This window comes from Chlorocebus sabaeus, chromosome 5 (assembly GCF_047675955.1).
Source record: "Chlorocebus sabaeus isolate Y175 chromosome 5, mChlSab1.0.hap1, whole genome shotgun sequence".
Lineage (NCBI taxonomy): Eukaryota > Metazoa > Chordata > Mammalia > Primates > Cercopithecidae > Chlorocebus > Chlorocebus sabaeus.
Window position 1 is genome coordinate 22,760,022 of NC_132908.1, and position 277,618 is coordinate 23,037,639.

General features: G+C 45.7%; 2 protein-coding genes across 6 annotated transcripts; one reads left to right on the plus strand and one right to left on the minus strand.

The window, feature by feature from the left end:
* The first annotated feature begins 8,282 nt into the window (after window positions 1–8,282).
* On the plus strand, window positions 8,283–82,003 carry SLC5A11 (solute carrier family 5 member 11). Its single transcript, XM_007988220.3, has 16 exons — window positions 8,283–8,646; window positions 21,243–21,401; window positions 24,831–24,902; window positions 28,635–28,739; window positions 30,943–31,002; window positions 37,511–37,615; window positions 39,159–39,264; window positions 46,387–46,467; window positions 53,410–53,615; window positions 60,136–60,271; window positions 76,698–76,805; window positions 77,066–77,216; window positions 77,985–78,153; window positions 78,907–79,122; window positions 80,184–80,355; window positions 81,197–82,003. The coding sequence occupies exons 2-16, from the start codon at window positions 21,267–21,269 to the stop codon at window positions 81,400–81,402; spliced, it is 2,028 nt and encodes a 675-aa protein (XP_007986411.3). The 5' UTR covers window positions 8,283–8,646; window positions 21,243–21,266; the 3' UTR covers window positions 81,403–82,003.
* A 6,296-nt stretch (window positions 82,004–88,299) lies between these two features.
* ARHGAP17 (Rho GTPase activating protein 17) lies at window positions 88,300–186,678 on the minus strand. Of its 5 annotated transcripts, none has more exons than XM_007988200.3 (21): window positions 186,501–186,677; window positions 149,237–149,276; window positions 147,491–147,595; window positions 140,677–140,750; window positions 138,812–138,923; window positions 138,497–138,573; window positions 134,349–134,460; window positions 130,072–130,140; window positions 129,832–129,913; window positions 124,784–124,911; window positions 123,105–123,216; window positions 122,458–122,539; window positions 119,264–119,344; window positions 117,332–117,445; window positions 113,947–114,038; window positions 111,727–111,883; window positions 108,784–109,017; window positions 104,914–105,083; window positions 99,888–100,508; window positions 96,799–96,847; window positions 88,300–89,168 (listed from the first exon to the last, which is right to left on the minus strand). In XM_007988200.3, exons 1-20 carry the CDS (start codon window positions 186,551–186,553, stop codon window positions 96,840–96,842), a joined length of 2,523 nt encoding a protein of 840 aa, XP_007986391.3. In that variant the 5' UTR covers window positions 186,554–186,677; the 3' UTR covers window positions 88,300–89,168; window positions 96,799–96,839. The 5 variants fall into 5 exon arrangements, with proteins under 5 accessions (XP_007986391.3, XP_007986351.3, XP_007986401.3 ...); XM_037989734.2 differs by lacking the exon at window positions 88,300–89,168 and adding an exon at window positions 89,718–91,012; XM_007988160.3 differs by lacking the exon at window positions 96,799–96,847.
* Between the last annotated feature and the right edge of the window lie 90,940 nt (window positions 186,679–277,618).

The following is a 277,618-nucleotide window of genomic DNA, read 5'->3' on the forward strand; positions in this document are numbered from 1 at the left end:
CTAAGGTGTGGCCAGCAGGTCCCATATCTGCCTTCTCTGTTTTATTCTAACTCCCAGTGGGCTTTGGCTATGTGGGGACAGGAAGGCCCTGGGACTGAAAACCAGATGCTTTTCATTATCAGGTGATCATCCCGCTGGGCAAAACACCTGCAAGATGCAGCGACCAACCCCGGATTCAGAACAACTTCAACAGGTGGCAATTTATGAGCTGGTCTCTACTAGGAATATGGAAGATGGTCATTAAGATAGTAGCACACGGTTATTTAGCACTTACGGAAGAAAGCTCAACAATTTACAGGTGTTACCTTATTGAAGACTCACCACTATTCCGCAAAGGAGATGTTGTGATTTCTCCCTTGTTTAACGGATAATGAAGCAGATTCGCAGAGGTGAAGTAACTTGCCCACGTCACACGCCTACTGAGCCGTACAGTCTAAAGACAAAGCGTGTGTCTCTGCGACACTGCCAAAGATTCAGAATGTGTTCTGTGTGGCCGGGTGTGGTGGCTCACGCCTGTAATCCCAGCACTTTGGGAGGCTGAGGTGGGCAGATCACTTGAGGTGGGGAGTTCAAGACCAGCCTGGCCAACATGGCGAAACCCCTTCTCTATTAAAAATACAAAAAGTAGCCAGCGTGTTGGTGTGTACCTGTAATCCCAGCTACGTAGGAGACTGAGGCAGGAGAATTACTTGAACCCAGGAGGCAGAGGTTGCAGTGAGCCAAGATTGTGCCACTGTACTCCAGCCTGGGCTACAGAAGGAGACTCTGTCTTAAGAAAAACAAAAAAATTATTGTGTGTCTTTCCTGTGCTGAGACTGGAGTAGCTGTATCCTTCCAGAGCAAGACAGCAGGGTCCTGATAGCAAAGTTTACCCAGCGCTTATCATGAGCAGCCACACTTGGAAACAATGTGCATGAATGTTTTAGGGTGAAAGCCTGCACTGTTGTAACAAGTGACTCAGCAATAACATGGCTAAAATAAGGAAATTCATTCTGTTCCATGTCTCGGTCCACGGGGAGGCTCCAAGTCAGTGGCTTCTCTGTTCCAACAGGAACCTGTGCTGCTAGCAGCTCTACTGTTTTCCATACACACAGCCTGCAAGGGGACTCAGTCACCATCCTGACCAGCAAGAAGGCAGAAAGGAGGGGAAGACAAGGGCAGGAGAGGCAGAAATTGCACGCATCACAGTCCCTTTCATTCCACTGGCAAGAGTTAGCCACAGCTAGACAGAAATCGGGGTTGCCCAGTGTAATCGGCCTTGTGCCAAGGAAGGGAGAAGAGCAGGTTTTGCTGGTCATTTCCCACCCCAGATCATTATTTTATTTAATCTTTACAGCAACCCTAATTATTTGACAAATGGGTAGACTGACGCACAGAGCAGTGAATGGGAATACTTACCATAAGTCACAAAGTCAGTAGAGCCAGGATTTAGCTAAACACTGAAGGCAGAGCCCAGGTACTTACCTACATGCCATACAACTGCCCCCACGCTGGAACTCGCCACGAATGCCCATGACAGTAGGTTATCAGTAAAGCCACCTGCTATAACCCAGATTTGTGCTGCCGGAAGTTCTTGGTCAACAGGCTTCCGCTGGATCTTGTTTCACTCCAATAATCTCCAAGTGTCTTGAAGTCACACTCCAAATTTTAACCTCTCTGTCATGGTTGACCTACTGTTAAAGTGTTTAGTGATTAATTTTTAAAGACCTTGTTGATTCATTAACAATCTACTATGCACTAACCGGCAAGGTTCATTGAGATATAAACAGCTTGTACCCCAACAGAATCTGCTGCCATAAATAGGCTTTCCAGTAAGGGTCTATTTTCATTAGAAGACACCTTTTAACAGATTATGTGGCTTTGGGTTTAGACATAACATTTACGGGAGTTTTCCTAGGTGCACAGGCTCATACAAGTTGGCCACGGAGCACAAGTTCTAAAACTGGTCACAGACCCCTTAACACCAGGGGACCCCAAGGAGCTTTTGTTATGTGGACAATAGCTATAGATATTTACCACATTTAAATTAAGAAACAATTATAAATATGTACTGCTTTTTTTTTTTTTTTTTTTTTTTTTGAGATATAGTCTCCTTCTGTCGCCCAGGCTGGAGTGCAGTGGCACGATCTCGGCTCACTGCAACCTCCACCTCCTGGGTTCAAGTGATTTTCAGCCTCGCGAGTAGCTGGGATTACAGGCGCGCACCACCAGGCCTGGCTAATTTTTGTACTTTTAGTAGAGATGGGTTTTCACCATGTTGGCCAGGCTGGTCTTGAACTCCTGACCTCAGGTGGTCCACCCCACGAAGTGCTGAGATACAGGCGTGAGCCACCACGCTGGCCTACATACTGTTTTTTTAAAGAATAGTAAACCGATTGCATGTTAAATAATTTTTTATTTTTTTTAAGTCCCATATTTTCCCAAAAGACTTATTGGAAACAGTGGTATTGTTTTACAGTTTTTGCAAATCTTTTTAATGCCCAGTTTAAGAGAAGACAGCTGGAATCTCATATTTGCTTCTGTATTCAGTCTGTTACTACATCTCATGCCACTTAATCTCTGGAAAACTACACTGGACTTTCTTGAATAGAGAAAAAAAACATAGCATTAAGAAGTGGGCTGGGTGCAGTGGCTCATGCCTGTAATCCCAGCACTTTGGGAGGCCGAGGTGGGCGAATCACCTGAGGTCAGGAATTCGAGACCAGCCTGGCCAACATTGTGAAACCCCATCTCTACTAAAAATACAAAAATTAGCTGGGCGTGATGGCAGGCGCCTGTACTCCCAACTACTTGGGAGGCTGAGGCAGGAGAATCGCTTGAACCCAGGAGGCGGAGGTTACAGTGAGCCAAGATTGTGCCACTACACTCCAGCCTGGAAAAAATAAAAAACAAGAGAAAAAGAAGGAGAAGGAGAAGGACAAGAAGAGAAAGGAGGAGGAGGAGGGGGAGGAGGGGGAGGAGAGGAAGGAGGGGGAAGAGGAGGAGGAGGAGGGGGAGGAGGAGGGGGAGGAGGAGGAGAGGAAGAGGAAGGGGAGGAGGAGGGGGAGGAGGAGGGGGGAGGAGGAGGAGAGGAAGAGGAGGGGGAGGAGGAGGCGGGACAAGAAGGGAGAGGGAGAAGGAGGAGGAGGGGGAGGAGGAGGAGGAGGAGCCTCGACCTCCTGGGTTCAAGTGATCCTCCCACCTCAGCCTCCTGTAGCTGGGACTACAGGTGGACACAACCACACCCAGCTTTTTTTTTTTTTTCTAATTTTTGTAGAGACAAGGTTTCACCATGATGCCTAGGCTGGTTTCAAACTCCTGGGACCAAGCGATCTGCCCACCTTGGCCTCCCAAAATGCTGGGATTACAGGTGTCAGCCACCATGCCCAGCCCCATCTCTCCTGCAGCTACTGTGGATGAAAAGCAAGCCATGTTTGTGAGAACCGTGACTCTTGGGAGATAGAAACAAAACCAGAGAGAGAGAGAGAGAGAGACAGAGAAGAAACAGTTTAGTTTTCCCTCTTTGAAGTCACACTAAAGAGAAAGAATAAGCCTTGAAATGCTCAGTGTCAACTAAATGCCAGGTAGGCAGCTCATGGTTAATTTAGGGGATTGCACCGTTTTGGGAGAGCTAGGGAGGAAACTGACTGCTCAGAGAGGCTGAGAGACCTGCCCAAGGGCTCACGGTTACTAAGTCAACAAATGTATCTTGTCTTAACAGGGACTCCTTCTCCCAGGCTTGCATGTTGCCTAGGAAAGCTTATCTATTTCAGCTTTGAGGGTTTGCTCTGTTCAGTTCTTGCAACAAATAACAACATTTGGGTTGTTAGGGATGTGGGTAGGTGAAAGTGTGTTATTAAAAGTCTGTAGAAAATCCAGGAAGAAATCACATCTTGAGCCCACTAGGAGAACATGCCACCCAAGAATACAGGTTCCAAACAGAGCCCCGTGCATCATTTGACACACCCCGTATTTTAACTATTTTTGTTGCTTTTGAATTTGCCAAACCTTACAAGTCATCAGAGTTCCCATTAAAAAAAAAAAAAAAAAAAAACCCAGACTTTGAGATTTCTCTTGAAAAAGGAATGCTGGCAACATAAGGCCCACGTTCTTACGTGGTGACAATAGGCTGGAACTAAAATCTGGGAGACAGACTCGCAGTAACCGTATTTGCTCGGTGTGTTTGCTCTGTGTGAATTCACTGTCTGTGTATTTGCTTTGCTCTTTTTTTTTTTTTTTGAGATGGAGTCTCGCTCTGTCACCCAGGCTAGAATGCAATAGTGCGACCTCAGCTCACTGCAACCTCCACCCCCTGGGTTCAATCGATTCTCCTGCTTCGGCCTCCCGAATAGCTGGGACTACAGGTATACCCCACCACGCCCAGCTAATTTTTGTATTTTTAGTAGAGATGGGGTTTCACCATGTTGGCCAGGATTGTCTCGATCTCTTGACCTCATGATCTGCCCGTCTCAGCCTCCAAAGTGCTAGGATTACAGGCATAAGCCACCATACCCAGCCATCTGCTGTCATTTTTAAAGGTATACTTTACATACAATAGAATGCATGAGTCAGCCGGGTGCAGTGGCTTACGCCTGTAATCCCAGCACTTTGGGAGGGGGAGGCAGGAGAATCGCTTGAACCCAGAAGACAGAGGTTGCAGTGAGCTGAGATGGCGCCATTGCACTCCATCCTGGGTGATAGAGTGAACTTCATTAAAAAAAAAAAAAATGCATTTCAGTGTTAATCCTTCAATTCACTGGGTTTTACCAATTGTATATACCATATAATTACCACCCAATTCAAGATAATAGACATTTCCATCATCTCTGAGAGCGCACTCCCATCCTCTTCCAGTTGTTCACTGGGTCCTGCTCTTTGACTTCTGTCATCACAAATGCATCTTTCCTGTTCTTGAATCTCACATAAATGGAATCATAAGGTCTGTACTCTTTTCACGTCAGCTCCTTTTTCTTTTCTTTTCTTTTTTTTTTTTTTTTTTTTGAGATGGAGTTTTGCTGTGTCTCACCCAGGCTGGAGTGCAGTGGCGTGATTCTGGCTCACGGCAGCCTCTACCTGCTGGGTTCAAGTGATTCTCCTGTCTCAGCCTCACGAGTAACTGGGACTACAGGTGCACACCACCACACCAGGCTAATTTAATTTTATATTTTTAGTAGAGATGGGGTTTTACAACATTGGCCAGGCTGGTCTCGAACTTCTGGCCTCAGGTGATCCACCCACCTTGGTCTCCCAAAGTGCTGGGATCACAGGTGTGACCACCGTGCCCAGCCCAGGTCAGCTCCTTTTGCTCAGTGTAATGTTTCTTCGAGTCTTCAATTCATCCGTGGTGTTGCGTGGGTTGGGTAGTTCATTCCTTTCGATGAAACTTTTCTGCAGTGTTAGAGGCACCGCAGTTTGTTTTCTCCACTCACCTGTCGATGGAATTGGCATTCTTCCACTTAGAAACTGTTTTGAATAAGGCCACCATGAACACTTGTGTACACACCTTTTTGGGAACTTATGTCTCCATTTCTCTTGATAAATATCTAAGAGTGAAATTGCTGGGTCATGGGGGAGGTGTATGGTAACTTTATTTTATTTTATTTTATTTTATTTTATTTTATTTTATTTTATAGATGGAGTTTCGCCTTGTCACCCAGGCTGGAATGCAATGGCGCGGTCTCGGCTCACTGCAACCTCCATCCGCCTCCCAGATTCAAATGATTCTCCTGCCTCAGCCTCCCGAGTAGCTGGGATTACAGGTGCCCGCCACAACACCCAGCTAATTTTTGTATTTTTAGTAGCGACGGGGTTTCACCATATTAGCTGGGCTGGTCTCGAACTCCTGACCTTGTGATCCGTCCACTTTGGCCTCCCAAAGTGCTGGGATTACAGGCATGAGCCACTGTCCCCAGTAATGTGTATGATAACTTTATAAGAAATGTCCAAATAGTTCTCTAAAGTGGTTATATAGTTCTTTTTTTTTTTTTTTTTAGTTGAGATCTCACTCTGTTGCCTGGAGTGTAGTGGCACTATCATGGCTCACTGCAGCCTTGAACTCCTGGGTTCAAATGATTCTCCCACCTCAGTCTCCTGAGTAGCTGGGACTACAGGTGCACACTACCATGTCCATCTAATTCTTCCTATTTTGTATAGAGATGCGGGTCTCACTATGTTGCCCAGACTAGTCTCTAACTCCTGGCCCCAAGAGATCCTCCTGCCTCAGCTTCCAAAGCACTGAGATGATAGCATGAGCCCCTGCACTCCACCTCTCCTATTCTTTATAGCACTGAGGGTAAAAACTGAAAAACCTGACAATCAGAGAAACCATCAGAGGTGACAAGCCGAGGGTTGAGTGGGCCACATTTGGCCCTCATGGATGCATAATCATGAAACTTGGCAGAACTTCTCTAGAACAATCAGAAGTTCTGACCCTATTGGGCCTGTCTTCCCCCAGGTGGAGCTGGGTTGTGGCTGCCCACTTCAGCTGGAACACATGCTCTCGGGTCAGCCACAGTTCCACCTGCCCGGCTTCACTCACTGCCACGCCTCTTCTGTAGACACCCTGCACATGGCTAAGGTTCCCCAGACATTCCCGAGAAGTCAGGACTGGACCCCAGGTTGGCGAAGCAGCGCACCCTCAGTGGCACCCCACTGCCCTTCCCAGTGCTGTGGCCCCTGCTGCAGATCGCAGATCTGTGGCCTTCTGTCTGGCCCTGTTCTCCAATCCCAGCTGTTCTTTCTGTAAATCTGTCCCCCAGGGCAGGTCCCTCCCCCAAAGGCCCCATTCATACTGGTGTTGGTCAGTCACCCAGTGTTTGCTCACCCAGGCCACCCTTTATCCGGCCAAGCCACTCTCCACTGCTCCTGTACGACTCTAAGGCCAAGTGGCCTGGGCTGAAATCCTGCTGTGTCACTTACAAGCGGGGTGACCTTGGGCCAGTGACTCACCTCCTCTACCTCTGTTTGCTCATCAGTAAGACAGAGATAACAGCACCCGTCTTCAAGGGTTGTTAGAAAGCCCAAGTGAGTAAAGGCATGTCGCGCACTTAGAACAGAGCCTGGCACATGCTCACCACTGCTATTATTTCTGGCTACCCAGTGCCAGGACAGGGGCCTCAGCTAAGGACCCCCAGAGCCTGGCAGGCCCAGTGAAGGAGTGAGAGGGGGTGGCCACGACTCCTCCCCAGCTGTCCTGTGGCCATGGGGGCCTAGAGAGGCCAGATCTTCAGGTTGTTCTAGAAAAGTGAGCATTCTAGAATTATGTTTCAAGCCTCTTGGTTTGCAAATACTAGTACCTATTTTTAAAATGTTTTGGTATTTGGCCAGGCACAGTGGTTGACCCCGTAATCCCAGCACTTTGGGAGGCCAAGGTGGGAGGATCACTTAAACCCAGGAGTTGGAAACCAACCTAGGCAACATAGCAAGATTCTGTCTCTACCAAAAAAAAAAAAAAGAAAAAATTAGCTGGGCGTGGTAGTGCATACCTGTAGTCCCAGCTACTCGGGAGGCTGAGGTGGGAGGATCACTTGAGCCCAGGAGTTTGAGCCTGCAGCAAGCTGTGATCGCACCACTGCACTCCAGCCTGGATGACAGAGTGAGATCCTGTCTCAGAAAAAAAAAAAGAAAGTTTTGGATGCTTTGAGCATCCAGCAGAACCTTCGCTGTGCCCTGCTGGCTTTCCTGATGTCCTGGGCCTGATGCGGGCTCCTGGCCATGGCTCAGTCACTCCTGACAGTTTTTTAGCACCCCAGACACTCCTTCTTCTCTCTCTTTTTTTTTTTTCTTTTGTTTGTTTTGAGACAGAGTTTCACTCTTATTGCCCAGGCTGGAGTGCAATAGCGCAATCTCAGCTCACCGCAACCTCTCCTCCCAGGTTCAAGTGATTCTCCTATCTCAGCCTCCCGAGTAGCTGAGATCACAGGCATGTACCACCACACCTGGCTAATTTTGTATTTTTAGTAGAGATGGGGTTTCTCCATGCTTGTCAGGCTGGTCTTGAACTCCCGACCTCAGGCAGACACCTGTTCTTTGCCGTGCCTACGTCTGGGGAGTGTATGGAAAGGGGCACAAGCAGTGGTTGCTGTTCTGTTGCTGCCACTGCGGTGAGGGCTGTGACTGGACGTCCCTCCTGGCACTTTGCCTCTGTCCCCTCCATCCCCCGCCAGCATTTTTCCTCCCCCCGCCTTCCTCCAGCTCGTCCCAAGCCTGCCTGTCCCCAGCATGGAGGCGGGACAGTGGAAGAGTGGGTGAGTGAAGCAGGATGGTGCCTTGGGCTCCAGCATCTCCCCAACCCCTCCATGCCATGGGTCCCCCCAGGTGAGGGCCCTGGTGGAGGACAGTGTGGGCAAAGCATGGGGAATGTCACCTTCCCCACCTGCTCAGAGTTCAAGGGTCCTGGGCTGGGCCCGGTCTCTCTTCTGCCCCTGGGGAGATCATTCACGCTTCCTTTAATCCCTGCCACAGCTGAGGCTGGAGTTTGGAGTTTGACCCGCTTGGAGGCTCTCAGCAGCAGGCATATAGGAGGAAGGTCACTGCTGTCTCTGAAAGCTCTTGGCTGCAAAGGGAGAGGATCCTGGGTGTCTCCCTCCTTACAGCCGTCGCCACCTTCTAGTGCCTTAGAAACCACTGACAGCCCCCAGGGCAGGTGGGCCCTGCATCTGAAATAAGGTAAGACACCCCCTGCCCCCAAACAGGTAACCACTCTCCAAACTGGGAAGTTGGTCTGGGGACAGGTGCTGGCAGAAGGACTCCAGCTGTCACCTGTGGGGCAGGGGAAGCTCAGCCCTCTCTGCAGAAAAAGCTTGTCATGCACCAGGACAATGGAGTGTGTTTGTGGGCTGGGCATGGTGGTATGAAGCCAGCAGCACCGTACGTGGGTCCCAGATCTTCCACTTAACCAAGGTCAGGGACATTGAGCCAAACATTTTGCCTCACCGAATGGCAGGTTCCTTATCTGTCAAATGGGAATATGAACCCGAGGCTGACCCACCCCACAGGTGTGTTACCCAGAGATAATGAAGATAAATATATCCACATAAGCAAAAAAAAAGCTAGAGGAATGTATTACTACAACTGCAGCTGCTATTAACTACAAGGCAAATACAAGTCTTCACTGGTACTGTGAAGACACGTGCAGAGAGCTTTACATTTAGATCTCATCTAACTGACACAGAAACCCTGTAAGGTAGGTACAGCCACCCCTAATTCACACACAGAGTCTAAGGGTCATTAAATAACTTGCTCAAGGTAATACAGATAGTGGGTGGCCAAGCTGAGACATGATTCCCTCCCTCCCTCCCTCCCTCCCTTCCTTCCTTCCTTCCTTCTTTTCTTCTTTCTTTCCTTCTTTCTTTTATTTCTTTCTTTATTCCTTTCTTTCCCTTTCTTTCTCCTTCCTTCCTTCCCTCCCTCCCAACTCTTTTTCTTTTCTTTCTTTTCTTCCTTTGTTCCTTCTTTCTTTTATTTCTTTCTTTATTCCTTTCTTTCCCTTTCTCCTTCCTTCCTTGCCTCCCTCCCACCTTTCTTTCTTTCTTTCTTTCTTTCTTTCTTTCTTTCTTTCTTTCTTTCTTTCTTTCTTTCTTTTTCTTTCTTTCTTTCTCTTTCTTTCTTTTTCTTTCCTTCCTTCCTTCCTTCCTTCCTTCCTTCCTTCCTTCCTTCCTTCCTTTCTTTCTCTTTCTTTCTTTCTTTCTTTCTTTCTTTCTTTCTTTCTTTCTTTCTTTCTTTCTTTCTTTCTTTCTTTCTTTCTTTCTTTCTTTTTCTTTCTTTCTCCCTTTCCCTTTCTTTCTCCTTCCTTCTTTCCTTCCTTCCTTCCCCTCTCTCTCTTTCTCTCTCTCTCTCTTTTCTCTTCTGTCTTCTTTCACAGGTCTTGCTGTGTTGCCCAGGCTGAAATGTAGTACTGCGACCATAGCTCACTGCATTCTTGCACTCCTGGGCTCCGGCGATCTTTCTGCCTTAGCCTCCCAAGCAGCTGGGACTACAGGCACACCACCATGCCCTGCTAACTTTTTAATTTTTATTTTTTGTACAAATGGGGTCTACCTGTGTTGCCTTGGTTGGTCTCAAACTCCTGAACTCAAGCTATTCTCCCGCCTCAGCCTTGCAAAGTGCTGGGATTACAGGCATCAAAACATCTCCACCAAACAAACCACTGCCCCACCAATCAGTGATTTTCAAATGGTGTTCTGCTGAGTCATTCTGGGCAATGGTTGACAGAAGCGTCCTAGCCCATCGGGCACCCTGCAGGTAGGACTTGGGAAAATACCATCCCTTTTTTGGGAGGTCACAGCGTGCAAAGGGTCTATAACAAAGGCTCTAAAAATCCCACATTTGTTTGTTGTACCAACATTGATTGCATGCCTGTTTGGGGGACACAATGAGAGTGACAGAGACATGGACCCTTCTTTATGGGGCTTGCTGTGTAGTGCAGACAAGGGGTAATGAGAGGATCACACACATCAGATGTTAGACTTGATTAGACTGTGATGAGAAGTTGTGTTTGCCATGAAAGCAAAAAGCTTGGGGACCCAATTTATATTGAGGCCAAGAGGGGGCTCCTTTGGGGATACACAGCAAGCTGACATCTAAAGGATGGGTAGGAGCTTGTCCAGCAAAGAGTGCAGGGAAGAGCCTCCCAGGCAGAGGGAACAGAATGGCAAAGACCCTGAGGCCAGAAGTCGTGTTCTAGGAATAAAATGAATGCTAGAATGCGATGGGGTTGGAAGCACAACAAAGCACCTCAGAAGCATGGAGATGTTTTGAGCAGGACCATGATCTGATCTGACTCATATTTAAAGATTTCTCTGACTTCCGTGTAAGGGGCGGATTAAAGGAAGCAAGGCCGGGTGCAGTGGCTCATGCCTGTAATCCCACCGCTTTGGGAGGCCAATTTAGGAGGATTGCTTTTTTTTTTTTTTTGAGATTGAGTCTCGCTCTGTTGCCCAGGCTGGAGTGCAGTGGCGCAGTCTCGGCTCACTTCAAGCTCCACCTCCCAGGTTCACGCCATTCTCCTGCCTCAGCCTCCCAAGTAGCTGGGACTACAGGTGCCCGCCACCATGCCCGGCCAATTTTTTGTATTTTTAGTAGAGACGGGATTTCACTGTGTTAGCCAAGATGGTCTCGATCTCCTGACCTCATGATCCACCCATCTCAGCCTCCCAAAGTGCTGGGATTACAGGCGTGAGCCACCGCGCCCAGCCAGGAGGATTGCTTGAGGCCAGAAGTTTGAGACCAGCCTGGGCAACATAGCAAGACCCCGTCTGTACAAAAAATGACAAAATAAAAAGTTAGCTGGAGGCCAGGCATGGTGGCTCATGCCTGTAATCCCAGCACTGTGTAGGGATCACTTGAGCCCATGGGGTTGAGGCTACAGGAGCTGTGTTTGTGTCACTGCCTTTCAGCCCAGGCAACAGAGTGAGATCTTGTCTCAAAAAAAAAAAAAAATTAGCTAGGCATGGTGGCATGCACCTGTGGTCCCAACTACTTGAGGGACTAAGGTGGGAGGATCCCTTAAGCATAGATGTTTGAGAGTTTGAGGCCACAGTGAGCTATGATGGCACCATTGCACTGCAGCCTGGACAAGGGAACAAGACCCTGTCTCTAAAAGTTAAGTAAATTAAAACAAAATAAAACAATACAATAAAAAGGAAGCAAGAATGGATATTGCGGAGGCAAGACTGGAGGGTCTTCTTCTAACCTAGACAGAAGTGACGGTGGCTCAGACAAGGGTGATAGCACTAAATATGAGGGAAAATGTATGGATTTGTTATGTTCTGGAAGTAGGAGAGAATGGAATTGGGAGTGAATAGATTCTGGGAGGTGAGAAAGAGATGCTATGAATTCTTTGATGAGACATTTGCATACCAAGCACTCGTGGTGCTTAGATGTAGTGCCTGGCACATAGAGGCGCTCACAGACCACTTGATAAGTGAACACATGAATTAATGCCTTATGGATGACTCAGCTTCCTGGCAGGAGTGGCAGAGTGGATGCAGCTGCCGTTTAGTGAGATGGGGATGACTGGGAGAAGCACGTGCTTGGGCTGGAGAGCTTCGTCTCTAACTCACACGTGTGAACTTTCAGATGTCTGTTAAGTATCCATGAGAAGCTGGTCACAGTGGCTCACACCTGTAATCCTAGCACTTTGGGAGGCCGAGGCAGGTGGATCACCTGAGGTCAGCAGTTCGAGACCAGCCTGGGCAACATGGTGAAACCCCATCTCTACAAAAAACACAAAAATTAGCTGGGTGTGGTGACACACACCTGTAATCCCAGCTACTCAGGAGGCTGAGGCAGGAGAATCACTTGAACCCAGGAGGCGGAGGTTCCAGTGAGCAGAGATCACGCCACTACACTCCAGCCTGGATGACAGAGAAAGACTGCCTTAGAAAAAAAAAGTCTCCATGAAAGACACCGCGTTGGCATTTTGATGGACAGGTCTGGGCTCAGAAGCTGCTCTGTGATGTCTATTCTCTCTAGAATATGAGACAAGGTCATCCCTGAAAGGCAGGTGGAGGAGAACACTGTGCCGAGTCCCCTGCACTCACTGGGCATATGCCCTGTTACCCTGCTGTGGACCATTCAGGGAATGCTGCCTGCCCTGCCGTGCCTAGAATTTCTTTCCAGGTACCTGAAGCTGTGGCTCTCCCTAACGAACTAGGGGTGATCCTGGCCTCTGCTTCAGCCTCAAATCCTGGGATGTCTTTTTAAATTTTTTAATTTTATTATTGTTGTTATTATTATTATTATTATTATTATTATTATTATTTGAGACAGGGTCTGGAGTGCAATGGTACAATCATAGCTCACTACAGCCTCAACTTCTTGGGCGTAAGCAATCCTCCTGCCTCAGCCTCCCAAATAGCCAGGCCCACAGACACACAGCACCATGCCAAGTTAATTTTTAAAAATTGTTTGCAGAGGAAAAAAAAGGGTCTCATTACATTGCCCAGGCTGGTCTCGAACTCTGAGCTCAAGCAATCTTCCCCCTGAAAATGCTGGGATTATAGGCATAAGCCATTGAGCCCAGCCAGGATCTGTCTGTTTGGCCTTTCTCTAGAGACCTCTCTGTTTCTATGAACCCCATGGCATCAACTGGTGGAGGAGGCCAGGGGTGGTCATTTAGCTCCTTCTTCTGGCAGTTCTAGTCCCAGACAGCCTCTCTCTGCCTTCCAGGAATGACTCCCTCTTGTAGGGCGGCCTCCACCAGCCTCCCTAGATCCAGGCCAGGCCAGGGCACAGCTTGTTGCAGTGCTGCGGGCAGTCAGCGCCACTGCAGCCCAGGAGTGGTAGGAAAGGGTGCGAGTGGCTTCCAGTCTGGGAGGTGCGACCCGTGCCAGTCCTTATCACATCTGGAATTTTCCCCACCAAGGACCACGTGTCTTGGGGTAGTTAGGAGCTCTAGAGTTAAACCTGGGTTGGAGCCCTGGTTCAGTCATTACTAGCAGTGTGGCCTTAGACCTGGCCTCAGCTTTGTTTTCCTCACCTGTGCAATGGAGTTAATCAGAGTCCTGCCTGTAGGGAGGTTGTGACTTGAAAACGTGATTGATGCACATGAGTGGCCAAGGTTTGCCTGACCACAAAGTTTATGCATTTTTTTTTTTTCTTTAAGATGGAGTCTCGCACTGTCATTCGGGCTGGAGTGCAGTGGTACAATTTCAGCTCACTGCAACCTCCACCTCCCAGGTTCAAGCGATACTTCTGCCTCAGCCTCCCAATTAGCTGGGATTACAGGTGCACACCACCATGCCCAGCTAATTTTTGTATTTTTAGTGGAGACAGGGTTTCACCATGTTGGCCAGGCTGGTCTCAAACTCTGGACCTCAAGCAATTCACCTGCCTCAGCCTCCCAAAGTGCTGGGATTACAGGCGTGAGCCACTGCACCCGGCCTAGTTCCTGCTCTTTTTATTTTTATTTTTATTTTTATTTTTATTTTTATTGTTTTTAGAGATAGGGTCTCACTCTGTCACCCAGGCTGGAATGCAGTGGCACAATGATAGCTCAATGCAGTCTCAAACTCCTGGGCTTGGGCCCAGGGCAGTGGCTCACACCTGTAATCCCAGCACTTTGGGAGGCCAAGGCAGGCAGATCACCTGAGGTCAGGAGTTCGAGATCAGCCTGGCCAACATAGTGAAACCCCATGTCTACTAAAAATATAAAAAAATAAAAATAAATAAATAAATAAATTAGCTGGGTGTGGTTGCAGACACCTGTAATCCCAGCTAGCCCGGCGGCTAAGGCAGACAAATCTCTTGGAAGCAGGAGAATCGTCTGAAGCCAGGAGGCAGAGGTTGCAGTGAGCCAAGATTGCACCACTGCACTACAGTCTGGAGGACAGAGTGAGACTCCATCTCAAGAAAACAAAACAAAACAAAACACAAAACTCCTGGGCTCAAGCAATCCTCCTGCCTCAGCCTCCCAAGTCATGCTCTCTTTTTAAAAAATGGTTTTATAAAATGGATGGGGAACAGAACAAGTACTCTGTATTTAATCACATTACACATATAATGAACATGCCTACTGCTTTTAACAAACCTGTGACATATGTCTAATTATTAACCTCATTTCTTAGATGGCAAATTGAGCCTCAGAGAGGTGATTTGCCCATGATCATGGAGCTCATAGTAGGCAGAGTTGGGATCTGAGCCAGGGCAGTGCAGTTCTAAAGTATTTACACTTTACACTTTATCACGACATATCTATTTCCTGGAGAGCCTGTTGCTTATAATTAAAATTTGTAATTAGTGTAATTGTTATTTTTGTTCAGGGCAGGGAACTTCCCTTGCTTCTCTCTCTCTCTCTTTCTTTCTCTCCCCCACTCTCTCTGTTTCTCCCCTCATTCCTGCCACCCCCTCTAATGTGTTTGATATTCATCTGGAAATATGCCTGCACTCTGGCAAAATAGTACTATTTTGTGTCTTTGAGTGCTTCTAATATACGCAGATGGCTTCATACTATAAACTGTGTTCTGTTTATTTCCCTCCTTTTCTTTCATTATGAAATGTTTCAGACACACAGAAGTTATAAAGAATCATGCACATCCAGAAGCCAGCCTAAGGCATGAAATGTGGTGAATACAATTAGAGCTCACCTTCCCACACCTGTGGCCTGAGAACCTGTTTTCTGATCTTTTCCTTGCACTGGGATGTGGAAATTTTTCACATCTCTTGGGGCATGGAAAATTCTCACATCTCCTGGGATATGGAAAATTTTCACATCTCCTGGGGTATGGAAAATTTTCACATCTACCATAGCAAATTATGTCAGTGGCTGAAAGGAAGGGATGAGAGAAGTCCCTGCTCCACTGAGCTTCCTTTTGTGCTTTGGCCAACAGGCGACCTCAAGGGTAGGCTGTTCTCCTTGCCAACAAAGCCTTTGTTATAACACAAGCTGGTGGATCCTCCCCGCGGGCACAGGGAGGGTTCTTCACAAGAGGTTAAGAAGGAGCCACCCCCAACCAGACCCTCCTGAGGCAGCCTGGGAGCCAAGCATCACCGTGCAAGGGACAAAGGGTGCCCAGGGTCGTTTCACCGAGTGGACCCAGGTACACACAGGGCGCAGGGGACTCAGATGAAAACCCAGAGGACGGGGCCAAGTCTACGCTTCTCATTGCTTTGTCCTTCATACCGAACACAGAGCTTAGCTCACAGCTGGTGCGTAATAAACATTTGTTTCACTGAGTCCCCAGGGCCTAGCACAGAGCATGGCACACAGCTGGCACCTAATAAATGTTTGTTCTACTGAGTCCTCAGGGTGTAGTACAGTGTGGCACACAGCCAGTGCCTAATAAATGTTTGTTCTACTGAGTCCCCAGGGGCTAGCACAGAGCATGGCACACAGCCGATGCCTAAGAAATGTTCTACTGAGTCCCCAGGGGTCTAGCACAGAGCCTGGTACACAGTTGGTGCCTCATAATGTTTGTTGCACTCAGTCCCCAGGGCCTAGCACAGAGCTTAGCACCCAGATGGTGCCTAATAAATGTTTGTTTCACTGAGTCCCCAGGGCCTCATACAGAGCCTGGTACATAGTTGATGCCTAATAACATTTGCTTCACTGAGTCACAAGACCTAACACATAGCTTGGCACACGGCTGGTGACTAATAAATGTTCCACTGAGTTACAGGGCCTGGCATGGAGCCTGGCACACAGCTGGTGACTAATAAATGTTCTGCTGAGTCCTCGGGGCCTGGCATGGTGCTTAATAATGCTTGTGGGAAAGAAATAGAGCCAGAAGGAGGGAAAGAGAGAAGCAAGGAGAGAAGGGTAGGGGGAAAGAAAGACAGACCAGCCAGGAATGGCCACCTGTAAACCTGGGTTGGGATCCCGCCCGTGGCACTGACTGTGGCCTAGAAGCAAGTGGCACAGCCATGCCTGAGTTGGACTCACTTTCCCCTCTCGTGCCTCCGATTCCCACCTGTGAAATGGAGGTGAAATCACGTTTTCCTCAAAGGGCTGTGCTCTGTGCCTGCCACTCAAATAGAAATTGTGCTCACCAAGTGTTAGGGCCGGTTCTCAGTACACCGACTGCGTGGATTTGCAGAGGGTGGAGTGCAGGGAGGGCTCCTCCTGGGAGCCTGTGGCCGAGGCTGCACAGCATCTTTGGTTGCTGTTCCTGTCTCCACCGTGAAGATGGAGCCACGTCCCTCGCGGCCCCTGGCTGGGCCCCACCTCCCGGAGACTCAGGAAGGGCTTGGAATCGGTGCCAGCTTCGCCGGCTGTGGGCCCCACGGCGGTGATGAATAACTTGTTTATCTGCTGGAGCTGCTCCCACCGCTCTCTCGGTGCCTGGCAGGCAGAGGTCTGGAAGGGGCGGGCAGGGACGGGGAGGGCTGGCTCACCAGGCAGTCACCGCCCCTCCTCCCTCCTCCCTCTGCCCCACTCCCCAATTCAGCATCAACCTCCACCTAAACCTGCTTCCTGCGCTTTCCTGCTCCTCACCTTCCCCCAGATCCTGTTTTGGAAGAAGCAGGTTGAAGTGTTTGAAAACGCAGGCTCTGAAATCAGGCTGGATTCGAATCCCAGCTTTGTCGCTTGTCAGCCATGTGACTTTGGACACAACTTAAACTCTTGCAGCCATCACTCCCCCTGTAAAGTTTTTTTTTTTTTTTTTTTTTCTGAGACAGAGTCTCACTCTGTCCCCCAGGCAGGAGTGCAGTGGCACAATCACAGCTCACTGCAACCTCCGCCTCCCAGGTTCAAGATCCTCCTGCCTTAGCCTCCCGAGTAGCTGGGATTACAGTTGTGCATCACCACACCCACCTAAAAAATTACATTTTTAGTAGAGATGGGATTTCACCATGTTACCCAGGCGTGTTTTAAACTCCCGACCTCAGGTGATCCTCCTGCCTTGGCCTCCCAAAGTACTGGAATTTCAGGCATGAGCCACTGCACCCAGCCTCCTCCCCTGTAAAGTCTGATGAGAACCTTACTTACCTAATGGGGCTTCACCCTTGAGACAACCCACAGGGGTCCCCTCACCCCGCCTCCCTCCTGAAGCTGCCAGAATGCTTTTCCTGCTTGGAACCCCCCTTAAGGGCCTCCACCCTTACTCTGAAAGGGAGTCTCCACCTCTAGGCCTTCCTCTCACTTTCTTGCACAGAAAAAGGTTAGGTTAGTCTTTTGTGTGTGTGTGTGTGTGTGTGTGTATGTGTGTATGTGTTTGTGGCAAGGTTTTGCTCTGCCTCCCAGGCTGAAGTGTAGTGGGACAATCATAACTCACTGTAGCCAAGCTCCTGGGCTCAAGTGATCCTCCTGCCTCAGCCTCCCAAAGTGGTGGGATTATAGGCTTGAGCCACCACACCAGGTCTCCAAATTATTTCTCTAATCTACTCCCTCTGCTATGGTCTGAATGTGCATGTCCCTCTGTCCCCAAATTCTTACATTGAAACCTAAATCCCCAATGCAATAGTATTAAGAGGCAGGGCCTTTGAGAGGGTTATGTGGACTTTGCCCCCACGGATTAGATTAGCACCTTTGTAAAAGACGCTTGAGGCCAGGTGTGGTGGCTCATGCCTATAATCCCAACACTCCGAGAGGCCGAGTTAGGGGAATTGCTTGAGCCCAGGAATTTGAGACCAGCCTGAGCAACACAGTGAGACTTCATCTCTACAAAAAAAAAAAAAAAAAAAAAAAAAAAAAAAAAAATTAGCCAGGCATGGTGGTGCATCTATAGTGCCAGCTAATTGGGTGGCTGAGGCAGGAGGATCTCTTGAGCCTAGGAGGTTGAAGTTGCAGTGAGCTGTGATCATGCCACTGTACTCCAGCCTGAGTAACAGAGTGAAAAAAAAGAGAAAAAAAGAGAAAAAAGTGATTATGCCACTGCACTCCGGTCTGGACACCAAAGTGAGACCTTGTCTCAAAATATATAAATAAAATAAAAAAGGCTTAAGAGAACCAACTTGACCCATCCATGTACCATGTGAGGATATAGTAAGAAAGTACCATCTATGAGGAACGGGCCCTCTCCAGACACTGAATCTGCTGACAGCTCAATCTTGGACTTTCTCCAGAACTGTGAGCAATAAATTTATGTTGTTTACAAATTACACAGTCTAAGGTATTTGATTATAACAGGAGGAATGGACTAACCCCTGCCCATGTATGGTCTCAAGCCTGAGTCACTACCTCCAGAATAACCTCCCTGCCTGCCTTCCTCCTTCTCATCAAGGCTGCCCCCGTCTGATTATACCACTTTCTTATTAGAAATTCTTCACCGACATCCTTGAACCCAGAGCACATGTGTGCACTGGAGGTGTTGCTGCCCTTCAGAGATGTTTCAAAATTTATGAGAGCATTTTTGGTTGTCACAATAATTCAAGAGTGGGAATACTGGTATTCAGTGGATGGAGGCCAGAGATTCTAGACTTCCAGAAATGTACAGAACTTGCCCCCACAACAAAGATTATCAGAGGACCCGCCAGACATTCATGTGGGCAAAAATCCCATTTATCGCTATCTAAGTCTACAACCTACCTTCAGATTACATAAAATGCAAAGCGTTGGAGTCTTTTCTTCCTTAAAAATGTGCCTTGGCTGGGCATGGTAATCCCAGCACTTTAGGAGGCCAAGGTGGGGAGGATTTCTTGGGGCTAGAATTCAAGGCCAGCCTGGTGAACACATGGAAATCTTGTCTCTTAAAAAATAAAATAGGCCGGGTACGGTAGCTCATGCCTGTAGTCCCAGCACTTAGGGAGGCTGAGGTGGGTGGATCTCGAGGTCAGGAGATCAAGACCATCCTGAATAACACAGTGAAACCCTGTCTCTACTAAAAATACCAAAAAAAAAAAAATTATCCAAGAATGGTGGTAGGCATCTGTAGTCCCAGCTACTTGGGAGGCTGAGGCAGGAGAATGGCATGAACCCAGGAGGTGGAGCTTGTAGTGAGCAGAGATCAGGCCACTGCACTCCAGCCTGGGAGACGCAGCAAGACTCCATCCAAAAAATAAAAAATAAAAATAATAAAATAAAATAAAATTAGCCAAGTGTAAATGATGGAGTCAAGGTCTTGCTCTGTTGCCCAGGCTGGAGTGCAGTGGTGCAATCTCAGCTCACTGCAACCTCCACCTCCCAGATTCAAGCGAGTCTCATGCCTCAGCCTCCCGAGTAGCGGGACTACAGGCATGCGCCACTACACCCAGCTAATTTTTGTATTTTAAATAGAGACAAAGTCCCACCATTTTGCCCAGGTTGGCCTTGAACCCCTGGCCTCATGTGATCCACTCACCTCGGCCTCCCAAAGTGCTGGTATTACAGGCATGAGCCACTGAGCCCAGCCAAGCTGGACAGCTTCTGAGCCTGAATTCTTAACATCTCTCCCCATGAACCTGCACTCTATGAAACATCACGTTGTGCTGTCCATGGGTGGCTTTGTCCCATCACTGGGTTATGCATCGCAAGAGGGCAGGGATCAAGTATTTTCATTTCTGAACACCCAAAGGCTGACAGAGAGTGGAGGTGCATCTTAACACAGGAATAAGTCAATGCCCTAATCACTCGTGGTCAAAAATCACCCTTGGAAATTTTATTAGTTTCTGACTGCTGCTTTAACAAATTACCATGAACTTAGTGGCTAAAACAACATAAATTTATGATCTTACAGTTGTAGAGGTCAGAAGTTCTAAATGGGTCTCACTGGGCAAAAATCAAGGTGTCAGCAGGACTGAATTCCTTCTGGATGGTCTAAGGAAGAATCTGTTAATTTGCCTTTTCCAGTTCCTAGAAGCCACCTGCACTCCTTGGCTTGTAGCCCCATTACCCCATCTTCAAATCTACCAGCGTTGAGTGAAATCCTTCTCCTGCTGTCATCTCTGTGGCTATCTCTTCTGATTCTGTCTTTTCTGTGATTACATGAGGCCCACCCAGTTAATCCAGGCATCTCCCTATTTTCAGGTTAGCTGCAGCTAGGCATCTCCCTATTTTAAGTGATTTGACTACTAACCTTAATTTTATCTGCAAACTTGATTGTCCTTTGATATGTAACAACATATTCACAGGTTCTGCGGATTAGAGGTAAGCATCTTTGGGGACCATTTCTCTGTCTACCACAAGAATCCCTTAAATTGCCCATGGATTTGCAGGGCACTGAGAAAACAACTTAGATTCATGGTTCAAAGCATGGAGTCTGGAGCAAGATTATCGAGTTCAAATCTCAGCTTTTTGACCTTGGGCACTTACTTAACTTTTCTGTGTCTCTGTGTCTCAACTTCACCATCTGTAAAATGGGAATGATAATAATAGTGCCCACTTTGCAGGTTAGTAAACACTTAGAATGATGCCCAGGATATAGTAGATGCAATGTGGTTGTTTATTAAATATATTAAATTTCATGGGTATATATAGCATTGGAACAAGATTGTGGTGTCTGGCTGAGCCTCAGACAAAATTATTAACTTGACTCTCAGCCAGCTGTGAGGTACCACGGAAGTGGAGACTGACTCAGGAGTCTCATTTTTCTCTCACTCTGGGACACGTGCTTGCTAAGTGGAAGAGGATGCTGAAATCACCTGTACTATTTCAATTGTTTGTGCTTCTTTCTGTTTTGCCAAGTGAGTGATAAAATTGACTGCAGATTTGATGTGACTTCATTATGAATATGTGTTGAATGAATGAATGAGTGGATGGATGGATGTGTCTTCCCTGAAGATCTGTCTCTGCCACACATCCCTCCATGTGGGTTCTCTTTCATGGATGGCCTAGGGAGGTAGCTACAGAAAGGGTGATAAGAATGATGCTAGGATCTGGCATCTGACTGGCATTTACTCTTCCTCAGGATCCTGAGGTCTCGTTCAGGACCATGGAGAGCGGCACCAGCAGCCCTCAGCCTCCACAGACAGATCTCCTGGATGCCTTTCCCCAGAAGGGCTTGGAGCCCGGGGACATCGCGGTGCTGGTTCTGTACTTCCTCTTTGTCCTGGCTGTTGGACTATGGGTAAGCCAGGCCACTGGGGGATGGGGGATGAAGAGAGAAGGAAATGTCTGTTTAGAGGTCTGGAGTTAACCTCATCCTTTTGGAGCTAAGATACTGACTGTGAGAGGAAGAAACTAACACAAGGTTATAGAGTAATCAGAACTTAAAATTTTTAAACATGCATTAGGTGTGGACTATTGTCAGACACTGTGTTAAGCATTTTCACTTACGTTTCTCATGTAATTTTCACAGTGCCCTGTGAGAAAGATGCTATTATAATATCCATTTTACAGATAAGGAAACAGAGGCCCAAATAATTTAAGATCCTCATCCTGTAAGTAAGTTAGGAGATCTGGGGTTAGAATCCCTGTCTCCCTTACTTTGAAGCTCATGGTTTTTTTTTTTGTTTGTTTTCGTTTTTTGTTTTGTTTTTGTTTTTTGTTTTTTGAGATGGGATCTCCCTCTGTTGCCCAGGGTACTAGAATACAGTGGTGGCAATCATAGCTCACTGTGGCCTCAACTTCTTGGGCTCAAGTGATCTTCTTACCTCAGCTGCCAGGTAGTTAATTTTTAATTTTTTTTTTTTTTTTTTTTTTGTAGAAATGGGGTCTCAGTATGTTGCCCAGGCTGGTCTCAAATTCCTGGGCTCAAGCAGTTCTTCCATCTCAGCCTCCCAAAGTGCCGGGATTACAAATGGCCCAACTTTTTTTTTTTTTACTCTAAAGAAAAATTTTAAAGGCAATACAATCACATGGTTCAAAAATAAAAATCACTTATGAGAAGCGATGAAAAGTCTCAATATTAGCCTTCTCTCCACAGGTAATCAGTATTATTAGCTTGTTAGTACATTAGCATATTGTTCAAGTGTCTTTATGCAAATCCAAGCAAATTTTAATATGTATATTTCCCTCTTTCTTAAACAGAAGGTTGCTTATACTGTTTTTTAACTTGTTATTTTTCACTTCTCAGTGTCTTTTAGATATCTTTTCACATTAGCACATAGACATTCCTTATCTTCTTAAAAGTTGCACAATATTTCCTTAGATGATTGTGCTGTAATTTATTTAACTAGTCTCGGGCTGAGGGTCATTTGGATCGTTTCCAATCTCTTACTATAATAAACTATACTATAATAAACAAACTCTGGCCGGGCACGCTGGCTCATGCCTGTAATCCCAGCACTTTGGGAGGCCGAGGCGGGCATATCACTTGAGGCCAGGAGTTTGAGACTGGCCTGGCCAACATGGTGAAACCCCATCTCTACGAAAAAGACAAAAATTAACCAGGTGTGGTGGTAGGTGCCTGTGGTCCCAGCTACTCAGGAGGCTAAGGCAGGAGAATCACTTGAACCTGGGAGGCGGAGGTTGTGGTGAGCCGAGATCACGCCATTGCACTCCAGCTTAGGCAACAAGAGTGAAAATCTGTCTCAAAAACAAACAAATAAGTAAATAAATAAATAAACTCTGCACACTATTTGGGAGTGCAGCTATAAGACAAATTCCCTGCAGCAGAATTGCCAGGCTAAAGAATATACGCATTTGGTATTATACTAGTTTGTGTCAAATTGCACTCCTTAGGTGTACACATCAGAAATGATGAGGAAGTCTGTTTTGTCGCATTCTCACCAACAGTGTATTGCCAAACTCATTTTTGTCAGGCTAGGAAAAATAATATCTCAAAGTATTGTTAATATGCATTTATCTTATAATGAATGAGACTGGGCCCCATAACATATGTTTAAACACCATATATTTTCTTTATGTGAACTATGGCTTCATATTGTTTGCCTTATTTCTGTTAGGTTCTTCTTTTTCTTATCAATTTCCAGGAGCTCTTTTTGTATTAAGGATATTAACAACTTTGAGATAAAAGGTCAGGCGCAGTGGCTCACACCTGTAATCCCAGCACTTTGGGAGGCCAAAGTGAGCAGATCACTTGAACTTAGTTCAAGACCAGCCTGGCAACATAGTGAGCTACCATCTCTACAAAAAACACAAAAATTAGTTGAGCATGGTGGCACATGCCTGTAGTCCCAGGTACTTGGAAGGCTGAGCCAGGAGGACTGCTTGTGCCTAGGAGTTCAAAGTTACAGTGAGCCATGATCATGCCACTAGAGAGAGAGAGAGAGAGAAAGAAAGAAAGGAAGAAAGAGAAGGAAGAAAGGAAGGAAGAAAGGAAGAGAGAAAGAGAGAAAGAGAAAGAGAGAAAGAGAGAGAGAGAAAGAAAAAGAAAGAAAGAAAGAAAGGAAGAAAGAAAGAAAGAGAAAGAGAAAAAGAGAGAGAAAGAGAGAAAGAAAGAGAGAGAGAGAAAGAAAGAGAGAGAGTGAAAGAAAAAGAAAGAAAGAAAGAAAGAAAGAAAGAAAGAAAGAAAGAAAGAAAGAAAGAAAGAGAAAGACAAGAGAAGGGAAGGAAAGGGAAAAAGAAAGAAAAAGAAGAAAAAAAATGAAAGAAAGAAAGAAGAGAATAGAAAAAGAGAAAGAGAGAGGAAGGAAGGGAGGAAGGAAGGAAAAGGAAAGGAAAAGGAGGGGAAGAAGAAAGAAGAAAGAAAGAAAGGCAGAAAGAAAGAGAAAGAATGGAAGGAAGGAAGGAAGGCAGAAAGAAAGAAAGAAAGAAAGAAAGAAAGAAAGAAAGAAAGAAAGAAAGAAAGAAAAGAAAAGGAAAGAAAAAAAGAAAGTTAATCACCAATGTGATGGTATTAACAGATGGGATCTTTCTAGGGTGATTAAGTCATAAGAACTGAGCCCTCACGAATGGGATTAGAGACTTTATTAAAGAAGCTCAAGGGAACTAGTTTTACCCCTTTTTGCCCTTCTGTTCCTCTGGCATGTGAAGACACAGAGGAGGTACTATCTATGAGGAACAGGCCCTCACCAGACACCAAACCTCTCGGTGCCTTGATCTTGGACTTCCCAGTCTCCAGAATTGTAAGAAACAAATTTCTGTTGTTTAAAAATTTTGGGTATTTTGTTATAGCAGTGCAAAACAGACTGAGACATTGAGCCTCAGTTTCTTCCTTTATCAGATTGGCCTAATGACAACAACCTTATAGGGGTTGGTAAGGATTAAATGAGGTGATGCATATAAAGTGCTTGGCACAGCGTTTGGCACATAGTAAACACTCAATAAATGGTATCAGTTATAAAATATCATAGACAAGCCATGAGCCTAAGACTCAAATGTCTAGGGAGATCAAGTAGATTATCATAAAATAAATGTTTGTAGCAACAAGTGGTAGGAACTGTGTTGACCTGAAGAGTTTATGTCTCCTCTAAAGACGCCAAAATTAAAATTTTCTCCAAAACTGTGGGAGAAACAAAATACATTTGATCTCCCAGAAATATATCCAAATCTGGCCCTTAGGACTCCCAGTTTGCAATCCCTGGCCTTGGGCATTTTGAGATGTCTCTGATTGCTAATGTCTTCCCTCACCCACCTCTCTTCTTTTTTATAGTCCACAGTGAAGACCAAAAGAGACACAGTGAAAGGTTACTTCCTGGCTGGAGGAGACATGGTGTGGTGGCCAGTAAGTGATCTTTGGTTCAATTCAAGTCACTTCTTAAAGAATCTTTAAGTGCTGGGATTCTGTCCAGCCTTTGATCTCTCAGGACTCTCTGATCTCATGTTGTTTGGAAGTCATTGTCTAAACTAGAGAAGGCTTAGCTCCAGCTCAAATTTGTTTAAACAACAATGAAAAAATTCATCAGCTCACCTAAGGGAAAAATCTGGAGTTAGGTTTTAAATATATATATTTATATAAATATAATATTTTTATAATATATATTATATATAATATATAACATATATAATTTATTTATTATATATAGTTATATATTATATATAACTATATATTATATGTAATTTATAGTTATATAATATTAAATATAATTTATATAATATATAATATATAATAAATATATACATATATATAATCACAACCTTAAACAGAAAACCAGTATCGTTTGCTCTACACAGGAAAGCAGGGAATCATAAAAACAAAATTTAAAAATGTGCTTTTCTCCCCTGGACTCATTCATGCAGCTGCATTTAGTTGGTGACTAGGCTAGATAGAAGTCCAAGATGGCTTCATCCACATTTGGGGGACTTTGGCAGTGATCACTGGAATACTGGGACCTCACTCTCTCCCTATTCTCTTTCGTCATTCAGTGGTCTAGCCCAGGGTTTTGTGGTTTTTCTTGCTATTTTTTTTGTTTTTGTTTTAACCAGGTAGCTGAATTTCAAGAGGGCAAAAATGAAAGCTACTAGGCTGTTAAGGTCTTAGCCGGGAAGTCATACAGTGTCACTTCTACCACGTTCTGTTGGTTCAAGTAAATTACAGGCCAGCCCAGTTTCTATATGGGCCAAGTGGAAAAGTCACATTTCAATGGTGTCATTGGGAAAGGCAGAGTAAAGAGCTTCAAAAATGCTCTCCTCCATAAAAGTAATGAGAACCGAAGCAAAAAAAAAAAAAAAAAGAAAAAGAAAAAAGAAAATTGTCAAAATCAACTTTTTTAGAACTCTGGAGATTAACCACATGCTGCAATAATTCAGGAAGCATTTATTCAAGAAAAACAGCTGGATCTCAGGAAAAAAACAGTGAGCTTTGGCCCTGTTTCCATCTGTTTCTCTTTAGCCGTGTAGTAGCCTTGGGAACCACCAGCCTAGAAGCAACTTAAGAGGTCAGAACGGGGTTAGAACTCTTTCAAACTCCATTCTCAAAGAAAGGTCACTATTTTACCTGTCATTTAGTTCCTGGAAAGCCCCACCTGCTAGGCTCATCTTTGTTTGACCTTACCTAGAAGGTAAGGTCAGTGTGAATAGCCTTTTCCCTAGACACATTTGTAGAAAAACAATCAGTGGCAATTGTTTAACATTGCAGCTGTGGCAATAACAGTTTGGCAAATAATATTCTAATAAAGTAACTTCAGTAGAAAAGCTGGGAAGTGAGATGCACATAGGGTGCTTTGAAAAGCTCAGACATATTTCTGGGAATCTAGAAGGCCATGTGCACAGGACCACACACATGCTCAGGAAAGACCCAAGAAAGCCCTAAGCTCCTGCTTCTGGCTGACCTTGAGGCTCTGCACCAGCAGGAAGTGAAGGCTAAGGCAGAGTTGTAAGCTGGAAGAATTGCAAAGACTGGAAAAATTATTGGTTTCAGGGATTTAAGAAAATGTCTGTTCAGTCATTAGCTGCCCAGTAAACTGAGCATAGATTTTGGTGGACACACGTGACAAAGAATTCAGACTTTATAAACTTAATTTAAGAAAGTCATGAAACAAACAATAGAAGCAGCAACAACAACAGGAATGAATAGAAGAAACAACAATAAACCCTGAAGAGTCAGGAATGATCAGATTTCTAGAGTTACCAGTGACATTATTTTAAATGTCCACCTTTAACAAAAAATTATAAGCCATGCAAAAAGCCCAAGAAATTATGGTCCATACACGGAGGTGGGGGGAGCAGTCAATAGAAAGTGTCCCTGAAAAAGACCAGATGTTATATTCACTAAACAAAGGCCTTAAATCAGCAATTTTATGTATATCCAAAAACCACACAAAAAAGCCATGTCTTAAAAACTAAAGAAAAGTATGAGAACAATGTTTAACCAAACAGAATATATCATTAAAGAGATAGATATTATTGGCCAGGCGTGGTGGCTCACACCTGTAATCCCAGCACTTTCGGAGGCCAAGGCGGGCAGATCATGAGGTCAGGAGATTGAGACCATCCTGGCTAACATGGTGAAACTCCATCTCTACTAAAATACAAAAAATTAGCCAGGCATGGTGGCGGGCGCCTGTAGTTCCAGCTACTCGGGAGGCTGAGGCAGCAGAATGGCGTGAACCCGGGAGGCGGAGCTTGCATTGAGCCAAGATAGCGCCACTGCACTCCAGTCTGAGTGACAGAGCGAGCCTCCGTCTCAAAAAAAAAAAAAAAAGAGATAGATATTATTATTATTATTATTATCATTATTATTTTGAGATGGAGTCAAAGCTATAGTAATCAAAAGAGTGTGATATTGACAGAAGGATAAACATGTAGATCCATGAAACAGAATTTGATAAGAATTTGATAGGAAAGTCAATAAGGAGGCAAAAAGGCTCTTTCACAATTCTCTCTCCTCTCTTCTCTTCCTTCACCCTTCTCCTCCTCCTTTCCTTCCTCCTCCTCCTCTTTTTCTTCTTGCTCCCTCCTTTCCCCTCCTCACTGGATCTGCCCTTTTTTTTTTCTTTTTTTCTTTTTTTTGAGGTGGAGTCTCTGTTGTCCAGGCTGGAGTGCAGTGGCGCAATCTCGGCTCATTGCAACCTCCACCTCCCCAGCTCAAGCGATTCTCCTGCCTCAGCCTCCTGAGTAGCTGGGATTATAGGCATGTACCACCACGCTTGGCTAACTTTTATATTTTTAGTAGAGACGGGGTTTCACCGTGTTGGCCAGGCTGGTCTCAAACTCCTGACCTCAAGCGATCCGCCTGCCTCGGCCTCCCAAAGTGCTGGGATTACAAATGTGAGCCAGAGTGCCCATCTGGGCCTGCCTTCCTGTGCAGGTCTCCATTCTCCTCTCTCTCTGAACTGGCAGTGATGACTGGCACATGGTGAAACATGCCTCCACACCACTCCCTCACCCCCATCACACACACACCTCCCTGGTTCAACATCCCCAGTCCAAGGGACCAGCAGAGATGGTGTCCTTGTTTCAAATTCCCAGGAAAGAGAAGATAATTTGCCCAGCTTGGGCCAGGTACCCAGGCTTGTCCGATCAATTGAGACCAGGGAGACCAGGGATTGGCATCATCAAGTACAGCACTAGCCATTTAGTGCTATACCAGGAGGACTATCTACTTTGCTAAGTTAGAAGCAGATCTGGGCAGTTAAAAAGGCTTCCTGATTCTCATCATGAATCACTTTCTACATTACCTCTCATCTTCTTTCCTGACCCCGACCCCCGCAGGGATGCTGGGTACAGTTGTTAAAGCTGTGCACTGCACAACCCTAGAGGGGGCAATCTGCATTTTAGGCCCTGTAGACATGAATATTTATTCTACCAATCTCTGACAGGTGGGCTCTGACCAAGTAAGAGTCTTGGGAAAGGAGAATCTCATTCTAATGTAAACTAAAATGCCAGATAGGCTAGGGGTGGCCCTGCCTTCCTCCACTTTTCTTCTCTGTCCCTTTAGAGCATGGAAAGAATCAGGGGTGGTGAGCAGGTACCCTCGACTTTGTCTCCAAGATCTGACCCCTCCATCTTCCCACAGGTGGGTGCATCCTTGTTTGCCAGCAATGTTGGAAGTGGACATTTCATTGGCCTGGCAGGGTCAGGTGCTGCTACGGGCCTTTCTGTATCAGCATATGAGCTTAATGTAAGTATTTTACTCAGGGCATAGATGACATCTTACCTCTACCTAATAGGTAGATCGCAGGGGCATGTTGTATGAGTTTTAAAAGCCCTGCACTTTAAAAATAGAATGGTGGGGCCGGGCGTCGTGGCTCATACCTGTAATCCCAGCACTTTGGGAGGCAAGGTGGGCAGATCACAAGGTCAGGAGATCGAGACCATCCTGGCTAACATGGGGAAACCTCGTCTCTACTAAAAATACAATAAATTAGCCTGGCGTGGTGGCAGGCACCTGTAGTTCCAGCTACTCAGGAGGCTGAGGCCAGAGAATGGCCTGAGCCAAGATCGTGCCACTGCGCCCCAGCCTGGGTGACGGAGCGAGACTCTGCCTCAAAAAAGGAAAAAAAAAGAAGAAGAAGAAGAGGAGGAGGAGGAGGAAGAAGAAGAAGGAGGAAGAAGAAGAAGAAGAGGAGGAGGAGGAGGAGTGAGACTCCGTCTCAAAAAAAAAAAAAAAAAAAAAAAAAAACAAACGAAAAAAAAAACACCAAACTCCAAAAAACCCCCCAAAAATAGTGGGTTGGGCACGATGACTCAGGCCTGTAATTCCAGCACTTTGGGAGGCCGAGGTAGGTGGATCATTTGAGGTCAGGAGTTTGAGACCAACCTGGCCAACACGGTGAGATCCCATCTCTACTAAAAATACAAAAATTAGCAAGGCTTGGTGGTACACGCCTGTAATCCTAGCTACTCAGGAGGCTGAGTCAGGAGAATCACTTGAACCTGGGAGATGGAGGATGCGATGAGGTGAGATCGTGACACTACACTCTAGCCTGGGCAACAGAGTGAGACTATGTCTTAAAAAAAAAAAAAAAAAAATGGTGTGTGAAGAGGAGGGCTCAGAATTCCCCTCCTAGAGATGCAGAAGAAAGAAGGTATCGTGGAGACTGAAGCGTATTTCTATGTACTTTAGACATCAATCAACCATCGCAAAAATTTTATAGTTTAGTAGTTTTTGACTTTTTTGGCTACCTCTGGGATACCCAAGAGATAAGATACACTCTCCTATATAGCAGGGCTCATTTGGGATATGATTTTTACTGGGGTCAGGGCAGGGAGGGGATTATTAATAATGATCATTGCCTTCATAATGTCCAATATTTTTGGGATGCTTACTCTATGCCAGGAACAGACTTTGATACGTTACACACACTATCCCATTATAGGATTCATTTACAGATTGGACCCACACTGCCTAGGTTTACATTCTTGCTCCAACTCTTATAAACTTCAGCGGCAAGTGGCTTTTTGTGTGATCTTGGGTGGCAAGTGGTTTTTTGTTTTGTTTTTGTTTTTGTTTTTGTTTGAGACAGGGTCTCGCTCTGTCGCCCAAGCTGGAGTGCAGTGATGTGGTCACAGCTTACTGCAACCTCCACCTCCCAGGCTCAAACCATCTTCCCCTTCAGCCTCCCAAGTAGCTGGGACCACAGGTGCACGCCACCATGCCTAGCTAATTTTCATATTTTTTGTAGAGACGGGAATTTCACTGTGTTGCCCAGGTTGGTCTTGAACTCCTGGGTGCAAGTGATCTGCTGGTTTCTGCCTGCCAAAGTGCTGGGATTACAGGCGTGACTCACCGCACCCAGCTGGGCAAGTTTTTTAACCTCTCTGGGCCTCATGTACATAACAGGCATATTAATGGTACCTGCCATGTAGAATCATTATGAGGGTCAAATGAATTAATGCTTGTAAAGGGTGCAGAGAGGTGCCTGGCATACAGTACTTATTAAGTATCATCTCACTGATTTCCTTGCAACCACCTAGAAAGGCACTGATATGCCCATTTTCCACGTGAGAAAAATGAGTCTTGGAGACCTGTGTTAACTCTTGTGGTCGGTCTTTGAACCCAGGTCTGCCTGCTGTCACAGCCTTGTTGTAATCAGTGCCAAGGAAGGGAGGGGGCACAATGAAGCAATGACATGATGTTTAGGAGACACAGAACTAGGAAGCATCGCAAAAGGCTTTTTTTTCCACTCTCCTCTTCCTTCCTGAATCCGTTCTCCATGTTAAAAAAGGAAATATGAAGGTCAGCGCAGGTGAACCACTCAGCAAGTAAGAGACTACACCAGAGGTGGAGTTCAGGCCAGCCTGCTTCAGGGTGCAGAGGGAAATCCAAATGGGTACCTTGTAGTGAGCTGGGGGCCAAGTTCTGACTGTGTTTTCTTGAGCAGGGCTTGTTTTCCGTGCTGATGTTGGCCTGGATCTTCCTCCCCATCTACATTGCTGGTCAGGTGAGTCGGGGAACATTGGCATGCTGTATAATTGAAAGATGCTTTGGGAATCTCAGCCCTGCAGTCCCTCCCTCATCCCGCCATCCCTCCATCCTGCCCATGGTCATCCATCAGACTGCCACTCAAAGGCCCCAGTAAAGGGGAGGGATGATCCACAGGTGAGACAATGAGAAACCCGGTCCGTAGCACTTCCTGCCAGTAACCAACATCCAAGGCACAAAGAGGGCGTTTGGAGGTTGGAAAAACTATGGGCCCCCAAATTTTAACTACCAAAACACAAATGTAAAGCTCACACCCTCTTTTAAATGCTTAAATCACAATATGTTTCTGCTATATTTTTTTGAGACAGGGTTCTGGTTCTGTCCCCAGGATGGAATGCAGTGGTGCAATCTTGGCTCACCTGGTCTCACCAGCCTCCCCAGCAGCTAGGACCACAGACGCACGCCACCTCACCCAGCTAATTTATATATATATATATATATATATATATTTTTTTTTTTTTTCCTAGTAGAAAATACAAAAACTCCACCATGTTACCCAGGCTGGTCTTGAACTCCTGGGCCCAAGTGATCTGCACACCTCAGCCTCCCAGTCTGACTAGCTGGAATTACAGGCATAAACCACGATGCCCAGCCTATGCCCTACTTTCTACTAAAAAATAAAAATAAAAATGAAAGTATATAGCTCATGCCTGTAATCCCAGCACTTTGGGAGGCCAAGGCAGGCTTGAGGCTAGGAGTTCGAGACCAGGCTGGGCAACATAGTGAAAACCTGTCTCTACTAAAAAAATACAAAATTAGCCAGGTATGGTGGTATGCACCCATAATCCCAGCTACTCAGGAGGCTGAGAAGCCATGAGAATTGCTTGAGCCTGGGAGGCGGAGGATGCAGTGAGCTGAGATCACACCACTGCACTCCAGCCTGTGTGACAGAGCGAGACCCTATCTCAATCATATATATATATTTTTTTTTAAAATCACATATATATTAAAAAATCATACATATAATTCAGTGATTTTTTTTCTTTCTTTGCACACAAAACTATAATAATTGAGCTATTTCTGTCTGGTACAAAATGTCAACATTTTAGTTACAAAATAATGCTGCTTTTGACTCTTTGAAAGCATTTTTTGCCGGTTGGTTTTTTTTTTTTTTTTGACAGAGTTTTGCTCTTGCCCAGGCTGGAGTGCAGTGGCGCGACCTCAGCTCACTGCAAACCTCTGCCTCCCAGTTTCAAGCAATTCTCCTGCCTCAGCCTCCCAAGTAGCTGGGATTACAGGTGCCCACCACCACGCCCAGCTAATTTTTGTATTTTTAGTAGAGACAGGGGTTTCACCATGTTGGCCAGGCTAGTCTCAAACACCTGACCTTGTGATCCACCTGCCTTAGCCTCCCAAAGTGCTGGAATTACAGGCATGAGCCACTATGCCTGGCCTGAAAAGCAGTTTTTGAAAAATCATCTATGATCTCACTGGCAACATTGCATCATTCATATTTTCTTAATTCTGTTCTAGATGTTCTACTGCACGTGGCAAGATCACACAATATCACAGTGTTGTTCGTAAAGCAATAACTGATTTTAGCTTTTTATTATGGAAATGTTAAAAAATACACAAAGTAGGCTGGGCATGGTGGCTCATGTATGTAATCCCAGCACTCTGGGAGGCCGAGCTGGGTGGATTGCTTGAGGCCAGAAGTTCGAGACCAGCCTGGGCAACATGGAAAAATCCCATCTATACAAAAAATACAAGAATTAGCTGGGTGTGGTGACACACACCTATAGTCTCAGATACTCAGGAGGCTGAGGCAGGAGGATTAGGATCACTTGAGCCCGGTAGGTTGAGGCTACAGTGAGCCATAATTGTGCCACAGCACTCCAGTCTGGGGGACAGAATGAGACCCTATCTCAAACACACACACACACACACACGTGCGCACACGCACAAAGTAAAAAAAGCTTGGGAATCAGAAATCGTGTTAAAAATCCCTCAGGCTGGGTGCAGTGGCTCACGCCTGTAATTCCTGCACTTTGGGAGGCCAAGGAGGAAGAATCACTTGAGTCCAGGATTTCAAGACCAGCCTGGGCAACATAGCAAGACCTCATCTCTACTAAAATTTTTTTTTTTTTAATTAGCCGGGCCTGGTGGTGAGTGCCTGTGGTCACAGCTACTCGGGAGGCTGAAGTGGGAGGAACACTTGAGCCCAGGAGTTGGAAGTTGCAGTGAGCTATGATCACGCCACTGCAGTCCAACCTGAGTGACAGAGAATAGCAATTCTGTGTTAACGGCAGGGGTATATGGGTAAGTAACCTCCCTTGGAGGTAATCCCAAAAGTCTAAAATGCAAGACCTTTGGTGAGCAGGGGGCCTGGGTCTGCTGCTGACCCCTGTGGCTAGGTCCCATGTAGACAGAGGATCTGAGGTATAACAATACTAGACTGGAAATGAAGACCTCCGGGTCAATGCATCAAGAAAGTTATTGAGCGCCTGCTACGGGAAGGCATATGTGATGGTAGAGATGCAAGTAAGTGAATATTTAGGGTTGCCAAACATTCTCACCTGATGGCTTCCATTTTCTCTGGCAAACAGAAGATAATGTCACCAGCTGAGAGTGAGAAAGGAACTTGTGAAGCTTTAGGTTGAGAAGATGCAAAGTTTGTTGTTTTTGTTTTATTTTGTTTGTTTGTTTTGAAATGGAGTCTTGCTCTGTCACTCAGGCTGGAATGCAGTGGCATGATCTCAGCTCACAGCAAGCTCCACCTCCCGGGTTGAAGCAATTCTCTGCCTCAGCCTCCCAAGTAGCTGGGATTACAGGCACCCGCCGCCATGCCCGGCTAATTTTTGTATCTTTAGTAGAGACGGGGTTTCACCATGTTGGTCAGGCTGGTCTCAAACTCTTGACCTCGTGATCCACCCATCTCAGCCTCCCAAAGTGCTGGGATTACAGGCACGAGCCACTGTGCAGGCCAGATGCAGAGATCTGAAATGGCTGCAGTAGTTGTTTGTAATAGAAAAACCTGGGAACAACCACCATGTCCATTAACAGGGAACTGGACGGCCAGGCTATACTACTTCATGCTGTGACAAGGGATGAAGTCCATAGAGGCATGCTAATCTACAAGCTATTGTTAAATAAGAAAATAAAATCTCCCGGATCTACACATCCTCTGGGCAATATCTTACACATACACAAAGGAGAGGTTAAACCCAACCTAGATAATAAATGCCAAAGTGTTGAGAAAAGTTTAAAAGCGACCCAATTTGTTTTTATTAGGACATGAAATAAGCACTCAGAAAAGCAATGAAACGCGCGCGCGCACACACACACGCACACACACACGCACACACACAACAAACACAAAAATGCAACCTGACAGATTATTGTTAAAGGAACACCCACATCAAGACAGAAAACAATGTCAGCCTGGTGCGGTGGCTCATGCCTGTAATCCTAGCACTCTGGGAGCCTGAGGTGGGCAGATCACTTGAGGTCAGGAGTTTGACCAGCCTGGCTAACATGGTGAAACCCTGTCTCCACTAAAAATACAAAAATTAGCCAGGCGTGGTGGCGGGCGCCTGTAGTTCCAGCTACTCAGGAGGCTGAGGTGGGAGAATTGATTGAACCCAGGAGGCTGAGTGAAGTAAGCCAGTATCACACTACTGCACTCCTGCCTAGCTGACAGAGCGAGACTCCGTCAGAAGGAAAAGAAAAGAAAAGAAAAGAAGAGAAAGGAAAGGAAACGAAAGGGGAAGAAGGAAGGGAGGAAGGAAGGGAGGGAGGGAGGGAGGGAGGAAGGAAGGAAGGAAGGAAGGAAGGAAGGAAGGAAGGAAGGAAGGAAGGAAGGAAAGGAAGGAAGGAAGGAAGGAAGGAAGGAAGGAAGGAAGGAAGGAAATATAAAGTCCCTTGCAAGCCTTTAGAAAGTCACAATGCTGGCTGGGCACAGTGGCTCAGGCCCAGCTCTTTGGAAGGCTGAGGTGGGAGGATTGCTTGAAGCCAGGAGTTTGAGACCAGCCTGGCCAACATAGTGACACCCCCCATCTCTACCAAAACAATTAAAATAAGGAATTAGCTGAGACCGGTGGTGTGTACCTTTAGTCCCAGCTAGTCAGGAGGCTGAGGCAAGAGGATGGGAGACTGAAGCAGGAAGATCGATTGCTTGAACCTAGGAGATCAGGGTTACAGTGAGCTATGATCGTAGCACTGCACTCCAGCCTGGGTGACACAGCGAGACCCTGTCTCTAAAAAAGAAAAATCACAAGGCCTTCCTCTCTCTTTGGCTTTCCTATTAAGTAATTACTTCCTTGCTTTTCTTTTTTTTTTTTTTTTTTTTTTTTGAGACGGAGTCTCGCTCTATCGCCCAGGCTGGAGTGCAGTGGCCGGATCTCAGCTCACTGCAAGCTCTGCCTCCCGGGTCCACGCCATTCTCCTGCCTCAGCCTCTGGAGTAGCTGGGACTACAGGCGCCCGCCACCTCGCCCGGCTAGTCTTTTTTGTATTTTTCAGTAGAGACGGGGTTTCACCGTGTTAGCCAGGATGGTCTCGATCTCCTGACCTCGTGATCCACCCGTCTCGGCCTCCCAAAGTGCTGGAATACAGGCTTGAGCCACCGCGCCCGGCCCCTCCTTGCTTTTCTTTACAGTTTTAATTCTGCATACCTGAACAGTATAGTTGAATTTTACTTTTTTTGCTGACGGGTGGGTTATAGATAATTGAAAACTGGAGTAATTTTTTTCTTTTATTTTGAGGCAGAATCTCGCTCTGCTGCCCAGGCTGGAGCGCAGTGGCGTGATCTCAGCTCACCGCAACATCTGCCTCCTGGGTTCAAGCAATTCTGCCTCAACCTCCCAAGTAACTGGGATTACAGGCGGACACCACCACGCCTGACTAATTTTTGTATTTTTAGTAGAGATGGGGTTTCCCCGTGTTGGCCAGGCTGGTCTTGAACTCAGGTGATCCACTCGGCTCAGCCTCCCAAAGTGTTGGGATTACAGGTATGAGCCACTGCACCCAGCTTGGAGTAATATTCTTTTGTTACATGTAGCTGGTGTGTTAATTTTCATTGCTATGCGGTATCGTGTAGTATGACTCACATCCCAATATGTTTATCCATTCTGTTTTTTGTGGGCATTCAAGTTGCTCCCAGTATTGGTCTGTGACAGACAGCACTGCTGTGAGCATTTTTATAAATGTGTTCTTCTGCACATAAACATGTACTGATGAGAAAATCTACCTATGAGTGGAATTTCTAGGTCCTTGGATATGTTCATCTTTGGCTTTACAATATTTTGACAAACATTTTCCCGGAGTAGTTCTATCCATTCATATTCCCACCAACAGCATATGAAAATTCCCTTTCCTGAAATTCACTGTATCCTTGGTGACATTTTATATTCTCCAACTTAAAGATTCTTGTGAATTTGGTGCATGTGTAGTGATATCTCACTGCTTTTTAGAATTTTTGAGACAGAGTCTCGCTCTGTCGCCCAGGTTGGAGTACAGTGGCATGCCCTCAGCTCACTGCAACCTCTGCCTACCTGGGTTCAAGTGATTCTTGATTCTCCTGCCTCGCCCCGTCCACCGCCACACACACTGCCCCAGTAGCTGGGACTACAGCCACCAAGCCCAGCTAATTTTTGTATTTTTAGTAGAGACGGGGTTTCGCCAAGTTGGCCAGGCTGGTCTCGAACTCCTGACCTCAGATGATCCTCCCACCTCGCCTCCCAAAGTGCTGGGATTACAGGTATGAGCCACCGCACCTGGCCATCTCACTGTTTTTAATTGGCAACTCTTTTTATACATTTTCCGGCCATTTGGATTTCCTCTTTGAGGAAGTAACTTGTCTAGGACTTTTGCCCATTTTTCTACTAGGTTATATGTCTTTAAAAAAATAATAGAGATGGGGTCTTACTGTAGCAATAGAGATGTTGCCCAGGCTGGTGTTGAACTCCTGGGCTCGAGTGATCCTCCCACCTTGGCCTCCTAAAGTGCTGGATTACAGGTGTGAGCCATCGTGCACAGCCTCACAATTAAATCTATTATCCACCTAGACTTTATTTTTGTCTAACATATGTATATTTTTTGTGGCAGGGTCTCCCGGTCACTTAGGCTAGAGTGCAATGGCATGATCACGGCTCGCTGCACCCTCAACCTCCTGGGCTCAGGCTCAAGCGATCCTTCCACCTCAGCTACCTGAGTAGCTGGGACTACAGGCACCTGCCACCACACATGACAAATTTATATTTTTTGTAGAAATGAGGTTTCACCGTGTTGCCCAGGCTGGTCTCAAACTCCTGCACTCAAGTGATCCTCTTGCCTCAGTTTCCCAAAGTGATGGGAACCAGCTGCGCTGGGCCCCTCTCCTCCCTTCTTAAGTATCAGATTGAGAATCTCAGGAAGACCACCTGTGCTCTGAGTTGCAGGGGCAGGAGCAGATGGGAAGGGCTGGTGTGGGGGAGGTCACGTGCTGGTGGTGAAGTCAGCTGGTGGTGAAATCTCAGCTCTGGCCCTCAGGTCACCACGATGCCGGAATACCTACGGAAGCGCTTCGGTGGTGTCAGAATTCCCGTCATCCTGGCTGTACTCTACCTATTTATCTACATCTTCACCAAGATCTCGGTAAGGTGGGGACAGAGCCTGGCCACACCCATGCAGCATGGGGAGAAGATAAGGCACAGCTCTCTGCTCGGGAGTGTCTCCTCCCTATTCCCTTTCTCCTCCTCTTTTGTAGGCTGCAGGGAGGTTAGAGGAAGATGGGATGTGGGGAGGTAAGCGTGGACAGAGGAAAGTGGGAGAAAACGGTCGGGTGCAGTGGCCCATGCCTGTCATCTCAGCACTTTGGGAGGCTGAGGCGGGTGTATCACTTAAGGTCAGGAGTTTGAGGCCAGTCTGGCCAACAGGGCGAGACCCCATCTCTACCAAAAAATATGAAAATTAGCCGGGTGTGGTGGCTCATGCCTGTAGTCCCAGCTATTCGGGAGGCTGAGGCAGGAGAATTGCTTGAGCTGGGGAGGCGGAGGTTGCAGTGAGCCGAGATCACACCACTGCACTCCAGCCTGGGTGAAAGAGCGAGACTCTGTGTCAAAAAAAAAAAAAAAAAAAAAAGAAATTCGGAGAAAAGGTAGAGGAAAGGAGGGAAGGACTTTCTCTCCTACTCCTGCCAAAACTTTTTTGTCAACATCTCAGGATGGTGTGGGTTGATCAATGGGACTCCAAGAACCCTGCCAACCCTTGGATAGGACTGTTCTCTTCCTTCTGGAATTAGATGGTGATCAACTGTTTATCAGATGTGCTGATGGCTGATTGTGCCTGCCGCACCCTGACCTTTGGATAGGCAGATCTCCTAGGAAGTGGCAAAGAACAGGTGTATTGCATCCTCCAGACACGTGCCCCTCAGCAGAAGCTGTCTTCGCTTCCAGCCAGGGAGGAGGGAGGAGCTTGTCCTATGGGAAGTGGTGAGGGGGGAGCAGAAGAGGTTCCATTCAATCCAAATAACAATAAGTGAATCTACGCCAGCTCCAGACTGCAGGACAGACACACAGGCTCCTTACTAGAATGTTCACTTGCAGTCTGGTGGGAAGCTACAGAGGTGGGAAGCCTTCTAGGGGAAGTGACATTCCAGGAGGAACTTACAGTTAGAGAAAGGGGACTGGCCCTCCAGACGGATGCACCAGCACAAGCGAAATCTAGGAGGCCCAGGCACACATGACTTATTGAGAAACAGACGGTATTTCAGAGTCTGTGGAGGTCTGGGAGTATGAAGTGGGTATTTAGCCTCATTTGTTTAGCCTTTATCTTGGGGGCAATGGGGGAGTTACTTAAGAGTTTGAGTGGGGAGGAGGAGGATGATGTGACCATGATGGTATTTAATGAAGGTTGCCGTGTGGAAGATGGAGTGGGAGAGGACCAAAAGCAGAAGCAGAAAGATCATTGAGGAGGCTGCTGCATCAGCCCAAGGTCTGCAGGGCTCCAGTTTAAGACCCCTGATCTGGGATGCAATGGATGAAGAAGGGATGATGTGTGACTCTTCTGTGTTTGTCAGCATCTAGGCTAGGCCCTGATTCCAGGGAACCTGGGCTGCAAATGTCCATTCATTCATTCATTCATTCATTCATTTGTTCATTAATTCATTTGTTCATCCATCAACCTCCTTTCTCCACAGGTAGACATGTATGCAGGTGCCATCTTCATCCAGCAGTCTTTGCACCTGGATCTGTACCTGGCCATAGTTGGGCTGCTGGCCATCACCGCTGTATACACGGTTGCTGGTAAGACTGAACAAAGGGTAACACCTGGCAGAGGTGGTGGGCAGGGGCTGTGGGCCACTCTACCTTTTCCTTGCCCATCTTCTGATGTTCCATTGTGCTAAGACCCATTTATTCATTAAACGTCACTCCTTTACTTTAGATAAAAAGATTTCTCCTGACCACTATCCAAAGGAAGGGGGTTACCTGATAAGATAAAGCATTTTAGGTCAGGCGAGGTGGCTCATGCCTGTAATCCCAGCACTTTGGGAAGTCGAGGCAGGTGGATCACTTGAGGTCAGGAATTCCAGACCAGCCTGGCCAACATGACAAAACCCCATCTCTACTAAAAACACAAAAATTAGGCCAGTCGTGGTGGCTCACGCCTGTAATCCCGGCACTTTGGGAGGCCGAGGCGGGTGAATCACGAGGTCAGGAGTTCAAGACCAGCCTGACTTACATGGCAAAACCCCCTCTCTACTAAAAATACAAAAATTAGCCAGGCGTGATGGCCTGTGCCTGTAATCCCAGCTACTCAGGAGGCCGAGGCAGGACAATTGCTTGAACCTGGGAGGCGGAGGTTGCAGTGAGCCGAGATCGCACCACTGCACTCCAGCCTGGGTGACAGAGCGAGACACCATCTCAAAGAAAAAAAAAAAAAAATTAGCCAGGTGTGCTGGCAGACTCCTGTAATCCCAGCTACTTGGGAAGCTGAGGCAGGAGAATTGCTTGAACCCGGGGGGCGGGGGTTGCAGTGAGCCAAGATAGTGCCATTGCCCTCCAGCCTGGGTGACAGAGCGAGACTCCATCTCAGAATAAAAAAAGATAAAGCATTTTTAAAATGCACCACAATGGCATAATGTTTTTTCCCATTCATGTATCCCAGAACTGTTTCTTGAGCACCTACTAACTGCTGAGCCATGTGCATTCACAGGCACAATACAGGCTGGATAATAAACTACTGCAATCCTGGAGCCTGAGGGCAGGTAACCTCATCTCTCCCCCTCATACCTGTGTCCTAGAAGAGTGCCTGGCACGCAGTAGGGCCTTGAGAAGCACTTGCTTTTAAATATTCATTATCTCATCTTCCACTCTATTTTCACCCTTCTCTGCCTCCTTTTGGTGTAATTTAACTCATTCCATATGTATGTGTGTGTCTGTGTGTGCCTGTGTGTGCACAGACAAAACATACTGTATATATCATGCTGGTATCTGGTATCTATATATTATGTATATAGTATTATACATAATGGTATCTATATATTCTGGTATCTATATATTATGGTATCGACATATTATGGTATATAATACTGTATCTATATATTATGTACCTTGCATCTATATATTATATATTTACATATACAGGTATGTGTATATGGATATACATTTCCTACTGTGTGCCAGGGAGTGAGGCACAGGTGTAAACAAGACAAATCTCTCTACTCTGGAGGAACTCATTAAGTGAGGATGGGAGACAATGAACAGGGAAATCAATAAATAATGTCAGGCCGGGCGCGGTGGCTCACATCTGTAATCCCAACACTTTGGGAGGCCGAGGTGGGTGGATCACCTGAGGTCAGGAGTTCTAGACCAGCCTAGTCATCGTGGTGAAATCCCGTTTCTACTAAAATTACCAAAAAATCAGCTGGGCATGATGGCACACGCCTGTAATCCCAGCTACTCGGGAGGCTGAGGCAGGAGAATCACTTGAAGTTAGGAGGCGGAGGTTGCAGTGAGCCAAGATCGCACCACTGCCCTCCAGCCTGGGCAACAGAGTGGAACTCTGTCTCAAAAATAAATAATTAAATATATCAGTGTATATTATTATAACCTGATAAGTGCTATAAGGAAAAATTAATTAGGGTGAAGAGATGGAGGAAAGGTTCTTTTTTTTTCTTTTTTTTTAACATAGAATATTCAGGTAAGGCCTTTCTAAGGTGATATCTCAACCAACTTTTTTTCACCTTTGACTTTTATTTTAGATTCAGGAGGTACATGCAGGTTTGTTAATGGGTACATTACATGATGCTGAGGTCTGGGGTACAAATGGATCCATTAGCCCAGGTAGTGAGCAGAGTACCCAGTAGGTAGTTTTTCAACCAGTGTCCTCCTCCCTCTCTCCCCCCTCTAGTAGTTCCCAGTTCCCTTATTCAAGTCCATGAGTACCCAATGTTTATTCAGTTTCCATTTATAAGTGAGAACAGGCGTGGTGGGCCAGGCGTGGCGGCTCACTCCTGTAATCCCAGCACTTTGGGAGGCCAAGGTGGGAAGATCACCTGAGGTCAGGAGCTCCTGGCCAACATGGTGAAACCCCTTCTCTACTAAAAGTACAAAAATTAGCTGAGTGTGGTGGCGGGCACCTGTAATCCCAGCTATGCGGAAGGCTGAGGCAGGAGAATCGCTTGAACCCAGGAGGCAGAGCTTGCAGTGAGCATAGATCGCACCACTGCATTCCAGCCTGGGCAACAGAGCAAGACCCCATCTCAAAAAAGTAGATAAATAAATGAATAAGTGAGAACATGCGGTATTTGGTTTTCTGGTCCTGCATTAATTCACTTAGGATAAGGGCCTCCAGCTGCATTCAGGTTGGGCTGCAAAGGTTATGATTTTGTCCTTTTTAATGGCTGTGTAGTATTTCATGGTGTATCTGTACCGTATTTTCTTCATCCAGTCCGCTGTGGATGGGCACCTGTGTCAATTCCACGTATTTGCTGTTGTGCATAGTGTCGTGATGGACATATGAGGGATGTGTCTTTTTGGTAGGATGATTTCTTTTCCTTTGGGTACATACTCAGTAGTGGGGTTGCTGGTCAAATTCTCAGTTCGATTCTCAGTTCTCTCTCCACAGTGGCTGAACTAATTTACACTTTGTATTAGTCAATTCTCACACTGCTATAAAGAACTACCTGAGACTGGATAATTTATGGGAAAAAAAAAAAAGAGGTTTAATTGACTCACACTTCCACAGGCTTAACAGGAAGCATGGCTCGGAGGCCTCAGGAAACTTACAGACACGGTGGAAGGCAAAGGGGAAGTAAGCACGTCCTACCGTGATAGAGCCGGAGAGAAAGAGTGAAGGGGAAGGTGCCACACACTTTTTTTTTTTTTTGTGGGGGATGGAGACTTACTCTTTCGCAGCTGGACTGCAATGGTGTGATCTCAGCTCACCGTAACCTCCACCTCCTGGGTTCAAGTAATTCTCCTCCTCAGCCTCCCAAGTAGCTGGGATTACAGGCACCTGCCACCATGCCCAGCTAATTCTGTGTTTTTAGTAGAGATGGAATTCCTCCATGTTGGTCAGGCTGCTCTCGAACCCCCAAGCTCAGGTGATCTGCCTGCCTCGGCCTCCCAAAGTGCTGGGATTACAGACGTAAGCCACCGCGCCTGGCCTAGTGCTACACACTTGGAAACAACCAGCTCTCATGAGAACTCTATCACCAGACAGCGCTGGGGGATGGTGCTGAACCATTAAAATCACCCCCATGATCCGATCACCTCCCACCAGGACCCTCCCCTAACATGCGGGGATTACAATTCAACGTGAGATTTGGGTGGGGACACAGAGCCAAACCATATCACACTCCCACCGACAGTGCATCAGCATTCCCTTTTCTCCACAACCTCGCCAACATCTGTTATGTGTTGACTTCTTAACTGGTTTTAACTGTTTAAAGCTGTTCTGGCCAGGCATAGTGGCTCACGCCTGTAATCCCAGCACTTTGGGAGGCCAAAGCAGGAGGATTACCTGAGGTCAGGAGTTCGATACCAGCCTGGCCAACATGGTGAAACCCCATCTCTACTAAAAATACAAAAAAATTAGCCGGGCGTGGTGGCAGGCACCTGTAATCCCAGCTACCGGGGAGGCTGAGGGAGGACAATTGCTTGAACCCTTGAGGCAGAGGCTGCAGTGAGCTGAGATCGTGCCACTGCACTCCAGTCTGAGTGACAGAGTGAGACTCCATCTCAGAAAAAAAAGAAAATTTTAAAAAAAGAAAGAAAAAAGCTGTTCTGGCTAGTGTGAGATGATATCTCGTTGTGGTAGTGATTTTTTTTTTTCTTTTTTTGAGACAGGGTCTCCCTCTATTGCCAAGGCTGGAGTGCAGTGGTGCAATCTTGGCTCACTGCAACCTCCATCTCCCAGGTTCAAGTGATTCTCCTGCCTCAGCCTCCCGAGTAGTGGAGACTACAGGTGCCAGTCACCGTGCCCAGCTAATGTTTGTAATTTTTGGTAGAGACAGGATTTCACTGTGTTGGCCAGGTTGATCTTGAACTCCTGGCCTCAAGTGATCCGCCTGCATCAGTGTCCCAAAATGATGGAATTACAGATGTGAACCACTGCAACTGGCCTGTGATCTGCATTTTTTTGATGATTAGTGATGATGAGCATTTTTCCATATCTCAGCCAAGTTTAAATAACACCCACCAGCAATGCAGAGGAGGAGAATTCCAGACTGAGGGAAGGGCTGCAGTAAAGACTCTGAGATGAGAGCCTGCCTGAGCAAATGGTTATGCAGGCTGTGTCCTTTTCCACTCCAGGTGGTGCCGTTCACACCAACCAGAGCACTGTGCTAAGCAGCAACCCTGGTGGTGAGAGTGGGATTGGAGAAAAGGGCAGGGACCAGAGCTTTGAAGGAAACAAAATAAGCCTAGCATTTGTTCTAAGTGCCATGGAATACCATTGGATGCTCTAAACAGAAAATTGACAAAATCTAACATATGCAAAGTCCCCTGATACAGAAAGACCTTGGCTGAGTTCTCAGAACTAGCAGAAGCAATGTGCCTGGGACAGGGGGAAAGGGGAGGGCAGGCTGCCACAGCGGACGAATGTTGGTGTTCCTTGTTTGGAGGTCTGTGTTCCCCATTAGACTGTAGGCTCTCTGAGGGCAGGGAACATGCCATTTTGTTGGCCTCTGCATCCCTACCATATAGAACTTGGTGGGGAGCTCACGGGCTATTTGGTGAAAGACTGAACAAAATGCTCCCCACGGTGCCTGGCATAAGAGAGACCCTCATCACTGTTAATATAGAAAGGATGGTAGGGTTAAGTGGTACCCAACACCAGGACCTCACCACACTCAGGCTGACTCACTGCATGAGTGAATGGCAGGGAACTGGGGCCAGAATCAAAGCCAGGTCTCCTCCCCTTGGTGAGAGAGCCCTATTCTTGCTGGCAAGGAAGGAGGGATCCCGGAGAGCACCACACCCACGGGCGCAGGGTTTTAAAATTGTACAGTGACTGTGCCCTCTAGTAGACATGTTTCTATGCATAAGTGTCCCTTCTCCTCAGGGAAGGAAGAAGAACAGAGGTTTAAGGAAGAAGAACAGAGGATTAAGGAAGAAGAACAGAGGTTTAAGGAAGAGACTGGAAAGATTGCTCTGTCCACATGCGAATGGATTTGCTACCAGTATCATCATTCGGAAGATTTTTTTTTTTTTTTTTTTTTTTTTTTTTTTTTAAGATGAAGTCTCGCTCTGTTGCCCAGGCTGGAGTGCAGTGGCGCGATCTCGGCTAACTGCAACCTCTGCTTCCTGGGTTCAAGTGATTCTCCTGTCTCAGCCTCCCGAGTAGCTGGGACTACAGGCATGCCCCACCACGCCTGGCTAATTTTTGTATTTTTAGTAGTGACGGAGTTTTACCATGTTGGTTGATCTCAAACCCCTGACCTCAGGTGATTCGGCTGCCTCAGCCTCCCAAAGTGCTGGGATTACAGGCGTGGGCCACCGCGCCCAGCCCATTTAGAAGATTTTTGCAGGTGGCAAACTCAACAAGAATCCTCTGAGGCACCACCATGATTCTCTTCAGGAAGTCTAGGGGGCCTCTGAATCCCTAACACTCACATCCTTTATCCAACCTTAAAAATAAAGATGTTGACTGGGTGTAGTTGCTTACACCTGTAATCCCAGCACCTTGGGAGGCCGAGGCAGGAGGACTGCTTGAGCCAGGAGTTTGAGCCCACCCTGGGCAACATAGCAAGACTCCATCTAGAGAAAAAATTTAAAAATTAGCTGGGCGTGGTGGCTCACGCCTATAGTCCCAGCTACTTGGGGGACTGAGACGAGAGAATCACCTGGGCCCAGTAGGTCTAGGTTGCAGCAAGTTACGATTATGCCACTATACTCCAGCATGGGTTGACAGAGTGAGACCCTGGCTCTGAAAAATAAATAAATAAATAAATAAATAAATAAATAAATAAAGGTATTCAGAGCTTGGGGACTGTGGCCCAAGCACCACTTCTTGTATCAGTTGAAAATTGCTAGCCAGGTGCGGTCGTTCACGCCTGTAATCCCAGCACTTTGGGAGGTCGAGGCGGGCGGATTAGGAGGTCAGGAGATGGAGACCATCCTGGCAAACACAGTGAAACCCTGTCTCCACTAAAAATACAAAAAAATTAGCCGGGCGTGGTAGTGGGCGCCTGTAGTCCCAGCTACTAGGGAGGCTGAGGCAGGAGAATGGCGTGAACTTGGGATGCAGAGCTTGCAGTGAGCCAACATCGTGCCACTGCACTCCAGCCTGGGTGACAGAGCCAGACTCCGTCTCAAAAAAAAAAAAGAAAAAAAAAATTTGCTGTGTTAAAAAAAACACTCTCAAATTGAGGGGCTTGAAAAACCAATGGTTTATTATTCCCCAGAAGTCCGTGGGTTCCCTGGGTGGATGTGTGCTGGTCTCACCTGGCTCTGTGAACTATAGTTCGGTGGCAGGTGGAGCAGCTGGCTGGAAGAGGATGGCCTCACTCATATGGCTGGTGTTAGCTTGGGCTGTTGACTGGGCTTCCCCTCCATGGGGGCCCTCTTCCTCCATTAGGTTAGGCTGGGCTTCTTAAAGCAAATGGTCTCAGGGCAACAGGAGAGTAAGTACAGAAGCTGCAGGGACCCCCGAGGTCCATACCACTTCCCCCACATTCTATTGGTCAAAGCAAGTCACATGGCCAAGCCCGTGTGAGAAGTAGAGACATCAACTTCACTTCATCACGAAAGGAGCAGCAAAGTCACGTTGCAAAATGGGCGTGCACACAGGGAGGAGTGATCGTGGCCATCTTTGCAATCAATCATCACTAAGAAATCTCCCATCAGGTCCTGGCCTTCCAGGTTCCCTTGGGAACCCAGAGTAATCCCTTTTCATCAGACTCCCTGTGTTCATCCCACCAGGTGGCCTGGCTGCTGTGATCTACACGGATGCGCTGCAGACACTGATCATGCTTATAGGAGCGCTCACCTTGATGGGCTACAGTAAGTGGGGTCCCCGGGTCACTTGGGTGGAGGACAGCCCCTCTCTCCAGCAGGGATATCTGCTCTCAACACAGTGAATGGCAAACCCAGCTGTCAAAGAGCAGACTGCTGGGGAATTTTTGTCAGAGGTGCTTGGTTTGAAGCACGGTTATTTTAGCTAGAAGAGAACTGTGCTTATTGTGGAAACTTACTGTTTTTGTTTTCATTTTTTTGTTTTGAGACAGGGTCTTGCTCTGTCAGTCAGGCTGGAGTGCAGTGGTGTGATCACAGCTCACTGCAGCCTTGAGCTCCTGGGCTCCAGTGACTCTCCCACCTCAGCCTCCTGAGTAGCTGGGACTACAGGTGTAGGCCACTATGTCCAGCTAATTGTTTTTTTTCTTTTTGTTTTTTGTAGAGATAGAGTCTCACTATGTTGCCCAGGCTGATCTCAAACTCTTGATCTCAAGTGATCCTCCTGCCTCAGCCTCCCAAAGCCGCCCCACCTGGCACTGTTTTTTTTTTTTTAAGTAAAAATTAATATCTTTCCATACTAATATGGAAAAATAACTGAGTGAATAAAGAAAAGAATGTGTAGAGACAGCTTTTCCTTACAGAGGTTTTTGTTGTTGTTTGTTTCGAGACAGGATCTCACTCTGCCACCTAGGCTGAAGTGCAGTGATACGATCTTGGCTCACTGCAACCGCTGCCTCCTGGGCTCAAGAGATCCTCCCACCTCAGCCTCCCAAGTAGCTGGGCTCACAGGTGTGCACCACCACTCCCGGCTAATTTTTTTCATTTTTTTTAATAGATGGGGTTTCACCATGTTGCCCAGGCTGGTTTCAAACTCCTGGGCTCAAGCAATCCACCTGCCTTGGCCTCCCAAAGTGCTGAGATTATAGGCGTGAGCCACTGCATGCAGCCTACAGAAGCTTTAAACTCTAGCACTAGCCCACACCTAGACTTTAGCAATTTGTTTCAAAATATTCGCCCAATTCTTCGTACCAGCTTGTATGGTGATCCTGTCTTTCTTTGTTTTGCTGCCAATGGTCATGTCTCTTTGGAGGCTCCTGTGTTTTCTGAGATCTCAGGCTAGTTGGTTGCTCTATGGCCTCACCTCTCTGATAGGTTCAAGGGAAGTTATAATTTTGTAGATTAGCCAACTTCTTATTATTGTTAAGGGGGGGAACACTACTCTTCACAGGTTTCTATCTTTTAGAGGTAAGCCACTCATTAAGCCTTAAAGACTACAACAAAAGCCAAGTGTGGTGGTTCACACCTGTAATCCCAGCACTTTGGGAGGCCAAAGCAAGAAGATCACTTGAGCTCAGGAGTTTGAGACCAGCCTGAGCAACATAGTGAGACTGTGTCTCTACAAAAAATAAACATAAACTTAGCCGGGTGTGGTGGCATGTGCCTGTAGTCCCAGCTACTTGACAGGCTGAGGTGGGAGGATGGCTTGAGCCTGGAAGGTTGAGGCTGCAGTGAGCTGAGATTGTGCCACTACACTCCAGCCTGGCCAACAGAGCGAGACCCTGTCTCAAAAAAAAAAAAAAAAAAAAAAAAAAAAGGCTATGAAAACTAATATAGAAAACACAGAAAAGCAAAAGGGATCATAATCCTGAAAGATGGCAGAATATAGTGCTGACAATTATATATTTTAGGACTCAGAAGAAAATATTAGAAGAGTGCCATGCTTGGAATCCTGAACTCTATGAAACATGTATGAAAGATAGAAGTAGAGGACAAACTGAGATGAAGGGAGAATAGAAGCGGATAAAAAGGAAAAAGATTAGAGAAGATTACAACACATTTTCTAAAATTTTCTTAAAAAATTAGCAGAATTAAACTCCCCACAGGAGGATGTAAAGAGCAGAACAAATGCTAAAGAAAATCAAACCCAGGATGAAAACAAATAGGAGTTTTGTTTTTTTTTTAGACGGAGTCTTGCTCTGTCACCAGGCTGGAGTGCAGTGGCATGATCTTGGCTCACTGCAACCTCCACCTCCCAGGTTCAAGCGATTCTCCTGCCTCAGCTTCCTGAGTAGCTGGGACTACAGACATGCGCCACCATGCCCAGCTAATTTTTGTATTTTTAGTAGAGATGGGGTTTCACCATGTTCGCAGGGATGGTCTCGATCTCTTGACCTCGTCATCTGCTGGCCTCAGCCTCCCAAAGTGCTGGGACTACAGGCATGAGCCACTGCTCCCAGCTGAAAATAAGTAGGAGTTCTAATAAAATGCAGATAAAAGGGATAAATAATAAAATTATAAAAGAAAAGATGACAAATATAGAAGAGAGCAGAGATATACCATTTGAGAAATGTTTATTCTTTTTCTTTTTTTCTATTTTTTTTCTGAGATATGTTTATTCTTAGAAAAAAGATCAGAAAAAAATGGAACAAAGTAAATAAATTAATCACAAAGGAAAACTTTTCTTAGAAGGAGGATGATATATCTAGCTAGGTGTAAAGGGTTTGCTGTGTGTTAGGCAAAATCAATGAATGAGATCTCCAGGTAGATGCATTATGAACAAAATGTGAAGTATAGAATAATTTTTAAATACTAAAGAATACAGAGAGATGGGAAGATCATTTGAGGCCAGTAGTTTGAGACCAGCCTGGACAACAAAGCGAGACCCCACTCTATGAAAAATGGAAAATTAGCTGGGTATGGTGGTGCACACCTGTGGTCTCAGGTGGGGACCGTAGGATCAGGGAGCTTGAGGAGGTTGAGGCGGGAGGATCACTTGAGCCCAGGCGCTCGAGGCTGCAGTGAACTATGATTGCACCACTGCACTCCAGCATGGGTGACAGAGTGAGACTCTGTATAAGAAAAAAAGAACCCAGACAGAAAAAATGTAGTGAGCTAAAAATAATAAAACAAACTGGTCTCATTCCCCTCCTTCATAACAATAAAATGCCAAAAGACAGTGGAGCAAAGGCTACAGATGTGTTTTATGGGAAAAGCAGTATCCTAAGTAAGGATCGGATACCCAGCCAAGTGCCCTGTTTACCAGGGCTGCAGAAATATTCTGAACTATGCAAGGACTTAGTAAAAGGAGGACCTACGTGCCTGTCTTGAAGATACAAGAGAGAAACAAAATCGAGAGTTGGTATAATGACTCAAGAGAAAATGGTAGTAAATAATGATCCAGTTGAAATTGTTACAGATCTGAAAAATTGTCTGGTCAAGGCAATGTTACATAAAGAGTATAACAATTTAATAAAAATTGGATCTAAAACCCTGTTTTACTAACAAAAACTTTAAAATGTTGGGAGAGATAGTATGCTACATTTCCCATCAAATAGGAAGAAAAACATCATGAAGAAGAAATACTGAATTCCAAGCAGACACTCATATAAATCTAACCCTTTATATAGGAAATATGTGTGTATAAGTTTTTTTTTTTCTTAAAAGAGAATAACAAGAAATCACAACCAAAGGGAAAGAATAAAAGAGAATGCAAAGTAATAGTAAAAATATCAGTTATCACAATACAAGTAAATGCAATAAAATTCCCTATTGAAAGACAAGGCTTCTTACAAGCAATTATCAATCTATGTGGCTGTTTGTTCTGTTTTTCTTTTCCTTAGCTATATGTTATTTATTTTCTCAACAAAACTCAAGATTTATAGTTTGAGTTAAGAAAATGTAACTTGGCTGGGCGCGGTGGCTCAAGCCTGTAATCCCAGCACTTTGGGAGGCCGAGACGGGCGGATCACAAGGTCAGGAGATCGAGACCATCCTGGCTAACACGGTGAAACCCCGTCTCTACTAAAAAAATACAAAAAAAAAACTAGCCGGGCGAGGTGGCGGGCGCCTGTAGTCCCAGCTACTCCGGAGGCTGAGGCAGGAGAATGGCGTGAACCCGGGAGGCGGAGCTTGCAGTGAGCCGCGATCCGGTCACTGCGCTCCAGCCTGGGCGACAGAGCAAGACTCCGTCTCAAAAAAAAAAAAAAAAAAAAAAAGAAAATGTAACTTGATATAATTTGCAAGTGGCACATATAAAACAAAGTATAACATAAGGCAAAAAGCAATAAATGGGGATAAGTAATTTTATATTGAAAATATAAAATTCATAATAAAGATATAATCTTTGTTTATTGAATAATATTGCAACAAGATACACAAAGCAGTTGTTGTTAGAAGCTGACAGAAACCAGAACAGTACTAAAATACCTTAACAGAACAAGAACATAATAAGGATTTAGAAGATATAAATTCTACAAGTGAATAAGCATTCTCCTAATCATGAATGTGTATTTTTCCAGCATTGATAGAATCACCCACAAAAATTAATCATTGAAAAAATTTTTTTACAAAAATATGTATAAAAACATTGTTCAGATTATCTTACTCATATAAACCAAAAAATTTAAACCTATTAGGAAAAGTGTAAATTTTAAAAAGAATCTAATTACTTAGAAATTTAAAAGCCGTCTTCTAAATAGTGCCTGGGTCACAGAGAAAATAAAAGCTGCCATTACAGACTATGCAGAAAAAATGAGCACATTACATTTCATACTGAATAGATAAAGTCAAAGATGTACCTCTGTAAAAACATTTATATTCATAAATATGAAAGCCCAATTTAGTGATTTAGAAAAAAGAAAACTACATTATGGGTTACTCCAGTTACTCCAATATCTATTTCTTTTTTTTTTTTTTTTTTTGAGATGGACTCTCGCTCTGTTGCCAGGCTGGAGTGCAGTAGTGCCATCTCGGCTTACTGTAACCTCTGCCTCCCGGATTCAAGCAATTCTACTGCCTCAGCCTCCTGAGTAGCTGGGATTACAGGCGTGTGCCACCACATCCAGCTTATTTTTGTATTTTTAGTAGAGATGGGGTTTCAACATGTTTGCCAGGCTGGTCTCAAACTCCTGACCTCAGGCGATATGCCCACCTCGGCCTCCACCTAAAGTGCTGGGATTACAGGTGTGAGTCACTGCGCCTGGCCATTTTTGCATTTTTTTTTAGACGGAGTCTGGCTATGTTGCCCAGGTTGGCATGTAGTGGTATGATCTTGGCTCACTGCAACCTCCGCCTCCTGGGTTCAAGTGATTCTCCTGCCTCAGCCTCCCAAGTAACTAGGACTACAGGCATGCACCACCATGCCTGGTTAATTTTTGTATTTTTAGTAGAGACAGGGTTTCCCCATGTGGGCCAGGCTGGTCTTGAATTCCTGACCTCAGGTGATCCACCTGCCTCAGCCTCCCAAAGTGCTGGGATTATAGGCGTGAGCCACCTTGCCTGGCCCAATATCTAGTTCTTTGAAAAGAACTATAAAATGCAGTTGCAAATCAAACCAAGAAAAAGAGAGAAAACAGCATAATTTGGAATGAGAAAAGAAACAAAATACAGGTCATGTGCAGTGGCTCATGCCTGTAATTCCAACACTTTGGGAGGCTGAAGCAGGAGAATTGCTTGAGCCTAGGAGCTCGAGACCAGCCTGGGAAACATAGTGAGATCCATCTCTACAAAAAACTTTAAAAGTCACTAGATGTGGTGGTACACACCTGTAGTCTTAACTACTCTGGAGGCTGAGGCAGGAGGATCGCTTGAGCTCAGGAGTTTGAGGTTACTGTGAGCTATGATTATAGCACTACACTCCAGTCTAGGTGACAGAGTGAGACCCTGTCTCTAAGAACAAACAAAACAACAAAACCTGAAACCATTATTAGACCTACCGCAAGGTCCTTTTTTTTTTTTTTTTTTTGAGGTGGATTCTCGCTCTGTTGCCCAGGCTGGAATGCAGTGACACAATCTTGCCTCACTGCAATCTCCACCTCGCGGAGCAATTCTCCTGCCTCAGCCTCCTGAGTAGCTGAGATTACAGGTGCCCACCACCATGCTTGGCTAATTTTTGTATTTTTAGTAGAGATGGGATTTCACCATGTGGGCCAGGTTGGTCTTGAACTCCTGACCTCAGGCGATTCACCCCCCTCAGCCTCCCAAAGTGCTGGTATTATTGCTGTGAGCCACTGTGCCTGGCCAGTCTTACAATTTAATGGAGCAAATAAATAAATTACTGTGTCACATTTTTAATATTTTGATGGTTCAATATATTTGATTTCTTTGTAATCCTGTGTATTTTTGCATTATTTAGAAGTATTATTCTGAAAAGCAATTGTAGGAGCAAAGGAAAGACTGGAAATCTCACTGGAAAATCAACCAACAAGAGGTAGATTAATAGGAGAAATGGCATATAAATTTATTAGCACACACAAGGGAGAATTACAGAGTGATTTCTCAGTATCCTAATGTCATATAGATGTTTCTATATCGTACTTCTTAAGGAAAAAGGAGATGGGTAAGTGTCGATGATTTCAGGGAGGTAGTAAATTATTTTTAGGGGAATTCAACGGGCTTAAAGAACATACAATGGCCTGGGACAATGGCCAGGAGTATCACTTGAGGTCAGGAGTTCGAGACCAGCCTGGACAATATGGTGAAACCCCATCTCTACTAAAATACAAAAATTAGCCAGGCATGGTGGCGCACTCCTGTAATCCCAGCTACTCAGGAGGCTGAGGCAGGAGAATCACTTGAATCTGGGAGGCGGAGGTGGCAGTTAGCCAAGATCGTGCCACTACACTCCAGCCTGGGTGACAGGGCAAGACTTCATCTCAAAAAAAAAAAAAAGAAAGAAAGAAAAGAAACTTGGATAGACACATTCATTACTTTGTGGCGGAGGTTTCATGGGTGAATACTGATGTCAAACATCAACTTTTACATTTTAAATATATGCAATTTATGGTTAGGTCAATGATAGTCCAATAAAACTCTACTATTAATTTTTTTAAGTTAAAAAAAAAGTGGGGAGGAGGTTAAGAACCCTTAAGGGGATCAACATTTTTTGGTAGCTCTGGTCCTGCTAGAATGTCACCAATCTCCAGCCATCTCCTCGTCACTTGCCATGGACCAATCTGAGTTCCTGGAAAACAGGCTTCCTCTGAATTCTAGGTTTCGCCGCAGTTGGTGGGATGGAAGGCCTGAAGGAGAAGTACTTCTTGGCCCTGGCCAGCAACCGGAGCGAGAACAGCAGCTGCGGGCTGCCCCGGCAGGATGCCTTCCATATTTTCCGAGATCCACTGACATCTGATCTCCCGTGGCCAGGGGTCCTATTTGGAATGTCCATCCCATCCCTCTGGTACTGGTGCACGGATCAGGTACAGGACAGTGGCCTCAGCAAGCTTTTTCCTTCTCTTTGCTTTTTTCCTTAGGGTGGCTGAAGTCGGTACTTTTTTCTTCCTCCACCTCTTCTCTCATTTGCATTTTCCCTGCTTCCTTGACTACTTCCTCCTTTCCATTGCTCTATATGCTATTTTTTTCTTGCTCTTGTGAATGTGAACGACAAATCCAAAGCTGCTGATATTTGCAAAGGCGAAAACTCAACACTCTGCTTTTTTCTTTTTTTTTTTTCTGAGACAGGATCTCACTCTATCACCCAGACTGGAAGGCAGAGGCATGATCATAGCTCACAGCAGCCTTCATCTCCTGGGCTCAAGAAATCCTCCCATTTCAGCCTCCTGAGTAGCTGGGACTACAGGCACACGCCACCATGCCCAGCTATTTATTATTATTCTTATTATTTTTTAGTAGAGATGCAGGTCTCACTATGTTGACCAGGCTGCTCTCAGACTCCCGAGTTCAAATGATCCTCCCGCCTCAGCCTCCCAAAGTGCTGGGATTATAGGTGTGATCCACTGCAGCCGGCCTAATACACTTTGCTTAATGTATTAGGTGTTACTTATTTATTTATTTTTAACTGGGAATATCCAGTAGGCAAAGGAGATGATACCTTTTAAATGGGGGTTAAAACTCCTATTGGACATTATTTGTTCAACAAATACACACTGGTTGTCCTCTACATACCAGGCACTCTTCTGGGCACTTAAAATCAGGAGCTAATAAATCAAACCAAGCTCTCTGCCCTTGTGGAGCGTCCCTTCTTCTAATGGGAGTAGACAGAGACAATAAGTAAATTATGTGAGATGTTAAAATATGATAAATATCATTTTAAACAGTAGAGTGAGGTCAAGGAGATTGAGAGTGTGGTAGTGCAATTTAAAATGGGGTGACAGGTGGCTCACACCTGTCATCTCAGCATTTTGGGTGGCTGAGGCAGGACGCTCACTTGAGTCCAGGAGTTTGAGACCCACCTGGGCAACGTAGTGAGACCTTGTCTCTTTAAAAAAAAAAAAAAAAAAAAATTAAAAATTAGCTAGGCATGGTGGTGTGCGCCTGGAGTCCCAGCTACTTGGGAGGCTAAGGTGGGAGGATCGCTGGAACCCAGGAGGTCAAAGCTGCAGTGAGTTGAGATTGCACCACTGCACTCCAGCCCAGGCAACAGGCTTGAGACAGCAAGACCCTGTCTCAAATAATGTAGGGTGCTTAGGGGAGGTGTCATTGAGAAGTGACCTTTGACCAAAGACTTTGTAGAAAAGCGAGAGCTCCCCGTGATTTTTGGAGGAAGAGTTTGCAGCAGAAGGAACACCCAGAGCAAAGGCAGATACATAACTGGTGTGAAAAAAGAGAGGAGAAAATCAAAATACAGAGCCATGTGTACAAGAAGCCCTTTTGTGTTAAAAAAAAAAAAAAAAAAAAACAGAATAGAATCAATATTTGCGTTTGCTTATATGTGCATAAACTCTGGACAGATGTATACAAAACTAGGAAGAGTGGATACCTGTGGGCAGGGAGGCAGGGCAGGTGGGAAGGATGAGTGGGAGCTGATTCACTGCATATTATATTTTCTCGGATTTTAAACTGAGTGAATATATCACGTGTTCAAATATTCTTTTTTTGTTACATGAAACATCAGAGGCCTATGTATCACTTGGGGAGTTATACTGCATAGTGAGGGCTGATGAGAGTTTAACTAAAGCAATAATCATGGCATTGGACAATTGATTTGATGCAGGAGACTTCACAGAAAATGAAACCCAGGTCCCATCCATAGGCCAGCCCTCCTTTGAGCCAGGAGCTAACGACCAAGGCAGTGATGACAGCAATGCACATGTACTGCCCCTTTAAGAAAGAGACCCCCTTTACCTCCTTAGCAAATCTCAGATAGGAGACACCCTGAGAAACAGGACTGATCCAAGCTAACATCATGGGCTTTAATTTTAACAGACCCGGCCAGGTGCGGTGGCTCACGCCTGTAATCCCAACACTTTGGGAGGTCAAGGCAAGTGGATCACCTGAAGTCAGGAGTTTGAGACCAGTCTGGCCAACATGGCAAAACCCCATCTCTACTAAAAATACACACAAAAAAAATTAGCCAGGTGTGGTGGCAAGCACCTGTAATCCCAGCTACTCAGGAGGCTGAGGCAAGAGAATCACTTGAATCCGGGAGGTAGAGGTTGCAGTGAACTGAGATCATGCCACTGCACTCCAGTCTGGGCAACAAAGTGAGACTCCATCTCAAAAAAGGAATTAATTATGCCGGGCACAGTGGCTCATGCCTGTAATTCCAGCCTGGGCAACAGAGCAACACTCTGTCTCAAAAACAAACAAAACAGAAAAAGACAGTTGACCCATTCTGCCACTGGGAAAAAGTCATTTGTAAAAACCAGCCAGAGACAATTTCACCTGCCCAGGTATTCCCCTGAGACCATCTTCCTCCTTCCTTTATTGAACCAATGTTTACTCTTTTCAGGTTTCTGAACTTCTTTTTTATTATTTTTTATTATTATTAGTTTTGAGACAGAGTCTCTCTCTGTCGCCCAGGTAGGAGTAGAGTGGTGCGATCTCGGCTCACTGCAACCTCTGCCTCCTGGGTTCCAGCAATTCTCATGCCTCAGCCTCCTGAGTAGCTGGGACGATAGGCATGCACCATCATGCCTAGCTAATCTTCGGTATTTTTTGTAGAGATAGAGTTTTGCTATGTTGGCCAGGCTGGTCTCGAACTCCTGACCTCAAGTGATCCACCCACCTCGGCCTCCCAAACTGCTGGGATTACAGGCATGAGCCACCGCGCCCAGACAGATTTCTGTACTTCTGACCTACAGCTCTCTGATCCGGTTTCTGATCTAATCCTACTCTCATCTATTTCTATTTCGTTGACCTGTTGGAACTTCTTTCTCTGGTTTCATCTAACAGCGGTGATGATGACAATGACAATAATCATGACTGCTCTCTTTGCTAAAGAGCTGCTAGACACCTGAAAAGCAAGCACAGTTATCATCCCCATTTTACAGATGAGAGAGCTGAGCCTGGAAAGGTTAAGGAACTCATCCAAGATCACAAAGAGCTGGTGGGGGGATTCACACCTAAGTCTGGCTCCATTCATTCATTGTACCGCGCCTATTGGATGCTCTCAATTCTGGGAACCCACCCCCAGCTGCATTTCTGTGCAGACGTCTGCTCCCTGGTCACCGTGCTCCACCATGACAGCTCTCCCTCCTCCTTTCCCACATCAAGGAAGGGAAAATTTGTACATGATTATTGTGGAAAAAGCAAGGAAAGATAAGGTAGCTAGATGACAGATGCCGTAACAGATGGCTGACGTAGCTAACCATAACCCCTCCTCCCCACATATTCAGATTGCATTTTCATTCCTCTCAGCTCACTTTTTTCCCCACAACTGAGATGTTACTTCTTAAGAACCACTTAGCCGGGCACAGTGGCTCACGTCTGTAATCCCAGCACTTTGGGAGGCCAAGGCGGGCGGATCACGAGGTCAGGAGATCGAGACCAACCTGGCTCACACAGTGAAACTAAAAACCATCTCTACCAAAAATACAAAAAATTAGCTGGGCGAGGTGGCAGGAGCCTGTAGTACCAGCTACTCGGGAGGCTGAGGCAGGAGAATGGCTGAACCCGGGAGGCGGAGCTTGCAGTGAGCCGAGATCGCGCCACTGCACTCCAGCCTGGGTGACAGAGCGAGACTCCATCTCAAAAAAGAAAAGAAAAGAAAATAGGAAAGGAGAGGAGAGGAGAGGAAACAGGAAAGGAGAGGACAGGAGAGGGGAGGGGAGGGGAAAGGAAGGGAGGGAGGGGACCCCTCCATTGGATGGCCAGCTTGTGATCAGAGCTTTTTTGAATTCTGACTGGCTGAATGTGTTGTGTCCAGTGGGCATGGGTACCTGTCCTTGAAACGTGTCCACTAAGCCCGGTTTGTCTCACTGCTAATGCAGTTAGGTCATTAACAAAAACTGCATATTTCACACTGTCCTGGAGCATATTGATGCCTTCGGGCAACTGTCTCTGACAAGGTTCAGTCCCATGGATTCTGCAGATGAAATGCTGCCCCAGGTGACATCTCTCTCCCCACCAAAATGTGCTGTGAAATCTAAAATAATTATTGGGGCTGTGGTATGGGGTTTGCAGCAAGTCTTACCTCACTACACTCTTCTCATTAAGGGTTCTTGGATGATTTAGTGAGGACTCATGTAGTTGTTTGTGTGGAAAAAATAGTTTAAGGATAAAAAGGCTCTTTTTTTCTGGGCCTATAATCCCAGCACTTTGGGAGGCTGAGGCAGGAGGGTTGTTTGACGTCAGGAGTTGGAGACCAGCCTGAGGAACATAGTGAGAGTCTGTCTCTACAAAAAAATAAAAATAAACGTAGAATGTAGCCAAGCGTGGTGACATAGCTACTTGGGGGGCTGAGGCAGGAGGACTGTTTGAAGCCAGAAGTTCAAGACCAGCCTCCTCAATATAGCAATATAGCAAGACCCCATCTCTAAGTAAAAATTTTACAAATTAGCTCAGTGTGGTGATTCATGCCTATTTTCCCAGCTACTTGAAAGACTGAGGCGGGAGGATCATTTGAGCCCAGGACTTTGAGGCTGCAGTGAGCTATGATCACATCATTGCATCATTGAGCTATGATCACATCATTGCATTTCAGCCTGGGCAACAGAGTGAGACCCCATCTCCTTAAAAAAAATAAAAAAGGCATTTTAAAAAACTTACATGATGGGGAGTCCAGAGGTGGTTAATGGCAATGGAAACAACTAATATTTATGAAGCAGTTACTATGTGTCATATTCTAAGTATTCTAAGTACTTTCACTTCTCTAATTTTCAAAACTGCGCTGGTATTATGCTCATTTCATAGATGAGGAAACAGAGGCCAAGAGAGATGAAGCTGCTTGCCCAAGGTCAGATAGGCGGGAAGTGGGGAGGTAGGATTTGAACCTAGACTGCCTGTCTCTGATACTACATCATCACACATTGTCTTTCTTTCCATTTCCTGGTTTTCTTTTCTCTGTGATGACTTAGTTTCAAAGAGGCCATCCCATATGATGGCAGAGATGCAGCCAGCAGCTCTACACCTCGTTCACAGTTAGCAGTTGCAAAGGAGGCACCAGGAGTTAGGAAACCTCTTTCCTTTTCTTTTCTTTTTCTTTTTTTTTGTTTTTGAGACAGAGTCTCACTCTATCACCCAGGCTGGAGTGCAGTGGTATGATCTTGACTCATTGCAACCTCCACCTCCCGGGTTCAAGTGATTCTCCTGTCTCAGTCTCCCAAGTAGCTGGGATTACAACTGTACACCAGGCCGGGCGTGGTGGCTCAAGCCTGTAATCCCAGCACTTTGGGAGGCCGAGACGGGTGGATCACGAGGTCAGGAGATCGAGACCATCCTGGCTAACACGGTGAAACCCCGTCTCTACTAAAAAATACAAAAAACTAGCCGGGCGAGGTGGCGGGCGCCTGTAGTCCCAGCTACTCGGGAGGCTGAGGCAGGAGAATGGTGTGAACCCGGGAGGCAGAGCTTGCAGTGAGCCGAGATCCGGTCACTGCACTCCAGCCCGGGCGACAGAGCAAGACTCCGTCTCAAAAAAAAAAAAAAAAAAAAACAAGTGTACACCAATGCACCCAGCTAATTTTTGTATTTTTTATAGAGATGGGGTTTCACCATGTTGGCCAGGCTGGTTTCGAACTCCCAGCCCCAAGCAATCCTCCTGCTTCAGCCTCCCAAAGTGCCGGGATTACAGACATAAGCCACTGCACCTGGCCTTCTTTGCCCTTTTAAGGAAGAAATTCCATGGAGAGGTGTGGCTGGATTGCCTTGGGGACATGCTTTTCCTTAATGGATCATGGTAGCCAGAGAGGTGGAATAATTCTGTGGAGGACTTTAACTGGCCAGGCATAACCCCTGGATAAAAGAGTAGGGAGGGAATGGGGTGGGTGTCTTAGCTACCTGAATTAGACCACAGGGACTGAGCATAGGAAAGAGATGTTTCTTCAAACACAAGCGTGGCAAACCAAGATCCTAAGTCTGCTACACCTACCAAGAGGCTAAACACACCCTTTTTGCCTTAAGAGAAAGCCTTTTAATACAGTCCATTCTCACACTGCTGATAAAGACATACCCGAGACTGGGTAATTTATAGAGAGGGTGAATGGACTCACAGTTCCACATGGCTGGGGAGGCCTCAAAATCATGGCAGAAGGCAAGAAGGAGCAAGTCACGTCTTCCATGGATGGCAGCAGGCAAAGACAGAATGAGAGCCAAGTGAAAGGGGTTTCCCCTTATAAAACCATCAGGTCTCATGAGACATATTCACTACCATGAGAACAGTATGGGGGGAAACTGCCCCCATGATTCAATTTTCTCCCACTGGCTCCCTCCCACAGCATGTGGGAATTATAGGAGCTACAATTCAAGATGAGATTTGGGTGGGGACACAGCCAAACCGTATTAGCATTCCCAGTTTCCAACCCCCTTGATCTTTTCCAGGTGATTGTCCAGCGGACCCTGGCTGCCAAGAACCTGTCCCATGCCAAAGGAGGTGCTCTGATGGCTGCATACCTGAAGGTGCTGCCCCTCTTCATAATGGTGTTCCCTGGGATGGTTAGCCGCATCCTCTTCCCAGGTGAGAACACAGCTAGGGGAAGAGGTCATCGGTATGTGAGTCTCAGACCATGTGAATTATTCTAAACATATTATTAGAAGCCTCAAGAGAATGTGACTACAGTCCTTTCTCTCTTTTTCTAAGACAGAGTCTCATTCTGTCACTCAGGTTGGAGTGCAGTGATGCAGTCATAGCTCACTGTAACCTTGAACTACTGGGCTCAAGCAATCCTCCCACCTCAGTCTCCTGTGTGGCTGTGTTATGCCCAGACCGTTTGTTCCCCAAAGATCACCAGAGTCCAGAGTCAAAGCCAAGCGGCAAGGATCTTTACTGCAAGTTCGAACTTGGTCCCTCCATTCCACAGCATACAAGAGGGCCCTGAACAATGCCAGTGCTTGCCTTTTATAGCCCGAGGTAGATAGGATAGCAAAGTTACAGAGGAACAAAGGAATTCTTTTGGTTACAGCATTACAATTGGTTTACATTTACATTTAGTAGTAGTTTTTTTTTTTTTATTATTGGTTCCCACGCTTTCAGTAAAACTACAAACGGCTGTGTCCTTAACGGAGATTTTCCAGGTGGTGTTTGTACTGGGCTTCAGGAAATTGAGAGATATGTGTTTGTACTGGGCCTGTTTGTGTTGAGAGATATATGGTGGGATGTGTTTTTACTGGGCCTGTTTGTGTTGAGCCCAGGGCTGAGGAATGTGCCTGATTTCTTTTCATCCCCCCTTTTCATAGGTACTTCTAGAGCCAATCTTGGGTCTTATAAGTCTGATTCTGTTTCAGTGTTTACAGGTTGATATTGGGCTCTGAGGACCATGAGCTGTACAGTGTCAAATCTCTCCCTGACAAATTGTAAAATTCTGTTAACAACACAAGGTCCTACGGTAAGCAGAAATAGTAGACTTAGCAGGGGTCCAAGGAAGGGCAATAACAGGGAAAACACAGAGGAATTCCACCATTGGTCTGCAGCTGAAGCAAACTGCTGTGTTTTTACTTCTGCGCTTAACTTGCGTAACTGTTGGACCCGGTCCTCTACAAGCCCTGATTCATTTATGTAGAAACAACAGTCTTCTTTTAGAAACATACATGTACCACCTTTTTCAGCAGTGAGTAGGTCTAGGGCCCTCCGGTTCTGCAAGGTTACCTGAGCTAGGGACGTGAGCTGCCGCTGAAGGGAGGCAAGGGACTCAGCCGACTCCTCCATAGCAACGGCAAATTGTTGGTACAACTTGTTGCTTTCTATGAGGGTGTGACCTAGGGCTCCCCCCGCCAGTCCGGCCGCCATGAGGGATGCGGTGAGGGAGATTCCCGCAATGAGGGGGAGAAATATGGCTCGTGCAGGTCTCGGTCTAGGGACTGGGTGAATAGCAGTACTAGTCCAGTTACTGGTGTACCCTAGGAACTCGCCAGCAGTTAGTAGAGTCAACCGGGGAACTGTGACAGGAAGGCACAGTAGGTTGGTAACAGACAGACTAGATAGGTTCTTAGATAATGTTCCATTACACCAGAAGAATATGCCCGGCGGAGCCCTTAGGGTGATATTAGGGGGCATTGCAGTGATGCTGCAGAGGCTGGAATTGGTTCCTGAGAAACAGTAGGGAAACTTCTCCTGACTGGGGTTTAGGTATAGGGGCACGTTAAGGATAGGAGCATATGAGAGGTTTCAGAGGTTGTTAGCTTGGGCAGAGGTAGAGGATCCCCATGGCAGAGGGACAGCGGTTAGCGGTGGACGCCCTAGAGTGGCACACAGAAAGCAGCCAGACAGGCTGTGAAGTCCTGTAAGGTTAGCAAGTTCTAGTCCTTCTTGTAATAATTTTAACCAGGAGAAAGGACGTAAGTCCTGTGTTAGTCTGTTTTCTTATCATTGGATATTTCTATGGACCAGGGGCAGTACCTGCACTAGGCCTCGCCACAGATAGAGGTGACTGCTAGGCCATGTGGAGGAGGGGGAGTAGTATACAGCCCCATGTTGAGGCGTGGTCCAGCGGGAGTTCCAGGGGTCTTTAACTATCCATGTATATGAAAAGTCTCCATCCTGTCTACGATGGAAGGCCCACTTAGGGTCTGTTTTTTCTCTCCCCAATAACGGGATCTATGGATGTTACAATAGTTATAAGGACAGCCGGCATTTTGGTGCCACCAATAGTGTTTACAATTGTATTTAGTCTGATCAAACTCAAAGCATATTATTGGTGTCATAGGTTTGGCTATTTGAAAACCAGTAAAATTTAGTAGAATTGGGCTGTTGCACCCTGAGGAGGGGCAATCAGCACTGGCCAATAATTTCCTGGGCTTATGAGGTTGCCCAGGGTGGGTTCGGTTTTCATAAAGCCAGAATCTCCAGACAAAGGGATTAAGAGCTGGTTTTGTGATTTCCCCGCGGCCACTAGGGCGACTAACGTTAGGGTTAGACTACCTAACTGCATGTTTGCAGTGAGCTATGCTGCCGGCGCAGGGTGAGTTTTAAGGGGTTGTTCTTAGCTCTGTCCACAGTCCACGTGTCCGGTGCTTCAGCCGCCACCGTGATTGGTCCCAGAAGGTCGGAGGTTGGGTCCACTGGCTTGACGTGGGTGTAGTGGATCCACGACGCGATGCCTTCTACCTTCAGGGCGGTGGGTGTGGTTAGGAGTACCTGGAGTGGTCCCTTCCACCTGGATTCTAGGGTCTCTTGTCGGTGTCGCTTGACCAGGACCCAGTCTCCCGGCTGGTACGGATGGGGTGTCAGCGGGGGACCGGTCTCATATAGTTCCTTCAGCTTGGGCCAGATTTCTTGATGAATTTTCTGCAAGGCTTGTAGGGAAAATAAGAGTTCAGAGACATTTTCTGTTTCAGACTTGAGCAGATCATCTTTTAGGCTGGGAACTAGGGGTGGGGGTCTGCCATACATGATTTCATAAGGGGTGAGGCCCAGTCTGTAAGGGGTATTACGGGCCCAGAACAGAGCGTAGGGGAGAAGGACCACCCAATTAGCGCCAGTCTCCATAGTCAATTTAGTTAAGGTCTCCTTTAAGGTCCGATTCATCCTCTCTACCTGTCCTGAACTCTGGGGCCTGTAAGCGCAATGTAGTTTCCAATTTGCCCCAAGGATGGAAGCCAAATCCTGACTTACCTTAGCGACGAAGGCCGGCCCATTATCTGACCCTATCTGGACGGGGACGCCATACCTGGGGAGGATATCTTCCAGGATTTTCTTTGCTACAACCTGAGCAGTTTCCCTTTTGGTGGGGAATGCTTCAGTCCACCCTGAAAAAGTATCTACAAAGACAAGTAAGTACCGATACCCGTATTTCCTGGCTTTATCTCAGTAAAATCTACTTCCCAGTAGATACCGGGCCTGGTTCCCCTGAGCCTTGTTCCCGTTGCAGCCTGGGATTGGGGGTAGGCGTTGTTAAGCTGGCAGACTTTGCAACTTGCCACGATGCTGCTGGCCGTCTTGGCTGTATGTCTGATTTTGAGTTTGGAGTGTCTGATCAGGTCTATCATCCGCCGGGCACCCAGGTGGATGGTTCGGTGGATGTGTTCTAACACTTGTTGTCCTAATTTTTCTGGTAGGATGGTTTGGTCATTAGTATCAGTCCACCACACCCATTCTGGATCTGTTTCAGGGGAAGTTTGTCAATCCACTGGAGATCTTGTTCTGAATAATCAGGGAGATATGGCAAGTCCTGGGGTCCCGGATCAGGGAGCTGGAGTGCAAGGAGCTGGCTGGGAGCCTTTGCCACACTCCTTGCAGTTTGGTCTGCCAGAAAGTTGCCTTGAGCAATTGGAGTGGTTGGTTTCTGATGCCCTGGGCAATGTACAGTAGCCAATTTTTCTGGTCTCCATAGGGCTGTTAACAGGGCTAGGATCTCTTGCTTGTTTTTTATCTCTTTTCCTTCAGCCGTTAGTAACCCTCGCTCCCTGTAAATGGCCCCATGTATGTGCGCCGTAGCAAAAGCATAGCGGCTGTCTGTGTATACTGTCAGTTTCTTCCCTGCCCCTAAGGTAAGAGCTTGGGTGAGCGCTATCAGTTCGGCCTTCTGGGCCGATGTTCCTGGGGGCAGGGGTTCCGCCCAAATTACCTCAGTCTCTGAAGTTACTGCCGCTCCAGTGTACCTCTGGCCTTGGTGTACGAAGCTGCTCCCATCAGTGAACCAGACTAGGTCAGCGTCCGGAAGTGGGCGGTCCTGCAGGTCCTCTCGAACTCCATGCACCTGAGCTAGTATCTTGGTGCAATCATGGAGCGGGGCGTCCAGGTCCAGGTTGGGCAGCAGCGAGGCAGGGTTTAAGGTTGTTGGGGGCAGGAAAGTTATCCTGAGGGGATTTAGTAGTAGTCCTTGGTAGTGGGTGAGCCGGGCGTTACTTATCCATCGATTAGGTGGCTGTTTGAGTACACCCTCAATGGCATGTGGGGTAACGACCCGTAATTCTTGACCCATGACAAGTTTATCAGCATCTTGTACCATCAGGGCCGTGGCCGCAATCATTCGGAGACAAGGGGGCCACCCGGCAGCCACTGGGTCTAATTTCTTTGACAGGTAGGCAACCGGCCTCCGCCAGGGGCCTAAGTTCTGAGTTATTACCGCCTTGGCGACACCCTTGCTCTTGTCCACGTATAAGTGGAAGGGCTTGGTGACATCAGGTAGTCCCAGTGCAGGCGCAGAGAGTAGGGCGGTTTTGATCTGTTGGAAAGCCGACTCGGCTTCTTCTGTCCAATTAAATGGCTGCTGCCCCCGTGTTGCCTGATACAAGGGTTTAGCCAGCTCTGCGAACCCAGGTATCCATAGTCTACAAAATCCCGCCGACCCCAGGAATTCCCTTACTTGTCGGGTGGATTTTGGCCTGGGGATCTGCAGAACAGTCTGCTTCCAGGCGTTTGTTAACCAGCGCTGCCCTCCTTTTAGCAGGTACCCCAGATATGTCACTTCTCATTTACAGATTTGAGCTTTCTTTGCCGAGGCTCGGTAGCCTAGATTCCCTAGAGCTTGTAAGAGACCCTTGGTCCCTTGAATACAAGCTTCTTGGGTCTCAGCAGCAATCAGGAGGTCATCAACATACTGTAGTAAGGTTATTTCAGGGTGTTTGCATCGGTACCCACCCAGGTCTTCATGAAGGGCCTCGTCGAACAGGGTAGGAGAGTTTTTGAATCCCTGCGGCAGTCTGGTCCATGTCAGTTGGACACTTATGCCCCTCTCAGGGTCAGTCCACTCGAAGGCGAAGAGCTTTTGGCTCTGAGGGGCTAAAGGCAAACTGAAGAAAGCATCTTTCAAATCTAAAACAGTGTACCATTGATGTTTAGGGTTTAGGGTACTCAGGAGGGTGTACGGGTTAGGCACGGTTGGGTGTATGTCCATAACCCTCTTATTGACTTCTCTCAAGTCTTGTACAGGTCTGTATTCTCCGCTATTAGGTTTTCGTACCGGCAACAATGGAGTATTCCAGGGCGAGTGACATGGGCAAAGGACCCCTTGGTCGAGGAGCTGGCGAATATGTGGTGCAATCCTTTCTTTGGCCTCTAGGGGCATCGGGTATTGGCGTACCCGCACGGGGTCTGTCCCAGGCTTAAGTTCAACAAACAAAGCAGGACGGTGTTTTGCTAGTCCAAGCCCCCCGTTTCTGCCCAAGCTCCTGGATATTGCTGGAGCCAGGTTGCTATGTCCTGGTCAGGGGCCGCTTGCTCCTGGTGGAGCCGGTACTCATCTTCTAGGGTTATAGTCAGGACGGACACGGGCTGATTGTGGGAGTTGGTCACGACGGGCCCCTCAGGGAGGAAATGGATCTGTGCTCCCATTTTAGTTAGCAGGTCTCTCCCTAGTAGGGGACAGGGGCTCTCAGGGATAACCAGGAAAGAATGGGTTACATTCCTGGCTCCAAGGTTTACTGTTCTTTGTGTTGTCCAGGGGTATTTCTTAACTCCTGTGGCCCCTTGCACCCACAAGGACTTGGAGGATAATTTTCCATTAGTTTTAACTAGGACCGAGTGCTGTGCTCCCATATTGACCAAGAACTGGACTGGGGACCCCTCCCCTTGTAAAGTTACCCTAGGTTCGGGGAGGGGGTCCGAACCCCGTCTTCCCTAGTCTTCATCTTGAGTGACTAGTACGGGTGTAGACCTAGGGGGTCCCTGTCCTCGTTGTTTCTTTTTGGGGCAGTCTCTTATCCAGTGACCAGCTTCCTTACAGTATGCACATTGGTCTTTGCTCAGATTATCATGTCTGGGGGACCGCCTAGGTTGGGTGTTCTCTGGCTGTAGATGCTCTTTCTGTACTACTGCTGCCAGGACCTTGGTCATTTTTTCAGTGGCCTTAAATTGCCTTTCCTCTGGAGTATCTCTGTTATTGTAAACCTGCTGGGCTATCTGAAGGAGGTCCTGAATCCGCTTTCCCTCCAAGTCTTCTAATTTCTGGAGTTTCTTTTTAATATCTGGCGCTGCCTGATTTACAAAAGACATTACAACAGCTGCCTGACTTCCTGGAGCCTCTGGGTCTATGGGGGTGTACTGTCTAAAAGCTTCCATTAATCTTTCTAAGTAGGTAGCTGGGTTTTCTGCCTTTCCCTGCAGAACGGAGTATACTTTAGCCAAATTAGTGGGCTTGCAAGCAGCTGCCCGGAGACCCGCCATTAGAGTCTGGCGATAAAGGTGTAGCCGTCCCCTACCTTCTGCCATGTTGTAGTCCCAGGCGGGCCTGGTCAGAGGAAAAGTAGCATTTATGAGGTCGGGGTTGGCAGTCGGTTGACCGTCGTCCCCCGGGACCAGCTTTCTAGCTTCTACCTGTATTCTCTCTCGCTCCTCTGTTGTGAACAAGATTCGGAGGAGCTGCTGACAATCATCCCAAGTGGGCTGGTGGGTGAACATGACACTATCCAGTAAAGCCATTAAATCTTTGGGGTTATCTGAAAACCGAGCACTCTGAGTCTTCCAGTTATACAGATCACTGGTGGAGAATGGCCAGTACTGGAGCCTGGGGATTCCCGTGTCATCTGGGGGTCCTATTTCTCGAAGGGGTAGAGCCACTGTGGAGTCAGGCAGCTGGGGGGGGCTAGCCCGCAAAGTGCGCTCTCGCGTCTGCCCCGCTGGCCCTTCAAAGTTACTTTCACTTTCCGCGGGTCCGGGTGTGCCGGCCGCCTCCCGTCCGCCTGCTCCTTCCCGCGCCCCAGCCCAGGGGGCTGGGGCCTGGGGCTCGGAGGGGGTTCTGTGGACAGTGGGTCCCCGCTATCAGGTAGAACAGGATGGGGGGGCAGTCGGTTGCTTGGATTTTAGCAGCCGAGCAACCAGCGCCTTACAGGGTTCAGGGGGAGCTAATTGGAAAGGGGACAGACAAGGAGGCGGGTTCTCAACAAGGTCCTGCCATATGAGGATATATGGGATTTGATCCAAGTGGCCCGCACGCCCAGGTAGGAAAATCTTGAACTTTAGTGATGACAGGAAGTCAGAACGCCCCTTCAGGTGGCCACCCCACATCAAAGGCAGGCCATTCGGAGCAGCACAGAGTAATTAGCCTTCCCCTCCTTATTTCCATACTAAGATCATGGCCCCTTGCCCTAACATCCTTGAAATTACTTGTAAGGAGAGATAGGGGAGTGCTCTGGGTATTACCCATCCTGTAATAATTTGTAGTCTCTTCCTGTAAAAGAATATGGGTTAGAATTCCTGTAAAGGAAATCTGGCGTATTCATAATATCTAGCCGCAAGTGCGCTCTGGAAGCCCGGGTCAGAATCAGTTCAGATAGAAATCTAGATCAGACGAGAGCCAGGGGACGTCTCCCGCCGGTCTCCGCTGACCGTCCTATAGCGCGTCTGCCAGGACTGCTGTCAGCCTCAGTTTCAGACCTCGCGAGTCAAGATACAGGTTCAGAACAGACACAGACAGACAAACAGAGACGAGCCAGCTCACCTATCAGCAGATCGATCCTGGTAGATCCGTTGACCAGGGGTCTGGTGGGCTTGGGGAATCCCAGACGGCCCCCAGATGTTATGCCCAGACTGTTTGTTCCCCAAAGAAGACCACCAGAGTCCAGAGTCAAAGCCAAGTGGCAAGGATCTTTACTGCAAGTTCGAACTTGGTCCCTCCATTCCACAGCATACAAGAGGGCCCTGAACAATGCCAGTGCTTGCCTTTTATAGCCCGAGGTAGATAGGATAGCAAAGTTACAGAGGAACAAAGGAATTCTTTTGGTTACAGCATTACAATTGGTTTACATTTACATTTAGTAGTAGTTTTTTTTTTTTTTTTTTAATTGATTCCCACGCTTTCAGTAAAACTACAAATGGCTGTGTCCTTAACGGAAATTTTCCAGGTGGTGTTTGTACTGGGCTTCAGGAAATTGAGAGATATGTGTTTGTACTGGGCCTGTTTGTGTTGAGAGATATATGGTGGGATGTGTTTGTACTGGGCCTGTTTGTGTTGAGCCCGGGGCTGAGGAATGTGCCTGATTTCTTTTCAGCTGGGGCTACAGGTATGCACCACGATGCCTGGCTAATTTTTTTTTTAAAAAATAGAGATGTGGTCTTGCTATGTTGCCCAGGCTGGTCTTGAACTCCTGGCCTCAAGCTATCCTCCTGCTTTGGCTTCTCAAAGTGCTGAGATTGCAGGTGTGAGCCAACACACCCAGTCCTTTTTTTTCTTTTATAGTTTTTTTTTTTTTTTTAAAGACAAGGTCTCACTTTGTCACCCAGGCTGGAGTACAGTGACATGATCATAGCTCACTGCAGCCTCAGACTCCTGGGCTGAAGGGATCCTTGGGAGCCTCAGCCTCCCAAGTAGCTGAGACTACAGGCATGCACTACCACACCTGGCTATTTTTTTAAGTTTTTGTAAAGACAAGGTCACACTATGTTACCCAGGCTGATCTCAAACTCCTGGCCTCGAGTGATCCTCCTGTCTTGACCTCCCTAAATTCTGGGATTACAGGCATGAGCCACGATGCCTGGCCATAGAGTCCTTTCCTAGTGATGAGACTGAGGCATCTCTATCTAGGCATCTAGTGACTCTATGCTGTTTCTCAGCATTGGTTCAATGGGCAGGTCCTATAGGTATCCCAGGCCAAATTGAGTGGAGACTCAACTGGGATCTTGCCTCAACTATATTTTGTTGAAACCACCAACTAGGCTAAGGTCTTGTGGTTCCAGAGCAGTTCTCTGAAGTCTCATGTGAAAGTTTCTCTCTTACTTTAGTGTTTGAGCTTAGTCATTGGGTTGGGTAACTTTGGCCCAGTGAAATCCTTTTTGGGGTACTTTTTTTTTTTTTTTTTTTTTGAGACAGAGTGTCACTCTGTTGCCAGGCTGGAGTGCAGTGGCGTGATCTTGGCTCACTGCAACCTTTGCCTCTTGGGTTCGAGTGACTCTCAAGCCTCAGCCTCCCAAGTAGTTGGGACTACAGGCATGCACCACCACGCCCGGCTAACTTTTGTATTTTTAGTAGAGATGGGATTTCACCATGTTGGCCAGGATGGTCTCGATTTCTTGACCTCATGATCCTCCCACTTCGGCCTCCCAAAGTGCTGGGATTACAGGCGTGAGCCACCGTGCCCGGCCTGGGGTACTTTTCTTTTTTTTTTTAGATGGGTCTCACTCTATATAATCACTGCAGTGCAGTGGCGTGATTACAGCTCACTGCAGCCTAGAGCTCCCAGGCTCAAGAAGTTCTCCCACCTCAGTCTCCTGAGTAGCTGGGACTACAGGCGCCCACCACCATGCCCAGCTAATTTTTGTAATTTTTGTAGCTATGAGGGTCTCACTATGTTGCCCAGGCTGGTCTTGAACTCCTGGGCTCAAGCAATCCACCCACCTCAGCCTCCCAAAGTGCTGGGATTACGGTGTGAGCCATTGTGCCCAGCCTGGTGTACTTTTCTTAACAAATCTCATGGGATATCGAGGCCTCTAGAGTATTTGCCTTAGTTTTTTTCTTAATGTGGTAAGGGAATAGGTTTATACCATGGGGATAAAAGATAGTGAGGAGGGGCGACGTGACCAGAAGACACTGTGGTGTCAGAAACTGGTGATCTATACAGAAGTTCACCAATGATGTTATTAAAGGGGATAGAAAGCAGAAAGTTTCCTCCCCTGTGCCTTATCCTACATGTTACACAGAAGCTAAGAAAGGGTAGGATGAAGTAGTTTGTGGTTGGCTCAGAAGCTTAGTCAAAATAATTTAGGACCTTTAAGAAGTAGGAGAAAAGAGTTGGGGAAGGCAAATGGGGGCACCGTCCATGGTGCTAGACCTTGAACTCTTGTGTTCCTCCAGCCCAGGTGGGATGAGGAACCCACAAATAGTCCCTAGTCCTGCTTCCAGGAAAGGGCAAAAGGCTTGGGAAAACCCAGAGGGAGTTAAGAACTGGGATCTGGGTTTTGCGGTGACTTGGAAAATATACAGCTGTTCAGCAAATCTTGACATAGAAACACAGAAACGGCTTCAAGCCAGGCGCAGTGGCTCACGCCTGTAATCCCAGCACTTTGGCAGGCTGAGGCAGGAGGATCTCTTGAGGCCAGGAGTTCAAGACCATCCTGGGTAACAATACCAGACCCCCTCCCTACCAAAAACAATTTTTTAAAATTAGCCAAGTGTGGTGGTGCCCACCTGTGGTTCCAGCTACTTGGGAAACTGAGGCAGGAGAATTGCTTGAGCCCAGGAGGTTGAGGCTGCAGTAAGCTATTATTATACCACTGCATTCTAGCCTGGACAACATAGCAAGACCCTATCTCTAAAAAAGAAAAGAAAAGAAAAGAATATGGCTTCAAACAACCCACATTCATTGTGCACTTGCTAAGGGCCAGTCCCTATGAAAAGAGTTTCAGAGTGTAGTGTGGCTATGAATATGGATTCTGATCTGGAAGGCCCAGACCTGAATTTGCTCTGCCGCTTATGAGGTGTTTGACCTTGCATAAGGCATTTAATGTCTCTTTGCTTCTGTTTCCTCACTTGTAAAATGGGGGCTATATTTTACAAGGCTTAAAGCAGCAGTTCCTGGTATACAGATGCACAGTAACCTCTACCCAAGTGTTTACTATTATTATTTTATACATGTATTACCTCATTTCTTCCTCAAAACAACTTTATATGGTTGGTACTATTATTCTTTTCATCTTACAGATGAGGAAATTGAAGCTTAGAGAAATTAATTCATTTGGCCAGGCATGATGGCTCACACCTATAATCCTAGAACTTTGGGAGGCCAAGGCAGGCAGATCACTTGAGCTCAGCAGTTTGAGACCAGCCTGGGCAACATGATGAAACCCCATATCTACAAAAAATATGAAAATTAGCCAGACATGGTGGCATGTGCTTATAGTCCCAGCAACTTGGGAGGCTGAGGTGGGAGGATCGCTTGAGCTGGGGAGGTCGAGGCTGCAGTGAGCCATGATCACTGCACTCCAGCCTGGGTGACAAAGTGAGACCTTGTTTCAAAAAAAAATCATTCATTCACTCATTTATTTATTCTTCCATGAATTCAACAAATATTTTGAGGCCAATTATCTTCCAAGTGTTATTCTAGAAGACTCCGGGGGCCCATAAGTGAACAAGACTACAGGATCCTTACTGTAGAGGGTCTTACATCCTAGTGGTGGAGGACAAAGACAGAAATAAGTAAATAAATAAGACCAGGTGCAGTGGCTCACACCTGTAATCCCAGCTCTTTGAGAGGCCAAGGCAGGAAGATTGCTTGAGCCCAAGAGTTTGAGACCAGCCTGGGTAACATGGCAAGACCCCATCTCTAGAAAAAAAAATACACACACACACACACACACACACACACACACAGTAGTCCCAGCTACTCAGGAGGCTGAAGTGGGAGAATCACTTGAGCCTGGGAGGTTGAGGCTGCAGTGAGCTGTGTTCGAGCCACTGCATTCCAGACTGGGTGACAAAGTGAGACTGTGTTTCAAAAAAGAGTAAAAAAATAAATAATTTTTGACTGTGCTAAATTCCAGGAGGAGGATGCACAAGGAGATATCAAAAAGAATGTCAGACCAGAGCTACTTCTGACAGGGTTTCCCGGGAAGTCCTTTCTGAGGAGGCAACAGTTGACCCATGCAATGGTTTGAAAATACACCATAGAGTCAATCAGATTAATAATGGATTGGATGTAAGGGTTAAGGGGGAAAAAAAAGGAATCTAGGATCACTCCTAAGCTAAATGCCTTTCTGGGAGTTATTGAGCTAGTGCCAGATGAGCCCAGATTTGAACCCAGATGTAGCTGACTCCAAAACTTGACTCTTACTCTTGCAAATTATATCTGAAGACCTGGATTGATATATGGAAGATCAATAACAAGACCTTGACCATCTGTCTTAACAGCCAATCAGCCAATCAATTTTTTTTTTTTTTTTTTTGAGACAGAGTTTTGCTCATGTTGCCCAGGCTGGAGTGCAATGGCACGATCTCCACTCACCCACTGCAACCTCCGCCTCCCGGGTTCAAGCGATTCTCCTGCCTCTGCCTCCTGAGTAGCTGGGATTACAGGCATGCACCACACCCCCGGTTAATTTCATATTTTTAGTAGACATGGGGTTTCTCCATGTTGATCAGGCTGGTCTCAAACTCTTGACCTCAGGTGATCCACCCACCTCTGCCTCCCAAAGTGTTGGAATTACAGGCGTGAGTCACCACATCCAGCCAACAGTCATTATTAGATGAGATACAACACCATGTTCCATGAACCTACGACTTTGTAATGTAGGAGATGAGTCTCGTACCCATGGAAAAATAACGTAAACTATAAATTGAAATACTCTATCATATGGTACAAGTGAGAGGTGCAAAATAAACTTTAGAGAGTAAGGTGAGTTAGAGAGAGTGAGGTGGGCATGGTGTATTTGAAGTCCCTCTCCCTTCTCTGGAGGCCCAGACCAGTGCTATTCAAAGTGTGGTCCCCAGTCCAGCAGTGGCTCCTGAGAACTTGTTAGAAGCGCCAACTTTCAGTCCCCATTCAAAACCTTCTGAATCAGAATCCCTGGAGGAACATCTGTTTTGTTTTGTTTTTTTCTCTTATTATTTTTAACTTTTAATGTTTTTAACTAATTATTTTAATATAAATTGTACATACTTACAAGGTACAGTGTGATATTTTGATACATTATACAATGTGTAATGACCACATCAGTGTAATTAGCTTATCTATCACCTCAAATATTTATCATTTCTTCGTGTTGGGGGCAATCAAAATCTACTCTCAACTATTTGAAAATGTACAATAAATTGTTGTGAATTATAGTCACCCTATAGTGCTATAGAACACTAAACACTATTCCTCTTTTCTAGCTGTACTTTTCTATCCATTGACCAACTTTTGGCTACCCTCCTCCCCACTACCCTTTCCAGCCTCTAGAAACCACTATCCTTCTGTCTACTTCCATGAGCTCAACTTTTTAAGCTTCCACATATGAGTGACAGTATGCAGTATTTATCTTTCTGTGCCTGGCTTATTTCACTTAACATAATATTCTCCAAGTTCATCCATGTTGCCATGAATGAACATGAAAAAGAATTTCATTCTTTTTTATGGCTAAATAGTAGTCCACTGTATTATATGTACCACATTTTCTTTACCCATTCATCTGTTGACAGACACTTAGGTTGATTCCATATGTTGGTTATTGTGAATAGCATTGCAATAAATGGGGTACAGGTATCCATTTGCTATATTGATTACAATTGCTTTGGATATGTATTAGTTCATTTTCCCACTGCTATAAAGATATTACCTGAGACTGGGTAATTCATAAAGGAAAGACGTTTAATGATGATTCACAGTTGCACCTGGTTGGAGAGGCCTCAGGAAACATACAGTCATGGTGGAAGGCAAACGGGAAGCAAGGACCTTCTTCACATGGCGGCAGGAGAGAGAAGTCCAAGCTCAGAAAATGACAGATGTTTATAAAACCATCAGATCTATAAGAACTCACTCACTATCATGAGTACACATGGAGGAATCGCCCCCATGATCCAATCACCTCCCTCCCTCGACATGTGAGGATTACAGTTCCCTCCCTTGACATGTAGAGATCACAATTTGAGATAAGATTTGGGTGGGGACACAGAGCCAAACTATATCAGGATATATGCCCAGTAGCAAAATTGCTGGATCGTATGGTAGTTCTTAGTTTTTTGAGGAATCTCCATACAGTTTTCCATACTAGCTGTAGTAATTTACATCTCCACCAACAATGTGTAACAGTTCCCCCTCTTCTTCACATCTTCACCAGCATTTATTATGTTTTGTCTTTTTGATGATCCCTGTTCTAACTAGGGTGGGATGATATCTCATGAGGTTTTGATTTGCATTTCCTTGATGATTAGTGATGTTAACCACTTTTTCATATGTCTGTGCCAGCCACCTGTTTTTTAACAAGTCCACTAGAAGGCTGAGAACCCCAGGTCTAAAGTGCCAGTTTCAGGACAAAGCACTCGGCCTCCCTATTTGCACTTCTGTCTCCACCATGACTCCACCAGCTCCCTCCTAAACCTTCAACTGAGTCCACAGCTGCATAAAAGTATTTTCTGATCCTGAGTTCTTGTGAGCCTGGAAAAAAACCCTCTTCCGCTAAACCCATCTGAGAAATGGCACATATTTTTTTTTTTTATTTTTTCATTAAACTTTAAGTTCTGGGATACATGTGCAGAACGTGCAGGTTTGTTACATAGGTATACATGTGCCATGGTGGTTTGCTGCACCCATCAACCTGTCACCTAGGTTTTAAGCTCCACATGCATTAGGTATTTGTCCTAATGCTCTCCCTCCCCTTCCTCCCAAGCCCCAGACAGACCCCAGTGTGCGATATTCCCCTCCCTGTGTCCATGTGTTCTCATTGTTTAACTCCCACTTATGAGTGAGAACATGTGGTGTTTGGTTTTCTGTTCCTGTGTTAGTTTGCTGGGAATGATGGTTTCCAGCTTCATCCATGAGAAATGGCACATATTTTTAAAGAAACTATATGGAAATTAAGAGAGAAGCAAAACAACCCTCCAAATACAATCCCAGCACTTTGGAAAGCCAAGGCGGGAGGAATGCTTGAGGCCAGGAGGTCGAGGCCAGCCTGGGCAACGTGATAAAACCCCGTCTCTACTAAAAATACAAACCCCCCCCCCAAAAAAAAAAACCTGGGTGTGGTGGCACACCTGTAATATCAGCTACAGGCTGGGAGGCTGAGGCAGGAGAATCGCTTGAACCCAGAGGTGGAAGTTGCAGTGAGCCGAGACTGTGCGACTACACTCCAGTCTGGGTAACAGTGAGACTCCGTCTCAAGAAAAAATAAAAATAAAAATAAAAAATTAATTTTAAAAAAGAAAAAGAAATTAGCTGGGTGTGATGGTGCCTGCCTGTAATTCCAGCTACTCGGGAGGCTGAAGCCTGGGAGGCTGGGGTTGCAGTGAGCCAAGATCGCACCACTGAACTCCAGCCTGGGTGACAGAGCAAGACCCTGTCTCAAAAACACACGCACACACCCACACCCACACCCCCCCCCCCCCCCACACACACACACAGAGTTTAGAAATGCGGTATTTACAAAGCCAATCTTCTCTACCTGAGCTTTGAAATAAACCAAGGGTTTGTCTCCTGGCCATAATACTTACTAGCAATATAATCTGGAGAAACTAACCTCTGGGCCTCAGTTTATCTGTCTTTGAAATAGGAGTAATAACAGTATCTTCCCCATAGAGTTGTAAAAATTAAATGAGGTATATGTACAAAGCTTGCTGAAGCTCCTGAGTCATAGTAAACCTTCAGTTAATGTTGGGTTTGCGGAAGAAGAAGGTTTTGTGCTATGTTTGGATTTAACTGGGCTAGAGGCATCTTATTTCAGGCATCAGAGGGTGTGAAGCATTCTGACAAGAGAATCTACTCCATATAGGAAATGATTCATTAGCCCAGGACAGGTGAGCAGCTGTTACTGAACAGTGAGTTAATGATCATGGGAAGATCACTTGAGGTCAGGAGTTTGAGACCAGCCTGGCCAACATTGCAAAAACCCATCTCTACTGAAAACACAAAAATTAGCCGGGCGTGGTGGTGGGTGCCTGTAATCCCAGCTTCTCAGGAGGCTGAGGCAGGAGAATCACTTGAACCTGGCAAGCGGAGGTTGCAGTGAGCTGAGATCGTGCCACTGCACTCCAGCCTGGGCGACACAGCAAGAGGCTCCGTCTCAAAAAAAAAAAAAAAAGACATTATTGTAAGACTGGCCACTAGCCACTAGGTGTCCCAGCTTCATCTGGGTTATGATAACAATAGCTGAAGTTTTTCCAGCACTTCCTATAAAGTCATGTTATTATCCTAGTTTTACAAACAGGGCAACTCGTCTGAGAAAGCATAAGTAACAAGGTCACAGCTTATAAAAGTCTAGACTCTCTTTTATCTCATTGAGCTATAAACTTCCATATGATAAGCCTGTGTCCGGCCCCATGTTGCCTGGGCCTGGGGCTCTGCGGGCCTGACTGCTCACCTCTGGGCCTGTGTTTCCTCCGTAGATCAAGTGGCTTGTGCAGATCCAGAGATCTGCCGGAAGATCTGCAGCAATCCCTCGGGCTGTTCTGACATCGCGTATCCCAAACTCGTGCTGGAACTCCTGCCCACAGGTAAAGTCCCTTCACCCCTGAATCAAGTCCCCTGGAGCACCCAGAAAGGAGATCACTGGATGGGCTCTGATCCAAGGCAGGGTCAAGAAGGGAGGGCTGGAGGGAGGAACAGGCCCTAGGCTCCCCATGAAAGGCTGAGTCCTGCAGGAAGCTCTGCCCCGCCGTCCTCCCTGAGGTTCTGCCTCCTCCAGTTGAGCCCACTGGGATCGGCTGCTTTGGCAGAAAAGGGCCGAGGCCCATGACCTCCCTTCCGCCCCCAGGGCTCCGTGGGCTGATGATGGCTGTGATGGTGGCGGCTCTCATGTCCTCCCTCACCTCCATCTTTAACAGTGCCAGCACCATCTTCACCATGGACCTCTGGAATCACCTCCGGCCTCGGGCATCTGAGAAGGAGCTCATGATTGTAGGCAGGTAAGTCCCTACTGGGTGGGGCTGGGGCAGGGGGAAGAGAGAGCTGAGCCCACCCCGAGGCAAAGTCCAGGTCCGGCCGGCAACGTATCCAGGCTGAAGAGCGTTAGGACTCCATGTGCAACACACTGGTTCATTCAGGAGATGCTCGACGAGCACCTACTGTGTACCAGGCACAGGGCACATAACCATGAAAGGGCTCAGTTCTTGCCTTCATGGAGCTAGGGAAGGAAGAGAATAAGCAAAGAATTATAACCCAGCTGGGCTCGGTGGCTCACACCTGTAATCACAGCACTTTGGGAGGCCAGGCCGGTGGATCACTTGAGGTCAGGTGTTCAAGACCAGGCTGGCCAACATGGTGACACCCCATCTCTACTAAAAATACACAAATTAGCTGTGGTGGCGTGTGCCTGTAGTCCCAGCTACTCAGGAGGCTGAGGCAGGAGAATCATTTGAACCCAGGAGGCGGAGGTTGCAGTGAGCCAAGATGGCACACTGCACTCTAGCCTGGGTGACAGAGTGAGACTCTGTCTCAAAATAATAAAATAAGCTGGGAGCGTTGGCATGTGTCTGTAATCCCAGTTACTTGGGAGGCTGAGGCAGGAGGATCACTTGAGCCCAGGAGTTGGAGGCTGCAGTAAGCTATGCTCTCACCACTGCATCCCAGCCTTGGCAAGAGAACAAGACCCTATTTAAAAAAAGAGAGAGAGAAAGAGGAGTAAATGTTCAGGGAAGTTGATGCTAATTTGTGCCTCTCGCCGCTGGCACCAGGGTGTTTGTGCTGCTGCTGGTCCTGGTCTCCATCCTATGGATCCCTGTGGTCCAGGCCAGCCAGGGTGGCCAGCTCTTCATCTACATCCAGTCCATCAGCTCCTACCTGCAGCCGCCCGTGGCGGTGGTCTTCATCATGGGATGTTTCTGGAAGAGGACCAATGAAAAGGTAGCTCTGGACTGCTTCCACTAGGCCAGAACCAAGTGTTGCCCCTTGAGGACTGGGATAGGATGGGAGGGGAGGGCACTGGAGGGAGATACAGGCTGGACTTCGGTGTTGAGAGGGAGGGTGAGTTTCATGGTGGAAGATACACAGAGGGTGTTTATCTGACCTTTGCAAAAAAGCAATGAGAGGGCTGCTGCGATGGCTCACACCTGTAATCCTATCACTCTGGGAGGCTGAGGTGGGTGGATCACTCAAGGTTGGGAGTTCGAGACCAGCGTGGCCAACATGGCGAAACCCCACCTCTACACAAAATACAAAAATGAGCCCGGTGTGGTGGTGGGTGTCTGTAATCCCAGCTACTCAGATGCTGAGGCAGGAGAATCACTGGAACCTGGGAGACAGGTTGCAGTGAGCTGAGACTGTACCACTGCACTCCAGCCTGGGTGAAAGAGTGAGACTCTGTCTCTCAAAAAAAAAAAAAAAAAAAAAAAGTCAGTGAGAGGTTCTCATCAAAAGTATCTTGATGCATTTTTTGTTATTGAACAGGGAAGCTAAATTAAGAGGGTGTTAGTAATCTATTAGTAGTCGATTCATTATAAAAAGATAAATGGTTCAGTATTGCAGAACCTTTCCAAATTGCTGACCCATGCGTGCAGTGACCACCACAAGAAAGACAAGCCCTGGAGATGGCTTCTCGAGGTTCCTGGAGGCCAGAGCCCTTGGCGTCTCTAAGACGATCTTGCTCTGATGTTGCAGGGTGCCTTCTGGGGCCTGATCTTGGGCCTGCTCCTGGGCTTGGTTAGGCTGGTCCTGGACTTTATTTACGTGCAGCCACGGTGTGACCAGCCAGATGAGCGCCCGGTCCTGGTGAAGAGCATCCACTACCTCTACTTCTCCATGATCCTGTCCACAGTCACCCTCATCACTGTCTCCACCGTGAGCTGGTTCACAGAGCCGCCCTCCAAGGAGATGGTACGTTCGGGCTGATGGCTAGATCCATTGAGACTTTTTGTTGGAAGTGACAGAAAACGGACCCACACTGCCTTAAGCAAAGGAGACTGATTGTCCAAAAAGCTGAAAAGTCCAGGGTTGGGGTTCAGGGGCAGGATTATTCAGGACTTTGAAAAGGTCATCAGAATCCATCTGCACTTCTGCTTTGATTCTTACGTCCCATATGGAGCCCAGTACCTTCTAGAGAGATATCCTCTTTTACTATCATTAAGTAAACATAAGGCTGGGGTGCGGTGGCTCATTCCTGTAATCCCAGCACTTCAGGAAGCTGAGGTGGGAGGATCACTTGAGGCCAGGAGTTCGAGACCAGCCTGGGCAACATAGTGAGAGCCCATCTCTTTAAAAAATGAAAAAATTAGCAGGGCGTGATGGCTCATGCCTGTAATCCCAGCTACTAGGGAGGCTGAGGTGGGACGACTGCTTCAGCCCAGGAGTTTAAGGCTGCAGTGAGCTATGTCCATGCCACCGCACTCCCACCTGGGTGACAGAACAAGAGCCTGTCTTAAAAAAAAAAAAAAAAAAAAGGTAAAAATAAGCATAAGTATTTCTGTCCCAGAATTTCTAGAGAAGTTCTGGATTCCCATTGATGGAGTCAGCTCAGGACACATGCTCATCCGTGAACCCAGAAGCAGTCCAAAGTGGTGAAGGCCATCCTGTGGCTCTGCGGAATTCAATCCCCGTGGCCAGAGAAATGGATGAGCTGAAATGACCAATTCTGGGGTCCCACAATACTCTAGGGTGAAGGTTAAGCTCTGAGGATTAGAATGAGGGATAATCACATCCCAGCAACATGGGGATGGGGTTTATCGGAGAAAGACGTGGGAATGAGCGGGGGAATTGTGCGCTGATGCTGAAGAGCGAAGGGACGTGACGCTTGTTGGAGGATGGGGTGGGAGGGTGGGGCTGGGAGCAGATTCAGACACAAAGGCTGAGTGTGGGGTTGGGTGGAGAGTGTGAGAAAAGGATGGAAAACCCCGGCCCCACCTCCACCACAAATCTCATCATTCATTCCTGCTCCTTAGGTCAGCCACCTGACCTGGTTAACTCGTCATGACCCCGTGGTCCAGAAGGAACCAGCGCTACCAGCAGCTCCCTTGTCTCTTGCCCTCTCTCAGAACGGGATGCCAGAGGCCAGCAGCAGCAGCAGAGTCCAGTTCGAGATGGTCCAAGAAAACATGTCTAAAACCCACAGCTGTGAGTAGCCTCGCTCCTCAATTACAGCAAGAAGCATTACGTGTTAAGGGGATTTTTTTTTTTTTTTTTCCTATCAAATTACAAGCCAGGAAAGTGGGCAGACTTGGAGTTTTAGCATCCTCTGGCTCCAGTGTCTGATCTGTCCCCACGCTCTGGCCATGGGAAAGGAGTTTTTAGTAACTTTCAACGGAAGCTTCCTACGGGCACTCAGAGTAAACAAACACTTGTTGAGTGCCTATGAAGACACGGTTCACTTCATCCTCATGCTCCACACATGGGCAGGCAGGAACACGACGTGCCTTCTCTCAGTGCTTCTAAACTGGCGGCTTGCAGACATATTTTGGCTTGGCCCACCTACAGTTTCAATAAAATGTGAGTTAACGTTTAAAAATGGAGAGATTTCGGCTGGGTGCCGTGGCTCAAGCCTGTAATCCCAGCACTTTGGAAGGCCAAGGCGGGTGGATCACTTGAAGTCAGGAGTTCGAGACCAGCCTGGCCAACATGGTGAAACCCCACCTCTACTAAAAATACAAAAATTAGCCGGGCATGGTAGCGCATGCCTATAGTTCCAGCTACATGGCAGGCTGAGGCAGGAGAATCACTTGAACCTGGGAGGTGGATGTTGCAGTGAGCCGAGATCGCGCCACTGCACTCCAGCCTGGGTGACAGAGTGAGACTCTGTCTAAAAAAAAAAAAAAAAAAAAATTGGGAGATTTCAGCCAGGCCTGGTGGTTCATGCCTGTAATCCCAGCACTTGAACACACCTGGTGAGTGTCCCCGTCTCGCCTCTCTGGGAGACACAGACCACCTCTACAGTCTTCCTTTGCTGGGTTCTTTCTAGGTGACATGACCCCGAAGCAGTCCAAAGTGGTGAAGGCCATCCTGTGGCTCTGTGGAATACAGGACAAGGGCAAGGAAGAGCTCCCGGCCAGAGCAGAACCCATCATAGTTTCCCTGGAAGAAAAGCCCTTGGTGAAGACCCTCCTGGACGTCAACCTTATTTTCTGCGTGACCTGCGCCATCTTTATCTGGGGCTACTTTGCTTAGTGTGGGGTGAACCCGGGGGTTCAAAGGCTGTTTCTCTTCAATGCTCCATTTTTTTAATGAAAGAAAAAATAATAAAGCTTTTGTTTGTTTACCACAAGGCTTCCAAGTGTTTATAGATCATTTTCAACATGACACTTAGTTCTTTTCTTTTTTCTTTTTTTTTTGAGACAGTGTCTCGCTCTGTCACCCAGGCTAGAGTGCAGTGGCATGGTCATAGTTCACTGCAACCTCAAACTCCTGGGCTCAAGTGATCCTCCCTCCTCAGCCTCCCAAGTTTCTAGGACTACAGGTACATACCACCATGCCTACCTAATTTTTTCTTTTTTTAAAGAGATGTGGTCTATGTTGCCCAGGCTGATCCTGAACTCCTGGCCTCAAGTGATCCCCCCACCTCAGCCTCCCAAAGTACTAGGATTATTGGCATGAGCCACCACGCCCAGCCTCTTTTCTTCTTGAAAATAATGAAGGTTAGAAGATGGAGAGAAGAGAGACAGGTAAAAGCTTCCTTTCGCAAAAGACAGTTATTCATTCTTCTTATCCATTGTGTAACATCAATACCCAAATTCAAAGGGATAAAGAAGCAAAGGGACTCACAGGACCTTTTAGCATTCGAACTTGCCCAGCTCATCTTCACAGTGCGAAGAATGGGACCTGCATTCTATCTCTTGCCTTCCACTATGGCTGGCTTTGGGTGAAGGTCCCCAAGAGTTTTCTCACTGTGATACTTCCTCCATTTCTTGGAAATAGATCCGAGTTGGTACTCTGAAATCTTGTGCTATAAGAAAATCAGGGAATTGTGTCACTTCTCAAGTTCTGGCTTAGACTGCTTTGTTTCTGAGACAGGGTCTCACTCTGTCACCCAGGCTGGACTGTAGTGGCGCCCTGACGGCTCACTGCAGTCTTGACTTCCTGGGCTCATGTGATGCTCCTACCTCAGCCTCCTGAGTAGTTGGGACTATAGCCATGCACCACCACGTCTGGCTAACTTTTAAAATTTATTTGCAGAGACATGGGGGGCTGCTTTCTCCTATGTTGCCTGAGCTGGTCTCAAAACTCCTGGGCTCAAGCAATCCTCTTGCCTTGGCCTCCCAAAGTGCTGGGATTACAGGCATGAGCCACGCACCCAGCCTTAGACTGTTTCTTTGCTTACTTCCCCAGGATGATGCTTCCCTAAAAAGCAGCAGCCGGGTGGATGGGCATCTCAATGAACTTCCCTACCAAAGGCCAGTAAGCCTTTGACCTGCAGGGCAGTGGCCTCCTGTTCTGGGTGGAGCCAGCCTCCTCAGCTTTCCCGCTTTGGGCCCGATGGAGTCTGATGGAATGACCCATTAGGGCTGCGTTTGCCACGTGCAGAGCTAAGAGCAGGCAGGGCCAACGGAGTGAGCCCTGAGACCATCTCTGGAGTAGCCCAGGGCCATGAACCATCCAGGTCTGGGATAAGGTCGGGTGGTGGGATGGACTAGAGCCTCTTCCTGGCCTGACAGAGCTGGAAAACAGAGGAGTCTCTCGGGAGACCCTAATTTCCAGGCCAGAGGAAAATAAACAGGACCCCCCGGGGCTGAGGAGCTACTCACCCACTTAATCCTCCACTGATGTCTTTCCGGTTCCTACTTGATGCCAACAGCTGGGACTGGCCTGGTGCACAGGCAAATGTATTGGCCCAGTCCCCACTCTGTTCAGAAGGCCCAGCTGTCTACACGAATCCAAACAGCAGCGGTGGGCTGGACAAACGGCACCCCCAGCCGTCCTGGGAAAGGGTATGGGTGGGGAACTGGCTGTTAACACGCCTCTAGGCAGGAGCTTGGGATGGTTCTGGAGCAAGTAGGCTCAAGGAGCAGTCTTCACCGAGGAGGCTGAGCTTCTGCCTCCAAGGCCCAAAGGAGGGGAGTGGGCGGCATAGGGGGCTTCCACTACAGTCCTGAGCTCCCCATCCAAGCCTGCCCTTCACACCGAGACCTCTGTTGCCTCTGGCTGGGGTCAACAGTATGTTTCAGCAGGAACACATTGAGCTGTCACTATGACAGCTCGGGCCACCCCCATCTCTGCCTGGCCTCCTGACTGGCCTTCGCACATCCAGTCTTCCCCCTTCTCCAGCCACTGGCAGGGTAGGCAACTCGGATCAAGCCAATCCTCTGCTTGGAATCCTTCAGTGACCTTCCCACACTCAGGATGAAGTCTGCAATCCTTTGCATTCCTTTTTTCTTTATTTTGTTTTTGTTTTTGGACAGGGTCTCTCTCTGTTGCCCAGGCTGGAATGCAGGGTGCGACCATGGCTCAACGCAGCCTCCAACTCCCAGGCTCAGGTGATCCTCCCACCTCAGTCTCCTGGGTATCTGGGACTAGAGGTACACACCACCACGCCTGGCAATTTTGTTGTTGCTGTATTTTGTGGAGAGGGCATTTTGCCATATTGCCCAGGCTGGTCTCCAACTCCTGGGCTAATGTGATCCACCTGCCTTGGCCTCCCAAAGTGCTGGGATTACAGGTGTGAGCCCCCAATATGGCCTTTTTTTGTTTGTTTGTTTACAGACAGGCTCTTGCACTTTGTCACCCAGGCTGGAGTGCATTGGCATGATCATGGCTCACTGGAGCTTTCAACTCCTGCCTCAGCCTCTTGAGTAGCTGGAACTACAGGCATTTGGCCACCATACCTGGCTAATTTTAATTTTTTTTTTTTTTGTAGATGGGGTCTTACTATGTTGCCCTGGCTGGTCTCAAACTCCTGGCTTCAAGCAATCTGCCCACCTCAATGTCTCAAAGTGCTGGGATTAAGGCGTGAGCCACTGTGCCCAGCCAGCTGAGAGATTTTAAACGTTCTCACCACAAAAAATAAATAATGGAGGTGATGGATATGTTAATTAGCTTGATTTAACCATTCTGCAATGTATACATATACAAAAACATGTCGTATACCATAACTTTTATCAATTTAAAAAAACAGTGCAGTGCAAATACAATTTACAGATGTGCATAGAAACTGAATTCAGGCCAGGTGCAGTGGCTCACGTCTGTAATCCCAGCACTTCAGGAGGCCAAAGTGAATAGATCACCTGAGGTCAGGAGTTCAAGACCAGCCTGGCCAACATATCAAAACTTCACCTCCACTAAAAACACAAAAATTAGCTGACCATGGTGGTGGGTGCCTGTAGTCCCAGCTACTTGGGAGGCTGAGGCAGGAGAATGGCTTGAACCTGGGAGGCGGGGGTAGCAGTGAGCCGTGATCATGCTACTGCACTCCATCCTGGGCAACAGATCAAGATTCCATCTTAAACAAATAGAATGACAATTAAAAACCCCAAATTCAAACCCAAGTAGAAAGAGTGAAAATAGAACCCTGATGTTTTTTGTTAGGTTGGGGGAGGTTCTTCCTTGTATCAAATATCCCCCTCCCGACATGTCATTTATGATGATGTTTCATGTGTGAAGCACAGACCCTAAGGTGACCCTCAATAATCCCTACTTCCTGGGAAGTGGATCCTTCCCCAGTCCAGCCTCAAGATAAGACCCCAGCCCTGGCTGCTGCCTTGACTGCAGCAGATGAAAACCCTGGACAGAGGACCCAGAGAAGCCGTGCCTGGAGTCCTGACCCACAAGGGCTATGAGAAAATGAACGTGTTGTTGTAAGCTGCTAAGTATGTGGCCATCTGTCATGCTGCACTGGATAACTGACACAAGGGGCATGGTGTGTGAACGCATGTATGGATGTAAAGGAGGGGTTGGCTGGAGAGGGTGTGGGAGGAAGACAGTTGCCTGCACAGCTGTGTGGGGTCTACACAGCCACGTACCTCCTTTGGAGGGAATCAGGTAGAAGTCATTTGGTTGTCAGTAAGAGAAACAAACCCAAAGAGGAACGCTTATGCCAAAAACAATCAAGCACTTTATCGTGAGCATTCAAAGGCAAGAAATGCAGAATGGCTTCAGGGACACGAACCGGGAGCTGGGAGGGTTTTAAACACCAAGCCCTGTACTCTCTCCCTCTCATCTTTTGTCTCTGCCTCTCTGCATATCTGCTGACTTCTCCCTCTGCAGGCAGGTTTTCTCTACTACACAGAATCCACGGTGGTGGCAGGAGGGCACCCACAGCTCCGTGCCGGGAGACAGGGATCCTGCCTGCTGGGGAAGAGACTCAGGGCCCACGCCTGTGTGAACCCATGTGGGACAGGGTGGGGATGGCCACATGTGCAGCCTGCTGTGGGCAGTGGGGAAACTAAGGGAGTCCTTGACTTGCTCCCCCACTCCCGTAGCTGGCAGCTCAAGTGGTCTTGGTCACTTCTTGCCTTTAGCAGCACCAGACACTGTGGCTTCGCCACACCAGCACATCTCCTCCTCTCTAGCTCCACCGATGAGATACGAGAAAAGTGCAAGCCCTTGGCTGAGAAGCATCCCTATGAGTGAGGTGCTTGCTGCCCAGTCTGATGCAAAACCCTGAGACTGTGGGTCCCAGAGGCCAGAGGCGCCGGAATATGGTGGGGAAATGGTGGGAGGAGACCTCAGGGAGAAACCAAGAGAGTTTGTCTTAAGACCTTCAAATAAGAGCACTTGCGGGACTCACCGGGCTTGGGAGAGCACTGAGAACTGCAGCCCCAACAGAGGAACAGGAGTTGGTCCACGGAGCTCCCAGAGAACCAGGGCCATCACAACGGTCCAGGATGGGGTCACTCCTACGGCATCTGAATTTTTTTTTAGAAGAGATGGTGCAGGTGGGGGAGCAGGGATAGGAAGTCTGAGCGCAAGGGCCTCTTCCTATAAGAAACTACTGTGTAGAGAAGGGAAGGAAACAATCTGAAGGGCAGATGGCCAGCGCCCTTCTGGACGGCCAGAAATGGCCACTATGGGTTCCGATTCTCTACCTCTCTGACGGGGGGCAGGCTGGAAACAGTGTACCATGTGCAGTGCCAATGCAGCACAATGCCCCCAGCAGAGGGAATCCCAGGTCACAGGAATGGCAAAGAAAGAGGATCCAGGTGCCTCTCCTGGCCCTGCCAGTGGGATGCTGAGCCATGTACCTCATACTAGACAGTTCTGTTTGGTCCTTTTTTTTTTTTTTTTTGAGACAGAGTCTCACTGTGTTGCCCAGGCTGGAGTGCACTGGTGTGATCTCAGCTCACTGTAGCCTCTGTCTCCCAGGTTCAAATGATTCTCCTGTCTCAGCCTCCTAAGTAGCTGGAATTACTGGCGTCCGCCACAGTGCCAAGTTAATTTTTTGTATCTTTAGTAGAGATGGGGTTTCACCATGTTGACCAGGCTGGTCTCGAACTCCTGACATCAAGTGATCCTCCCGCCTCGGCCTCCCAAAGGGTAGTCTTTACCTTTGACACATACACAGAGTCAAATGATTTTGATTGTTTTGAAGTTTGCAGCTGTCAGGGTAGGAAGACTGCTGCAAACAACAGGAGAGTAAAAACTGAATGAGGCTCTTAAAATAATGAGGGTTTCCTGTATTTCAGAATCAGCAATGACAAACACATGCTACATTCTGGGCAGGATGTCAGCATGGATATTCCTCGTCCCCAGGTGCCAACAGCATCTCCTTGACAAGCGTCTACATCCCTGCTTCCTCTGCAGGACAAGTTCAGGCATCATGATGGGAGCATCTCCAAGGCTCCATGGAGACACCTGACCGTGGACAGCCAGGCTCCTGGAGAAGGTGCTCAACGTGGAGCATCGGCCTACACAGAGGCTTCACTTTCTCTGCAGGGTTTGTTCTGTGGCTAACGGAGGGTACAGAAAATTAACAACACACGGGTAGCACAGGGGAGGAGTGAGCCCTAAGGCGATGAACATTCAAGATATGGCGGCAAATGGGCTTACAGGAGCATATTTTCACGGTAATTAATGTAGGGAGTACTTTGAGGGCATAGGAAACTGAGTAAAGATGAAAATGTGGGCTGCACATGGTGGCTCACACCTGTAATTCCAGCACTTTCGGAGGCTGAAGTGGGAGGACTGCTTGAGGCCAGAACTGAAGACCAGCCTGGGCAATACAGCAAGATCCCTGTCTCTAGAAAAAAATTATTTAAAAATTAGTTGGGTGTATTGCCATGCACCTGTAGTCTCAGCTACTCGGGAAGCTGAGTTGGGAGGACGGTTTGAGCCCAGGAGTTTGGAGGCTGAGGTGAGTTATGACTGTGCCACTGCACTCCAGCCTGGGCCATGGAGTGAGATCTGTTTCAAAAAAACAAGAGAAATGTGATTGCCCTTTTTAAATCAAGCTTAAGTCAGTTTGTAGTGGAAAGAGGTCCAGTGTCTTCTAAGCAGGGACTTAGACACTGACACACTTAGCAAACTTGATCAATAGAAGGCTCAGGGCAGCCAACTCTGGCAGCGTGTCCTGCTCTGTTCCCGAGAGAAAACAGCCTTATCTGGGTCACAGGGAAGGAAGGTGCTATCATGAGACGAGCTGTCCAGAGCCTCAGCCTCACTTTGCTCCAATTCCCCATCAGCTCTCCCCTAGTATTTCAATCCTGGCAGAGACGGGATAATTTTCATGCCTTGGATAGGGCATGAAAGCACCAGCCATTGGAAAAGGGGCTCTCCATGGCAATTTACAGCTGCTGACGAATGCACTGACCCAGCGCGGCTGAGCTCCTGTGAGCTGCCCCGGGAGTCTGAGTATCTCCAGATGGAAAGAAACGGATGCCAGCACTGGGAGGACCAAGGGTGCAGCCTTGACCAGAACCTGCACTGAGGGATGGCCAGTCTAGAAGGTCTCTGGGGCACCTGGTGGCCTTTTTCACTGCTGTGACCTTGCTCTCTGTTTCTTCAAACTCCTACAGCTACAATTAGACCCTCTCCCTCAACAAGTCCCAGCCACAGTTCTATCTGGTGGAGTGGCAACACGTACACACTCATGTACACACACACGCATGCTACAATGTGTCTCCAAGAATCATGAAGTTTTCATATAAACCACAGAATATATTTAATTCAAATTAAACATGAAACTAGAATAATGTTCGGTCCTTATCAAGTAGCAATTACATTGTTTTAAAAAAAAAAAGAACAGTACATTTCTGTCTACATTCCGGCAATCCAACGAGGCGGCACAGGTGACATCCAGTTTGACGAGGTGACAGAGCCAGCAGTCACCATCCAAGGGCACGGTTCTGAGGGGACTGGGGAGACACAGACGATACATGACACAAAATGACTCTGCAGCAAGTCTGAAGGACAGCAGCCGCCCTCCTAATACAGACGAATGAAAGTCCAGGTAGCAGAGAGCAGGCCACTCGCATAAAGAGCGCATTGTATTAAATAGATAGTTAACGCACTGCTTCTTACTCATTCCAAGTTGCTGTAGGTGCTGCCCGCGTTAACAGCAGGGGCAAAAGCTTCCTATGCGCGTTTCAGCAGGAACACTCTCTCCGCTCCAGGTATTTCTTTGTTTTGGATTTTTTTGGCATTATTTCCTTCCCATGTGAAGAAAGCCAACTTCTTCAAGACACAGGTCATTCAGCTTCCGTGGCGGCCTCCAGGTGCTCCTAGGGCCGTGCAGAAGGCCAGGTCCCGCACAGTGAGGCCCTCCTTTGTCCTCCACTGAAAGCTTTTCACTGTTCTGTCTGCAAAGGAAGAGGTTTGCCTGCCCCTGCTCCACGTGCCAGGGTGGAAGGGGTGGAGGGCTGGCGGGGGCTTTCTTCACAGGGCCGTGCTCTCGGTATCATTGTCTATATCCAGCAGGATGCGGCCAGGCACGTCTTTGCTGGCTGAGTCTGAGTGCATTTCAGGAAAGATGCTGCGATGTGGGTCTGAAACCCTGGAATTGGAGTCTGGACAAAAACACGAGGAGACACGGTATCAATGAGGGGTAACCCCCGAGAGGTCACCTGAGGGTGCTTTGAGAAGAGAGGCTGGGAAGTTTCAGGGTCAGCCCATGCACACAGAATCCCTTGCGAGAGGCCTCATCAGCTCTTAGAAGCCAAGTGATGCCTTTGTGACCCCAGAGGGCAGCTGAGTGGCACAGCCTCGCCTCTGGGCTCTGAGGTTGCTTGCTGTGAGCCCGGGGCAGCCCTTGGAGATGCAGCTTTCAAAGGATTTGCTTGCTTTGATGGAAGAAAGGAAGCCTCCTTCTTCCCAAGGCCTCTAATGCATGAGATGAACCCTCCTGATGGCCCCTGGGCTGCCCTGGGAAGAGGTCTCTCCTCGAGACTGCTGGGTTTTCCTCCTGTTACTAACACTAGGACCTCACCTTCAGCACTAGCAACATTTGGGCCTGAATTATTTGTTGTGGTTGTCCTGTGCATCGTAGGTGTCACCCAACAGGTGCCAGTGACATGCAGCCTCCTCCCCCAGTGTGACGACCAAAAATGTCTCCTGTGCATCACAGATCACTGGGGAAGTTTCAACTGTCTCCAGAAGCTGCCAAGTGTCCCCTGGGGAATCACAATCACTGCTGACTGACATCACTGAGGCAGACTAAGTCTCCTGCAAATATTAACTTCCCCTTCTCTGTCTAATACACTTCAAATGCCATTTTCATGTCTTACTACGTTGGCTGAAATTCCTTCAGCAAGGTGGCAAACATACGGTCCTCATGCTGTTGTCCCCCTCTCCTATGCTCTTCCCAGAGGCCAGTGGGTCTCAGATTCATTTATGCATGAACAAACATTTACTGAGCACCTCCCAGGTGCCAGGCACTGTTCTACCTGCTGAGGACGCAACACTGCACGAGACAGGCACGGCCTCAATGAAGCCCGTGGTCAAGTGGGCGAACCAAGGGGATCTTAATTAAAACAAAAGGGCTGGCTTCTCTAGTAGATGTGGGTTCTGGCAAATTATGAGAGCCTCATTAGGTATTTTAGGGCTGGTGTAAGACAGAAGAGAGATATTTTGTAGTTTTGCTTTGCTGGGTTAGAGGTAGCTGTGGCAGGCAGCAGTGAGGGAGTGGGAGGAGGAGGTGGTTTGCTGGGACGTCTCACATTGAGGCTCGAGAGCTGCTTCTCGCCCACTTGCTGTGGTGCAAAATGACATCCTGCCTGTCCTTGCCGGGAGCTAGTTTTGAATGTATTTCTGTTCGACCTGCTCCTCCTGTCTGCGCAGGCACAGCTTGAAAACGCTGGTGCACTCTGGGGAAGCTCACTGCTTCGAGACTTGTTCCAGCTCTACCCTTCCACCTTCCTGTCCCTACAGTCTGAGCTGTAAGATCTATTTACTCCCTGGGACATCCTTTTTCTCACAGTGACTCCTTGGTTGTCCCTCAAGGTTTCCTACACACCACAACTCAGAGAAATTTCAAGATTTATGGAGGTGCCAAGGTGTCAGAGTTCAGGTGCCGAATGTCATTTCAGACAATTCAGGCCTTGTGATAACTATAAAACCAATGACACTGTGCAGAACTGCACCACCCTATGGTGCAGTCAAAGGTGGTCTGTATGCACAGAATAGGGGCTGTCTTGGATTTGTCCTAAGCAGAACAGAAGTCAACGAAGGCAGGGACTGTGTCTGTCTTGTTCACAGTGTATCCTCAGTACCTAAAACAGTGACCAGCAAATAGCAGATGTTCAATAAATTTTGTAGCTGCACACTTGGATGGTTGGATGAATGAAGAGTCATCTAGAGCAACCATCTTTCCAATCCTCCGTTCTTACATCTTCAGGCAAAGAAGTAGCTGTGACTTGAAGATGATACCGGTATAAGAAAATCACTGCAAATGCAATCCTTTCCCCCATTATCTTGGCCCCTAAAAACAGAAGGGGCTACCAGCCTGTGTCTCTTCTCAGCCCAGAGTTTACCAGAAACTATGGAACAGACACGACCTGGCGGGGAACGCATGATGCAAAGGCACTGTGCATACGGATGAGATTTCTACTTGTTAATATCTGTGTTCACATGCAAGTTAGCGTCTATCAGCCACGAAGCCCTTCCACAGCTGCTCTCTTTTTCTTATACATCACATATATATAATTTTTAGATTTATGCCTTTCTAAATTTTTCTATTTATGATCCACACACATTATTTATTCAAGGGGAAAAATGTGTTCTGGGGCTACATTTTTTTCCAGCTACAAGGAAATCCCTTACTCTGCCTGCCACCTGCCCCATCTGGTTTCCCCAGCCCCTCTCTATTCCTACATGAATCATCCCTGAAAGAAACAATGACTTTGTTTACACACAAAAAGTAGAAAGAATTACAGCAACTTGTACAGAACTAGTTTTCAGAAAGAGACTTCATCACAGTAGCTAACATTAAAAAAAAACAAATTTTTTTTTCTGAGATGGGGTCTCGCTCTGTTGCCCAGGCTGGAGTGCAGTCGTGTAATCTCAGCTCACTGCAGCCTCCACCTCCCAGGCTCAAGCGATCCTCCCACCTCAGCCTCCCGAGTAGCTAGGACTACAAGCATACGCCACCATGCCTGGCTAATTTTTTGTATTTTTGGTAGAGACAGGGTTTCACCATGTTGACTGGGCTAGTCTTGAACTCTTGGCCTCAAGCGATCCTCCCACCTCAGCTTCCCAAAGTGCTGGGATTACCAGCATGAGCCACCATGCCCAGCCTCGGTAGCTGACATTACTACAGAGCACTTACAACCGAGAGTGTACTATACACCCACACTTTATTACATTGTCTCACTGAACCGACTAACTAATCCTAAGGCAGCAGAAATAAGAGAGGGAGACTCAGAGGCTCTATTCCTTGCTCAAGGTGACACAGCCAGGGTGGACCAAAGAGGATCAAAGCCAGATCAATTGCACTCTGGTTCTTCACACCACATTTTCCCTCCTCCCCAGAGGAGTGTGTAAATCCTTGGGTGAGGGTCCTCAAAGACATTATCTGAGATCATTGTCTTAGTCTTAAACACTCTGGTTTGTTGTAAAAAGGAGAAAATGGTTATTTCAGAAAGACACCTGTAAGAACCTGGTTTGCCCAAAACACCTCTAAATCTTTCTGGCTATGAACTCGTATACTAACTGCACCCCAAGAAGGGCTGGTTTCTGAGCATACGCTTGGAGTTAAGTTCATACAAGAGATATTGTTCTTAAAAAAACAAAATAGGCTGGGCATGGTGGGATGATGGTGTGAGCCCAGAAGTTCGAGACCAGTCCAGGCAACACGAGACTCCGTTTCTATGAGAAAAATACAAAAATCAGCCGGGTGTGGTGGTGCATGCCTCTAGTCCCACCTTCCAGCTACTTCGGAGGATCGCTTGAGCCCAGGAGGTCAAGGCTGCAGTGGGCTATAATCACACTGCTGCACTCTAGCCTGGGCAACAGAGCAAGACCCTATCTCTTTAAAAAAAAAAAAAAAAGAGAGAGAGAAACAAGGGATGACCTCCAGTAACCAGCCTCAGCCCAAAGGCAGAACTTGATATAGTTCATCACAGATTTGGGGCTCTGACAAATGTAACCAAGTTCCTTCCTGAACTGAGTATCTTATCCAGGAAACAGAAGTGGATATTTAACAGCTGGAAGTGGAATGTTATCACTAAGGGTATGGTTCTAGAAGATTTACTTATTACCTCCACAATTTTGAATATGTGCTTTCGGTTGTGAACCCACCCTTCAAGAAGTCCAAGGTGATTCTGATAGCCACTTTGACAAGTAACAGATCCAAACATGCCCTTGAAAGTAAGTGGTGCAGGCACAATTACAGGGCGAATAAACTCCCTCCCCCTCTCCACCACCCATCCCTCTTCTCAGACCTAGGGCATCAGGGAATGCCTTCCTTCACCAGTTAACGGTTTGAGTCTTAAACACTCTGGTTGATTGTTGTAAAAAAGAGATAAAGGTTATTTGAGAAAGACACCTGTAAGAACCTGGTTTTCTTTTAACACCTCTAAACTTCTCTGGCTATGAATTTATATATTATTTGCATTCCAAGAAGGGCTGGTCTTTGAGCATACTGCTTGGAGCTAAGTTTATATAACAAGTATTATATTTCAAAATAAAAAAAAAAGCAAATAACCAAACAGAAAAAGAAACCTTTTATTGGAGATCTCTTTTCTGTTTTGTTTTTGTTTTTAAATAAAATACCTACTGTATGAACTTAGTTCCAAGCAATATCCTGAAAGACCGGCCCTTGGAAGGCAGAGAATAAATAAATTCACAACCAAAGAGGTTTAGGGTGCTTTTAAAAAGCAGGTTCTGGCTGGGTGTGGTGGCTCATGCCTGTAATCCCAGGACTTTGGAGGCTGAGCTACTCGGGAGGCTGAGGCAGGAGAATCGCTTGAACCTGGGAGGTGGAGGTTGCAGTGAGCTGAGATCGTATCACTGCATTCCAGTCTGAGCGACAGGGTAAGACTAAACAAACAAACAAACAAACAAACAAACAAAAGCAGGTTCTAACAGGTGTCTTTCTAAAATAACCTTTTTCTCCTTTTTACAATATAATACCTGTCATATAAACTTAGCTCCAACCAGAGTGTTTAAGACCCAAACCATTATTTCCTCAGATAACGTCTTCACTTTCAGGATCCACACCCAAGGATATACACAACTCTTTTGGGAAAGAGGGAAAATGTTAGGGTGATTAAGAATGATGGAGCCAGGCGCAGTGGCTCATGCCTGTAATCCCAGCACCTTGGGAGGCAGAAGTGAATGGATCACTTGAGGCCATGAGTCGAGACCAGCCTGGCCAATATGGTGAAACCCCGTCTCTACTAAAAATACAAAAATCAGCCAGGTGTTGCCACACGTACCTATAATCCCAGCTATTTGGGAGGCTGAGGCAAGAGAATTGCTTAAACCAGAGAGGCAGGGGTTGCAGTGTGCCAAGATTGCACCACTGCACTCCAGAGTAGGCGACAGAGCAAGACTGTCTCGAAAAATACATAAAATAAATAAACAGAAGAATGACAGTCCAACCAATCTGGCTTTGATCCTCCTTAGTCTAAGTAGAATTGTGTAATTTTATCAGGAGCTGATGACTTCTCGTCAGTTTTCCAGGGCTACGAGTGACTTTGAGTCAACTATTCAGGAGTAATTCTGTTCAAGTCTCACTGGATGTTATCTTGACACAATTCTGATTATCTACTTATTAAAAATAAACTGCAAGTAGAAATAGAGGCCACTTAAATATCCAACTAAGAGTAATAATACATCTGGTTGATGAAACATTATGTAGTCACTGAAAAACACGGTTCTAGGCCGGGCGCAGTGGCTCACGCCTGTAATCCCAGCACTTTGGAAGGCTGAGGTGGGCAGATCACGAGGTCAAGAGATCGAGACCATCCTGGCTAACATGGTGAAACCCTGTCTCTATTAAAAATACAAAAATTAGCCGGGCGTTGTGGCGGGCGCCTGTAGTCCCAGTTACTCGGGAGGCTGAGGCAGGAGACTGGCGTGTACCCGGGAGGCGGAGCTTGCAGCGAGCCGAGTTCGAGCCACTGCTCTCCAGCCTGGGCGACAGAGCAAGACTCCATCTTGAAACAAAAAACAAACAAAAAAACCATGGTTCTAAAAATTACATTATCATATGAGAACAAGCATATGATGTAAAGTAAAATAAAAGGATTCAAACCTGTCTATGTCAAATAATTACGCTCATGTACCTCCTTTTTAGAAAAACTAAAAGAAAAAAAGGGGCAGGCGTGTTGGCTCACACCTGTAATCCCAGCACTTTGGGAGGATGAGGTGGGTGGATCATGAGGTCAGCAGATGGAGACCATCTTGGCTAACATGGTGAAACCCTGTCTCTACTAAAAATACAAAACATTAGCTGGGTGTGGTGGCGGGTGCCAGTAGTCCCAGCTACTCGGGAGGCTGAGGCAGGAGAATGGTGTGAATCCAGGAGGCGGAGCTTGCAGTGAGACGAGATTGCACCACTGCACTCCAGCCCAGGGAACAGAGGGAGGCTCTATATAAAAATAATAATAATAATAAAAAGAAGTAGAATATCAATGGCAGACTTTTTCAACTGTACAGCTATAGTTGATTTCTTATTATTTTCATTTCTCAAGAGTTTTAATATCCATGCTTATTTTTATTTATCTGAGACAGAGTCTCACTCTGTCACCCAGGCTGGAGTGCAGTGGTGTGATCTCAGCTCACTGCGACCTCCACCTCCCGGGTTCAAGCAGTTCTCCTGCCTTGGCCTCCCAAGTAGCTGGGATTACAGGCACCCACCACAACGCCTGGCTAACTTTTTGTATTTTTAGTAGAGACAGGGTTTCTCCATGTCGGCCAGGCTGGTCTTGAACTCCTGACTTCAAGTGATCCACCCACCTCCTCCCAAACTGATGGGATTACAGATGTGAGCCCCTACGCCCCGGCTCATGCTTATTTTTAAAAAGGCATTACTTCTATGACATAAGAAGGGTGAGAGTTTAAAAAGCAAACACTATGAAATTAGCCAGCAAAGTGTCTAGGCTTATGGCTACTATGTGAGTGATTTGCTCTATCTGTGGTACAGTGGACTAACGCCTCACAGTCTCAGGCTCACTATATTATACGAATGTACTTGTTAACTCCTTCTGCAGAGCATTGTCTTTTTAACCCATGAAAGAACTGAGATCCAAAAATAAAAGTGATGCATCAGAATCAAAATATGGATACCTGGGTCCCACCCCCAGTCTCCTCTGTTTGGGTCCTAGAAGGCCGGATCCGGGTGAGTTTTTAAAACCCTGACATGTGAATCTAACATAGAAATCTGATTAAAACTATTTTCTTCTAGATAAAAATGATAAATAGCAGGCCAGGCACAGTGGCTCATGCCTACAATCCCAGCACTTTGGGAGGTTGAGGTAGCCGATCACCTAAGGTCAGGAGTTCGAGACCAGCCTGGCCAACATGGTAAAGCCCCATCTCTACTAAAAATAATAAAATAGCCAGATGTGGTGGCAGGAGCCTATAATCCCAGGTACTCAGGAGGCTGAGGCAGGAGAAGCGCTTTAACCTGGGAGGCGGAGCTTGAGCCGAGATCGCGCCATTGCACCCCAGCCTGGGCGACAGAGCGAGACTCCATCTCAAAAAAAAAAAGAAGATAAATAGCTAGCCTTCATTTAGATCCACTGTATATTAAGAACTATAACTGGCTATCGGAATAACCTTGGACTTTCTCTTATTTGATCTTCAACACTTTAGACAGATGTCACCACTTTACAGATAGCCAGGTTGTGCCTGGTCTATGTTATACCAAGAGCTAAAATTCTAATTCAATCAGGTCCGACTCCATGATGTGTATTCTTTCTACTATACCTCGTTTGCCTAATATGGAAAAGAACGGAAATTAAAGAAGTAACGAGGCCAGCCCTGTGACCGACCACCTATTCCACATCTGGGCACACACTTAGTATTCCGAATGATTGCAGCAAGCATCAACAAAGCCAGGCCTTCAGTGCATGCACTATTAGTAGGGACGCAAGCAGGCAGGGTTAGGGTGGCCGGTTAGTAACAGGCGTGAGTGCACAAATATGATCATCAAGTAGCAAAAATGCAATGGCCAATCAGGTGCCTTTTCCTTACCATTAAATATTCCAATCTCAGTTCTTACTGAATATGGCAGGTCATACATCTAAATTATTTAATAAAACGTTTAAATTAGAATACTCTTTGCTAAAATCTATTATTTCAAAAGTAGCAAGATGTAAACTCTTTTCCATGGGAATTAAAACTCTTACTGCTCTCTAGAGTCACAATTAACAGGAGACTCAAAACGACGCCAGAATCCCGGCATCCTCCAGTGCTGGTGCTGAGCTGTGAGAAGTTGGCTGCCAAACCTGCTTGGCAACAATAATCTCCCCCAAGAATTTATATTAATCCCATGAGCCTTAACCCAACTCTTTAAAACTCTAACTTAATCCAATTCTAAAGGAATAACCTGTTTTCAGGAATTTGTCCATCTAAAGTTTTCTAAGTGAAAACATTATGTCACAATAAAGGACCATCCTGTCCAAGAAGTTATATTTTCTTCCTCCTTGAAAAAACCTAATGGCTATATCCACGAATGGTTAATAGCAGTATGATCAACACTAGCAGATTCAAAAATTCTAAATGTTGGCCTTCTGTGCACTTTCAATGGCAGGCCAGGGGATTTTAAGATAGTACAGGTTAATTCTGTAATATAAAGATAACTGTGGTGACCTGGAATTTCTTGAGTTAGGAGAACTCATAGCATAGATTGGTTTTTAAATAGCTAATATCTTAGGGAAACATACTTTTAATGTAAAAGTTCACTTATCTAATAATTACAGCAGTACATTACAGTGTTGTAGCAGATCAATAAAGTAAACTTCTGGAATAAATATACCCCAGGTAACAATGGTATTAAAGAATAGGCATAATTCTGGTTTGGAATCTCGCATTTAAAAAGAAGGAAATATCTGAGAATAACATTTTGGTGTGTCACAAGCATGAAATTGTGGAATCGTGCCTGGGCCTCCTCCCTGTTTTGAAGGCTATGCTCTGGTTTTCCACTTCTGGTTCCTACAGAAAGTCTTACTCAGACCTAAGCTGTGAGCACTCCGGCTAAGGGCCCCACAGTAGGCGTAAGGCTCAGGTCAGCTGATTAAAGCAGCTGTACACATAATGAGGGCCTTATGCTGTCCACATGTAGACCCAGCAGCAGACTTAGATGAGCTCACAGTGCCTTTTAAAAAGTTCATATGGTTTAAGAAAGCAAAATGGAAGCATGCTAGAATGCAAAGGAATTTAAAAGAATTCTGTGTAGGGTATTTGGGGGAAGATTTTTTTAATTTTTTGGCCTTGAGAATTTAAAATATCAAATTAAGAAGCTTCATGCAGTTAACTTAAGATACAAAATTTTAAATTAAAGCTCAAGACACAAAGGACACAATTTCCTCCCGTGCTGACGGCGCCCGGGTCCTCTTTGGTTGGATGCCGGTGAGCCCATCAGTGACAGGTAAGTCACACTGGGAAGAGTAGACTGCTGGTAAGAGGCTCACCAAAAAGACCAAAGATATTCCTTTTTTTTTTTTTTTAAAAGAGACAGGGTCTCACTCTGTCATGCAGACTGGAATGCAGCCAGCAGTGACACAATCACTACCACTGCAGTCTCGAACTCCTGGGCTCAAGCAATCCTCCTACCTCAGCCACTCAAAGTACTGGGACTACAGGCACCAGCCACTGTGCCTGGCCCCTAAGAAAGAAGATACTCTTCAAGAGCAGCTTAAAATCAGGCTCTTGATCTACTGACATCTACTCCTTGAATTTGAAGCACTGCAGCTCAAAGTGCTTCTGATAAAAATAAAGAAAAGTCTATATGCTACAGAAGGGATGGCCCATTGGCTGTCAGGGCACAGGGTCTAAAGGTTGCTCCTGAGCACACAGTCAAAAGCACATATGCAAAACATGGCTACGCAGGAGCGTGTGGAGCTGTGGGGCAAGCTGCTCGGGCCGTTACAGACCTTAGTCCTGGACACCTTCCCCACCTGTGAGGGCACGAGGAAGGGCATCTATTGGGAAACAAACAAACAAACCAACATGGCTGTGTTGTTTTCAAAATAAAAGCTCTGATGTCATCAGAAAAAAAGTTATTAACCATTTATAACATGTGCAAATTATGTATTAAATTCCTGAAAAAAGTTATTAAAAGATATTGTTAGAATCAGTTAACCGTCACCCTTTGGATTAATGGAAACCTTCGGCACATTTTAAGCTGCAAAGTCACTCAATATGGTTGGAAAGCCCAAAGGTATACTTCAGCTTCTTTTCCAAAAGTGCCTCCACTTAGAACAATTTAAACTGGGCTGCTGTAAGAAATTATTTGAGGCCCCTAATTACCATTTTTTAAAACACAGTAGAAAACCCCATATCCATCCTTAAATAAAATAATAAATTAGAGCATTTGGGATGGATATATTTTTGAAATCTTAAATACAATGGTCATGTTCTAGACTATTAAAAATATGCCATTAGGTAGTCCACTAAAACCTGTACAATCACCACCACTTCAAAACAGGTTCCCACTGGGTCTATAGGAAACTCTTCACTCTTCCCTCCCAAGCCATTAGAGGCCAGCACTCTGATATGACTGTACCCTGAGATCTCCCTTTCGGAGCATTCAATTTGGCATAAATCATGTTTTTTAAAGTTATACCTGAAATTCTGTACTTAATATGAACATTTTCACTCTTAGAAGTACTTAGAAGTACTGTTTAAGCATTTTAATGAGGAATTCACTAAGAGAGTTCATGCTCGTGTTGTAAAATACCTTCCACCTGGATTAAAAGTCATTATGTTTAGAAAAATGTAAACATACATAGGTCTTAAACACACAAGCAACTGTAAGTCAGGGGTTGGCAAACTTAAAGGACCAGGTAGTAAATATTTCCAACTTTGTGGGCCATATGATCTCTGGTCATGACGACCCAACTCCGCTGTTTTAGCACCAATGCAGGCACAGACAATATGTTAATGAATGGCTGTAGCTGTGTTCCAATAAAACTTTAATGACAAAAACTGGCTGCAGGACAGGTTTGGCTTGCAGGTGCAGTTTGCTGATGCCTGGTATAAGTCAAAGCTTAAATAAAATGTAGTAGTACAAAAGCAATGTAGAGCAGACAGGGAAATATGGGCATTGATGTCCTACTTACCCGTTACTATCTTGGAAGCTGTCGGTGCTGCGTTGGTGAGGCTGCTGTCCCCAGCTGAGTGGACACCAGGAGGATGGGGGGGTGGGGGCACGCTGGGCCGGTTCCTTGGCTTTGGTACTGGTCTCGGTCTCGGTAAGGTTCCAGCATGTGGCTGTGCAGTCTCAAGGTTACCCCCTGCCAGGGTCTGAGGAGCTGGCAGGCTGGGGTTCTGTTTTCCTAGGGGCGGAGTACTGGGGGGCGTTGGAGTTTGGGGAGGGGTGTGAGATGGCTGCTCAAGTCCATGCTCACTGGGCAATGCCATGGGGTTGGGAGGGCCCTGGCTATTGGGCTTGGTGTGCATCAGCGGCGTGGCCTGCGTAGGGGGCTGTGGTGGCGGGTGATTGGGAGCTTGGATTGGAGACAGGCTGCTGGAGTACCTCCGGGGTGCTGAGAGCTGGGAGGGGGCGGAGGGCTGGCCTGGAGGCTGGCCCGTGTGCTGAGTGGGAGGAGAGGGGCTTCGGGTGGGTGGCTTTGGTGACAGACTGGGTGGATGCTGAGATGTTCCTGAAGAACTCTGGCTCCCGGGGTGGCCAGGAGGTGGGTTGCCTGGTTTCGGGGGTGCTGGAGCGGGTTTCTTAACAGCTGCACAAAGAGAGAAAAAATACCTTTCAGTAGGAACAGTGAGGCAGCAACCACCACCACCCTGGCCAGGAGCCCAAATTTAACCCCGCCAGTAATAAACCACAGCACCACGTGCCTCTGATGAGAGGTGGTCGGGAGGCACTACACTGTGTCTTCCTCCCCAAAACCCATAACCCGAGTCTAACCATCAGAAGAACATCTGACAAACACAAATTGAGGGCCTTTCTTCAAAAGGCCTGACCAGTACTCTCCAAAACCGTCAAGGCCATAGAAAAGCACAGAAAGACGGAGAACGTGTCACAGACCAAAGGAGACTAAGAAGATACGATGACTACATGCAATGTGGGCTCCTGGATGAGATCCTGGGACAGAAAATGGACATGAGTGGAAAAACTAGGGAAATCTGAATAAAATGTGGAGTCTAGTTAATGGTAATGAAGCGCGAGGTGCAGTGGCTCACGCCTGTAATCTCAGCACTTTGGGAGGCCAAAGCAGGCAGATCACTTTAGCGCAGGAGTTCAAGGCCAGCCTGGGCAACATGGCAAAACTCCATCTCTACAAAAAATAAGAAAATTAGTTGGGAGTGGTGGTGTTCGCCTGTAATCCCAGCTACTCATGAGGCTGAGGTGGGAGGATCACGTGAGCCCGGGAAGTCCAAGGCTGCAGTGAGCTGTAATCACACCACTGAACTCCAGCCTGGGCAACAGAGCGAGACCATTTAAAAGAAAAAAAAAAAAGCAGGGGTGGGGTGGGGGGACTGGCCCAATGTTGATTTCTGAGCTGGGGTAAAGGTACCATGGTCATGTAACACATTAACAACAGGGGAAACTGAGTAACGGGCATACAGGAACTCTCAGCATTATCTTTGCAACTTTTCTATTCAAAATTACTCCAAACTAACAAGTTTATTTTAAAAATTAAGTACATTCTGTACGTTTGAAAGGGCTTTAAAGGTCTATCATTTTGAAAATTCAACAAGAAGAAAACTGTTAACAGAGGCCACCCGAATAACACGGAAGTGCTGCCCTCAGCCCGCTTAGCAGCCTCCTCGTTAGGTCCCCATGGGAAGACAGAGAGAGAGACAAGAACAGCCAGGAGGCACCACCAAGCAGGACTGGTTCACCCGACGTAACATGACCCCTGACCCCACGCCACCTTCTCCTCGAGAGCTTGATTGGTTTGACTGGTCCGAATAACAGAACTTCTATCAATTCCAGAACCATGTGAGTTAACAGATAATGTCCTGGACAAAAGCATGAATAAATGCGGAAGAGTTGCCTTAGAATTATTTCTCTAAAGAGAGCTGAATCACATCACTCTCCTCCCTATACCAGCTGAGATCAGGGAGGGAACCTGGTACTGAGGAGGGCAGGAGGGAAAACGACAGATCTGGGGCTCTGGTTTTGGGCTGGGAGGGGTAGGGGGAAAGGAGAGACTTCAGCCTTTTTCAAACTCTGCTGAGATCCTACTGGTTCCCCAAGAAAAAAGAGAAGGAAATGAAGGAAAGAAATGAACATGTATCACTGTTCACATATCACTAGTACCAAGTAAGGCCTTTTACATAAATTATGCACATTATAATTTATATAAATTATCTCATTCAAGTCTCATAAGCTCATGGTAGGGCAAGCTCTGTTATCGCCATTTTCACAGAGAAGAAAACTGAGGCTTGAAGAGGGCCAGTGTTTGGTAATAGGCCACACAGCTAGTAAGGGGCAGAACAGAGACTCCTGCCCGTGACATGTGGACTCCCTGAATGCTTTTTCCTCATCCTCCTTCCTCTATTCCTCGGCTGCCTGTTTACAGGTCCCAGAATTCAGGATTAAAAAGGGTAAAGTCTCGGTGGCTCATGCCTGCAATCCCAGCACTCTGACTGGCTGAGGCAGGAAGATCACTCAAGACCAGCCTGGGCAACATAGTGAGATCCTGACTCCACAAACAAATAAACAAAGCAGCCAGGCATGGTGGCATGTGCCTGTAGTACCAGCACTTTGAGAGGCCAAAGTGGGAGGATCACTTGGGTCCAGTGGCTGAAGGATGCAGTGAGCTATTATCACGCCACTGCATTCCAGCATGGGTGAGAGAACAAGACCCTGCCTCTAAAAAACATAAGAAAGGAAAGAAAAAGAAAGAAAAAATAAAGTGTACTCTGCTACACTAGTCTGGAATTTTTTTTTTTTTTTTTTCTTTTGAGATGGAGTCTCGCTCTGTCGCCCAGGCTGGAGTGCAGTGGCTGGACCTCAGCCCACTGCAAGCTCCACCTCCCGGGTTTATGCCATTCTCCTGTCTCAGCCTCCAGAGTAGCTGGGACTACAGGCACCCGCCACCTCGCCCAGCTAGCTTTTTGTATTTTTTTAGTAGAGATGGGGTTTCACCATGTTAGCCAGGATGGCCTTGATCTCCTGACCTCGTGATCCGCCCGTTTCGGCCTCCCAAAGTGCTGGAATCACAGGCTTGAGCCACCGTGCCCGGCCTGGTCTGGAACTTTCAACCCTGGAACTCAGAAACCACCAACCAGCTTACATTAGCTGTACTCCAGAATGCCATCAGCATTTAAAAAAAAAGTCTAGTTTTCTGTTCTAAGCAATAATAATTGTAAATTCACACTGAATAAAAGTTCATTCCTGACATTTAAGGGTGTGAAGAGGATGAGGAGCGGGAGCATGGGAGCAGAGTGTCCGGGGGAGGGGGCTGGGAGAAAGGGAGGCCTTGTCTGAGACCACCTCAGAGGCGCAGGGGGTGGGTAAGGCAAAAAGAATCAAACCCGTCCTGCGAAGAAGCCTGGGAGCTGTGATTTCGGGAAGCAGGAAAGACTCCAAATGTGGCTACGAGGAAAAGAGTCTTCTTAACCCAAAACCAGAGTCACACCTGGAATCTAGGTACAGAAGACTAACCTCCCTCAAGGATCAGCTAAGCTCCTGATAAGATGACGGTGGCCCAGAGAGGCAGCCTTAAGAAGGATAAAGTGGGGGGTCTGCAACCAAGAAGTGGACCCGAATCTGCCTCCCTGCCTACAATTTGTAGAAATTCCACCTACATTTGTGTCGTGCTTCATAAAGACCATGCTTTCACAGACAGACACAGTGAATTTAATCCTTTTTTTTTTGAGACGGAGTCTTGCTCTGTTGGCCAGGCTGGGGTACAGTGGCACAATCTTGGCTCACTGCAACCTCTGCCTCCCAGGTTCAAGTGATTCTCCTGCCTCAGCCTCTTGAGTAGCTGGGACCACAGGCGTGCAGCACCACACCGGGCTAATTTTTGTATTTTTAGTAGAGATGGGGTTTCAACATGTTGGTCAGGCTGGTCTTGAACTCCTGGCTCAAGCGATCCGCCCACCCTGGCCTCCCAAAGTGCTGGGATTACTGGTGTAAGCCACTGCACCTGGCCTCTCTTTTTTATTTTAGAGATGGGGTCTCACTCTGTTGTCCAGGCTGGAGTGTGGTGGTGCAATCATAGCTCACTGCAGGCTCGACCTCCTGGGCTCAAGAGATCCTCCTGCCTCAGCCTCCTGAGTAGCTGGGACTATAGGTGTGTGTCACCACACCCAGATAATTTTAAAAAAATTTTTTGTAGAGGTGGGCTCTCACTATATTGACCAGATTGGTCTCCAACTCCTGGCCTCAAGAGATCTTCCTGCCTCAGCCTCCCAAAGTGCTGGGATTATAGGTGTGAGCCACCATACCCAGCCGGAAGAAGTGATTTTTGAGGTGAGACCTGAATGTTAAGAAGAAACCATGTGAAGATATGGGACAGAATGTTCTGGAAGCCCTAAGGAGGGGATGGGCTTACTTCATTCTAGGAACCAAGAGCAGAGTGTGTTGAGAGGGGGGAGCATAAGCTCTGGGCTCAGAGGTAGGCCCCACCAGAGTGCAGAGAATCCAGGGTGAGAAGTTTGCATGGAAGCCACTGAAGAGTTTAATCAACAGGTGACATGATCTGCTTGGAGTTTTAAAGCAACTCCCCTGGCTGCTGGTTGGAGGACTGCAGGGGAGACAGGTGGGAGCAGTTCACATTCCGTTCATCAGGACCTAGAAAGCTCTCACCCCAATTCTGAGGCAACAGTGGCTCCCAGACCCACAAACCTGAGAAGTACAGAGGCCGTGGTAGTCTCCAAACAGAGTGAGGGCTTGGGACACCAAGGAAACTGGGAGCATTTCTGCAGAACTGACTTTTTGTTTGTTAAGCTTTGTCATGCCTAAGGAAAAGCTAAATGTCTGTTTTTCTGTTCTCGATTTTTTCCTTTTTCTTTAATGACTTCTCTCTTGAATGACTGAATTTTCTGCTTGCCATTTTACAACAGACATAGAAAAGATCTGGCCGCAAGCCTCACCATCTGAATCCTCGCACTAACTTACAGAGGTCTGCACAACCTTCCCTGAGGGCAAGGAGGAGGGTGGCTGCTTACCTCGGCGCAGAGTATGCGGGCTGGGCCCCGCAGCACTGTGAGGTGGGCCCAGGGAGAGCTGGTGGGAGCCGGCAGCTGCCTGGGCCTGGTTTTGGCCAGAGGCTATCTGACTGTTGTTTCTCCCTGGTGCTGGCGCAGCTGCAGATGCAGGATCCTTGGGTTTGGGAGGACTAAGAAGAGTAAAAGCCCAGTTAGACGTCAGACAATCCCAGCTAGAAAATCTGAACATACTGCACATAAAACATAAGATTCCAAGCAGAGTTTTCACTTCGGCAGGAAGGAAAAGGATCTGAAATTCTAACTAGCTCGCACTGGGCTTATAAAGTTAGTGTTGCACTTGGTGCCATATAAAGAGCTAATGTATACTTGGTGTCTTTTTTTTTTAAAGAGATGGGATCTTGCTATGTTGCCCAGGTTGGTCTCAAATTTCCAGACTCAAGCAATCCTCCTGCCTCAGCATCCTGAGTAGCTGGGACTATAGGACTATTTATTTTATGAGATTCATTGCATTAGACTGGACTCCAACGACTCTGCCACTCCAGTATCATGAGAGAGATCATTTCAAAGCAAGCAATGCGGAGTTTTCAGCTCTACTGTGTTTGCACTTAAATTGGGCAGTACTATTAATATCATGAAAGGGCTTTTAGATGTTGACATGTATACTATACAAAATTAAGCAAAAGCCACGGTAAAATAAGACTCTAAATGATAAAGGGCTTATTATTATCAATAACTTGAACTGAAGGAGAACTCAGAGGCTAAATGACTACTCGAAGTCCAGAGTTGGTAGCAGCAGGATAGAGATCAGAACTCAGGCTTCCTGTTTCCTGGCCCAGAACTTTTTATACCAAACATTAAAGCTCCATTTTGTCAAGAGTGAATAACATTAGTGTAACGTACATTAAAATACCTACAGAATACAGTATAAAAAAATAAAGAGCAGGCCGGGCACAGTGACTCATGCCTATAATGCCAGCACTTTGGGAGGCTGAGGCCGGTGGATCACTTGAGGTCAGGAGTTCGAGACCAGCCTGGCCAACATGGTGAAACCCCGTCTCTACTAAAAATGCAAATATTAGCCAGGTGTGGTGGCTCACGCCTGTAGTCCCAGCTACTCTAGAGGCTGAGGTGGGAGAATCACTTGAACTCAGGAGGTGGAGGTTGCCGTGAGTCAAGATCATGCCACTGCACTCCAGCCTAGGGGACAGAGCGAGATCCTGTCTCAAAAAAAAAAAAGCAAAATGACTGACATTCCATTTGTCCTTCTGCGTTAAGACTAATCATGGTCTTAAACAATACATTTAGCCTTGATTAAACAAATTGAATGTCACAAGGAAATGAAAATATGTAAATTGGCTGGGCGTGGTGGCTCATGCCTATAATCCCAGCACTTTGGCAGGCGGAGGACAGAGGATTGCTTGAGACCAGGATTCAAGACCAGCCTGGGCAACACAGTGAGACCTTGTTACGACAAAAAATTTTAAAAATTAGCAGGGCATGGGGGTGCACGAGTATAGTCCCAGCTGGGAGGCTGAGGTGGGAACGTTGCTTGAGCCTGGGAGATTAAAAGGCTGTGGTGAGCCATGATCACGCCACTGCCCTCCGGTGTGGGTGACAGAGCAAGACCCTGTCTGAAAAATAAAACAAAACAAAAAACAGGCCGGGGCAGTAGCTCACGCCTGTAATCCCAGCACTTTGGGAGGCCAAGGCGGGTGGATCACTTGAGGTCAGGAGATTGCGACCAGCCTGGCAAACATGGTGAAACCCCATCTCTACTGAAAACACAAAAATTAGCCGGGCATTGTGGTGCGTGCCTGTAATTCCAGCTACTCCGGAGGCTGAGGCAGGAGAATCATTTGAACCCAGGAGGCGGAGGTTGCAGTGAGCCGAGACTGCACCACTGCTTTCCAGCCTGGGCAACAGAGTGAGACTTCGTCTCAAAAAAATAAATAAATAAAAATAAAAAACAAAAACAAGAAAAAGAAAATAAGTGAATTTGCTTAGACTTTTTCCCTTCAAACAAAACAATTTAAACCAAAACAAGTATACACATGGGGTACAATTATTGACAAGCTAACGTGGAGCCTATGACATGCATGGGAAGCCCTATGAAGTCTGAAGTCTTAACTTTTTTTAATGCCAAAGTAAACTTTCCCAAGGTGAGGAAAATGGAATTTAGGAATGCACAAAGCATTCAGCATTCAGTTTAAATGGTGAAACAAGATTCCTATCTCATGAGCAGCTTCACACACAACGAGGCTCTCCCTTGCTCATCCCAAGGATGATGAGAAAGGAGTTCTTCCCAGGCAAATTCATCACTCTGCGTGGGAAATAAATGTGTGGATAAACGACCTGTCCTTGTTCTCTGCACATTTATTTTACTTCATATGTGATCATTCGGTGTGTTGTGGATGGCCAATGCAGAACACATGACAACAAAAATTTTGGCACACGTGTGCAGAGCTAAGCAGTGGTCAGTTCCAAACCACAAGGGATGCCACCTGAAGTAGCCTCTGGTGGTTATCTGCCTGGATCAGTGTGGAGAACTGAATTAATGTCAATTAAATAAAAATCTCAAGTTCTGGCCGGATGCAGTGGCTCACACCTGTAATCCCAGCATTTTGGGAGGCCGAGGCAGGTGGATCACCTGAGGTCAGGAGTTTGAGACCAGCCTGACCAACATGGTGAAACCCCGTCTTTACTAAAAATACAAAAAAATTAGCCGGGCATGGTGGTGTGTGCCTGTAATCCCAGCTACTTGGGAGGCTGAGGCAAGAGAATCACTTGAACCCAGGAGGGGAGGCTGCAGTGACCCAAGATCTGGTTGCACTCCAGCCCAGGCGACAGAGTGGGACTCTGTCTCAAAAACAAAAACAAAAACAAAACTCAGGTTCAAGGTGCCTTTTCTTAAAAGTTGCTATCCATTTGCAGCCCACTCCAGGTGGCTAATCTAAAGGTTAAGCAACTAAAAGAGACTTTTAAGAAAATCTACCAGGCAGGCATGGTGGCTCATGCCTGTAATTCCACTATTTTCGAAGGCTGAGGCAGGAAGATCACTTGAGGCCAGGAGTTCGAGATCAGCCTGGGCAACCTAGGGCATCTATGTTTACCCTATCTTTACAAAAAAATAAAAAAAATTAGCTGGGCATGGTGACAAGCGCCTGTAATCCCAGCTACTTGGCAGGCTTAGGTAGGAGGATTGCTTGGGCCTAGGAGGCGGAGGGTGCAGTGAGCTACGATCATGCCACTGCACTCCAGCCTGGGCAACAGAGCAAGACACAGTCTCGGAAAAAAAAAGAAAAGAAAAAAGAAAAGCTACCATCTTATTTTCCACCTTGGACTCATGGATCAACTGCCCTACAAGACTGAAATCTGGGGGTGTGAAGTCTCAGTCACCTCGTGTGCCCAGCACCTATCAGTGACTCGGTCAATCTGTCTGACTGAATCAATCAATGAATGAGTGAATAAATACCAGGAATACTAAAATTTAACTAACTTGCCACATTCAAATGCTTCCTGGTTAGCACACTGGATGACAACGAACAGATAGTACATAAATGCTGAGAGTGTACATCAAACAGGTGACAGAGGCTTAACACACTAGGAGACACCCACTGCCTTCCGGTTTCCAGCACCAAAGCAGTGTGGCAAAGAATGCAAACCAATGTTGCTTTCTTTGGAAAACATAAAAAGAAGCGAGCCATTCATAGTCTTTTTTTCAGTCTTTTGCCAACCAGAGGAGTGAAAGCAAATCTGTTCACTCCATGCTGGAGCAGTTCTTTGGGGCGTGGATGCCGTGCCCAAAGGCCACCACCTGCAAGTAGGTTGGGGCGTCCAGCCTCCACTGCCAGCAGAAGTCGGCCTCCTTACCTGCCGTCACCTGGGCTCGGCCCCTGCTCCAGTATGCCCGCAGAGGAGGGGACAGTCCCACCCCCAGAGCTGCTTTCAGCCCTAGAGCTCTGGGGAGGGGGCTCTGGGCCAGCGGGCGCCACGGTGCTGCCATCTGTGGGCGGGAGTGGCGGCTGGAAAGCAGGGGATATGTGCTTTCTATTTAGAGTGCCACCCCGCCGGTGGGCCTGGAAGTCCATAAGCTTCACACCAAAGCTACACAGAGAGAAGAAACAGTCAACACACCATGCGAGCAGACTACTGAGACAGAAGCCCATTGGTCCACATGTGTTAAAACCACACATGTGAACAGCCACCCAAGTTGCCCAGCATGCATGAAGCGGCAAGAACCAGACTAATGGCCACCCCTGATACCAAGGCAAGCAACTCCACTTGGCTTTGAGCCTGAGCAAAGCCAATGACCCTGGTACTGTTCAAAGTCTTTGATCAATTTGGGTGTGAGCAGCTAAAAGCAAACAGGCAGGCCTCATCTTGAATGACACCATGTTACTGTGTTTATCCCCATACTTCCTCTGCTTTTATTTTCCCCCCTTTAGACACGAGGTCTCACTCCACCACCCAGGCTGGAGTGCTTGGCACTCCAGTGGAGCAATCATAGCTCACTACAGTGTCAGACTCCTGGGCTCAAACCATCCTCCAGCCTCAGCCTCTGGAGGCAGCTTGGACTACTGGCACACATCACCATACTGGGATATAAAAAAAATTTTTTTTTTTTTTGAAACGGAGTCTTGCTCTGTCACCCAGGTTGGAGTGCAGTGGCGCGATCTCGGCTCACTGCAAGCTCCGCCTCCTGGGTTCATGCCGTTCTCCCGCCTCAGTCTCCCGAGTAGCTGGGACTACAGGTGCCCACCACCACGCCTGGCTAATTTTTTGTATTTTTTAGTAGAGATGGGGTTTCACCGTATTAGCCAGCATGGTCTCGATCTCCTCACCTTGTGATCTGCCCGCCTCGGCCTCCCAAAGTGCTGGGATTACAGGCGTGAGCCACTGCACCCAGCCAAAAAAAAAAAAAAATTTTTTTTTTTTTTTTTTTAGAGATGGGGTCTCACTACATTGCCCAGGCTCTCAAACTCCTGGCCTCAAGTAATCCTCCTGCCTTGGTCTCTCAAAGTGCTGGGATTACAGGCATAAGTCACCACGTCCGGCCCATTTCCATACTTCCTAGTTCCCATCTCAAATCTGTTTTTGGGGAATGAAACAGAAGTCAAGCCCAGAAGGCCTACCAATGGTAGTATAAGGTTATCACACCACACTGCCTCTTAACTGAGATGAGATGTAGAAACAACTCTATGTGCATATGCAAATACTATATCTGAAAGACACACAAGGCTGGAAAAGCTGGGCGCGGGGGCTCACACCTGTAATCCTAGCACTTTGGGAGGACAAGGCGGGAGGATTGCTTTAGCTTGGAAATTCAAGACCAGTCTGGGAAACATTGTGAGGCCCTGTCTCTACAAAAAACTTTTTTTAGAAAATTAGCTGGGTGAGGTGGTGCGTGCCTGTCAAGTGGCTGAGGTGGGAGAGCTGCTTAAGCCCAGGAGGTCAAGGCTGCTGTAAGCCATGATCATACCACTGCACTCCAGCCTGGGCACATAACCCTGTCTCAAAAAAACAAAAAATAAAAAGACTGGAAAAAACTGTTGCTTTGAGGAAGGGAATGGTGGCTGGATGTGGCTGGAGGATAGGGTGGAAGGAAGGCTGACTTTTCACTTAAGCCCATTGATCTATGAACTTAGCAACTTTTTCTTTCAGTTCAGAGAGTAAAAAGATGCCTGGCTTCCTGAGCTTGTGCTTACTGGCTCAGCTGGCAGGGAGAATACACAAGGCAGGTAACTGAGAATTGTCTGCCATGTGCTAACTAGACTCATGCACTGTTTTCTGTAACTTAAAATATATGAAGGCTAATTTTGTTACGGGTAGAGTTTGTCATCAGGAAATACTAATGAATGTATGCACGAGGGTTCAGAGAGGTAATATGTCACATAGAATAAATGTGGATTTTGGATGGACAGAATACGGACAGAATAATGCATTCTCCTTTGCTAGGGGTAAAAAGCGCAAAACAAAGAACAAGAAACAAATAAACAGCACACCTCACTATAAGATTAAGCAATTAAAATAAGAGTTTGTTATTTTGTTTTAATGTAAAACTATTTCTAGTAATATTGTTTCATATACCAAGACAAGCATATTACTTCCAACAGGCCTCTTAACTGTTAGCATTCCTAGTGACTACAGTGGCATTTCATCACACACGGGACAGGTTGGCATCTAAAGGTACAAATCACAAATAGTTTTAATTACCCTTGAAAATCCCATGAATTGCCCATAGAAAAGAGTATATAGAGACACACTGCTTCTCACTAAGTTCAATACTGCCATTTTTTTTTCTTCTAGAAGTGGCAAATACTGAGGTTTTCCCCGATGAACATCAAATTCAGTGGTTGGCTTCCATTGTGGGGCCATTATTACACCAGAAATATGTCTCCTTAAATACCAAATCACTCAACTCACTGTGCCAGGTGGGTGTTCTCACACTCAATTCTGGACAAAAGTCCACACTATCAAATTGACTTTCCTTTCTATTTCCCCCCACTCAAGTACATTTAGGTCAATTTTAACATGTGTATGATGCCGTCCCACTGCAGGGTTTACCAAGTACACCACCAAGTTAAGCTGGAATACACGTGGAAGAAAGGTTAACTGACAAGCTTTACACACTGACTTTATGGGGAGATCAGTGCTTGGAATGACCTACAGCAGAATTACAGAAACTATCTGGATGGCATCAGCCACAGGTGGATGGGGACCACTCTCAAATCCCAAGTCCACTGAGCGATACCAGATACCATGGGTCTAACAACATATTTACTGCTGGTTTGGAAGTGAACGGTCGAATCATACCTTTCCTTCTTCATCAAGTCTCCTTCCATCACCGCCATGCTAGCAGGCCGCTTCCTCTCCAGGGTCCCCGAGTCAGAGTCGTTTCCAGTGTGGGAAGAGTGATTAGAATTCGGGGTGGTGAGAGGTACAAATGCTTCCGATACATTAAATTCCACCTCTGCAAGAGGAAAAATAAACAAGTGCATGAGACACTGAGCACAGCAGGTGAGGGAGCTCTAGGACACCCCTCATTGGAACGGGGACCTCATTCTTCAGTCCACAGTCCCCACTATTTTAAAATGGAAGCTCCAGGCACTCATGTCACAAGAATGGTCCATCAAACCAATGGGAAGTAACGTAAGAGGACAAGACAGGGGAAGAAGTATGGGTCAGAATATGTAACACAACTTTTGTGCTTTCTCCTTTGTGGAAAAAAAAAACAAATCTAGAATGCAGAAGAGGATGATGAACACAGATCACTTATTTGAATCATTCAAAGAGATATTTAGCTGGGCATGGCGGCTCACGACTGCAATCCCAGCACTTTGGGAGGCTGAGGCAGGAGGATCACTTGAGGTCAGGAGTTCAAGACCAGCCTGGCCAAGAAAGTGAAACCCCATCTCTACTAAAAATACAAAAAATTAGCTGGGTGTGGTGATGTATGCCTGTAATCCCAGCTACTCAGGAGGCTGAGGCAGAAGAACTGCTTGAACTTGGGAGGCAGAGGTTGCATTGGGCCGAGATCTTGCCACTGCACCCCAGCCTGGGTGACAGAGCGAGACTCCGTCTCAAAACAACAACAACAAAAAAAGATATTTACACTTTGATATAAAATAGAAATACAAGGCAACATAACGTTAATGACATTGAAGGCACCCCTCCCAAGGAAATCTCAACTGCACAAGCCCTACTATGCCCCAATGCAGCAGGAAGCAGTTAGAGCGGTCGTCAGCCAACCTCCCCAACAGCACTTGGGTTTTCCTGTTGAGAGGGGGGACTGAGAGAGGACTAGCTGGATTTCCTAGGCCGACTAAGAATCCCTAAGCCTAGCTGGGAAGGTGACCGCATCTACCTTTAAATATGGGGCTTGTAACTTAGCTCACACCCGACCAATCAGGTAGTAAAGAGAGCTCACTAAAATTTGCTAATTAGGCAAAAAGAGGAGGTAAAGAAAGAGCCAATCATCTATTGCCTGAGAGCACAGTGGGAGGGACAATGACGAGGATATGAACATTGCTGGCATTCGAGCCAGCAACGGCTACCCTCTTTGGGTCCCCTCCCTTTGTATGGGAGCTCTGTTTTTACTCTATTAAATCTTGCAACTGCAGGAAAAAAAAAAAAAGGCAACATCAAGTTCACACTGCCTCTAGCAGTTTTTGCAAGACTCATTTCCTCAAAGAAAATCTTGAGCAGAATGCTAGCATTCATTCATCCATCCCATCTTCCAGGGGCAACGTACAAGAATGAGGCATGACTCTTGATGGTGACAAAACAGTGGTGAAGAAAAGATGGGTATCGTGAGGCTTGCACCCCACGGGACATGGCAGCAGGGCTGCTCTGGGGGAAGTAGGTGTGGGGGATCCAGAGTTCTAACACTTGCCTGGCCAGCATCCCCAAAGGGGGCCATGGAAACCTCTGTGGATCCCAGGACTGCAACAAACCTAGTTTGAAAATCTATTGCCAACAGGATGAAATACTAATTCCCTGACACAACCAACTCAGGCCTTCACCAACTGGCCCTGATCAACCTTTTCTGCTTTATCTCCTACCTATGGGCAAATCCAAGTGAAAACCGCCTGCATATTCAACATCGCCTCTTCTAAAAACCAATCTCTGGCTCCGTTTCCCAGCACCTGAGTTTGTGAAATCTTTCTCCCTCCACCTATCTTCTAATTTACCATGTGTTAGAATTTATCTGTTCATGTGGCTGTCTTCTCCCGTGGCCAGAGCTCCCCTAGGGAAGGCAGCATGCTTCACCAGCAAACATATGGCACCTAGTGGGTATTCAACGTACACTGACTAGCTATGTTTTAGTGAAACTGAGTGAAAGACAATACAATATGATTACCATTATGTCAAAATACAAATGTAATGAACAAAGGCTGGAAAGAAACATGAAAAATGTGAAACCAATTATATAATCATGAAGAAGGATTACAGATGTATTTTCTTCTTTAAGAAGACTTTTTTGTATGATTATCACATTGCTTTGGCGGTCAATGAAACTGAAATGAGAATTACCTTCAGGGAAGAACCAGTCGGCGTGCTGAATGATGGGTTCAATCACTGCAACCACATGGACGGATGTGGCTGCTGCCATTTCAGCAAGTGTTCTGCAAAGAAGTTCACAAAATTAAAATACTTCCCGTGGGCAGCATCTAATTTCTGCTGGTTGTGTCAGGGCAATTCAATTATTTTTAAAGGATAAAATATTTAAAAGATGCAAAAATCAAATTCACTGGCTAGGTGTGGTGGTTCACACCTGTAATCCCAGCACTTTGGGAGGCTGAGGCAGGCAGATCACAAGGTCAAAAGATCGAGACCATCCTGGCCAACATGGTGAAACCCCGTCTCTACTAAAAATACAAAAATTAGCCGGGTGTGGTGGTGCGTGCCTGTAGTCCCAGCTACTCGGGAGGCTGAGGCAGGAGAATCACTTGAATCCGGAAGGTGGAGGTTGCAGTGAGCTGAGATCACGCCACTGCACTCCAGCCTGGTGACAGAGTGAAACTCCGTCTCAAAAAAAAAAAGATCAAATTCACATAGTCCTGGTCTATGAACGTGGCTGTGATCACCCAGGAAAAAATGACTCTGGCTTGGCTGCTCCTTCATCTGCACTGTGACAACAACCACAGTGTCCACTACACACAGACCCTGGGGGGCAGTGAAACCAGTCAGTCACCACTGCTGTATCAAATGCCAGTTTTAAACTGGTCTAGAATGAGGGTTGCACTTTCCCACTGGAACAGCATCACACATGGGTGGTAGCTATGTTCTAAGACTAAAGATCACTAAAAAGCAATTTTGCTTATGATGTCACCAAGAACATGCATTGGTACAGCGTGCCTTTTATTATGTTGAAACCTGAGCCTCCCACTCACACTTAAGGTCGCCATATATGTGGACTAGTCTCAAGATGAGTGTTCAGATGTTAACAGTGTCTGATGCCAAGGCTCACAAAGAAGAAAATAAGTAGGCCAGACGTAGTGGCTCACACCTGTAATCCCAGTACTTTGGGAGGCTGAGGCAGTTAGGCCAGGAGTTCAGGACCAGCCTGGGCAACATAGTGAAACCCCGTCTCTGCAAAAATTGGCCAGGTGTGGTGGTGCACATCTGTACTCCCAGCTACTGGAGAGGCTAAGGTGGGAGGATTGCCTGAGCCCAGGAGGCTGAGGCTGCAGTGAGCCATGATCACGCCACTGCACTCCAGCCTGGAGAACAGAGTGAGACCTTGTCTCAAAAAAAATAAAAATAAAAAAAATAAGAAAGAAAGAAGAAAAAAATAAGTAAGAGTTATTATCACTGCTGCCAAGCTCCTGTTTCAGTTGGGAGTCAGAACATCACAAAAGCAAACCACCTGCAAAAGGCCTGACATTTTCTGGCCACCTACCAGGCTGTAGGTTCTTCATCTTGCTTAATTTTTACAACAACCTATTATGAGGCCTACATGAGGACACTGGGTTCCCAAGCTCAATCCCAGGTCTGACTGCCTCAAACCTCTCCTCTATCACTCTGACCTCTCTTCCCACCAGAACATTGTCACCCACTTTCCGACCAAGTAAAATTTCTCACTCCTTTCAAATTCCAGTTTAAAATTGAAGCTCTGCCTGTAAATGATCCTTCCCAGCCTTCCTCCCACACGAAGTCTGATCAGTCTGTGTGCCTTAGAACCCTGCTGGATTAGGGTGGAACTGTCCTCTCACATCCTTTCCCACTTTTCTTTTAGAAGAATACTGGAAAGCTAATAAGGATTAATAAGGACACAGGCTCTGTACCCAGAACCTGGGCACACCAGTTCCCTGTGTGTGACCTTAAGCAAATTACTTGTTCCTTCTAAGAGTCCGTGTCCTCATCTGCAAACACAAGGACGACAGTACAAATGTCAATGATTCAACCTCGATTTGCCATATATTTCTAATCAATTTCTCCCTTATATCCTCTATTCAAAAGGTTACTTCTGATTACTAAATAAGATCATCACAATGCCACCAACAGAGTGGCAATTTCCCAGAAGCTTTCTAGCGGATCCCCCGACCCCTCCTCTATTCAATCTATATTTCACAATGCCAATAAAGTTATCGAAGTGCAACTTAATCAAGACATTCTTCTGCTTAGGAACCTTAATGAATGACTCCCCACCAGCCAGAAAATAAGTCCCAGACACCTCAGCAGGATGTGTGAGGACCTTGAAGGCTCTGGCCTTCCCAGTCACAGCCTCATGTTCTTTGTCTTCAAGATTCACGAGGCCATGTGACACACCCGTAAACGATGGGAACCAGGCCGTTTTAACAGTGTCTTGGCCCATCCAGGTCCTGGCTGTAGGAAACTTATTAACTCATCAAGGTACAGCTCCAGGGCCATTCCCTAGCCAGGGCTTTCCCTGACTCCTCAGCCTGAATTATGTTTCTTTACCTCTGTTGCCGTCATACTTGATAAAGGGGGCAGAATATGCCATCCCAAAATATGCCCCTTAGGCACAGGATTATTTTGAGTTAAAGATACTTGAAAATCATCACACACATCCGACCTTCCTTTTTCATCCTGAAAGCAGGAGATCAACTCCCACATGAAGGATGCCCTCCCTACACATACCAGGAGGAAAGAAACATTCCGAACACCAGGGATGGGAAGGCAAGGCTGACGGAAACCTCCATAAACAAACCTTGCTGAACAAATCCTTATCTTCCTAGTCACTTCTCCATAACTAACTGCCCTAGCCCACACTCCTTTGTCTGGTCCTGTTTTCACAATTCACTTTTCGTCCAACTTCATATATAAGCATTCGGCTCTTAACTGCTTCTTTGGATCTTCATGTTCCTATGGGAACTCCAATGTCAGACATGACACTGATGCTTCTAATTCATCATAATATACGTGAAATCCCATTCCCAGTAGTCCCAGGTTACTCTCCAAAGTGATGTGTTTTTTTTATTAATGTGCTAAGTAGGCGTGAATTAAATGACTTCTCTGCTGGGCATTAAAATGTAAAAATCTGTATGCTTTCTCCTGTTAGCCTGTCTTACGTCCATTTAGTTCTCAGGTCCAGCCAGACACCCTAAGAGGGTAGAAGTAAAGTGCTACCCCTCCTACAATATCATATACACACACACGGATATGTGTATTTTTCTTATCACTCTACTGTAGCCACTGAGCTATCTGACTGCCTAAGAGCAGGGGCATTTTGAGAACTGGGACAATACCTCACACATCTTTGTGTCACCATCAGCTGGGACAGCACCCAGCTCACAGCTGTGTTCCAAGAATATTGGCTGAATGAGAAAAGCAATTTCAGAACACCTCGAATTGATCTTAACCGAGAATGTGAAACCCGAGTTACACTTCTATGCATCCCGACAGGTGGGAAAGAAGAAATTCAAAGGATGTGATACAGAGGAAGACGACTTACCCTTCATTTTTGGCCCATAACAAGTTAGGGCCTAACACAATCGCAATGTTGCTGGGAGTCATTTTATTCACATCGCTGGTCTGAGCAAGCTTTGCAAGGAACTTGATCAAATATCTAGGGGTCAAAAGAGAAGGGGAGGGTTTCTCCTCTGAAATAGCTGCTGGAATAGTCTCCTCCTGCCCAGGTGCACAATCCCAGGTTGCTCAGGTGCTAACTGCAGAGAGTTCCTAAATCAGAATCTGGCTCAGGTGAAGCATTTTATACAGTTCTTGTGTTCTTTGCTTCAGATAACAGACTCATTAGGGCTTGGAAGAAGAAAATAGGTTAAGTATAAATCTCAGCGATCTGAACCTCTATTGGCTATATATTTCAAATCAATTTCTCCTTTATGTCCTATCTATTCTACTAAGTTATAATGTGTTAATAGTGAGCTCAATATTTTTTAATACAAAAACAGACACAGTTATATTGCTTAAAGGAAACTGTATTTGAAAATACTTTATGTTGGAATTATAAAAATATCCAATTACATAAGCTATGTATGTATAGCTTATGCATAAGTACAGTCGTATAAAGGCAAAAACGTAAGAACAACCCGACTATCAATAGGGAGTTGGTTAAATAAATCACAGTATATCCATACAGTGGAGGATTATGCAACCATCATTACACAATGTACTGAGAAGGAAAAATCTCCAAGATGTATTAAACAAATATCTTAAGATGTCAAGCAAAAAAGGTGAGGGGGAGAATGAGGTATACAATATACACTACCATTTAGTTTTTTAAAGAAGGGGGTGTGAGAGAAAAAATATGTAGGCAAGTATGTACACATGAATGTATTTGCTTACGTCTACATCAACTCTTGCTGAGAGGATATATAAGAAACTGTAAACACCAGATGCATCTCAGGAGAGGAACTGGGTGGCTGGGGTATGGGAACACGAGAGAGATTTTTCATTGCATACCTTTTGAATTTTGAATTTTGAACCAAGGGAATGTGCTCCCTATTCAAAAATCAATTAGTAACAATTACAGAATAAAATTAACAAAATAAAGAGCCCATCTCCCAACATACTAAGAAGTACTGAGTTCTCACCACATACACTGAATACAGGAAGAGGATCTGTAACTCCAAGCTGGGTGAGTTAAATTAATCAAAGGGAATATTTAAAAGGGAGTACGTAGCTTAGCTTAGTGGCAGAGCCCAAGGCTGAATTTAAGGACAAGTAACATTCTAGACATATCACCTGTAAAGTATTTTGGTTGGTCACTTAATGTCACTCAAAACCAAACAAAGAAAATGTTCTACAAAGTCCTCCCAGAAAATTTTTCTTGTTTGGTTTTGAGTGACTTTATTCCCAGGGGCCACTTTTTCCTTTTCTCTATACTTGTTCAAAGTTACATATTAAGTCAAAAGGAAAACAGAAGTTACATTACGGAAATTTTGTCCCATGGTAAATTTTCTTAAAACCACAGTTATTCCACAAAGTAATATATAATCTCCATTCCTTGAAATTTTATTTAGTAAGATGATTTATACTTTAAAATAAATTAAGTAGCATATATAAAAGACATTACAGAATGTACAACTATTGATTAATTTTGCCTTTAACATACTGGACGATTTGGACTCCAAACCCAACATACAGTCACTCAAACTTTTCACAAGAAATTTATTGCTAATAGCTGTAGTGGGAAAATGATAAGCCAACTTATGTATTAATGTCAGGCATGATACCGATGCTTCAGATTCATCATAATATACCTGAAATCCCATTCCCAGTAGCCCCAAGTTACCCTCCAAAGTGATGTGTTTTTCGTTGTTGTTGTCGTTTTTTAATGTGCCAAGTATGCCTGAATTAAATGACTTCTCTGTGGGACACTAAACCTATCCTTATTCCAGAGTCACTGTAGCTCAATCATACATACCTAAAGTTAACAAAATTTTGTGGTGGCAACTTCTGACATGTTCTCCACAAGTCTTGAAGTTTTTTGTCTTGATCCTGCACACTGAGAAAAAAAACTTTTAAGTATAACAACTTATTAAAACACCGATTAGTAATACCCTATTAATATGCTATATTAAAAGTGAGGCCTCCATTTTGACAGAGAAAGCACACTTGGAAAACAGCCCAGACTATGGAAATAAACAGATTTAGAGTCAAATACCAATTAACTGTTTAACTCTGAGCAGTTGGTTAACCTTCAATCTCTGGATGTGCAAAACAGGGTAAGTGCTGATTCTGCTGAACAATTTTAGGCGTCTGCTGAACGATTTTGAGGTGGTTTTGTGGCAAAACCACCTCCACCAACGCTTGGCACATAAGAGGCAAGACACTACTGAAAAATCTGTCTAGAAAAAGTGTGTACTGATGTATAGCTTCATGGAGCCCAAATTCTCTTACCCTCAAGCAGCCCGGCCACAGATCAGGGGGCTGAGCTCCCAGGCACCCAGACTTCTGGGCCTTTCCTCGCTTGCAATACTGCACACCGGCTACACACCAAGCAGCCCATTTCTGTTGTGAAGCAACTGTAAGAGCTCTTGCCCTCCACGGGCGCAATGTACAAACTTGCAGAGACATAAAAAAAGGGGCAGGGAGGAGCCTGCAGAGCACGGCCTACTCTGCTGTCTAGGGACCAAGAGTGATAGAGAGGCCTCCATAACACCACTTTGAACTTGAAACATCCTCCAGAATGGAACCATTCTGGAGAGTACGGACAGGGATTAAACATAATTACACTTTAGAGGCCAGTCGATGTGTTACTGGGATGGAAGCCCACCATGTTGACAACTCTCAACTATAGAATCAATATACCAACAGACAGACATCTTCTTTTACAAGTTTATTTCCTTGTAATAAACAAAGAAATCTTTTATTTCTAGGCTACCCAATAAAAGAAATCCCACAACTCTCCTTCACCTAACACTGATGTTGGATTCCACTGAATTCTGTCCCATAAACATTAATACCGACAGTAGGCTGGTCCCCAGGCAGGGTTCCAAAGACATGTGATGACTAAGAACTTGTCTCTGAACTTGAACACCTCACCATCTACCAGGGACAAAGTCTCTCATTTCACAGTTATAGAGAAAAGCTCAAATGTGGCTGAGCACAGTGGCTCATGCCTGTAATCCCAGCAGTTTGGGAGGCCGAGGCAGGCGGATTGCCTGAGGTCAGGAGTTCGACACCAGTCTGGCCAACATGGTGAAACCCCGTCTCTAATAAAAATACAAAAAAATTAGCCAGGCATGGTGGCGGGCACCTGTAATCCCAGCTACTTGGGAGCCTGCGGCAGGCGAATTACTTGAACTAGGGAGGTGGAGGTTGCAGTGACTCTAGACTGTGCCACTGTACTCCAGCCTGGGCAACAGAGTAGGACTCCATCTAAAAAAAAAGAAAGGAAAAAGAAAAGAAAAGCTCAAATGCAAAACCTGGTTAAAGAGACGAGTGATGGACTCACATCCACTGAAGTGTAACTGATCAGAAATAAGTGGCTCTTATTTGATCATGGCCTGCCTGAGGGGAACAGGGGCAGTGTCCGCAGACGGGGAAGAGGACAGAACAGAGGTGACATTTGCTCCTCTTCCCTTAGTGGTGAGGAGTAGGCACTCTGGAGAGGAGGGGAGTCAGTACCATGAGAAAAAAGACGAGGAGGTGGGCTGGCCAGCCAAGCAGAAGCCTCTAGGATTTTAAAACAAAGCTGTCCTGCTTAAAATCAACTGTTCCTAGACAGACTGAAGCTGAGGGTGGAGGGAAAGGGACAAAGAAGAGAAACATAGCATTTGGGCGTCTGGTTTGAATTCTAGCTCTGCCAATTACTTGCTACTATCCTGGCCCTGTTCCCTTTTCGGTTTCCTCTCTGTAAAATGTGGATCACATCATCATCTGCCTTTTATAATGTTAAAGATTACAGGAGGTAATAGCTACAAAGATGAGCACAGTACTGAGCACAAGAAAATGCTCAGTAAATATTAATGTCATCATTATACAGCTGACAACACAGGATCCACTTATATGCAATTTTTTCAATAAACATATAGGAAAATTCCTGGAGATCTGTGAAAAACTCACAGATGAACTGAAACAGCAAGACCAACACCTTCACTTTCTCTACTTCCTCAACCTACTCAACATGAAGACAACAAGGATGAAGACCTTTAAGATGATCCACTCCTCTTTAATGAATAATAAACAGATTGTCTCCTCCTTACAATTTTCTTTCCTTTTTTTTTTTTTTTTGAGACGGAGTCTCGCTCTGTCGCCCAGGCTGGAGTGCAGTAGCCGGATTTCAGCTCACTGCAAGCTCCACCTCCTGGGTTCACGCCATTCTCCTGCCTCAGCCTCCTGAGCAACTGGGACTACAGGCGCCCGCCACCTCGCCCGGCTAGTTTTTTTTTTTGTATTTTTTAGTAGAGACGTGGTTTCACCGGGTTAGCCAGGATGGTCTCGATCTCCTGACCTCGTGATCCGCCCGCCTCGACCTCCCAAAGTGCTGGGATTACAGGCTTGAGCCACCGCGCCCGGCCACAATTTTCTTAATAGTACTTCTTCTCTAGCTTACTCTATTGTAAGAATACAGTATATAATACATACAACATACAAAATATGTGTTAATTGACTACGTTATCAGTAAGGCTTCCAGTCAACAGTATGCTATTAGTTGTTTTGAGGGAGTTAAAAGTATTACTTGAATTTGCAATTACGTAGTGTATCACTGCTCCTAATCCCCATGCTGTTTAAAGGCCAATTGTATCATTGCACAGGTAAGTTTGCATACAGCTCAAAAGGTACACTGCCACGGGTCAGTATGACCTGTATCCCCAGTTACAGGGCTTTCTTCAACATAAAGGGGGCTAGAAATTTGCAAATCCATTAATATGGATACCACTCTACGTCTTCATCCACGTAACACAAATTTAAACCAATGCCTAAGTGGTGACTTCCCTACACTGATAATTACATTACTCGATATTTTTATTCTAAACATAAATAAGAGCTGAGACATGTATTATTTAACAAATATGCTATTTTAATGTTATGACCCCTGAGAATAAAATGATTTACAAATAGAGCACAATATCACATCATTCCCTTTACAACTCTGTGTTTCTTTAAACTTACCTTGCAATTTGTGTCCATTCTTCATACAGATTAAAAGTCATCAAAGGTTCAGGCAATTCCCGTAAATAGGATTTTAAAGCACCTGAAATCATTAACACTCTCTTTGAGTATGAAAAAGGAGTAAGGCTAAGAATCTTGGGACATATTATTTTGCAGATCGAAATGATCTCAATTACAATCTTCCAAGGTGTATACAACAAATCGTTAAGTTGGCAAGAGTGGTTAGAGACTAAAATGTTCAAAAGACAAATTCAATCTCTTGCAAAAACAAAGTTTTAAGAGATTAATTACCAATAAATTTAGTTTTAAAGTCATTCCCTTAATAGACATAATTTCTCTGGGTAGATATGAATTTGGTGGGGGGAGACTGTGAAAGATGGGAAGAAAATACAAGTATGTCTCCAAATATTTGCATTATAAGCTACTTCCTCCTTTAATCATCAAGAAAATAGAAAAATAAAAAGGAGTAAAGAAGACACATGTGAACATTACATTAATATACACTAAGGAATTGTAGCAAGAGGCCACTTCGGTTTTGTCGCTTAAACCTACAATTGAAATGGGATTTTAACTGACCATCTGTCTGAGACAGAACCTGCCCACTGCCTTGAGGGTGACTTGATTTGCAGACAGTCTTTGGCGCTCACCTGCTACAGCATGGGGGTCTGAATAGAACTCATCCAGGTGAGAAGTAGAACAGTCCAAAGCAGCTTTCAGCTTCTTTAACTTGGAGGCCCCAGCCCCGATTCGGAAAAGGCCCTAAAGATAATGAAAAGCCATCAGCATCAAGAGCAGGTTGGGAGACTCAGACTAAGCGGCAGTGTGTTCTGATGGGGATTTCCCGACTTCTGCTCAGCTCTTATCTATGACGGCGGTGTTACTGCCTGCCCTACAGGGCTGTCAGGAGGAACGACGAGGGCCGAGCATGTACCCAAGCACAGGGACAGGCAGGAAGAAAATTAATCTAGGCAGGATTTCTTGACCTCAGCACTACAGACATTTTCGGTTGGATTATTTTTTTGTTGGAGGTTGTCCTGTGCCCTGTAGGATGTTTAGCAGCATCCATGGTGATACGGTTTGGCTCTGTGTCCCCACCCAAATCTCATGTGGAATTGTGATCTCCAGTGTTGAAGGCAGGGCCTGGTGGGAGGTGACTGGATCATGGGGGTGGATTTCCCCTTTGCTGTTCTTGTGATAGTGAGTGAGCTCTCACAAGATCTGGTTGTTTGAAAGTGTGTGGCAACTCCCCCTTTGCACGTGCGCTCGCTCTCTCCCCCCCGCTCCCCTACGTCAACACTGTGCCTGCTTCCCCTTCGCCTGCCGCCATGACTGTAAGTTTCCTGAGGCTTCCCCAGCCATGCTTCCTGTATAGCCTGTGGAACTGTGAGTCAGTTAAAGCCCTTTTCATCATAAATTATCCAGTCTCAAGTAGTGCTTTATAGCAGTGTGAGAATGGACGAATACACATGGCCTCTATCTACTACTAGATGACAGTAACACCTCCTCTTCTCAGTTGTCATGATCAAAAATACCTCCAGACCTTGATAAATGTCTCTTGGGGAGCAAATCTAGCCCCAGACAAGAAGCACCAACCTAAGCTGTTAGAAGGGGAGTGGCTGGAAGCAAACACAAGGAGGGCTTCCAGGGTGTTCTTTGATCTGAGTGCCGATTCCACGGGTGGATTTAGTCATGCAAGCGTATCAAGCTGAACACTTATGATACGTATGCTTTTCTGTGTGTATGTTCTATTTCAATACGAAGTTTTAAAAAGGGGGAAAAAAAAGTCTTGCATTTTGATTCTGGCCCTGACCTGGTGTAAACTCCCTGCATGCTGACTTCCTTATTTATACAAGAATAATAATAAAAACCCTTATTTGGTTCATGGGGGGTTTGGGGTAAGAATCCCATAAAATTAAGTATGTAAATGATCCCCACCCAAAAAAACTGCATAATACTATGCAAACTAAAGCTCATTAGCCCATTAGTGCATCAAGAAATCTACTGTCACAAATCACAACCAGAGTTTTAAATGAAAAAATCAAACAGGACACAAAGAGGTCAGGGTATACCACAAGCAGGAAAGATAAATATTGTTCTGTAAAACCTTTGTTTCATTCACAGACAGATAGGTATCATAAGGACCAGGGTTGCAATTTAAAATATGGATCATGGTGACAAAAGCTTGAAAGTCACTGTTCTATACAAAGCAGACAACGGCTGTATAACTAAGGGAGGGGGTGGACAGGGGGCTGGTGGGGAGCATGGAGCTCTGGGCAGAAAAAGGGACACAGAGACCTGGTGCACAGGATCACGAAGCTCCCCTCACCTCCTCCTTCATGCCTGTCTCCAGGAGCAGCATGACACAGGCTTCAATGGGCAGCGCAATCTCGCGCCCGCTCCTCTTCAGGTGTTCTTCCAGGGGAGTCCCAAAGGCTGGTTTTTCTGCCCACTTATCTAGAGCAGCAAATTGTTCAGTTAGACACCCAACAAACTCACGGCATTACCAAGCTATTTTCTCCCCAAACTACCCAATGCACTTTTCTAGCAGACTGGTAGCTGAGGCTCTGGGAACAGGGGATACATCTGTTCTATTTGCTTTCGTTATTTGCCATCTACTGGAGCAGCACAAACTACGGACCAGGCTGGGGCAGTGACTTGCGGAACAGAAGCCTGAGCGCACGTAGATGGCACCCAACTCAGGCTGCCTAGAAGCTGCAGTGGCGCGCTGCACCTGCACCACGCTTCAGTAACACACGCCAGTGGGTTTAGTGGGCTGCCTTGCACTAAAAGGAAGATTCGCCAGAGCGTACTGTTTCGTTGAAAAGAAATTTATTCTAGCCATGCAAAGCCTTCTAGCTAGAGGACAAGAAATAGACTCTTTGCTATGCAAAAATGGAAATAATCTCTGAAAATTTCAAACACAAGTTAAGCATCTGTCATACAAGACTGGAGATGGCCAACGTGAACTCTCCACGTTGCAGTTACTCTCCATCAGATGCGACATCTCCACGGCATGCAGTGCTTCAGAACGCCGCATCCCCAAACAGCTCCGAAAAATTCTGAGTGGAAAGAAATGCAGTATCTGCAGCCCTAAAGCAGCTGAAGGCTATGCTGACGGCAGGAAAGCCATATTTTAGATTATCTTCAGGTCATGAGGCAGCTTAGCACAAATACAATGAAGCAGTAAAATAGAAAGAAGAATTCAGAGAACGGACATATGAATTAGAATAAGTAGTATCTGGTTCAGTTTGGCCTGCCTGTGCAAGCTGCAGAGATACAGTGCTATCTGAGCAGCTTGCAGAAGCAAAGGAGGGCAAACCAGTTGTGAAAACTGCTCCAGGGAGAAACACTTAAATCTTTCCAACAACGGGAAGGGTTCATGTCCTTCTCTGCACCTTTACTGGCCCCTTAGCAGCTCTGCTGTTAGAAAGCTGGGTTGGAAGAAGGCAGTATGTACTCTGGTGTGTCCTCTTACACTCTCTCGTATGTCACAGCAGGGGTAGAGGCCCTCATGATTTGCACATGGGGAAGGAAGAAAAATAAAATCCCACAAAACCATAGAACCGAGAGCTTGTGGAAAGGTAAAAACGGATGGAAAGAGCAAGAGGTAAAGAGTGAAGAAAGGGGGGAGGGAAAGGGAGGTGGGGGACAAATATGAGGTGCAGGCCACCAGCCACTCTCAGAATTGTGGGGAGCCCAGCACCAGCCAGGGGAATTTCCAACAGAAAATGCATCCGGGGGTCTGGACCTTCCCAGAGGTCAAACCTTACCTGAAATACTGTGTCCCTTTTATCTAAAGCAATGATTCACAATACAGGCTGAAAATGGCCACGTGAGCCTTCCACTAGGGGATACGCTGGAATCACCCCGGGGAGTTCTGCAAATGACACCCGCCACTGCCTTCACCACAAGCCCAACCCTGTAACGTTAAGGGGTGGGCATGCTTCAAACCTCTGCTAGAACTTTCTAGTAAACACTGGACAGAGTGTATCCCACCTCCAAGCCTGGTATAATGTTAGCAAAAGGTGCAAGTGAGAATCACTGACCTAGAAGCAAGTCATAAGGCAAACTCCACCTCAGGCACTGGCCTCTTAAACAACAGACCTACTATGTGCCAGGTACCGCAGGAGACATGTGACGTTCACAGAGACTCCCCACCCTCAGGGAGAGGGCAACTGAATTGTGAAGGGAATATGACAAACATGTAAACACAGAACAATCAGTAACGAGACGAGACATATTTGCTAAGTCATGGCAGATCGATGGTATAGACGAGGGTCGCAAATGCAATTGTCTAGAGGAGCCAGTTAGGTGGCACAGGGGCACGAATCCTGTTGGGAGTGCACGACCTGCCGACAGGCGATAACCACTCCTCCGCACCAAACCAACACTGCCACGAGGGAAAGCAGAGCCAGTGTCGCCAGATGCTCTCAACTTTCAGGAGAAGCCAGAAATCAGGATTGTTACATCAAAGCATCTGGTTTTCACATGACGACAACCAACTTTTAACAATTTTTAAAGATACGGCTGTTTGCGACTTCTGGTGTAGACAATAAATGCTGGCGCAAATCAGGAGGCAAAGTGTTTGCCATTGGCTGCAGTTGTCAGAGAAGGCTTCTCAGAGGAAGTGAGGTTGGAGGGGGTCTCCTGAGACGGACAAAGATTAAACAGGCTGAAAAATGGGCTAACATATCTTTGTGAGGGGCAATCGGCTGAGAAAAGATCAGGAATTGTGAGTCTGGGAATTTACATCTTATCCCAAGTTCACGCCAAGGCCGTGAGAGCATGGAGCAGAGCAGGCCAGGGGAAGGAAGGATGGCAGAGCCTAGGGCAAAATGGACAGAACTTAGGCACTGGATGGAAGAGAGGAAGGAGAAAAGGGTTCCAAGGTTAAGATCTGAATCACTTGGAGAAAGGTGATACGAGGGAGACAAGAAGGGAGAAAGGGACAGTTGGTGTAGGGAGAGAACTGGTTTGCTTTTTGAGCTTAAGGTGAGGGCTGTTCATCACAAGGAACCGATGCTTAGGACGCTGCAAGGATTAAAATGCACGTAAGAGGCAAAGCTGTCCAAGTGAAGGGATTTCTAGGGGAAAGGGGGCGAGAAGTGAGGGTGGGAGAGAAGAACGAAGGTGCAAGGACTGGACCTCAGAAAGGCTGACTTCTGGGTAGAAGACAGAAATAGAGCAATATATAATCCTTCTTGAAGAAAATTTTTAAAAAGAAATGGAGCAATGCAGAGTCCTCACAATGAAAGAAGAAGTCAAGTGGTGCAAGGAGATAAACATGAACAAAGAAGAGACGGCCCATGTTGGGTCAAATGCCAGGATCTGACGGGTGGTTGCTGCTCCTTTGAAAACTGCAGTATGCTGTGCTCTTTTTTCCTAAACAGCAGAGTGATTGGGGGTAGACACAAGACTGCAAAGGACTCAGGGGTGGGAAGGTGGTAAGAAAACACAGGTGGCAGGCAGGATGGGGTCATCTGAAGTGCCCACCAGAAAAAATGAAGCAGAACCAGATTAAACGGGGTGTTGTGTTCAGGTCAGGAAGGCACCAGATTACCACCAACTGACCATGAATGTGACAACGGAGTCCACGGAGGTGAGGGGGTCGTGGGGGGAGGTCACACTTTTTTTATATAGTAAGGACAAGCTAAGTCTTTCTGAAAACAGAGAAGACAGCAAGGAAAGAAGAGACAGAACCAAGGTGAGAGGTAGGTACAAGGACAGGCAGCGGTGGGAGGGGTTGAACTGCAACTTCGTGAAGGGTGACCTCAGCAAGAAGGACAAATCGCACTTCCTCCACGGGCTGTTCCATCCTAACCTCTTCCCTGCCCCATCCCCGCTCTCCATGGCTTCCTGACATATTTCTCTAGGGAAAATACCCTTGGGAAAAAAATAGAATGAGACTTCTAGTCTAGCCTGGGCAACAGAGTGAGATCTTGTCTCTTAAAAAAAAAAAAATGCTCAAAAAATCCAATCTTCTTGTTTTTCCTCTTGTTAATCACCTCTTTCAAATCAGACTCTAAGTCACTCAAAGGTTACAATGATAATCTGTCTACTATTTTGTCCTATGCGGGGCCCAGCCCATAGCAGATATCTCATAAATATATTTTCTTGATGCTCTGAACTTGCCCAGCAAGAGTCGGTCCCTAGGAAGGTGGGAACATTTTCCAGAGACCTCATTCCTTTGCACTGTGACTCAACGCCATTCTCCATGAACTAGGACTCTCGATTATTTGGGAAGGCAAGGGCAATGGCTGAGAAAATCAGACACATTGCACCTGAGAATGCTGAAGAGGTGACTATCTGATCAGTCAGGACATAAAATTTTATAATTCCATAATCCAAAAACTTTCAGGCACAAAGCCAGAACCTGTGAGGATCTCTTGGAACTCGGGGGGAGAAGAAGTGGCATTCTTGAAGGTGCTGGTATGTATGCACCTCCACAAACCACCCCCACCCCGCAACACACACACACACACACGCTCAGTCTCAAAATCACGAAGTCATCCTACTCAGCACCTGGCCTGATCCCCTGTCAGCTCAACACCAGTGGTTCTGCAGAGGAGCGTAAGCTCCAAATGTCAGGTATATAGCACAGGTGAAATAGACCCAAGGATGGCCGAGCAATTTCTGACTCAACCGCTTGTGCCATCTCTGCCAGTAAATGCTCTAATGGTAAATCAGAGAGACACAGCATCAAAAGCTTTAGGGAGGAAAAAAAAAAAAGCTTTAGATGCCCAACTTAAAAGTCAGCATAAGGGGAAAGTTCAGTCTGCACCTAACTCGCAGATAAAATCTGCAGTGTGCTTGAATACGACAGGCAAAATATTAGTGCTGACAAGAACAAAAGCTTAGTATAAAGACAAAGGAGGAGTCTGAAAGAAGTGACCACGGTCTTAGGATTCAATCACACTTGTTATTAAGTGTGACGTGCATGATGTGGCATCAAGTACTGGCTTCTCTGTTGGAAAGTCCAAAATATTTTCCCTAGAATGGATGCTCTCGGAGTCACACGGCCAGAATTAAGTCCTGTGGAACAAATAACTGATGTGGAAAAGGATCATTCGATGCTGGACTTTTTCAAGCCTCTAGAAGATGGGAAAACATACAGGCACTCCCCCAAAGAGGCCAGCTCTCTCTTCAACTGAAGGTTTCAGAAGAACTACAAATGTTCTATTAGTGTGTTAATTTGGGTTTGGAAGAAGTTAGAGATGCAGCAAGGAAGATGAAATTATGCCGGGAAACAGTACCCTCCTAGGCAGAGAAGCTTTATCCCAAGGATGTGCATGCAGAGGAGTCAGGGTGAAGAAGAACCCAGGCAGAGGTGGCAGAGGCAAGAAGGAAGCATCAGCCGCACGCGGGTTACATTACCTTGATGGGCTCGCATTTCAGGGAGGGTCTTTTCTAAGACTGCTAATGCTTTTCTATGGTAATCTGCTTGGGCTTCTAATAACTGAGAACAGACCCACATTCAAAAACAAAAGTAACGTTAGCATCGGATGGACACACACACAATGGCTGAGCAAAACTAAAAATGAAATCTTTTGCAAAAAAGCTAAAATGACTCCATTTTAATAATGCTTTAACATTTTGTCAAGGGAAGCTGCTTACCGTAACAAAGAATTTGCCGTACTCCCCTTCTTTGGCCATAAAGTTGTACATGTCTGCTGCAAGTTGATCCTGGGTAAATGGAAGAGGAGACGTTACTGAAGAAAAAAGAAGTGAAACAAAATGGCACCTGAGAACAATCTCTGTGAGCTCTTAGATGAAAAAGTGATGCAAAGCGCCACAGATTAAATGTCCATCAACTGCCTGATACAACCATACAGAAAGAATCAGGAAGCCTCTCATATGACTGACACAGAAAGATCTCCAAGATACATTTTTAACACAGCTGGTTAAGAAGCAAAGTACAGAGCATTACTTATGGTGTATTATTAACATTTGGGTTTAAAAAGGGGTGGAATGGCTGGGTGCAGTGGCTCACAGCTGTAATCCCAGAACTTTGGGAGGTTGAGGTGAGCAGATTACCTGAGGTCAAGTGTTCGAGACCAGCCTGGCCAATGTGGTGAAACCCCGTCTCTACTAAAAATACAATAATTAACCAGGCATGGTGGCGGGCGCCTGTGATCCCAGCTACTCAGGAGGCTGAGGCAGGAGAACTGCTTGAGCCCAGGGGTGGAGGTTGCAGTGAGCTGAGATGGCATGCCACTACACTCCAGCCTGGCAACAGAGTGAGACTCTGTCTCAAAAAAAAAAAAAAAAAGGGCTAGTTGCGGTGGCTCACGCTTGTAATCCCAGCACTTTGGGAGGCTGAGGTGAGTGGATTACAAGGTCAGGAGATTGAGACCATCCTGGCTAATACGGTGAAATCCTGTCTCTACTAAAAATACAAAAAATTAGCCAGGTGTAGTGGCGGGCGCCTGTAGTCCCAGCTACTCGGGAGGCTGAGGCAGGAGAATGGCATGAACCTGGGAGGTGGAGCTTGCAGTGAGCCGAGATTGCGCCACTGCACTCCAGCCTGGGCAACAGTGTGAGACTCTGTCTCCAAAAAAAAAAAAAAAAAAAAAAAAATGGGGTGGAAGGGTATGTCATATTTTCATATTTTTATTTTGTTTTTGTTTTTGTTTTTTTTTTGAGACAGAGTCTCACTCTGTCACCCAGGCTGAAGTGCAGTGGCACAATCTTAGCTCACTGAAACCTCCACCTCCTGGGTTCAAGGAATTCTCCTGTCTCAGCCACCCTAGTAGCTGGGATTACAGGCGTGTGCCACCACACTTTTTGTATTTTTGGTAGAGACAAGGTTTCACTACGTTGGCCAGGCTGGGCTCAAACTCCTGGCCTCAAGTGATCCGCCCAACCCAGCCTCCCAAAGTGCTAGGATTACAGGCTTGAGCCACCACACTCAGCAATGTCATACTGTTATTGTCACATACGTATAAAAATACGTCTTGATGAAAAAAACAAGAAATTAGTAGCAGTTATTACCTACTGGGAGCAATGGAAATTAGGCAGGAGGAGGATAATGGTGGACGGAAGACTTCATAGTATACTGTTTTACACTTTTTCATATCCTAATGTAAATTAATTACATATATAAAACTTAAATAATTTTGTAAACAGTGACAGGCTGAGTGTGGTGGCTCACACCTACAATCCCAGCACTTTGGGAGGCTGAGGTGGGAGGATTGCTTGGAGCCAGGAATTTGAGACCAGCCTGGACAACAGGGCTAGATCTAGTCTCTAGATGGCTAGATGGAGTCTTGCTTGCACTGTAGCCCAGTCTGGAGTCCAGTGGTGCAATCTCAGCTCACTGCAATCTCCATCTCCGGGTTCAAGCGATTCTCCTGCCTCAGCCTCCTGAGTAGCTGGGACTACAGGCGCACGCCACCACGCTCAGCTAATATTTTTCTATTTTTTAATAGAGATGGGGTTTCATCATGTTGATCAGCCTGGTTTTGAACTCCTGACCTCAAGTGATCCTCCCCCCTCAGCCTCACAAAGTGCTAGGATTACAGACGTGAGCCACTGCACCCGCCCCCAAAAAAACTTTTTAAGTGACAGATTAGGCAATTAGGTATGTATTTCCAATCTTCAAAAATAAATATACATAGGAATTATATATATGAACATTTATATGCTGGAAAATACGTATGTAGAGAGAGAGTTTTTTTTTAATGTAATGACTTCTGTTTTTGGCATCAAGGTACACAAATTAATGTGAAGGGCCTCCCATTTATGATAAAAACTTGGAAATGCTAGTTAGGAGTAATGAACATCCTTTTAGAATAACTGGGAAAGCAATAAAGTAAATTCCTTGATTCCCCTCAACCCCACCATACACACACACACACAAAGAGAGAAAGAAGAAAACGAAGCAGAAAGAAAGAAAAAGTCAGAAAGCTAAGCATCAATGGAAGCTGGGGATGACCTGGGGCAGGTTTGTGCCAGTCTTGGTGACCAAGGTGTTTGAAGCTTTGGGGCCTGGTAAGGAGAAACAAGTATACATGTATCATGCATAAAGAAAAGATTCCTGAAGAACTGTACCCTAAACGAAAGAACAGATTAGAACAAATGCACTTAGCATCACATGGGAATGATAGGGAAGTACATCTGTTTTGGAATGGGCTTTAGGTCTGAGAAACATCGGCCGGGAGATTTCACAAACATAGACCTGCTTTCACGAGGGTTTGAAGTTTAAATTTACTGACATGTGGTCCCAGAAACCCCAAACTGATTTAAGTTTAATTAAAAATGGACATGGACTGGTAATACTCTCTGGGAAGCCTCATTCCCAATCCCTGATAGTCCCACAGATAAAGCCCCTCTTAAAATGACTTCACAATAATTACAAAACACATAAGGAAATAATCCACCATAAGCAAACTCCTACCACTCTCACAGAAAATTTCAGAAAACAGAATTAACAGAAATTACCAAATAAGTATATTTAAAATGATTTACAAGAAACACTAAAAAAGAATAATGTAGTATCAAAAAGGGCAGATTTGAATAATTAGAACTTCAGAAATGACAAATATAGTCAATGAAATTAAAAACTCAAAGTTATTTGAGTAGCAGACCAGACACAGCTAAAGAGAAAAACAGTGAAACGGAACATAGATATGAGGAAATTACCCACAAGGTAAGCATAAAGAGAGGAAGAGGCAGAAAATATTTCCATAAGATTTTACCATTTGAAGTACTGACAAGTGTGGAAGTTGAGAGAAGAGACATCAGCCCATGATGACTTCCCAAACCTCTACCCAAATTTGTGTGCAATAGACAAGAGCTAGGTTAGACCAGATATTAAGAAGACTGCTGGGTAAATGACACTGACAAAGCTACAACTCTTTGGACCACAAATAAGCCAATGTGACATTATTTTACTAGAAGCATGTATCTGAATATCATCTTTTAAACATAAAAACTTTTTAAAACAAAGGCATAACTTTGTGAGTTTAGTTTTAATTTCTACCCACTATATTCTTTTTATATTTTTATTATATTTCTACCCACTATATTATTTTAAACAAGTCATTTAACTACAGTTAACTGATCAAGGTTTGCTACTTTGAAAAGCAAAGTATGTCATGACCTAAATGAACTAAAATATAACAGTCTTAACATTAGCATGAAATAAAAAAAAAAACAATTTTTTTAAAACAATGAAAAATAAGAGCAGGAAAAAATCTAAGTCAATGCAGACTTAGACTCTAGAGACTCCCCAAAGACCTATTCCTTTACCATCTCAAATAATTTACCACCTCAAATAACATTCAGAATGAACATCTATCTACACAGGTGGATGCAGAAAGAATGAGATCACGTGACCATCTAATTTATCTATAATTTAGGAGATAAAAGCTCTATTTCTCCCAAATTACAAACCAATTGTTCAAGCAACATTTTAAAAGTAATCCTTATCTTCTCCAAGGATATATGAGCCACTTGCTGTATATTAAATCCTACATTATAGCATTCATTCCAGAAAACCTACACTATTTCACTGATCTATTTTAATGCTTCTTATACAGTTTTACTTCTTTTTTTTGTTTTTCTTATGCATTTTTAATTGCTGTAACTTCATTACATGTTTTGCTATGGTTTTCTTTCCTTTTCTCTGACTTCATCTTTAAGTAAGCTTAGACATCTTGTCAAGTTTTTAAAAATATCCTATTTGAATTTAAAATGTTTATTCTAATCATAAAATAATAGAGTCTTAGACAGTAAGAAAGAAAACAATAAAACCTACCTTTAAAATCATTCAAAATATTCTGATAGAAATTATTTAAAACATCAAATAACTTACATTTGAACTTTCATCCCTCATTTGCAAAAACCGAAAAGAAAGATGCAAGTACACATTTATCAAGGAATTCTCATACCTTGCACTGTTCTACTTTATTTCCAGCTTCATCCATCTCTTCCTTTAGAGTATCTATTTTTGATGGAAGCCCCTGAAAGTTGGTTCCTGAGGATTTGTGAGCTTGGTTCCACCTGCAAAACAATGGGGTCGCCAGCATTTGAGAACCAGCTGTGTATACTCAACAGCTGGAGGTAGGACCTAGTGGAGATAGATCCTTCCTCAAAACTGATTCTACCTGGAAGGGGTATCACTGCCCAGGATGCCAACTTCTCTTGAGCTTATCCTCTAAGAACAGAAGCAGGCAAAAGGAGACTTTAGTTTCCCACCATGACAGGACTCTCGTAGTGCCAGGAGTAGTGGTCTGCTTTGAGCATAACCAACCACATCTTGTCTCACACAAACTCCACTACTGGAGAAAAATCCATGGAATCCCTTTCTTGTGGTGGCCAATCATGGAATCCTTGCCACTGGAGGACAGCAAGGTGGTCTCCTTGCTCTCTTGCTTTGAGCTGAAATGTTCCCCGTGCCACTGGGAATCAGCTCCTGCTTCTGAGAACTTCTTGTGGCTCTTTCTACTACCATACTACCATCTGCGACCTATGATTACTTTCAGCAAGTAAAAGCCAGAACTTCAATAGTGTAGCTATCAGGCTGGGTGCAGTGGCTCATGCCTGTAATCCCAACACTTTGGGAGGCTACGACGGGAGGATCACTTGAGTTGGATCAGTTTGAGACCAGACTGGACAACACAGCAAGACTCCATGTCCACAAACAACAATAACAATAATAATGTAGGTATCAATCAATAGCAATGAAAGCACTAAAAAAAAAAAAAAAGAAACTATAGTAATAATAGCGGATAAGTCGGAAATAATCATAGAAAACAATTTTTGATTTTCAAATGTGCTTTGATCCTCTGAAAATGGGTATGTCTGGTGTTGTGGAAAGCTCTATCACTTTAAATGTAAACACAGATGTTATAAAATGCAGCATGAAAACCCATGTTAGCTACTTACTAAACTTTCTAGACTGCTGCAGTGCCCCAAAATGCCATGTTCTGCCCACTTCGTGTTCCTGACGTGACACACTCCTCCACCGAAAGGCTTCGGCAAGTCCACCAAAGCAAAACTGGAGATGCTATGTTGTGAAAGGAGCATAGACTTCCGAGTCTGACATGTCCAAGTTTGGAGCTCAGCTTTACCCTAACTAGTTATGTGACCTAGTTAGTGACTTAGCCTCTATGCATCTCAGTTGCCTCATCTACAAAACTCACAAACACTGTCTGCCTGGCGGAATTGTCAAGAGGAGGAAAGGCAAGAAAAATGTGTGTGCACGCATATGATGTCTGGCATATAATGGATTTCTACTTAATTATTACCACTTTTTGTCCAGGGAAAAGCAAGAGGAATGAGAAAAAGTAGAAATATTCAATTGTTTTAGCTTCTCCAACACCTACTGTGATTAAGTGAACAAGACCGTGAATGCAAGATCAAGAATCAGTATTAAAATCACCTATGGGATACACGCACTCGAGGTGCAAAATTCCTGTCAGATAAACATCTGAAATACTGCTCAACCAACTTTAGTGAGGGAGCATTTGCTGCCTTGTTTAATTAATCATTAGAACATTCTTCTTTCTCTTGAGCAAAAATGTATCGCAGGGTGACCTGCACTCCCAGCTACACAGGATTCCAATCACATGTACAGGCCAGGCGTAGTGACTCACACCTGTAATCCCAACACTGTGGGAGGTCAAGGAGAGAGGTTTACTTGTGGCCAGGAGTTTGAGACCAGCCTGGGCAACATACCGAGACCTCGTCTCTACTAAAAATAAAAAGCTGGGCTGGGTGCAGTGGCTCACGCCTGTAATCCCAGCACTTTGGGAAGCCAAGGCAGACAGATCACCTGAGATCAGGAGTTCGAGACCAGCCTGGCCAACATGGTGAAACCCTCTCTCTACTAAAAATACAAAAATTAGCCAGGGGTGGTGGCACATGCCTGTAATCCCAGCTACTAAGGAAGCTGAGGCAGGAGAATCGCTTGAACCCGGCATCTTGGTTGCAGTGAGCCAAGATTGTGCCACTGTACTCCAGCCTAGGTGACAGAGAGAGACTCCATATTTTAAAAAAAAAAACGAAAAAACAGTAGGTGGGTGTGGTGGTGTGCAGCTACTCGAGAGGCTGAGGCAGGAGGATCCCCTGAGCCCAGGAGTTTGAGGCTGCAGTGAGCTATGATCACACCACTGCACTCCAGCCCAGGTGACAGAGAACATCACATGTACACATGACCAGGAGACAGTGGACTTTGCTGTCAGAATCCTAACACTGCAATTTATGCTCTTGAAGGCACAAAGCAAGTCATATAGATAATACATGCAGGTCCCTCCCTTATCTGCAAAACGAGCCTCCTCTTAAGAGTAGGGAATGTTATACTAACCTCTACCCTGTTCCCTCCAAGTCACATGGAAAGGCCCATGCATTTAGAGTCTAGCACAAAGTCGGGTGCACACTGAGCACCCAATTGATATCAGTTGAAAACACAGATGAACAAATGAACATGGATTGGTGCGAGAATCAAATGGGCTGACATACGATGAAAGTAGCTCGATCCCTGGCATGTGGCAAGTGTCAGGTAAGTCACTTGATAATTGCACTAGCAGAGTCTTCACCACGTGTGAATTCCTAAATAAACCTTTTCTCATCTCAGCATTTCTTAAATCAGAACTCATCTTCACAACTGACTTGTACATTTAATAAACTGGTGTTTACTTTCTCCAAATCACCTGATATTAAATCAGTGATGCATCTAATACTCAACCACTTCTTAGAAACAAGGAAATGCAGCCCTTTTGTTACAGCCATAAATCTGTAATAGAAGCATCAGATACAGAAGAACTCAATAAATGATAGCTCTATCACCACACATCTGTCAAACAGAAATAATCATATCTGCTTCACAGGACTGCAATGAGGATGAAAAGAGCTGACAAAGCTGGGGTCAGCCAAGCCACCTGCTTTTGTAAATAAAGTTTTATTGGAACACAGCCATGCCCATTCATGTATGCATTGCTCATAGCTGCCTTTATGCTACAACAGCAGAGTTAAGCAGTTACAACAGGGAGCAACTGGGTTGCAGCACCAGAAAGATTTACTATCCAGCCTTTTACAGAAGAGGTTTGTCAAACCTTGTGATAAAGCAGGAAATAGGACTGAGGCTGGTGGTGCCAGTTTCCCCATTCCCAACTGTCACATGCCTGAGAAGAAAGCCATGTAAGTCAGTGACAGAAACTCCACTGAAGGCCAGGTACCAAGGCTCATGGCTGTAATCCCAGCACTTTGGGAGGCCAAGGTGGGAGGATCACTTGAGGCCAGAAGTTCAAGACCAGCCCGGGCAACACAGCTAGACACCATCTCCACAAAAAATTTTAAAAAGTAGCTGGGCACTGTGGCATGTGCCTGTAGTCCCAGCTACTTGGGATGTCATGGCAGGAGGATCACTTGAACCTGGGAGTTTGAGGCGGCAGTAAGCTATGATCGCACCAGTCTGGTGCAACAGAGCGAGACCTTATCTCAAAAAAAAAAAAAAAAAAAAGAAAAGAAAAGAAAAGAAAAGAAAAGAAAAAAGCCAAAAAACTCCATCAAGGACAGAGCAGAGGGAGCAGTCCTGCCCTGAATCATGATAGACTCCTTCGCTGACATCAGTCCCCACATCAACAGCGTTGATTTGGCTACACTGGTTTACATGAGTTCCTGCCATTTGAGTGTCTCCTTTCTCGGTACTGAAGGTATTACAAGTACACAGGGTTTGTGACACAGCGGGACCCTCATGAGCTGTCAGGGCCACAGATGTGTTTATTCCTACACTCTTAAGAGTTGGGCTCTCAGAACTGCCACCGTTCCCTCTGCCGTTAAATATACTCACTTCATTTTCCTTAGATGATTTCCTTTCACTGCTGGCTCACTAAGAACAGGATGTTCTAACGACAACCCCACTGCCACGCTTGGGAGAACGAGGCCTGCAGGGAGTGCTGGCATGCTGGCACCCAGTCTGGGGGTCAAATGCACAGATTGGTGACCATTTCTATTGTGTCCACTGTCAGTGGTCTTCCTTTCCCCGGTGGTGGGAATGGGACACGATGCTGCACTGCTGGCTCAAGCCGTGTGTTACCTGGCTCTGACGGAATCCCAGTCTAACACCAATTTTGCAAGCTGTTTCCTCTGTTTCTGGATGTTGGGAATCTCCACCTAAAAGGAAGAACACACCAAATGGGATGCACTTCAGGGCTTTTAGGTTAACCATTTTAAAGGACAGTATTTACAAACATTTTTTCTCTAAAGCAAAGGATTTTGTACCTTCGATTGACTCCCCTTATTTCCAAAAAGAAGTGTACGTTAAAGCCAGCAACGACTGTTAACATTTTAACATTCACTGTCCAGCCCACACCACTCTTGGCTCTTTCATGCTGCACGGCGAAGCACCCACCTCGGCTATGCCGCACAGAGGGTCCACGATCTCCTTCTCCACAAAGACTTCGTGCTGGGAGAGCTCGAGAGCCAGCTGATTCTCAGCATCTCCACACGTCTCCAGCATCTTCCTTTAAAAACAAGACACCCCAACAAAGAGCATGTGCTCATGAAATCAGGCACTGGATTACTGTGTGGATGCAGGGCTGCTTGCCATGGGACAGGAACGCATTAGGGTGCTACCTAACAGAGCCTTTAAAATAAAATATTCTAAATTTAGGGTGTTGCCTAAAACATGAGTCCACAGATATGTGCTTTAAAATAAAAACGACTGTCTCAGGCACACACTTTGTGTGTGGGGGTGGCAGAGGCGATGTGTGAACAGTGAGATAACAAATTACTCAAGAATTAGATTCTCAAGTCAGGTGAAAACCAAGTGCTCACAAAATACTCTGAAAATCTTTTAAATTAGACATTAAGGTCATTACATGTTATCTTATGTCTCTGAGGCCGGCCTTGGCCAGGCTCCCTTTCTGCTATGCAGATGAGCTAGCCGGCTAATACTTAAGGGCCCTGTTACATGAATATCACGTTTCCTTGTAGTGTTCTTGCGAACATGCAGCTGATATCATACAAAGTACATATGCAGTGATATAACTCCGCAGTCTCTATCCCTCCCTCCCTCTCCTTTCCTTCCCGTCTTCCCCTGCAAGCTCTCTGTGGGATTCTTTTGACACCAGAAATGCATGTGGCACTGGTGTGGGGTGGCCATGGTGTCGTAGTCAGGAACATGCTCTCTGGTGCCAAGCTGGCCAAGTCTGAATACAGGCTTTGCTCTTCTCCCGCTGTGTAGTCTCAGGCAATTTCCCTGCCCTCTCTGTCAGTAACCTCGTCTGTAAAATGGGAGTGATGCTGTGTGTTAACATGGTTCTAAGTGCTGATACGACCAACCTCCTAGGTTGTTTTGAGGATTAAATGAACTATTACTTGGAAAACACTTATAACCATGCTAGCATGCAGTATCACTCTGGTGTGATGAGGATGGCCATAGAATGAGGAAGCACCAACAGGAAAAACTTCCAGGCTCGAGGGAAGGAGGATGCTGGCAGGTGGGCACAGGCCATGCTCCTCCCAGGGCCCCCAAACATGGTAGCAGACAGGAGAAAGAAATGGTGAAGAGTGGGAGGAAACTACTCTCCAAAGGACAGCGAGAGAACTGCACATGCTGAGAAACGGACTGAAAAGTCTGAAGGCCTCATCCTGCTGGGAAGCAGGGCTTACTTCACAGCCAGAGAGAGCAGACAGGGCTAGAGGATACCAGCCTCACGGCAGGAGCAGACAGAAGGAAGGGTATACCTTCCCTCCTACAATAAAAACTGCTTTGTTCTTACTTATATTTTAAAATTATTTACAGAATACATGCCAATTGTAAAAAAAAAAAAAAAAATTCAATAATTCAGAACATACACTCTTTTTAGATAACTACCATGGATGTTTTGGTGACCACGTGTAAAGGATGTGACTCTAAGAACTGAAAGGGTCTGGTCAGAGTTTCTAAATCTGAGCTAATACCTGGAACACAGAAGGGACCAGGTTCTTTCTGTCCAAGATTAGGAGAATAGGCATTGATCCTATCAGTTGCTTTTTTGTTAATGGCCCTTTCTGCCATCCAACTCCAGCCTGACCCCTACTAAAAGAAAGATTCTCCAGCAACCCGGCGGCCTTGACCCCACTTTCTCCCAAGGAGTCTGAGCCGGTCTCCTAGCAGATGAGCCATGCCATCAATGCTCACAGTTCCTCTCACAGGTCCTACATACACCACCTGGCTCAGCCACTTCCACCAACCCACATGGTGCTTGGCACTCTGAAGGCAGCAACTCTTACCCCAGGAGAGAGTCTTCCAGCTGAGTTGATGCTTCTTGCATATTCTGAGCGAGAGCTGTCAGAGGCAGTTTTTTCTGGAAGACAGAAGACAGTGTGTGTTTTTTCTCATTATTATTTGATACCCATTCTCAATGATCTTTTTCAGAACATCATTCATTAATTTCTCCTTCCAGGCAAATTACACAGGTGGGACACGGCCTGTCTGGGTTCAGGTTCTGGTCTCATAGGTATTAGCTGTATGATGATCTCTCTGTTTCAGTTTGGGGCTATCTGTTGACTAAAGAAAATATATCAAGTACCTAACACATTGTAAGTATTCAGTAAATGTTAGCTGTTATTATTATCGCTATTGCTGTTCTTCTGCTTATTATTATTTTTGTTTGCTTTTTTGAGACAGGGTCTCAGTCTGTCGCCCAGGCTGCAACGCAGTGGCATGATCCTCCACCTTCCAGGTTCAAGCAACTCTCCCGCCTTAGCCACCGAAGTAGGTGGGATTACAGGCCTGCGTCACCATGCCCAGCTAATTTTTGTATTTTTGGTAGAGATGGGGTATCTTGACCAGGCTGATCTCGAACTCCTGAGCTCAAGCGATCTGCGTGCCTCAGCCTCCCAAAGTGTTGGGATTACAGGCGTGAACCACCACACCCAGCCTGTTTCTATTATTATTAACGAATCAAAGCACACTATGTTCAAGGCACTAGGGACATCAGAGAGAAATAGACTTTGTACTCTAAATGGTTATCCCGATAGGTAAATACAATAAAGTGCTCAATTTCAAAAGCTTTTGCCACAACACTCATTCTTAAACTGGCTTTTTTTTTTTTTTTGAGGCAGAGTCTTGCTCTGTCACCCAGGATAGAGCGTAGCGGGGCAATCTCGGCTCGTGGCAACCTCTGCCTCCCAGGTTCAAGTGATTCTCGTGCCTCAGCCTCCCATGCTGTGATTACAGGCGTGCGCCACCACACCCAGCTAATTTTTGTACTTTTAGTAGAAACAGGGTTTTGCCATGTTGGCCAGGCTGGTGTCAAACTCTTCACCTCAAGTGATCTGCCCTCCTCGGCCTCCCAAAATGCTGGGATTGCAGGTGTGAACCACCGCACCCATTCTAAACTGGCTCTTAATTTGGCTATCATTCTAAAATGTAGCTTTACTTAAATACTAAAAACTTTTAGCTAAATATCCAAACAGTTTTTGAATACAAAGCCACTCATTTTCCTACGAGAGATTTGTTTTTCAGCTGGCAATGACCACAGAATCACCTGATCTAATGTTCTAATCGTACAGTCAAGGAACCCGAAGCTGAAGGAGTTAAGTGGTCTAGCCAGGCACCCCAGAGAGAGGCAGGAGTCAGACCTGAGTGCTGAAGGCCCCGGCCTCTGTTCAGTGTCTTCCCTATGGGCCAATGGCTTATCTTAGAAGAGGCCTGGCAAGTACAAGTGGGCTGGTTATAACATCATAATCTGCTAACAAGAAATGCTTTCAATTCTGCAGCAACCCAAGTAATTTCATCTGCCCAGTAGAAAGGACATTCATGTTAAAAACACAGGGTCCACCCCTGGCATGTCACCTGACTCTTCTGCCTCCAAAGGGCTCCATCTGATACAATAGCATATGTACTGGCTTGTACTGGACAGACCGTCTCTGCAAGGCTATACAACAAGCTACTAAGAGCAGTGGCTCTGGAGGAGGGAACTGGGTGCCTGGGGAAATGGGCTGGAAGGCACCTCACTGTAAGTTCTTTTGTATACTCTGAATTTTGAGCATATAAATGTAGAACCTATTCAAAACAGTAAACTGAAATTTAAAAATAAACAAAGGCATTTACCCATTTCCCCACTCCCCAAATTATTGATTTTTTCATTTTAATTTTTTATAGAGACAAGGTCTCACTATGTTGCTCAGGCTAGTCTCAAACTCCTGGTCTCAAGCAATCCTCCCACCTCAGCTTCCCACAAAATTATTTTCAAATAAATAAATAATGGGCTCCATCTGTGCTACGAGGAGACTATTCCCCAGCTGCCCCATTTCTGGACAAGGAAGATATGAGAATAATAGGGGATAACTCCTACCTTCTGGTTATGCTGCCTTTCTAAAGGAGGTTAAATACCTACTAAAGATCAATGCAATAATTAAGACAAATATACTGTGCAACTCTGGAACTTTAGGAGTCTGTGGAAAAAAAATAATAGAGAAGTCTATTTTGACAAGTATCACTCAAGATGGCAGCTGTAAATAGTTTTGTGGTCTCCCCAACCTGACCCCAAAGCCACAACAATCTTGTTTCCTATGTATATAAACAAGGAAACTCTGCTTAACATATGGGTTCATTAATCAAGTATCAACACTGAACTCCTCCACAGGGAGGGCTTTGTGCTTCCTAGAGGTGAACAGCTATCATCAGGGATGAATGAATGAATGAATGAATGAATGAATTATTGAGACAGGGTCTGGCACTGTTGCCCAGGCTGGATGCCAGTGATATGATCTCAGCTCACTGGAACCTCCACTTCTGGGGCTCAAGCCATCCTCCCACCTCAGCCTCCTGAGTAGCTGGGACTACAGGCATGTGCCATCATGTATGGCTAATTTTTTATTTTTTAGAGAGATGGGGTTGTGCTATGTTGCATAGGCTGGTATTGAACTCCTGAGCTCAAGCAATCCGCCTGCTTTGGCCTCCCAAAGTGCTGGGATTACAGGAGTGCAGCACCATGCCTGGCCAGGGATGAATTTTAAAAGCTCTAAAGACTTAATTTGTAAAACGCATGCCAATCGCACAAAAAGAAAGAATTGTCTAATCTAATAATCTATCCTATCTGACCCATGAGCGTTGTACCATGTCAGTGGTGGCTGGACTGAGAAGGTCACCTGCCCCATGTCTCTTTCCTGCCATTCTTGCCTCTTCCCATGCAGGGAGCATGAGAGGCCTTTGGGAGGCTCCTCCTGTGTTTTCTAGAGCCCTGGAGACTGCTGCAATTTTCTCCGTATCAGTCTTCTCTCACCATTGTTGTGGTAACTCCTCTTCCCAAGTGCAAAGTGTAGGCATCCTCAGAACCCTGTCTTTGGTACTTTTGTTTGACATTGGAAAAGGAAAGCTAAAGCATTAGGTTTCAGAAACGAGGACCAAGCACTTTTGCCCCAGGGGCCTGGAATATTCCCACCACCTGCCACTAATTTCCCTCCTTTATAGGGCAGACACCACCTCCTCCAGGAAGCCTCACTTGACTACCTCCCTCTTCCTCTGGTACCCATCCTGGGCCCCCCATAACACCCTGTGCATGTTTTATTGCGTATCTTGTTTTATAGTGATCCACTTGCATGCATGTCCCCCACAAGACCATGAAAACTTACATTTCATTCATTTTCTATCTCCAGCACTTGTACACAGTAGGTGACTGATAAATATTTGTTTCTACTGAATATATGTGACACTTGGACTGTGTCTCAAGGAAGACAACAGGAACTAGATAGAACTGTGAGAGACAGTGACATATTTGGGGACTGGTGAGTGTTATGTGGCTGACACAGAGTGTGAATAGGAGGAAGTAGGAGACAGTGAAGCTGATAAGGAGAAATGGAATCAGCTGAGAAAGGGCTTAAGCCATCTAAAGAGCGTGGACTTTATCCCAGGCAATGGGAACCAGCCAGCGTCCCTCAGAAGGGGCACTTCTAGCATTAAGATACTTCCTGTGTGGAACTATTTCACCAGGCATTACAAAACATTTAGCATCTTGGCCAGGCGCGGAAGCTCACGCCTGTAATCCCAGCACTTTGGGAAGCTGAGGAGGGAGGATCACTTGAGGTCAGGAGTTGGAAACCAGCCTGGTTAACATGGTGAAATCCTGTCTCTACTCAAAATACAAAAATTAGCCAGGCTTGGTGGCGTGCACCTATAGTCCCAGCCACTCGGGAGGCTGAGGCAGGAGAATCATTTGAACCAGGTGGCGGAGGTTGCAGTGAGCCGGAATCGCACCACTGCACTCCAGCCTGGGCGACAGAGCAAGATTCCGCCTCAAAAACAAACAAACAAACAAAAAAACGTTTAGCATCCTGGTTCACCCTCCAAACGTCAGTGGTGTCTGCCAGTCCCTTTGATGATCGAAACTGTCTCTACACATTTCCATATGCCCCCAGGGGTGTAATTCTGGTCCCTGTTAAGAACCACTAAGCCAAGATTCTTTTTTTTAGGCAGGAGGATGATAAGATTGATTTGTATTTCAGGAAATTGACTCTGGTGATTGGGTTGAAGACACACTGGAAAGGAAATTATAGACAGGAAATGTAGCCAGGAGGTGACTATAACAGTCCAGGTGAGAGGGAGTCAGGTCTTACATTAAGGCCAAGGTGGCAGAGATGGAGTGGAGGTGAGCCATTTAAAATATTCACAGAGAGAAATCAAAGGACTTGCTGATCAGGCAGTTATGGGGCTTGGAGGATAAAATAAAAGCGAGGCCCAGCACAGTAGCTCATGCCTGTAATCCCAACACTTTGGGGGGCCAAGGCGGGAGAAGTGTTTGAGCCTAGGAATTCAAGACCAGCCTGGGCAACAGATGAGACCTCATCTCTACTATGAAAAAAACAAAAAACAAAAAAACAAAAACCATTAGCCAGGCTTGGTGGCGCGAGCCTGTAGTCCCAGCTACCTAAAGGTTGAGGTGGGAGGATGGTTTGAGCCCAGGAGGTTGATGTTGCAATGGGCCAGGATCATGCCACTACACTCCAGCATGGACAACAGAGTGAGACCTTGTCTTGAAAAAAATAAAAAATAACAGGGAATATAAGAAAGCCCCCAGTTTCCAGCCTGCATAAAAGGGTGGACAGAATTCAGAGAGTCAACACAGAAGGAAGAACTGATCATGCATGCTAGAATATAGACATCTAAGACAGTAAGTTTTTTGCTTGGTTGAAAACGGCTTAGAAGTCACTGGCATAAACACATCAGTTAGAAGCCATAAGAACAGAGGAGGTGACCCAGAGAATATGACTTGGAGAGTAAGGAAGAGAAGCAGAGAACCTAAGGAAACAACGTGAAAAGGGTGAGTAGAGCAGAAGAAGGCAAGAGAAGGACAAGGAGCTGCAGGAAGCAGAACCAGTAGGCCGGGTCTGGTTCTGAGGGACGGAGCTTTGCGGCAAGTGTGGAAGCATAGGTGTATGCAAACTTCCATTCCTGTGACAGACATGATTGCGGAATCCTCACTGTTGTGCAGGAGTGGAATAACCCTGCTGCCACGGTGCCCCATAAAAGTCTGTAGGAAACATAAAAGGGTAACAGATCATCTGCATACTATTAATAGTGCTCACTTTTGAGACACCTGGTGACAATATAGCAAATCACAGCTTCCCTGTGTGTCACTGAAACTGTCACTTCAATGTTGCATGGGCTCTAAGGTTTACGGCATGCTCATAAGCTGGGAACTTGTAAAAGCAAGGAGGGAACTCCCTCATGAACAAAGGTTGCTGTGCTCCACTGGCTCTACGTAGGAACTGAATGCTCTGAACAAGTGGACCCTGAACAGACACTGGAGGGCTCTCCTAGAGTCTATCCCTCTTCCTTTCTATACTAGTATCCTGATTCTCCTCAGGGATCTACACTGGTCTTGATAAAGTCTATGAGCCAGAGGTAAGACCATAGGCCATGCTCTAGGCCTGGGCCCAACTACCTTAAACCAATCAGCACATCCCTTCTCTTCACCCCCTATCCATGCTAACGAGGGTGGAACAGAACAGTCAAAAATGGGGAATGTAACTCCATACAAATCAATGCAATGGAAAGCGCTTTCAATCTGCCAAGAGTTTGGAAAAAGCAGCTTTCTCACTCCATCAAGAAAAACTACTGGGGCCAGGTATGGGTGGCTCATGCCTGTAATTCCACAATTTGGAAGGCTGAGGTCGGAGGACTGCTTGAGGCCAGGAGCTCTACATCGGCCTGGGTAACAAAGCGAGATCCCAATCTCTACGAAAAAGTTCAAAAAATTAGCCAGGCATGGTGGTGTGTACTGTGGTCTCAGCTGCTTGGGAGACTGAAGCGGGAGGATCTCTTGAGCCCAGGAGTTTGAGGCTGCAGTGAGCTATGACTGTACTACCACACTACAGCCTGGGTCATGGAGTGAGACCCCATCAGGAAAGAAAAGAGGAGAAGGGAAGGGAAAGGGGAAAGGGGAAGGGAAGCAAAAATGAAAGAAAAAAAGAAGAAAAAGAGGTGGGAGAGGAGGGGAGGGGAGGGGAGGGGAAGGGAGGGGAGGGGAGGGGAACTACTGAGAGAGAGGCTCTCCCACTGGCCACACTCAAGGAACAAGTAGCCATAGCAGCTGCCAGTAGCCAACTTGCCATCATGAGGGTGCCTGTCCAGGGACAAAGCAGACCTGAGGGCAGAGGAGAGAGGAGGAAGGAAACTGGGTTTTTCATCACATTACTGAAATGTTACATGAAGCCTGACCTCAAGTCCATCCCAACCTCTGGACTTTTCAGTTAGCAAACCAATACACTACTTCTACTTCAACGTCAATTTAAGACAGGCTTTTCGCTTTCTGTCAGCAGAAGATGCATAACCGACACAGCCATTCTCTTATCAATGACACATGATCGTGGAGCCTTCAAAAGCACCTGGAGAAGATTCCGTGTAAGCAGTGCTTCCAGCCCAGCGATGTCTTAAACACAAAAGAATGCTATGGTCATGCAGTTGTCACGAGCATGCTTGGTGATAGAAGTCACCAAAGGCCAATCCACTGATGCCACTTAGGACAACCAACCAATCCCGGGGTTGAAAAGCCTCAGAGAGACGCAGGAACTCTGGGTCTGAGTCACATCTGATACTCACGTGTCTCTTCTCGGCATCGGTGCCATGCTGGCCCTGGAAACATGCCACCAAGCGCTTATGGGAATGGTGGCATACTGACCGCACCGTGTCCAGGCGTCGCTCAATCTGACAAGGCAGAGACAAAAGAGAACACATTCATTCTCTTCCTTTTGTGGTGTGTGCATGCTGGTAGGAAAAGCACGGCTGAATCTATGTGCAGGGAAAAGGAATGATCTTGGCCGCACCTTGCTGTCGCACTGAGTGGTGCCAGTCAGCTTACACACTACAGCACCAGAAAAGCACCAGGTCAGACCAGGCAGAGATGCGAATGAATGATCCCGGCCCAGACCCACTGCCAAGTGGAAAAAACCACAGGGATGCCAAAGAGCTCTCTCCAGCTCATGGCAGCAGAGCCTTCCACACAACGTACATCAGACAGAAGCAGCAAAATAAATGTTCCCCAATTTAACTGCAAGATCTGTGTTTTCAAAATTTTTCCTTACTGGGTTTCGGGGTGTGTGTGTGTGTGTTTTAAATAAACCTCTAAAGCAGAACGGGCAGTCAGCTTAGGGAACCCACGCATCATAAGCAGCTTCCCAAAATACTATTGCTAGAATATGGCTGTTTATGGCAAAGAGAGCTGCTTTTTACAGGAAGGAATGCCAAAAATGTGTATTCTGATGACTCATGAAGAATGAGAGCAGGCCCTTTGGGATGCTTTCTATTTTAAAGATAGATCAACACATTCAAAACAGAACACACTTTGACCCCAAACCATTTTACGCACTGAGATGGCTTGTGCCTCTTTCTCAAAAGAGCAGCCTTTCTTCAGATCCAAGCCCATAGCCCAGGACTCAGGGCTGGCGGGCAAGGGGACATTTAGGAGCAGATTCAATATTACCTTCCCCAAATCTTGCAATGGCCAGATTTTCAAACATTAGAAAACTAATGTACATTCATTTGCCACCAGAGAAAAGCAAAAAATGAACAAAGTAATTCCATAATTTAATTTCGATTCCAATTTCCACTAGAATGTAAACCCCACGAGGACAGAAGCCTTGATCTGTTTTGTTCACTGATTTCTCCCAGTGCCTTATCTTTCACAGAAACAGAAGGTACTCATTTAATATTTGTTGAGAAGACCCACATCTATTGAGTCCCTGTGCAAGGTATTCAAGAAACAACAGCAAATAAATGCTGGTTCCGCCCCGCTGGGACGCACAGCCCCCTGGGGAAATGCCACACAACTGCTCTAACAGAGATGGGAAAAAAGAGGCAGGAGAACACAGGGCAAATCAAGGGATGTTTCACGTCAGAAACAGTGTCTGTGGCTTGCACTGGCGGTAATAATAACAACAGATCACTAATACCTAGCACTTACCACATGCCAGGCTCCGTTCCCAGCGCTGTTCCTGCTTAACTCATTAAACCCTCCTAACAACCTGTGAGGTGGATACAGCCTTTCCCTCAGTTTAGAGAAGTAGAAACTGAGGCACAGGAAAGTTCAGTAAATCCCTGAAGCCACAAAGCTAACCAGGGGCAGACCTGAGACTCGAACCCAGGTAGCTGGGTTTCAGATCCCCTTTTCATCATCATGCAACAAAACTGATTTTCTTTCCTGCTCAAAATCACACTAATTAATTTTATTCTGCTTCTGGTTTAAAAAAAAAAAAAAAAAAAAAAAAAAGCCCACAAGCCTCAATTCTCACATAGGAATTTTTTTCCATTGTTTAAACAGATCATTTAAAGGAGACTATATTTTGTTACCTGTAATAGATCTTCACTGAGGACTTCTGTTTTCTCAGCTCTGTGGGAAAAATTAAAAGTTCAGAGTCAGAAATCCAAAAATGAAAGGCAACTCCTAAAATGTCTTAATTATTAGCCTGGAGTTTAAAGCAAAACAGGCAGAAATGAATTTAGAAGGGTTGGCGGGGGCATTTTACCCATTTTTACATCAAACTGCAATTTAAGCAAAACCAAAGAAAAATAACTAAACAAACTTTGTGGGGAACAGCAGCCCAAAATAAGAACAAACGATCCTGAGCAGTGCTTCCCCAACCTGAGCAGGTACAGAATCACCAAGCGCAGGAGGCGCTGACATAAAATGCCATTTCCCAGGTCCCTCTGGAGATTCTATTCTGATTCGATAGACCCTGCATTTTTAACAGCCAATCCTTGCTCAGAATTCCAGCGCAGGAGGTCTCTAGACAAGGCTTTGAGAAAACACTGTTCCACAGAAGCTTAAACCTCAGTTCACAACCAGAAATGTTATGCAAAGACACAAGTCTAGACCATCACACACAGTAACAATTAGTTCCTCCTTCAAATTCCCTCTCCATCCTTACTTTTAAAAGAAACAAAGTATTTCCACAACTTTCTCTGTTATGCTTTGAACTACCACTAATTTCATCGACCATTCCATTAAACCAACACGGTGGCCAGCAATCAGAAGAGGCATTCCAAGCTGGTGGAGTCTCAATTGTCAGACCATAATAATTTTTATTTTTATGTTATTATTATTATTTTTTGAGACAGTCTCACTCTGTTGCCCAGACCGGACTGCAGTGGTGTGATCTCGGTTCACTGCAACCTCCACCTCCCAGATTCAAGCGATTCTCGCGCCTCGGCCTCCCAAGTAGCTGGAGTTATAGACACATACCACTTCGCCCAGCTAATTTTTGTATTTTTAGAAGAGACGGGGTTTCACCATGTTGGCCAGGCTGGTCCCGAACTCCTGACCTCAAGTAATCCACCCGCCTTGGCTTCCCAAAGTGCTGGGATTACATGTGTCAACCACGGCGCCTGGCATGAAGGAAATTTTTAAAAGAGAAAGAAAAAGTATGTTTCAGTTCTGAACAGTGAAGGGAGTCAGGGGAAGGCTGTCAATGAACCGGAAATTCAGAATGGGGGTTGCATGATCTTGGCCAGGAACCAATGCAAGAGAAGGAAAAGGTCTTTGAGCCAGAAAGTAAATGAGATCCCTACAATGACCTCGAAACGCTGCTAAGCTCAGAGCAGTGCCAACTGTGGGCTAGGGAACAGAGTGCGCTGCTCCTCCAGTCTCCACTTAGGGCAACGGCACGTTAGTCAGAACGGGGCATTGCCACGGGGGATTCTAACACTTGTCATCATGGCACTGTCCCAGTTAACCTGGAGATGCCTATAGGGTGGCTCGCTCACTCACCAGTTTCTGCAGGAAACTGGAATTCTGACCTGACTCAAATACCTCTCAGGGCCAGAGGATCAGGGCCTGGAGACAAAGTCAAGGCCCCAGCTTCCAGACCCAGTCAATTCTCAACTTTATGAAAAGGCTCCGCCAGCAGCAGGCCAACATATGCCACCCTAGACCTTGCTTGGCATGCACAGTGCCAGACATTGCTGAAGAGCCAAACACAAGTAGTCATACCAGTTAGGGAAGGGAAGCAGGGCCCCAGCTGACCATGAGGTCAAAGAACCAGACTCAGAAAGAAACCTGACAGTCAGCCTAGCAAGAACACACCTGGCATGAGATCATTAGAGCTTCACCATTAGACACCCTCATTCTTCTTGCCAATGCCTCATCCCTCCTTTAGCAAAATGCCACCAGGGATTGGGTAACTTTTGCCTTTCTTCCCTAGCCAAAACCCCCAAATCTGGACAGGGCCCTGTACATCTCTGACAGAATCCACCTCAACTCTAAAATGACTTCCTTCTGTAAGTATGAGTATACACAGAAAAGTCTCAAGGCCTACTAAAATTTTCACAAGTTCAAAAGAAGAGATTTGACCTGAGAATCAGAATAAATATGTCCTTTTTCAGAGCAGATTATTTTTTAAAAAATAACAGAAGAAGAGAAGAACTTGCTCTATAATCCCAGTGTGGGTTATAAGCAGATGTGGGAGAGTTAGTAATAGCTCAGGGGTATGCTAGAGCCAGCTCAGAACAACCAACCATGTGCATCTTTTCCCAACTTCTTGCTCAGTAACCTCACACTGGTACTTGAAATTAAAAACATAAACAACCACAAACAATTCAAATAGGAGCTTGGCAGTTATTAAACTGTTATGAACACAGTGCTGCAACAGCCACAAAGAAAATAAAGCAAACATAAAAACGAGGCAAGTATTAACTTCAGGAAAAACAAAAAGTCCACTAGAAACAGAAAGATAGTCATAGTACTAGTAGGCTCAGCTGCAAATAATTGATTGGACATAATATAAACATCAACTAGTAATATAATGGAAAATTATAACCGTATTGGAAGGATTGGGGAGCAGACGCAGAGGGAAAGGGCCGTAAACCCTCATATATCAGAACAGAAAGTCAACAGACAATACCTAATTTGATAACCCAAAGGACCGTTTACATGTATTACTTATAATTATGAATATGAATAAATGTCACAATAAACTGTTAATAATTCAAAGTAGTTGCTTCTGGAGTTGGGAAATCTCAGAGAGTAGGGAGTGAACCCACCATATTTTGTGATAAGCCTTTACTATATTATTTGACTTTTCAAACTACATGAATACAGTTTTGAGGTTTTTAAAAAATAGCATGTTACTTACATTTTTAAGCAGCATGTTTGATATGGCCAGGGGTGAAGCGTGCCTAACTTAAAGAACTGGTCCAATGTCAAGCTCTACAAATGCACAACTGAAAACATACCTCAGAGTATCCAAAACGTAAAGAATATCAGTATATTTCCAGCCATTTTTTTTTTTCAAATTAACTGGACCCTCTGCTTTAGAGGTACTTCACGTGAAAAGGTCTGGAGGCTGAAAACTGTATTGAATATATTATATGAAAATGTTAATGTACTGTTTACAAAGAAATTTCCCCTATGCTTCCTGTGTTTGTGGAGGCTATATATATCACAATAATAAAATCAATTTTAGATCTGCAGGCTTAGTTTTGTTTTTTTTTTAATCAATTTTAGAGGCTGGGGGGGGCAGGGTGGCTCACACCTATAATCCCAGCACCTTGGGAGGCCGAGGTGGGTGGATCACTTGAGGTCAGAAGTTTAAGACCAGCCTAGTCAACATGGCAAAACCTCATCTCTACTAAAAATACAAAAATTAGCCAGATGTGGTGCCACACACTTGTAGTCCCAGCTACCTGGGAGGCTGAGGCACGAGAATTGCTTAAACTTGGGAGGCAGAGGGTGCAGTGAGTTGAGATCGTGCCACTGCACTCCAGACTGGACAACAGAGTGAGACTCCGTCTCAAAAAAGAAAAAAAAATTGTACAAAAAAAATCCAAAACCCAACTAGAGTTCCCTGAGATTATTAAAAGTGACCTATAATTGGGAAGAATTACTTTTAAGTGACGAATCATGACTATGGAGTATAATACACAAACTGGAATGGATCCCTTACACAAAGATTCTTTTGCTGGCCTGTGGGCTGTCCATCTTAATTTTCAGGACTTGGCACTGTCTCCATCTCTTCCAATAATGTGGTCCAAATGGCCTGATCTCCCTCATCACTGTGACTGGTCAAAGCCTCAGTGCTTCCTATCATGAACTGCAGTGTTCACCTATACCAGAGATATGAAAAGTCCAGCAATTATTCCACTATCGGCCAAGGTGCCCATTCAATAGGCATGTACATAAGCCACAGAAACGTGCTGGTTTTTACTGAGAAATGTTATCTTGGGTTGAGTTTTTGTAATTCATTAAAGCAAGGCAGGGGGCAAGAGACTGAATTCATCAAGACACCTACAGACAAAAACAAAAAACAAAAAAAACCAGTAGACAAAGTGATCCAATCATAAAAATAATACTTGATAAATCAAAATAAATAAATAAATATATATATATAATTTTTTTTTTGAGACGTGGTCTCGTTCTGTCACCCAGGCTGGAGTGCAGTGGCACAATCTCAGGTCACTGCAATCTCTGCTTCCTGGGCTCTAGTGATTCTCCCACCTCAGCCCACCAGGTAACTGGGACTACAGGCATGAGCCACCACGCTCAGCTAATTTTTGTATTTTTAGTAGAGACAGGATTTCACCATGTTGGCCAGGCTGGTCTCAAATTCCTGAGCTCAAGTGATCTGACTGCCTCGGTCACCCAGAGTGCTGGGATTACAAGCATGAGCCACTGCACCCAGCCAGATTTTTGGGTTTTTTTTTTTTTTTTTTTTTTTTGAGACAACGTTTTGCTCTTCCTCCCATGCTGAGTGCAGCGGCCTGATCACAGCTCACAGCAACTTCGAAACCCTGGGCTCAAGCTATCCTCCCACCTCAGCCTTCCTAGTAGCTGGGACGAGAGATGTGCACCCTCATGCCCAGGTAATTTTTAAAATATTTTTTATAGAGATGGATTCTTACTGCATTGCCCAGGCTGGTCTCAAACTCCTGAGCTCAAGCCATCCTCCCGCCTCCACCTCCCAAAGTGCTAGGCGTGAGCCACTGCGCCCAACCGAGATTGTTTTGAATCAGACATTTTGCTCCATGTTCCTAAACTTTTTGTATATGGGTTTTTTCTGCTTTGTCAGAGCCTTCTTTGTGTCCAGTGTTCTGGGCTTGAAAACACCCTTGAATGTTTCCTGTCTGCAACTGGAAAAACAATACGAATCAGGAAGGAACTTCCCACTCGCCATTTTACTCTGGGGTTTGTTTTTTCCTATGAAGCTATTCTGTAATTTCACTAGTCACTCAAACAAGGCTTATACCAGGCAGGATTTTTAATTTGCTTTTTGGTAAAGCACAGATTTTCTCCTTGTAATTCTCAAAGCAACGGTGCTGCCTAGGCCTTGATAGGGTCACTTTCCCTTGACCTGGTATGGTAATGTCCAACCCTGCAGTGTGGCTAATAGGATGTTTCACTGAGCTCACTTGCCAGGCAAGGAGAACACAGAAATGTTTTCAATCTGGACTAGTTCACTGTACCAAAAAGACAGAAAATGCTCAGACCAGGTAAGAGTCAAAGGAAAATTTCCAATTGGTCTGATATTTTCCATCTCTAATCATGGATTTCTGGTGGTTTCCTTCATAAAACATGTACTATGGGAGCCAGGAACTCCCACACCATGGACACGAATGCTCAAGTCCACACGGTCAATGCAGGCTGTGGTCTTCCAAGCAATGATCACTACTGTCCTCCTCCCTGCTAGACAGCAGGTTCCATGAAGGCAGAGAGAGAGCTCTGAAGTCATCACTCCTCCCCAGCGCCAAGCTCAGCACCTGCCTGCCACTTAAGAAATACACACTGAATGAATGAATGGATGTCTAGCACATCTTTGGGAAAAAGGACATTCACAATGTCAAACAAAATCTAATAAAATTAGGTCGAAAAGCAGCCATAGGTGTATAGAACTGCCTTCCACAGTAAAATTCATAATGACTAAAATTGAAATGTGATATTACCTTTCAAGGTTAATCTTTTTATAAAATGGAAAAAAAAAAAAAACCAGTTGAAAACCAAAAAAAAAAAAAAAAAAAAAGGTCTACAGGGGGTGGGGGGAAGCGAAATCCACAGTTTTAAAAATTTTATGTTAAAAGAGGAGGGAAAGCCATTCCTCCAATCCCATATCCCAGAGGGAACTATTGTTACGAATTTGTTATATATCCTTCCCAATTTGTTTTCTAAATTTAAACTAGTGCTTCTCAACTGGAGGCAACTGTGTCCCCAGAGGACACTTGGCAATGTCTAGAGACATTTGTGGTTGTCATGATGGGTATCTGTAGGGTAGAGGCCAGGATGCCACTAACTATCCTAAATGCAACCCCCCCACACACACTAAATAATATAAAGAATTATGAACAAGGAAGGATACAGCCCTGGATTTGTTTCCTATTGCTGCTGTAACAAATCACCACAAACTTCGTGGCTTGAACAACACAAGTGTATTATATCACACTTCTCAAGTCAGAACTGCCAACCGTCTCCCTGGGCTACAATCAAGGCGGCAGCAGGGCTGAACGCCCTCCTGGACACGCGAGGGGAGTATCTGCTTCCTCGCCCTTTCCAGCTTCTTGAGTCGGCCGCGTTCTTTGTCCTCCTCCTGCACTGTCAAAGCCGGTACGGTTCACTCTGGGCCTCTCTGCCGCAGTCACATCTTCCCCTGACTCTGCAACCTCCCTCTTCCACTGCTAAGGACCTCTGCGATTACACTGGGCCCACCTGGCTAGTCCAGGCTAATCTCCCTTTCTGCTGATTAGAAATTTTAATTCTATCTCCAAACTTAGTCCCCCTTTGCCATGTAATCTAAGACATTCAGGGATTCTGGATATTGGGACCTGGACATGTTTGGGGAGGGCAGAGCATTATTCTGCCTACTTCAGGTCCAAGTGTCAACAGTGCCAAGGCTGAGAAGTGATTTCAAAGGACATATACACACACACACACATACATGCACACACATACACACACACATGCACCCAGGTAGGCAGAGACACATGAGGGGCATTTTTACACGTCAGAACACACATGTACAACTCTACCGCCTCCTTTTCTATGCCTGTACAGTAACCTAGTCTGTGGATATACCATGTTCTACTTAACTGCACAAAGGCAAGGCAGCACCACCAAACCCTCCAGCCTCATATTCAATCTAATTGAACTGTGGACTGAAGACAGCTCAAGACCATCAAACCTCCATATCACAAATGGTTCCTCCAAGGCTGCAGGGATCTACTTGAGCCTTCATAATAGCCAACAACAGTAGCAGCTACATTTGCTGGGTGCTTTCTATGCCCAGACACTAGGCTGGCACCTACATCTATTCTAATTCTCACATCAACCTTATTGGGTAGGAACCACTATTTCCCCCATTTTACATATGAGGAAAGTGAGGCCTTGAAAGGTAACTTGCCCAGGACCCCAGCACTAATAAGTGGGACTGTGGGATTCAAACCCAGAGGGACTGACTAGCAAGCCCTACACTTAGTTTATCTAAACCAAGGGTCAGCAAACTATACCTGCAGCCTCAACCTAGCTCACCGCCCATATTTTATGTCCGGAAAGCTCAGAAGAGTGATTATTTTAAAATGACTGGAAAAAAACAGTATTTGGTAACACATGAAAATTTTATGAAATTCACATTTCAGTGTATTACAGAAGTTTCACTGGGACACAGCCAGGCTCATGTGTTCGTGTGCTATCTGCGGCTGCTTCTGAGCTTCAACAGCAGAATTGAGCTGTTGCGAAAGACATCACCGTATGACCTGCAGAGCTCAAAATATTTGCTATCCAGCCATTTACAGAAAACGGTGGCCAATCCCAGGTCTCTATCAGTAACTCTTGCAGGATGTGGTGCAAACCTCAACAGCTGGCTTTTTAGAATCACTTTGAGGATGGGTGAGGCTGGGCTGGAGGTGTATTTTCTTTTCCTGGACCCTCTGCCTAATAGGCAAGCAGCAGCTGCCAAAATGAACAGGGGTGGCAGCCTCTGATAATTCAGTCCAAATGTGGAGGCACAGCCCAGTGCTGGTGACACTGGTGACAGGAAGAAATCAGAAGTTATGTCTCTCCCGCACCTACGCACCTTCATCCACTCACCTCCTCAAAAACGCTGAAGTATTTTAATCACTGTTTTCTGGTCTCTACTGATAAACATATTTCAGGACAAGACCTAAATAAACACAGTTGTCTACCCAAGAGTTCAGCAACAATAAACATTTCAGGCTTGCAGACCATACTGTCTCTATGTAATGACTCAGCTTGCCACTGCAGCACAAAAGCTGCCACAGACATTGTATAAACGAACGGACCTGGCTGTGCCCCAATAAACCTTTATTTACGGACACTGAAATGTGAATTTTGCCTGTCATACGTCATGAACTACTGTTCCTCTTTTAATGTTTTTCAACTATTTAAAAATGCCAAAACCATTCTGAGCCTGCGGCAGCTGCATTTAACCCACAGACCAGAGTTTGCTGACCCCTGATCTATGTACAAGTGAAGTCCATTTTCCCATGAAACTTCAATCCTTTTTAATCACTTCCCAAATCCAAATTCTTCTTACTCAGAAGGGGGATTTCTGTGCTTTCCCAACTGGCATTTCAGGGGTTGAGAGACGCTGGCTTTTCAAGACTTTGCCAAATTGCTCCTTTTCAATCCTTTCAGTCATCCTGGGGCCTTGAGAGCAGGGGCTCATCTTTCTACCACCAAGGTCACCCCCCACCCAAGGATGGCAAATACATGGCCGAGGTGCCAACATGAACATCAAACATCAATGGCTCCCACGGCTCCTGGGCTCACAGGGCTGCCGGTTTTTGGTTTACAAATTCACATTACAGATCACCGTTCTGCTGGCTTTTACACTTGCACACTGACTGATATGTCAAAATGAAAAAATGAAATGGGGCATGGAGAGAATTTTTAATGAACTCATTTTCAATGCTGGTTACCAGGAAATATCTGAAAGCATTTTTGAGGAATAAGACAGACTGACTAATCTACCAAGGATCTGAATATTGTATGTAGGGCAACAACATAAACACTACTGCATGCAACGTGATTTGTATTCACAGTGAAACTACAGAGCCCACCCAGGGCCAGGCAGTGGATTCCATTCGGCTGGGAATGTGATTTTGTGCAACACTGTCATCTCCCGTTACAAGTGTTTACAAAATCCACCTGCGCCTCTGAGCCCGGTTTGGATGCCATAATTTGATTTCATAGTGAGCTGGAGGACTACTGAGTAAGTTTTTACTGTTTTATCTCATTAGATTAGCTGTCGTCTTAGATTTCTGGGAAGGAATCTAAAATCTACTTAATTGGATTTTTAAAATAAAGGACTCTCTGCAACTTTAAAAATGAAGCAATTTGTTATACCTGCCACAAAGCAGTTTAAAAGTCGTAAGAGAGTTTACAGAACTCTAAAGGGATGCTATTGGGAAAAAATTGTTCCCATGCCTAACACTGAAAAGAAAAAGGATACTTATCAGGGGAAATGATTCAACAGAAAATATTTTGGCAATGACATGGGAAAAATAGATCTAATAGTTCTATACTCTGAATTATTTCCCCAAATGATGGTATTTTGCCCACGTATTTACAGCTTCTCTAGGACAGGGTTATAACATTTAATTTTTACTTTAAATGACAATAAAAGCCTTCTCAATCTTAACTTAATCTTGATAATATTATTTGAATTCCAGTGACTAAGATGAACAGTTACATTTTACCCTAAATTGAATTGAGGTTTATCGTTTTCCTGCACATGTAAGCTTATCCACGCAGCGTTTTGTTCGGTCAGTTGGCTTTTTCCCCTCTGGCACATGAAATGGAATCTATTTGCTATCCCTGCTCTAACCACGTGGCCTGTCTCAAAGCTCCGCCACCGATTCTTGCTTATAGCAAAGTCTGAAAGAAATCTCCCTTCTGCCATCAACCACCTCATGGCCTCTCGGGCATTCCAAGTGCCTCATTCCCCAGCCTGCTCCAGTCACTCATGGTACTTGCTTGGACCTGGAGGCAGCTGAGTTTGAGATTTTAAAATTTATTTAAGCAGGCAAAAACATGTGAGAAATATTTTGCAAAATATTGCAATGCAGACAGTACAACCACATAGAGCTACTGCCTAAGGGAAAGGAGCTCAGGAGGAGTACAGTTTACCGCTCTGGTGAGGCAGCCAGGGGCTAGGAGGAGCTAAAAAGCCACACAGAATATCTAAAGCTGAAGTGCCCAAGGCCAGGCCACACAATGTCAGGGGCTCCCTCCACATCTGGCTCTGACTCAGTGCTGTGACTGATGGCTGCTGGGGAGGCGCACAGCATCTGAAGACAGGTTGTGCAGGCTCCCTTCCAAACTAGGTCAGCACATTTGGACTTTGACAAGCTCATCCCCATAAAAAAACAGGTTGTAAATGATCATTAAGTTCTCAGTCCAACTTACAAGGACTCATTTAGCTCACAGATTATCTAAGAGACGGCCCTGGCAGGGGCCTGTTGAGTTTTCTGAGCCACTCAGAAAAATAGTAGAAAAAAAAGTAGTGGAAAAAGATCTTGGAGGTAACAGTGGTTCTTGACCAGAGCTACACATGACAGTCCTGGAGGCTCTGAAAATAATACAGGTGATGCCACTTACATGAAATGGCCAGAAAATGGGACTCTATAGAGGCAGAAAGTAGATGAGTGGTTGGCTTTGGTGTTGGGGGGGGGTGGGGGGAATGGGGATTAACTGTAAAGGAGTATAAAGTTTCTTATTTGGGGTGACAAAAATGTTCTACAATTGGGTTGTGGTGATGGTTATGCAACTCTGTAAATTTACTATGAATCATTGAGTTGTACACTTAAAATGAGACATTTTTTGAAATATGTCAGACACAGAAAGATATATACCACATGTTCTCATTCATATGTGGGAGCCAAAAATATATATAATCTCATAAAAGTAGAGAGTAGAATTGTGGTTATTAGAGGCTGGGAAGCATAGGGTGGAGGAGAGATAGGGAGAGGTTAATGGATAGGGGTAAATAATTATAGCTACATGGGAGGAATAAGTGTTAGTGTTCTATGGCACTGTAGGGTGAATATGGCTAACAATAACTTAGTGTGCATTTTCAAAAATCTAGAAAAGGATTTTGAATGTTCACAATTCAGGCACAAATGTTCAAGGTGATGGATATGATAATTATGCCAATTTGATCATTACACATTGTAAACATATCAGAATATCACTCTATATCCCATAAATATGTACAAACATTGCAGCCAACTAAAAATAAAAGGGGAAAATGGGTAAATTTTATGACCTATAAAATATACCTCATAGGCCAGGCACAGTGGCTCATGCCTGGAATCCCGGCACTCTGGGAGGCCAAGGTGGGAGAATCACCTGAGTCCAGGAGTTCAAGACCAGCCTGGGCAACGTAGGGACACCCCCATCTATACAAAAAATAAAAAACTTAGCCAGGCGTGATGGTGCACACCTGTAGTCCTTGCTACTCGGGAGGTTGAAGTGAGAGGACTGTTTGAGCCCAGGAGATCAAGACTTCAGTGAGCCACGATCGTGCCACTGCACTCCAGCCTGGGCATCAAAGTAAGATCTTGTCTCAAAAGAAAAAAAAAAAATTAAAAAAATTAGCTGGGCATGCTGGTGAGCACTTGTAGTCCAGCTACTTAGGAAGCTTAGGTAGGAGGGTCATTTGAGCCTGGGAAGTGGAGACTGCAGTGAGCCAAGATCACACTACTGCACTCCCGCCTGGGCAACAGAGTGAGACCATGTCCCCCCCCCAAAACACAAATACACACACACCCCTCATAAAGTTGTCAAAAATAATAATACTGATGCCTGGACCCCAAACTAAAACTAATGAATTAGAACCTCTGGAGGTGGGGCCTGGCTTTTTTTTTCTTTTTTTTTTTTTTAACCTCCCCAGGCAATTCCCAAACAAAGAGAGCACTGAGAACCACTGCGAGGAGAAGGTTCAGATAGCAACAGCTGGCAGGTGGCAGAGTGAGCAGCAGGACAGACTAGAAGGGTAACGGTCATAACGCACTGCAGCACCGGAGTCTCCAAGGTCCCTGGGTCCTAGGCCATAAACGCATTTTGGAATGAGCTGATGTGCATGATTCACAACTGGCTTTACTCTGTGGCCTTCACAAGCAGAGTAAACTCAGTTGTAAGAAACAGAGTGATACCAGATTCTAAGTTTCACTCCCGGCAAAGGATAAGAATGCAGGATACAGTCAGAACTAAGAGTTAGGGCTCTGGAGTCAAACAGATCAGACTTTGAATCCCAAGGCTGGACGTTCACAGGTGCACCTTACTAAGTGACATCTCCTCCACGGTCAAATGGGAATAATCATAACCATAAAATAATAATAATAACAACGATACCGCCACCATAGAGGTTGTTTAGGAACACCATCTTATGTACTTCATTTAACGTGTTTGGTGGCACCTAGTGAGGGTTCATGGAGTGTTAGCTGTTCTGAAAATTACAACAAATAATAACAACCTTCAGATAAATCCCAAGTCTTATCTAAGAATGACCTTTCCAAACTTATCAAGCTGTTCTAGCTTCTGTCTGGAAGAAGTGACAGTCGAGCCTAGACCACACAAAGACAAAAAGCGAGTCAGACTTAGAGCAGGAGCAGGGCAGGATGTTCAATGAAAACAAAGGGTTGGTTGTGATAACACCGTGTGGGGCGGCACCAAAGAGAATCACAGGCAAACAATAAACAGGAACTCAGGGACAGAGTACATGGAGAGTTAGCAAACTCTGCATCAGAAGCTAACGTCTTAAGCTGCTGGGCTTCCCACCACTGCTAAGGAGGCTACAGAAACACCTGCACCAGCGGATCTCAGCTAAGCATGCATCCACAGAGAAGCGAAAGCAAGTCTCCAAGTATAAACCATCTATCTGAGGATGGACTTACTCCAAGAGCCTCAGATTTTAGATCTTTGTTCATTCAGACAGTATTTATGGAGCTCCCACTAAATGTCAGGAACTGAGAAAGAAAAAAGGAAACAGAAATGATACAGTCCCCACCCTTGAGGAGCTCATGAGAAAAAAAGGTCTCATCCTTGATGAGAGACCTTGGGGGCACAGACAGAAGAGTGATGAACTGTGCGGCCAGGACAGCGGGGAAACAGTCCAAGTGGACCTCAGATAAGTCAGGACAACCAAAGAGCATGGGGAGAAGGGGTTTGGGGAGGAGTGTGTAATTAGTAGGGTACAGAACAAGAGGTGGAGATGTGGCTGCAAAGAAAGGCTTTGCCTGCCATGGAACGCAGGGGGCAACAGGCAGCCACTGATGGTTTTTCAGTAATGGAATGGCAACAGGTTTGAGTTTCAGAATGAAAAGTCGAATAGCAGGGCACAGGATGGAAGGAGGGAGAACTGGAGGCCTCTGTGGCTAACGAGAGGAGAGACAAGAACACAGACCCAGAGCCCAAATAGTTATCCTGGCCAATGACACATAGCTTTTTTTTTTTTTTTTTTTTTTTTTTTTTTTTGAGACAGAGTCTAGCTCTGTCACCAGGCTGGAGTACAGTGGCACGATCTTGGTTCACTGCAACCTCCGCCTCCTGGGTTCAAGAGATTCTTGTGCCTCAGCCTCCTGAGTAGCTGGGACTACAGGTGCCTGCCACCATGACCGGCTAATTTTTGTGTTTTTAGTAGAGACGGGGTTTCACCATGTTGGCCAGGATGGTCTCGATCTCCTGACCCACTACTTTGGGATTACAGGCGTGAGCCACCGTGCCTGGCCCGACACACAGTTATTTTAACAGAAATAGTACAGCAGAATCTGACTATAAACTACCAACTTGGAAAAGGTACAAGAAAAATTCATTAATACAGTGCTCTCTGTTCAAGAAAGTAATCAGACATAGAAACTGGAATTGGGCCGGGCGCGGTGGTTCACGCCTGTAATCCCAGCACTTTGGGAGGCCAAGACGGGCGGATCACGAGGTCAGGAGATTGAGACCATCCTGGCTAACACAGTGAAACCCCGTCTCAACTAAAAATACAAAAAACTAGCCGGGCGAGGTGGCGGGCGCTTGTAGTCCCAGCTACCCGGGAGGCTGAGGCGGGAGAATGGCGTAAACCCGGGAGGCGGAGCTTGCAGTGAGCTGAGATCCGGCCACTGCACTCCAGCCTGGGCGACAGAGCAAGACTCCGTCTCAAAAAAAAAAAAAAAAAAAAAAAAAAGAAACTGGAATTAGTGGATCATAACATATGTAATCCAAAAAGTTTTTGTTATTATTTATTTTTTAGAGACGGGGTCTCACTGTCGCACAGACTGTGGAAAGCAATGGTGTGATCATAACTCATTTTGGCCTCCAACTCCTGGGCTCAGCAATCCTCCTGTCTCAGCCTCCCAAGTAGCTGAGACTACAGGCACACACCACCACACTCATCTAATTTTTGTATTTTTTTGTACAGACAGGTTCTCGCTATGTTGTTCACACTGGTCTCAAACTCCTGGCCTCAAGTGATCCTCCTGCCTCAGCTAAAATCCTTTTTTTGGAGACAAGGTCTAAAATCTTAAAGTGCTGGCACTGTAGGCATGAGCCACTGTGCCCAGCCAAAACAGAATTTCTTAACACCAAATTTCCAATACTAAATTTTAAAAAAAAAAGTAATATTTTGCATCTATACATTGTTTTCTGTTATGAAAGCACTTTCGCCTATATTATTTCATTATAATAGGTTGGTGCAAAAGTAATTGTGGCTTTTGCCATTAAAAGTAATGGGCGGCCAGGCATGGTGGCTCACGCCTGTAATCCCAGCACTTTGGGAAGCTGAGGTGGGCGGATCACCTAAGGTCAGGAGTTCGAAACTAGCCTGACCAACATGGTGAAATCCCATTTCTACTAAAATACAAAAAAAAAAAAAAATTACCTGGGCATGGTGGTAGACACCTGTAATCTCAGCTACTCAGGAGGCTGAGGGAGAAGAATCACTTGAACCCACAAGGCAGAGGTTACCGTGAGCCGAGATCGCACCACTGCACTCCAGCATAGGTGACAGAGTGAGACTCTGTCTCCAAAAAAAAAAAAAAAAAGTAATGGGCAAAAATGTGTACCCATACAGTGCAATTTTTATTATCCCTGTTTCGTGGGTGTGCAGGCAGACACCCATTAAATGAATTACACAATGTGAACCAGTCTTTGAACCTTCAGAAAGAGTACCTTCAAGGCCATGGACCAAAGTTAAGTTTCTCTTAAATTTGCAAGCTACATTCTGGTCCAAGCTCCACCACAAACTAACCATAGCATCTAAAAATACATCCCTTAACCTTTCTGCCCCTTACTTTATTTATATTTGCATCAATGTTCTCACAGGACTTTTAAGAGACTACAACAAAATAGCAAAGGAGGGAACATTTTGAAACCTTCCAAACTGGGCTTTGCAGATGTAGGACTGTAACTCCAAAAACGACAAATGTTGCATGGTTTAAACAGGCATCTAGTGCTGAAAATCTGAATAACAGTGGCTCCTCTGGAATTGTACAATGCACACGTCACAGATGTGGCCCAGAAAGTTCCATGCGTAGCATGGTGCACAAAATGAAGAAAAAATAGTTACCCGGAAAGTCAGGGCGAGGCAGCTTTTGAGGGATGATGGGTAGATTCTGAGTGGGGAACACCCTAAATCTCCACTTGCCCTTTCCTAAGGTCAAAGAAAATTGTGCCTGATGGATGAAAGGACTCTGCAAGTACCTTAAAACAGAAATCTGATTGTTTTTAAACGAGGTGTTTTGTCAAAAAGCTATTCAGAATAATTAAGCCTTAACTGAGTGGAGTTACACAGCCCATCAACAAATTCAACCACAGACTGGTGTCATGTATACTTTGCACTAACTTGTCATTTGGTTAGTCATTGAACAAATATTTTCGGGTTCCCTTCCATGAGCCATCATGAGTAAGACAGGCCCCTGCTCTGACAGAGCTCAAGGACTATCGAGGAAAATAAGTCATTATACTCCAGTGCAAGGACGCTTCCAACAGGGAAGTGCAGGGTCCCCTGGGAGTTGTCACTACCACCACATCTCACATTTATTGAGCTCATATCACATGCTCAGCACTGTTCCAGGTGCTTTGCAAGAACTGAATTCTACGGGTATTATTACCCCCATGTTACAGATGAAGAAACTGATGCACCTAGGAACTTAAGTGATTCCCCAAGGTTTCCCAGCTAGGCTCTGAATCTGGGCAATATTACTTCAGGGACCCTGTTCTGAACCACCTAATACACGTTTTACTTGTATTAACCCACCTAATCCTCAAGACAACCACAAGACTAATACCACTATCATACCCTTATTAGTCTGTTCTCACATTGCCAATAAAGACATACCCACAGTCTCTGTAATTTACAAAAGAAAGAGATTTAATTGACTCAGTTCCGTAGGGCTGGGGAGGCCTCAGGAAACTTACAATCATGGAGGAAGGGGAAGAAACACATCCTTCTTCAAATGGAATCAGCAAGGAGAAATGCTGAGCAAAAGGGGAAAAAGTCCCTTATAAAACCATGAGATCTCATGAGAACTCACTCAGTATTACTAGAACAGCATAGGGGTAACCGCCCCATAATTAAATTACCTCCCTTCCACAACACGTGGGGGTTATGGGAACTACAATTCAAGATGAGATTTTAGTGGGGACACTGCCAAACCATGTCATACCCATTTTAGAGATTACAAACCTAGGCACAGAGAAGCTCATTAAATTGTTGCGGGTTACAGACATGACAGGAGGGGCCCTGAATGCAGACCCGGGATGCCAGAAAGAGATCCTGAAACTGATGATGGCTTCTGAGACCTACTGGATGAGTTGGAAACATGGAGGCTGGATAGTACAAGAGCATCTAGGGCAGGGAGAAGAGAGGGAAGAGAGAGGAGGGAGGAGCAGACCCAGGTGACGTGGCGGGGGGAGAACCCCACCCCGTTTAAGCTCAGGTACACAGGATCTGCTGAAGATCATGAGCAAACTTATTTGCTGAATACATAAGTGACTAAGTGAAAGCTTTCAGTATCTGGGCCTTGTGCTGAGTAGGAGGCAGCGGCAATCCACCACCAGGTTGGGCAGGAAAGCCAAGGGCCAGCCCGATTCTAGGCCATTAGGTGTGCAAACCCCACTGAAGGACTGCGGAAAACATGGAAAGGAACTCTGCCGAACTCTCGGCCTTCAAATGAGTACCAGGCAGCAAATGTTAAAAAAAAAAAAAAAAATCTTCAGAAAGGCTGTTACGTCCATTTAAAGAAAGGAAAACCAGGCTTGGACAATGAATGAACAAATAAAACTGTACTCACTTTACTTTTCTATAGGCCAACTTTTCCTCTTCACTTTTTTTTTCTTTTTTTTTTTTTTTCTTTGAGACCAAGGTCTTTGCTATGTGGTGCAGGTTGGCTTTAAACTCCTGGGCTCAAGCAATCCTCCCACCTCAATCTCTCCAGTATCTGGGACTACAGGTGCAAGCCTCCTACTTCTTAATAAGTACACCAGGGATTTTTTTCTGAATGGCTTTCAGTACAATAGTTTTTAACTTCTAAGACTTAAAAAACATTCCCAACATTTCAGTGAATTTTATTTTTTTTTTGGGGGGGGGAGGGAAATAAATATGTCTTCAGTCAACTATCTTAACGAAAATGTCTCCCATAACGTTTTAAGCCCCTCTCCACACTGGAGAATCTTCCTACCATCAATCATTTCAGGAACTTACCAGTGGAGTAACAGTTAAATTTGCATGTCATAACATGTTATTATGATAGTTGTATTCCTAAGAATTTACCAACGCTCACATTATAAAATCAATTGATCCAATGGCAGGAGGGGGAGTCTTCAGGGGATGGAGCATTCAGGAAAAAATTTCTCCAGCATTGCCAGGCAAATCTAGCATTTCATCATATCTGGACATTGCTCCAACAGGATATTGGTCTTTTCTTATCATCAGAAGCACTCTTAGTAATGAGAGTATCTTATGCATGCACGTCTCCTTTGCCACCCACAACTCTGAAAGCAGAACAGAAAAACACCCACTAAAGCATGTTCAGAAGGTGCCCTCCCACTACCCCAAGCACGGTGCTAGCTCCTAGTAGGTGGGTGAAGTGGCTAGGAGCAAGTATGCAGGGAGTCAAAGCCCAGTTCACCACCTAAGAGCTGGGTAACTATGGGCAGATTACTTAACATCTCTGTGTCTCCATTTCCTTTCCTATAAAAATGGAGATATTAAGAATATCTAATTTATAGAACTGGAAGGATTGAAAGAGATAATATAAGCAAAGTGTTGATTCCTAGAAAGCTCTAAAAATTCCTGGCATGGTGGCTCACACCTGTAATCCCAGCACTTTGGAAGGCTGAGGCAGTAGGATTGCTTGAGGCCAGGAGTTGGAGACAAGCCTGGGCAACATAGGGACAACCAAAAAAAAAAAAAAAATGGTTTTTGTTCTTTGTCTAGAATATGGAGAAATCATGTCACACAAGTTACTCAAGTTCCCTGTGCTTTTGTTTGCCATCTATAAAAGGGATAACACTATACTGACTTCACAGGGTCTGGTAGGTATTAAGTCAATACACAACTTGGACTAGTGCAAGGCGCCCAGTGTACACATCCAGACACATATTCTCTATCATTATCACTTGGACTGGTGCAAGGCGTCCAGTACACACCCAGATACATATTCTCTATCATTATCACTCGGACTGGTGCAAGGCGCCCAGAACACACCCAGACACATATTCTCTACCATTATCACTCGGACTGGTGCAAGGCGCCCAGAACACACCCAGATACATATTCTCTATCATTATCACTCGGACTGGTGCAAGGCGCCCAGTACACACCCAGACGCATATTCTCTATCATTAGCACTCGGACTGGTGCAAGGCGCCCAGTACACACCCAGACGCATATTCTCTATCATTAGCACTCGGACTGGTGCAAGGCGCCCAGTACACACCCAGACGCATATTCTCTATCATGAGCACTTGGACTGGTGCAAGGCACCCCGTACACACCCAGACGCATATTCTCTGTCATTAGCACTTGGACTAGTGCAAGGCGCCCGGTACACACCCAGACGCATATTCTCTGTCATTAGCACCCGGACTAGTGCAAGGCGCCCGGTACACACCCAGATGCATATTCTCTATCATTACCACAATTATTTCTTTGGCACATCCCTCTGGCTGCAGTGTGGAATATGTGGGGGAAAGACATGCTGCTGGGTAGGGAAGCCAAGGGGGAGAATCTGAAGAGTCCAAACAATACGAGATCCAAGTGAGATGGAGGAGGGCCCACACCAAACAGTGGGTAGGTAGAGAAGGGCGCAGAGAGCCACTGCAAACGAGAAAGGAACAGGACTCGGTGACTTGGGGGTGGACAGGAAGTGAGGGGTAGGAGCTGGAGATGACCACCAGGTTTCTGCCTTGAGGGACTGGCTGGACTACAGGCGTTTTTCCTCACTGAGAGAAACACTGGCAGAATATGAAGGTACAATGAGATCAGCTCTGGAAATGCTGGGTGAAGGGACCTGCTGAACACTCAGGTGGAGATATCCAGTTTGCTTTTTTCTAGATGGTTCTGAAGCACAGAAAAGGCATCTGGACCAGAAACAAAGAGCCTGCTGTGAGGACCAGCAGCAAACACGGATCTGGGGGAGTTCATGCAGAAGCAGACCCTGCAGAGAAGACGGAGACTGAGGATGGAGGCCCCGGGACACAGTGGAAGGAGAGCCAGGGCAGGAGACAGGAAAGGAGTCCCTAAGGAGGGCAGGGAAGGAGCCAGGAGCGAGGTACAGGCGAAGCATGGATGAGGGACCAGCTGAGGATGCAAACTGGGCCCTGGGCACAGGGACAGCAGGGACAGGAGAGTGAAAGGAGAGGGCCACGGGAAGCCAAGACGCACAGCATGGATGGCAGAGGAAGAGGCAAAGCCCCAGAAGGAAGGGGAGAGCTGAGAGAAGCCTGACCATCATGAGCAGCCAAGAAGAAACACACAGCAGAGGGAGGGAGGCGAAAGGTGCATGGCACAGCGGGAAGGTGGCAAGGCCGTGCCCAGGACAGCAGCACAGGTGGCAGGGCCTTGGACAGAGGGTGGGGTCCAGGCAGGTGGGCGGTGACGGCAACCATGACCATGGGTCAGCCTGGGCCTCAGACACTGGGGAAAGGTGGCCATGTCCAGTTTTCTCTGGAAATTAGGAAGTAGGTCATCCAAGGAGAGAGGGTGGGTGTCTGGGGTAGGGTGGAGTAAGTAGGTTTCAGAAAAGTGAAAGTCTGGCAAAAGCACTCATGAAAACGGGACAGAAAACGGAGTCAAGCGCTGGATGGCAGCGTTCATTCAGCCCAGCTGAGCTTGGAGGCCATGAAGTGCTGGCAGCCCCACACTGTGTGACTGCAGGATCTTTCTGGGCCACGCCCCGCATCACGGGTATGGAAGTGAAGGACCCAAAAAGAGGAACAAATCAGGATGCTATTCCGCAGAACAGGTGAAAGAAAAATGCCAGGTAGACAGAGCCTTGGAAGTCAAAGAGTCACCCACAAGCCTGACCCAGTCAGAGAAGAAGGGGGACCAAGCCAGGGCGGGAGGGACTGCGTGGGAAAGGAGAGACCGTGGGCAGAGGGTGGACAAGGGACCAAGGTGAAGACCTTTGAGGTGCTTCTTAAACCACGGTGGCAAATGTCTTTCTGGACAAGAATGTCAGTGCACATTCCCACCGGCAGCGCAGGACACAGCTCCCATCCGCACTCCCAGGACAGCAACATCTCACTGTCCCCAACTCTGCCAATTTCATGCGTGAAAAGTGGAGCCTGGAAGCTTTGCATTTCTTCAACAACTTTGAATTTTTTAAAATCGTCTCACAGATTTCCTGGTCATCGGTATTTCATCTGAGAAGTGTCTGTCTGTGATATCTGCTCATTACAGTGGAGTTCTTAAAATTATCAGAGAGCATCATACATTCAGTATATTCACCTCTGTGGTGGTTGCCCTCAGTTTTTTCCAATTAGTTATCCTTATAAATTTAACTTTGATATAATAAAACAGACAGAAGTGTAGTTATTATGTGGTTAAATCTACAGGTGTTTATTTATCTATTTGTTTGTTTATTTTTATTTTTTTTAGAGACGGGGTTTCACTCTGTCGCCCAGGCTGGAGCACAGGGGCACAATCATGACTACTGCAGCCTCCTCCGGCTCCCGGGCTCTAAGGATTCTTCTACCTCAGCCTCCTGAAATAGCTGGGACTACAGGGCTGTGCCACCTCACCCAGCTAATTTTTCCAAAATTCCTTTTACAGACAGGGGCCTCACTACGTTGCTCCGGCTGGGCTCAAATCCTGGCCTCAAATGACCCTCCTGACTCGCCTTCCGAGCAACTGGGATACAGGTGTGAGTCACATGTCCCACCTACAGGCTATCTTTTATTGTTCTTTCTCCACATTTTTATGCCAAAGCATGCAGTACTTTCCACAATAAGCTATATTTTCTTGTATTTATTTTGTGGTTTTATTTTTTACATGAAAGCTTTAACCCATTTGGAATGTATTCTGGCATAGAGCAGTGAGGTGAAGGCTAACCTGGCTATTTTCCCCAGTGCTGACCTGCTATGTCACACTGTATGTCCTCACTGTCTCACGATGCCTCCCGAGCACATGCCACCTTCTTAAACACAGCAGGGCTTGCTCCTGGTGGTATCGGGAGCCGTTTCTCATGTATGGGAACACAGCAGCGTGGCTGACTGGACCAAGGTCAGAGACACAGCAAGTAAACAGCACAGACAGGATCTCAAGCCCTCAGACTCAAGTCCAATACACTTTTTACTACAATGCAACTGCCCTAAAGCAGTTTTAGGTTGATTAAACCCTCATCTAAAAGTTTTGAAAACTGAATTAACTAATCACCAAGAAAGCCAATTCTTGAGGGAAAGTAATTTGATGATCACCAAATCCCATGACAGAGAGAACACATTTCTGCTTTTTGGGGGAAAGGCTCTCATTTAGAAAAAGCGTGTATTTTGGACACAGGCAGAACAACACACACAGACGCGTGAGGTGCACATCTGCAAATAACATTTCTCTAGAGAGCAGCTCGCTCCCTGCATGGGAACCGTAACAAAGCATCGCTCGGACAACTGGCAGGCTTTCTTGAGCTGCCGACCATGTAGATGGCTTTTCTTGAATCCTGGGGTTTTTGTCCATGCGCCTGAGGATGTCTGTGAGGTCCGTAAGATTATATGCAAATCTGTGTGTGTATGGTTTTTTTCTGGCAACAGGGGGTTATTAAAACCTCCATCTAAATCTACAGGCAGCAAGGTTGCCATTCCTAAAGACTGCCCTGAGATTCAGAGGCTACAATTCAGTCCACTGCCTTGTGATCTGCTAACCACCTCTTCTTCAGAAGTGACATTAGCGTACTGCCACATACACTCCATTAAAACTGCTCTTACCATTTCTCAACTTTCTCCTCCAATTCGTTCCTAAATCTAAAGCGCATTGCAACTGTTTTCTCCATATTGTTGGACTACTACAAATTCAGCATTCTGCATTTAAGATCACCTGCCAACCTCATGACACAGAACAGACACAGAATAAAGCTCAAACAGCAGACATACTAAAAGTTGTGTGGTTCAAAAACGAGGGGAAAGTTGCTTGCAAACTTCCATTGGAAACAATTCCTATTACAACACTTGTATTTTAGCAGGATTTAAATAGTCCTTATCATGTTCCTTCAATGTCCAATAAAGGTAGAATCATACGACCTTTACACAATATTCCTATAAACATTTATATAGCTACACACTATTTTGGAGTCTAACCAATTAAATAAGGGATGAAAGAGAAATCACTGAATATTCTGAAAAGCAGAAATAGAAGCATAACATTGATAATATTATGTACATAAAATAACAAAAATTATCAGTTGCATAATTTAGTAAATAGGCACTATTCTCAATTTAAAGCAAAAAAATACCTGGGAAGCATATAAAAGATTGTACACACAAAGTCATGTGCAATGCTCATCTTGTAAATATCAATTCTCAAGGTTTAGTTCACAGATTTGCTAGGCCATAAAAACCTGGGTTTTATTTATTTTTGTACCCTTAGAGCCTAACCCATAGCAGGGACCCAATAAACATCACTTGAATAAATGAGTGCCAAATCAATCAAAATCCTAAATAATTGTTTCTGAAAACTAGAGAAGACGAGATGCCAAAACTCGTCTTTATACAAAAGAGACATACTGAAAAATATTTATTATCATTATTTTTTAATAAGACAGGTCTTTGTCGCCCAGGCTGCAGTACAGTGGCAGGACCATAGCTCACTGCAGCCTTGAACTCCTGGCCTCAAGCGATCCTCCGGCCTCAGCTTTCCAAAGTGCTGGGATTACAGGTGTGAGCCACAAACCCAGCCTGAAAAAGAGTATTTGTAAGAGACCAGCTCTACCCAATTTAAAACATATTACAGATTAATACTTATTAAAACCATATTGATGCAGGCCAGGTGCAATGGCTCACGCCTGTAATCACAGCACTTTGGGAGACCGAGGCAGGAAGATCACCTGAGTGAGGTCAGGAGTTCAAGACCAATCTGGCCAAAGCGAAACCCCATCTCTACTAAAAATACAAAAACTAGCCTGGCGTGGTGGTGGGCACCTGTAATCCCAGCTACTGGGGAGGCTGAGGCAGGAAAATTGCTTAAATCTGAGAGGCAGAGGTTGCAGGGAACCAAGATCGCACCACTGCACTCTAGCCTGGGTGACAGAGCCAGACTCCAACTAAAAAACAAACAAACAAACAAACCAATCAACCATATTGATACAAATGTATACACACACCCAAAGCCACAAATCAATGGAACAGACTAGAAAGCCCAATAAAAGGTCAAAGAAAAAATCACAATTATATGTTTCTAAAAAAGAACCATTGTAAAACAATGAAAAGGTGAAGAATTTCTGTTACCTGTGTAAACAACATCTACATCAACCCTCACCTGAAGCTCCTCACCTCTTCCCTTGCTCTTTTCTTCAGCCCAAACACGCTTTTCAATGTTCTTCCCAGTCACTGCCCAAGGCTGCTGTCTTAGCCCGGCTGTCATCCCGTCTCTGAGCCTACTGCAGTAGCTTCCTACCTGGGTTCCCTTTCCCTTCCTCCCCGGTCCTGACTCCTTCAGCTCGCCAGCTGACTTCCCACAGCACCAACTTCCTCAGCCTTCTGCCTATAAGAGTTCCCCAAGTTCTACCACAGTCACCCTCAAACCATCATCCTTCCTAAAACTGGAACAGAAGCTTTTCTAACGATGGACTTCACAGATGACAACAAAAGCCAATCAACACTACCTAGCTCTCAAAAGTTGGTGCTCCAGGTCGTGGATGGCCATGTATTTTAGTCCTGCTATGCTGGGGTTGTTTGAGGATCATTATGAACCCTGGCAAGTACAAAAATGCAAAAGTAATGGGAGTATTACATTGGTTCTGGCTGGACGCAATGGCTCACGCCTGTAATCCCAACACTTTGGGAGGCCAAGGCGGGTGGATCACCTGAGGTCAGGAGTTGGAGACCAGCCTGACCAATATGGTAAAACCCCATTTCTACTAAAAATACAAAAATTAGCCAGGTGTGGTGGTGGGCAACTGTAATCCCAGCTACTCGGGAGGCTGAGGCAGGAGAATCTCTTGAACCCAGGAGACAGAGGTTGCAGTGAGCCGAGATCATACCACTGCACTCCAGCCTGGGGAACAGAGCGAGACTCCATCTCAAAAAAAAAAAAAAAAGGCTTAAGAGGAGATATACAGGTAAAATGGAAATTAGAGAAAATAGTAAGTTACACTGTGAGAAATGATACTTGATATTCAGTGCATAACAAAATTCTCTACCTGGGGCAAAGGTGTCCATCAGCTTATACAGGGCAAATAAAACAAGAGTATGCTGGTTTTAAAGCTTTTTTTTTTTTTTTTTTTGAGACAGGATCTCACTCTGTTGCCCAGGCTGGATTGCAGTGGCAGGATCTCAGCTCACTGCAACCTCTGCTTCTTGGGTTCAAGCGATTCTCGTGCCTCAGCCTCCCGAGTAGCTGGGATTACAGGTGTGCACCACAATGCCTGGCTAATTTTTGCATTTTTAGTAGAAATAGGATTTCACCATGTTGCTCAGACTGGCCTCAAATCCCTGGCATCAAATCTGCCTGCTTTGGCCTCCCAAAGTGCTGGGATTACAGCCATAAGCCACCATGCCGGGCCTTAAAGCTTTTTAAAACTTTGAAGAACCAGCTGGGTGTGGTGTCTCACACTTGTAATCCCAGCACTTTGGGAGGCCGAGGAGGGCTGATAGATTGAGGTCAGGAGTTCCAGATCAGCCGGGCCAATAGGGCGAAACCCTGTCTCCACTAAAAATACAAAAATTAGCCAGGCGTGGTAGTGCACACCTGTATTCCCAGCTACTCGGGAGGCTGAGGCAGGAGAATCGCTTGAACCTAGGAGGCAGAGGTTGCAGTGAGCTGAGATTGTGCCATTGCACTCCAGCCTGGCTGACAAAGCAATAATCTAGCTCAAAAAAAAAAAAAAAAGCTTTGAAGAATCAACTTACACCTTCTATTGGATGGAAATGCAACCAGGGGCTGTGAATTTAAATACCACAAATACTTAACAAATGGATCCGAAAATAGCATTCACTACCCAAGTGATTTGAAAATAAAAGAGCGGAGAGAGTTGTTCCCCTGCTAAGAATCACATAACGGTTGCCTTTTTCCAAATTTATAAACAAAAAAATATTAAGTTAAAGGATAAACTCTTCAAGTGTTAGGTTTCCCCTAGGACTATCTCTACCCTTGGAATTCTCTATCACCTGTCAGTTATTAAGGTCGCTCAAGGCCAGGCACAGTGGCTCACATCTGTAATCCCACCACTTTGGGAGGCCAAGATGGGAGGATTGTTTGAGGCCAGGAGTTGGAGACCAGCCTGGGCAACATAGCAAGACTCTGCCTCTATGAAAAAAACATTTTTAAAAACGATTGCTCACATGCTACATGTCCAGCAGAGTCCTCACTGAACTCCCAGGCACATCTCAGAGACTCCCCTGCTTTGTGCCTGTGCCCACACTCCCTCCATCCAAGCACTTACTGTATCTGGTGAAGCAGAAACACTTCGGTGTATTTCCCCAAAGTACAGCTGGCCATGGTTTCAAATGGCCACTCCAGCCCAGGCATGTGAAAGTATCCAATGACCACGTGATATCCGAGCTGCTTGATTTACACATATATTCACACTGACAGGTAACAGCTGATGGGTGCTTTTAATAATTTCTGTACATTTATTTAAGATTTATATTAATTTAAGCACCTGTTTACTCGGTCCATGATTTAAGATTTAAACTCTTTAAGAAGTATAAATTTGGCCCAACCATGTGGAAGAACACTGAGTTAAGTACAGAAGAAATGCTAATGAAACATTAAAGAAGAGATCAAATTGACTACTAAACCAAAAGGTATCTCTGATAAGGAAGACGTCCAAAAAGAAGAGCTGTGGGAAAGGAGAGGAAGGGAGAAACATCTTAGGATAATCAAAGGGAAGTAGCCAATGCAAATAATCAATAAGCTGTAATTAACATAGAGGAAACACAGTCTCACAAGATATATGGCTGAAATGAACTGAATATTGTTTGTTTTTGAGACAGAGTCTCATCTGTTGCCCAGACTGGAGTGCAGTGGTGCAATCTTGACTCACTGCAACCTCCGCCTCCAGGGTTCAAGCAATTCTCCTGCCTCAGCCTTCTGACTACCTGGGATTACAGGCGTCTGCCACCATGCCCAGCTAATTTTCATATTTTTAGTAGAGATGGGGTTTTACCATATTGGTCAGGCTGGTCTCCAACTCCTGACCTCAGGTGATCCACCCACCTTGGCCTCCCCAAGTGCTGGGATTACAGGCATGAGCTACCGCACCCAGCCTGAATACTGTTTTTATATCAAATATGCCTATTATTTTATTTGCTGTAAATAATAGGCTCTACCTATTTAAAAGACAGTTTCTTATAGAAATCTCAGATGTTTTATAGAATCCACTTTATCTTCTGAAACTTGTATTAAATCTGTACCTAGTCATTAACGTGCAAGGTTTCATCACTGTATCTGTTAAGGAACTTATCTAAGAACAAGAATGCTAACTTGTTTATATCACAGTACATAAATACATCAAAGAATGGCAATAAGATTTCATTAACCACACCTAAGATCTGCTAGAATAGATAAAACTGGTTACATTCAGATTATCTGTTTGTAACTCTGGCTCCACATTCAAGTCCCCGGGGATCAATTATATTGTTAACTCCAGTCCCTATCATTTGACAGGTTAAGAGATACTTGTTGAACTAAATTGGTAACTGAGCAATGAAACTGATGACTAAATGTTAATTCCTTGACAATTAAACAAATGACACATACAGAAAACTCATATAAAGCAATACAAATGTAAGAACACATTCATTTTGACCTTAGTGGAAAAAACTTAAATAAACAACAAATTTTTTAAAGACAATATCTAATGCAACTAAGGTGATGGTGAAATGTGATATTCATCATGTCATGCATACTGACACACATTATTGCACAACATTGCTTGCTGCACTACAAACTAAATGATGGCATTATCATCTTAGTAGACAACTTGGCAATACTGTCATGATATACATATTAATTTCCTATAAATGTAGTGAGTCTAACCTCTAGAGAATTCATCATGGAAAAAGTAATTTAGGCTGGGCATGGCGGCTCACACCTGTAATCCCAGCACTTTGGGAGGCCAAGACGGGCGGATCACGAGGTCAGGAGATCGAGACCATCCTGGCTAACAAGGTGAAACCCTGTCTCTATTAAAAATACAAAAAAAATCAGCCAGGCGCAGTGACGGGTGCCTGTAGTCCCAGCTACCCAGGAGGCTGAGGCAGGAGAATGGTGTGAACCCAGGAGGCAGAGGTTGCAGTGAGCCGAGATCATGCCACTGCACTCCAGACTGGGTGACAGAGAGGGACTCTGTCTCAAAAAAAAAAAAAAAAAAAAAAGATAAGCAAAGGGCAGAATTTCCAGTCCCATCACCTGACTGAGATGATGGAGAAGAAAGAATGGGACTGACAGGTGACTAAGGAGGGTGTGAGGGCATTTAATGCCCTAGGGCAGGGGTCACACGCTTCTTATGAAGTGCCAGAGGATAAATACCATAGGCCTTGCAGGCCATAAGGGTCACTATTGCAACTATTCAACCCTGCCACCGTAGTGAGTGGCTGTGTTCCAGTAAACTTTTTCACAAAGCAGGTGGTGGGCTGGATTTACCCTGCAGGCCAAAGTCTGGTGACTCATTCATGGACTAGAAGATAGAGGGAAATGAAGCAATCTGAGGAAGAAGTTCACGGGTTCAATTTTAGCAGGCCATATCAGCCGAGATGTTCGAGAGAGATGGCAGCATCATTCTAGGAATAAAGAGACCCCAGGGCTGGAGGCATAAAACTGTCACCATGAGATGGCCGGGCGCGGTGGCTCATGCCTGTAATCCCAGCACTTTGGGAGGCCGAGGGAGGCGAATCTTGAGGTCAGGAGATCGAGACCACGGTGAAACCCCGTCTCTACTAAAAATATAAAAAATTAGCGCCTGTAGTCCCAGTTACTCGGGAGGCTGAGGCAGGAGAATGGCCTGAACCCGGGAGGTGGAGCTTGCAGTGAGCTGAGATCGCGCCACTGCACTCCAGCCTGGGCGACAGAGCAAGACTCCGTCTCAAAAAAAAAAAAAAAAAAAAGTCACCTCATGGTAACATGAGGTGACAGTTATGGGGCTAAGATCACCCAGGGGAATGGTCTGAGAAAAAAGGAGACCAAGGACATTTCCCTGTCCCAATGTAACAGTGGACACCCAATGTTACTTCAGATCACTATGGCCCTGGAAAGGAATGAACATTACAATCTAACCTCCTTTAACTTCTACTTTTTAAAAAGAGGGCTCCTATTTTTGAAGTGGGGCTTTCAGTCCCTTTTAAAAGATAAATAAGTTTAAAGTTTCAAATTTATAGATGAAAATTTCCTAATGGCTAGAAAATAAGGCAGTTCTAAAGTAAAGTGCATATCAACTTCTTTAGATTTTTATTATGAAATATTTTATGTGCAAAAAACATATAGCATGTATGTAAAGTGTAATGAATAATAATAAAGCAAATGTACCCATCCACATCTCAAGAAAGTAGTTCATTACGAACGCCACTGATAACTTATTTATTTAGAGACAGGGTCTCACTCCATCATCCAGGCTAGAGCACAGTGGCAGGATCAGTTGACTGCAGCCTCCACCTCCCAGGCTCAAGCAATCCTCCCACCTGAGCCTCCCAAGTAGCTGGGGAGTACACACACATGCTATCATGACTGGCTAAATTTTTTTGTGTGCGTAGAGACAGGTTCTTGCTATGCTGCTCAGGCTGGTCTCAAACTCCTGGTCTCAAGTGATCCTCCCACCTCAGCCTCCCAAAATGCTGAGATTACAAGCATGGGTCACTGTGCCCGGCTCACTGACAACTTTTCATACCACAAGCATTAGTCTCTAAACTATAAATGAAAGCAGGCAGCCCACAGCCAGATAATGCTTGCAGATGTTTTCTTTGGCCAACAGTGGGTTTTTTTCTTTTTAGTTGCCAACATTTAAATATCAAGAAACTTCACATGAAAATCAGCATTCTGGAGTATCATTAAAAATGGAAGATGTGGCTTCACTACTCCCACATTCACCTTGGCAACAAGCTGCTAGAACTGAAGAGCAGCTCTCCCCTTTGAATGAACATGTACTCACCATTTCACTGCAGTCCCCCCATTCCCTACCATCCTATACCCCCCTCCCACTTCACTTATTTATTTGACCCATCCTGGCACTTGGGTTTGTGACCCCTGCTTATATGATTGTGGTTTCCAACCTTTGGGAATACGGGAAATATTATTTACAGTAAAAAAATTTAACAGACTCTCAACAGGTGCATAACTAAAAGTAAGACAAGTCCACAATCCCTATCACCATTTTGTAATCCAAAAAGTTCTAAAAAAACAAGTCTTTTTTTGTAACTTATTTGGCAACCAAAGTTGACCTGAACTGATATTAAACTATGTATAATCTTTATGCATATCCATTCAGTGGTAATATATGTATATATATTTTTCCATACTGATAATAATGTTTGATTATGGGGTTTCGTCCCAGACCCCACTGGAAGTATTATATGACAACAATATATGTGCATTATTACTTTCAGAAAAATCTGAAAAATTCTGAATTCTAACACTCATCTGGCCCAATGATTCCAGATAAGGGACTGTGGGCCTATTACACTTTTAATCCCTACCTTTAAGAAAATACAAACACAGGCCAGGCGTGGGGGCTCACGTCTATAATCCCAACACTTCGGGAGGCCGAGGTGGGTGGATCATGAGGTCAGGAGATCCAGACCATCCTGGCTAACACGGTGAAACCTCGTCTCTACTAAAAATACAAAAAATTAGCCGGGCATGGTGGCAGGCGCCTGTGGTCCCAGCTACTCGGGAGGCTGAGGCAGGAGAATGGCGTGAACCCGGGAGGCGGAGGTTGCAGTGAGCTGAGATCACGCCACTGCACTCCAGCCTGGGTGACAGAGTGAGACTCCGTCTCCAAAGCGACAGAGTGAGATTCCATCTCCAAAAAAAAAAAAAAAAAAAACACACAGCAAACAGATGAGAGTTTAACATTTTTACACGGATTTGTACTTCACCAATAGTTACTACAGCATCTACCTACATGTGAGAAACTGAAATAGAACAATAAAGGTGAAACATCCTGTGCTCTGACAAAAATGCATAGTACATGTACTGTCTGCAGCACCCTAGACCATAATGTCAGACTTGGAAGGTTTTGCCTCGTCCACTCTGCTACAAAGGCAATTCCGTAACAGAGTAACATGCCACTTACACATATAAAAGATGATGCTAAATGAATACATCCTTTTATGGTTCAAATTTATAGATGAAAATTTCCTACTGGTTCATCATTTTTATGGTTTTAGGGTTCATTTTTTTTCCCCCAGTGAAGAATGGATTTTCACTCACCTACAAATACTTCTGGATTCTTTTTTTTTTTTTTTTTTTTTTTTTTTTGAGACGGAGTCTTGCTCTGTCGCCCAGGCTGGAGTGCAGTGACCGGATCTCAGCTCACTGCAAGCTCCGCCTCCCAGGTCTACGCCATTCTCCTGCCTCAGCCTCCTGAGTAGCTGGGACTACAGGCGCCCGCCACCTCACCCGGCTAGTTTTTTGTATTTTTTTTTAGTAGAGACGGGGTTTCACCGTGTTAGCCAGGCTGGTCTCGATCTCCTGACCTCGTGATCCACCCGTCTCGGCCTCCCAAAGTGCTGGGATTACAGGCTTGAGCCACCGCGCCCGGCTACTTCTGGATTTCTTAGCATGTAAACTACATAACAAAGCCAGGAAAGATGAGATTGAGAAGCTGCTGCAACAACAGAGGACCTCTTTCCACCGTGCTCTATGCAGAGATTGACGGAATCCACTCAGATTGAAGCAAAGCACACATTACCTATCCCTTCTCAGAAACATTGTTCAGAGTTCCCCTAGAAAAGGCAGAGTGGGCAGGTGCAGTGGCTCACGCCTGTAATCCCAGCACTTTGGGAGGCCAAGGTGGGTGGATCACCTGAGGTCAGGGATTTGAGACCAGCCTGGCCAACATGGCGAAACCCCATCTCTACTAAAAATACAAAAATTAGTCAGGCGTGGTGGCTCATGCCTGTAATCCCAGCTACTCCGGAGGCTGAGGCAGGAGAATCGCTTGAACCCACAAGGCGGAGGTTACAGTGAGTCGAGATGGCGCCACTGCACTCCAATCTGGGCGGCTGAGTGAGACTCCATCATAAAAAAGAAAAAAAAAAGTAAAAGGAAAGGCAGAGTGAAGATCAGTGGGAGGAAAAGGACATAGTGGAGTGGGTGAGGGATGCAGAATGTTATTACTGGCAACATAAGGATAAGGTTTGTGATCATCAAATACAGGAAGGGCTGACTCAGGGAAGAGAGATGAGATTCATTCAATTCAGCAGCAGGGGACTGTTCTGGGATCAGCAGGTAGAGACACACTTTGACTCAGTGTGAGAATTCACATTGCTGGTAGTGGATCCAACGACCTAGAGAGTGATCCATTCTACATACCTCCTAGGAGCGGAGGACTCCTGGAGGTCAACAGATCTCTGTGATCAAAATTTATAGCTGCCGCAGAATCAGAAACCTGGGTTTGGGTCCACGGCTCTGTCTCTTGCAAGCTTGATGACCTCTTTGATCTCTGGCTTCCTCATCATTAAACCAGAAAAAAGTAACATCACCTCAGAGGGTTGCAATGAGAATGCAATGAAATAAATGTATGCAAAGCACCAAGCCCAGCAGCTTCATAAGCACAGAAGATGTTTAATAAATGTTAATAAACACTAGTCCTTCCCTGGTGAAGAGGCAGCCCAGTTCCTGTACTCAAAAGCACTTGGGATCCAGAGTCAGAGGCCCTGGACTGAAGCCATGCCTCAGACATTACTTAGTAGCTGTGCAAACTTAGAAAGTCAGGTTTCCTCCTCTTTTTTTTTTTTTTTTTTTTTTTTTCTGAGACAGGAACTTGCTCTGTCACCCAGACTGGAGTGCAGTGGTGTGATCTCAGCTCACTGCAGCCTCGACTTCCCAGGCTCAGTTGATCGTCCCACCTCAGCCTCCCAAGTAGCTGAGACAGGCACACACCACCACTCCTGGCTAGTTTTCTGTATTTTTTGTAGACACTGGGTTTCACCATGTTGCTCAGGCTGGTCTGAAATTCCTGGGCTCAAGTGATCCTCCCATCTCGGGTTCTCAAAGTGTCAGGATTACAGGTATGAGCCACCCCACCCCACCCGGCCAGGTTTCCATCTTTGTAAGAGAGAAGTGATCATTGTCAGGAGACCGAGATCCAAGCCAGGCGGTTTAGCACAGCACTTTATACACTAAACCACCATAGCAATGTTGATGACTGTTACTATCAGACCCTTTCGAGATTTCAGTAAAGGCTGAGCTGTTTTTCAACAAATCCAAAGAAGTGAAAATGTAATATCAGGGTAAGGTACAGGGGAAATAAAAGAAAAAGAGGGACTGTCAATTTCTGAGTCCTCCTAGACGAGCAGTTGGGTGATCCACAGAAGAATTTTGTTCAGCTGCACATAGTGTCTTTGCAGTTGCATTTGGATTAAATGCCAGCTAGTTAAAATGCAGATTTCAGGAAAACTCCAAAGGTGGCCCACACTGGACCTACATTCCCATGCAGCCCCTTTGGTGGGACACAGTCCTCCAGGTCCCCTGTGGCCCTCACATGGCCCAAGTCACTGATTCATTTCACTGGCCTTGCCCTCTAGGCATTTGGGTTTATAACCTTGGGTTATCAAAAAACAACTATCTGTGAAAGCATTCAGACCTCCAGGGGAAACTTCAGTCACCAAAGAAATAAACACCCAAGGAGACACTCCCTATCACAGCCTCGGTACTATGATCTCCTAGTTGTCTCTCAAATTCCTTTTCTCCTTGACACTTCTGTAACTTCAAGATCTTCATCCCAGTGTACTTCTTCCTCTACTTAAGACATCATCTCCCCCAAAACACCATCTGTGATTATCTGCATCTAAGGGTTTTCAAGAAACAAAACCTCTCTCTTTTTAGCAGGACTACAAAAGACACACCATGACCTTTATCTCTTGCCTGATTACTACCCATTACCATCCACTCTCAGTCCATATGGTTTGGGTGCGCTGACACCAGTCCATTTCTGGGGAAAGGCATGTGACCCAGAAGCATCCAGAGCCAATCCTGGGACTTGGGCCGCAGTGACTGGGAGATGAGTATTCTTTCCCTCTGAGACCTGGAAGATGTGGGAGTCTCCCAGACTCCCTAAAGAGTGGAACCGAGGCCGGGCGTGGTGGCTCGTGCCTGTAATCCCAGCACTTTGGGAGGCCAAGCCTGGCCAACATGGCAAAACCCCGTCTCTACTGAACATACAAAAATCAGCTGGTCATGGTGGCACAGGCCTGTAGTCCCAGCGACTTCAGAGGCTGAGACGGGAGAATTGCTTGAACCTGGGAGGTGGATGTTGCAGTGAGCCACGCCACTATACTCCAGTCTAGGTGACAGAGCCAGACTCCATCTCAAAAAAAAAAAAAAAGAGTGAAACCTCCAGAACAAGCCAAATCTGCAGCCACACTACTTTTGAGCCACTTATGAGCCAATCGATTCCTGTCTTTGCTATGAATTGGGTTTTCTTACAACCAAAAGAGACCTAATCAATACAAGAGATATTTGAAATAAGGGTGAAAAGGCAGGCAGAGAAAGGTGCTCAAATTTTCTCCTCTGGGAAGCTTTTGTTACCTTTTGTTACCTCCCTTAACCCAATGACAGCTGGGTTTTGCTCTGTGCATTAGCCATCCCTCTTAAGCACTTATCTCATGTATATAATTATTTTTTGCTTGCCTATCTCTTCCACATATCTCCTGCGCTCCCTCAGGGCAGAAACCATGCGGTATTCACCTTCGATTCTTTAATACCTTGGATAACAGCAGACAGTGTAGGCTCAACAAGTGGGTGCTGAATGCAAGAATCAACAAAAGGCAGGTGGACTGAAAGAACCATCCTACTTCTCTGGGACACTCACACCATGAGACCACCACATAAGCCTTGCCCCTGTGAGTTTCAGGCCATCTTCTCAAATAGACTTATCCACCCACTGTAAACAAATTGCATCATGAGAACTCATTCCTTCCAGGCATTACTAATTCTCCACATGTCCCTCCCCTGGAACCTGACAGTGAAATTACTCAAAGGTCTCTCTTCTGACGAGAGTATCTCACAGCAAGATACCACCTACAATTCCATGAATTGATAAACCAAAACACAACGGGCATGATATTCACATATATAATGTCCTTCTCCACCTAGATCACAGGGGCAAAACCAAAAAAACCCTTTGCTTTCTAGCCTTCACCTTGACCTAAAAACACCCAGAATCCTGATTCTGGGGCCAACCAACCACCTACTTCCATACAGTAACAATTCTAGGCACTCCCCTACCTCCGTTTATCTTCCTTAGTCCTTTCTGATTACTCAAGTAGAAAACACACACACACACACACAGATCTAGGAAATCAACAGCAAATAAGCGACAGGTTTCCCAGCAAAAACAGATGTTCTGACTTGGGGTGCATAATTGCCACACCCTTAATAGTTCTGTAATAGCTTCAGCTTCCACTGGCATCTAGCAATAAAGATTTTTAAAGACAGTCAAAGGTCAGGCCCAGAATTACAGCTCCAGCGTGAATCACCATCTACTCTATCCACTTCACGTTTTTCCATACTTGGGCCCACACTACCAGGGCGATCCAGTAAGAACTCAAATACCGGAATGAACGATGTCTACTGCACCCTGACTGTGGGATAGGAACCACAGCAGACCCTGGGAATCAAAGGAGACACAGCAGGGACTCTCAAGGTGTTTAATCTGATGGAGAACACACACAAAAGGCAGTCACAGCACAGAAAAACAAGTGCTACACTGGATTACCAGAACGTCCAGGAGAGGTATCCAATCTATGCTGAAGCATCATAGAATGCCTTTCAGAGGCAGAGAGACCTTTCCCAGAAGGCTGAAGAATGAGCACGAGGTACCTGGAGAAAAGGTGTGGTGGGAGAGGCTTCCAGGAGTTTCAAGTAGATGCTAGCATAATAAAGCAAAACCTCCTGTGGAAACTGAAGGTAGGCAAGCATGGCCGGAATTTTAAAATGTGAAGGGGCCAGGCAAGGTGGCTCAGGCTTATAGTCCCAGAACTTTGGGAGGCTGGGGCAGGCAGATCAGTTGAGGCCAGGAGTTGGAGACCACCCTAGGTAACTTGGCAAAACCCCACTCTACAAAAAATACAAAGATTCGCGGGTGTGGTGGTGCCCACCTGTAGTTCCAACTACATAGGTGGCTGAGGCGAGAGGTTCGCTTGAGCCCAAGGAAGTCAAGGCTGCAATGAGCCAAGATCGCATCACTGCACCCCAGCCTGGGTGACAAACGGGAGACCTTGTTTCAAAAAAAAAAAAAAAAAGTGTGAAGGGAGAAGCCTCTAAGATGACCCAGGAGCCAAAGAAACCCCAAATAGCTTGGTAGATTTAAGTCTCAGAACTTTGTATAAAAAGAGTGAAAGTCCCTTACCTGTCACGAACAATGTAAAAACAGGCCAAACTGACTATCTGACAAACGTATCTTGGCACTTACTAAATACTAGTTCCACAATGCACCTTGCTCAGAACACTAACAACGGTACGAAACTCACAAGAAAGTATCATGTGTTTATAAATTGTTCCTTGAAACATCAGCCGCCATTACCACACGTGTTTACCTTCCTCTCAGCATTATTTCTTTAACTTTCCTGCAAATAACAGAAAAGTAGGTTTGTCTGGGTTTTACCGGCAGGGATCAAATAAGAGTTAATTCTCACCAGAATAACACGGTAGGGAATCGAAAAAATTAAACAAGGAAACTAAGCAAAAAGATGGAGGAAATGAAACAGTAAAAAGCAAATTTAGAAAAGTCTTGAGGAAGTAAAAGTATTTTCATACACTCAGAAAAAAGAAGTGTCCCACGTGCTTCAGCCAAACCAAACTCCCCTTAACTGTTAAAAAACGAAAAACAAAAGAAGAGCTGTAAAAAATTCATACTTTCATATCTCTTTGCTGAATAAACACTAAATCGGTACAGTACAGCCAGCTGCCCTGAAAGACCTTGAAATACTAGCCGCAGATAATACGGCACATGACAGTCACCTCCAGAAACTCTCAAAAACCACAAATCATTTCTTGTTCTGACAACCTGATCTACCAACTCTGCCATTTAATAATCAATAACGTTTCTTGTTAAGCACTTCAGCCGTAGCAAAGGAGACTTTTTAAATTGGCGCAAGGCGTCTCCATAATACTTTTCTGCCAATTCCAAATTTCTAAATGTCAAGAACTGGCAGCAGCAGTCCAGTTCCTAGGAGCCCTGGTTTTGAGACAGCACCACCTCCGAATTCCCTCAAAGGGCGTTTTTAACTCACTGAGCAAATCCGACTGGCTTTCACGTCCCCCTAGCCATTTCTTGCCGCCATGCACTTAACAGGAGAAGGACTTGCAAACAGCGAGAGCACCGGGAAAGCCTGGGAATGCCGCCCCCCACAGCACAGCGCTCGACACAGCGTTAGGGACAGAAGTCACCGTTGTTGAGCCCAGGGCAGCGGTCCGGGCTGGCTCGGCCCCCGGGAAGGGAGGAGAAGGACCGGGTCTACTCCCCGAGGGCGATGCTCCCGGGGCAGGGACAATGGGCAGGGGACCCCACGGGGTGGCGGAGGAGGCGGCGGCCCGCCCCAGCAGGTCTCGGGGGCCCGGCTGCGCTGGGAGACAGGCGGGCCGCCTGGAGCGCGGCGCTCGGGCCTCAGCGCGGCGCAGCCCCCGGGCCCGTGCCCCGCTGGTCTCGGGCGGGGCTGCGGCCCAGCTCAGAGCCGCCGGACCGAGGAGGAGCCGTCCCGCCCCCCGCCCTCCGCCCCCAGCCCCGGCGCGACCCCCGTGCGACCCGGCGCACTCGCCTGCCCACGGTCTGGTTAGCCAGCTGCTTCATGCGGTTGAACTGCTTCTTCATGGCGGCGGTGGCGGCGGCGGCCCGCGGGGCTCGGGCCGGGCAGGGCGGGGGACAGCCTGGCAGCTACTACATCGCTTCCCGACCCAAGCGGCTGCGGCGGCGGCGGCTCCCCCAGCCGGCGGCCCCGCCCTCGCCGCGTCACTTCCAGTGGCGCCGCCCGCCCGCCCTCTAAGTCTGGCCGACCCGAGCTGAGCCGAGTAGAGCCGAGTCGAGCGGAGCCGAGGCTAACAGTGCCTACTTGACACCGGCAAAGAGCTAGAAGGCTCCGGGCGAGGAGACCACTGGGCCTCCTCCGCCTGGCCTCCCCTACCCCAACGTTGCCCGACCACCCTCTCGTTTATTTCAACGTATGAAAATCTGTTTCTGGCAGGGCGCAGTGGTTCAACGTTGTAATCTCAGCACTTTGGGAGGCCGAGGCCGGCAGATCACTTGAGGTCGGGAGTTCGAGAGCAGCCTGGCCAACACGGTGAAACCCTGTCTCTACAAAAAATACAAATTTAGCTGGGCGTAGTGGTGGGCGCCTGTAATCCCAGCTCCTCGGGAGACTGAAGCAGGAAAATCGCTTTTACCCGAAAGGTGGAGGTTACAGTGAGCCGAGATGGCGCCACTTCACTCCAGTCTGGACACCAGAGTGAGACCCTGTCTCGAAAAAAAAAAAAAAAAAATGAAGGCCAATGTGTGTTTTCCTTAACACACGTGCTAACACACTCATGTCTTCCTGGTTTGGTGGCCTTGGCTCCAGCTCAGCCCATTCCTTGGGGTGGATGGGCAGCAATGTGGCTTCTTCCATCAGCCACATCTCAAATGTGCTCCTGAATGTCATAGGAAAAGGGAAGAGTTCCCTAACTATGAGATAAAGGAGACTGATGCCAGTTTGGAATTCTTAATATCAGAGAATGAGGGACTTCAAGATCTTTGTAGTGACCTAGGAGAGACCTAGGAAGCATCAGAGCTTCAGATATGGCAGCAAACGAAACGTTGTCGACATCAATTACAACAGAAAGGTAGCAATGAGCCTTCCTCAAGCAAGAAAGCAAGCACTGCTGGATCAGTTGGAGGACTGGCAGCCAGCCCTGGAGTCAGCACATTCAGGGAAGGCTGGAGGTTCCCATCCACACTGCATCCCCTCCATTCCATGTGGTACACATCATGCTTCAGTGTTCCACGATAATTACATGGGTTTTTATGACTTAATTTCATCATAACAAGAAATAAACAGATTGTCCAATGAAGTTCTAAAACTTGAGTCTCCAGTTGGCCACTGGAAGTGTATTGCTCAGACTTATAAAATAGAAGGAACAACTAGTTTTGATGAAAATGAAATCTACAAACTACAAACACCAAATATTAATACCATCGAGGAGCTCAAACAAAAAAGAAGTCAGGATACTGATGACCATCAACTTGAATTATCAGTATTATAGAATGTTCATCAATGTAAATTGAGGGAAATAAGTAGTAAGCATCAAGAAAATCTAAGCAATTAGGAAGAAAAGATTGAAGAACTGGAAAATTTGTTACAGCAAGGTGGCTCAGGAATTGGAGTACCTGATCTCTCTAAACTTCAAGAGAAGGAAAACACTATTCATGCAAGCTCTACAAATTGAAAAAGTAGAGTCTACCAAAAAATTGAAGAATTTGAACACAGAGTAAAAGACAGAAACAAAAATTATCTTCTGGGGCCAGGTACGGTGGCTCACACCTGTAATCCCACACTTTGGGAGGTCAAGATGGGAAGATCACTTGAGCTCAGGAGTTTGAGACTAGCCTGGAATCAAAACTCAGCTGCATGAAACAGGACAAGACATTCAAAGACTCTGAGCTGTTTTTCAAGCCACAGAAGTTGAGTGTCCCAATATAGAAAACAGAAGTGAAACGCATAGTTTATTTGAATCTGAAACTGAAAGATTAGTGAAAGGAATGAAAGAGCAAGAATTGGAGATTAATCCTGAATCAAGGACCAGAGGTGGAAAGAATTGGAGAATAAATGTGTAAGTAAAAATAATGTGACTTTAACTAAACAAATGGATCAGCTGTCCATCAATGAGGTGGGTCAGGAAGATATGGAGCTGCAGGGCCTTCAGACTAGAACAGCTTCGGCCTCTGACACCCAGCGTGTTGCTCACCTTCAGCAGCAACTGCAAGCACCTGCTTTGGACAAAGAACAAATATAGACTGTTTGGAATAAGGCGGCTCAAGAAAGTAGCTGTCTCAAAAAGGAGGATCACCAAACAGTGGATATCATTGCCGACAGTGGATATCATTGCTGACAATGAAGCAGGCCTCCACAAGCTGCAAGGGGAAAATTAAAAACTGTCCACTAGTAATGGTCAGGAGAAATGTGAAGACACTGTTCAGAAGTCATCATGTCTTATTCTAGAAAAAGACATTGAAACAGATGCATTCAGTCAGAAATGTCAGACTTCAGTGACAATTTTGCAAGCATCCAGCATTGGTCATGAGATTGGAAGTGTTAACAGTAATCCATTTGAGGAGCTTCCACAAGGACCTAATAAATTAAAACAGCCAGTTAAGAAAATGGAAGTGTGGGCCGGTTGCGGTGGCTCATGCCTATAATCCCAGGACTTTGGGAGGCTGAGGCAGGCGGATCACCTGAGGTCAGGAGTTTGAGACCGGCCTGGCCAACATGGCAAAACCCCATCTCTACTAAAAATACAAAAAAGAAATTAGCCAGGCATGGTGGCGGGCGCCTGTAATCCTAGCTACTTGGGAGGCTGAGGCAAGAGAGTCGCTTGAACCTGGGAGGCGGAGGTTGCAGTGAGCTTAGATCGCACCATTGCACTCCAGCCTGGGTGACAAGAATGAAACTCAATCTCAAAAAAAAAAAAAAGCAAATGGAAAGAGCAGCTGGTGACCACAGTGGGCGCAGGATGGGGCAGTCCAACTCCACGAAGTACTTTCTCACCTTCAAACAAAGCTTTTAACTGACAGTGATCATGATTTTAAACTTCAGATGAACCATGGTGACCTGATCCAAAAAACCGAAGGGAATGAAACTCAACTCAAAAACCCGGGGCAGGAGTTAGCACACACGCAGCACAGCATCGCGCAGCAAGGACAATCTCTTCCCACAGCTGGATATTTTACCCCAGCTCCCCAGAGAAGCACTTTCTTCACATGCCGCAGAGTCTCTTTATGCAAGTGAGTCTCCTCTATCGAGTGAGTCTTCTAAATTACTCCAAGGTATTGAAGAGCTAAGAAAATCACTGCAGGAAAAAGATGCAACCATTAGATCCCTCCAAGGAGACAATCAGAGACTGTCTCATTCCATTGCTGCCACCTCAGAGCTAGAAAGAAAAGAACATAAATAAATGCATTCAGAAATTCAGCAGCTGAAGGAGAAACAAAATGTCTTAGGCAGGTTACTTTAGAGGAAAAAACCTTTTCATCAAATCCAAAAGTAGTAAATTACATTCTTAGAGAGAAAATCTCACTAATAAATGAATAAAAATGAGCTTTTGAGTCAGGCAGTCAGACACCTGAAGGAGAGAATATCAATCTTAGAAAAGCATATAGGTAAACTAAAACAGGACAATGAAAAAAATAGTAGAAACATCCGGGGGGGAAAAAAAAAAAAACAGGCGACGCGCAGTGGCTCACACCTGTAATCCCAGCACCCACCGGAGGAGGGTGGATCACAAGGTCAGGAGTTCAAGACCAGCCTGGCCAAGATGGTGAAACCCCCATCTCTACTAAAAATACAAAAGTTAGCAGGGCATGGTGGCAGGCACCTGTAATCCCAGCTACTCGGGAGGCTGAGGCAGGAGAACCGCTTGAACCCGGGGGTGTACAGAGGTTGCAGTGAGCTGAGATCCTGCCACTGCACTCCAGCCTGGACGAGAGAGTGAGAAGACTCCGTCTCAAATATATACATATATACAAATATATACATATATATATATATCAGGCATTACAAGAAATTAATATGCCAGATGTGGTGGCTCACGCCTATAATACCAGCACTTTAGGAGGCCAACGCAGGCTGGTCACACTTGAGCCCAGATGTTCAAGACCAGCCTAGGCAACATAGGAAGACCTTGTCTCTCTATAGAAAATTTAAAAAATTAGCCGGGAATGGTAGCATGCATTTGTAGCCCCAGCTACTTTGGCAGCTGAGAAGGGAGAATTGCTTAAGCCCAGGAGTTCAAGGCTGCAGTGAGCTATGATGACGGCAATATACTCCAGCCTGGACAGTGGGAGACTCTGTTTCAAAAAAAAAAAAAAAAGTTAACAGTATTGGAGGTAAATCTAGTTTCTTCTACAAATCAAATGGAAAATGCAAGCCAGGAAGTGAGCTTGAAGGTGAAATCATTAAATGAAAAACTAAATATGGGCCAGGTACGTTGGCTCACACCTGTAATCCCAGCACTTTGGGAGGCTCAGGTGGGTGGATCACTTGAGGTCAGGAGTTCCAGACCAGCCTGGCCAACATGCTGAAACCCCATCTCTACTTTAAAAAAAAAAAAAGAAAAGAAAAATATTATGCAGGCGTGGTGGCAGGCGTCTGTAATCCCAGCTACTCAGGAGGCTGAGGTGGGAGAATCACTTGAGCCTGGGAGGCAGAGGTTACAGTGAGCGGAGATCACACCACTGCACTCCATCCTGGGCAACAAAGTGAGACTTCGTCTCAAATAAACAAACAAACAAAATATATATATATATATATAAAACAAAGTTTAGGAAACACACCAGCTTTCATACCCAGAGGAGCAGATGCCAATCCCTGCTCCTCTGCTGTGTCTCTTATGAGCCTGGCTGGACTGGGACCATGTGGGTCAGGGCATGGTCTGTCAAATGCTGCTGCAGAGGTTTTGCCCACATCTGCACCTCCGCTGACTTCACCTGGCCAGAGTGCAGGAGCTGGGCTGAAAGGCTGTCAAAGCAATGGATGATTCTCAGAGACTATGAAAGATCAAGCCATTCTGTGTATCTACTTTATCATTAAGTGGCCTTTAGGAAACAGTTATTTATTTGTTCTCAGTTTTGCTTTCCTTAAATTTTTTTTTTTTTTGAGATAGGACCCTGTCTCTATCACCCAGGCTGGCGTGCAGTGGAGATCTCAGCTCACTGCAACCTCCACCTCCCAGGGTCAAGCAATTCTCTCACCTCAGCCTCCTGAGTAGCTGGGATTACAGGCGCCCACCACCATGCCCAGCTAATTTTTGTATTTTTAGTAGAGATAAGGTTTCACTATTTTGGCCAGGCTGGTCTCCTGGCTCCAAGTGATCCGCCCGTCTTGGCCTCCCAAAGTGCTGGGATTGCAGGTGTGAGTCATTGCACTTAGCCTCTTTAAATTTAATAAAAATATTCTTAATGATTTTAAGTGTCTTTGAAGGGCTGTAAAGGTATTCACCCAACTTAAAACTGTGATTACTTCTTGTGAAGGTGGGTATTGGTGACATTGGAGGTTGTGGTCAAGGGATACTTCAGGTAGGGTTTATAATGGTTTTAATTTTTTGCAGAAAACAGGTATTTGTGTATATGTTGGCTAATTAAAATATTTGTAGCCAGGCATGGTGGCTCATGCCTGTAATCCCAGCACTTTGGGAGGCTGAGGCAGAAGGATTCCTTGACCCTAGGAGTTTGAGACCAGCCTGGGCAACATAGTGAGATCTCGTCTCCACAAACAATAATTTAAAAAATTAGCTGTGCGTGGTGACGTGTGCCTGTAGTCCCAGATACTCCAGAAGCTGAGGCAGAGGATCCCTTGAGTCCAGGAGGTTGAGGCTGCAGTGGGCTGTGATCATGCCACTGCACACCAGCCTGGGCAACAAAGCAAGATCCTGTTTCAAAAAAAAAAAAAGAAAGAAAAATATATATATATATTTGTGTTAAGGATCAAATATTAGAAACATCACAGGTGTATACTCCTCAGGTAAGAAAAAAGATGAACAGCAGAAAAGTACAAGTTGCATAACATTTTAAAAATTAAATTTCCCTTTTTTGGCTACGTCTCACTCTCCTTTCCATTGCCTAGAAAACCACCTTATTGTTTACATTGTTTTAATCTTTAAAAACAAAGTGCGTATTTGTATATATGTCAGTGTATTATTCTCTGATTTGCTTTCTATTTATTCTTATTTTATTATCATCATCATCATTATTTTGAGACAGAGTCTCGCTGTGTCGCCCAGGCTAGTTTGCAGTGACGTGATCATGGTTCACCGCAGGCTCAATATTGCAGGGCCAAGTGATCCTCCCACCTCAACCTCCCAAGTAGATGGGACCACAGGCATGTGCCACCACGCCCCGCTAATTTTTTTATTTTTTTGAAGAGATGAGGTCTCCCTGTGTTGCCTAGGCTGGTCTCATACTTCTGAACTCAAGCAATCCTCCCACCTCCGTCCCCCCAAAGTGCTGGGATTACAGGCATCAGCCACTGTGCCAGCTGCTTTCTGGGAATAAAAGAGAAATATATATATGTGTGTGTATGTATATCTCACTACTTCTTGGACATCTTTTCAAATTTTCAAATGTGAATGATTTCACCATTATCTTTTTTTTTTTTTAGAGACAGGGTCGCACTCTGTCATCCAGATTGGAGTGTAGTGGCACAGTCATAGCCTATGGCAAACTCAAACTGCCAGATTCAGGTATTCCTCCTGCCTCAGCCTCCCAAAGTGCTGGGATTACAAGCATAAGCCACCACACGAGGCCATCTTATTCTTTCTTTTTTTGTTTAAGATGGAGTCTTGCTCTGTCGCCCAGGCTGGAGTGCAGTGGCGCGATCTCGGCTCACTGCAACCTCTGCCTCCCGGGTTCATGCTGTTCTCCTGCCTCAGCCTCCCGAGTAGCTGGGACTACAAGCACCCACCACCACAGCCGGCTAATTTTTTTTTTTTTTTCTTTTTTTAGTAGAGACGGGGTTTCACCGTGTTAGCCAGGATGGTCTCGATCTCCTGACCTCGTGATCTGCCTGCCTCGGCCTCCCAAAATGCTGGGATTACAGGCGTGAGCCACCATGCCCAACCCAGGCCATCTTATTCTTTCTAAAAGCAGATGTTCATCCTATGCATATACTGTAATTTATTTAACTAGCTCCTACTCGTCAGCATTTAAGTCGTTTGTGCCCCAAATCCTAGGAAACGTTCATGGACAACTCCCTTGTTTATTTCCTCAAGGACCTCTCCAAATTTTTATCACTTTGCTCAGGCATGATCATGCCTTATTAAGACATTAGAGACCAGCAGTCAAGACCCCCATTCTGTATCCCACCATCCTTTCTTCATTCATCTCTACTCCTTCCCTTTTGTTTCAGAGGAAAGGGATCCAGCTTTGTAGTTGAAGGCTAACAGTCCCCTGGACATTATCTATTCAGACTTCTTCAAAGACCTCATTCTACTGATCTCCCATTCTGCTTTGTCTTTTCTCTGTCTCTATCCCTAAGCACATGAGCATGGCTGTTTCTCCTGATACATCACATTCTCCTTTCAGCTCCTCCAGCAACCAACCACTTTATCTCCCTGTCTCTCTATCATCTGAAAGAATTCTTTACTCTTTATAACGGTCTCATTTTGTATTGACTTCTTTTTGAAAGTTCTACGAAATCTTTTCTCATTTATGCCCCAGGAATCTTCTCATGGCTAAATCCAATGCACATATATTTCTGTCTTCGGTTCACTTAAGTCTGATAAATGTTAACCACATATTCCACATACTTATTCTTTAAATTTCTTTTCTTTTTTTTTTTTTTTTTTTTTTTTTGAGACAGAGTCTCACTCTGTCACCCAGGCCGGAGTGCAGGGGCGTGATCTTGGCTCACTGCAACCTCTGCCTCCCGGGTTCAAGCAATTCCGCTGCCTCAGCTTCCCAAGTAGCTGAGATTACAGGCGTGTGCCATCATGCCCAGCTAATTTTTTTGGCATTTTTAGTAGAGACGGGGGTTTCACCATGTTGGCCCGGATGGTCTCGATCTCTTGACCTTGTGATCCGCCCGCCTCGGCCTCCCAAAGTGCTGGGATTACAGGTGTAAGCCAACGTGCCCGGCCTCATTCTTTAAATTCTTTCTGTCTTCTTCATTGTTAGTGATACCACTCTCCCCAGGTTCCCTTCCTCACACCAGACCCTTCTTTCTCAGTCTCTTTTGTGGCTTCTTCTTCTGACACCTCTTAACTGTAAATATACTTCAAAGTACCATCTTTAACTAACAGGATCTTCTCATTCTCCCTGCAGTCTCAGGGCCAGCTCATCCACTCCCATGATTCTGCTTTCACTGGTATGCCAATAACATCTGAATGTCTATGTCTAATCACCTCATTCTCCTGACGCCACACTGATTTATCTAATTGTCTGCTCGTCTATTAGGATGTCCATAAGCATCTCAAAGTCAACATGTCTAAAAAGAAGCATCACCGGGTGCGGTGGCTCACGCCTGTAATCCCAGCACTTTGGGAGGCTGAGGCAGGCGCATCACGAAGTCGGGAGATCGAGGCCATCCTGGCTAACAAGGTGAAACCCCGTCTCTACCAAAAATACAAAAACTTTAGCTGGGCATGGTGGCGGGTGCCTGTAGTCCCAGCTACTCAGGAGGCTGAGGCAGGAGAATGGCATGAACCCGGGAGGCAGAGGTTGCAGTGAGCCGAGATCGCACCACTGCACTCCAGCCTGGGTGACAGAGCAAGACTCTGTCAAATAAATAAATAAATAAATATAAATAAAAGAAGCATCATGCCTTTAATCCCAGCACTTTGGGAAGCTGAGGTGGGTGGATCACTTAAGGTCAGGCGTTCAAGACAAGCCTGGCCAACATGGTGAAACCCTGTCCCTACTAAAAATATAAAAAATTAGCCGGGCATGGTGGTGCACACCTGTAATTTCAGATACTTGGGAGGCTGAGGTAGGAGAATAGCTTGAGTCTAGGAGGCGGAGGTTGCAGTGAGCCAAGATTGTGTCACTGCACTTCATCCAGCCTGGGTGACAGAGCAAGACTCCAACTCAAAAAAAAATTTTTTTTTAATCAGCTAGACGTGTTGGCACATGCATGTAGTCTTAGCGAGGCACACGCATGTGTGTGTATCCAGAGGCTGAAGTGGGAGGATTTCCTAAGCCCAGGAGGTAGAGACTGCAGTGAGCCATGGTTGTGCCACTGCACTCTAGTCCGAGTGACAGAGTGAGACCCTGTTCAAATAATAATAATAATAATAATAATAATAATAATAGAAAAGTGAAAGAAACTGAATATATTTCATTATACACTTCTTATCACCCAAGGAAGAGGCCTCAGAACCATAACTGATCTCTCTCTTTCTCTCTCCCCTTTATTTTTGAGACAGAGTTTCACTTTGTCACCTGGGCTGGAGTGCAGTGGCACGACTTTGACTCACTGCAACCTCCACCTCCCGGGTTCAAGCAATTTTCGTGCCTCAGCCTCCTGAGTAGCTGGATTACAGGTGTGTACCACCACAGCCGGCTAATTTTTTTGTATTTTTAGTAGAGATGGGGTTTCACCATGTTAGCCAGGTTGGTCGCAAACTCCTGACTTCAGATGAACTGCCTTCCTCGGCCTAACAAGGTGCTGTCTCTCTCTCTCTTTCACACCCCCTTCATATGCAATGAACCAACAAATATATCACATTTTGTTCCTCTTTTCCCTGTCCCCATATCTGTGGTTCATTTCTTCCTGTCCTTATATGGACTGGTACAATTGACTCCTTGGTGATCTTGCTGGTTCTACTCTTGGCCTCCCTTGAATCCATTCTCCACACCACCATGAGGGTGGACTTTCTAGCCTGAAAATCTGATAACGTTGCTTCCCTACTTTAAGTTATTTCAGGAGTTCCCACAGCCTGGGGTCCAAACTTTAGCAGGATATTTGAGGCCTTGCCTTCAAGATCCTTGCTTTCTACTCACAGGCCACCTTCCAGCCACATGTTACTTCTTGCAAACCCCAAACAGACTATTACCCAAATAACTTTAAACCCATAAGCCTAATCATAGCAGGGTGATGCCTTTAACAAAGTTTGCACCAGAAATGTTTTATTTTTTATTTTGTTTTATTTATTTATTTATTTTGAGACAGAGTCTTGCTGTGTCACCCAGGCTGGAGTGCAGTGGGGCAGAGTCTCGGCTCACTGCAGCCTCTACCTCCTGGGTTCAACACCTAACCAGGAGAAAGAGGACCACAGGGTGAGGTAGTCATCGAAAACATGAGCTTTACAGATGTCCCCCAGGATGGCCAATACAGGTAATTGAGGGACCTGTGTGGCACTTGTATAGGAATAGTGGGTCTCCACTGGGGTGTGACTAATCAATGACTGTGGTGATAGGGAAACAGGGGTGGAGGTGTGAAGGGATAATGTGCGTTTTCCACTTTGTCACTTAAATAAAGGTTCTTCCAGGAGCACATATGCCTCTCGAGCCTGCTGTTTGGGGATATCAGAGAAGTGGAAGATTCTATTAATGCCTTCTCCAAGAGCCCATGGGGCACTGTGGATTCTGAAATGTGAAATGAGTACCCTGATCACTACCAGTAATGTGTAGGACTTCCAAGAGTACACAGAATGCCATAGTGAGGAATTATATTGTGGCCTTAGTATATGTAGATGTAGAGATATCTTTTTTTTTTTTTAATTGAGACAGAGTCTTGCTCTGTCACCCAGGCTGGAGTGCAGTGATACAATCTCAGCTCACTGCAACCTCCGCCTCCTGGGTTCAAGTGATTCTCAGGCCTCAGCCTCCCAGGTAGCCAGCTAATTTTTGTATTCTCAGTAGAGACTGCCATGTTGGCCAGGTTGGTCTCGAACTCCTGACTTCAAGTGATCCTCCTGCCTTGACCTCACAAAATGCTGAGATTACAGGCGTAAGCCACCATACCTGACCATTTTAAAAACATGAGTTGTCTATTACCTTGGTTTATATTTTCAGTATTTATGAGGCAAGAGATTCCCAAAGTTCTTTATTAGCACAAAGGGAACAATTCTTAGACAATGGCCCAAGGGTTTGTTATTAATATGGAGATGGAGTCATTTGTTGGCTAGGGCATTGCTGTGGTCTGCATGTTTCTGTCTCCCTGAAACTCAAATGTTGAAATTTTAACTCCCAAGGTATTAGGATGTGGGGCTCTTGTGACATGATCAGGACACAAGGGCAGAGTTATCATGAATGTGATTAGCGTTCTTATAAGACAGACCCGAGAGAGACACCTCGCTCCTTTGACCAAGTAAGGATACAGCAAGACAGCACCGTCTATGAGTCAGAAAGCAGGCCCTCACCAGACACAGAGTCTGCCTTGACCTTGGACTTGCCAGCCTCCAGAACCATGATAAATAAATTTCTGTGGTTTATTGTTATGTATGTATGTATTTATTTATTTTTTGAGACAGGGTCTCTCTCTGTCACCCAGGCTAGAGTGCAGTGGCACAATCAGAGCTCACTGTAGTCTTGAACTCCTGGACTCAAGTGATCCTCCCCATCTCAGCCCAGTCCCAAGGCTGGGACTACAGGCACACTCCACCATACCCAGTTAGTTTTTAAATTATTTGTAGAGATGGAGTTTCACCACATTGCCCAGACTGGTCTTGAATTCCTGAGCCAAAGTGATCTTCCCACCTTAGTCTCCCAAAGCGCTGGGATTAAAGGTATTAGCCACTGTGCCCAGCCATTCTTTCGTTTATAAGTATAAACTTAGTTTATGGTATTTTGTTATAGCAGCCAAAATGGACTAAGATAGCCATTCAGTGCTTACTGCCTGAAGTGTAGCCACTTGTGCTGACCTCTGGGTTTCGTTCTTTATAAGAAACATGCTGGTTAAGGGATGGAAAACAGTAACATCATACTGAGCAACATTGCACTATTGTATAATGGTGGCAATGACATCCACGAAGAATATGGACTTTTGGCTGGGTGCAGTGGTTCACACCTGTAATCCCAGCATTTTGGGAAGCTGAGGTGGGCAGATCACCTGAGGTCAGGAGTTTGAGACCAGCCTGGCCAACATGGCGAAACCCTGTCCTGCTAAAAATACAAAAATTAGCCAGGTGTGGTGGCAGGTGCCTGTAATCGCAGCTACTTGGGAGGCTGAGACCCGGGAGGCAGAGGCTGCAGTGAGCCGAGATCATGCCATTGCACTCCAGCCTGGGCAACAAGAGAAAGACTCTGTCTCAAAAAAGAAAACAAAACAAAAATTTCCTCAAAGGAGGATGCCATAAATATAATGTTATACCTGTACTCTTGGAGAAAGGTGGATGCCATCAAGATCCTGCCTGCAGAGATTGTGTGTGATGGCAGAGGTGTTTAGATACCCTGTGGGAATGGTAGTAAAGATGGTAGCAAAGCATCCCTTTGGAGGTCAAGGAAAACTGTGACTGAGAGGTCCTTGAAATAGACATAGCCAAAACCATACGATAGCAAAATATGTACCATATTTCAATTTAGTGGGATTCCAGGTGTCCAGGTGGTTTCTTCTTCTTCTTCTTCTTTTTTTGAAATGGAGTTTCACTCTTGTCATCCAGGCCAGAGTCTAATGGCATGGTCTCGGCTCAGTGCAACCTCCGCCTCCTGGGTTCAAGTGATTCTCCTGCCTCAGCCTCCTGAGTACCTGGGATTGCAGGTGCCCACCACCATGCCTGGCTAAGTTTTGTATTTTTAGTAGAGATGGTGTTTCATCATATTGGCCAGGCTGGTCTTGAACTCTTCACCTCAAGTGAGCTACCCACCTCGGCTTCCCAAAGTGCTGGGATTACAGGCATAAGTCACCATGCCTGGCCGGATTCCAGGTGTTGTAAGGGTCTCCCCACCCCTATCCAAATTCTCTCAAGTTACAGGGGTTTTTTTGTCATCAGATCACATGTGGTGTGAATCTTCTCAGAGATTATGAGGAAAGGGAGACCAGCAGCCTGCTCTGTGGGTAGCCATCCTCCTCCTCCAGGGAATGCTAGTCAATCTACTAGTGTTGTGGTCCACACCCAGTAAATTCACTTTGTCTAGAGTCCAAGTAACCAAATTTCCCTGAATTACCAGCTGTTTTGAATCAAAGGCTCACCCAACAACAAAGGTGTGCCAATACATCTGCCTCCACCTTCTTCTAGTCACCTTTAGTCTCACCGTCCAGACCTATGGGATTAACACCTTGTACTACTTACTGTTCGACGTTATCCACTAACACCCATGGAATGTAGACACTGCCAAGCTGGGAGATGATGCTTGCGTGTGGTTTGTATTACCTTTTTGGCAGAGGATGACTCCAAGAAAATGGTGTATTCAGCCCATTACCAATACCCCTGGCAAAACTTCCTAACCTCAGCCATTCCCCACTCTCATTTCTGCCTTGACTATCAATGAGATCTTGTGCCTCCACTGAATACTAAGCAAGCATTTGCTATCCGATCTCACCCCAAGGTGTGTATTCTGGGTTTCTGTTATGTTGCTTTTTTTTTTTTTTTTTTAATTTATATAGAAAGCCAGTTTCATTGGCTTGTGGTTCTGCAGGCTTTACAGGAAACATGGTGCTGGCATCTGCTCAGCTTGTAAGCAGGGAAGCGAGAACATGCATATTTTACTTTGTGTTTCTGAGTCGTTTCACTTAAGATAATGGCCCCCAGTTGCAACCATGTTGAGTTCTGCATGGCTGGGGGCCTCAGGAAACTTACAGTTATGGTGGAAGGGGAAGCAGGCACATCTTACATGGCGACAGAAGAGAGAGAGCTATTTTGCTTTTTTAAATGGGTGTGATTCAAAGTTCTTTTTTTTTTTTTTTTTTTTGAGACTGAGTCTCGCTGTGTCTCCCAGACTGGAGTGCAGTGGCGCGATCTCAGCTCACTGCAAGCTCCACCTCCCGGGTTCATGCCATTCTCCTGCCTCAGCCTCCCAAGCAGCTGGGACTACAGGTGCCCACCACCACGCCCGGCTAATTTTTTGTATTTTTAGTAGAGACGGGATTTCACCGTGTTAGCCAGGATGGTCTCGATCTCCTGACCTCATGATCCACCCGGCTCGGCCTCCCAAAGTGCTGGGATTACAGGCGTGAGCCACCACGCCCAGCCTTTAAGAATGGATATTCTTAAAGTATATCCATTGCCCGTGTCCAACACTTGACAGATAATCAAATGGAATACAGAAGCATAGTTCTTCTTTTATTTATAAAATATTTTATAACAAAACTAGTAAAAAATATATGCATCTTGAATATGCATCATAATGAAACAGACACAGGTGAACTCACTCCCACCTGAGAAACTGAGAATGTGTCTATGTGCTCCTTCCCTGCCTCTCCCTACCCTCTTGTGTGCTACCGTCCCCACTCCCTAGAGGTCATCAATGTCCTGACTTTTTTTTTTCCCTCAAGTCTTGGCTTTTCTGTACAGTATTTTACCGTATATGTATGTTTCTCTAAACAACATTAGTTTTACTTGGTTTGAATTTTACAAAAGTGTTGTTAGACTTCCTTCTTTCACTGAACATCACGTTTCTGAAATTCAGCTCTTGATGCTACCGAGAGTTCGAGTTCTTTGATTTTTACTGCCACGTGGTTTCCCATTGTATTACTTTTCCACACGCTACTCCCTTCACTACATTTCAAAGGCGATCATGTCTCCAAAGCTCTTAGCACAGTCCCTGGCATGGACAGCACTTAACAAAGTTTTGTTAAACTGCTGCGTGACAACGAGCCCAGACTGAACGTAACAACTGACATTTTGCTTCTGGCTGGATTCTCTGCCCTTAAAATTTCGTGATGAGTCAGAAGAAACCTGGTGGCCTCTCCAGGCACCTAAGACTACACTTCCCAGAAAGCATCGCGGTACTCTGCTACTGACTTTTAGTTTCCTTTTTCCATCAGCAAACTTCCGGGTGGGTGGGCGGAGCCAAAAGGCTTACCCAGTGAGTACCTTTGTAGGCTGAGAGGGCGGGATAAATGCCCAATGAGCGACTCGGAAGAGGAGCCAATAAACGGAGAGGTTGCTGGGGCAGCCGGCGTGGGCGGTGTCACTGAACTGCGCCACCTGAGCGAGGTGGAGTGTTACCCTCCTCTTCTGCTTTCTGCCTGTGCCCGCCGCCCATCGACCCCGATTCCATGTCCCTGGCGGACACATCGCCCTGGGACCTCCACGCCCATGGCCACTAGGCAGAAGGAATCTTCCTTCACCTCCTGCTCTTACACCTCGAGCTGCAACGCGGAGGACGAGGGCATGCGCAGCACCTGCGAAGATGCTTCCCTGTGCAAGAAGTGACTGCCAGGCGCTGAGTTCAGGGCCGGCATCGGGAGCGCGGGCCTAGGTGGGAGGCGGGCCTGCGTCTGAAGAATGCGCTTGGAGGCTGGCAGGTTGCAGCCCTCGCCTCGCACGACCCTCGCTTCCCAACTGTGAAATGCACAGAACAGGGCTTCATTTATTTAACGAATCGTTTCTGAGCTCCTGCTGTGAGCCGGGCATGGAACAAGCCCCTGAACCAGGGAGACAGGGTCTTGGCGTTCTCGGAGCTAAACGCTGCTAGAAAGACAAACATGATGCACCTAACTACTGTCTTGGTAGATTATGAGGATGAGAGGTGCAGGTTCTCTCTCTTGTAGGTATGATCCCCGTTGTGCACCTGAAACTCAGGCGATGAATTTCAGTGAAGGAAATGACCTGTCTAGGGCCACATAATACTGTTTGAAAAGCCAGTACCACACTGAGTCTCCACTATTAAGGGTGTGGTGGTGAGGGTGGGGTCGTAGGGAGCACAGGTGCCAGAGAAAGAGAAAACCTGAGGCTTGAGTGTCCTCCATTTATTCACTCATTCATTCTACAAAAATTGAGAGCTTACTTTGTGCCAGGGTCTTATTTGGGCTAGTTGGTGGGGATTCAATAATGGGAATACGCCAAGAATAAGACAGACATGCTGCCTGACGTGCTGGAATGCACGGTTTAGTTGGGAAAGACTGACAAGAAATAATTATCCATGAGATACATAATTAAAATTTGGTGTTGTGCACTGAGAAATACCGCGGTGTCATTAGAGTTTGTAATTTAGTAATGTTTAAGCTGAGAGCAAAAGGCTTAAAAAATAGGGATGCAGGCTGGGAGCGGTGGCCCACTCTTGTAATCCCGGCACTTTAGAAGGCTAAGGCGGGCGGATCACCTGAGGTCAGAAGTTTGGGACCAGCCTGATCAACATGGTGAAACCCCGTCTCTTCTAAAAATACAAAATTAGCCGAGCATGGTGGCGGGTGCCTGTAATCCCAGCTACTCAGAAGGCTGAGGCAGGAGAATCGCTTGAACCGGGAAGGCAGAGGTTGCAGTGAGCTGAGACTGTGCCTTTGGACTCCAGCCTGGGTAGCAAGAGCAAAACTCCATCTCAATGATAATATATTAATAATAACGTAGGAGAGTGCTCAGGCAGCACAAGGGAGGAGTATGAACTGTTAGAGGATCTCAAAGAATCCCTTCTAGGTGAGAGATGTAGGCTTGCCTCATAGGGATTATAGAGTGGGGAAAACCAGTTTTGAACTAAGCCTTGCACTTTCTGTAGGTTCCTGGAGACTAAGTGTTGTCATTCAGAGCATAGATTCTGGAACCAAAGTCTGTCAAACTTAGTGCCACTCGCTAGCTGTGTAAAATAGGGGAAGTTACAGCCCGGGTGCGGTGGCTCACGCCTGTAATCCCAACACTTTGGGAGGCCGAGGCGGGCGGATCACGAGGTCAGGAGATCGAGACCATCCTGGCTAACACGGTGAAACCCTATCTCTACTAAAAATACAAAAAAAGTTAGCCGGGCATGGTGGCGAGCGCCTGTAGTCCCAGCTTGGGAGGCTGAGGCAAGAGAATGGCATGAACCCGGGAGGCGGAGCTTGCAGTGAGCTGAGATCTCCCCGCTGCGCTCCAGCCTGAGGATAGAGCGAGACTCCGTCCAGCAAAAAAAGGGGGGAAGTCACTAAACCATTCTGCGCCTCAGTTTTCTGATCTGTAAAATGGGGATGATAATACTACCTACTTCATAGGTGGTTGTGAAGATTAAATGATATTTAATGTTAGTACAGCACTGCAGTAGTATCTGGCATGTTGTTGGCAGTGGTTGATTAAATAGATAAATACACAGATTAGATAAATAGATAAATGGTGAAATTTGTGACCTTAAATGGATTACAGTCAGCGTTATCTCTTCTCTAGTTTTCATTTGTTATTGGCCACATCTATAGCACTGTTTGTTTTATTTCAATTAATTAATTTATTTTTTGAGACAGGGTTTAGCTCTTTTGCCCAGGCTGGAATGCAGTGGTGTGATCATGACTCACTGCAGCCTCAACCTCCTGGGCTCAAGTGATCTTCCAGCCTAAGCCCTCCAAGTAGCTGGGACTATTGGCTCATGCCACCACGCCTGGCTAATTTTTTTATTTTTTATTTTTTTAAAAATTTCACTAGGTTTTCCCTCGCCTGAAAAAACATGTGGAGAGATTGTAAGAAGTTAATGGTTTAAGACATTCTGCAGGACTCCGTGTCTTTCAGGTTCTGTAATATATTAAACCTTTAGATCTTGTCCAAAAGGCATGATGTGAAATAAGGATTGCTTGCACGAATCACGGGCAAATTACTCTTTCTGCCTCAGTTTCTTAATCTTTAAGATGGGAATTATTAGGGTAACCTGCTTTTTGAGTGTGAGGGTTAAAAGAGATAATTGATGCAGAGCAGTTAGCACAGGATCTGGCCCAAAGTGAAGCCCCCAGTAAATGATTGCATGTTTTCATTTTCCTCCAGACCGAATATTATTTTGTTGAAGTTGCTGAATATGCAGTAGATATGAGTCAGGCTGGTGCCTGCTGTCCTGAGTGAGTTACAACCATAAAATTCCTAAGATAACGTTTTAAAAGCCAGTCAGTCTCCGAGGGCACTGATATTTCTGTTTAGTTTGCTTCCTGCTTTGGTACAGAGTCCTTCTGGGGATAAGGAGGATGTTACCTGTCTCAGAGGGTTACTGCGAAGGTGCAACGTGGAGTGCTGGTTCCAGCCATGCTTAGCATATAGAAGGTGTTCAGAATTGGTAGTTACTGTCATCACCACCCCCATTGTCTTCAAACCATTATCATCAGCAGCAGCAGCATCATCATGAACTTATGCGATGAGGTGGAGATTTTCTGATTAGATACATTAGGTTTATATCCATATGACTCAGCAGATATCAGTAGAGTACTTCCCATGGTAGCTGACGTCCCCACCCTCCTCTCCTCTCCTTGTGATGTCCATCATGCTGTGCCCCAGAGTTTTTTCTCCTCACTTTTGTTTACCTGTGACCCAGTCATCCCACCACTCCCTCACCATGTCCTCTGCAGTTACCACTCCATAATCAATAGCCGCCTCTGTTTCCTCAGCCTCTCCTTAGCCATTCCCTCCCTCCCTTTGCCGTCACCCTGACCCTTCCCCAGGAATATCCTGTTCTTGAAGCCCTCTCCCGTGGCTCCTCCTCCTTCTCGTCCCCTGTGTATCTCAGGATCAGGGGTTTGAGCTTTGTGTCCTCCTGTGTGTGTCCCCGTCTCATTCCATGGAGATCCTTCCTGCCCAGCTGGAGCCCTCCTGGTTGCTGTTGTTCACCTTCTCCTGGTCATTCACCTCATTCATGGAAGACGGGGTGCCTGGCCCACAGTGTCCTCTACCGCAATTCATGACATCACCCTAGGTGACCTCAGTGTCCACATGGAGCCTGTGCACGGGGCACTCTCTTTCTTGAAGGCCTGGTCTGCCGTGCTTACCTCTCCGCATCTGATTCTGTCACCCATTTCTTCCTTGACACCCTGTGCTTTTATCCTGATGCTGCACTGCCTCACAGATGAGAGTGCATCACCCTCCAACCCTGACCCCTTTTTCCAAGTTGCTCGACCAGTTCTTTCCCACTTCCCATGCTGTGCCCATTTCTCCTTAGCATCTTCTCGGTTTTCTGTATTCTAATCCCAGCACTTTGGGAGGCCGAGGTGAGCGGATCACAAGGTCAAGAGATCCAGACCATCCTGACCAACATAGTGAAACTCCGTCTCTACTAAAAATACAAAAATTAGCTGGGCGTGGTGATGCACGCCTGTAGTCCCAGCTACTCAGGAAGCTGAGGCAAGAGAACTGCTTAAACCCGGGAGGTGTTCAGCTCAGCTCAGTTGCAGTGAGCTGAGATCATGCCACTGTAGTCCAGCCTGGTGACAGAGCAAGGCTCCGTTTAAAGAAAAAGAAAAAAAAGGGAATAAAAGCGTGGCTACTCGATAGGCAGAGCAGCTCTGCAGGATTATGTCCAACAGGAAAACAACACGACCTCACTGTGGGTGCCAAAACAAGGGCTTGCCAGGCAGAAGACAACAGCATGAACAGAGGCATGGAGCCTGCAGCGGAACTGTGTGTTAGGTGAACCTGACGCAGGGTGGGGAGTGGACACCAGGAGAGAGTTCCGGACAGGTTGTCACACACTGAATCCCCAAGTGGAAGGTCCCAAGGAGTACAGGTTTTATCCTGAGGGATTTTAAGTGGGGAACTGACGTGATCTAGATTTGTATTAGAAAAATCCCCAGCAGCTGTAAGGGAGAAGGGTTGGTGACAAAGGGGAAGCCTCCTTTTCTTTCTCACACCCACAGCCCCTGCACTTGCTGTCCTTGCTCATCTGATCTGCAACACATCCATATTCTACCTGCGATCGGGGTGATTTTTCAGAATCGCAAATCTTATCTTGTCACTTACTAAAACCTTTCAGTTCCCTATCAGCTACCAGTTAAAAATCTGTATTTTGTTACATGACGTACATACTGTGCCTTTCATGATCTGGTGCCTCCAGCCTGATACCTGGCTACCAACTTGAAATCTCCACTTGGATGTCTCTGAATTATCTCAAATTTACTATTTGCAAAACTGTGCTTACGATCACCTCCCCATGTTCTACTGCCCCGTCCAAGCCCCAACTTAGTGAATGGTTCCATAGTTCATTCAGTTTGGAAGTTTAAAAGGTAGGTGCCATCTTGGAACTGCCTTTTTTTTTTTTTTTTTTTTTTTTTTTTTTTGAGACAGGGCCTCGCTCTGTCATCCAAACTGGAGTGCAGTGGTACAATCATAGCAGCCTCGACTTCCTGGGCTCAAGCGATCCTCTCACCTCAGCTTCCACAGGTGCACGCCTCCTCGTCTGGCTAATTTTTGTATTTTTTTGTAGAGGCAGGGTTTTGCCATGTTGCACAGACTGGTCTTGAACTCATGGACTGAAGTGATCCACCTGCCTCAGCTTCTCAGAGTTCTGGGATTACAGGCACGAGCCACCGTGCCTGCCCAGGAACTGCCCTTTTAATTTCCACCTTGTGCAATCAGTTACCCAGACTTCTTATTTTATTTTATTTTATTATTTTATTTTATTTTTTTGAGTCAGAGTCTTGCTTTGTCGCCAAGGCTGGAGTGCAGTGGCGCGATCTCCACTCACTGCAACCTCCGTCTCCCGGGTTCAAGCAGTTCTCGAGCCTCAGCCTCCCGTTAGCTGGGATTAAAGACACGTGCCACCATGCCCAGCTAATTTTTGTATTTTTAGTAGAGATGGGGTTTCACCGTGTTGGCCAGGCTGAACTGAAGAGCAAGGTGGCCTGACTTGATTTTAACAGCATCACTTCAGACTGTGTTAGGAGCAGACTGCAGGGGCAAGGGCGGAGGCAGGATCAGTTAGTTGGCTATGGGGGCGTCCCCTGCGAGACAGGCTGGTGCTTGGATCAGGATAGTGGTCCAATGGAGGTGCTGAGATTGTGTCAGATTCTGGGTGCATTTTGAAGGTAGAGCTGATAGAATATTCTGGCAGAGTGGGTATGGGGTGAGACTGATGGGACCAAGATGACTGCAAGGTTTTTAGCTTAGCTGACATGTGGCTCACTCTGAGAGGCCTCTCTGACACCCACAGACAAGACCTAGCTTCTCATAATACCTGTGAGTCTCCTTGGTGGTCGTCGGCCCAGTTGTAATTTAGAAAGTGCCTAGTGGGCTGAGCGCGGTAGCTCATGCCTATAATCCCAGCACTCTGGGAGGCCGAGATGGGCAGATCACCTGAGGTTGGGAGTTCGAGACCAGCCTGACCAACAAGGAGAAACTTCACCCCATCTCTACTAAAAATACAAAATTAGCCGGGCGTGGTGGCGGGCGCCTGTAATCCCAGCTACTTGGGAGGCTGAGGAGGGAGAATCGCTTGCACCTGGAAGTTGGAGGTGGTTGTGGTTGTGGTGAGCCGAGATCCTGCCATTGCACTCCAGCATGGGCAACAAGAGCAAAATTCCATCTCACACACACACACAAAATAAATAAATAAAAAGGAAAGCGCCTGGTGTTCATTTCTGCCACTGGAAGAGACACAACATTGAGCACAGACCATGCCTACCTTTGTGCCAAGTGTGCGAATAAGTATTTGTCAGCTGGCCACAGTGACAGGAACTGAGCACACATGTTCAAGATTGTATTTCCTGATGAGGTCTTAAAATTCTGGCTTTCTGTTTCATTGGTTCTGAATGGTCTCTGTGTTCTAGAAAGCAGACCAGGGCTTATAAGGCTGAAATTTCATTGTGAAAATTATGGTGCTTAATCTGATTTCTCAACTGAATGGAAAAATGTTCCCCCTTGACATAGATGCAGGTCATAGGGTCACCTCTGGGGAAAACCGGCTTTTCCCTGAGGGCTTAGCCCAGGGCCTTTCCGGCACCCAGATCGCATCTTCTTAGCTGTGCCCCAGAGAATGAGGTCGAGATTGTGATCTGAAATATTTTCAAGGCAGGTGCTGCTTTTCATGCCCAGAAAAGGCATGCCACTTCAGAGCTAGAACATTCTGTTGCACAGAAATTAGCTGTGAAACTTGCCAATCAGTAAAGTCAGATAAATGTGGGGTTGTTCTTGTGTTTTTCTTTTTAAGGGTCAAATTAAAGTTTGGAAAACATTCGCTAAAGATAATGATTTTAGATCTGGAATATCAATCTGACATCTTTTTTTTCCCTTAAATGCTTAATTTTTTAATGACTAAAATAACTTTTCCCTCCACTTATTAACTTAAACATATTTCCCATAGATCTGCCTCATTCTTTTTAGTGGCTACGGGATGTTCTGAAGCATGGTAGTATTAATACTTTATTTGGCCATTCTTCTATTGTTCATCATTTATGTGGCTCTGGTTTTGCTGTTGAGAATGCAAGGCTGGGTGTGATGGCTCATGCCTGTAATAGTCCTTGAAAGAGGTTATGTCAGTTCCCATCCCCACCCACAGTGAATGCGATGCCAGTGTCGAATATTCTCAATCTCTTTAATTGTTTATCACCTAGCCGGTGGAAAATAATCTCTCTTTAATTTTATCCTATAATCACTCTTGAGGCCGAACATTTTTTTAAAAAAATTTTAGGGCAGGGCATGGTGGCTCACACCTATAATCCAAGCACTTTGGGAAGCCGAGGCAGGTGGATAACTTGAGGATAGGAGTTTGAGATCAGCCTGGCCAACATGGTGAAACCCCGTCTCTACTAAAAATACAAAAATTAGCCGGGCGGGGTGGCAGGTGCCTGTAATCCTGGCTACTCGGGAGGCTGAGGCAGGAGAATCACTTGAACCTGGGAGGCAGAGGTTGCATTGAGCCAAGATTGTGCCACTGCACTCCAGCCTGGGCGACAGACCAAGACTCTATCTTTAAAAAAAAAAAAAAGAAAAAAGGCAAAAAACTTTTACAGGTACATGCACAGCTTTGTTGAATAGGTAAATTCGGGTCATGGGGTTTATTGTATGATTTTGTTACCCAAGTACTAAGCCTAGTACCCATTAGTTATTTTTTCTGATCCTCTCCCTCCTCCCACCCTCCAGAAGGCCCCAGAGTGTGTTGTTCCCCTTTCAGTGTCCATGTGTTCTCATCATTTAGCTTCCACTTATAAGTGAGAACATGCAGTATTTGGTTTTCTGTTCCTGCATTAGTTTGCTAAGGATAATGGCCTCCAGCTCCATCCGTGTCCCTGCAAAGGACATGATCTTGTTCTTTTTTATGGCTGCATAGTATTCCATGGTGTATATGTACCACATTGTCTTTATCTAGTCTGTCACTGATTGGCATGTAGGTTGATTTCGTGATTTTACTATCGTGAATAGTGCTGCAATGAACATACACATGCATGTGTCTTAATGGTAGAATGATTTATATTTTGGGGGGTATATACCCACTAATGGGATTTCTAGATCAAATGGTATTTCTGTCTTTAGGTCTTTGAGGAATTGCCACACACTGCTGTAGACAATGGTTGAACTAATTTACACTCCCACCAACAGTGTGTATAAGTGTTCCGTTTTCTCCACAACCTCATCAAAGGCTGACCATTTTCAGTATGCTCACTGTCACTGCATTTTTTTTTTTTTTAGACAGGGTCTTGTTCTGTTGCCCTGGCTGGAGTGCAGAGACATGATCACGGTTCCTTGCAGCCTCAATTTCCTGGGCCCAAGTGATCATTCTGTCTCAGCCTCCTCAGTCGCTGGGACTACCGGCACAGGCCCCCATGCCTGGCTTATTTTTAAATTTTTTGTAGAGGCAGGGTATCACCGTTTTGCCTAGGTGGATCTCAAACTCTTGAGCTCAAGTGATCCTCCCTTCTCAGCCTCCCTAAGTGCTGTGATTATAGGCACGAGCCACCATACCAGCCTGATATTTTTTACGTGAACCGTCTCTTCATATCATTTCCCGTTGGGCTGTATGTCTTTTTCTTGTTTGGTTATTTATATTTTTATTACTAATTTGTAGGAAGTTTTTATGTTGGCATAGTATCCTTGGTCTTTGTATTTGTTGTAGTATTTTTTTTTTTTGGTCAAGCTGGTGCTTGTGTCTTGGTTTAACTTCTACAGTACTTTTCATAAGTCAGAAGCTATGAATCTGTTTTTTTGAGTTGGGGTTTCACTGTGTTGTCCAGGCTGGTTCTCCCGTGGACTCAAGTGATCCCCCTGCCTCCACCCGCTGTGTAACTGGGATACAGGTACTTGCCACCACACCCGGCTCCAGAAGTTGTACATCTTTGATGCAAAATCTGACAATTTTTACCTTTGTTTTTGTTTTGTTTTGTTTTGTTTTGAGACAGGGTTTCCCTCTGTCACCTAAGCTGGCGTGCAGTGGCACAATCTCAGCTCAGTGCAGCCTTGACCTCTGAGGCTCAAGTGATCCTCCCACCTCAGACTCCCGAGTAGCTAGGACTACAGGCACATGCCATCATGCCTGGCTAATTTTTATTTTTTGTAGAGATGGGGTCTTGCCTTGTTTCCCCGGCTTTTCTTGAGCTCCCGGGCTCCAGCGATCCTCTTGCCTCGGCCTCCCAAAGTGCTGGGATTACAGGCACGAGCCAGCCTCTCTCGTTATCTTTTTCTAGTTAGTCTCCTAACCCTACTTTGCAGCCATTTCCTGATTTTGTCTACTATAGATTAGATTTGCCTATTCTTGAATGTCATATAAATGGAATCACACAAATGTATTCCTCTGCGTGTCTTTTATTCAAAATGTTCTTTGAGATTCATCTGTATTGTGTGTGTTGTGAAAGATAAAGCTGGACACTGAAGTGGTAAGGACCGATTTTCATCAGTAATAACAATTGCAGTTTAGTCAAATTCAGTCCAGTGTGAACTGAGCTTAACTTCAATTTGCATAGACGGGACTGGGTGTTTTAAAAGGAGAATGAGAAAGAGGCTCAGCAGAGTCAGGGAAGTGAAAAATCACAAAAAGTCAGGAGGGAGGGTTGGTCCTGTGAAACCCATCTGGGTTTGGTAACTGGCCTTTAAGGAAGTTAGGCTCCTGCCCTCCCACAGAGAGTGGGAGGCAGGCCCCATCTTCAGTGGTGTTGGCTGAAACACAGTAAATTCTATAGGCAGCCTTGAGTTTTCTCAGACAGGCAGCTTAAGGGTGCTTGGGTCATGCAAAGGATGCCACCTTGAACTATTAGAAACCATGTTTTTAGGCTGGGTGCAGTGGCTCACACCTGTAATCCCAGCACTTTGGGAGGCCAGGGTGAGTGGATTGCTTGAGGTCAGGAGTTCGAGACCAGCCTGGCCAACATGGCAAAACCCTATCTCTACTAAAAATATAAAACTTAGCCAGATGTGGTGGCATACACCTGTAGGCCTAGCTACTTGGGAGGCTGAGGCAGGAGAATCACTTAAACTCGGGAGGTGGAGGTTGTAGTGAGCTGAGATCACACTGCTGCACTCCAGTCTGGGCGATAGAGCAAGACTCTGTCTCAAAACAAAACAAAACAAAAGGCCGGGTGCCCTGGTTCCCAGCACTTTGGGAGGCCAAGGTGGGAAGATGGATCACTTGAGCCCAGGAGTTCGAGACCAGCCTGGCTGACATAGTAATACCTCCCTCTCTACAAAATAAATAATTATTTTTATTTTTATTTATTTATATTTTTGAGATGGAGTCTCACTGTTTCACCCAGGCTGGAGTACAGTGGCATGATCTCGGCTCACTGCAACCTCCTCCTCCCGAGTTCAAGTGATTCTCATGCCTCAGCCTCCTGAGTAGCTGGGATTACAGGTGTGAGCCACTACACCTGTAATTTTTGGCTAATTTTTGTATTTTTAGTAGAGATGGGGTTTCATCATGTTCACCAGGCTGGTCTCGATCTCCTCACCTCGAGTAATAGCCTGCCTTGGCCTCCCAAAGTACTGGAATTATAGGCGTGAGCCATGGCGCCCAGCCAATAATTTTTTTTAAATAACAACAAGAAGAAGAAACTATGTTAGTGTTTGCTCAAGTCTTTTGTTTTTTATTTTTTATTTTTAATTTTTTTTGAGACAGAATCTCGCTCTGTCGCCCAGGCTAGAGTGCAGTGGTGTGATCTCGGCTTATTGCAACCTCTGCCTCCTGGGTTCACGTGATTCTCCTGCCTCGGCCTCCCAAGTAGCTGGGATTACAGGCTTGTGCCACCACACCCGGCTAATTTTCGTATTTTTAGTAGAGACAGGGTTTTGCCATGTTAGCTAGGCTGGTTTCAAACTCCTGACCTCAGGTGATCCGCCTGCCTTGGCCTCCCAAAGTGCTAGGATTACAGGTGTGAGCCACTGTGTCCAGCCTGATTTTTGTTTGTTTATTTATTTATTTATTGGCTTTTTTAATTTTAATTTTTATTTATTTATTTTTTTTGAGACAGGATCTTGCTCTGTCACCCAGGCTGGACTGCAGTGATGTGATGTGATCATGGCTCACTGCAGTGCTGACCTCCCTGAACCCAAGTGATCCTTCTGCCTCAGCCTCCCTAGTAGCTGGGACTACAGGCATGCACCACCACGTTCTGCTAATTTTTAAACTTTTTGTAGAGTTGGGGTCTGTCTATGTTGCCTAGGCCAGTCTAGAACCCCTGGGCTCAAGTGACACTTCTGCTTCAGTATCGAAGTGCTGGGATTACAGGCGTAAGCCTCCATGCCCAACTTTGCTCAAGTCTTTATAGGCCAAGGTTAAGGCCCAGTTGAGAAGAGAGGTCAGAGGAGCTGGCTAAAGTTAGGTCAGTCTTTGCCAGTGGAAAGTCGTTTGCTCCTTTTTGAGTTGTGTGAATATATGATTTGTTCATCTATTCACCTTTTGATGAACATTTGGGTTGTGTCCAGTTTTGGACGAGTGTAAATAGGCTGCAATGAACATTCTTATATAATTCTCTTATTTCTCTTAGATGAATGTTTAGGAGTGAAAGTGCTTAGTCATAGGGTGGGGACATATGTAACTACCACACTAATATCCAAAGTGGTTATCAGTTGACACTTACCACCAGCTACATAGCAGAACTTGCAGTTCCTCCATATCCTTGTTAACGTTCTGTATTGTCCATGGATGTGAAATAGCATCTCATGCTTTTAAGTCATGTTTCCCTGGTGACCAATAAGTGCTTTTTCATGTACTTATTGGCCATTCCCATGTCATCTTTTGTGAACTGTCTGTTTTGCACATTTTTGTTGGTGATACTGTTGTTTTATATTTGTTGGAGTGTACTATGTATTCTGGACAGAAATTGTGGGTTTTTTTTGAGATGGAGTCCCACTCTGTCGCCCAGGCTGCAGTGCAGTGCTGTAATCTCGGCTCACTACAACCTCAGCGATTCTCCTGCCTCGGCCTCCCAAGTAGTTGGGACTACAGGCACGCACCATCACACCCAGCTAATCTTTGTATTTTTAGTAGAGATGGGGTTTCACTATGTTGGCCAGGCTGGTCTTGAACTCCTGACCTCAGGCAATCCGCCCACCTTGGCCTCTCAAAGTACTGGGATTATAGGCGTGAGCCACTGTACCCAGCCTGGAATATTTTTATCACCTATATACATCTATATATGTTGTAAATACACACACATATACATGAAGTGTGTGTGTGTGTGTGTGTGTGTGTGTGTATGAAAATGTGAAATACCATTTGCAATAGCATCAGGCCAGGCACGGTGGCTCACACCTGTAATCCCAGCACTTTGAGAGGCCGAGGTGGGAGGATCCCTTGAGCCCAGGACTTCGAGCAACATAGGCAACATAGTGAGACCTTGTCTCTACCAGAAAGTGAACCAAATTAGCTGGATATGGTGGCATGCACCTGTAGTCCCAGCTACTTGGGAGGCTGAGGTGAGAGGATAGTTTGAGACTGGGAGGGTTGAAGCTGCAGTGAGCTGTGATCATACCACTGCACTCCAGCCTGGGTGACAGAGAGAGATCCTGTCCCAGAAAAAGAAAAAAGGAAAAACAGCATAAAAACAGTAGCATCAAAAAGCATTAGAATAACTCTAATGAAAGACATGAAAACACCTTTACCAGAAAAGTATTTTGAGAGAATACTTTTACTCTCTCACTAAAATATTGGTGAGAGAAATTAATAAACACTTAAATAAGAGGAGGTTACTTTGTTCATACATTAGAAGACCTGATATTAAGATTTCTGTTCTCCCCAAATTGATCTATGGAGTCAATGCAATCCCAGTTAAAATCCTATTTGTCTTTTTTTGAAGAAACTAACAAATTGATTCTAAAATTTATATGGAAATGCAAAACATCTAGAATAGTAAAAAAAAAAAAAGCAAAGTTGGAGAACTGAAACTGCTAATTTTTTATACCACTTAATTTTAAGAATTACTGTAAAGCTATACTAATCAAAACATTGGTCTTGACATGATGACAGACAAATACATCAGTGAAACAGAGTCCAGAGATAGACCTGCATATGTGCTGTCTGTTGATTTTTGCCCAGAGCGAGTAAGTCAATTTTCTGATGGGAGGAAGGAAAGTCATTTATTTTATTTTTTTTTTGAGAGAGAGGGTCTTCCTCTGTCGCCCAAGATGGAATGCAGTGGTATGATCATGGCTCACTGCAGCCCTAGCCTTCTGGGCTCAAGTGATCCTCCCACCTCAGCCTCCCAAGTAGCTGGGATTGCAGGTGCATACTTCCATGTCCAGCTAATGTTTTGTTGTTTTTTATTTGTAGAGATAGGGTCTCACTATGTTGCCCAGGTTGGTCTCGAGCTCCTGGGCTCAAGCGGTACTCACACCTCAGCCTCCCAAAGTATTGGAATTATAGGTGTGAGCCACTGTGCCTGGTCAGAAAAGTCTTTTTAATGAATAATTCTAGATCAACTGGATATTCAAGTGAGGAAATAAATAAAATAAATAAATTCAATCCTATCTCATGCCATACACACAAATTAGTTGGTAATTGTTCGTAAACCTAAACTTAAAAGCTAGAATCGTAAATCTTATGCATGAAAACATGGGAGAATATCTTCGCAATCATGGGGTGGGCAGATATTTTGTAAGTAGAACACAAAATGCACTTACTACAAAGGAAAAATACATACATTAAGAAAATGAGCAGGCATAAAATATTCTCAATACGTGGTAAGGGTTTTATTTTTTTCTCAAAGTATTTTGGTATTACTCAGGTCTGTGGCATCTTGTCATGATATTCTGTATTAACTGGCTTTTTGTTGAGTTTAATACAGAAGATTGATCCAAGGCAATTTTCTGATTGGGTTTCCCCATTTCTTTTACCTTCGTGAGAATGTTGCTCCCTTTGCCATTTATGCTTTGCCCAATATTCAGTGACTGCTTACAACAGAGACAGATTTTAGATTGTATTATTCCTTGTAAAGTAAAGAGACATTAGATGAAACCAAAAGGCAACACGGGCAGTCCCCTCTGAAAGGGAACTGCAGCCTACACGAGTGTTCCTGGTTAGTGAGGATTGAGGCTCAGCTTTTTAGGTGACTCAGCATTTAAGTCCTGGTACATTAGCTATATACTAGCAACAGCCCAGAAAGGAGGAAGGGAGTCGAACCCTAGCTCTATTTCAGTACAGCGTCTATTGCCCTTAAGACTTTGCTTCCTGGCCAGGTGTGGTGACTCATGCTTGTAATCCTAGCACTTTGAGAGACTGAGGCGGGCGGATCACTTGAGGTCAGGAGTTCGTGACCAGCCTGGGCAACACGGTGAAACCCCGTCTGTACTAAAAATACAAAAATTAGCTGGGTGTGGTGGTGCGTGCCTATAATCCCAGCTACTCGGGAGGCTGAGGCAAGAGCATCAGTTGAACCCCAGAGATGGAGGTTGCAGTGAGCCAAGATCGTGCCACTGCACTCCAGCTTGGACGACAGAATGAGAGTCTGTCTCAAAAAAACAAAACAAAAAAAGATTTTGCTTCCTGCCTTCCATTTATACACCAATAATAAAACCAACAGGAAATAGAAACTAAAAATGAAACTAAAAGGTATAAAAGAACAATAGAATTAAAGTTGGAGGTGATGCCATATCTTACAGATCACAAGCAGCATGCAGTTGAAATTCTAAATCTGAGATTTTAATGCTGAAAATCGTTGACTTTTGCAATCCCAAATACAGGTACAGTGATGCCTTCGGGTAACAACTGCCCGCATATATGGTGGTGGCAGTCCCATGGGGATTTTTCAGCTCCATTATCTTATCACCCAGTGACGTAGCTGTCCTAATGTCTTAACATGGCACATTACTCATGAGTTTATGTGGATGCTGGTGTAAACAAACCTACCGTGCAGCCTGTCCTATGAAAGTGTAGCACAAACAATTATGTATAATACACGAAACTCGATCATGATAAACAACTGTGTTAACGGTTTATGTATTTACTATGCTATACTTTTTATTGTTATTTTATAGTGTACTCCTACCTATTAACAAAAAGTTAACTGTAAAAGGCCTCAGGCAGGTCCTTCAGGAAACATTCCAGAAGAAGAAATCATTATCTTGGGAGATGTCAGCTCCATGCATGTTATTGTTCCTGGAGATCTTCCAGGGGAACAAGATGTGGAGGTGGTGGAGAGTGATATTGGTGGTGCTGACTCTGTGTAGGCCTAGGATAATGTGTGTGATTGTGTCTTAGGATTTTTTTTTTTTTTTTTTTGAGACAGAGTCTCGCTCAGTTGCCCAGGCAGGAGTGCAGTGGCACAATCTCAGCTCACTGCAACCTCCTCCTTCCGGGTTCAAGCGATTCTCCTGCCTCAGCTTCCTGACTAGCTGGGATTACAGGCGTGTACCACCACACCCAGCTAATTTTTTGTAATTTTTTTTTTTTTTTTTTTTTTGAGACGGAGTCTCGCTCTGTCGCCCAGGCTGGAGTGCAGTGGCCGGATCTTGGCTCACTGCAAGCTCCGCCTCCCGGGTTCCCGCCATTCTCCTGCCTCAGCCTCCCGAGTAGCTGGGACTACAGGCGCCCGCCACCTCGCCCGGCTAATTTTCTGTATTTTTTTAGTAGAGACGGGGTTTCACCGGGTTAGCCAGGATGATCTCGATCTCCTGACCTCGTGATCCACCCGTCTCGGCCTCCCAAAGTGCTGGGATTACAGGCTTGAGCCACCGCGCCCGGCCTAATTTTTTGTATTTTTAGAAGAGATGGGGCTTCCCCATGTTGGCCAGGAAGGTCTTGAACTCCTGACTTCATGATCCGCCCACCTCGGCCTCCCAAAGTGCTGAGATTACAGGCGTGAGCCACTGTGCCCGGCTAGCATACACTGCTTTTAAAGTTTACAAGCATACACTGCTTTTAAAGTTTACAAAGGCTAATGTCTTACGTCTTCACACTCACTCACCCCTCACTCATTGATCCACCCAGAGCAACTTCCAGCCCTGTAAGCTCCATTCACTGCAGGTGTCCTACAGAGGTGGATCATTTTTAGCCTTTTATACTGTATTTGTAGTGTACTTTTTATATGTTTAGCTGTGTTTAGATACACAAATACTTAACATTGTGTTACGGTTGCCTTCGTTATTCAGTAGAGTAAGGTGCTGTAGAGATTTGTAGCCCAGGGGAGCAATAGGCTATAAACTGTAGCCTGGGTGTGTAGTGGGCTGTACCATCTAGGTTTCCATAAGTGCACTCTATGATGTTTGCACAACGAAATCACCTAAGATGCGTTTCTCAGAATGCATCCCCATTGTTAAGCAACACATGACTTTATGCGCACAGATACACACACGTACACATACACATATTTAAACAACTCAAGTGTTATGAGGGATAAAACAAGTGTTGGGGGCAGGGACATCTAAATCCAGGTGCGTATGTTTCAAAACCCACATTATGGCTCATGCCTCTAATCCCAGCATGGGAAGGCACAGTGGATGGATTCAACACCAGCCTGGGCAACATGATGAAACCCCGTCTCTACAAAAAATACAAAGATTAGCTGGGTGTGATAGTGTGTGCCTGTAGTCCCAGCTACTTGGGAAGCTGAGGTGGGAGAGACATCTGAGCCCAGGGAGATTGAGGAGGATGCAGTGAGCTATGATCACACCACTGCATTCCAGCCTGGGCAACACAGTGAGATCCTGTCTCAAAAAAAAAAAAAAAAAAAAAAAAGAGAAGGAAAGCATATATTAAACCTTCAGTTACCTAGTTAATAGAATTAAGTTCCACAGCTGAAAACTACCTCAACCTAGATCTCTTTTTTTTTTTTTTTTTTTTTTTGAGACGGAGTCTAGCTCTGTCGCCCAGGCTGGAGTGCAGTGGCGGATCTCAGCTCACTGCAAGCTCCGCCTCCCGGGTTCACGCCATTCTCCTGCCTCAGCCTCCTGAGTAGCTGGGACTACAGGTGCCCGCCACCTCGCCCGGCTAGTTTTTTGTATTTTTTAGTAGAGACGGGGTTTCACCGTGTTAGCCAGGATGGTCTCGATCTCCTGACCTCGTGATCCGCCCGCCTCGGCCTCCCAAAGTGCTGGGATTACAGGCTTGAGCCACCGCGCCCGGGCTCTCAACCTAGATCTCTAAAGCTGAGTCTGCCTTGTAGGGTCCTATGAGGTTTGTGTGTGTTCCTATTTGCCAAGCATTTGGAATAATGCCTGGCACATAGTAAACACACGGTGAGTGTCAATTAAAGAAGTAAATGAGGTTCCAGCTTGATCCTGATAAGCTGGGTGAATGGGGAGGCACCTGTCTCATTCCCTGAAACCTCAGATGAGGAAATGGCTGTTGGAGGGGATTTTACACCTTTCAGAAGAAGGTCCCATTGTTCCAGTTGAGCTGGTGGAGATAGGACTGAGTCAGTAAATGCTTCTTGAATGAGTAGGTGGTTGGACCAGATCAGTGGAATGTGAGATGATTTGGGGCGGTACACAGATGTTTTACGTGTTAATAGGTATTTATTACAGCGTTGTGCTAGCAGAAAATACTGGGCAGCACATTTGACCTGAGTGTTTTTAAAAAAGTGACTGATTTAAAAACACAGTAACTTGAACAGGTGGCACGTGAATGTCATGGAAACTGAAAGCATTTGTGGATTGAAAGAAAACTGGGAAAATCTCTGAGGTCTTTCCAAATCTGAGATGTTTGATTCTTTGAATCCGGGCTTTACATATGAAATCAGGATGTACAAATAGAAGTGATATTCTCTGGGTTTTGTGAGCAGAGACGGGTAATGGAAATGGACAGGCAGAACTGGATGTACAGCCTCATGGAGGGTGCAGAGATAACAGTGTATTAACACTTTGGTGTCTGCTGTGGGCAGCCTTGTGTGTGTATGTATCATCTAACAAAATCGGGAACACCCTATACATACAATTTTGTAATCGGGTTTGTTCACCTGATACTGTAACTCTGTGTTCAGTGTTCCTGCAGAGAAATCTTTGTGCTTATTGCCGATTTTCTTCGGACAAAGTCTTAGATGGGATTGTGTGGTCATCGTGTATGCATATCTTTCAGGCTTTTTTTTTTTTTTTTTTTTTTGAGACAGAGTCTCGCTCTGTTGCCCAGGCTGGGGCGCAGTGGCGCGATCTCGGCTCACTACAAGCTCCACCTCCCGGGTTCATGCCATTCTCCTGCCTCAGCCTCCCGAGTAGCTGGGACTACAGGTTCCCGCCACCTCGCCCGGCTAATTTTTTGTATTTTTAGTAGAGACGGGATTTCACCGAGTTAGCCAGGATGGTCTCGATCTCCTGACCTCGTGATCCGCCCGCCTCGGCCTCCCAAAGTGCTGGGATTACAGGCGTGAGCCACCGCGCCTGGCACTCTTTCAGGCTTTTTATACCTGTCGTCGCAGTGCCTTGCAGTATGACTGTGCCAGTTTAAGCTTTGGGCAGCTCAAGCACCCTCTTCCTCGTCATGACTAATGCCAAGTTAGATTAAACAATACTTTTATTGCCGATTTGATAGGAGGAATATAGCTCTCTGTATATACTTTCATTTCGGGTTTATTTGCATTATTGATAAGGCTGAGCTTTTGGTGTGTTGATTGATCTGTTGTGTTTCTTTTGTGAACTGCCCCCAAGTTTGCCTTTTGTCCATTTTTTTTCCTCTGGGATTTTAGGGTTTTTTATTTATTTGTTTTTAAGAGTTCTTCATATTTAAAAGATATTAGTGTTTTGTGATGTGTTAGTTATTTCTCCTACTTTATTTTAGAGACAGTCTCACTCTGTCACCCAGGTTGGGGTGCAGAGGCACAATCCTAGCTCATTATAATCTTGAGCTCCTGGGCTCAAACAATCCTCCCACCTCAGCCTGCCGAGTAGATATGACTACAGGCGTGCATGCACTACCATGCCTGGCTAATATTTATTTATTTATTTTATTTTTTGGTAGCGATAGAGTCTTGCTATGTTGCCCTAGTTGGTCTGAAACTCCTAGACTCAAGCAGTCCTCCTGCCTCAGCCTCCCAAAGTGCTGGGATTACAGGCATGAGCCACCATGCCTAGCCTATGTTTCCTAGTTTAATACTTGCTTTTCATGTTTGCTTGTGATATTCACACTTACTGTTTTCTTGTTGTAAAGGCAGTACTATATTTGATTCATTCTCTGACACACATGTTCTTCCATTTAATTTGTTTAAGGTTAATCAACCATTTAACTTCTTATAAACTTGATTTATTTGTTTATCTATTTATTTATTATTTTGTAGATGGAGTCTCACTCCCATTGCGCAGGCTGGAGTGCAGTGGCACAATCTCGGCTCACTGCAACCTCCACCTCCCAGGTTCAAGCGATTCTCCTTCCTTAGCCTCCCGAGTAGCTGGGACTCCAGGCATGCGTCACCACACCCGGCTAATTTTTGTACATTTAGTAGAGACAAAGTTTCACCATGTTGGCCAGGATGGTCTCAATCTCTTGACCTTGTGATCCGCCTACCTCAGCCTCCCAAAGTGTTGGGATTACAGGCGTAAGCCACTTCGCCTGGCCTAAAGATCTCTTAAGAAATGCCACATCACCAAAGCCCTTGAAAGCACAATAGTCCGTATTTTATGGAAACTCAGACATCCTGAAACTGAAGACAACCGCCTTTGCCATTGATCTTTTCCTTTTCATATGTGTGCAAGAGAGAGAGGTAATGCCAGTCTGTTTAAATAACTCCAAAAGAACTTTTCCAATAAACTCCCAGTCGCAATTATTTGGCAGTGTTTTTTCTTTGTTTGTGGTACATCTAACAATTGATGCCTTCTTATTTGATGAAATACATCATAGGGTTAGGGTAGAAAATTTAGAAAATATAAATTAAACCCAGAAATCAGAGAGACAATCATTTTCAATATTTAGACATCAATCTACTAGTAATTCTCTGGGTAATGCAGATACATATGTATGTATTTATGGGCACATATGGTACATGTATTTTTGGCCTTACCTCTTTCTCTTAACAGCATATCTGGAATGTTTTGCCATGTCTGATTTTCTAGTTTACTTTTTAAATGATGGGTTAGTATTTCAGTGAATGGATACACTGTAATTTGTCCAGTTATTCTCCGGCTGATGTCCTGTAAATCCTGAAACTTGCTGTTTGTCTCCCTTCAGAACTCCTATCAGCAGCCCTCAACAGCACTCTCCTCCTCACTGCCCAACACTGGGTGGCAAATCTTTTCATCTTGGCCGCTCTGATAGGCTGGACAGTGAGATCCTTCTTCCTAGGGTGCATGGATACCTGTTGCAGTCACCTGGGTTTGCAGAGTGGGAGGAGGAAAGTGTTAGGGGCACTAGGAGGTGGGAGCCGGTGGGAGTTTCTGGCTGGGTGTGTTTGTGTTATGGACCCGTGCATCTCACCACTCTCTACCACTGTGCACCCCTGTGACCACGGACAGGGTGCTCCTGAGGTCAGTCCCAGATGCCCGCCAGGCCCTGCATCCTGAGCCTGCTTCTCCCTCTGGCCTCCTCTCCAGTTTCTTGCTGTCCTCCGGCCTCCCTGCCTTCTCTCTGTACTGGAGGCTCAGGTGTGTTCCCCGAGCCTTTCTGCCTGCCCTTCCTCCTGTCTGGAATGCTTTTTGGACACCTGACTCTTCCATTCTCCAGGGCTCGCCACGACCGTCCCCTTCTGAGAGAGGCCTTCCCCTGTCACCTTCATCCCCTCTATGAGTCACAGCCTTCGTTCCTCATCATCTTGTAATTATCTGCCTCTCTCCTTTCTCTCCTTGTTTACTGCTGTATCCCCAGTGCCTAGCACTTGGCAGACACCCACATGTTCCTTGACTAAACTTCAGTATTGAATAGTGTGAAGAATCCAGAGGTGAGAGGATAGAACCTGCTCTTTATTGTCCAAGAGTCCAACAAGTTATGGCTTCCAGAAGGAGGAAAATTGATCAGCTTTTCAACAGAGCTGCTTAGCAGTGGGGTGAATGTCTTCCTCAGGGGAGTAGTCACCTAGTGATGTTGTTGCAATGGTTCTTGCACTGGATGCTGGGGTTGGCTAGATTAAGCTTCTTCTGACCCTTAGAACTGTGGGGTGTGTCTCGTCTGTGAGTTTCAACTGCAGATAAAACTGTTACCACTAGATGGCACTAGAGGAGCCATTTGAAATCTGTTTAAGGCCGGGCAGGTGGCTCAACCCTGTAATCCCAGCACTTTGGGCGGCCGAGGCAGATGCACCACCTCAGGTGAGGAGTTCAAGACCAACCTGGCCAACCTGATGAACCCCCCCCCCACCCCTGTCTCCACTAAAAATACAAAATTAGCTGGACCCTGTGGCACATGCCTGTAATCTCAGCCACTTGGGAGGCTGAGGCCGGAGAATCGTTGAAACTGGGAAGTGTAGGTTGTGGTGAGCCAAGATCACGCCATTGCATTCCAGCTTGGGCAACAAGAGTGAAATTCTGTCAAAAAAAAAAAAAAAAAGAAAGAAAGAAATCTGTTTGTTAAACTTCCACCCACAGTGAAAAAAATAACCTTTATCATTGCACTTATACCCTCAACACACACTTGAAACAAAAGTTGGCTAAGTGCAGTGGCTCACACCTGTAATCCCAGCACCTTGGGAGGCCAAGGTGGAAGGATCACTTGAGGTCAGCAGTTCGAGATCAGCTATAGCAAGACTTCATATTTACAAAAAAATTAAAAATTAGAAAAAAAAACAAGGCCGGGCGCGGTGGCTCAAGTCTGTAATCCCAGCACTTTGGGAGGCCGAGACGGGTGGATCACGAGGTCAGGAGATCGAGACCATCCTGGCTAACACGGTGAAACCCCGTCTCTACTAAAAAATACAAAAAACTAGCCGGATGAGGTGGCGGGCGCGTGTAGTCCCAGCTACTCGGGAGGCTGAGGCAGGAGAATGGCGGGAACCCGGGAGGCGGAGCTTGCAGTGAGCTGAGATCCGGCCACTGTACTCCAGCCTGGGTGACAGAGCTAGACTCCGTCTCAAAAAAAAAAAAAAAAAAAAAAAAAAAAAAAAAAGAAAGAAAAAAGAAAAAGAAACAAAAGGTTCACAAATGTCTTAACACTCACTATGTGTGATGCATCTTATTTTTTATTTTATTCTATTCCATTTCTTTTTTCTTTCTTTCTTTCTTTTTCTTTTTTTAGCTGGAGTCTTATTCTGTGGCCCAGGCTGGAGTGCAGTGATGCAATCTCGGCTCACTGCAACCTCCGCATCCTGGGTTCAAGCAATTCTTGTGCCTCAGCCTCCCGAGTAGCTGGGATTACAGACGCAGACCACCATGCCCAGCTAATGTTTGTATTTTTAGTAGTTTCACCATATTGGCCAGGCTGGTCTTGAACTGCTGGCTTCAAGTGATCCGCTTGCCCCGGTCTCCCAAAGTGCTGAGATTACAGGCATGAGCCACCATCCCGGCCTCACTTTTTTTTTAATGTGGGTTTGCAAACTAATCGATCTTATGATATTAATTGGTCACAACTTACTGTTTGAAAAACACTATTTTAGATAACTAAGTGTATAGTTATAAAACTGTATAAGTATGCTGTTTTCCTTGGACAGTCCGGGCTTGCATAGCAAATTGTGCACATTAGTGAATATTTCACATGTTTCCGTGGTGAGTTGCTGCATGGAACACCTGAACATGTGCTTCCTTTTGGGTGTCTATGGATGATGGAGATTGGGAGATGTGTTTGTACAGAATTCAGCACCTATTGTAGTCAAGGCAGAAGTAAGCCTTGGCAGTGGATATCAAGAAAAGGTATATTATCTGCTTCTAGGAGCTCAGAGACATAACACACACATTCCCTAAATTTTACCTTAGCAGGCAACAAGGAAATGGGGGTATTACTCAGGGTATCATTAGGATGCTTTAGGCTGTAACAGAAGCCTGACTCAAATTGGCTTAAAGGGTAAAGACACTTATTATCTCACAAAATATATGTTCAGAGGTAGAGCAGTCTGCAGGCCCAGAGCAGCTGAGCATGGCCTTAGGGATCCAGGTTCTTTTCATGACTCCTCAGTTGTCCTAAAGCTGGTTCTACTCATGGTTGCAAGAAGGCTTCCTGTGCTACTTGGGGTTTCAGCAACCAGGCTTGAAACACGAAGCCTTATCTCCTTGTACTGTAGACCAGAATAGAGAGAATTAAGGCTCCCGTGGCATTTCCCAAGTTGTACCTCTGTTGTTCATTTGTTCCTGGTTTCCCCACTCTGACTTCTCTAAGGGGAGTAAGAGGACGGCACCTAATACAGAGTCAGGAGAAACACTTGGGTTAATTCATGCTGTTTGTCGAGTGTTTCTGAGTCTCCCTTCCTCTGGGCACAGGCCTTTTCATTTAGTGGAATTAACTGACCAGCTCTGGCCGTGAGTTTGCAGAGGGAATAAATAGCTGCACATCTTCTGTATGAAGCATGAAGTGAGGTTATTTGCTATGTAGGGTCCTGGGAAGTGAATTAGCAATATGAGGAAAGGGAGTGAGAAGGTCCACTGTGGGCAATGTGATAGGTGGTGTAATGTGAACATAAAGATGAATGGATGGCTGCGTCTTCACATGTGTAAAGGGCCACTAAATGTGCACTTGGCCTTTTGAGGTGGATGGTTGGTTTTCATCGAGTTTCTTGACCTGGTTCCTGGGAACTTGGCAGTGGACCTTGGCCTGAACCTACTCCATCTCTACTCACCTTCCTCCTTTTTCCTCCCTTCCAGGTTTGCAGTAAGCATTGGCTACTGGCACGACCCTTACATCCAGCACTTTGTGAGACTGTCTTAAGAAAGGAAGGCCCCCAAAATCAAGAGGCAAGTTACCGTCTCCCTCCCCAGCAGCATCTTATCAGCCAAGAGACCTGAGGTTTCAGGGGTTCATTCATGTTTTGTTTTGTTTTGTTTGCTCACTTTGTTACCCAGGTTGGAGTGCAATGGAGCCATCTCAGCTCACTGCAACCTCCGCCTCCCAGGTTCAAGCGATTCTCCTGCCTCAGCCTCCTAATTAGCTGGGATTACAGGCACGCACCACCACACCCAGCTAATTTTTTTTTTTTAATTTTTTTTATTTTAGTAGAGATAGGGTTTCACCATGTGGCCAGGGTGGTCTCGAACTCCTGACCTCAAGTGATCTGCCTACCTCAGCCTCCCAAAGTGCTGGGATTACAGGTGTGAGCCACTGCGCCTGGCCCAGGTATTCATTCTTGAAGGGAGTTGTGGTGTGCTCCCTTTCCAGCTGTGCGCAAAAGAGCTTATTTCCCCACATCCTCACCCCCAACATGGTGTGTTATAAAACTTGTTAATCACCAGGCACGGTGGCTCATGCCTGTAATCCCAGCACTTTGAGAAGCTGAGGTGGGCAGATCACCTGAGGTTGGGAGTTCAAGACCAGCCTGACCAACATGGAGAAACCCCGTCTCTACTAAAAATACAAAATTATCCAGGCATGGTGGCACATGCCTGTAATCCCGGCTACTCAGCAGGCTGAGGCAGGAGAATTGCTTGAACCCACAAGGCGGAGGTTGAGGTGAGCCAAGATCACACCATTGCACTTCAGCCTGGGCAACAAGAGCGAAACTCTGTCTAAAAAAAAAAAAAAAAGAAAAAAAAAGAAAAAAGAAAAACTTGTTAATCTTTTATATGAAAAATGGTATTTAATTGTAATTTTATTTTTTACTCTTCCTATTTATAGATGGTTGAGCATCATTTTCGTATGTTTGAAACCCACTTATATCTTTTTTACTCTGAACTGTCTGTTCATATCAGGAATCACTTTTTTCAGTTAAAAATACAAATAAAGCATTATTTTCCACACGTGTACTCCTATACTAATTAGAATCAATATGGAGAAACTGCTTCATAATACTAGTATTTGGAGGAGAATCTCTTAGAATTTACATTAGACTCTTCCTTTGTTTTGGTAGAAGGAGAAAGGGCTCTGTTTTGCCCATGGCTCATCTACGTGTGTGGACTAATCATGTGGATTATTATTATTATTTTTGAGACGGAGTTTCGCTCTTGTCGTCCAGGCTGGAGTGCAGTGGTGTGATCTCAGCTCATTGCAACCACCGCCTCCGGGGCTCAAGCGATTATCATGTCTCAGTCTATAATCATGTGAATTTAATAGGGTTCTTCTATGAGGAGACTTTCCAGAGGCGTTTGTATATTTCAGACTGAGCATATCTGAGTTTTCACACCTCGTCTGTGTTTCTGAATCTTCCCTAAGGATAGAGATTGAAGCTTTCTGCCCAGCTGCCCAGCTTGAGGGTTGTAATCTTAGAGGAGAGGGTTTTCTACAGTTTTGTTGATATCTCTCACTGTGGGCAGGAGGGAAAGTGGTAATTCTCAGATGAGGGAGGTCTCAGAGGTGCTGACAGCGGTAGGCGCACCAGGCTCAGACGATTTGGCTCTTAACATTCTGCAACACAGTGGTAGGAAGTGAGGCTGGGGAAGTAGACAGAGCAGGTGGGGCCCTATAGACTGTGTAAGGAACTATGGTCTTTCTGTTTTTCTTTTCTTTTCTTTTTTCTGTTTTCTTTTATTTTTGAGGCAGGGTCTCACTGTGTCACCCCGGCTGGAGTGCAGTGGTACGATCACAGCTCACTGCAACCTCGACCTCCTGGGCTCAAGCAATCCTTCTGCCTCATTTTTTTTTTTTTTTTTGGTAGAGACAAGATCTCACTATGTTGCCCAGGCTGGTCTTGAACTCCCGGCCTCAAGTGATCCTCCTGCCTCAGCCTCCTAAAGTGCTGGGATTACAGGTGTGAGTCACCACATCTGGCGACATTCTGGTCTTTTCCCAACAGCAACAGAAAGCAGTTGAGCTAGGGAGTGACATGAGTAAACGAGCGTTTTACAAACCTCTGGCTTCTGTGTGAGATATGGATTTGGGGAAAGTCAGAGTGATTGGGGGAGCTCACTTGGGAGATGAGTACTGTAGCTCACTTCGCAGATACCAAAAGGAGAGGTGGAAGAAAAGAAGTAGATTCCAGAAATACTTAGTGGATAAAATCAACATGTTTGGGGGACTGATTGCATAAGGGGAAAGAAAAAGGGTCATTCCAAGATGACGCCTACCTTTTTTACTTTTGAATTGAATGAGTCATGGCACTATTTGCCAAGTTGGGAGGTGGAGACAGCAGGGAGGAGACTGGGGAGGTGATATTGAACATAGCTTTGGAAATAGTGAATCTGAGATAGTACTGAGATCCCCAAGTGGAGATGTTGAAATGTAGTCCCCATTGGTTTTTTTTCTTTCTTTTTTTTTTTTTGAGACGGAGTTTCTCACTCTGTTGCCCAGGCTGGAGTGCAGTGGCCTGATGTCGGCTCACCGCAACCTCTGCCTCCCGGGTTCAAGCGATTCTCCTGTCTCAGCCTCCCGAGTAGCTGGGATTACAGGCGCCCACCACCACACCTGGCTATTTTTTGTATTTTTTGTAGAGATGGAGTTTTACTGTGTTGGCCAGAAAGGTCTTGAACTCCTGACCTCAGGTGATCCGTTCGCCATGGCCTCCCAAAGTGCTGGGATCACAGGCGTGAGCCACCGCGCCCAGCCTGTAGTCCTCACTGCTGGAGGTGGGGCCTGGTAGAAGGTGGTTGGACCATGGGGGTGGATTTCCCATGAATGGTTTAGGATTATCCTCTTGGTGCTGTTCTGATAGTGAGTTCTCAGGAGATCTGGTTGTTTAAAAGTGTGCAGCACTGTACCCCTTGCTTTCTCTGGCTCCTGCTCCCACCACGTGAGATGCCTTGTTCACCCTTTGCCGTCCCCTATGATTAGAAGCTTCCTGAGGCCTCACCAGACACAGAAGCTGCTATAATTCCTGTACAGCCGCAGAACTGTGAGCCAGTTAAACATTTCTTTTTGGCTGGGCGTGGTGGCTCATGCCTGTAATTCCAGCACTTTGGGAGGCCGAGGCCGGTGGGGGAACACCTAAGGTCAGGAGTTCAAGACCAGCCTGGCCAACATGGTGAAACCCTGTCTCTACTAAAACTACAAAAAATTAGCCAAGTGTGGTGGCGGGCACCTGTAATCCCAGCTACTTGGGAGGCTGAGGCAGGAGAATTGCTTGAACCTGGGAAGCAGAGGTTGCAGTGAGCTGAGATTGCACCATTGCACTCCAGCCTAGGCAACAAGAGCAAAACTCTGTCTCAAAAACAACAACAACAACAATAAAAAACACACACGTACACACATTTCTTCTTTATAAATTACCCAGTCTCAGGTATTTCTTTTTAGCAGTGCAAGAATTGACTAATGCAAAGCCAGATATCAGGCTAGAGGGACCAGATTGTGAAAGGTACAGTATGTATGTCAGGCAATGAAGTGCAGATTTTTAACTGGTAATTGATTGGGAATCAAAAGGTTTTAAGGAAGTTACAGGAAAAGATCTGTGATTCTGAAAAATCACCCTGGCTGAAGGTAGAATAAGGATGTGTTGCAAGAGATCAGAGGAGTAAGGACAGCAGGTGCAGGGGCTGTGGGTGTGGGAAAGAAAAAGAGGCTTCCTCTTTGTCACCAACCCTTCTCCCACACAGCTGCTGGGGATTTTTCTAAAATGCAAACCTAGATCATGTCACTTCCTCACTTAAAATCCCTCAGGATAAAACTTGTACTCCTTGGGACCTTCCATGATTCATTATGTGACAACCTGTCCGGAACTCTCTCCTGGTACCCACTCCCCACCCTGTGTCAGGTTCACCTAACACACAGTTCTGCTGCAGGCTCCATGCCTCTGCTTATGCTGTTGTTTTCTGCCAGGCAAACCCTTGTTGATCTCTTTAAGACTCACCTCCTCCACTGTGAAAAAAAGAAAAGAAAACTGGCCTCTAGGAGCTGGCCTGGTGCTGTGAGCCAGGCCCTATGTTTTTGGAAACTGGCTGGCACCCACAGCAAGGCCATGTGGCTCTGCTGTTGGACATAAACAATCGTGCAGACCACTCACACAAGGGCACTCTGCATCACTGATGACAGGAGATGACACGAGACCACATCATCATTCTGTGCAAGAACAGACAAAAGCAAGGTCAGCGTGCCACCCCTAGAATACCAGACATTCCCTTCTCCCAGCTGGATAGAAGTGGCTGTGGCTTCTTTACACATTACAGCTTTAGCCCTACTCCAGCCAAGCCTCCTTCTAGAAAAGATACAGCTACCAGATGATAGAATTTTCCCACCTCCTATCAGCACTCCATCCAGAGCAAACCCCTGGACCCTCCCCCAAATCGCCCAGCCAAAGCCCAGATCCTAAAGGTCTAACATCCTCCTACTAATATGCCCCTCACGGTGTGAGCCTTCCCTCCTTGCAACAAGACATAAACCCAACTTGCTTAACTATAGAGTGTTTCTGGTGGTCTTTACTGGAGGACATTCACAACTGTACCAGTAAAAAAAGATGGTTAAGTTTCTTGGGGGAAGTTAAGGGAGTCTCATTCTGAGGGCTCCCATTTTCCATGTTAAGCAATAGGTGAAATTATCTTTTTTATTTATTTTTTAAGATGGGGTCTCACTCTGTCACCCAGGCTGGAGTGCAGCAGCATGAATATGGCTCAATGCAGCCTTGACCTCCTAATCTCGAGTGGTCCTCCCACCTCAGCCTCCCATGTAACTGGGGCCACAGGCTCTGATCACCATGCCTGGCTAATTTATTTATTTATTTTTGTAGAGATAGGGGATTACCATCTTACCCAGGCTGGTCTTGAAATCCTGGCTTAAGCAATCCTCCCACCTTGGCCTCCCAACGTGCTGAAATTACAGGCATGAACCACTATGCCACAGTTGAGTTTAGAATGTTTATTAAAAATCTTGTGACACTTAATGATTAGTTCTAGGAAATCTTACTTTTTAATAGTGTATTGTGGTATAAGGCCTGAAATTAGAATTCATATCAAATTCTGTCTTTACATCTATTTAAATCAAGAGGGCCTCAAATGTCTGAACTCCAAGCCCCACTCCCTGTCTGCTTCCGCAGATGAAATTCTCTGGCTAAACCCTCTCCTTATTTTAGGGATCAGACACAGTGCCTGCTTATCCCCAGACAGTAGGCGTCAGTTCCCTGCCAGCTCAAGGACAAATTATTCAGACAAGCCAGTCACACCCTCCCGTGGGAACCAGGACTCACTCCGCACTTTCGTTACTACAAAGCCTGCCTCCAGCAGCCCCTCCTTGTTACCGTGTTCCAGAGTGCAGCCTCCACATTGCCCCGCATAGTGTGCAGGGTCCTTCTCCCCCGGACTGGAGTATCTGTGACCAGTCAGCTGCTGTTGATTGCATCTGTCCTGCATCAAGTGTTGTGTGTTCGGCCATCCCCATATCTCTGGGGCGGGGACAGGAGTGGGGACAGGAGGGTGGGGGGAAGGAGTCCCCCTTTCATCAATGGAGTAAATAGTCTGTCAATAAGGCTGGGCGCAGTGGCTCATGCCTGTAATCCCAGCACTTTGGGAGGCTGAGGCGGGCGGATCATGAGGTCAGGAGATCGAGACTGTCCTGGCTAACATGGTGAAACCCCGTCTCTACTAAAAATACAAAAAATTAGCCGGGCGTGGTTGCGGGCGCCTGTAGTCCCAGGTACTAGGGAGGCTGAGAAAGGAGAATGGCGTCAACCCGGGAGGCGGAGCTTGCAGTGAGCCGAGATCGCACCACTGCACTCCAGCCTGGGCGACACAGCCAGACTCTGTCTCAAAAAAAAAAAAAAAAAAAAAAAAGACTCTGTGAATAAAACAATTGACATCACAAACAGTATGGCCCATCCTTGATTGAGGACCCCTGGTTAGCTTTAACTAGCTGCTCCTTTACTACATAGCTGGTTTTATTTATTTATTTGTTTAGAGACGAAGTCTTGCTCTGTAGCCCAGGCTGGAGTGCAGTGGCCCGATCTTGGCTCACTGCAACCTCTGCCTCCCGGGTTCAAGCGATTCTCCTGTAGTAGAGACGGGGTTTCACCATACTGGCCAGGTTGGTCTTGAACCCCTGACCTTGTGATCCACCCGCTTTGGCCTCCCAAAGTACTGGGATTACAGGAGTGAGCCACCGCGCCTGGCCTAAGTAGCTGGTTTTATGAGGCGGCAAGGACTGTTGAGAACATCACTGCCAGTTGCTGGCCAGCTCGCCCTTCAGCTAATGAGTTTTGTTGCCTCAGTAGGTGTTGCCACTTCTTCCCACCCTGACGAAGGTTAATGGACAGTGTCTCCTTGTGAGGTCCCAACAGGTGTGGCCTGTGTCGGCCAGGTGGTTTCCCAGGCCCCCACCTGGGGGCAGCAGCAACAGGACATCCTAACGGGTGGGTGCTTGAGTTCCACTGGGATGAGGCTCTGTATCTTTGGTCTAGCCTCATGACCATCGCTCCATATGGCACTGGCTGCTTGGGACAGCCAGGCAGACACCGTTTGGGAAAGTGTGCCCCAGCATAGTCCTGGGGACAACCCTTTTTCCTTTCAACGAACACCAGGCTTTTTTGAACCATGACCCGGGAAGATTTAGGAATGGCTCCCTGGTGGTCTCCTAACAGCCTACACACCCCTGGGCTTTGCTTGGCGCTGTTGTTTATCTGCATGCCAAAGAACCAATCCTGTGGGCAAGGGGCTGGATTGCCCCACCTGGACCCTAGACAAAATTAACGTACTTGGGGGGATCCCAGCACTGGGGAGATTTGCCTGGCCTTCCTGGGCAAATCTGGTCTGCCCAGGAGCAGGCTGCTGGTCTGCCTCTCCCATAACCTCCCGGAAGATCCACACCACGAATGATCTGATGGGGACAAAAACCCCGGGACTTGAGGGACCTTTGCGGCGGACCCTTACAACACCTGGCAATCCCATTAAATTGAAACATGGTACATATTTTGCTTTTCTAGTTTTGGCTAATACGTTTTATTTCAAGGGTCTCCCAGCCACAGTTTACCAGCGGGTGGGCGGGGCCCCAGAAGTGACGTGGGGGCGGGGCCAACGGACCGCGAAGGCGGAGCCGCTACAGTCTGGGCGCTGGAGCGGTGGGAGCGGCGCGCGTCCGCCGTTGGGGACCCCAGCCCGCGCGTAAAGTAACTGGCCGACCAAGTCCGGAAGGCGAGTGCCTGAGGGGGCAGGACACCTCCTCTGGGGCCAGCGGGCAGCAGGCTCGGGGCTGAGGCCCAGTGGCCCGAGACCAGCTGGGCGGGCCGAGGCAGCCTCCCCGCCAGCCCTGGGGTCCGCTGCACCGGGGAGCAGCTCCCTTCCGAGGTCAGACTCGGGCTTCATCCTCTCTTGCCGCGCGCCCAGCGGTTTTCAACTCTCACTGCCAGGATTCCTCCAACCACCCAGGATAGCAGGACCGAGATACATGGCCACCCATGAGCCGGAGCGTCCACTTCCAGGGACAGGCGGTGGTGATTGCCTTCTGTTGTCATCTGTGGAAGTCCATGGTTCGGAAAGCTGCTGTTCACGTTTTGGGGAGGATCATGGTTTGAGGACTCCCATGGTAGAATTTGGGGAGTTCTCATAGGCAGAAGGCTGAGAAAGTTGGTGCTGTGGGAAGTCAAGTGGCAGCCGATGGAGTCAGGACCGGGGAGGAAGGGAAAGGGAACCCAGGTAGGAAGCTACTGCAGTAGGCTCAGCGAGGGGATGACGGCGGGGTTAAGACAGCGGCCTTGGACGATGACTTGGGAAGAACATTGAACACCATGTTTGGGCTGAAGAAAAGAGCAAGGGAAGAGGTGAGGAGCTTCAGGTGAGGATTGATATGGATGTTACACAGGTAACAGAAATCCTTCACCTTTTCATTGTTTTACAATGATCCATTCTCTGTCTCACTCTCTCTCTAACAAATAATTGTGATATTTTCACCTGTAGTCCCAGCTGCTCGGGAAGTTGAAACAGGAGGATGGCTTGAACCCAAGAGGTGGAGGCTGAAGTGAGCCAAGATCGTGCCACTGCACTCTAGCCTGGGCGACAGGGCAAAACCCTGTCTCTAAAAAGAACTTTGTAAAATAAGCACCTGTAGATTTAAGCACATAATAACTACACTTCTGTCTGTTTTATTATGATATCAAAGTTAAATTTATGATGAATGACTTACTGGAAAAAACTGAGAGCAACCAGTTAATATACTGAATATATAACACTCTTTAATAATTTTAAGAACTCCTCTCAAATGAGCAGATATCACAGACAGAAACTTCTCAGATGAAATACCGATGACCGGCCGGGCGCGGTGGCTCAAGCCTGTAATCCCAGCACTTTGGGAGGCCGAGACGGGCGGATCACGAGGTCAGGAGATCGAGACCATCCTGGCGAACACGGTGAAACCCCGTCTCTACTAAAAAATACAAAAAACTAGCCGGGCGAGGTGGCGGGCGCCTGTAGTCCCAGCTACTCGGGAGGCTGAGGCAGGAGAATGGCGTAAACCCGGGAGGCGGAGCTTGCAGTGAGCTGAGATCCGGCCACTGCACTCCAGCCTGGGCAACAGAGCCAGACTCCATCTCAAAAAAAAAAAAAAAAAAAAGAAAGAAATACCGATGACCAGGAATCTGTGAGACGATTTTAAAAAATTCGAAGTCATTGAAGAAATGCAAAGCTTCCGGGCTCCACTTTTCACTCATGAAATTGGCAGAGTTGGAGACAATGAGATGAGTGCGGATGGGAGCTGTGTCCTGCGCTGCCGGTGAGAACGTACACTGACATTCTTGTCCAGAAAGACATTCGCTACTGTGGTTTAAGAAGCACCTCAAAGGTCTTCACCTTGGTCCCTTGTCCACCCTCTGCCCACGGTCTCTCCTTTCCCACACAGTCCCTCCCGCCCTGGCTTGGTCCGCCTTCTTCTCTGACTGGGTCAGGCATGTGGGTGACTGTTTGATTTCCAACTCTGTGTCTACCTGGCGTTTTTCTTTCACCTGCTCTGCGGAATAGCATCCTGATTCGTTCCTCTTTTTGGGTCCTTCACTTCCATACCCGGGATGCAGGGCGTGGCCCAGAAAGATCCTGCAGTCACACAGTGTGGGGCTGCCAGCACTTCATGGCTTCCAAGCTCAGCTGGGCTGAATGAACGCTGCCGTCCAGCGCTTGGCTCCATTTTCTGTCCCGTTTCCTGAGTGCTTTTGCCAGACTTTCACTTTTCTGAAACCTACTCCACCCTACCCCAGACACCCACCCTCTCTCCTTGGATGACCTACTTCCTAATTTCCAGAGAAAACTGGACATGGCCACCTTTCCTCAGTGTCTGAGGCCCAGGCTGACCCATGGTCATGGTTGCCGTCACCACCCACCTGCCTGGACCCTGCCCTCTGTCCAAGGCCCTGCCACCTGTGCTGCTGTCTTGGGCACTGCCTTGCCAGCCTTCCCGCTGTGCCATGCACCTTTCGCCTCCCTCCCTCTGCTGTGTGTTTCTTCTTGGCTGCTCATGATGGTCAGGCTTCTCTCAGCTCTCCCCTTCCTTCTGGGGCTTTGCCTCTTCCTCTGCCATCTATGCTCTGCGTCTTGGCTTCCCGTGGCCCTCTCCTTTCACTCTCCTGTCCCTGCTGTCCCTGTGCCCAGGGCCCAGTTTGCATCCTCAGTCAGTCCCTCATCCGTGCTTCGCCTGTACCTCGCTCCTGGCTCCTTCACTACCCTCCCTGGGGACTCCTTTCCTGTCTTCTGCCCTGGCTCTCCTTCCACTGTGTCCCGGGACCTCCATCCTCAGTCTCCGTCTTCTCTGCAGGGTCTGCTTCTGCATGAACTCCCCCAGATCCGTGTTTGCTGCTGGTCCTCACAGCAGGCTCTTTGTTTCTGGTCCAGACACCTTTTCTATGCTTCAGAACCATCTAGAAAAAAAGCGAACTGGATATCTCCACCTGAATGTTCAGCAGGTCCCTTCACCCAGCATTTCCAGAGCTGATCTCATTGTACCTTCATATTCTGCCAGTGTTTCTCTCAGTGAGGAAAAACGCCTGTAGTCCAGCCAGTCCCTCAAGGCAGAAACCTGGTGGTCATCCCCAGCGCCTCCCCCTCACTTCCTGTCCACCCCCAAGTCACCGAGTCCTGTTCCTTTCTCGTTTGCAGTGGCTCTCTGCGCCCTTCTCTACCTACCCACTGTTTGGTGTGGGCCCTCCTCCATCTCACTTGGATCTTGTATTGTTGGGACTCTTCAGATTCTCCCCCTTGGCTTCCCTACCCAGCAGCATGTCTTTCCCCCACATATTCCACACTGCAGCCAGAGGGATGTGCCAAAGAAATAATTGTGATAATGATAGAGAATATGCATCTGGGTGTGTACCGGGCACCTTGCACTAGTCCAAGTGCTAATGATAGAGAATATGCGTCTGGGTGTGTACCAGGCGCCTTGCACTAGTCCAAGTGCTAATGACAGAGAATATGCGTCTGGGTGTGTACCAGGCACCTTGCACTAGTCCAAGTGCTAATGACAGAGAATATGCGTCTGGGTGTGTACTGGGCGCCTTGTACCAGTCCAAGTTGTGTATTGACTCGTTTAATTTTATTTTTTTAATGTTGATTTTTTTTTTTTTATTAAATAGAGATGGGGTCTCACTGTGTTGGCCAAGCTGGTCTCAAACTCCTGACCTCAAGAGATCTACCCACCTCAGCCTCTCAAAGTGCTGGGATCATAGGTGTGAGCCACTTCACTGCTTGATTTATTTAATACCTGGCAAACCCTTTGAAATCAGTGCTGTGTTATTCCTTTTATAGATGAGAAAACAGGAAAGGCTGAGCTTGGTGACTCATGCCTGTAATCCCAGCACTTGGGGAGGTTGAGGCAGGAAGATTTCTTGAGGCCAAGAGTTCAAGACCAGCCTGGGCAATGTAGTGAGACCTTGTCTCTACAAAAAATAATAATAAATTAGTGGGGCATGGTGGCATGTGTCTGTAGACTCAGCTTTTCAGGAGACCGAGGCTAGAGGATTGCCCACGAGTTCAAGGCTGCAGTGAGCTGTGATTATACCATGACATGCACTCCAGCCTGGGCAACAGAGCAAGACCCTGTCTTTTAAAACAACCAAAAAGTTCGGGCACAGTGGCTCACAGCTGTAATCCCAGCACTTTGGGAGGCTGAGGAGGGTGGATCACCTGCGATCAGGAGTTTGAGGCCATCCTGCCTAACATGGTGAAACCCCATCTCTACTCAAAATATAAAAATTAGCCAGGCATGGTGGTACGCCCCTGTAATCCCAGCAACTCGGGAGGTTAAGGCAGGAGAATCTCTTGAACCTGGGAGGCGGAGGTTGCAATGAGCCAAGATCACGCCACTGCAGTCCAGCCTGGGTGACAGAGTGAGACTCTGTCTCAAAAAAACAAGAAACAGAAAACAAAAAATACCCCCCTGAAAACACATTTTTTGACCTTTCTAGATATTAGCATTTTGCTTATCTCTTTTAATCTTTCCAATTCTATAAGTTAGATAGTCTTAATATCTCCGTTTTTACATGAAAGAGAATAGAGACAGAGACGTTAAGTAGTCTGCCCATAGGTCCCCAGCTCTTAGGTGGTGAACTGGGCTTTGACTCCTTGCATACTTGCTGCAGGCTCTCACTCTGAGCCACTTCACCCACCCACAAGGAGCCAGCACCTTGCTGGGTGTTCAGGGCACTTTTTGAACATACTTAGTGGGTGTTTTTCTGTTCTGCGTTCAGAGTTGTGGGTGGCAAAGGAATGTGCATGTATAAAATGTTCTCTTTAATAAGAGTGCTCCTGATAATACGAAAAGATCAATTTCCTTGTTGAACAATATCCAGATATGATGAAATGCTAGATTTGCCCAGGAATGCTGGAGAAGTTCTGTTGCTAGTTTGAAATGCTCTATCCCTTGAACTCGCCCTCCGGCCAACGAATCAATTAATTTCATAATGAGTGTTGATACTTTCTTAGGAATACAATGATCATAATAACATGTTCCAGCACAATAGATTGAATTGTTAGTTACTCCACTGGTAGGTTCATGAAATTATTGAAAATTTCAGTAGGAAATTCAGAGTAGGAAAATTCTCCAGCGAGGAGAGGGACGTAATATATTTCAAGAGGCATGTTAGTTTCAGATGGGTAGCTGAAGACATGCTTATTCTCCCCGCTTAAAATCCATTGAAATGTTAGCCAATTTATTTTTTTTAAGTTCTTAGAAATTAAACACTATGGTACTGAAAGCCATTAAGAAAAAGTCCCTCCCCGTGTCTTAATGAGAGGGCGAGCTGGTGTGCTGATGTCTACCTGTAGTCCTGGTGACTCAGAAGGCTGTAGCAAGACGGGTTTTTGAGCCCAGGAGTTTGAGGCCAGACTGGGCAACATAGCGGGACCCCATGTCTTATTTTAAAAAATAGTAGATCTATAGAGAACTAAAGCAAACGCACTTTTATTTATTCACTCATTGTCCAAGGCAAACCTGTTTTTTTTTTTTAATACTCTTTAAACATGCAAGTTTATTGTATATCAATTATACCTTAGTAAAGCTTAAAAAAAAAAAAAACTCACAGTTTAGTTCTGGGCTCTGTACTTGGGCTCTGAAATGCAGTCCTGAATCCCCACACCTACTGGAGCCTGGGGTGAGGATCATTTTCAGTACCTGCCATTACCTGAGGAAAAAACACCAGAAAGGGAGACCCTGGGGAAAATGCTAAGACTTCTAGTCAGGCACAGTGGCTTATGCTCGCAATACCAGCACTTTGGGAGGTTGAGGCAGAGGATCATTTGAGGCCAGGAGTTCAAGAGCACCCCGGGCAACATAGTGAGACCGCATCTCTACAAAAAATTTTAAAAAAATTATCTGGGCATGGTGGCATGCACCTATAGTCCCAGCTACTCAGGAGGCTGAGGCAGGAGGATCCCTTGGGCCCAGGAGTTCAAGGCTGCAGTGAGCTATGATCAGATACTGCATTCCCAGCCTGGGTGACAGAGCAAGACCTTATCTCAAAAAAAAAAAAAAAAAATCGTAGACTATCAAGAAGGACAATCAAGAATGTCTCCTGGGGGCTGGACATGGTGGCTCACTCCTGCAATCCCAGCACTTTGGGAAGCCAAGGCAGGCAGATTGCTTGAGCTCAGGCATTCTGGAGCAGCCTATGCAACATAGTGAAACTCCGTCTCCATAGATAGTACAAAACTTAGCTGGGCATGGTGGTGCACGCCTGTAGTCCCAGCTACTTGGGAGGCTGAGGCATGAGAACTGCTTGAGCCCAGGAGGTAGAGGTTGCAGTGAACTGAGATCATGTTAATTTACTCCAGCCTGTATGATAGAGTGAGGCCCTGTCTCAAAAAAAATTAAAAGTATGTCTCCTGTTAGGCTGGGTATAGTGGCTCATGCCTGTAATCCCAGCACTTTGGGAGGCTGAGGCAGGAGGATAGTTTGAGCCCAGGAGTTCAAGGCCAACCTGGGCAACAGAGGGAGACCCTGTCTCTACAGATAATTTTGTACAATTAAGGCGGGGCATGATGGCTCATGCACGTAATGCCAGCACTTTGGGAGGCTGAGTCAGGAAGATTGCGTGAGCCCAGGAATTCAAGACCAGCCTGGGCAATGTAGAGAGACCCCCATCTCTACAAACAATTTTTAAAAATTAAGGCAAAGTATGGTGGCTCATGCCTGTAATCCCAGCACTTTGGGAGGATGAGGTAGGAGCACAGATTCAGCCCAGGAGTTGGAGACTGCAGTGAGCCATAATCACACCACTGCACTCCAGCATGGGCAACAGCGTAAGACCCTATCTCAAAATACATAAATAAAAGAAAAAGTTAGCTAGGCGTGGTGGTATTTTCTTGTATTCCCAACTACCCAGGAGGCTGAGGTAGGACAATCACCTGAGTATGGGAAGTCGAGGGTGCAGTGAGCTGTGATGGTGTCATTGCACTCCAGCTTTGGTGACAGAGAGCCAGACCATGTCTCCCCCCCGCCAAAAAAAAAAAGTCTCCTGTGAAAAATGACAATTTCCAGTGGAACAATGATGAGGAAGAGATGGGATCTTCCTGGGCTTTTTCAGTCTTTTGGACAATCCAAGATTCCTCTAGCTAATGACTTCACAGTTGGTAACAGCTTATTAGCTTTACGGTGTTTCTTTAATGTTTGTTATAATAGTTCCTGAGATACAGGTACCAGATTACAATTCACACCAGCTGGGAGGGACAATGGAAATTTACTTAGGAGGCTTGCAGGTCCCTTGGACCTAGGGCACACAACCTTTTGGGACATTTGGGAGAAAAACGAGTGCTTTATTTCCCTCTCTCCTGGGGTTCCAGATGAATGTGTCATCTTGGCCAGTGTTCTTATGAACTCTAAACGAAACTGAAGTCACACCTTTAACATTACTTTAAGAAAGAATCACAGAAGCCAACCTTAAATCATTTAAAATGAGAATGAAACTTGAAGCAATAGATAGGAAGAACCATTATCTGGTCTGTCCTGAAATTATTGGAGGTGTTAAAGGCGATGAAGTTTTCAATGGCTGGGAATAATGGCTCATGTCTCTATTCCTCATGCTTTGGGAGGCAGAGTGGGGGAGGATCCCTTGAAGGAATCTGAGGCTGCAGTGAGCTATGATTGTGCCACTGCACTCCAGCCTGGGTGACAGAGCAAGACACTGTCTGCATCACAAGAGAGCCCAGCAGCTGCCCAGGCCCTGGCTGGTCCCCACGGATGTGGAGCTGTGGCAGGTCATGCAGAACCATGTGGATTGTGCCCTCCAAGCCGGACCGTACTTGGATTCCTCCATAGTGGAGATATGGTTGCTGACTTCTCCAATGGGGAAAATATTCCGTCTTCCCCTGCTTCAGGGATGAACACCTCCTTGCCATTCACACACTCTAGTTCAATGGTATCTACTTTGGCACTGCTAACCCCCTGGAAGATGCTGTTCAAGTCTAAATCAGCCTTCCAGTAGTTTCCATCCATTGGGTCCCACTATACTCTCTCAGTGCGGGGTGACCATGGTTTGCTAAGCCTGGTTTTCCTTTCTTTAGATGGATGTAACAGCCTTTCTGGAGATTCTTTTTTTTTTTTTTTTTTTAACGTTTGCTGCCTGGTACTCATTTGGAGGCCCGGAGTCTGACAGAGTTCCTTTCCGTGTTTTCCGCAGTCCTTCAGTGGGGTTTGCACACCTGATGGCCTAGAATCGGGCTGGCCTTCGGCAATCCTGCCCACCCTGGTGGTGGATTGTTGCTGCCTCCTACTCAGCACAAGGCCCAGATACTGAAAGCTTTCACTTAGTCACTTATGTATTCAGCAAATACGTTTGCTCATGATCCTCAGCAGATGGTGTACCTGAGCTTAAACGGGGTAGGGTTCTCCCCCAACCGCCACATCGCCTGCGTCTGCTCCTCCTTGCTCTCTCTTCCCTCTCTTCTCCCTGCCCTGGATGCTCTTGTACTATCCAGCCTCCGGGTTTCCAACTCATCCAGTAGGTCTCAGAAGCCATCATCAGTTTCAGGATCTCTTTCTGGTATCCCGGGTCTGCATTCAGGGCCCCTTCTGTTGTGTCTGTAACCCGCAACAATTTAATGAGCTTCTCTGTGCCTAGGTTTCTAATCTCTAAAACGGGTATAATAGTAGTATCAGTCTCATAGTTGTCTTGAGGATTAAGTGGGTTAATATTTGCAAAGCATGTATCAGGTAGGTTAAGAACAGGGTGCCTGAAGCAATACTGCCCAGATTCAGAGCAGAGCCAGGAAACCTTGGGCAAGTCATTTCTCTGTACCACATCTTATCCACATCTTATCCACATCTTATCCACATCTTATCCACATCTTATCCACATCTTATCCACATGAGGATGATAATATGGAGTTATTGTGAACTTTTAGGCAATTATTTCTTGCAAAGCACCTGAACAGTGCCAAGCACACGATATGGGCTCAATAAACATGAGCTATGGTGATGGTGACAACCCCTGGGGAACCCTGAACTTCCCTGTGGAGTCGCCATTGTGCTGGAGTCTATTGGCTTATTTTCCTCGATAGTTCTCAAGCTCTGTCAGAGCAGGGGATGGTCATCAGTATCCTGACTTCTCTTTTGTTTGAGCTCCTGGATGGTGTCTGGCGTTTGTAGTTTGTAGATTTCATTTTCATCAAAACTAGTTGTTCCTTCTACTTTAGAAGTCTGAGCAATATGCCTTCAGTGGCCAACTGGAGACTTGCGTTTTAAAACTTCATTGGACAATCTATTAGTGTGATGAAATTACATCACAAAAACCCGTGTACTCATCGTGGAACACGGAAGCACGATGGGTACCACCCGAATGGAGGGGATGCAGTGTGGTTGGGAACCTCTAGCCTCCCGGAATGTGCTGACTCCAGGACTGGCTGCCCGTCCTGCAACGCATCCTGCAGTGCTTGCTTTCTTGCTTTAGGAAAGCTCATTTCTGCCTTCCTGTTGTAATTGATGCCAATAGATGCTGGCCCTGCAACGCATCCTGCAGTGCTTGCTTTCTTGCTTTAGGAACGCTCATTTCTGCCTTCCTGTTGTAATTGATGCCAATAGCTGCTGGCCCTGCAACGCATCCTGCAGTGCTTGCTTTCTCGCTTTAGGAACGCTCATTTCTACCTTCCTGTTGTAATTGATGCCAATAGTTGCCCGTCCTGCACCTGATCCTGCACTGCTTACTTTCTTGCTTTAGGAACTCTCATTTCTACCTTTCTGCTGTAATTGATGCCAATAACTTGTAGTTTGCTGCCATATCTGAAGCTCTGATGCTTCCTACGTCTCTCCCAGGTCACTACAAAGATTTTGAAGTCCCTCATTCTCTGATATGAAGAATTTCATACTGGCTTCAGTCTCCTTTATCTCACTGTTAGGGAACTCTTCCCCTTTTCTGTGCCATTTATGAGCACACTTGAGATGTGGCCAGTTTGCTGCCCACTTGCTCCAAGGAACAACTTAAGCCAGAATCTAGGCCACCAAACCAGGAAGACATCCCTATGGTTCATAGAGGTCATCTGGTCAGTTCCAAGAAAAACATCCAGCGCAGTTGGATCCGACTTCAGCCTGTGGAGGTCCTGTCTCTAAAACAAAGGAGAGAAACTCACAATGAGATGTTTCTAGGCAGCGCCTGCTCAAAGGCCCACCCAGGGTAAGGCACTGCCGGGAAACGCAGAGGCCTGGCCTAGGGCCTCATTAGGGCTGGTCTTTAGTGGCAGCCCTAATAACAGGGCAGGCCTCCGTTCCTCCCTACACCTTCCTCCTCTCTGGGTTGGCCTCGTCTCCCTCTGCATTAGTGATTTTCCGCAGCACCATGTGTGGCTCCTGCCAGCCTGATCCTGGCCACCAGGACACCCGCTCCAAAACAGCCACCCCCAAATGCCTTTTCTTGAGTGTGTGTGAGTGCGTGTGTCAGGGGGAACACTCATGCCCTTCAGTTTCTTAACAAGTGGTACCATACACTTCCTATGTGTCCTGCAGCCTGTGGCTTTCACACAATTGCTTTTTTAAATGCAGGTAAAAATTACACAGTGAAACACATTCATCTGGAGTACAAATCGGTGGGTTATGACAAGTGTCTGCGCCTGTGCCTAAGCAGTGTCCTGAGGAGGTCACTGAACGTTTCCATCATCCAAAAAGTTCCCCATGCCCTTTGCCATTCGCCCTCACCCTGTGGCCCCGGCAAGCCCTGTTGGGTCTCATCGGAGTTCCTCCCTCGACCAAGGGATAGAAACTCACATGATGGCTTCATGCAGACACGGAGACTCCAGACCCTCATTCATCACAACTGATCCCTTACTCCTGCCTGATTGCTGTCTTCCTCCTCGTAATTAAATTCCTTCCCCTGCTATATAACGCCCCCAGCTTTAGTCAGCTGGAGAGAGGGATTTGAGACTGATCTCCTGTTCTCTTGGGCTGATGTGAACCATAATATGATAAAGCTTTCTTCCCCGGCATTACTTTTCCTAATGATTGGCTTTCTGTGCAGGACCTATACTGAACCTATACTGAACCCCTGGCATTTCGGTAACAGATTTGGGTCCCCTAATCGGGAATGGGTTGCCTCTGGCTGGTGGTCGCAGATGGGGAGAGTCTCAGAGGCCCTCCTGTGCAGCTGGCTGACCCTTTTTTGACCAGAGGTGGATTTCTGTCTGTCTCTCTTTGTCCCCACTGCTGCTGACTCTCACTGCGTTCCTGATTGTCTAGGAAGAGCAGCCTTTGAAATGTGACATATGCAACTGACAGGTGTCTTTTGTGGGTACCAGATGGCAGGATCTGCTTCTCTCAATTTGGGGAATTGTGAAGGAATTTCCATTTGCAGGTTGAACAAGCGCAGCTGACTGTGAGAGGGAAGCACCTCAACTGTATTGGCTTGGATGGTCTTGGGGGCTTCTTAGTCGCTACCGCGGTTAGATTGTATTTTCGTAATTATTTATGTGTGTGTGTGTGGATATAGTCATGAGAAATCAGAATTTGATCTTAGAATGTAGCCCACCGGGGTGCATTCTTTAGAATTAGTCTGAATATAGTTATGAGCCAATGGAACAAAGGAAAATGATATTCTTTTGCAACACTGTTTGGCTCCAGTGTTCTTTGAGGACTGGGGAGGTTGGGACTCTCCATGGGTCTTTGAATTGTACTGCTGTCTTCTAATTGCATTCATTTTCCTGTTGGATGGGAAGGCGGGATGGAGTTCCGTGTATCCAGGCTTTTCTGCTGCTGTCCTAAGTAAGGTCGGGCCTGGCTGATTGTGATGTTCTTCAGTGGTACTGTTTGGTATTCTTTAAAGTCTGGGGAGGTTTGGCCTTTAAAAATCAAACTGCCATGGAAAGTGATTTACCCAAAATTTTGGTTCACAGCCTTCACTGGATTACCTACTGGGGCAAACAAAGTTTAACCATGTGAACATGCTCGTGAACCAGTGAGTTTGCATTGCTATCTAATGGCTAGAATTCCAGGGTAAAAGCTGTTGGATCTTTGTATGTGTGTATATGTCTCTGGATGTTCTGTATCATTTTCACTGGGTACCAAATTGGCTTATAAATAAAAAAGAGTGTGCATAAATTAGGTAAATAAGTCCAGTCATTTTCCAAGTTCATGTGACTTAAGTAAATCTTTAATGAACGGGCTTTAACATTATTAGTAAAATAGAAAGGTCTTCAGACTTGTCAGCCTAACTTTTTATCTGGGTTTCGTGTTTGCTAGATGTGTTAAGGTGTCTGAGTTTGATAAAAAAAGGTTATAAGACTATAAACCCAGCCATGAAGAAAATGATCTTTGTGTGTGTGGTTTTTTTTTTTTTTTTTTGATAAATAAGACTAATGTTGTCATTTAATAAAAACAGCGGAATTTTCTGAGTTATTGGCAAATATACCCATGTGTTTTAATTTTAAAGTTCTTACTTAGGTGAACACCTGATATTCATAGGTTATAAAAATGATTATCAAGGAAGCAATGACTGGCTTTGTCTGATATCTCAGTTCTCATAGTTAATGTAGAGAAACGGTTAAACATGCATAAAATAGAAATGGGGTAAATGTAGGTGAACTTTTTCCGTAATTTAAAATCTTGAGATTTTGGCTGCTCATTAGATGTCTGAGTCATGTTAAATTAAGAAAGGGTTATGATACGGGGAAAGATTTTTTTAAAAACTATGGAAGGTTGTCATCTATAAAATGTTAATATCTGGTAAACAGTTCAGGATTTCTTGCTTCCTAGGTTTTTCATTAAAATGTAAGGTTACTAAGAATTCTAGTTAATATATAATTCCGTATATAAAATGTGTCACAGAAGTTATATCTTTACTGAGAAAAAGAATAATAACTAATTCAGAAGTTATCTAAAAGTTGATTCAAATTATGGAGTTGGGCTGTGCACGGTGGCTTATGCCTGTAATCCCAGCATTTTGCGTGGCCGCGGTGGGGGGAATCACCTGAAGTCAGGAGTTTGAGACCAGCCTGGCCAACATAGTAAAACCCCATCTCTACTAAAAATACAAAAATTAGTTGTGTGTGGTGTTGAGAGCCTGTAAGCCCGGCTACTTGGGAGGCTGAGGCAGGAGAATCACTTGAACCCAGGAGGCAGAGGTTGCAGTGAGCCAAGATCGCGCCACCGCACTCCAGCCTGAGCAACAAGGTTATCTAAATGGGCTTCTCATAAGGAGAAGTACGCTGCAGAAGGTCTTTCTTTGCCTTTTGGTAACTGGCCTAATGAACAGATTTTACGTTTTATTGATAATTCCTATGTCATCATTATTAGTTTTTGTATTGCTTAAAAATACATCTACAAGAATTAAGGTTTTTATATCCATGTAGCTTTCTATATTGCTTGTCTGAAGTCCTTCCGCTGTTAAGTTACAGGGCTTTGACTCCTGAGTCTGAAAAAGGCACAGATTCCTGCTAAACCTTGAACATTGACGCCAGTCAAAGCCTCATCTTCAGACCTGGGAGAAGGCGACAATCGAAATGAAATGCTTTCATGAGATGCAGGGCCAGCAATTACAAGTATTCAATCCCCCTAGGCCCAGGGACTGTCGCGGAAGAGGTGGGCGCGTGAGATTGTAAGGGCCGACTTTGGGGGATAAAATTGGAGTTTTTCTATAAACGTTAATATCAAAGGCACACTGATGCCAGGCAAACGTCTGGGCCCCTGTGTCGGAATAACAGTTTTCCTAGACCACTGATCTACTCTGTAATAGAAAATTGTAAACGTTTATACAAAGTATATGGAAATATTACTTCATGGTCAAACTGATTAAAATTACATTTGTTTACGAGGTTTTATTAAATTAGCTTTAACATCAATAATACCCCTAAAACATTATTAATCAGAGATCAAAGATTTTTGTTTACCTTTTAAGTAAACCACAGGGAAAAAAAGGAGAGAGTCAGACATTTAGTTGGCTTCCTGCTGTCTTGGGTGTGTCTATTGGGTCTTAACCATTGGGGAAACTGAGTCTCCTTCATATCAATGAGTAAAGGGTTTTGGTGCTTTGGTTTTTTTTTTTTTTTTTTTTGAAATCTTTGAATTATCATTTTGGCTGAATGAATAACTCTTTTATAATGAACCGTGATCCTATTTTGTGGCATCAAGTGTTTTAAACTTTTGATATTCGACTGATGAACTTCTCAACATCAAAATTTCAACTTCTGGCGGGCCGCAGTGGCTCACGCCTGTAATCCCAGCACTTTGGGAGGCCAAGGCAGGCAGGCAGATCATTTGAGTTCAGGAGTTTGAGACTAGCCTGGCCAAAATGGTGAAACTCCACCTCTACTAAAACCACAAAAATTAGCCAGCTGTGGTGGTGTATGCCTGTAATCCCAGCTACTAGGGAATCACTTGAACCTGAGAGGCAGAGGTTGCAGTGAGCCAAGATTGCACCACTGCCCTCCAGCCTGAGTGACAGAGCAAAGCTCTGTCTTAAAAAAAAAAAAAAAAGAATAAAAAAAATTCAAGTTGTAAATTCAGTCTCTTTGACCTTAAGCTAACTTAATAAAAGGCTGGCCATGGTGGCTCACATCTGTAATCCTAGCACTTTGGGAGACCAAGGTGGGTGAATCACTTGAGGTCAGGAGTTTGAGACCAGCCTGGCCAACAAGGTGAAACTCTGTCTCTACTAAGAATACAAAAATTAGCTGGAAATCACTGGAACCCAGGAGGTGGAGGTTGTGGTGAGCTGAGATTGTGCCACTGCACTCCAGCGACACAGCGAGACTGTCTCAAAAAAAAAAAAAAAAAAAAAAAAAATTAGTGCTGGATGCAGTGGCTCACACCTATAATTCCAGCACTTTGATAGGCTGAGGTGAGCAGAACACTTGAGCTCAGGAGTTTGAGACCAGTCTGGACAACATAGGGAGACCTTGTCTCTACAAAAAAAGAAAAAAAAAAAAAAAAAAAAAAAAAAACCAACCAAACAAAAAACCCAACAACAACAACAACAACAAAAATCTGGGCAAGGTGGTATGTGCCTGTAGTCCCAGCCACTCTGGAGACCGAGATGGGAGTATTGCTTGAGCCCAGGAGATCAAGGCTTCAGTGAGCTGTGCTGTGACTGCATCACAGCACTCCACCCTGGGCTAGAGTTTTGGAGACCCTGTCCCCAATAGCAACAACAAACAAACAAAAATAATATATATTTTTAAAAGATATTAGGTCCCCTGGCTGGGGTAGTGGCTCATGCCTGTAATCCCAGCACTTTGGGAGGCCAAGGCGGGTGGGTCACGAGGTCAGGAGATTGAGACCATCCTGGCTAACGCGGTGAAACCCCGTCTCTACTAAAAAAATATAAAAAATTAGCGAGGTGTGGTGGCGGGCACCTGTAGTCCCAGCTACTCGGGAGGCTGAGGCAGGAGAATGGCGTGAACCCGGGAGGCGGAGCTTGCAGTGAGCTGAGATCCGGCCACTGCACTCCAGCCTGGGCAACAGAATGAGACTCCATCTCAAAAACAAACAAACAAACAAACAAATGAAAAGATATTAGGTCCCTGAAGTCCAAAAGACACATATTAGGCTTATTTGGTATGTTAAAATTATACAGGAAGCATTGTCAAATACGAAATGGTGTTTAACTTTCTTTGGGTTATATTTATATACATGTGTTATTAAGGTGTGCCGAAATTACATGGCATTCCTAAAATCCTGACATGTCTTAGTATATGTCATCAGTAATATGTTTATTATGTTAAATTGTCATATGCCACAGAAATAACCAGATTTCCTTGACAATTGTATCTTTAATATGTCTTTGACTAGGATGTCTTAAAAATTTTATTATCCACAGTTATTGTTTTATTGGATTCTTCTCAAAAAGTGGCTTACAGTCAACTACAGTCCAAAATTTTCTCCTTGGAAAAGACTCCTGAAAGCAGGTTTCTGATGATGTTGGAGAGACTCTGCTGTTGGATTAGACAGAAAACTTCTAGGACTCTAATTAAAAGGCTTACGTGGTCATAAAGATTGCTAACCCAGTATGAAGCAGAACAAGAGTTAATTGCGTGGACTGAGCTAATAGAGAACTGAACTAATTCTTTTGTGGCTTTTTTGGTTTGAAACATTGCTGATTCTTTTTTGTTATTCAGTGTCCATTTTTTTCTCTTCAGCTATTTGTAGCCCTTAACAATTGAGTATACTCCTGTAAATAAAATTTGAAGCATATTTCTTGCTGTCTGCCTGGTTTCTCCAGAATTCAAAAACTATTTGCAAATATTCTTAACTTGTGGCAATGTAGTTATTTGCAGAAGTTCAATAAGAATCTGTTTTCTTTAATAACAGCACATAATTGGAGGTACTGGTCTTTTGACCAAGGGTTTAACTGGAATGACATTTTTAGATATGAGCAGACTGTTTTGAGGAATTGAGATTGACTTTATAGAGCTGATAAATGTCCCTTGGAAAGACTGGCCTCATACCTCTCTACATAGTTCCTTTGCAGGATTCCTGACCTGGGCTAAGTAAAGAATGTCACTTTCTGACAGGCCCAGGAACCTAAAGTTATTTTGAGACCTTGAGAGGAAAGGAATTCACCCAATTTGTACAGGTATCTGCAGGCACAGATACATTCTTGGCTGAGCTTGAGAGGCCTTTAAAAGTTGAATCTGAGATTCCTTTTGAAAAGTTCCAGCAAAGCCAACTTAAAAGAGCCTATATGGACAATAATTCTTGCTGTACTTTATGCAACTAATCTGGCCAAGTATAATAAAACTAAAACTTAATTTGCAAATAAATTGGTCTTACCATGATTTGTCTTTGGTAGAGATGGGGAACTGGCCAGAGAAAAATTATGTTTCAGAAGAAAACTGTAGTATACCTGTTATTACATTAACCTATGGTTCCTGGGTGGCAACCTGGAGCTGCAGCTGTGCTGCATTCAGTTATTAAAGGTAAAATTCACCAATGGAATTAAAAAAAATTTTTTTTTACTCTTTTTTTTTTTTCTTTTTAATAGAAAGGCATTGCAAGAACCAGTAGAATTTAAAGATGGATCCAATTCCCGGGGAGTTGGATCACTGGATGCATAAGGAAATCCAAACTAATAAGGAAAAAGTGAAATATTCATTCCCTTAGTTATTGTTATCTATAATAGCTAAAATTAAAGTAAGAGTGCTGGGTTGGGCCTTGAGGCTGGACCAAGCTCAGATGTAGGTCTGTCTGAGTTTAGGTCACTAGCCTCAAAGCCACCCACAGAAGAGGTACTTTCTGGTGCCTCTCAGACCTGTGGTTTCCAAGAAGGTAGTCAAGGCAGGGAAAGGCAAAACGAAGTAACTACTGAAGCCAAATGGTATGATGTGAAGGAAGTGTTCCCTTTTGTAGATTGGTATCATCAGCTTCTTGAGGCACCTTTCCTAAAGTGGATTGTGAGAATAACTAATTTGGAAGCAGTGTCTTTGGTTTTTTTTTTTTTTTTTTTGAGACGGAGTCTGGCTCTGTCACCCAGGCTGGAGTGCAGTGGCCGGATCTCTGCTCACCGCAAGCTCCTCCTCCCGGGTTTACGCCATTCTCCTGCCTCAGCCTCCCGAGTAGCTGGGACTACAGGCGCCCGCCACCTCGCCCGGCTAGTTTTTTGTACTTTTTAGTAGAGACGGGGTTTCACCGTGTTAGCCAGGATGATCTCGATCTCCTGACCTCGTGATCCGCCCGTCTCGGCCTCCCAAAGTGCTGGGATTACAGGCTTGAGCCACCGCGCCCGGCTGTGTCTTTGGTTTTAAATGCTGCAGAGTGGAAGAGCGTGTCTGGCTAATGTAGGGCCCACAGCTCACAACTGAACAGTCGTAGAAGGATATATAATTCAGACCCACAGGAGGTTATTCCTGAACGTGGTCTGGATAAAAGTCACTGCAAGATCTGTTTACCCCAGGTAAGTGGAACTGCCCAACTCCGCTTATCAATGCCACCTGGAGCACCTCAGATGAAGCAGCTGATATGCTTTGTATGCTAGCTATGGGGGCCTGGCTTTGAGATGACAGGAATTTTAATCTCACATTTTGCTTTTTGACCATTGTGTTGCTTAAAAGGTGTTCAGGATTAATGAGTGCCTACCCATCTCCATTTCTATCTGGCCTAGAATGTTTAACTGAAAGTCAGTCTTTTAATTCTGAGTCCCTTGGCCATAGAAATTCCATTGAGGGATAGGATGGACCCAGAGCAGGCAGCCACACCACCCCAGCAATGATATGGGACAAAATAAAAGCTTGGCCACTGATGCTGCCTCTGGCATATCTTGACCAAAAGGGGTCAAACTAAAAATAAAGTCCTAAGCCCGTCATTGACTGAACGGACCCATTTGTGGCCAAGGGGACCCCAGTTGCCAGGAGACAAATCTTACCTGGGGAAAAGTCTTGCCCCTTGCCCTGCTGAAGATATGAATATCCCAGAAGTGGGTTGGTTCTTAGCTCCTTCGAAATACTGTACAGGAGACCATTTCTCCAGATTCCCTGATACTTGAGGATTTTCCCTCTCCCGAAACAGAAGCTAGTTCATATATAAAATAATTAGGAAGTATGTTAACTAGTCTCTCTGAGTTTGCCTCTAACAGGTTCCAATTCCTTGTGCCTCTTTACTCTTTGAAACTGGGGAGCCAGCTCATGCTGAAGACCTGGCAGTCCCACCAGGCTCGAGACCAGCTGCAAGCACAGTGGGTCAGCTCCTCTGCGGTGCTGCTGACCACCCACTCATCTGTCAAGTTTGCCAGTGTTACCCATGGACTCACCATACTGGGGTAAAACCAGTCCCTCTGGGATCCCTGCAGAGGAAACAGTCATGGTCGTGTGAACCTTCCTGCGGCCTTAAGTTAGAATTCAAAGACCAGCCAAAGACCTGAAATAAGAAGCCATACAGAGAACACAGAGCTCTGAGGAGTCTTCTCTTGGATTTCCCAAGGGATCCACTCCATATTCTGTGGTATTTTTAAAATTTTTGTTACCTATGTTATTTTTTATTTTTATTTTTTGAGATGGAGTTTCACTCCCATTGCACAGGCTGGAGTGCGGTGGCGCGATCTCAACTAACTGCAACCTCCACCTCCCGGGTTCAAGCAATTCTCCTTCCTCAGTCTCCCAACTAGCTGGGATTACAGGCGTGTGCCACCACACCGGCTTTTTTTTTTTTTTTTTTTTTTAATTTTGAGATGTAGTCTTACTCTGTTGCCAGACTGGAGTGCAGTGGTGCGATTTTGGCTCATTACAACCTCTACCTCCTGGATTCAAGTGTTTCTCCTGCCTCAGCCTCCCGAGTAGCTGGGACTACCACAGGCACATGTCACCATGTCCAGCTAATTTTTGTATTTTTAGTAGAGATGGAGTTTCACTGTGTTGGCCAGGATGGTCTCCATCTCTTGACCTCGTGATCCACCTGCCTCAGCCTCCCAAAGTGCTAGGATTACAGGCGTGAGCCACCATATCCGGATGTTATCTATGTTATTAATCATCTTAGTATGGTTTGAAATATTGTTCTAAAACCAAGATAAAACGACCCATATTACCATGTTCCACCAAGCTGGATGCCAGCCAGGCACTTGTGAGTACTTCGGCTATAGGCATGATGTTTTCATTCTTCGTCATTATCCCACAATGCCCCTTCTCAGCGTGAAGCAGTCAGAAATATTGAGGACCAGATTCCCTGTGATTGGAGAAACTATAAATGGCCAGAGAGTCAGTTTTGAGCTCTGCAGGTCACGCGGTGGTGTCTGTCACAACTCAACTGTGCTGTTGTAGCCTGAAAGCCGCCATAGATAGCACATAAACACATGAGCCTGGCTATGTTCCAATAAAACTTTCATATACACTGAAATTTGAATTTCATATACTTTTCACGTGTTACCGAGTATTATTATTCCTTTGGAATTTTTTTTCCAGTCATTTAAAAATAACCATTCTTCTGAGCTTTCTGGCCATAAAAAATGGACAGTGAGCTGGATTGAGCCTTCACGTTGAGTCTGCTGACCCCTGGTTTAGATAAACTAAGTCTAGGGCTTGCTAGTCAAGCCCTCTGAGTTTGAACCCCATAATCCCACTTATTAGTGCTGGGGTCCTGGGCAAGTTATCTCTCAGGGTTTCACTTTCCTTATATGTAAAGTGGGAGTAATAGTAGATCCTATCTGATTTGCCTGGTTGGAGAATTAGAATAGATGTAGGTGTCAACCCAGTGTCTGGGGCATAGAAAGCAGCCAGCAAATGTAGCTGCTACTGTTGTTGGCTATTATGAAGGCTCAAGTAGACCCCTAAAGCTTTGGAGGAACCATTTGTGACGTGAAAGTTTGACAGTCTTTAGCTGTCTTCAGTCCACAGTTCAGTTAGATTTGTATGAGGCTGGAAGTTTGGTGGTGCTGCCTTACTTTTGTGCAGTTAAGATTAAGGTGTTAAGTAGAACATGGTATACCCACAGGATGGGTTACTGTGCAGCCATAAAAAAGGAGGTAGAGGTGTATATTTGTGTTCTGACATGTAAAGATGCCCCACATGTCTGTCTAAATATGTACAGGTATGTGTGTGTAATGCATGCACGTGTGGATATGTGTAATGTGTGCATATGTCCTTTGAAATCAGGGCTGCTCAACCTTGAGTTGACATTTGGATCTAGAGTAGGCAGAAAAATGCTCTCCCCTCCCCAGTCATGTCCATTTCTGAATCTCCAGAACCTGTGAATGTGTTAGATTACATAGCAAAGGGGAATTAAGGTTGGAATGAAACCTTAATGATGGAATGAAAGTTGCTAATCAGCATAAAGGGAGATTAGCCTGGATTATCCACGTAGGCCCGGTGTAATCACAGAGGTCCTTCACAGTTGCCCAGGAAGTCAGTGAAGATGCAACCATGGAAGAAAGGGACAGCATAAATGCTGCTGGCTTTGACAATTGCAGGAAGAGGTCAAGGAACGTGGACAGCCCCAAGAAACTGGAAAAGGCGAGGAGGCAGACGCTCTCCTCAAGTGTCCAGGAAGGCATTTAGTCCTGCTGCCACCTTGATTGTAGTGCAGGCAGATCTGGTTCGAACTTCTGATCTCTGGAACTGTGAGATAATCCATTTGTATTCTTCAAGCCATTAAGTTTGTGGTGATTTGTTACAGCAACAACAGGAAACGAATCCCTTTGGAATGGGACTTGCTGTCCTATGCCTGACCCCCCATCATATTTTGGAAGCACATTAATTTCCCAAGCCCACTGGTGGAGAGGAATCTGCCTTGGGAGAAATCTTGTCCTGAGTCTCACTTGTATCTGATTCAAATAAGACTCTGGACTCTTGACGTGAAGCTGGAACAAATGAAGACATTAAACCTGTCGAGATGGAATGAATGTACTCTGTGTGTGAGAGGACATGAATTTGGGGGGCTGGGGCAGAATGCTATGGTTTGACTGTGTTCCCCAAAGTTCATATGTTGGCAACTTCATTCCCCATCCAACAGTGTTGAGGCTGGGGATTTTTAAGACGGGGTGGGTCACGGGGCCCTGCCCTCATGAAAGGGTTAGTCATCGCAGGAGGGGTTCCTGATGAAAAGAATGAGTACAGGCCCTTTCCCCACTCTTCCTCTCCTGCAGGCAAGCATGCCTCTTGCCCTTCCACCTTCCACCATGGGATGACGCAGCAACAAGGCCCTCACTAGATGTGGGCCCCTTGACCTTGGACTTCCAGCCTTGAGAACTGTAAGAAATAAATCTCTGTTCTTTAGAAATTACCCAGTCTCATATATTCTGTTACAGCAGCACAGAACAAAGTGAGACAGAGGGTATAGGGCAGGAAACTCCTCACCCAATTCAGTGAAACCGTAAATTGGTAAAAAAAAAAAAAAAAAAAAAAAAGGACTTGAAAAGCCTGGCAGTAGCTATTCATAATGTGCAAACTCTGCACTAGCAATTCCTGTAAACATGCACATATACTTGTATTTGCTATAACACTGTTTAATATAAAAACATAGGCTGGGCACAGTGGCTCACACCTGTAATCCCAGCACTTTGGGAGGCCGAGGTGGGCAGATTGCTTCAGCTCAGTTCAAGACCAGCCTGGGCAACTTAAGCCCAGGAGGCTGAGGCTGCAGTGAGCTGTAATCATGTCACTGTACGCCAGCCTGGGCAACAGAGTGAGCCCCTGTTTCAAAAGAAAAAATAAATAAATAAATAAAAAGGCAGAAATCTAAATGACTATCAGTAGGGAACAGATTAAACAGAGGAGAATTTCCCCTCTATTAAGATTAAATAGATTAAATAGAGGGGAATTTCCATGCAAAGGAGTACAACAAACAATTATAAATAACAATGCAGATCTACATATGCTGACATGAAAAGAGCAAGTTACAAAACATGTATAAATTATTCACTGTTTATTAAAATTACATAAACATTTATATTTACAAACAAGTAGCAGAGACTCCTTCATTCAATAGAAATATGCTGAACTACAAGATATAGCTGTTCAGTGTGTATGTACATTTGTTCAACAGAAATCTGTTGAACCAAAAAAAAACAAAAAAGGAAGAGGAGGAGATAAGCCCATGTACTCCTCAGTTTACTTATGACCTCATTTACTGCACAAATGCAGATACTCACTACAAAAATGGCAAATATATATTTGCTACTGTTCAAAGCAAGGGCCCCTCTAAAAAGGCCTTCACTAGCTACTGGGAAGGCTACATTTGAGGCTACAACGAGCTATGAACCTGCCACTGCACTCCAGCTTGCATAACAGAAGGAGACCTTATTTACAAAAAAAAAAAAAAAGTAAATAAACAAGACTTTAATTACATTCGACCCTAAGCACATACAGTAAAAACTCAGTGGATGCAGGTCTCAGGTGAGGTCAGTAAGCATTATGCTCAGCATTTGATGTCCAAATCACAAACGGATCATGAAATAAACTTAGATATAGAAATAACTAAGATTTGGCTGGGCGCGGTGGCTCACACCTGTAATACCAGCACTTTGGGAGGCCGAGGCGAGCGGATCACGAGGTCAGGAGTTCAAGACCAGCCTGAACAACATGGTGAAACTCCGTTTCTACTAAAAAACACAAAAATTAGCCAGGCATGGTGGCACGCGCCTGTAATCCCAGCTACTCAGGAGGCTGAGGCAGAAGAATTGCTTGAACCTGGGAGGCAGAGGTTACAGTGAGCAGAGATCACGCCATTACACTCCAGCCTGGGCAACAGAGTGAGACTCCATCTAAAAAAAGAAGAAGAAGAAGAAAAAATAACTAAGACAGGCTAATGGGAATTTTTCAAAGACTTTTTGGGTCATCTCTAGTTTTGTTGTTTATTTTCAATCAAACAAACTTTTAAAGATACCTGTTATTGGCCAGGCGCGGTGGCTCAAGCCTGTAATCCCAGCACTTTGGGAGGCCGAGACGGGCGGATCAAGAGGTCAGGAGATCGAGACCATTCTGTCTAACACAGTGAAACCCCATCTCTACTAAAAATCAAAAAAAAAAAAAAATTAGCCGAGCATGGTGGTGTGTGCCTGTAATCCCAGCTACTTGGGAGGCTGAGGCAGGAGAATCGCTTGAACCTGGGAGGCGTAGGTGACAGTGAGCTGAGATGGCACCATTGCATTCCAGCCTCGGTGACAGAGTGAGACTCTGTCTCAAAAATAAAATAAGATAAGATAAAATAAAATAAAATAATAAAGGACCCTCTGAAACTTAAAAAAAATGTTATACTTGCCACAAAGCAGTTTAAAAGTCATAAGAGAGTTCAAGAACTCTAAAGGGATGGTACTGGGAAAAAATTATTCCCATGCATAACATTGAAAAGTAAAAGGATACTTATCAGGGGGAAATGATTCAATAGAAATATTTTGGCAATGGTGTGGGAAAAATAGGTCTAATAGTTCTATACTCTGAATTATTTCCCCAAATGATGGCATTTTACCCACATATTTACAACTTCTCTAAGACATGGTAATAACATTTATTTTTTACTTTAAACAATAACAAAACCCTTCTCAATCTTAATCTTGATAATATTATTTGAATTTCAGTGACTAAGACGAACAGTTACAGTTTACCCTAAATTGAATTGAGGTTTATCGTTTTCCTGCACATGTAAGCTTATCCACACGGCGTTTTGTTCAGTGGGTTGGCTTTTTCCCCTCTGGCACGTGAAATGGAATCTATTTGCTATCCCTGCTCTAACCATGTGGACTGTCTCAAAGCTCCAGCAAAGATTCCTGCTCATGGCAAAGTCTGAAGGAAACTGCTCCTCCACCACGGACCACCTCGGTGGCCTCTCAGAAATTCCAAGTGCCTCATTCCCCAGCCTGCTCCAGTCACTCATGGTACCTGCTTGGACCTGGAGGCAGCTGAGTTTGAGATATCAAATGTATTTAAATAGGCAAAAGTATGTGAGAAAATTTTGTAAAATACTGTGATGCAGACAGTACATCCACATAGAGCTACTGCTTAAAGGGAAGGGAGCTCAGGAGGAGTCCAGTTTATTGCTCTGGTGAGGCAGCCAGGGGCTAGGAGGAGCTAAAAAGCCACACAGAATATCTAAAGCAAAAGTGCCCAAGGCCCTCCACATCTCGGCTCTGACTCAGTGCTGTGACTGATGGCTGCTGGGGAGGCGCACAGCGTCTGAAGACAGGTTGTGCAGGCTCCCTTCCAAACTAGGTCAGCACATTTGGACTTTGACAAGCTCATCCACATAAAAAACAGGTGGTAAATGATCATTAAGTTCTCAGTCCAATTTACAAGGACTCATTTAGCTCACAGATTATCTAAGAGACGGCCCTGGCAGGGGCCTATTGAGTTTTCTGAGCCACTCAGAAAATTAGCGAAAAAAGATCTAGGAGGTAACGGTGGTTCTTAACCAGAGCTACACGACAATCGTGGGGCCTCTGAAAATAATACAGGTGAAGGCACTGACATGAAATGGCCAGAAAACAGGACTCGATAGAAGCAGAATCTATAGAGGCAGAAAGTAGATGAGTGGTTGGCCACGAAGCTGGGAGATTAGGAACAGGGATTAACTTTAGAAGGGGCAAGAGGACTCTTATTTGAGGTGATGAAAATGTTCTGCAGTTGGAGAGTGGTGCTGGTTATATAACTCTGTACATTTACTAAGAATCATTTTGTACACTTAAAATGGGAACATTTTCGAAATAGGTCAGACGCAGAAAGATGTATACCCCATGTTCTCATTCATATGTGGGAGCTAAAAACAACAAAGCTCCTAGCAGTGCAGCAGAATTGTGGTTATTGGAGGCTGAGAAGGGTGGGGTGGAGGAGAAGATGGGGAAAGTCACAGCTAGATGGGAGGCATAAGTTCTCATGTTCTGTAGCACTGTAGGATGCATAGGGTTAGCAAAAATTTAGTGTATATTTTCAAAAACTAGAAGAGGATTTTCATTGTCCACAACACAAATAAATGATAAACGTTCAGGTGATAGACATGATAATTATCCTGATTTGATCATTACGCATTGTGAACATGTATCAAAATATCACTCTGTATCCCATAAATATGTACAAGTATTACCTGCCAAGGAAAAATAAAAGGGGAAAATGGGTGAATTTTACGACCTATAAAATATACCTCATAAAGTTGTCCAAAAAGCCCAATAATACGGATGCCTGGACCCCAACTCAGAACAAACGAATCAGAACCTCTGAGGGTGGGGCCTCGCATATTTTTTCTTTAAAGTTCCTCAGGAGATTCCCAAGCGCAGCAAGCATTGAGAACCACTGCAAGGAGAAGGCTCAGGTAGCAACAGCTGGCAGGGGGCGGAGTGAGCAGCGGGACAGACTGGAAGGGTAGTGGCCTTAATGCACTGCAGCACGGCAGCACCATAGTCTCCGGGGTCCTTGTGCCCTAGGCCATAAATGCCGTGATTCTAGGGCTGCCCGGAAGGAGCTCTGATGTGCGTGATTTACAATTGGCTTTATTCTCTTGCCCTCAGGCAGAATAAACTCAGTGACCAGAAACAGGGTGATAAGAAATGACTCTACAGGCTGGGCGCAGTGGCTCACGCCTGTAATCCTAGGACTTTGGGAGGCTGAGGCAGGCTGCCTGAGTTCAGGAGTTGCAGACCAGCCTAGGCAACATAGTGAAACTCTATCTCTACTAAAAATACAAAAATTAGCCAGGCATGGTGGCACATACCTGTAATCCCAGCTACTCAGGAGGCTGAAGCAGGAGAATTGCTAGAACCTGGGAGGTGGAGATTGCAGTGAGCCGAGTTTGCACCACTGCACTCCAGCCTGGGTGACAGAGCAAGACTCCATCTCAAAAAAAAAAAGAAAAAAAAAAAAAAAAAGAAATGGCTCTGAAGTCAAATCAGACTCTGAATTGCAGGCCTGGATGTTCACAGGTGCACCTTACTAAGCAACATTTGCTCCACTGTGAAATGGGAATAATCACAGCCATAAAATAACAATATCGTCACCAGAGTGGTTGTTTAGGGACACCATCTTATGTACTTCATTTAACGTGTTTGGTGGCACCTAGTGAGGGTTCATGGTGTGTTAACTGTTCTGAGAATTACAACAAATAATAACAACCTTCGGATAAATCCCAAGTCTTATGTAAAAATGACCTTTCCAAACTTATCAAGCTGTTCTAGCTTGTCTCTGGAAGAAGTGACAGTCAAGCCTGGACCACACAAAGACAAAAAGCGAGTCAGACTTAGGGCAGGAGCAGGGCAGGACGTTCAATGAAAACACAGGACTGGTTGTGATAACACCGTGTGGGGCGGCACCAAAGAGAATCACAGGCAAACAATAAACAGAAACTCAGGCACAGAATATGTGGAGAGTTAGCAAACCCTGCATCAGAAGCTAACGTCTTAAGCTGCTGGGCTTCCCACCACTGCTAAGGAGGCTACAGAAACACCTGCACCAGCGGATCTCAGCTGAGCATTCACAGATGAGCAAAAGCAAGTCCCCAGGTGTAAACCACATATGCTAGGATGGACTTCATCCAAGGTATTGAGGATCTCAGATCTTGGTTAATGTGGCCATTATTTATGGAGCTCCCGCTAAATGTCAAGAAATGGGAAGGAATAAAAAGGAGGGACAAATGACACATAGTTCCTACCTTTGGGAGCTCATGGGAAAGACAGCGATGTCAACAATCATCCTTGAGGAGAGCACTATGGGGGCACAGACAGAAGAGTGATGAACTGTGCAGCCAGGACAGCGGGGAAACAGTCCAAGTGGACCTCAGATAAGTCAGGACAACCAAAGAGCATGGGGAGAAGGGGTTTGGAGAGGAGTGTGTACTCAGTAGGGCATAGAATGGGGCGGGGGGCGGGTGGGGATGTGGCTGCAAAGAAAGACTTTGCCTGCCATGGAACTAGGGAGCAACAGAGAACCACTGATGGTTTTTCTTTTTTCTTTTTGAGACAGAGTCTTGCTCTCTGCTCTAGGCTGGAGTGCAGTGGTGTGATCTCAGCTCACTGCAACCTCTGCCTCCTGGGTTCAAGCGATTCTCCTGCTTCAGCCTCCTGATAGCTGGGATTACAGGTGCCCACCATCATGCCCAGCTAATTTTTTTGTATTTTTAGTAGAGACGGAGTTTCACTATGTTGGCCAGGTTGGTCTCAAACTCCTGACCTCAGGTGATCTGCCCGCCTCTGCCTCCCAAAGTGCTGGGATTACAGGCGTGAGCCGCCGCGCCTGGCTTGATGGTTTTTCAATACTTGAATGGCATCAGGCCTCCAGTCACTCCCACACCATCTGCCTACCCTCTAGTTGATTGCAATATATGAAAATCGGCTTTGTGTTGGGCACCAACTTGGTGCCTTGCAATCTACTAGGACCTTTATATACTGTGGCTGATGAATCCATCCATTAATGGAGTGATTGCTTGGGAGGTAAAACTCACTACCCTGCTGAGATCTGAAACACATGTGGAAAAAAGCCAGCTACATGGAGCGTACACATAGGATACTCTGTGTGTGACCTTCAATAACATGTAAAACTCAACCATGGGGACAGAGACAAGAACAAGGCTTGCTGGGGCAGAACGGTGAAGGTGAATCTCAAAGGGGACAAGGAACTTTTTGGATGATGGAAAGGTTCCCTATCTTCCTTAGGGTAGTGCTTATGTGCAGGTGTAGACATTTGCCAAAACCCACTGATTTGTACTCTTAAGATGGGTGTGCTCCACGGTGTAAATTTTTACCTCCGTTTAACAAAGTAATTGTGGCATGAAAATCACAAGATGCAGAACACATATGGACTGTATGGTGCCACTTAGAAAAAATGAAAGGTAATGTTTTTCTTAACACATACGCTCACACTCACACTCAGGGAAAAGCATCTGGGGTTCCCCGTACTGAGCAGCTGTCCTGGTGGCTGGGTGGCAAGTGCTGCATGTGGCACAGGGGAAAGTCACTAATGCAGAGGGAGAGGGCGCCAATCCTGAGGGTGGGAAAGTATGGGGATGAGCAGAGGCCCATGGGCACCAGTCTGGCCCTAGTGACGCCCCAGGTCTGTGCATTGCCAGGCAGCGTCCTGCCCTTTGTGAGCCTCTGAGCAGGCGCTGCCTAGCAACGCCTCATTGTGAATGTCTGTTTTAAAGACAGGGCCTCTGCCAGGCACGGTGGCTCACGCATGAAATCCCAGCACTTTGGGAGGCTGAGGAGGGTGGATCACAAGGTCAGGAGTTCAAGACCAGCCTGGCCAACATAGTGAAACACCGTCTCTACTGAAACTACAAAAATTAGCTGGGCATGGTGGTGTGTGCCTATAGTTCCAGCTACTCGGGAGGTGAGGCAGGAGACTCGCTTGAACCCGGGAGGCAGAAGTTGCAGTTAGCCAAGATCGTGCCACTGCCCTCCAGCTTGGGCAACAGAGTGTGAGACTTCTTCTCAAAAAAAAGAAAAGAAATTAAAAAAAAGACAAGGCCTCCCTGACTTGCCCAGACTGGATGCGAATCCCAGTGCACTGGATGCTTTTCACGAAGGAGAGCAGGTCAGTTCTAAGACCCATCAATGTCTTCCTGGTTTGGGGGTCCTGGCTCTGGCTTAGGCCGTTCCATGGGGCAAGTGGGCAAAAATGTGACTTCCTTCATCAGCCACATCTCAAATGTGCTGATACAGGGAACAGATAAGGGGGAACAGTTCCCTAATTGTGAAATCAAGGACACTGATGTATGTGTGGTCTTCATAGAACCACTGAATGAGACACTTCAACATAGTCAAACTGCACCTATGGCTAAGCCTAGAACTGCAGATCCAATTACTGAACTAGAAACTGAGGTATCTCAACTGAAAGGAAACAACAACAGTCTTGAGGCAGAAATAAAATATCAAAAGATAACTGAAGAGCAGTTGCACAGTAAGATGCAACTGCTTCGTTCTTTACAAGACCAGAAACAGGAAATGGATGATTTTAAATGCCAGCAAGAGCAAATGAGTATCACACACACCCAGGGCTTTTCAGCCAAAGATGAAGAAATGAAGAATTTGCAAAATACAAAGCAACAAATCAAAACCCACCTGCGTGGAAAACGAGATGACATTGAAAGAGACCATGATGCTTTTCAAACGACAGAAGCTGAGTGTCTTCATACAGAAAACAGAACTGAAAAGCCTGATTCATCTAAATTGGAAACTGAAAGATTAGTGAAAAGAACCAAAGAACAAGAACTGGAGATTAAAGTTTTACATGACAAGAATACGACTTTAACTAAACAGATGGTTCAGCCGTCCATCAATGAGGTGGGCAAACTCACTCACATCACCTGGCAGGAAGATGTGGAGGTGCCCGGCCTTCAGGCTAGAACGGCTTCAGCCTCTTACACCCAAGGTGTTGCTCACCTTCAGCAGCAACTGCAAGCACCTGCTTTGGCAACAGAAGAACTATCCGCTGTTTGGAGACAGGTGGCCAGGGAAAACAGCTATCTAGAAAGAGAGTATCACCACGGAATGGATGTAACTGCTGACAACGAAGGAGGCCTGTGTGAGCTGCAAGAGGAAAATAAAAAATCACCCACTAGTAGTGGTCAGGAGAGGCTTATAGACAATGTTCTGAAGTCATCACATCTCAATCAAGAAAAAGATACTGAAATAGATGCATTGAGTCAGAAATGTCAGCCTTTAGCAACAATCCTGCAAACATCCAGCACTGGTCATGACATTGGAACTTTTACTAACAATCAGTATGAGGAGCTTCCACAAGAACCCGGTATCTTAAAACAGCCAGTGAAGAAAGTGGAAGCATGGAAAGAGCAGCTGGTGACCACAGTGCAAAATATGCAGCAGGGGGCAGCACAACCCCAAGAAGAACTTTGCCAACTTCAGGCAAAGCTTTCAATCGACAGTGATGACAATTCTCAGTGTCAGATGAACCACAGCGATCTGATCCAAAAATACGAAGGGAGTGAAACTCAACTCAAAAACCTGGGGCAGGAGTCAGCACACACGCAGCACAGCATCAGGCAGCTCTGTGATGGCGAGGACAGTTCCTTCCCACAGCTGGATATTCTACCCCAGCTCCCCACAGAAGCAATTTCTTCACACGCTGCAGAATCTCTTCATGCAAGTGAGTCTGCTCTATCGAGTGAGTCTTCTAAATTGCTGCAGCAAGAGATCCAGAAGCTGAGAAAATCACTGCAGGAAAAAGATGCAACCATTAGATTCCTCCAAGGAGACAATCAGAGACTGTCTGATTCCATTGCTGCCACCTCAGAACAAGAAAGAAAAGAATACGAGCAAATGCATTCAGAAATTCAGCAGCTGAGGGAGAAACAAAATGTCTTGGACAGGTTACTTTGGGGAAAAAACCTTTTCATCAGAACCAAAAATAGTCTGATACAGTCGTTGAGAGAAAATCTCACTGAAAAAACGAATAAAAATGAACTTTTGAAGCAGGCAGTGAGAAATCTGAGGAAGAGAATATCAGTTCTAGAAATGGATACGGGTAAACTAAAACAGGACAATGAAAAAATTGCAGAAACGTCCAGGGAAAAGAAAATAGAATATCAGGAGCAACAAATCAAAGAACTTGAAAAACAAAATGTGGTCCTACAGGAAAGGATGGATAATTTCCAAAGGAAATGCATACAGTTAGTCAGCAGCACAGAAGGAAAAGTGGACAAACTCCTAATGAGAAACCTCTTCATTAGTTATCTCCACACACCAAAACACGAACAATGTGAAGTGTTACAAGCCATGGGAAGCCTCCTGGGTATCCCAAGGGAGGAAGTGGAGCCAATGTTTCAGGAAGAGCATGGCATTACTACCAGCTGGACAACAGGGTGGCTTGAAGGAGGATCAAAAAGGGTCCCCAAAACACCACGGGGGCTGAATCAGCAATCTGCCCTTGACGGTTCTTTTTCAGAACTTTTTGTTAAATTTCTTAAAACAGAATCTCTTCCATCTACTCTTCCAACAAGTCTTCCTCCTCATAATTCTCCAGGAAAGATACAACTTACTAAAAATGTACATCAAAGTTTAGGAACCACCCCAGCATCCGTACCCAGAGAAGCAGATGCCAGTCCCTGCTCCTCTGCCGTCTATTAGGAGCCTGGTTGGACATGCTGGGGCATCATCTGTCAAATGCTGCTGCAGAGGCTTTGCCCACATCTGCACCTCCGCTGATGTCACCTGACCAGAGTGCAGGAGCTGGGCTGAAAGGCTGTCAAAACAACAGATGATTCTCAGAGACTATGAAAGATCAAGACATGCTGTGTATCTACTTTATCACTAATGGCCTTTTGGAAACAGTTATTTTATTTTCAGTCATACTTTCTTTAAATTTAATAAAACTATTCCCAGGAACATTTTTCAGAGTCTCTGAAGGCCTGGCCGGGCACGGTGGCTCACACCTGTAATCCCAGCACTTTGGGAGACTGAGACGGGTGGATCACCGGAGGTCAGGAGTTCAAGACCAGCCTGGCCAACATGGTGAAACCCCGTCTTTACTAAAAATACAAAAATTAGCTGTATGGTGGTATATGCCTGTAATCCCAGGTACTCAGGAAAGTCGAGGCAGGAGAATTGCTTGAACCTGGGAGGCAGAGGTTGCAGTGAGCCGAGATCATGCCACTGCACTCCAGCCTGGGCGACAGAGCGAGACTCCATCTCAAAAGAAAAAAAAAAAAGAGTCTCTCTGAAGAACTGTAAAGGTATTCGCACAAGTTCACACTATGGTTGCTTCTTGTGAGGCTAGGTGTTGGCCAGACTGAGGTTGTGTTTGAGGGATAGTTGAAATCGTTTTATAATGCTTTCAGATTTTTATAAGGAGCAGGTATTTTTGTTTCCCTTGGGTAATTAAAATATTTACGTGTGTTAAGGATCAAATATTGTAAAATATACGAGTATATAGTTGGTATGTAAGAAAATAGATGAACAGCAGAAAAGTATAAGTTGCATAAAAATTAAAAAATTTAAAGTTCAGCATACAGTGACTGACACTTGTAATTCCAGCACTTTGGGAGGCTGAGGAGGGTGGATAGCTTGAGCTCAGGATTTCAAGAACAGTCTGCACAACATGGAGAAACGCTGTCTCTAAAACAAATAGAAAAATAGCTGTGTGTGCTGGTGGGCGCCTGTAGTACCAGCTACTCAGGAGGCTGAGGTAGGAGGGTCAAATGAGCCTCGGAGGTCTGGGTTGCCATAAGCCGTGATCTCAACACTGCAATCCAGCCTGGGCAACCACGGTGACAGCTTGACTCAAGAAACAAAGAAAAAAAAAGTAAAAGTTCTGTTTTTTGGCTATGTCCTACTCTTTTCCATTTCCCAGAAAACTATTATTAATCTGTTTTTCCAGATCTTTGAAAAATACGTGCATGTCTGTATTAATGATCGCATATTATTCTCTGATATGCTTTCTAAAAAAAAATCACTATACTTTGTAGATCTCTCAAAATGTGAATGACTCCATTTTATTCCTTTTAAAAGTACAAGTTTGTCCTATAGATATTCTCCAATTTATTTCAACAGTTCCTATAGTTTGTGCCCCAAATGCTATCAAATGTCCATGGTCAGCTCCCTTGAGATCAATTTCCTTAAGGGCTCCTCCAAATCTTTATCACTTTCCTCAGGCATGATCATGCCATCTACCCTCTCGAAGACATTAAAGACCAGCAGTCAAGACCCGCATGCCCCCTGCCTATATCCCACCATCCTCTCTTCATTCATCTCTACTCCTTGCCTTTGTTTCAGAGGAAAGGGATCCAGCTTTGCAGTTGAAGGCTAACAGTCCCCTGGGCATTATCCATTCAGACTTCTTCAAAGACCTCATTCTACTGATCTCCCAATCTGCTTTGTCTTTCATCTGTCTCTGTCCCTAACCACACAAGTAGGCCCATTTTTCCTGGTACATCACATTCTCCTTTCTGCTTCTCCAGCAATCAACCACTTTATCTGTCTACCTTTCACAGCCAAGCCTCTGAAAAAATTCATCACTCCTATCATGATCTCGTTGTTCATGGACTTGTTTTTGAAAGCTCTACAAAATCTTGTCTCACTCATGCCCCAGCTATTTTCTGTTAAATCCAATGCATACTCTTTATTCACTTAACCTTTCCGTAGTGCCTGATAAATAGGAAACACCACATCTTCATTCTTTACATTTTCTCTTCATTTTTCACTTTTGATGATACCACTCTCCCCAGATTCCCCTCCTAATGTTAGAACTTTCTTTCTTAGTCTCTTTGTGGCTTCTTGTTCTGACACTTTTTTTTATTTTTTATTTTTTTTAAGAAACGGAGTTTTGCTGTTATTGCCCAGGCTGGAATGCAGTGGTGCAATCTTGGCTCACTGCAACCTCCGCCTCCCCGGTTCAAGCGATTCTCCTGCCTCAATCTCCTGGGTAGCTGGGACTACAGGCGTCCACCACCATGCCTGGCTAATTTTTTGTATTTTTAATAGAGATGGGGTTTCACCATGTTGGCCAGGCTGGTCTTGAACTCCTGACCTCTGGACCTCAGGTGATCTACCTACCTCGGCCTCCCAAAGTATTGGGATTACAGGCGTGAGCCACCGTGCCTGGCTGTTCTGACACTTCTTAAATGTGAATATTCTCCAAGGTACCATCATCAGCTAACAGGATCTTCCTACTCTGCCTGCAGTCTCAGAATAAACTTATCCACTCCCATGATTCAACTAGTATGCCAATGACTTCTGTATGTCTATGTCTAACCTCATCCTTCTCCTGATTCCACACTGGTTTATCTAATTGTCTGCTGCATACTTCTATCAGGATGTCCATGGGCTTCTCAAAATCAACATGTCTAAAAAGAAACTCAATATATTACATTACATCCTTATCACACAAGGATGAGCCCTCAGAATCATGATTGATCTCTCTCTCACACCCACTGCATATCCAATGAACCAACAGATATTTTCTAATTTCTTTCCTTTTTTCTCCTGTTCCCATGGCAGTGGCGCATTCCTTCCTGTCCAGCTGCTCCCTGCTGATCTTGCTGGTTCCGCCATTGGCCCCACCTTGAGTCTGTTCTTCACACTGCTGTGAGGGTCCACTTCCTAGGATGAAAATCTGATAATGCTACTTCCCTGCTTAAAATTATGTTAAGTTCCCACTGCCTGGAGTCCAACTTTAACAGGTTATTTGAGGCCTTGCCTTTTTATCCTTACTCTTTACTAGTGACCCACAGACTGGTCTCCCCTCAGCCACATCTGACAGGTTCTTTCTTTTTTTCTCACTTTTTTTTTTTTGAGACAGATTCTCTATCACCCAACCAGGCAAGTGGCATGATCTTGGCTCACTGCAACCTCTACTTCCTAGGTTTAAGTGATTCTCGTGCCTTAGCCTTCCAAGTAGATGGGACTACAGGCATACGCCACTATGCCTGACTGATTTTTCTATTTTTAGTAGAGAAAAGGTTTCACCATGTTGCCCAGACTGGTTTTGAACTCCTGGCCTCAAGTGAACCGCCCGCCTCAGCCTCCCAGGTGCTGGAGGATTACAGGCGTGCCACCATGCCAGGCCTGCAAATTTACTGACAGGTTCTTAATAGATATTTGTTGACTGGAATTGGTAATTGAATAATGAAATTCATAACTAAACAATTCCGTAACAATTAAATAAACAAATGACACACACAGAAAACTCATATAAAGAAATACAAATATGAGGACACATTCATTTCCACCTTAATGAAAAAAATTTAAATAGCTAGCAAATTTTTAAAACATATGTAAGCAACTAAGGTGGTGGCAAAAGGCGATACTCATCATGTCACGTATAATGACATGCATTATAGTGCAGCATCACTTTCTGGAGAATAAATTAAATGAGAGCATTATCATCTCAGGAAATTTGGAATTACTGTCAAAAATAAATATTAATTTCCTATAAATGTAGGAATTCTAAACTCTACAGAATTCATTGGAAAAAAATAATTTAGGATAGAACAGATATTATTGTAACAATGGTGACTACCACATCAAAGAGAAGCAACAGCTAGATGATCAAAGGGATAAATCCAGCTCAAACCAGCAAAGCCAGCTGGATGACAATTATGAGTGCAGGTGAGAAACAACGAGCACCTGATGAAGGTAACAGGAAGGACAGCCACTGAGAAGGAGAGACCAAGTCAAAAGATAACCAAGGAGGTGGCACTGCCAGATCACAGTGATAGCCAGGGTACAGAAGACAGAGAAGAGGCCGGGCACAGTGGTTCATACTTATAATCCCAGCACTTTGGGAGGCTGAGGTGGGCAGATCATGAGGTCAACAGATCTAAACCATCCGGGCCAACACGGTGAAACCCTGTCTCTACTGAAAATACAAAAATTAGCTGGGTGTGGTGGTGTGCACCTGTAATCCCAGCTACTTGGGAGGCTGAGGCAGGAGAATTGCTTGAACCTAGGAGGTGGAGGTTGCAGTGAGCCAAGATCGCGCCACAGAACTCCAGCCTAGTGACAGAGCAAGACTCTGTCTCAAAAAAAAAAAAAAAAAAAAAAAAAAAAAAAAAAAAAAAAAAAAAAAGAGGAGAAACAGGGGGATTGCCAAGTGAATGGTGAGTAGCATGAGGGCATTCAATACCCTAGGGCAGGGGTCAGCATACCTCTTATTAAGGGCCAGAGAGTAAATACTATAGGACCTGTGAGCTGTATAGATCACTATTCCAACTATGCAACCCTGTTGCTGTAGTGTGTGGCTGTGTTCCAATAAACCTTTTGTATAAAACATGTGATGGGCTAGATTTACCCTGCAGGCCAAAGTTTGGTGACTTATGGACTAGAGGACAGAGGGAAGTGAAGACAATTTGAGGATGAAGTTCATGGGTTCAATTTCATTTTATTTTGAATATTTTTTATAATAAAATGAAAGAATAGAGATGAAATCTCCCTATGTTGCTCAGGCTGGTTTTGAACTCCTGGGCTCAAGGGATTGTCCCGCCAGTGAGTTCAAGTTTAGCAGGCCATGTCAGCAGAGACATTCAAGATGGAGATGGCAGCATCACTCTAGGGATGAAGAGATGCCAGCACTGAAAGCATAGAACACAGTCATCAATCATGAGGTGACAGTTATGGAGCTGAGATGACCCAGGGAAAAGCTCTGAAAAGAGAGGAGACTAAGGACAGCTCTCTGTCCCAATATAAGGATGGATACCCAATGTTACTTCAGATCACTATGGCCCTGGAAAGGTAGAAACATTACAGTCTAACCTTTTTAAACTCCTACTGTTTCTATCTATCTATCTATCTATCTATCTATCTATCTATCTATCTATCTATCTATTGAGAGAGGTGGGGTCTCACTATATTGACCAGGTTAGTCTCAAACTCCTGGCCTCAAGCAATCCTCCCATCTTGGCCTCCCAAAGTGCTAGGACTATAGGCATGAGCCACAGCGCCTGGCCACTAACCTACTTTTAACGAGGGCTCCTGTTTTTAAAGTGGGGCTTTCATTCCCTTTTCCAAGATAAAAACATTGAAAGTTTCAAATTTGTAGGTGAAGAAGGAAATTTCCCACTGGCCAGAAAATGAGGCAGGTCTGAAATAAAGTGACTATCAAGTTGTCTAGGTTTTGTTTGTTTGTATTTTGTTTTTTATGAGACGGACTTTCGCTCGTTGCCCAGGCTGGAGTGCAATGGCATGATCTGGGCTCACCGCAACTTCTGCCTCCCGGGTTCAAGAGATTCCCTGCCTCAGCCTCCCGAGTAGCTGGGATTACAAGCATAAGCCACCATGCCCTGCTAATTTTTTGTATTTTTAGTAGAGACGGGGTTTCTCCATGTTGGTCAGGCTGGTCTCGAACTCCCGATCTCAGGTAATCCACCTGTCTTAGCCTGTCTAGGTTTTCTTATTATGAAATATTTTATATGCAAAAACCATATAGCATATATATGGGGTGTAATGAATAATTACAAAACATATGAATCTATCCACATCTCAAGAAGTAATTCATTACCAACAACGCTGACAGCTTTTCATACCATCGGTATTAATCTCCAAACCACAAGTAAAGCAGGCAGCCCGCAACCAGATAAAACCTGCAGATATGTTTTATTTGGCTAATACAACATATCTGCAGTGAGTTTCTTTTTTCTTTTTGGTTGCCAATATTTAAATATCAAGAAATCACATGGAAATCAGCATTCTGGAGTATCATCAAAAATGGAAGATGCGGCTTCACTACTCCTACATTCACCGTGGCAACAAGTGGCTAGAACTGAAGGGCAGCTCTCCCCTTTGAATGAACATGTACTCACCAGTTCACTGCAGTCCCCCCCATTCCCTAATGTCCTATACCCACCTCCCACTTATTTATTTTACTGGCCTTGCACTTGAGTTTGTGACCCCTGCTTATACAATGTAACTGTGGTTTCCAGCCTTTTGGAATATGGAAAACATTATTTAAAGTAAAAAAATTTCACAGACTCTCAATAGGTACTTATACTAAGACAGGCCCACAATCCCTACTCACCATTTTGAAATCCAAAAAGCTCTACAAAATAAGTTTTTTTTTTTTTTTGGTAATTTATTTGGCAACAAAAGTTGACCTGACTTGACACGAAGCTATGTATAATCTTTAGGCATCCATGAAGTGGGAAAATATTCATACATTTTCCTATAGTAACAATAATATGTTAGATTATCAGGGGCTGTCCCAGAGCCCACACAGCATTATATAACCACATCACATGTGCATTATTACTTTTAGAAAAATCTGAAACAGTCTGAATTCTGAAACTTATCTGGCCCCAAAACTTCCAGATAACGGACTGTGAGTCTACTGTACTTTTAATATCTAACTTTAAGGAAAGACACACAGATCAAGCAGACAGGAGTATTATTTTTTTGAGTCAGAGTCTCACTCTGTCACCCAGGCCGGAGTGCAGTGGCGAGATCTTGGCTCACTGCAACCTCTGCCTCCTGGGTTCAAGCGATTCTTCCGCCTCAGCCTCTGGAGGAGCTGGGACTACAGGTGCCTGCCACCACACCGGCTCATTTTTGTATTTTTAGTAGAGACGGGGTTTTACCATGTTAGCCAGGCTGGTCTCAAACTCCTGACCTCAAGTGATCCGCTCGCCTCGGCCTCCCAAAGTGCTGGGATTACAGAAGTGAGCCACTGCGCCTGGCCAGGAGTAAGATATTTTAAAATGGATTTGTACTTCATTAATTACTATGCTATCTCCAACATCTGAGAAAGGGAAATAGAACAATATAGGAAAAACATCCTGTTGTCTGACAAAAACATGTAAACTATATAACAAGGCCATGAAAGCTTAGATTGAAAAGAAGCTGCAATGACACAGGATTTCTTTCCACCCATGCTCTATGCAGAGGCTGATGGAATCCACTCCGACTGAAGCAAAGCACACATTACCTACCCCTTCTCAGAAATACTGTTCAGAGTGCCCCTAGAAAAGGCAGAGTGAAGATGAGTGGGAGGAAAAGGACACAGTGGAGTGGGTAAGGGATGCAGAATGTTACTGCTGGCAACGTAAGGATAAGGTTTGTGATCATCAAATACAGGAAGGGCTGACTCGAAGTGAGATGAGATTCATTCAATGCAGCAGCAGGAGACTGCTCTGGGATCAGCAGGTAGAGATGCATTTTGACTCTGTGAGAATTCAGTGAGGTAGTGAGTCCTCGACTCCTGGAGAAGGTCATTAGATCTCTGTAATGAGAATTTACAGCTCCTTCAGAATCAGAAACCTGGGTTTGGGTCCACAGTTCTGTCATTTACTAGCTCGATGACCCCTTTAATCTCTGGCATCCTCACTGTTAAATCAGGAATAAATAACATCATGTCTGAGGCTTGTTGTGAGAAAGGAGATAAATGTATGCAAAGCACCTAGCCCTGCAGCTTCATAAGCACAGATGTTTAATAAACATTCGTCCTTCCCTGGTGAAGAGGCAGCCCAGTTCCTGTACTCAAAATGACATGAGATCCACCATTCAGAAGTGTTGATTCGGCCGCGTGTGGTGGCTCACGTCTGTAATCTCAGTACTTTGGGAGGCCGAGGTGGGTGGATCACGAGGTCACGAGATTGAGACCATCCTGGCTAACAAGGTGAAACCCCGTCTCTACTAAAAATACAAAAAATTAGCTGGGTGCGGTGGCGGGCGCCTGTAGTCCCAGCTACTCGGGAGGCTGAGGCAGGAGAATGGAACCCAGCAGGCGGAGCCTGCAGTGAGCCAAGATCTCGCCGCTGCGCTCCAGCCTGGGCGACAGACTCTGTCTCCAAAAAAAAAAAAAAAAAGAAGCCCTGATTCAAGTCTTGCCTCAACCACTTAGTAGCTGTGCAATTTGGCAAGTTACGTTTTCTTCTAAGAAAGAAGTGATCGTTGTCAGTAGGCAAGAACCAAGCCAGGAGGTTTAGCACAGCACTTTGTAAACCAAACCACGCCATAGAAGCGTTGATGAGTATTACTATTAGACCTTTTAAAGATTTCAGTAAAGGGGCTGGGTGCGGTGGCTCATGCCTGTAATCCCAGCACTTTGTGAGGCCAAGATGGGTGGATCACTTGAGGCCAGGAGTTCGAGACTATCCTGACCAACATGGTGAAACCCCGACTCTACTAAAAATACAAAAATTAGCCGGACGTGGCGGTGCACGCCTGTGGTCCCAGCTACTTGGGAGGCTGAGGCAGCAGAACTGCTTGAACCCGAGAGGTAGAGGCTGCAGTGAGCTGAGATCATGCCACTGCACTCCAGCGTGGGTGACAGAGTGAGACTCCGTCTTAAAAAAAACAAAACAGTAACTTATCTTTTTTCAGCAGGACTACAAAAGGCACATCATGATCTTTATTGCTTGCCTGATTACCATCCATTCTCCCCACCTGCTGGTGACAGTGCTCCAGTTTACCTTAGGTAACCAGCACTCCTCCACTTCAGTCCATATGGCTTGAGTGGTGCTGACTCAAGTCCATTTCTGGGGAAAGGTATAGGACCCAGAATAATTCAGAGCCAATCCTGGGACTCTGTCACAGTGACCGGGAGAAGAGTTGTCTTTCCCTCTGGGACTTGGAAGACTTGGGAGTCTCCCAGTGGACGGTCTCTCTTTGGACCTGCCCAAACACTGAAACCCCTGGATGTAGCCAAATCTGCAGCCACACTACTCTTGGATTCTTGGGATTACTTAGGAGACAACTAATTCCTATCTTTGCTTGAGGAAGTTTTGGGTTTTCTTTATGACCAAGAGACCTAATCAAATACAAGTAGTATTTGAAAGCAGTGTTTAAAGACGGAAGACAGAATCTCTGCTCAGATTTTTCATCTCTGGGAAGCTTTTGTTACCTCCCTCCATCTCATGACAGCTAGGTTTTGTTCAGTGCATTAGCTATCCCTCTATAAGCACACATCTTCTGTATACAAATTATTTTTGTTTGCCTATGTTTCTGGTCAAGCATTCAAGCAGTACCAAAGGAACATGGAGAAGCAGCTGTCTCTAAATCCAAGAGGAAGAAGACTTTTTAAACTGGCACAAGGTGTCTCCCAATTCTAAATTTCTAAATGTCAAGAACTTGCAGCAGAAGTTCCTAGGAATCCTGGTTTTTGAGACTGCACCACCTCCAAATTCCCTCGTAGGCGTTCTGAAATCCACTAAGCAAATCCGACTGGCTTTCATGTATCCCTTTATTTCTTGCTACCATGCACTTACAGGACTCCCAAGAGCGGGTCAACCCGGAAAGCCTGACAATGCTGCCCCCCACAGCACAGCGCTCGACACAGCGTTAGGGACAGAAGTCATCGGAGTTTTAGCACAGGGCAGCGGTCCCTGGCTGGCTGTGTCCTCGGGAAGAGAGGAGAGGGATCGGGTGTACTCCTCGCAGGGCAATACTCGCCGGGGTAGGGACAATGGGCAGGGGGCACCCGAGGGGTGGCTGCAGAGGAGGCAGCGGCCCGTCCCAGCTGGTCGCCAGGGGCCAGGGGGCTACTGAGCGACAGTTGGGGTCCCGCTGGCCTCGGGCTGGGTCGTGGTCCGACCCGCCCATGGTCAGGTTGGCCACCTGCTAATGAGGTTGAACTGTTTCTTCACAGCAGCGGCGGCTCCGCCTGGCAGGCAACGCTACACCCAGACAGCTCCTTCACGGCTTCACAGCTAAGGCCACCGACGACGTCTGCTGCGGCTACCCGGGCCGTTGACCTCGCTCTCTCGCGTCACTTCCGGCGCGCCGTCCACCCACCCTCTGGGCCGACCGTTCGGGGCCGAGGCCAACCGAGCCGAGCCGAGCCGAGCTGGACCGATCGGAGCCGAGCCCCGACGAGCCCGATCTGGCGAAGATCGCGAGGAGCAGAGCGCAGAGCAAAGCGGCCTCTGCGGGACTTTGCCCCAGCCCTTGACACCTCACGTTCAGCGACGCCGTCCACCTACCCTCGGGCAGATGGTGGCTGAGAGGCCCTTGAAACAGGCAGAACATATTAGCCAAAACTATAATAGTCAAATATTTACCACATTGACTTTAGTGGGATTCCCATGTATTTTAAGGGTTCCCTCCACTCTTCCGACGTCCAAGTCACGTGGTTTTTGTCTCCATCAGATAACTCGTGGTGTGAATCTTCAGGGAAGTTATGGGGAAAGGGAGACCAGCAGCCTGCCCCGTGGGTGGTCATCCTCCTCCCCATGGGAATGCCAGGTAATCTCCCCAGTGCTGGGGTCCACTCCAGGTAAGTTCATTTTGTTTAGGGTCCTGCTGGGGCTATTGAGCCCCTTGATCGAATGCAAGCAACACTGAAACAAAGCCCAGGGTTGTCGGTTTGGGGTTTTTCATCGAGAGGGAAGTTGAACAACAAATGCCATTCCCTGTCTATTTTATTTTTTTCATCATCAGTGACTAGGCCACTGACTATCAGGGATGTGCATTTCTTAGGGGTCAGGAGAACAGAGATCAGCAGCTGGGCAACAGTGCCACAGGAAACATCACTACCCTTGCTTGAAGAGTTACTGTTAGGACACAGGCAGGGAGCCATTCCTAAATCTTCCTGGGGTGATGGATGATGGTCTCCTTCCTCGCCACAAACAACACAAAGGATTGTTCCCAGGACTGTGCTGGGGGCACACTTTTCTAATAGTGTCTCTATGGCTGTCCCAAGCAGCTAGTGATGGTCACAAGGCTGGATGCAGTGACCAAAAAGTTCTAACCTGAACATCAGTGAGTGGAACTCAAGCACCCACCGGTTAGGATGGTGTGTTGCTGCCCCCAGGTGGGAGCCTCAGAGACCACGTGGCAGACACACAGGCCACACCTGATGGCACCTCCCAAGTTCAAGTGTGGCAAAAAAAGGGAGCTCTGCTAATAAACTGAGCAACTTCCATTCAACTCCTGGGATTCATTCTGGTTGGAACAACCTGGTTAGCACTTCCCCCAGTCCCCACCACCCTCTGAAGCATGGCAAGGTGATTTTGGGTGCTAGTTGGCCAGACCTTGGCAAGTTTCCACCCCTAGAATCAGGCAAGGAGCCTCGCTTTTTTTTTTTTTTTTTCCCCGTCCGAGATACTTTCGCTTTTGTCGCCCAGGTTGGAGTGCAGTAGCACGATCTCAGCTCACGGCAACCTCTGCCTCTTGGGTTCAAGAGATTCGTCTGTCTCAGCCTCCCGAGTAGCTGGGACTACAGGCGCGCACCACCATGCCCGGCTATTTTTTGTATTTTTAGTAGAGATGGAGTTTCACCATGTTGGCCAGGCTGGTCTCGAAGTCCTGACCTCGTGATCCGCCTGCCTCAGCCTCCCACAGTGCTGGGATTACAGGCATGAGCCACCGTGCCCGGCCAAGGAGCCTGTCTTGATTCACGTGGACTGAAAGGAGAGAGGCTTAGTTTTCCATAAGAAGCTCTAGGTTTTTTTTTTTTTTTTTTTTTTTTTCCAAGACAGTTTCGCTCTTATTGCCCAGGCTAGAGTACAATGGCGTGATCTCAGCTCACCACAACCCCCGCCTTCAGGGTTCAGGTGATTCTCCTGCCTCAGCCTCCTGAGTAGCTGGGATTATAGGCATGCGCCATGATGCCTGGCTAACTTTTGCATTTTTAGTAGAGATGGGGTTTCACCATGTTGGTCAGGCTGGTCTCGAACTCTTGATCTAAGGTGACCCACCTACCCTGGCTTCCCAAAGTGCTGGGATTACAGGTGTGAGCCACCGTGCCCAGCCCACTCTATCTATTTCTTTTTTAATAAAAGAAAGAGATACTGGAGAGCCAAAGTAACAATTATCCATTGTAGCCTTTTGGGGAGAACTTCCATGGTGAATGCCTAACTTTTGGCCCACAATATTAATGTCCAAAGAGTTTTTACACTTCCATGACTCTTCTCTTGACTTTGTCAAAAGATGCAGTCTAGTTGGCAGTGAACTTTCTCTGGCTGGGATATGGTTCAAAGACTACCCCAGCATTGTCTCATGCATTAAGGTATCATTTAGCCTGAGATGGCTAAGCTTGCAATCTCCGGACTCCCCTCTGTCATAAACTTTCAGACCCTCAACCAGGAACTTATATGGAATGAGCTAGCCCTGGAGGTTAGCTGGAAGACTTTGAGATGACCAAATTCCTCTGAATCACCAGCTATTTTGAATCAAAGGCTCATCCAACAACAAAAGTGTATGAACCCATCTTCCTCTGCCTTCTTCCAGTCACCCTCAGTCTCACAGTCCAGAACTATGGGATTAACACCGTATAGTACTTGCTGTTAACACTATCCACTAACACCCATGGAATGTGGACACGGCTAAGCTGGGAGACGATGCTTGTGCAATAGTTTGTATTAACCTTTTGGCAAAGGACCACTCCAAGAAAATGGTGTATTTCATCCCATTAGCACTCCCCCTGGCAAAGCTCTCCACCCTTAGCCATTCCCCTCTGTCGTTTCTACTGTGGCTATCAATGAAATATTGTGCTTCCATTAGAATACTGAGCTAGCATTTGATATTTGACCTCACCCCGAGGTGTGTATTCTGGGTTTCTGTTGTTTATTTTCCTTTTTAAAAAAATGAGTGCAATTCAAAGTTCTTAAAGTATGTCTGTTCCCTGCTTCCAACAACTGACAGATAACAAAATGGAATATAGAAACACATTTTCAATTTATAATGTATATTAAACATACATTATACATATACAGTTTACAAGTGTTGCTTCTGGCTGGATTATCTGCCCATCGCCCGAACACTGAGGATTCTGCTAGCTCTTCTGCCCTGGATTAATTATAGCTATAAAATTTCATGACCAGCAAGAAACCAGGTGACTTCCCCAGTACATCTTGAATTTATACATATATTTTGTACTGGATTTAGTACAAAATAAAGCCAGAACATCTTGAATATGCATCATAACGAAACAGACACACGTGAACCCACTCCCACGTGAGAAACTCAGGATGTGTCTCTGTGCTCCTTCCCTGCCTCTCCCTCCCCTCTTGTGTGCTACCCTCTCAGCTCCCTAAAGGTCACCAATATCCTGATTCTTTTTTTAAAAAATTTTCCTCGTCTTGCCCTTTTCTGTACAGTATTTTACCGTATGTGTATGTTTCTCTAAACAACATTAGTTTTCCTTGGTTTGAACTTTACAAAGTGTTGTTAGACTTCCTTCTTTCACTGAACATCGTGTTTCTGAGATTCAGCCCTTGATGCTGCTACCTGGTAGCTCTAGGTCATTTATTATCACTGCTACATAGCTTCCTATTGTATTACTTTTCCACACACTACTTCCCTCACTACATTTCTTTTCTTTCTTTCTTTTTCTTTTGAGACGGAGTCTTGCTCTGTCGCTCATAATGGAATGCCGTGGCGCCATCTCGGATCACTGCAACCTCCGCCTCCCGGGTTCAAGCGATTCTCCTGCCTCAGCCTCCTGAGTA

Bases quoted from the DNA above. Each gene is read 5' to 3' on its own strand.
- SLC5A11 (XM_007988220.3), top strand. From the start codon at position 21,267: ATGGAGAGCGGCACCAGCAGCCCTCAGCCTCCACAGACAGATCTCCTG. The intron at 53,616-60,135 runs GTACAGGACAGT...GATCTTTTCCAG, and splicing joins GGTACTGGTGCACGGATCAG to GTGATTGTCCAGCGGACCCT. The intron at 80,356-81,196 runs GTGAGTAGCCTC...GGTTCTTTCTAG, and splicing joins CATGTCTAAAACCCACAGCT to GTGACATGACCCCGAAGCAG.
- ARHGAP17 (XM_007988160.3), bottom strand. From the start codon at position 186,553: ATGAAGAAGCAGTTCAACCGCATGAAGCAGCTGGCTAACCAGACCGTG. The intron at 109,018-111,726 runs GTATGATTCGAC...CTCTCTGTGTAG, and splicing joins GACTTGATGAAGAAGGAAAG to CTTTGGTGTGAAGCTTATGG. The intron at 105,084-108,783 runs GTAAGGAGGCCG...TACTCTTCTTAG, and splicing joins CCGAGCCCAGGTGACGGCAG to TCCTCCCAAACCCAAGGATC.